At 38.7% G+C, this 288,358-nt stretch overlaps 5 protein-coding genes and 2 long non-coding RNA genes across 15 annotated transcripts; 2 read left to right on the forward strand and 5 right to left on the reverse strand.

Annotated features, from left to right (window-relative positions):
* The first annotated feature begins 16,802 nt into the window (after positions 1-16,802).
* Positions 16,803-38,470, forward strand: LOC106089361 (uncharacterized). The gene is made up of 2 exons (XM_013255195.2): positions 16,803-16,915; positions 37,995-38,470. Exon 2 carries the CDS (start codon positions 37,999-38,001, stop codon positions 38,341-38,343), a length of 345 nt encoding a protein of 114 aa, XP_013110649.1. The 5' UTR covers positions 16,803-16,915; positions 37,995-37,998; the 3' UTR covers positions 38,344-38,470.
* Positions 38,471-43,398: 4,928 nt separating this feature from the next.
* Positions 43,399-46,482, reverse strand: LOC106089360 (uncharacterized). The gene is made up of 2 exons (XM_013255194.2): positions 46,027-46,482; positions 43,399-45,957 (listed from the first exon to the last, which is right to left on the reverse strand). Exons 1-2 carry the CDS (start codon positions 46,480-46,482, stop codon positions 43,399-43,401), a joined length of 3,015 nt encoding a protein of 1,004 aa, XP_013110648.2.
* A 22,978-nt stretch (positions 46,483-69,460) lies between these two features.
* LOC106089368 (uncharacterized) lies at positions 69,461-119,369 on the reverse strand. Of its 6 annotated transcripts, none has more exons than XM_013255202.2 (4): positions 119,120-119,369; positions 100,916-101,202; positions 69,977-70,297; positions 69,461-69,914 (listed from the first exon to the last, which is right to left on the reverse strand). In XM_013255202.2, the coding sequence occupies exons 2-4, from the start codon at positions 101,195-101,197 to the stop codon at positions 69,723-69,725; spliced, it is 795 nt and encodes a 264-aa protein (XP_013110656.1). In that variant the 5' UTR covers positions 101,198-101,202; positions 119,120-119,369; the 3' UTR covers positions 69,461-69,722. The 6 variants fall into 6 exon arrangements, with proteins under 6 accessions (XP_013110656.1, XP_013110657.1, XP_013110658.1 ...); XM_013255203.2 differs by lacking the exon at positions 100,916-101,202 and adding an exon at positions 108,945-109,069 and having other exon boundaries at positions 119,120-119,365; XM_013255204.2 differs by lacking the exon at positions 100,916-101,202 and having other exon boundaries at positions 119,120-119,362.
* Positions 119,370-122,149: 2,780 nt separating this feature from the next.
* On the forward strand, positions 122,150-144,141 carry LOC106089363 (striatin-interacting protein 1 homolog). Of its 2 annotated transcripts, none has more exons than XM_013255199.2 (2): positions 122,150-125,232; positions 143,276-144,141. In XM_013255199.2, the coding sequence occupies exon 1, from the start codon at positions 122,541-122,543 to the stop codon at positions 125,217-125,219; it is 2,679 nt and encodes an 892-aa protein (XP_013110653.1). In that variant the 5' UTR covers positions 122,150-122,540; the 3' UTR covers positions 125,220-125,232; positions 143,276-144,141. The 2 variants fall into 2 exon arrangements, with proteins under 2 accessions (XP_013110653.1, XP_013110652.1); XM_013255198.2 differs by having other exon boundaries at positions 122,252-125,228.
* Positions 139,267-143,276, reverse strand: LOC106089365 (uncharacterized). Its single transcript, XR_001221593.2, has 3 exons — positions 140,337-143,276; positions 140,170-140,262; positions 139,267-140,096 (listed from the first exon to the last, which is right to left on the reverse strand). It is a non-coding gene; the product is annotated as an uncharacterized LOC106089365 (long non-coding RNA).
* A 45,825-nt stretch (positions 144,142-189,966) lies between the features above and the next one.
* On the reverse strand, positions 189,967-191,361 carry LOC106089366 (nicotinamide riboside kinase 1). Its single transcript, XM_013255200.2, has one exon. The coding sequence runs from the start codon at positions 191,269-191,271 to the stop codon at positions 190,267-190,269; it is 1,005 nt and encodes a 334-aa protein (XP_013110654.1). The 5' UTR covers positions 191,272-191,361; the 3' UTR covers positions 189,967-190,266.
* Positions 191,362-234,207: 42,846 nt separating this feature from the next.
* Positions 234,208-234,911, reverse strand: LOC106089367 (uncharacterized). 3 transcript variants are annotated; one of them, XR_001221596.2, is made up of 4 exons: positions 234,780-234,909; positions 234,529-234,670; positions 234,301-234,371; positions 234,208-234,239 (listed from the first exon to the last, which is right to left on the reverse strand). It is a non-coding gene; the product is annotated as an uncharacterized LOC106089367 (long non-coding RNA). The 3 variants fall into 3 exon arrangements; XR_001221595.2 differs by having other exon boundaries at positions 234,529-234,684; XR_001221594.2 differs by having other exon boundaries at positions 234,529-234,911.
* Positions 234,912-288,358: the final 53,447 nt, after the last annotated feature.

The following is a 288,358-nucleotide window of genomic DNA, read 5'->3' on the forward strand; positions in this document are numbered from 1 at the left end:
CTTAGGTGTATGTCCATATTGGCATGGGCGAATTAATATATGCACCCTCTTTTCGACCTTACCTACATTTGATTTGATTTATTTTATGTCCTCTTTAAAAATGATAATCTTTTAATCACTTTTAAAAAAACTTCATTCATTCTGTCAGTTAATTTCATTCTCAGTCATGGAGAGAAATAAAAACAATTTAAGAGCGTAAATCACACATACAATCTCATCTTTATTTTGTGCACCTCTGAATTACACGGCATTTTAACGTACAAATCTGTCTGCAGACGCAAAAGGTGAAAAGAGCAAATAAGTGGTTATGCAGGGCTAATACACTTTATGCATTTATATGCGTACGTAACATTGCTATATGATTTTAGAAGCATGGAAAAAAATTATTATTCGCTTCACGGAAAAATATTTGTTTAACCGTGACTCATGATTTGCTCGTGAGTCATGAGTGGCTAGTGAGTCGTGATTTTGTTGTGGGTAGTACGTGAGCGTGAGTGAGTAAAATGTTTGCCTCGTGAGCGTGAGTGGACATAAAAAAGTCGTATTTGGTTAACATTTCTTCTCGTGCGCGTGAGTGAAAAATCACTCACACACACACATCTCTAATGCAGACATATGTGAATAAAAAAGTGAATAGTCGTATCTGGCATACATAGTGAACGTCATATGGATGCAGAAAGTGACATGTGATAAGAAAAATACGTATCGTCTGATAACAACTTGAGATATTATGTCATAGCGACGATTGGCATAAATATCTCTTTAAACAGCCATGCAGCCATTTAATCCCTGGGGAACATATTCAGAAATCGCCCTCGGCTGTCGCAGATCTCTCAACGGCAGTAAGAAATTCACCTGTTCTGGGTACTCGCCACTGAGATATCCAAGAGAACTGTAGAGCAGATGAGCAAAGCAACTGGAATCTGTGGATATGGCTCTATTGACATGCTAGCTATGTCTCCAGAATAAGGCTTGTATGAACTAGCAGATGTGAACATTCGCAAGTAGTTGGGCTTTTTAGAGCGATCTGGGGGGTTCAACGGAATGAATCTTCCATCTTATACCACTTCAACCAAACTTAGCCGTGACAAATGGCAGGCCATGACTATGAACGTCCGCCTATGACTATGAACGCATGGGTTCGAATTCTGGCGAGGACATCAGAAAAATATATCCCCGCCTAATGCTGGAACTATGTCATGTAAAAAACTTTTGTGAGCAACTATGTCATGTAATAACTTCTCCACAAAGAGGTGTTGTTGTGGTGTTGCCGTTGGGACTCAGTTATAAAAAGGAGGTCTCTTATCATTGAGCTTAATCTTGCTAGGCGCTCCGTTGCGCCTTCTTTTACTTTATTTGGAACAAAATTATCCTACGAATATTTATTTTCGACAATTAAAGAGCTTTTAGTGAAATATCATGCTACGAACTAGTGCATGCATATCGCTTGACTAACAGTATAACCATATAAGTACCTTTATCTGAATCCCATTTGATCTTTATTAGACTAAGAATTTTACTCGGATGGATTGGATTAGTTGTAAGATGTACTCCATTCTTAAAAGACTTTATTTCAGCCCAATATTCTCAAGATGTCCGATTTAGGGGTGTTTCCGGGGGTGAGGTGGTGTCCCAGACACTTGGCCCTGAAAAAAATTTCATAATATCACAATAACCCCAAAAATGCCGTTGGTTTAAGGAGGGTTTATAGGGTGGCGCGTCCCCCAAACACTTGACCCCAAAATTGGTTATAAAATTTGTTTTCTAATCTGAAATATCTTTCATTAAAACCACCTATTGGCATGGTTGGTAAATTTTTACGCTTTGGGGGTGTTTTGGGGAAGGGGCGGTACCCCAAAATCATGGTCCCAAATACCATTATCTGAGCCCCATATTGCGATGGCCAGTAAATAATTGTTGTTTGTGGGGTATTTTCGGAAAGGGGTAGACTCCCAGAAAATCGGTCCCGAATGTGGGTATCAATTTCGTGCTCTACTCCCCAATACCTCTCATATGAGCCCCACATCGACATGGTCGGTAAATATGCATCGATTTAGGGGTGGGGTAAATGATTGTCCCCCAATCACTTAGCCCTGAAAATATATCAGCATCTCTATTCTCATATATCGATACATAATTTATTTGAACCCCATATTGCCATTGGCCTCGAAATTGGATATCAAATTCGTTTTCTAATTTCAAATACCTTTCATTTAATCCCCTTATTGCAAATGTCAGCAAATATGTCCGGTTTAGTGTATGAACCCTAAAAGCTATCAGTATCTAGCTCTACTGTCTTGAAAAACCAAATTGTCTTGGCGTCTTACATGGGGTTTTTATGGTGTTGGGACGTCCCCTAGACAGTTGGTCACAATTGTTGTTATCAGTTTCGTGGTCTACTCCCAAATACCTCTCATTTGAGATCCATATTTCAATAGTCGGCATACATTACCGGTTTGGGGGGTGTTTTGGGGGATGGGGTGGCCACTCAGTGACTCGGTCTTGAAAATATATATAAGATTCGTGTCCCAATCTAAAAAACCTCTTATTTGAGCCCCATATTGCAATGGTCTGCAAATACGTCCTATTCCTATACGACAGTGTTATGGGGGTGAAGTGGAAACTTTTTCCCGAATATTGATATCAGATTCGAGCTTAACTTCCAAAGACCTTCATTTGAGCCCCATATTGGTATGGTCGCAAATTTGTCCTTTTTGGGGCATGTGGAACCAAACACTTGGTCCCACATCTAGATACCAGATTCATAGTCTACACTCAAATAGCTTTTATTTAAGCCCCATATTGCCATGGTCAGTAAATAAGTCCTGTTTGGGGGTGTTTTGGAAACTTAGTCTTACATTTGGATACTACTCGCAAATACCTTTCATTTGAGTCCCATATTGCCATGGTCGGTAAATATGCCCGATTTATGGATGTTTTGGGGGTTGGGGTGGTCCCCCAAACACTTAGTCCGACAATTGCATATCAGATACATTTTCTAATCTTAAATACCTTTAATTTGAGTCGCATATTGTCGTGATTGGTCTATATATATATATATATATATATATATATATATATATATATACATATATATATATATATATATATATATATATATATATATATATATATATATATATATATATATATATATATATATATATATATATATATATATATATATATATATATATTTGGTGGGTTTGGGGGTGGGGCGGTCCCCCTAGGTACCCCTTCCGAAGTTTGGATACCAAATTTTTATTTTTAGGATACTATAAGAGAGCACACAAAATTTTGCTTAAATCGCACCACCCATCACCGAGATCTGGCGTTTCTGAAAATAAGGGTAAGGGGAGGTCAGTCATAAACCTTTAAGGTTTCTACGAAAAATTTTTGTTAGTTTCTCTTTCGAGACGAGCTCAATGATCGGAGATGTAAATGGAAAAGGAAAGCCAAAGATAGCAACACACACCAACCACTATGGTACACGTTTCGTCTTTGGTTAGAAGACTTTGCAACCATATTAGGTGTGATGGCTTCCAGTCGCATCTATGATACAATTACCACATTAACCAAGCTCGAACATTTGACTTTGGGGTTCTAACATGGATATACTATCCTATACATAGTGAAGTCACAAACGTGCTTGTATAATGATATTCTAAGTTTTTAATCGAGTGGTAACAACTTGACTGACAAACAACTTCTTTAAAGCGCATCTTTATAATTGCATTAAGGCTAGCCTTGTATTACTGAGATGTTAATGGATTTAATCCTCTCTATTAACAAATCTGCCAACCTTAGTTAAAACTTTTCCTTTTTTTATGCGCACCATTTTTCTGAGTGCATGTATGTTTCGTTGAAAATAGAGCTCGCTTTTACCAATAACAAGTAAAAACGTGTTAAGTTCGGCCATGCTGAACTTATGATACCCACCACCATGAATATAATAATCATCCTATTTCATTGTTACTCCACTACCATATCCATAGTTATACTCAAAAAAAGTGACCCCATGGTTCAGTTAAAATGAAATAATCTTATATATAACAAGTAAAAGCGTGCTAAGTTCGGCCGGGCCGATTCTTATATACCCTCCACCATTGATCGCATTTGTCGATTTCTTTTCCCGGCATCTCTTCTTAGGCAAAACAGGATATAAGAAAAGATTTGCTCTGCTATTAGAGCGATATCAAAATATGGTCAGGTTTGGACCACAATTAAATTATATGTTGGAGACCTGTGTAAAATTTCAGCCAATTCGAATAAGAATTGCGCCCTTTGGGGGCTCAAGAAGTAAAATAGAGAGATCGATTTATATGAGAGCTGTATCGGGCTATAGACCGATTCAGACCATAATAAACACGTATGTTGATGGTCATGAGAGAATTCGTCGTACAAAATTTCGATCGGTTTATATGACAGCTATATCAAGTTATGAACCGATTTAAACCTTATTTGACACAGTAGTTGAAAGTAAGAATAAAAAACGTCAATCAAAATTTCAGCCAAATCGGATAAGAATGGCGCCCTCTAGAGGTTCAAGAAGTCAAGACCCAAGATCGGTTTATATGGCAGCTATATCAGGTTATGGACTGATTTGAACCAAACTTGGCATATTTGTTGAATATCATAACAAAAAACGTCGTGCAAAATTTCATTCCAATCGGATAAGAATGGTGCCCTCTAGAGGCTCAAGAAGTCACGACCCAAGATCGGTTTATATGGCAGCTATATCAGGTTGGACTGATTTGAACCAAACTTGGCAAATTTGTTGAATATCATAACAAAACATGTCGTGCGAAATTTCATTCTAATCGGATAAGAATTGCGCACTCTAGAGGCTCAAGAAGTCTAGACCCAAGATCGGTTTATATGACAGCTATATCAAGTTATGGACCGATATGAACCAAACTTGGCACAGTTGTTGGATATCATAACACACCACGTCGTGCAAAATTTCATTCCAATCGGATAAGAATTGCGCTCTCTAGAGGCTCAAGAAGTCAAGACCCAAGATCGGTTTATATGGCAGCTATATCAGGTTATGAACCGATTTGAACCATACTTACATTGCGCACTCTAGAGGCTCAAGAAGTCAAGACCCAAGATCGGTTTATATGGCAGCTATATCAAAACATGGACCGATATGGCCCATTTATAATACCAACCGACCTACACTAATAAGAAGTATTTGTGCAAAATTTCAAGCGGCTAGCTTTACTCCTTTGGAAGTTAGCGTGCTTTCGACAGACAGAGGAAGGACGGACATGTTTAGATCGACATAAAATTTCACGACGATCAAGAATATATATACTTTATGGGGTCTCAGACGAATATTTCGAGTAGTTACAAACAGAATGACGAAATTAGTATACCCCCCATCCTTTGGTGGAGGGTATAAAAATCAATTTGTGTTTGTTTGTATGTTTGTGTGTTCCTTATAGACTCAGAAACGGCTCAACCGATTTTCTTAAAATTTTCACAGATGGTGCAAAATGATCCCGTGGTGAAAATAGGTCACTACATTTTTTGATATCTGAAGGGTGGGGCGGACCCTCCCCCTTACCCTAATTTTCAGAAACGCCAGATCTCGGAGATGGGTGGTGCGATTTAAGCGAAATTTGTGCTCTTATATAGTACCCTCAAAATAAAAATTTGGTATCCAAATTTCGAATGGGGTGCCTAGGGGGGCCGCCCCACCCTAAAACCTACCAAATATGGGACCATGTTTCTGGGGGTCCACCCCTTCCCCAAAAACTTATTCACTGACCATGGGAATATGGGGCTCAAATTAAAGGGTTTTCAGTGTAGAATTCGAATCTGATATCCAGATATGAGACCAAGTGTTTGGGGGGCCGCCTCTCCCCAAAAACATCCCCCAAAGGGGACAAATTTACGACCATAGCCATATGGGGCTCAAATGAAAGGTCTTCGGGAGTAAAGCTCGAATCTGATATCAATATTTGGGAAAAGTGTCTATGGGGCCACCCCACCCAGACAACACCACCCAAATAGTAAGTATTTGCTGACTTTTGCAATATGAGGCTCAAATAAGGGGGTTTTTTTAGAGTGAAACACGAATTCGATGTATATTTTCAAGGCCAACTCGCAGGGTGGCCGCCCATCCCCTAAAACACCCCCCAAGCCGGTCATGTTTGCCGACTACGGAAATATGGGGCTCAAATTAAAGGTATTTGGGAGTAGACCACGTATCTGATATCGACATTAAGGACCAACTGTCTAGGGGACGTCCTACCACCATAACAACCCCCAAATAGGACGTATTTGCTCACCAAGACAATTTGGGTCTTAAAGAGAGTGGAACTAAATATTCATAGTTTTTAGGGCCAATACCCCAAACCGGACATATTTGCTGACTTTTGCAATAAGGAGTTTAAATGAGATTTGAAAACGAATTTGATATTTAATTTTGAGGCCAATGGCAATATGGGGTTCAAATAAATTATATATAGATATATGAGAATAGAACACGTTACTGATATATTTTCCGGGCTTAGTGTTTGGGCGACCACCTCAATCTTCAAAACACCCCAAAGTCGGGCATATTTACCGACCATGACAATGTGGGCCTAAATGAAAGGTATTGGGGGGTAGAGTAAGAATTGATAGCCATTTTCGGAACCAATTTTCTGGGGGTCTACCCCATTCCCAAAATACCCGACAAACAGCAATTTTTGAGTGACCAACGAAATATGGGGCTCAAATAAAGGTATTTGGGAGTAGAATACGAATTTTATATCCAAATGTAGGACCATGTATTTAGGGCATCACCCCTTTCCCAAAACACCCCCAAAGGGAAACAATTTTTCGACGATGCCAATATGTGTCTCAAATGAGAGGTATTTGAGATTAGAAAACGAATTTGATAACCTATTTTGGGGCCATGCGTTTGGGGGACGCCTCATCCTGTAAACTCCTCTTAAGCCAATGGCAATATGAAGTTTAAATAAATGGTATTTGAGAGAAGAGCACGATGCTGATATTTTTTCAGGGCCATGTATCTGGGAGTGCACCTTACATCCAAACTTAAATTCGTATACCAATAAAGATCATATGGGATTCAGATAAAGTCACTTATATTGTTAAATTGTTAGTCAAGCGATATACTATTTTCGTAGCATGGTATTTTACTAAAAATCTTTCATTGTCGAAAATAAATATTCCAAGGAAACTTTTGTTCCATATAAAGTAAAAGAAGGCGCAGCGGAGCGGGCCCGGGTCAGCTAGTAAAATATAAAATTCAATTTGTGTTTGTTTGTATGTTTGATGTTTGTCGGTTTGTTTGTTTGTTCCGTATAGACTCAAAAACGGCTGAACCAATTACCTTGAAATTTTCACAGATTGCGTAGATTGGTCTGGAAGGAAACATAGGCTATATAATTTTTTGATATCGGGAGGGATGCGGAATGGTATTCAAGAGTAGAGTGCGAATTTTTTTGTTGATAACGGAAGGGGCCGGACCCTCCACCGTTACCCCAAAAACATCAACTAAAATCAAAAGTGGACCGATAAGGATAATGTAGGTATCAAATGAAAAGTGTGCGGGAGTAGATAACGAATCTGGCATACAAATTCATGTCTAAGTATAGGGCGTCATCCCACCCCACAAAAACGCCCTAAATGGGCACATTAGCCAATCACGGATATATGGGACCCAGTTTGTTTGTTCCGTATAGACTGCAAAACGGCAGATTTTCTCCAAATTTTTGGCATATTGTATAGGTTGGTCTGGAAGGAAGCATAGGCTATATAATTTTTCGGTATCGGAAGGGGGCCGGACCCTCCCCCTTTTGCCAAAAACACAACCCAAAATCAAAAGTGGACCGATCGGGACAATATAGGTATAAATTAAAAATTATTGGAAAGTAGAATACGAATATGGTTTTAAAATTTGAGACTTAGTACCCATCAGGCCCCCCAACTCCAAAACAACCACCAAACAGACAAATTGGACGTTCATTTTAATATGGGGTTCAATTGAAATGTATTTGGGAGTAGATTTCGAATCTGGCATACAAAATCAAATCGAAGTATAGGGGGTCATGCCACCCCTCATAAACCCCATTAGAACATGGCTGAACCGATTTTATTAAAATTTTCATAGATTGTGTACGTTTGTCTGGAAGGATATAATTTTTAAATATAGGGTGGAGGTGGACACTCCCCTTTACCGCAAAAACGCCACCCACATCCAAAAGTGGTCCTATGGGCACAATAAGGGTATTGGAGACCAGAATAAGTATTAAATTTCATTCGAAGTTCATATCAATATGGGACTCAAATGAAAAGTATTAGGCAGTAATTTACAAATACGGCATAAAACATTAGGGACGAGTAATGGGAGATCGCCAACTCCCAAATGCCCCCAAATGGGCATATTGGCAGACCATGGCTATATGGGACTGAAATGAAATGAAAATTTGCGTTCAAGTTTAGGTGGCGCTTTCCCTCCTAAAGACAAGTCAAATGGGTTATTTGACCCATTATGACAATATGGGGCTCAAATGAAAGGTATTTGAAAGTAGAAAACGAATTTGATACCCAATTTTGAAGTCAAGTGTTTTGGGGTACGCCCTAAAGCACCCCCTAAACTGAACTTCATTTCCGTTGGGAATAAAGAACGAATTCAATATCTATTTTCAGTGCAAAGTACCAGTGGCCGTCCCAGCCCCAAAACACCCTCCAAACAGTTCATATTTACCGGCTATGGCAATATGGGGTTCAAATTAAAGGGATTTGGAAATGCAGCACGAATTTGATATCCATATCTGAGTCCAAATTTCTGAGGTGCTATCTTATCCTCCCTTAATGAGAACTTAACCCTAAGGAAGAACAGTACCACCAGGAACCGAAAGGGGCAAATTCTCACACATTAATGAGTGCTTTCCGATTCAAGTTTAAACTCAATGATAAGAAACCTTTTTTTATAGCCGAGTCCGATCGGCGACTCGCAGTGCGACACCTCTTTGGAGAAATTTTTTAAATGTACCTCACAAATGTCGCCAAGATTTGGAGGGGATAAACACCGGTTTGGTCGATGTTATCGCCAGGATTCGAACGCGTCCAGAAGGCGCAGCGGAGCGGACCCAGTTCGGCTAGTTTTCAATTAAATTGAACTTCATATAGCGCTAAAAACATTTTCTCAATTTTAGTTTCAGTTGTTGTTGAAAATAGCAAAATCATGTGAACTTCTAGTTAGTTTACCGATAACTTGATTAAATTAATTTTTTCTTCATTCTGCATATGTGATGAAATGACATGCTGAAATGACATTTTTAAATTTTTACTGTAAATAAAACTTAACGAACATATTACCAAACCTGTGCTTAAAAAAACATTTAATTTCATATTTTCAGCAATCACTTTATTTGTATATTGGCATTTAATTATATTTACAATGCTGAATATGTTGTTTGCTTTTCAATTCTTATTCGATTCAGATAAATGTTGAAATTTGTAAATAAGTCTTAAATGATTATAACCGTTACCGCCATATTAAGAAATCCCATTAATTCGCTGTTTCTCACAGTATGAACTTGATCCACACTATATTCAAGATGCAAAATTTTATTACTACAGTTGAACCTCGATTATCCGGCTAGATCGGGACCGAGCTGAGCACGGAAAACCGAAAACACGGTTAATAGAGGTTTTTTTCTCAAATTTCATTACTTATGGGTTTTTTTTTATTGATTTCTGGTAGTTCCATAGGGAGTTTCTATGTTTTTTATTATAAAAGGATATATATATGAAGCTTCTTTGTTTTTGCGCGTGCATTTTTTTTTTTTTTGTTAGTTTGTATGCGATTTACCTGCATTACATCTTTCTCTGAAATTTATGACTATTTTTTTTAAACCTTCCAATAGAACATTATATGCCCTTATTGCTTTAGCTAATGGGGGGTTTTTCTGTTTTTTTTAGTTTCCTTCGTCTAATTCTTCGGAATCCCCATTAGTCTCGTATTCTTTGCTTTGCTTATGTATTGCATATGTATTATTCCATCAGATACAAAAGCGTAGGATATGACATCACCATCGACTTCCATCTACTTTGAGAGGCCATTCATTGAACATCCATGCGTTTTTCTGATAACAAACCAACGGAGATGTGTATTTACGGCACTAATAGAAATTTGGTAATAAAAACAGCAAAAATGTTTGCTGTAACAGCAGGAAGTCTGTTGAAAAATTTTCAATTCCATCCTATCTTTCAATTTTTTATCCATATAACGTATTTTTTTTCAAATTTTCTAAAAGTTTTTTAATTTTTAGCGAATTTAAATAACAGCAAACAAAATAACGACTTCTATTATATTTATGCTTTTAAACAAAAAATTAACGCCTAAACTTGACATTTCTTTTTATGAACATACAGCAAATGCCTCAATAGTTGTGTAAAAGTTAAAAAAAAATTTAATGGATATATTACAAAGTTTTAAAATTTTTTTAATGTCAGCAGACAGTGTTTGATGATATCAGCAGACTAATTTTTCTGGGTGTGTGACCTTAATTCACTTCCAATTTATTCCTGTATTGAAATAACGTTATGTTCTCGACATTTTGTAGTTGGTGCCTTTTTCAAAAAAAAAAAAAAAAAACACAAAAACACCTTGATCGGTTAACTTTGAATTACTGACTGAATATAATTTGATACTGAAATTTAACTCAAAGTAAAGAGGGGAATCCCAGAATTTTACATCAAAAAATGTGAGCGATGCACAGATAATAGAGAAAAGCACGGATAATAGAGGTAAACCACGGTTAATAGAGGTAAAAAACCAAAAGCACAGCATGCCGGTTAACAGGGGAAATCGGTTAATAGAGGCCTGGATAATCGAGGTTCAACTACTGTATATTTATTTTGAATTTAATGCATACTTACCGATAAAAAAAAGTGCATGTTCGACTTTTAATACTAGTGGAAAATCCATTAGGAGCCACCGTGGTACATGGGTCAGCACGACCGCATATCGTGCCCAAATGCCTGAGTTCAAATCCTGCCGGCGTGAACATCTTAAAACATTTTTAAGCGGTGATTATCCCCTCACCACACAAATGGCTACATTTGTGAGTATTTCAGTCATGTATAGAGATGGGTTTCTACCGGGTAAATAACCAACGCTTGGGTATTAATTGGTTAAATACCCAACGCTTGGGTATTTATTGGGTAAATACCCAACGCTTGGATATTTATTGGGTAAATACCCAATAAATACCGTTTTGGGTATTTATAATTTTGCAGATATCTTGGGTATACAAATATTTGGCACAAAATTTTTGAAGATTTCGTATTCTTTGTATATAAACCTGATCTTCTGTAGTTATATATAGCCGCTAAATAGACTAATTTCAAAACTTAAAGGCAATAAATTGGTAATTTTTCATCCGATTTCGATGAAATTTGGCACAGTGAGTTCTGGTAGACTCCTCCCCATTTCTGTGAAGTGCTGTTCAGATCGGACTATATTTAGATATGGCGCACTGGGTTGTCAGTCTATTAGCTGTACTTTTCCCTATCCATGTGTTTTTGTGTAATGACAGACTTTTTTTCTGTGACAATTACACTATTTCCGTGATACACATAATACTGTGCATCTGTTGGAGGTTGTATTGATGGCTTTGAACGCTATACAACGGCAACGGCTCTCGGTATTGCTCCGTTTTTTTCATTTTCAAGTTTTTTTTTGCCTGTTAGGGCTCAGATCATTAAATTTTACAATATTTGTTTGTTTCTCTTTCGAGACGAGCTCAATGATCGGAGATTTTCTATGCAAATGGAAAAGGAAAGCCAGAGATTGCAATAGACACCAACTACTATCGGACGCGTTTCGTCTTGGGTTAAAAGACTTTTCAACCATATGGCTGGTTTCAAGGGCCGTGCGTTGGTATGTTGTATTTAAATCGTATTAATTATGAAAACGCCTCTATGATACAATTACCACATTAAACACGCTCGACAATCCTGTCTTTTAGCTGTACTTTTTCCCAATCCCTGTGTTTTTGTGTAATGACAGACTTTTTTTCTGCGACAATTACACCATTATTCTTGAAATATACAAAAAATTTCGTCTTTAAAGAAAAAACTTGGTCTGACCAAATTTCTTCAAAAAAAAACATACATTATGTGAATTATTTTCTTAAAACAAAGATTAGGGGATCATTAAATTTTTATTATTTATTTTTATTTTGTATAAACTGATCTCCGCTTTCCCATTTAAAGCCTGAACAAAATATTTTGCAATAAAAACCGTAATAGGTACTTTATCCGATTTTCGCTCAATATTATTCATATCTTTGATTAAAATCTGACTAATGTTAAACGATTACACAAAACAAATGTATAGTTAATCTAAACTTTTTTTAATAGTAATAATTGGTAAAAGATAACGAAAAAGAATTGCCGAAGGATCTTTAAACGTGGCATATTCTTCGACTTGATGCATCATTGAGTTGTAGTCGGTATAAACAGTTTTTGAAGAATCCACACAAACTTTCAGCTGTAAAATGATACCCACACGTGTTCAATATAAATTAAGGCAGATTGCGATAACAGTATCGCTAGGGACCGTCCTTTTCCCCAAATATATATGCGACACATTTCCACCTACTGAAATTTTTTCGCAACACAGGTAAAAATTTGTCGACAATTCAAAATGTAAACAAGTCCATTTTGCTTTGTAAATGAGAACTCGGAGTTGATAAATATCAATTCTTTCTTATAATTTGAAGTCATCAACCAAACTTTCGAGTTTTTTTCAAATTTTCAAATTTTCAAATTTCCATCGAGAGATAATTGCATGAATGCTTTATGTGAAAAATACCAAATGACATATGTATTGAAAACAAATTTAGCGATGTTTCATGCAATCAATCAATGTACTTAGCAAATTAAACAAGTAAAAGCGTGCTAAGTTCGGCCGGGCCGAATCTTATGTACCCTCCACCATGGATCGCATTTGACGAGTTATTTTCCCGGCATCTCTTCTTAGGCAAAAAAGGATATACATACGAAAAGATTTGCTCTGTTATTAGAGCGATATCAAGATATGGTCCGGTTCGGACCACAATTAAATTATATGTTGGAGACCTGTGTAAAATTTCAGCCAGTTCGGATAAGAATTGCGTCCATTGGGGGCTCAAGAAGTAAAATAGAGAGAACGATTTATATGGGAGCTGTATCGGGCTATAGACCGATTCAGACCATAATAAACACGTATGTTGATGGTCATGAGAGGATCCGTCGTACAAAATTTCAGGCATATCGGATAATAATTGCGACCTCTAGGGATCAAGAAGTCAAGATCCCAGATCGGTTTATATGGCAGCTATATCAGGTTATGGACCGATTTGAACGTTATTTAACACAGTTGTTGAAAGTAAGAATAAAAAACGTCATGCAAAATTTCAGCCAAATCGGATAGGAATTGGGCCCTCTAGAAGCTAAAGAAGCCAAATCCCCAGATCTGTTTATATGACAGCTATATCAGGTTATAGACCGATTTGAACCATACTTGGCACAGTTGTTGGATGTCATAACGAAATACTTCGTGCAAAAATTCATTCAAATTGTGCCCTCTAAAGGCTCAAGAAGTCAAGACCCAAGATCGGTTTATATGGCAGCTATATCAGGCTCAAGAAGTCAAGACCCAAGATCGGTTTATATGGCAGCTATATCAGGTTATAGACTGATTTGAACCATACGTGGCACAGTTGTTGGGTATCATTACAAAACACGTCGTGCAAAATTTCATTCCAATCGGATAAGAATTGCGCCCTCTAGAGGCTCAAGAAGTCAAGACCCAAGATCGGTTTATATGGATATCATAACAATTGATGGATATTATAACAAAACACGTCGTGCAAAATTTCATTCCAATCGGATAAGAATTGCGCTCTCTAGAGGCTCAAGAAGTCAAGACCCAAGATCGGTTTATATGGCAGCTATATCAAAACATGGACCGATATGGCCCATTTACAATACCAACCGACCTAAACTAATAAGAAGTATTAGTGCAAAATTTCAAGCGGCTAGCTTTACTCGTTCGAAAGTTAGCGTGCTTTCGACAGACGGACGGACGGACATGGCTAGATCGACATAAAATGTCGCGACGATCAAGAATATATATACTTTATGAGGTCTCAGACGAATATTTCGAGTAGTTACAAACAGAATGACGAAATTAGTATACCCCCCATCTTATGGTGGAGGGTATAAAAAAATGCATGCAAAAGTGCATATGACGATTTAATAAAAAAATTTGTTAATACATTAAGCGTTCAGTTAAATAATCTTTCAAACCAACTCCATTTTGACAAAGTTTTAAGTTAAAACTTTAAGTTCCACAAAACTATTCGAATGTAGGATTAACAAATTTTTCACAAATATATATTCAACATGAAGAAAGCCGTTTTTACGGATCGTTGAACTGAAAACAACGAAACTTTTATCATGAGTTAATAAAAGCAATATTTACTTATTGAATATTTTACTTGTTGAATAGAATTTTGGTTTAGTAAAATTATTTATCAAATTCAAGTTTATGAACTATTTGCAACTAACTAAATGTATGTAAAGTTTATTTAACACCTGCAATTTGTGCTTGTTTTATACAAAACTAGCTGAACAGGGCCCGCTCCGCTGCGCCTTCTTCTACTCTATATGGCATTTTCCATATGTATAGGTGGCCCCATACACACTTTTTCCCGAATGTAATATTACTCCCAAATACCTTTCATTTGAGCCCCATATTGCTATTGTAGTAAATTTGTCCTCTTTGAGGATTGTTTTTGGAAGGGGCGGCCCCCATATACTTGGTCTCACATGGTCTCACAGATTCATATTCTACACTTAAATACCTTTTATTTGAGCCCCAAATATATCCGATTTAGAGGTGTTTTGGGGTTTGGGGTGGTCCCCAAAACACTTAGTCCGACAATTAGATAGCAGATACGTTTTCTACTCTTAAATACCTTTCATTTGAGTCCCATATTGTCGTGATTGGTGTAAATATATGTTTGATAGGTTTTAGGGCGGGGCAGCCCCCCAAGGTACCCGATCCGAAATTTGGATACCAAATTTTTATTTTTAGGGTACTATATGAGAGTACACAAAATTTCGCTTAAATCGCACCACCCATCTCCGAGATCTGGCGTTTCTGAAAATTATGGTAAGGGGGAGGGTCCGCCCCCCTTCAGATATCAAAAAATGTAGTAGCCTATTTTCACCACGGGCTCATTATGCGCCATCTGTGAAAATTTCAAGAAAAACGGTTCAGCCATTTTTGAGTCTATAAGTAACACAAAAACAAACAAATACAAATTGATTTTCATATATATATAAGATAACCCAATTATTGGGTTGTCCAAAAAGTAATTGCGGATTTTTCATATAGTCGGCGTTGACAAATTTTTTCTCAGCTTGTGACTCTATAATTGCATTCTTTCTTCTGTCAGTTATCAGCTGTTACTTTTAGCTTGCTTTAGAAAAAAAAGTGTAAAAAAGTATATTTGATTAAAGTTCATTCTAAGTTTTATTAAAAATGCATTTACTTTCTTTTAAAAAATCCGCAATTACTTTTTGGGCAACCAATATAATAAAATTAGTTAACTTACTTAATTGGAACACATTTTTTAATTAATTCTATAAACCACTTTTTCTGAGTGTATTTCTGAATATGGGCCGGTCTGTATCATATTTGATTCAGGTCCCAAGAATTCTTATATAAGTCACGGTTTCAGCGAAATCAAGAAATAAATCATATTTTTATGGGATTAGGACGCTACATTGGAAAATCGGTCTATATGGAAGCTATAGTTTGATGTGAACCATTTTTGGGCCGGATATCGGGTGTCTTAATACAACTTAATATTTAAAATTTCAGCGAAATCAGTAAGCAAATAAAGCTTTTATGGACTTCATGCCCTTAACCAGCAGATTGGTCTATATGGCAGCTATACCGAAATATGATCTGATTTTGAAGGTTGTAGCGTGATTAAAACAGACGGACGGAAATCAGAAATATATATACTTTGTAGGGTCGAACATGGATGTTTCAATGTGTTGCAATGGTGGTGTAGGGTATAAAAATACATATTTTTTCAAACATTCGTTATTCACATAAAATCTGTCATATGCTAAATTTGACATGTCATATGAAAAATACATATCGTGTAATACCAGCTTTAGTCGTTCCACCACCTCTTTAATTCGAAACATCTCCACTTGATACGCACTATTGTGGTAGGGTAACCTTCTCGTCCAGTTGGGAACCACCTTAATGAAGCCAACATATCTTCTATTACTAGGGAGTAGCGCACAGGTTAGGAAAAAATTTTTTTAGCGCTGATAATCCTCTCGTCAGGTTGGCAGCAATGTGTAATCCACACTGCCTGAAACTACGGTCATTGTATCAAGAATAACACATGACCAAAAAGAAAGCCCCTGGCACTACTTACTACAATATAAACATATTCTTTTAAAATATGTACACATATTGAAATTATTTGTTGTACTCGTTATAAGAAATTCAATTTTAAATGTATGATTCGTGGTGAGTATGTAAGTCGTGATTGAATGACATTGCGTGTGAGAAACAATATGACTCACCCGCACATCCCAATCGATAGCCAACTTCAGATACTCTCGTTTGTTTGTAAGTGTAGCAAATTATGCGCTCTGGTTGACTTACAGTACAAATAGGTGGCATTCAATAACATTCAACAATTTCAACATAAAAGATCGAAACGAAACAGTTCTAATTTCAGTTCTCGATTTAGCACCAATTGCGTCGTTTTACATACATTATCATCGGCAAAAAGCCCAAACGAGCGCAAAACCAAATTCGAAAAAAAAAAAAAAACAAACAAACGTTAAAGCAATAATAACAAATGTAAGTGCATAAATTCGGGCGTGGGTGTGATACCATTTTTAAATCTTTCCAATAAGGCTTCTTTCGTTCAAGTTGTTTCCTCGCTGCTTGATCTCTATAACATAAAAAGTGGCAATAAAACAAAACAAAATACAATCGAAACAAACAGACTCATGTACATTAGATCGGCTCCTATCAAATATAATAGCACGGTGTACTCGCTATTACTAGGTTTACTTATTTAATGGCAAACGGATATGTGCTAAATTGAACAAGTAAAAAGGCATTAAGTCCGCCCGGGACGAACTTTGGATACCCACCCACCACCTTGGATATATATGTAAACCACCTTTCGTCATAATCCGGTGAAGAATGCATTATTTGTGCACCTATATCCAATATGGCGCGATTTGGACCAAAATCGACAGGGACATTGAGTGGTCCAATAATATGACAGCTATATCCAAACATAGACCGATCTGAACCATATAGGACACGAATGTCGAAAAGCCTAACAAAAGTCACTGTGTCAAGTTTCAGCGAAATCGGATAATAAATGCGCCAAATTGAAGAAGGATATCGAATGGCCTAACACAACTCACTGCCCTGAATTTCAGAGAAATCGGACAAAAAATTGGCCTTTCATGGGCCCCAGGACCTTAACCGAGAGGTCGGACTATTTGGTAGCTATATCCAAATCATGACCGATCTGGGCCAAACTGAAGAAGGGTGTCGAGCGCCCTTCACAGCTCACTGTCTCAAATTTCAGCAAATCTTATATATTACAAGTAAGAGCGCGCTAAGTTCGGCCAGGCCGAATCTTATGCGATCCATGGTGCAGGATCATGGAACGCATTTGTCTAGTTTTTTGCGCAGTATCTCTTTTAAGGCAATTGAAGTATAAAGGATAAGAATTATTATGCTATTGGATTTACATCAAGTTATAGTTCGATTCGAACCATAAATGAATTAAACGTTGAAGACCATAGTAGAAGTCAGTAGGTAATATTTTAGTCCATTCGGATGAGAATTGCGCTTTGTAGGGGCTGAAGAAGCACAATCGGGGGATCGGTTTATATGGGAGCTGTAACACGCTATAGATCGATTTAGACCATACTTGACAAGTATGTTGAAGGTCATGGTAGAAGCCGCTGTACAAAATTCAGCAAAATAGGATAAGAATTGCGCCCTCTATTGGCTTAAGAAGTCAAGATCAGGTTATGAGCCGATTTAAACCATACTAATCAGAGTTGTTGGAAGTTATAACGAAACACTTCATGCAAAATTTTAGCCAAATCGGATGAGAAAAGGGCCCAAGATCGGTTTATATGGCAGCTATATCAAAACATGGACCCTCCCCCTTACCCCAAAAGTACCACCCAAAAATTAAAGTGTACCAATCAGGACAACATGGGATTCAAATGAAAGGTATTAAGGAGTAGAGTACGAATTTCATATTAAAAATTGGGTCCAAATTGGGGGGCCGCCCCAACTCCAAACCCCCCCAAAATAGGTTCATTGGACGAGCATGACAATATGGGACTCAAATGAAAGGTATTCGGGAGTAGATTATGAATATGGTCAGGAAGAAGAAATATGTTTTATAATTTGTTGATATCGGAAGGGGGCAGACCCTCCCCGTTACCCCAAAAATACCACTCAAAATTACAAGTGGACCGATAAAGACAATGTGGATATCAAATGAAAGGTATTGACGAGTAGAATACGACTATGGTATTAAAAATTGGCCCAAGTACCCAGGAAGTCGCCCTAACCCCAAAATTTCTATGTGCAGACTAATTGGTAGTCCCTATCAATATAGGGTTAAATGAAAGGTATTCGGGAGTAGATCACGAATCTGGCATACAAAATCAGATCGAAGTGTAGGGGCACCTACCCTCAAATACCCCCAAATGGGCAAATCCGCCAAACATGGCTATATGGGATTCAAATGAAAGATATTTGGGAGTAGATTAAAAGTATGACATTAAAATTTTCGTTCAAATCATGGTGGCGCTTTTCCTCCTCAAAATACTTCGAATAGGTTAATTGACCCATTATGGCAATATGGGACTCGAATGAAAGGTATTTGAAAGTAGAAAACGAATTTGATATCCAATTTTGGGGGTGCGCCCTAAATCACCCCTTAAACTAAACATTATTCCCGACTATAGCAAATCAACTGTGTTTGGGAGTAAAGAACGAATTTGATATCTATTTTCGGGGCAAAGTGCCGGGGGCCGCCCCAGCCCCATAACACCCTCCAAACGGTTCATATTTAACGACCATGGCAATATGGGATTTGGGAGTGGACTCGAATTTGATATCCATATTTAAGTCGAAATGTCTCCCTAAAAAGCACTTATTATTACCCTTATTTCAAAAATACCAATCTCGGAAATTGGTAATGCGATTCGTTAGAATTTTTTTGCACTATAACAGTCTATGATCACATAGTTGATTAAAAATCGGTCAATATATATGGGAGTTACAACCAAATCTATTTCTTCCAACTTCCATAAGTTTGAAAGCAATACGAAATAAACCTCTATAAAATAAATCCCAAAGAAAAAGTGAAATAAGCCCCAAATAAACTCCATACATTTTGGGATTTTTACGCAGTGAAATAAGTCCCAAATTTTTGGAAATATTTTCACAATTTCGGGACTTATTTACTTTTTGATCCTTAGGTTGAAAAACAGACACAAATGTTGGGATATACTTAATTTTTGGACTTTCTAACTTTTTTTGGGCTGAATTTCATTTTTATACCCTCCAGCATAGGATGAGGGTATACTAATTTCGTCATTCTGTTTGTAACTACTCGAAATATTCGTCTGAGACCCAATAAAGTATATATATTCTTGATCCTCGTGACATTTTATGTCGATCTAGCCATGCCCGTCCGTCTGTCTGTCGAAGGCACTCTTACTTTCGAAGGAGCAAAGCTAGCCGCTTGAAATTTTGACTTCTTGAGCTTCTAGAGGGCCCAATTCTTATCCGATTTGGCTGAAATTTTGCATGAAGTATTTTATTATGACTTCCAATTGTTGTGCTAAATATGGTTTTAGTTGGTTCATAACCTGATATAGGTGCCATATAAACCGAACTGGGATCTTGACTTCTGGAGCCTTTAGAGGTCGCAATTTTAATCCGATTTGGCTGAAATTTGAACAACGACTTCTCTCATGACCTTCAACATACGTGTCAATTATGGTCTAAGTAGGTCTATAGCCTGATACTGCTCCCATATAAACCGATTTCCCTATTTTATTTCTTGAGCCTCAAAAGCGCGCAATTTGTATTCGAATTGGCTGAAATTTTACACAACGACTTCTACATTCAGTTTAATTATGGTCCGGACCATCGGACTGTAAGTGTATATAGCTCCAATATCTTAAAAAATTTTTCTTTTATCATATGTTAGCCTAAAAAGAGATACCGGGAAAAGAACTAGACAGATCAATGGTGGAGGGTATATAAGACTCGGCCCGCCCGAACTTAGCACGCTTTTACATGTTAAAGTTGGGACTTATTTCATTGTGTTTTAGGACCTATTTCATTAGGACTTATTTTATTGGGGGTTGTTGTTGTTGTTGTAGCAGTTTATTGTGTACTATCTTTCGTCTGCTTGATTCTGTTGAGTGTCAAGACCCAGGAACTCCGCGACTAAGATGGGGTGCGTCCACAGGGATCTGGGTCTGAGTCGAGTGGGTCTGGCCGGGCAGTTAAACAGGTGACGTGTATGGTGCGGTCCTTGGTTACAGTCGGGACATACATCTTGCACGTCGGCATCAATCCTAGCTCTGTGGGAATTGAGGCGGCTGCATCTGCCGGAACGTAATTGAGCCAGAATCACTCTGGTTTGCCGGGGGAGGTCGATTTCTTCGGGTGCAATGGGTGGCGGTCGTACTCCAAGGACTACATTCACCCGGTAGCCAGTTAACGCGTCTGCTACCGTGTCTGCATGAATGTTGTTCAGACCCGCTTGATATGCCGCTTGATCTAGAGGTTCTCTCTTGTAGCGCTGGACCTCACGCTCTAGATCATGTAGATCTACCTTAAGGCTTCTGGGCGGTGGGTATCTATCCACAAGATGATGATTTGGATGATTTCTGCGATAACAGCCCAAAAGGTATTGCTTAGACAGCATGTAGTTATGTCTTCGCACTGGTAGGATCTTTGTCTCCTGGTGGAGGTGGACCACATGAGAACTAAGGAGGGGGTTATTGTGTATAGCTAGTTTGAATATGATCGGAAAGGAATTATGTTTAACAGACTGTGTGTCTGTTTATCTGTTCACATTAATTTGTTTGACAGATAAACAGACGGAATCAGAATGTGATACTGAGTCGATTCGTATACTTATCAATGGGTCCATCTCACTTCCTTCTGGGTGTTATAGGGTTGCCCAAAAAGTAATTGCGGATTTTTCATATAGTCGGCGTTGACAAATTTTTTTCACAGCTTGTGACTCTGTAATTGCATTCTTTCTTCTGTCAGTTATCAGCTGTTACTTTTAGCTTGCTTTAGAAAAAAAGTGTAAAAAAAGTATATTTGATTAAAGTTCATTCTAAGTTTTATTAAAAATGCATTTACTTTCTTTTAAAAAATCCGCAATTACTTTTGGGGCAACCCAATAAATAAGTACAATAATTCATAATATCCTTTACCCAGGGACGTAGCCAGGATTTTATTTGGGGGGAAGGTAATCCCACATTTTTTCGAAATCGAAAATTGCTAAAATTCGTCTGTTTCTGTGAAATTGGTAAAGATACGTCTTTTTATTGAAAATTGTGGACGCTATTTGATGCAGAAACTGACCCATCGGCGGTGACATTTGGTCAGATTCAGTGCTGAGTTTTTAACTGATTGCCAACACACTATTTATAGGCCGATCCTAATCTTTCAAACCCTTCAAAGTGTAGTTGTCTTTGCGAATGTCTTAGTTTTATAGCGGACGTTTCGCAGAACCAGCTTCAGTATTTTGATGAACTGTTTGCTCTCAAACTAGTTTTATGATTTCAACAGGTTATTGTTTATGTCGGTCTATTGGTTTTAAATGACTTTTATTTCTATAAAATTTTACCCAAATCAATGTGAAATATTAAACAACTATAATTGTTAAATATTTCAAAAAATAACTTTCGACCAATTTTTAACTTTCATTTATCGTGAAAAACATGGGTGTTTCTTTGTGAAACACGAACTTAACACTCACCTTTAGGGAGCTTGGACTTTTTGTGAACATGCAATTTGAATCGTCGAATTTCAATAAAGTTTTTCGTACATAACACTTAAAGAAATCATTATTCGTAAAATCTTTTCATTGTAAAAAGTTTTTCTTGGAAGAAAATCAAAAATTCAAAAAGGAAATTTTAAAATATTTTAAATAATATTTCACTGTGCCCAAATCTACGGTCAAAGCCAAAAGAACTAACAAATTTCTAATCGAATCAACGCTGCTTTCTATTGACTGGTAGATTTCATCCCTTAAGTTGAGTATTCTGTTCAGCTTTTCAAGCGGAATGCTGCATATAAAAAAAAGTTGGCTAAAAATAGGCGGAAAAAATTAAAGTGGCAACACTTGGAACCATTGCCGGCATTATTTTTGTATGTTTTATTGGTTGCAATGATTCGTGTTTTTTTATTGATTTGCGAAAAAATAAATTAATTAGAGAAATCGAGTTCGGATAAGAAAAAACGTGTTTTGGTATGGAAACAAAAAAATTCAATTGCTGTCAAATTCCGTTCGCGGAACAACAAAAAATTTTCGCCACTATTCCGAAAGCAGAAAAGAATACCAACCCTAAATCGCTATGAGCTCCGTATCAATTGCCATAAATACTATATTGTGAATTATGGAATTTCAAGAATAAACGACAATGTTTTATTTGAAATAATTATTTGAAAATGTTAATTAATCTGGATGATCACTTCGGGTTTTTAAAATTGTGTTTCCAAATCCTTTAAGTTATTCATTTCATTGCTGATGTAATTCAAATAATTTATAATTAAATATTACAAATTATTCTTTCGAAAAGTTTCTCAGACTAACAAGCATAATATTTCATTTAAAAACAATTTTTAATAACATTTTTTACAGATAAAATTTTAATTAAAATAATAAAAATAAAAAAATAAAAAAAGAAAAATGTTTGATAAATTTTGTTGGAACAATTTTCATTAAAAATTTATTGCAAATAATATGAATATTTTGTTTTGAAGGAAATTTTAATAATTTTTGTTTAAAATAATCACAAAAATTTTGTCTTTTGCAAAAATTACATTGCGATCTGGTCTTTAAAAACTTGCATTATCTCATTGACGACAAAAAATACCCAAGAATAGAGCTAGCTTAGAAAAATTCTAGATCCAGTTAGGAAAGTGGTATCCTAATGAAATTTGGTTTGGCATAAAATGGACGGACGCCTATGCCGACGATATCGATATCATAGGTCGGTCACCGGAAGTAGTAACTGTAGCCTTTGATTGAATCGAAAGAGAGTCAGTGAAAATGGGTCTGGCAGTAAATGCAGATAAGACGAAATGGATGGTCTCCACTCCCAAAAAGCCTTGCACAACCGAGCAAATAAAGAACATGGAGAAAGTTGGGAACCACAACTTTGAGATAGTCAGTAACTTTATCTATTTACCTCGGCACCGCCGTAACCGAAACGAATGACACCAGTTTTGAGATAAAGCGAAGAATAATACTGGCAAACAGGTGCTACTTTGGACTAATTAAGCAGTTTAGAAACAAGGCCACCTCTCGACAGACGAAGACTACACTTTACAAGACACTGTACTACCCGTGGTGTTATATGGTTCTGAAGCATGGGTACTTGTGAAAGCAGATGAGGCAGTGCTTGGAGGTCCGGCCGGGGCTGAAGTTTTGTCTTTGGAGAAGGTTACGCTGAAATTTTGTCTTTAGAAAAGTTGCATTAAAATTTGATTAGAAAAAATTTCGTTACAATTTTATTTTTACAAAGAATTTCATTACATTTTGTCCTTAAGAAAAATAATTTTAAGGCGGCAATGGCCTCAGCAAAATGTTGCCTTTGTAGAATATTATAAATATGAAATTTTGTCATTTTAAAATATGTTTCTGACATTCTACGTCCTTGCCTGTATCACAGTGTGCCAAATTTCAGCTCAATATCTAATAATAATATCTAATATCTCTGTTTCCCGGCAGTGTGTGTAATCCACACCGCCTGAAACATCGGACATTGTATTAAGCAAAACGCAGTATCCGTACGCGTCACATGACCAAAGAGAATGCTCCCTCAGCCTCACAGCAATGGTCGCAGCAATTTGTCTAGCCACAATGTCTAGAGGCAATAGATGTAGCATTAAATTCAGTGCATCAGATGTTGTTGTCCTCAGTGCGGCTGTGATGCCATCCTTTGGATCTAAGTTGAGTATGGAACAGTACGAGGACATTTGAAGTGCCGTCCGCCAAACCACAACACAATATAGCATTATAGGTCTGAAAACTGCAGTGTATACCGAGTGCTTGACACGCGTTTTAAACCCCCAACTTTTGCCAATGCCTCTTGCAGGTGTATAGGGTGACCTTTCGACAAATAGAACATTGTCTCTCTCCAAGGATACAGGTGCCACTGTAGGTAACTTGTATCTCCTGCTGAAAAGAATAACATTTGTCTTGCACGGATTTACGCCGAGACCACTTTCAGTAGCCCACTTCGCTATTGCACTTATATCGTCATCAGCATACGCGACCACTTTTATACCTCTTTCATCCAGGCACAATAATATATTGTTAGGGATTATATTTCCACGTTGAAGAGACAGAACACCTCGTTGAGGTGTTCCCCTGCCGACCCATCTTTTTGCATCCACAGATCCTAAGCCTGCCGTAATGCATATTTTAGTAAATAAGTTATTAATACACTTTCTTACGGTAGTGTTGACGCCTATGAACTCCAGCTCTTTTATGATTGACGTCGGTTTCACACTATTAAAATCACCTTCAATGTCAAAAGAGCTACCATTGTGTATTCCTTGATAGCGAGAGAATGTAGCTGACTAGGGGTTGAAGGGCTGTGTCAGTGGACTTGTCCTTACTATATGCACGCTGTGTGCGAAATAGGCGATCTCCAGGGTGGGTATAGAAATGAAAAAATAATCTTTGTCCAAAAAAATTATATTGGCTGGAGTCGGAATCTAGCATATTTTTGGACCTGGACTCCGGCGAAATTCTTCGACTCCAAGGCTCCTACTCCGACTCTGCAGTACGTTCTTAAACTTTTCTAAAAACAAGGCCACCACAGCACGGAGACGCTGAACGCCTGGGTACGAATTCTGGCGAGGACATCGGAAAAATTTTTCAGCGGTGGTTATCTCCTCCTAATGCTGGCGATATTTGTGGGGTATCGTACCATGTGGTATGGCAGCCATGTAAAAACTTCTCCCTGCGGCACGCCATTGGGACTGGGCTATAAAGAGGAGGCCATTTATCATTGAGCTTAAACTTGAACCGGACAGCACTCATTGATATGTGAGAAGTTTGCCCCTGTTCCTTAATGGTATGTTCATGGACAAATTTGCAATTTTGCAGTGAAACACAATGGTAGAAAAGAATCTGCATGAAATTGCCACCACTGTATGCTGACTATTCGTAGTTAATTTTGATGCTTTAGCACCATTAATTCGGTCATTTTAGGAAAAAGGTTGCAATTTAAGGTCATTTTAGGAAAAAGGTTGCAGTTCAAAACAACAATCGGAATCGAGCAGACGTGTTATTCATAGCTCTTATAAAAATCACTCAAAATTACGTTCAAAACCACTGTGACAAGAAATAAATAGCCCAAATATATAAAATAGTACACCCTGTGTCTATAAACACTCATAGAAACTCTGTGCAAACGTTTGTTTCTGTACAATTTCTATTTATTTGTACAGAAAAATTATCAAATAAAAGAATCCAAGTGAAACTACAACAACAATTACAAATCAAAACAAAACAATAGAACATTTTTCAGTGAGAGTGAATGACAAGTGTCAATAGAAAAAGAGCAGATACATATATAATACAAATGACATTAATTAAGTTAACGCCTAAAAGCACGCAATAATTTTTTTCAAACCCTACATTCAAAACTTTGTTTGAAAACGAATCACCCTGTGAACAGCTGTTTGCCCAACCCTAGCTCGTACCATTTTACTGCCTGCTTTTTTTTTTTTTTTTTTTTTTTTTTTTTTTTTTCTTTATAATGATGGAATCAAACGATTTTGATGTTACACAGGCAAATATCATGGTTGATAACGATGTAGTAGTAAAAGATTCAAGGGCACCGAAACGTGATAGAGAGAGCTTTATTAATCGCTCCTCCATCGGAAACCTATCAAAAACTCCTCGCTTATCCGATTCTCCTTTCAGAATGGTACAGATGCTTGATGAGCGCTTTACTAAGTTAAGCGACAAATTGGTATGTCAATTTAAAACCATGCTGAAGGAGACAGAAACCCAAGACAGAAGATTGATATTGTGTCTAGTGCGAAGAATTTAGGTGTAATTTTTAATAGCTCATTGACTTGGTCTAATCATGTGAATGCTATAGCAGGGCAGACATATGCAAAGCTGCGTACACTGTGGATCACACACTCTTATACACCTATTGAGGTTCGGACTCTATTAGCGAAGATGTTTCTAATTCCTGGTTTGATCTATGGCTGTGAACTGTTTGCGAACTGCGATTCACTAAGCCAACGGAAATTGAATGTAGTTTTTAACAGCATTATTCGGTATGTCTATGGTGTAAGAAGAAATCAACATATTTCCACCATGGCGAATTCCCTTTATGGCTGTAGTTTTGACAATTTACTCAGAATCAGATCTCTACAATTCCTGCATAAGATCATTGTGACACAAACACCCAATTTCCTCTACGACAAATTAGTATTCGCCCGATCTAGAAGGGGTAGAAAACTTGTACCTTTTCGAAGAAGGAGTCTAGTATCTAAATGGCAATTTTATACGAGTACCATACGTCTTTGGAATACCATTCCCCACGAAATCCAAAACATCAGCAACGCGTCAGACTTTAAGAAAAGACTTTTTATTCTTCTTAGTAACTAATTATTCAAAAATTGTTTTTCTCTCCTTTTAAACATTGTTAACTTCTTCCTTAAAGTGAAAACTATTTTAATTTATTATTTTTCTCAATAATTTGTATTTCCATCATTAATATTCAAAAAAATTTTTTTACATTTCTTTTATATTTCCTTAAAATTTTTATATTATTTTTATTATTATTTTTTTTCAAAGGATATATGACTGTTCTTATAAGCCTGCACTATAATTATAAGATTTTTTATCTTGTTGTGTAGGTATTCATCAAATAAATAAATAAATAAATAAATAAGACCAGCAGATTGACTTTGAAAAATTATTCGTATATTTGACTCGGTCATAATTTATAACAAATTTGGCATTACAATGTGTATGAAAGTGTTATAAGTTTGCAAATTCGCGCATGATCATTCCACTAAGAAACAGGGGAAATCTTCTCACACATCACTTAACATGTAAGTGTAAAATCAATTAAGTACGAGAAATGCGAGAGCCGAATGCGTCCTCGGCCATGTATGCGGTATTTCGGCATAATAAATCAAAACAAACGAACGAACTGATGCAAAATTTAATGTTTTTATTTTGATCGTTCAGCTGTTGATTTGGTTCGAGCATCAGCACGCCGAGGTTCAAATTCCAGGTGGACCCTCAGAAAACGTGTGCAGTTGCAACTTCACCTCGTTACTACTGGCTTTGAGACATTTATACGAAGTGGTGTTATTAAGCAGCGCTTCGTTCGGATTCGGCTGATCGTTACACAGAAAAAATTTTCACGAACATTTTTTCAATTAAAAATTTAATTGACAATAAAAATGTTTGTAATTAAAAAATTAATTGAATCAATAATTTTTTTATTTAATCCAGATTTTTTTTTCAATTATGATCATTATTGAAATTTTGGTAACTTTCAATTGAAAAATTAATTGATTCAATCAATTTTTGATATGAATCTGACCTTTTTTTTCAATAACGATCGTGATTGAAATTTTTGTAATTTTCAACTAAAATATTAATTGATTCAATCATTTTTTTAATTGAGTCCGATCTTTTTTTCATTTACGATCGTAATTAAAATTTTCAATTAAAAAATTAATTGATTCAATAATTTTTTTTCAATTAAATCTTAAATTAAATTAAAAATTAATTGATTCAATCATTTTTATACCCTCCACCATAGGATGGGGGGTATACTAATTTCGTCATTCTGTTTGTAACTACTCGAAATATTCGTCTGAGATCCCAAAAAGTATATATATTCTTGATCGTCGCGACATTTTATGTCGATCTAGCCACGTCCGTCTGTCTATCAAAAGCACGCTAACTTTCGAAGGAGTTAAGCTAACCACTTGAAATTTTGCACAAATACTTTTTATTAGTTGGTATTGTAAATGGGCCATATCGGTCCATGTTTTGATATAGCTGCCATATAAACCGATCTTGGGTCTTGACTTCTTGAGCCTGAAATTTTGCACATAGTGTTTTAGTATCACTTCTAGCTACTGTGCTAAGTATGGTTGAAATTGGTCCATAACCTGGTATAGCTGTCATATAAACCGATCTTGCGTCTTGACTTCTTGAGCCTCTAGAGTGTGCAATTCTTATCCGATTAGAATGAAATTTTGCACCACGTGTTTTGTTATGATATCCAATAACTGTGCCAAGTATGGTTCAAATCAGTCCATAGCCTGATATAGCTGCCATATAAACCGATCTTGGGTCTTGACTTCTTGAGCCTCTAGAGAACGCAATTCTTATCCAATTGGAAGGAAAATTTTGCACGACGTGTTTTGTTATGATATCCAACAACTGTGCCAAGTATGACTGAAATCGGTTCATAACCTGATGTAGCTGCCATATAAACCGATCTGGGATCTTGACTTCTTGAGCCTCTAGAGGTCGCAATTATTATCCGATTTGCCAGAAATTTTGTACGACGGATTCTCTCATGACCATCAACATACGTGTTTATTATGGTCTGAATCGGTCTATAGTCCGATACAGCTCCCATATAAATCGATCTCTCTATTTTACATCTTGAACCCCCAAAGGACGCAATTCTTATTCGAATTGGCTGACATTTTACACAGGTCTCCAACATATAATTTAATTGTGGTCTAAACCGGATCATATCTTGATATCGCTCTAATAGCAGAGCAAATCTTTTCTTATATCATTTTTTGCCTAAGAAGAGCGACAAATGCGCTTCATGGTGGAGGGTATATATAATATAAAAAAATATAATATATATAAAATGTAACTGAAAATTTAATCTTTTTCAATCAAACAATAACGGCCACAATTCGCCAATTTATTGAAAACAGCTGATTTTGTAGAGGGAAACAGCTGTTTTCATTGAATTGCCGAACCAATCAAGTGACAAAAAGAAAACAAGTAAGAGCGTGCTAAGTTCGGCCGGGCCTAATCTTATATACACCCCACCATTGATCGCATTTGTCGAGTTCTATGCGCGGTATCTCTTTTTAGTCAAACATAGAATATTGAATAAGAACTGTTAAGCTACATCAGGTTATAGTCCGATTCGGACCATAAATGAATGCAGAACTTTGTAGAAGTCATTGTGTAATATTTCAGTTCATTCGGATAAGAATTGCGCCTTGTAGGGGCTCAAGAAGCAAAGTCGTGAGAGAGGTTTATATGGGAGCTGTATCAAGCTAATGATCGATTCAGACCATATTGGACACATTATGAGAGAAGCCGTTGTAAAAAATTTCAGCCAAATCGGATGAGAATTGCGACCTCTAGAGGTTCAAGAAGGCAAGATCCCAGATCGGTTTATATGGCAGTTATATCAGGTTCTATACCGATTTACGCTACAGTTAGCACAGTTAGTTAGGAAGTCATAACAAAACACCTCATGCAAAATTTCAGCCAAATCGGATGAGAATTGCGCGCCCTATTGGCTCAAGAAGTCAAGATCCCAGATCGGTTTATATTACAGCTATACCAGATTATGAACCGATTTGAATCATACTTAGCGTAGTTGTTGGAAGTGCTACCAAAACACTACGGGCAAAATTTCTATAAAATCGTCTAAGAATTCAGAAGGGCCGAAAGGGTCTTTCATATGGCATATGACTGGGCTAGACCCAGAGTTCTCAATGTTAACCCACAGAAGACTGAAATATGCCTGTTCACGAGGAAGTCGAAGGTGTTCCAAGAAACTGAATTGGAAGTGTCACATTCAGGAGCGTACTGAGAAAGCTCACAGATGTTGGGCACTATGTAGACGGGCCGTAGGCTCGAAATCTTGGCTCTTGACTTCTGTGGGTGCGACTAGAGGGCGCTATTCTCATCCGATTAGGCTGAAATTTTGCATGAAGTGTTTTGTTATTACATTCCAATAACTGTGCACAGTATGGTTTAAATCGGTTCATAACCTGATATAGCTGCCATATAAACCGATCTTGGTTCTTGACTTCTTGAGCTAATAGAGGGCGCTATTCTCATCCGATTAAGCTGAAATTTTGCATGAAGTGTTTTGTTATTACATTCCAATAACTGTGCACAGTATGGTTCAAATCGGTGCATAATCTGATATAGCAGCCATAAACCGATCTTGGTTCTTGACTTCTTGAGCTAATAGAGGGCGCTATTCTCATCCGATTTGGCTGAAATTTTGCATGAAGTTGTTTCTTATGACTTCCAACAACTGCGATAAATATGGTTCAAATCGGTGCATAATCTGATATAGAGCCGTAGGTCTTGACTTCTCAAGCCTCTAGAGGGCGCAATTCTTATCCGATGTTGCTGAAATGTTGTACAACGGCTTCTCCTATAACCTTCAACATACTTGTCATGTATGATCTTAATCGATCTACAGCCTGATACAACTCCCATATAAACCGATCTCCCGATTTTGCTTCCTGATCCCCTACAAGGCGCAATTCTCATCCGAATGGACTGAAATATTACCAAATGACTTCTACAATGGTCTTCAACGTTCAATTCACTTATGGTCCGAATCGAACTATAACGTGATATATATCCAATAGCATAACAATTCTTATCCATTATACTTTGTTTGCCTTCAAAAAGTTTCCGCGCAAATAACTCAACAAATGCGATCCATGGTGAAGGATATATAAGATTCAGCCCGGCCGAACTTAGCACGTAGTTTTTCAAGTCGAGCTTAATGACCAAGCGAATGCAACACACAAAGGAATGAGTCTTGAAGAAAAGAAACTGCCAGTTCCTCAGACAAGGCAGGACACATGTCTTCCCACTTGTGGACGCGTTTCGATAATTGGGTTTTTATCTCATCAGCACCATCGTGAACTATGTCCGTCCGTCTGACCGGCCTACACAGTTCCCAGCCTGTTGTTCGTAGTACTTATGGTTGAGATCATAAGCACAAATCCTATGTGAAGTCTCAACTACTACTACCAGACTGTTCGCTATAAGCTTTTTCACTGAGAAATATCTCTCCAAACAAACTACAACTCCCCTCTATGGCCCTTGCATTCATTTTATTCCTTTGTCAACGTGGCAAGCTCTGCCTGTCGACGTCAACATGACCACCACACATGTGGTGGAGACAGCTTATCGTCTTCCATTTAAAATATTACTGGGGAATCTCCAAAACCAATATATATTTTCCTGAATTATTGCAGGTGACGACGGCTTATTGCCGTCGTCACTTGTTCCCCCTTAAAACCAGTATCAAAACATTAATTCGCTTTTTACTCATATAATCGCATTGGTGTCTTACCGTTCAAATACATTTTAATTACTGAAATATTTGGCAATTTAAAAAAATATCAAGTTTACAATCAAACACTTATTGTATTTTTGTTTGAGAGAAAGGTGTGCGGTGCGTGCTGTTTTAAGCGAATCAATTTTGAAGATCATTGTATTTCATAGTGCTACGATCACAGGTAAAAATTGGCATAGTAAACTTGATGAAAGTTATCTTTGACATTATAAGAACAGCGGTGGCGGCTTAAGTAGCCGGTAGCCTATATAAAACAAGTTAAAAGGGATAAAGTTTGACCGGGTCGAACTTTGGATAACCATCAACTCGGATATACATATATTAACCATCTTTCTTAATAATCAGGTGAAAATCATTTTGTGAACCCATAGCAGCTACAACGAAATATTGTCCAGTTTGGACTAAAATAGGCAAGGTCGTCAGGGGGGGGGATGTCTAAAACAATTCACTACTCAAAACGGCTAAACAGAATATTGGTCTATATGGCAGCTTTATCTAACAATAGTCTGTACTCCACCACCACATTTGGGTAGTATATGAAAGGGTGTATTCAACTCATTGTACCAAATTTCAAGGAAATCCGATAAAAAAAAAGGAAGACGCCGAGCTTAAGTTGAAAAACATCAAAATAAAAAAAAGGAGAGTCAAAATTATGTTTTTAGAGAAAATATTATTGATGTGTTGTCTTTAATGAAACTTTCTTCATAATTTTTCACAAAAATGTCATTGAAATTTAAAAAGAAAATATAAAAAGGTTAACAAAAATTTTTTCTTAAGAAAAGCTTTCATTAAATTTTTGTTTTAAGGAAAAAAAAAACATTTACAATTAGAATGCTGTCTCAAGAAAAAATTTTGTCTTTTAAAAATGACATTAAAATTTTGTCCTTAATTATGTTGTTTATGGTTGACCTTAGATTTTTATTTTTTGCAAATTAGTTCGGCTATAGGTCCGTGATTTAAGAACAAAACATTGCTTTTAATTTATATTTTTATTAGGATTTCTTCTCGATATTTCGATTGTCATCGGCAAGAGATTCGAAATAAGTTTGCAGTAATAACTATTGGGTTGCCCAAAAAGTAATTGCGGATTTTTTAAAAGAAAGTAAATGCATTTTTAATAAAACTTAGAAACTTTAATCAAATAGACTTTTTTTACACTTTTTTTCTAAAGCAAGCCAAAAGTAACAGCTGATAACTGACAGAAGAAAGAATGCAATTACAGAGTCACAAGCTGTGAAAAAATTTGTCAACGCCGACTATATGAAAAATCCGCAATTACTTTTTGGGCAACCCAATATGAGTTGACTTTCTCTTTCACAAGTTGAGTAGACGAAAAGCTCGTGAAAGATAGAGCCGACTAATAGTAATTAGTGCAAACTAATTTAAAATCCCCTGCCGATGATTGACGATGTCAATCGAAATATTGAGAAGAAATTCCAATTAAAATATAAAATCTTTATTTCTGCAATTTTGTTGTATTGTATCGCCTATATGTCCACTAAAACACAAATATTTAATGTCTGTTTCTCTTTCGAGGCGAGCTCAAAGATCGGAGATTTTCCTCGCAAATGGAAAAGGAAAGCCAGAGATAGCAAAACACACCAACCGCTATGGGACGCGTTTCGTTTTTGCTTAGAAGACTTTTTCAACCATATTAAGCCCCTGGAAGAAACAATTTTTGTCCAGTTTGGCTGAAATTTTGCACATAGTGTTCTGTTATGACTTCCAACAACTGCGCCAAGTAGGGTTTAAATCGGTCAAAAACCTGATATAGCTTCCATAAAAACCGATCTCCCGATTTGACTTCTTGAGCCCTTACAAGCCTCCAATTTTGTCTGATTTGGCTGAAATTTTGCATGCGGTGTCCTGTTACGACTTCCAACAACTGTGCCAAATACGGTTCACATTAGTCTATTACCTGATATAGCTCCCCTGTAAACCGGTCTCTCGATCACCCGTGTTCGGTTCCTAGAAGCTTTAATTTTTGCTGGTTTGACAGAAGTTTCGTAGCTTAGGTTAGATTTAAGTGACAGTCTGCCATCAGACGCACTTACCCGTTTTCGTCCATTTTAATACCACAGGAACAGAAAAAGAAAGATGTCTCATAGTTCCTACCGTAGAACCATCCAAATCGCGTTAAAAAGTCCAATAACGTGCGAAGGTTCACATCCGTTAAATCAGATAGGTTCTCAACGAAATGAGACACACACACAGAAGGTGTTCTATAGTCTCATCTTCTTCGATGTCCACACAGCTTCTGCAAAAATCGTTGCTGGCAACCTTAGTCTCATATTTTACGATAAGACAGTGACCTGTCATGATGGACACAATGACTGAGACGTCTGTTCCTGCCACTGACAGCAAAGCGGTAGACCTCTTCAAGTCCAGATTAGGCAAAATAGTTTTGGAATGCTCACAGCCCCTCTTTGTGACCATCTTTCATTCGTTGCCCTTCGGGCTTGGTCCTGAGATCCTAGAGGCATATCCACAGATTCCACTATGCCTGGAATGTGAAGGATAGTTTATAGTTTCACAAGCTCGTCCGTTTTACAATTCCCTGGGATATCTCTGTGGGCCGGCATCCAGAACAGGTGAATTTTGAACTGTTCAGTCATCTCGTTGAGAGTTTTGCGACAGTCGAGGGCTGTTTTTGTGTTCAGAAATACGTTCTCCAGAACCAGAAGTTATTTAGATAGACTTCAGGAATAGTCTTATCTGGTTAAGTATTGAACAGTAGATGGACTTTTGAAGCGCCGCCCACCTCTCTTGCAGGTGTATCGGGCAAGAGTTGCCTTTCTTGACCTCTCCAAATGTTGTATTTGAAGTTCGATTTCCTGTCCAGCAAAACACCCAGGTATTTTGCGCTTTCAGTAAATGGAATATTGTCTCCTCCCAAGGAGACAGGTTCCATTGTAGGCAACTTGTATCTCCTGCTGAAAAGAACTACTTCTGTCTTGTACGGATTTATACCTAGACCACATTCGGTAGCCCACTTTGCTGTTGCACGTAGAGCTTCCTGAAGTACATCTTTAAGAGTGCTGGAAACTTTCCCCTAACCGCTATTGCCACGTCATCAGCAAACCCCACATTTACACCTTTTTCTTCCAGATACAATAATTTATTGTTAATGGCTATATTCCAAAGTAGAGGAGACAGTACACCTCCTTGAGGTATTCACTGCCGACTCATCTTTTTAGATCCACAGATCCCAAGCCTGCCAATGCTTCTTTTAGTAAGCAGGTTATTAATAATTAATAAATAATAATTTTTACGGTAGTGTATTTACCTTGAAACTCCAGCTTCTACATGATTGACGTCGCTTTTACATTATTGAAAGCACCTTCAATGTCAAGAAATGCTACTATTGTATATTCCTTGACAGCGAGACAACCCCCTATGTAGCCGTCTAGATCCTGAAGGGCTATTTTAGTGGATTTGCCTTTACTATATGCATGCTGCTGCCGCGACAGGCGATCTCCAGGGATTGTGTTTCTATCAACCTCTAATAGGACGAAAATGTGTGGTATGAGGTTCGTGTGAAAATGACTTTCACGTCCTTCCATCCCACAGGTATATATGACATTCTGATACAAGCAGAGTATATCTCCCTAAGCCAGGGAACCAGTAAATCAGATAGAGCTTGTAATTAAACCGGTGATACATCATCAGGGTCTGGCGACTTAAAGGAGTCGAAACTTTTTATCGCCCAAAGGATTTTCGGCTCAGACACAATTTCTGCAATAACCTCCACTACATACCAGTGACAACCTCTTTTGGCGCCACGTTGTCCGCTGGAGAATACCCGGGGAAAGGGGTATCTACGAGCAGTTATAGTGTTTCCTCACTACACATTGTTCATACATTCTCTGACTTCTGAATATACCCCACCGTAATAGGTCTCGAGGACAAAATCTTCCTTAACCTAGAGTCCTCAGATGTATCCTCCTCGGAGCTGCAGAGTTTTACCCAGGATTTTTTCTGAGCCTTTCTTAGCTCGCCTTATATTTTAGCTCAGCCTTATAGATATCCCAATCGTGTGGTGCTCTTGTGGATTTTAGACAACCCAGCTCTGAGGTCCACCATGGCGATCGCTGTTTGCCCCTTTGCTTGGCACTAGGACATGCTGACACAATCGAGTCATTCAAGTCCTTCGTGATCCGCTTGACCACTATGGTCTAGAAGGGATGGACGTGCGGAATTTGTGCCGAAAATTATCCTATTTAGCCGAGGGACCACTTCTGCAATATTTTCTACAAGGCTGAAACTAATATAACGATGATCAGAGAAGCTGTGGTCATCTAATACTTCCAAGTGGCATATTTGCGCTAATATCTTCCGATACAAAGGTAAAATCTAGCACCTCCTACCTGTTCCTGGTAATAAAGGTCGGTTTATCCCCTGAGAGATGTGTGGCCGTTCATACTGCATATAGTATGCTGCCAAAATACTAGATAACTTGGTATGCCGCTCTCTCTACTGAATATCCTGAAAAGCTATTACTGACATTGTAATAGCTTTTGGACTTTGACCTTGCGCTGGTCACATGACGGACTTAAGCTTGATTTGTGGGGATAAGGAGGAGTCATAGACGGTTGAGCACCTATTGTGAGACTGCCTTGAAATTGCGAGAGTAGGTACAGGATTATGGCTGCACAAATTTTATTTTCCTGTCCTGTCAAAAGTCCCTTCGCCATTCGTGAATGCTATAGTAATTCAATTGCATATTGGAGGGAGCTTCTCCAGACCTCCTGGCCGTTTTGTCATGCATGTTGGCTCCTAATCTTCTTCATTTCAATTTCTGGCATTGTATTGACGTAAATTTTATCAGTGTTCTTCTGCCCTTTTTGAATCTTTCGGGGGCCACACAATAGACCTAAGTTCCTTGAGTGAAACTTATAGTGAATGAGATTGCTAGACGCGTTCCATTATGTACCCTAAGTTTAAAAACCATAACAGCAGCAAATACAATTTATAAATTATTTATTTTGAAGTTTATATTTTTGTATGGCGAATTCGAAAATAAGTTGACATATGAAATTCTCTCAGCTAGATTGATGCGGCCACCTGAAAAATACGCCTTGCTTTGACAAATGTGAAAAGAAACTAATTACGGAACTAGTTTGTTGGAATTACTTGAAGCATTAACTATACGTGTAACTGGTTACTCCAATGACAACCCCATGTTAAATTCACCAGTGGTTTACACTGAAAGTAAACAAAAGTGGAACCAGTTCTGATTACTTTGAAACTAGTGAATAAACAGGAGTGGAACTAGCGGCCTGGACTACTGGTTAGTAATTTCTTTGACTTTCGTTTGTGTTATATCAACCAATTAATAGACAATTTTCGTGCGCATGAACTTAGTTCTAGGCTTAAAGCTTAGACTCTACAGAACGATATAGAAATTATAATTTCTTACAAAAGGTTGCCTGCAGTATAATTATAACATTTTTCCTTAAAATAGTCCCAAGAGAAATGCCGCTTCCTTAATAACTTGATATTAATTTTAGTGCATCCCACAGTTAGCTGAAAGAGAAAAAAATGTAATCAAAATCTAGAACAGCCTGGTAGTAGTAGTTGAGATTTCACATAGGATTTGTGCTTATGATCTCAACTATAAGTACTACGAACAACAGGCTGTGAACTGTAGGCCGGTCAGACGGACGGACATAGTTCACGATGGTGCCGATGAGATAATGAAATCCAACTATCGAAACGCGTCCACCAGTGGGGTGACATGTGTACTGCCTTGTCTGAGGAACTGGCAATTTCTTTTCTTCAAGGCTCAATTATCAATCTCTCCTTTGGATGTTGCATTCGCTTGGTCATTACGCTCGACTTGAAAGACAATGAACAAAATGTTTTATTTTATTTTTTTTTTCCAAAACCTATATCTGGGGAACTATACAACATAAAAACGCAAAGTTTAGTTTTTATTTATCAGGAAACCCAAAAATAAAAAGGGGGTAGTCATCCAAAATGGTTAAAAAATATCAGTAAAATCAAAAATAAATTTACACTCAAATATTGCATTAGCAAAATAATAAATATGCATGGATTAATTGTAGTATTTTTCTTCAAATTGGGTATAAGATTGTAAACTACAAGTTAGTTTAGACAGCGAACGATTAATTGCTTTATTTCATAAATCTTAATTTTAACAAACAAAATTTTAATAAATAAATATTAGTAAATAAATAATTTTATTAAATAAAATTTGAAATTAGTTTATGCAGAACATTTATTTCCATTGGTTTTGTTTTTTTCAGCAATATGTCATCAATCTTCTTGTTCCTTTTACTTTCCGCAAGCGTCTGCAGTGCTCAATTTTTTTACGCCCAACCATCTATTATGACACAATACCATGCTGGGACCACAAAAACACAAAATGTTGCCCATCCTTCTGTAGTTGAAAATGCGGCGCATGAATCCCAACTGCCACCTGAACTGAGAAAAAGTGATCGTTTCTACAACAATCCCCAGATCGCTGCCGGTCTTGCAAAGGAGTCATGGTTTACAGACAAAGAAATGCAGGTTGTAGATCGTGAAGCTGAAAAGATTCCACGGGAAATGGTTTTCAAAATATTCAAGAACGCAGGCTGGATCAAGCGCAAGTAGGACTACGCGCAAACTATCTCATAAAATTATTATTTCTAGCGTTGTAAGAGTTGTTATTTGTTATAGTTTAAATAGTATTTTTGTTTAATGTATTAAGGTAATAAAACGTAAATCGCCTAAGGTGTAATTATCCACTATCTTAAATACGATACGAGGACCACTGATAAACATTTGGTATTGGACTTTTCGCCACAGTGTAATCTGGTAGAAGTTATGATGATTCCGGTGTAGATCAAGATATTAGGTTTTTTGTTTTTCAAAATAGTACAACTATCTTCTTCTTGTATACACATAAAAAAAAATAAAAATCAGCTTCAATCACGAAATTAATTGATCTAATTAATTTTTTAAATAAAACTGCTTCAATCACGAAAATGATAATATCAGTCACCAATTTTTTGGGGGAGGAATTGAAACAAATGTCATTTAAAAAATTTTAATTAAAGAAATGATTGGAATTTTTCGAAATTTTAAATTAATTTTTTAATTGGTCCGATAAAAAATATTATTGAAATCTTTTAAAACTTATTTTTGAAATCCGGTACGCTGAATCGGCTGCTATGAGATTGCTAAACATTTACACAAAATGTGGACGTATGGACATTTGAAATATCCTTCTAGTTATGTATATATTAGGGGACGGTGTATAATATGGTGCTTAAGTAAAAAAAACACAAGGCTGCATTGCAGATATTATAAAAGAAAGGCTATAGAGTCGTACACCAATTTGTAATTCAAACATTTTTCGGTTCAAATAAATAATTAATTGAATCAATTAATTTTTTAATTACAAATTGTAAAAATTTCAATCACGACTGTAATTGTGATTGATAAAAAATTCTAAGATTCAACAAATTTGTTTATTGAAAACAATTTTATTATTAATTAAACTTTTTTGGGTTTTTTTTTTCTGTGTATAAAAGAACTAGAAGGCATCTTCCATCTCCTGTTCCTGTGATATCACAATGAATGGAAATGTCTAAGTGACTGATGGCCGACTGCCACTTAAACCTAATCTAACCTATGTATATATCCGTATATAAAAGTCGAAGAGCCGTGCTTTTAGTTTGTTTGTCTGCTTTGTATGGACCCAAAAACGGCTGAACTGATTTTCCTGAACAATGGTACTTAAATTTGATTTTAATGTGTTTGAAAGAAGAGTAAGAATTATATGTTAGTACACGAAAAAAAATAAAAATTGGTTTCAATCACCAAATTAATTGATCCAATTAACTTTTCATTGAAACTGCTTTAATCACGAAAATAATAACACTAGTCACAGTTTTTGAAGAAGGTGATTCAAAACAAGTAAGAGCGTGCTAAGTTCGGCCGGGCCGTATCTTATATACCCTTCACCATGGATCGCGTCTGTCGAGTTCTTTGCGCAGTATCTCTTTTGAGGCAAACAAAGAATAATGAATAAGGACGGTGAAGGAGAAGTTGCTATATCAAGTTATAGTCCGATTTGGGGCTCAAGAAGCAAAATCGTGAGATGGGTTTATATGGCAGCTGTATCAAGCTATATATCGATTCCGACCATATTACACACGTATGTTGAAGGTCATGGGAGAAGCCGTTGTACAAAATTTGTGCTAAATCGGATGACAACTGCGCGCTCTAGAGTGTCAAGAAGTTAAGATCCCAGATCGGTTTATATGGACGCTATATCAGGTTATTGGCCCGATTTAGACCATACTTCGCGCAAAAGTTGTAATACCAAAACACCACGTGCAAAATTTCAGTCAAATAGTACGAGAATGGAGACCTCCAGAGGCTCAAGAAGTCAAGACCCAAGATCGGTTTATATGGGAGCTATATCAAAATATGGACTGATTTGGTTCATTTACAATCCAAACTAACCTACACAAGTAAGAAGTATTTGTGCAAAATTTCAAACAGGTAGCTTTACTCCTTCAAAATTTAGCGTGCTTTCGACGGACGGACGGACATGGCTAGTTCGACTTGTCACGGCGATCAAGAATATATATACTTTATGGAGTCTTAGACCCATATTTCGAGGTGTTACAAACAGAACGACGAAATTAGTATGCCCCCATCCTATGGTGGAGAGTATAAAAACTTAATTATAAATATTTCATATTCAACTAAAAAATTATTGAAATTTTCAAATAACTTTTTAATTGATCCAATTAAATCCAAATCCAAATCGGAACCTGATATGGCTCCCATGTAAACCGGTCTCTCAATCATCCATGTTCGGCTTCTAGAAGCTTTAATTTTTGCTGGTTTGCCAGGACATTTGTATGTAGAATAAAATTATGCCAACCAAATTTCTTTGTATACATTTTAAGCAGAATCCATGGTTGTGGGTTCTTAAGATTCGGCCCGGCCGAACTTAGCACACTTTTACTCGGTACGTTTAGCAACCACAAAATGCCATGAAGAAGCACCCAAAACCATTTGTTAGATGAGTTCAGCCTATGGGTATCAATTGTGATGGTTGTTGCCGATTCAACAATCATGAATACCGACAAAAAAACTGGCTTTGTAGTTCGACTGCAGCAAATGTTCAATGAGAAAGGTCACCATGTACCGGATCCCGTTATTCGCGTTATCATGAACGATGAGTTCCATGAGTCGATTAAATCACCAAACATCGAGTACTTCTTTGGGCATGATTTGAACAAAAATTATGACCAATTGAAAGCACCTTCAGCAATGGTGAAACTGAGATTGTGAAAACAGGGGGATGGAGAGACGACGATCTCACGCCTCTCACTATTTCTAAAGTTTAAGTAGATCCCAAATATCTGCAATACACGCTTGAACTGTCTTGCCATGCTAGCTCTTCTTGCCATTCAGACTTCTCTGGGTTAACGTTTAGACCCCTGAATCTAGCGCAGTCATAAGACATATGCAAGACTCTTTCGGCCCTTCTGACGGGTTCAAATCCCTCCTCAGTCATCATCCTTAATAGGACATTTATGGTGGTCACCCATTGGAGTGGCGATAAACTGCCCGCTGTCGTGCCCCGGTCTTCTTGTGAGCTTAGCGAAGCGCTCCCCTACTTCTGCCATCATCCCGCCGTCCTCATCTCATGATTCGGTTGACTGCTTCATTGGCACTGTCTCTGTCGGAATCTGAATGGGAAACACCAGCTTAACTTAAAGGCTGGGGACGAACTGTCCATCTCTCTGGTTTATTCCTCTCTACCTCATTATTCGTTCCACTACTGGTTGTGCGTTTGAAGCATTGCTCTCGACTACAGGTACAAAGGCACCCACACCTATAGTAGGGGCGGACAACATGCTACCGTCTGATGCTATCACCGCAGCTGTTGGGGCATTGGAGTCCATTTTTAACCTACTCCTGAAAGGCTTTGAACATTTTCGTAATAGGTACCTATTCCGAGATACCCATATTTTTCTTCGAGGAGCGAAATGAAAACACGTCCGCTCGATTCAACGGTTACTTCAGTAAATAAGTATTCGATATTTCGGGCCTTCGGCTCTCGTGGTGGGCCCTGTGCTACTTTCTTCCTTATCTTTATATCATGGGACCCAGAATTTATCCATCTGTCCCTAAGCATATGGTTTATCCAGTTTTTAAGGACCCGATCCACCCGGTACTGGTCTAAGGATTGGATCCATACGTCAGTCCGCACATTGTTAAAAGCCCCCCGATGCCAATTCATACCCCTAGTGTGAACGTCTTTGCATTGAAGGATTCTTATATTTTATGCACAACCTCGTACAGGGCTGTCTCCACCGACCTTCCATTGACACAGGCATGCTGTTCATTTATTCCTTGTCACTCTGCTCCTTGTCATGGTATCCACAATCCGATCCATGATTGTGAGCTTGGCGGAATTATATAAAGGTTGTCTCACGCGAACAGCTGTTAACAGCCGGTTAGATTTGACGCAGTTGAGAATGCAAACAAACATCTGACGACTTAAAGGCCAAAACAAGAGGAGCGCATTATGCTTTGTTTTCAAGCGTCGCGTTAAAAAATGCAACTCTGCAAACAAACACCACAAAAGCAGAGCGCAAAAGTTAAAAAATTTCCACTTGGTCTACTGAAATCAAGCGTCATTCTGCGTTGCCTTACATGAAGTAGTGTTTTAAGGCGTAAAAACTAAAAATTGTTTTACTTTTGCGCATTGCTTTTGTGGGATTTGTTTGCAGAGTTGCATTTTCCAACGCGACACTCAAACACGGAGCACAACGCTCAGTCTGTTTGTTATTTGTTTTTTTCTTTTCCTCATATTTTCACCTCATTTACGCCCACTTTCTGCACACGTATACACACATGCACACTATTTTATTTGTAAGTGTTGGCAAAACGACGATCAGCTTGATGACAAGATGGCGATTTCATCATATGCTTTTTATGTTGTTGTAGTTGTTGTGAAAACCTTTAAATAATTCAGACCTGGGTTTTGAATAGAAATGACGTATGTCTTATTGGTCTGTAGTCTGTAGCCTTTTGGTGTCGCATAACTTGCCATGCCGGGCTTGTAGTAACGCCAGAAATATTCCATCAGGTTCGGGTGACTTAAATGGTTGGAAGCTCCGCTAGGCTTTTTCATCTAGGCGGCTTCGTTAACGCTATCGACCTATTCACAGAGAAGTTTCCAGGAGGAAAAACTTAAATTGTGTAAAACCGCAAAAAAATTTTCCCTTTAGAAAGTTCGTTTAGACTAAATGAAAGGGAGTGGGGAAAACACTCGGGCAAGTGTTATTCAGAATAGGGGAGCACGGAGTAGGAAAAATCCCCCAGAATTGCTATTCACAATGTTGCGTGTGCAGAACTGTAATAACTTCCAATATCCTACCGCATACTATTATAGATTAAAAAATTCTGGGAACATGTTGAGTCTCTTTATTTAGAGGACATTCGAATGAACACTTATATCATAAGATAGATCTTATTAAACTATAGAAACAATTTAAAACAAACCCTTAGACCACACATTAGTTTCGATATACGCGGAGACTTATTAGTGGCTTATTTACAAGCACAATCGGCAGAAGAAGTCCAACTTCATACGCTCGTTGGAAATCGGATCTTCCGTAATAGCATTGATATGTATTAGTGGTAGAAAATTGGTTCGGCAAGATTTCCTTCGGGATGACGCAGTGCCCCATGTGTTTGGAAGTAGGCGGCGGAGTGGTACAAAGCCGGTGAGGCGGGCTCATTCACTTGAACCTCGTGGTAGTTGGTATAGGGTTCGTGTTCAACCACTTCTCGCACAGTTTGGAAGGGGTGGTTAACAACTATTCGTCGCTTATGGAAGCTCTCACTTCCAGCTGAAGAGTCGCTGGGGGCTGGAGCAGCTGCGATAACCCGAGATCCTGGTGTAACTCGTGGCATTACGGCTTGACTAGCAGTATCTCTGTTGCTGTTGTGAACGTTGCTCGCTTGGATATTCGACGGAGCACTATTCTCCGCTGCTGTTGCCGTCTCTTCGCGGGCATTATTTGGGGCATCCACAAGTCGCATGAATTTCTGATCCATGTGACCTGGATTGATTTTTTCGCAATCTGGTGTATCTCGTGAGTTATTTAGCTGTTCCTTATCACGTACTTCACTGTTATCAACCATTTCGTCCTCTTGAGTTTTTACCTTCTTAGGCTCACTATTGTTCGTGACCGAAATTTCCAATTTAGCTGTACCCATGTGCTCTCCGTCGTCGGACATCATTGGTCGTAAGGTGGCTGCAATTACCTTGTTGGAATTCTGTGATGAAGGGGGTATGTTCACTTCGATATGCGTTGAGTGTGACATATTCATGATTTTCGAATGGGTGCTCATTTCGTCCGGTGTCTTATTCTCGAGTAGCAACTTTCCGAGCTTGGGGGAATCGACCTCAATACCCGAATACTGCTTGCGTGTTTGATGACCTGTAGTAGCTTGATCTCCAGGGTGATAACGCATCTGTGCGTAAGGTGAACTGATTTCAATTTGGCTGCTGCCAACCAAATTATTGGAAACTCCATTGGAGCGATAGTTAGCGCCTTGGGATTGGGGCTGTTGGTATTCGGAACCTCTTTGTCTGAATGAAAGTTCAGGCCTATGTTTAGTAGAGCCATAAATAACAACTGGCCCTGGATGATTGATAAGGTAGGGCTTTACCTCCTGTACATGAGCCGTTTCTTCCACGTACCTTGCTTCGGGTATGGCGTGTTTCTGTGTCAAATAAATTTTATGTTGGCTTGGAGGCAGTGCAATGTTATGCTCGTGTTTTATGACGGGTTCCATTCGTACCGGGGCTTGTTCGAGACGTGCTGGCTTAGCATCTCGGGGAACATTGCCACTATTTCCAACATTAATATATTCGGCATCGAAGTTGTAAGCGTCTTGGTTCGATTGTGGCGACTGCAAATTCGTTCTTTGAGGCTTTTGGTTGTTGTTGGCGTATGAACGCAGATTATATCCCGACCTTGGATGACTTCGTTCAGCCGATTCCCGAGAGTAGGCAAATTGTTCGGGGGACACCTGCCTCTGGTTTCCTTGACCATCTGTGACCACTATTAATTCTCTGTTACGGCCTTTCGGTTCTTCGCGGACGGGGGCTGCTGTGGGCAACGCATAATGAAGTTCCCCATTATTAGCCTTATTAGTATTCGACTCCACCCGGGAATTTTGATCAAAATTTGGAGTTGTTGTGATGGATGATCCAATGGTGGTTCCACTAACAGATGGGCGTTGCTCAGGTATTTGCTTGGGGCTATAAAAGGAACCATGACTGTATTGATTGTTAGCTTGGCTTGTTGGATTGGATGCGCCGGCTGCACTGTAAATTGTGTTGCTAAATGACGGACTGCTGCCAGTGTTCCTATAAGCGCCAGCAACGGCAGGATGTGGATGCCCTAAGGGTAAAATCGATTCGCCTTTGGGAATTTTTGCAACAGGCCTTTCCAACTCGACAACGACGGTACCAGCGGGTTTTATGACAACACGTTCTTCTATGTCGTAAAACTCCTTCTGGATCGCGGGATGGCGCACTTCATATTTCTTTGTCTTGATGGCTGGCTGGGCAATTTGTATTGTCTTCGTTACAACTGGCCTTTGGTTGATAGTCTCAGGTGGCAAATAACTTTGACCACTGGTATGTGGCTGTTCATACCCATTGCTGACATAAGATGGACCGTCTTGGTTGTTTTGGTGGTAGTAACTTCCGTAACCACCTTGAGGTTCTTCCACAGACGGTGGATACTGGTTAAAGAATTGGGAATCTTCATTACTGTATTTAAAACTGTTGGCATCATTGTAGTTCGGTTTGTTGTAGCTAATTGAGCTATCGAAATTAAGTCCATCACTACCCACAGAAGCTGGTCTTTGGTTAAGATTGGTGTTGAGGCTATTGCCATTTGTTGTGCTTGCAGAAGCACTGGTCGCGGCGGAAGTAGATGGTGACGATGACGAGGATGCAACGGAAGTCGGTGCGGACAACCCTTCTTGGGCAAGCGCTGCTTGCGAGGGATGATGCTGCGTACTAGATGGGATCAACTGGCTTTCAGCATCGGTGGCAGCAGATGGCAGGGCCACTTGACGCTCAAACTGAATTATTTTTCCACTCCGCTGAGGGCCGTCGTTAAGTTTCACTGACGACGAATGCGATGGCGATGCTTCTGCAGATTCATATACCTATTAAAATGGCGAACAATGCAAACCAATCAGTCAATCTCGACCTCAATTAATGAAGGGCATACTCACTGTCTCAACCGTAGGTCCACTGTGGTAGTGTTGAATATATCGTTCAAATTCCACATTTTGCTTTTGATTTTCGTCCATTTTGCGGAATTGGGCGTTGCGCTGATATTCGATAGGATTCGATTGGTACATACTTCTAAAGTGCAACTGAGGATGTCCAACCAAATGTGCCCTTTGATTCATGCGATTTTCGGAAGCCATAGGGCTAATCACATTGGCCTCTTCGATTCTATGGTTCCCATAAGCAACGCCTTGCGCGGCCTTGTCTCCAGCTTGCAACTTGGCACTGCGTGATTCATATTCAGTAGAATCTCCCTTGTGTTGTGCGTCAGCGTTCATATGCGAATCCGCTGTAAGCCCAACATTCTTCGAGTGCTGCTGGGAAATTGTAATGTTCACATGGGTCGACTGCGAACTACCGACAAACAATAGCAAAATCCAAAGGATACTGTATTCCATTGCTAACGATTATAAAAACCTCACCGAGGATTCACGAAACTGTGGAATTTAATTTCAATCCTTAAACCCAATCTCAATACTTGGATGCCAAGCTGCTCCACATGCAGCTTTTCCAACGACAAATTGCAACCGGTGATTGTATGTTTTCTACGACAAATGTTTCGTTTTTATAGAAAACAAAAACCTATTCCAATAGCTCATCAATTGAATTTACGAATTCCATTTGATTCGAAACAATTCTGCCAAGTAAATTTTACCTGTCTGCCAACTTTCCTAAATATGTTCATTTGTACCTACATACATATGTCCAGTACATATCGAGTGCAAAAATTCAATCAAAATATTTGTCATTATTTGCACACTGCCATAGAGCGGACTGGTGTGAAATAATGTACACCGTTCTAACACTTAACCTAAATACTCAATAAAGGCATTTACATCGATTTTAATACAAATTTGATTTCGTGAAGACGTTGCATTGAACACAAACAATTTCGTTTGATCTACTCATATATGGTGGCTTCCATTAGAACAGAATCACACAGATCTCCGTCTGCGACATTTGTTGTAGTATGCCCCACCTTAAGACAGCGGGGGGGTTTATTCACAAAACTCAACGTAGATTTGAAATAGATTCATTTGACGTATTTCTTTTATAGAACTGTCAAATAAATCTAAATATTTTAAAGATTCATAAAGTTTTGCCAATAAGGACGTAAACATTTTGATACCCTCTGATACAATCTGCCAAAAACAGATGTAGCAAACAAACTTCGGGCCCTTAAGACTTTCAGCGCACAAATTCAATTCACAAGTGAATGCGAAGCTGACAACACATTGCCCTGTTTAGACACTATTGCTCACCGACATGAACAATGAAAAGAATATACTTCATATGAATGATTTTTCCAACAACACTATCAAAGACCTCATCAAGCACCTAAGGATTTATCACCAAAAATCTACAAAAGAACAACATATTGGGTTGCCCAAAAAGTAATTGCGGATTTTTTAAAAGAAAGTAAATGCATTTTTAATAAAACTTAGAATGAACTTTAATCAAATATATAATTGCCATTTTGTTCGATAACCTTTTGCCATCTTCATGGCAAATTTAGTATTCCACGCTCATAGAACTTCTGGCCTTTATCTGCAAAAAACTGAACCAAGTGCGATTTTATAGCCTCATCATTGCCGAAAGTTTTACCACTTAAGGAGTTCTGCAAAGATCGAAATAAATGGTAGTCTGATGGTGCAAGGTCAGGGCTATATGGTGGATGCATCAAAAGTTCCCAGCCAAGCTCACTCAGTTTTTGGCGAGTGACCAAAGATGTGTGCGGTCTAGCGTTGTCCTGGTGGAATATGACACCTTTACGATTGACCAATTCTGGTCGCTTCTCCTTGATGGCTGTATTCAATTTGTCCAATTGTTGACAGTAAACATCCGAATTAATCGTTTGGTTCCTTGGAAGCAGCTCAAAATATACCACACCCTTCCAATCCCACCAAACAGAGAGCATAACCTTCTTTTGGTGGATATCAGCCTTTGAAGTGGTTTGAGCTGGTTCACCATGCTTGGACCATGATCGTTTCCGACTAACGTTATTGTAAACAATCCATTTTTCATCTCCAGTTATGATTCGTTTTAAAAACGGATCGAATTCATTGCGTTTAAGGTGCATATCACAAGCGTTGATTCGGTTTGTTAAATGAATTTCTTTCAATACATGTGGTACCCAAATATCAAGCTTTTTCACCAGTCCAAGACTTTTTATGTGATAATGAACGGTTGATTTTGGTATATTTAACTTCTCTCCTATCTCACGCTCAGTTACATGACGATCCAATTCGATTAATGCTTTGATTTGGTCATCATCAACTTCATTTGGCCGACCTGAACGTGGCTCATCTTTAAGTGAAAAATCTCCAGAACGGAATTTGCGAAACCAATTTTGACACTGTCTTCCTTTTAAGGCTTTATCACCATACACATCTCGCAACTTTTTAGCAACCTGCTCTGCGTTTTTCCTTTACGGAAATAATAAAGTAAAATATGACGAAAATGCTCCTTTGTGGGCTCCATATTAAAATTGACGCCAAATAAACAAATGTAAACAAAATTTCGCGCACTTTTTTCTAAAGCAAGCTAAAAGTAACAGCTGATAACTGACAGAAGAAAGAATGCAATTACAGAGTCACAAGCCGTTGAAAAAATTTGTCAACGCCGACTATATGAAAAATCCGCAATTACTTTTTGAGCACAATAGAAATAAAAAATTGCATTGAAATTTTGTTTTTAGAAAAATTTAAGAAATATATCAATGAAATTTTGTCTTTAAAAATTGCATTGATATATTGTCCTAAAAAACATCCTTGAAATTGTGTTTGTAGAAAATTTTGTATAAAAAATTTGTCTTTACAAAAGATTTTATTGAAAATTCTTTAGATAATTTTGCATTAAAATTTTGTTTAAAAAACATCATCGAAATTTTGTGTTTGGAAAAAATTTCATTAAATTTTGTTTTTAGAAAATTGTTATTAAAATCATGTCTCTCAGGACAAAAAATTATTCTTTATGCCCTACACCACCACTGTGGTACAAGGTATTATAACTTTGTGCATTTGTTAGCAACGCTAACAAGGAGGAGAGCTAGACCCATTGATAAGTATACCGATCGGCTTACAATCACTTCCTGATTCTATTTAGCTATGTCCGTCTGTCTGTCCATGTATTCTTGTGATTAAGGTATAGTTCGCATTTGTTGTCCGATTGTCATGAAATCTTGCACAAGTCTCCTTTTTGGACCAAGGACGAATGCTATTGATTTTGAGAAAATCAGATGAGATTTAGATGTAGCTCCCATTTATATCTTTTATCCGATATAAAGCTGCAGTAGGCACAATTTAGGTCCTATAGTAAGAAAATCTTACAAGGTTCAATACAATATTTCAATGGGGGTACAAAATCAAAGTCTGACTAGATTTCAACATAGGTTCCATGTATTGAAAGTAGAACGTAGGCTCGGTGGTGTAGAGTATTATAGAGACGGCTCCCCCAAATTTTTGTCTTTCCTACTGGTTTTTTTTAGTGAAACTTTCACTTTTCAGTTCTTTCATATTTAACAAATAAGGACGGACTAAAGTCGGGTAACACCGACCTTTTGATACTCTACACCACATTGGGTATGCAGACTAATTCGTCAAAATTAACATTTATTTTAATGTGATATGCAGAATTTCGTCAAAAATCTGTACATATTTTAGTCCACATATGCTAACGACACGGCATTAATATCCAAACACAAATCTCCTTATGTCGCTGATTCCAGATTACAGCCGGCAGTAAATGAGCTGGAACTTTGGTTTAAGAAATGGAATATTCAAGTCAACACCGAAAGGTTTTCACATATTACCTTTCACTGAGAAAAGGTAACTGCCCACCTATAACTCTCAACGAATCACTTATTCCAATAAAAATTGTGTCGGCCTTTCTATTAACTGTCGTCTTACTTGGAAAGATGACATAAAAAACAAAAGAGACCTCTTAAAATACCGGACAAAAAGAATGAATTGGCCCATAAATCAGAGTTGAGCCATAAACCAACATTAAATTAATTGAGGCGCGCCAATCAAAAATATTGCTGCTAATTTGCAAAGCTCCTTGGTTTATTAAGAACCAAAATATCCTTAGCGATTAACAGATACCTACGGTTAAGGAAGAGATGAATTCGTATTCTACGAACTACATGGAACGACTTCATAATCACTCAAATTCCTTGGCAATTGCATTGCTTGATGATACAGATGAAATATCTAGACTTAAACAATGTCATATCTTAGGCTCTAGAAGTGAAAATCGGGCGATACGTGAGAATCAATTGACAAATGACGATATTATTACAGTACTAGTCCAAATCGGTCGAACATTTATATGGCAGCCCCTGACGTAGCCAGGATTTTATTTTGGGGGGGAATAATTTTGCATCATATCTCTATAAGTCCTAAAGTTTTCTTAATTTATTAGAGATAACATAAGAAAAGGTGGCAGACGCAAAAATCGGAAATATGAAGAGAATTATACGTTATTGCAGTTGTAAACATTATCATTCTTTGTAATTTTTAAAGATGTTCACACTCGTCGTCCTCGCGATAGCACCACACCACCTCACGCATTCCTGCAGGGCCTTATTATGGGCAGGCAGTCTTCAACATATCTCAGTCCCTGGGTTCTTAATGTAGTCCCCCAGGCCAACCCTGTGCTCTCGCTTTGATCCGTCCGCGTAACATGATCTCCCAGATGGCAAAACTTCTGTTCCGTCAGTCCACAATTGTGCTGCTGGCAGCAGTGCCTCGCACTTGACCTCAAGTGTCGTCTCAGGTATCCCAACGGAAACCTCTTCCCTTCCTTCCAGGCTTCCTATCGTCGCCTCGATTATACCGCGATGGTATGAGCAGCTCCCATCCTTAATGCATTCTCCCATCGCCTTATGTCTCATAGCTGCAGTGGCTGCCTCACACTTAATCTGTATGTCAATGGGTCGGATATCTACAATAGTCTCCAGTGCCCCATTGCATCGCTCCGCCTATGCCAAGACAACATGTTCTCTGAACCTTTTGTATGGTCCTCTTGTTGTGCTTTTTATCCATAGCAGTCCACCAAACTACTGAGGCGTAAGTAAGTATTGGTCTCATCACTCTCCTGTAGATCCAGTGGACTATCCTTGGAATCAGGCCCCATTTTGAGACTACGGCCCGTCTACATAGTGCCCAACATCTGTGAGCCTTCTCAGTACGCTCCTGAATGTGACACTTCCAATTAAGTTTTTTCTGAGTTAACATTGAGACCCTTAGATCTAGCCCAGTCATATGCCATATGCAAGACTTTTTGGGCCCTTCTGTATAGCCGGTTCGGATCCTTACGCCTAAGAAGTATTATAATATCGTCTGCATAGAAGACGGGTTCAAATCTCTCCTCAGTCAGCATCCGTAATAAGTTATTTATGGTGGTCACCCAAAGTAGTGGCTATAAAATGCCCCCTGTGGCATGCCCTGTGCCACTTTCTCCCTTATATTTATGTAGTTTACGATAAAAGTAAATGTTTTCTGATATAAATTCTTGCAAGATTTTGTGGGAAATATAAAGTTTTTTATATATCTACGAGTATTATATAAAAATTAAATTGTTGTGCTTTGTTTGTTTGTTAGATTGTTTGTTAGATTGTTTTTTAGTTTGTTTGTCTGTTCCGTATAGACTCAAAAACGGCTGAACCGATTTTACATGAAATTTTCACAGATGGTAGAGTTTGAGCTCCAGGTAAAAATACCTCCATTTTCAAAAACGCTTGATCTCGGAGATGGGTGCACCGATTTAAGCGAAATTTAACATGTCACCTTATGGTACCCTCGGTTAATCTCCACGAGTTCACCATCCGCCCTTACAGGTCTATATGCTTAAATACACAACCTCTCTCTCTCTCTCTCTAGTAGAGAGACACAAGAGAATAATTACTGGACCAGTAAACGAATAATCGTTTGCGGTTATCGAAACACTTTTGCCATTAAAGAGTTTTTGGTATTACAACAAAAGAAAGTTACTTTTAGTTGCTAAAAGGAAGTTGCTAAAGGGTTTACGATAAACAAGTTTAGTCACAATTGATAATACTACGTCTATGTCTAACATTTGATATGTTGAAGAGAAACTTTACATAGTTACAATAAAAGAAAAACTTTGTAATAAAAGTATTTTTTTTCTCGTAAAATTATCACAAGCGTTTTATTATTTGCGTGTAAAAATAGTTTCAAATATTTTCAAAAGGCAAGTTCTCTAGAAAGTTTTTTGATTCAACTAGCCCAAGATGCCCACTAATTGATGTTAAATGTCGCAGCGGCAAAAGGAAGTGTAATATAAAACTTGGTCTCATACACACAATAAAATAAAACGTTTGGAATATCTTTGCGTCAAACAAATCTATTTTATTGGGGAAGAACTATTTTTACAGTATCTGTGCAACATTTCCCTCCAACGTTGAACGTTAGTCGTGACTTTGCCACATTTTAATGTTAAAATGTATGAACTTCGTCCTTTACCACAGGACGACTCTTTTATGAAAAAATTCAAAACTTCTTTACGCCGAAAACGCTTTGTTTACAGAAAAAGACAACTTGTCACACGAAAAGATGATTCTTCCGTATTAACAATAACACAAACAAAAAATCTGGCAACAAACGGCGCCAGGCTGGAGACAAGAAGAATTTCTACAGCGCCCAGATTGCTTCATAATATTTTGCGCCATTAAGAAGTATCCATCGTTTGTATTTGTTACAAATTCTTGCAATTTATAGTAAACAAAGTCCCAACGTTTTTAATTAAACAAGTTTATTTGTCGAAAAGCTCGTTTACGGCGAATGAACTACCCTACAGGAAATGGGATAGGTCCCAAATCTGTCAAGGGATAGTTCTTCTGGTGATAGGGACCGGTCCCAATTCTCGTCCCCTTACATGAGTAGATATGGCACACTAATCACAAGAGAACACATGCTACTCGCCTATGCCGACGATATCGACATCATGGGTCGGTCACCGGAAGTAGTAACTGCTGCCTTTGAAACAATCGAAAGAGAGTCAGTGAAAATGGGACTGGCAGTAAATGGAGATAAGACAAAATGATGGTCTCAACTCCCAAAACACCCTGTACAACCGAGCAGATAAAGAAAATGGAGAAAGTTGGGAACCACAACTTTGAGATAGCCAGTAACTTTATCTACCTCGGCACCGCCATAACCGAAACGAATAACACCAGTTTTGAGATTAAGCGAAGAATAATACTGGCAAACAGATGCTACTTTGGACTAAGTAAGCAATTTAGAAACAAAGCCACCTTTCGACAGACGAAGATTACACTATACAAGACACTGATACTACCCGTGCTGTTATATGGTTCTAAAGCATGGATACTTGTGAAAGCAGATGAGGCAGTGCTTGGAGTATTTGAGAGAAAGATTCTTCGTAAAATATATGGACCAGTTGCGATAATGGAGAATATGGGCGACGTATGAATCACGAGCTGTATGAAGACGATGGCATAGTTACACATATCAAAATACAACGGCTGCGTTAGCTAGGTCATGTTGTCAGAATCGATGAAGGGCTCCAGCAAAGAAGTCTTTTGAAGGCAAACACGGTGGTACACGCAAACCGCGAAGACCAAAAGCCCGATGGAAAGATCAAGTGGTGGGAGACACCTCCAAACTTGGTGTCAGAGATTTTGGAATGAGCGCAGAAGATCGAGGCGCTTGGAACGCTATTCTACGTTCGGCTAGTGGAACAAATATTCTGTCATAGCCAATTAAAGTAAGTAAGTGACGAATTGCCACAAGTCTAACACCGTAGGATAGGTCTTAGGACAGTACTTTGCAAGTATTTTGAAGGGAGATAACATTAGTTAGCAAATGTATTTAACGGATAAGAGTGATTCCACTGCATAATCAACTGCCCCTGGATGTGTAAGGAAACTCATCATGACAAGATCGAACGAATCTCGTGAGCATGAACTCCTGACGGACTCGGAAGGTGAGGCTAACGCAACAGTGGTGGGTATTTTGAATCATGACTATGGTCCGGTTTCTGCAGATAAATCTAAACCATTGTAAGGCAGCTTCGACGGCACTTAAGGTCCTTCTAATAGCAGGAGGCTTTTACGTTGTTCTTATCCATGAACCATGGCGATTTGTAATAAAGGGAATAAATCGACCGTTATTACCACGAACAGGCCGAAGGTACTAGATGTGTCCTTTGAATCGGAAAATATAAGCGGAAGGATATGCGACTGGGAAGTGTTGGATGACCACAGCTTCTCTGATAATCGTATTTTACTGTCAGCCTTGGCGAAAATAGTGCAGAATTGGTTCCTCGGCTAAACAGAAGAGAGGCGAATTGCAATACATTTTTGCACGACTATTCCATCTAGACCAGAAAGGGAAGTGGAAACTGCGGAGGACGTCAACATAATAGTCAAGCAGATCACGAAGGCCCTGAATGACTCGATTGTGTCAGCATGTCCTAGTGCCAATCCAAGGGGCAAACAGCGACCGCCATGGTGGACCCCAGAACTGGTTGCTCTAAAAAACGCTGGAAAAATTGCTTCAACAGGGCTAAAGCCACAAGGTCACCACACGATTGGGACTTGTACAAGGCTGAGCTAAGAAAATACAAGTGGGAGCTGAGAAAGGCTCAGAACAAGTCCCGGATGGAATTTTGCAGTTCCGTGGAGAATACACCTGAAGCCTCTACGCTAAAGTAGATCCTATCCATGAGACCTACTACAGTGGGGTATATTTAGACGTCAGAGAATGTATGGACAATGTATAGTGAGGAAACACCAGAACAACTCATTGATACACTTTTCCCGTGAAATTCTCCAACGGACAACGTGGTGCCAGAAAAAGTTGTCACTGGTATGCATTCGTCGGAGGCTATTAGAGAAATTGTGTCTGAGCCGAAAATCCTTTGGGCGATAAAAAGTTTCGACTCTTTTAAGTCGCCAGACCCTGATGATGTATCACCGTTTGAATTACAAGCTGTGTCCGATAGACTGACTCCTTGGCTTAGGGAGATATACTCTGCTTGTATCAGCATGTCGTATATACCTGTTGGAAGGAGAGATACAAAGATCATTTTCATTCCAAAAGCAACCGTAACCGTACCATATAAAGGCGAAAGATTTTCATGCTATTAGTCTGTCTTCCTTTATGCTGAAAACTATAGAGAGGTTGGTAGAAACATATCTTAGGGCAAAGATCCCTGTTGATCGCCTGTCTTGGCAACAGCATGCATATAGTAAGGACAAGTCCACTGAACCAGCCCTTCGCTACCTAGTCGCCCACATAGAGGGTTCTCTCGCTGTCAAGGAATATACAATGGCAGCATTTCTTGACATAGAAAGTGCTTTCAATGATGTAAAACCGACATCAATCATGAAGAAGGTGGAGTTTGCAGGCATAAACACTACCCTAAGAAAGTTTATTAAGAACCTTCTTACTAAACGATGCATTTTGGCAGTATTGGAATGTACAGAGATGGGTCAGCAGAAGAACACCTCAAGGAGATGTACTGTCTCCTCTACTTTGGAGTGTAGCCATTAACAAAATACTATTGTCTCTGAAAGAAAATGGTGTAAACATGGTCGCGTATGCTGATGACGCGGCTACTGAGGTTAGGGGAAAGTTTCCAGCAATTTTAGAGATATACTTCAGGAAGCTATACGTTCGACAGCGAAGTGGGTAACCGAAAGTGGTCTAGGCGTAAATCCAGGCCAGACAGAAGTATTGGGTTGCCCAAAAAGTAATTGCGGATTTTTTAAAAGAAAGTAAATGCATTTTTAATAAAACTTAGAATGAACTTTAATCAAATATACTTTTTTACACTTTTTTTTCTAAAGCAAGCTAAAAAAAACAGCTGATAACTGACAGAAGAAAGAATGCAATTACAGAGTCACAAGCTGTGAAAAAATTTGTCAACGCCGACTATATGAAAAATCCGCAATTACTTTTTGGGCAACCCAATATTTATTTTCTAAGGAGGACACTATCTGATGCACTGAATTAAATGATTTAGCCTTTGGACATTGTGGCTAGACAAATTGCTGCGATCACTGTGAGGCTAAGGAAGCTTTCCCTTTGGCCATGCGGCGGCTACGGACACTGTGTTATCTTTAATACCCGACACTGCCTGGGATAGTGTGCATTACACATTGCCTAAGCCGCTTTTTGATAAAAAAAATATTCTACCAACGTTCCTGATAAATTACATTAGACTTCTTCTACAGATGGATCCATAGACTTCTTTACGGATGGATCCAAACTAGACGACCAGGTGGGCTTTGGGGTGTACGACCACTACAGTGTGTATTAAGCGAAGATCCTTGCAATTAAAGAAGTGGTCAGACAGCCAGACATCCATTAAATCCCTGGAGAACTTATTTCTGGATTCAAAAATGAGAGAGAGATGGATGAACAGTTCAAAATTCACCTGTTCCGGGTCACAGAGGTATCCCAGGGAATTGTCGAACGGACGAACTTGCGAGACTTTGAACTACCTTACACATTCCAGAAGAACTGGAATCTGTGGGTACGCCCGAAGGCCAACGAACGATATATTGTCACAAATTGGGGGTTGTGAGCATTCTAAAATTATGTGGCCTAATTTAAACTTGAAAAGGTCAACCGCTTTTCTGTCGCTGGCTAGAACAGACGTCTCAGTCATAGTGTCCATCATGACAGAAACCGTAAGGACATCGAAGAAGAAGAGACTATAGAACATCTGCTGTGTGTGTTTCCCGCACTAGCAGTCAGAAGGAGTTCCGCTTTCAAACTCTTTCAGAGTAACATCGATGTTATTATATACAATTCTAATAAATGTCTTCCATTTTCGCAACACTCCATTATGGTTATGTATTATGATCTGCTATACTCGTTAAGCTATGAATGAAACAAAAATACTTACAATGAGAGTTGTTGGTTTCGCACATATAAATACCTACTTTGGGATGGATATTTCTTTATCGAGTAATTATTACCAAACAATGTATGTGCATCAGAAATTCTTGTTGTGTTTTTTTTTGACCTGGCAGCCATTTGTTTGTTGCTCTAATGATTTTTGTCGTTGGATATACCATCATTTTTGTACCTAAGGCGAATTGTCACTTTCCGAGTTTACATCCGCACTCGACCGAGCTGCTCAAAAAAATTATGAAAAAAACACACAAAATTGCAAGCATGTGCAAGCTCATGGGCTTGCTTACGAGTGTTTGCTTGTGTACGTACACAGTGATGTGCAATAGCTTGAGTGTTTTTGCCCATCACAGGTCAATATGCTCAAAAACTAACCCTTTCTCTCAGATAAAAAATGTTTTTTTTTGGCCATTGAAATTTGGGTGGGAGTTGTTCTTCTCATCAGGAGATACAAGTTACCCACTGTGACACCTGTCTGCTTGAAAAGAGAGAATATTCCATTTACTGAATGCGCAAAATGTGTGCTTCAGGGTGTACTCTAAAGAATTGGGATTTGGTATATAGTGTGTATCAGATCCTTGCAATCAAAAAAGTGGGGGAACAACTATATATAGGATATGATCAACGATATAATGTACTATCGACGCACTCACGAGCGGTGAGAGGAAACAGCTGGCAAAAATCTAAATTTTCATGTGCGCCTATTCAAGTGTAATATTTCGAAAACCACAGACGGGATTGATTTTTTCTGTTGGTTAGTGTACATAATAAATGTATGATGATCCAAATATGTAATAATAATGATTACTTTGCCCTTTTCCAGATAAAACACTTTTCCAGATAGTACCCATTTCTTCACTATTTTTTAACATTTGATGGAAAATAACAAAATTTTACCATATTTTACCTTAGCCCATATTGCCGTGGTCGGTAAATATGTCCGATTTGGGGGTGTTTTGGGGGTTGGGGTGGTCCCCCAAACACTTGGTTCGACAAATGGATATCAGATATGTTTTCGTATCCTAAATACCTTTCATTTGAGTCCCATATTGGCGTGATTGGTCTAAATATACATTTGGTAGGTTTTAGGGTGGGGCGGCCCCCCTAGGTACCCCATCCGAAATTTGGATACCAAATTTTTATTTTTAGGGTACTATATAAGAGCACACAAAATTTCGCTTAAATCGAAACTTCTTATCGCCCAAAGTATTTTCAACTCAGACACAGTTCTCCATTAGGCTCCGGCGAACGCATGTCAGTGAGAGTTGCACGGGAAATGTGTATCAACGAGTAGTTCTGGTGTTTCCTCATGAAAAATTGTCCACACATTCCCTGCCCTCTGAAAATATCCCACCGTAATAGGTCTCGAGGACAGAATCTTCCTTCAACTAGAGACTCCAGATGTATGCTCCAGGGAGCTGCAGAATGCTACCCAGGATTTGTTCTGAGCCTTTCTCAGCTCGCCCTTGTATTTCCTTAGATCAGCCATATAGACGTCCCAATCGTGTGGTGCCCTTGTGGCTTTCGCCCTGTTGAAGAGTTCTGGCATCCACCATGGCCGTCGCTGTTTGACCTTTGGCTTGACACTAGGACATGCTGACCCAATCGAGTCATTCAGGGCCTTTGTGATCCGCTTGACCAGTTTCCACTTCCGCGCAGTTTCCACTTCCTTTTCTGGTCTAGAATTTGTGTCGAAATGTATCCAAATACGCCATTCTTCTATTTAACTGAGGGACCACTTCTGCACTATTTTCGCCAAGGCTGACTACCAAGTTTTTAATCTTTTAAAATCGATCTGCAGGTTCATCGGCAGGAGCAAGAAGGTACTATACTGTTGTTCCGTGTTATCACAATAGATTGCAGACAATCACTTAAACCTAACCCACCACATGACTAAATATATATGTAGACATGATTTGCAAAATACCTAAAAAAGGTTGAAAGCGTGGATTATTAGGAAAGAGTCACAAAAAGGGGAGAGTTAACAAAAAAGGCAATTACCATCCTTCATTCCCCTTCGCAAGTCAGCCTGGTATCCTCTTGAACGGACTGGTGTTCTGTCATTAATCAGAATGTTGAAGTATTCAATAAAAGCAAAACCATTGAAGAAGGTATATCGGTAATTTATAATAATTTTTTACGTAACATTTTCATGCACCACCCTTTATATAATTTTTAGGGTGGTATATCGATTTAAGTTATACAAACTAAATGGCAAGACACGAGCCTACCCTGCTATATTTGCAGTATTTGTGCATGCGCATTCACAAGACAAAACGTAACAGCTGACACGTTTACCTAAATTTACCCTACTTTAAGGAAATCCTAAACAAGCCCTTAGCATTAACAGGCTTTTTGTTCCAGAATTCAATTGTTGTATAGTTTATCAATCACAAACGCTCCGCCGAAACTAATATGCTAAAACTGCTAAAATTCAGTCATTTTAATTATAATGAAGTGTCACGAATAGTCTTGGAGTGTAAGAAGGAGATTAACGCCTTCTCTGAGGATGGTACGATCCACATTAGACATGTGCACGTGACTGATCTTTCACTCACACTCGCACGCTCACGAGACAAAAAAATTATTCACGCATGACTTTTCTATGTTGACTCACGTTCACGCACGCTTGCGGTTGAAAAAAGTAGTAAAAACTAAGCGAAAAAGTAGTACTCTTCGTGTAGTGAGGAAAATGGCATAAAAAATTATATTAGCAACCCTCGAAAGTATTATGGCTACCATTGCCATCATCATTTTTATACCCACCACCATAGGATGGGTGTATACTAATCTAGCCATTCCGTAAGTAACACCTCGAAAGTTATGTCGTCTAAGATCCCATAAAGTATTTATATTCTTCACTGTCTCGATGTTCTGAGTCGAACTAGCCATGTCCGTCTGTCTGTCGAAATCACGATAGCGGTCGAACGCGTAGAGCTAGATGCTTGAAATTTTGCACAGATACTTAATATTGATGTAGGTCGTTGGGGAATGCAAATGGGTCATATCGGTTCAGATGTAGATATAGCTTCCATATTAACCAATCTCCCGATTTGACTTTTTAGCCCTGGAAACCGCAATTTTTGTCCGATTTGGCTGAAATTTTGCATGTGATGTTCCGTTATGACTTCCAACAACTGTGCCAAGTACGATTTACACCGGTCAAGAACCTGATATAGTCCAAATCAGTCTATAAACTGATATAACTCTCATGTAAACCGAGCACTCGATCATCCTTGTTCGGTTCCTAGCAGCTTTTATTATGATGGTTTGACTAAGTTATAAGTGGATATTATAACATAGTGAATTAGTTTGTAACACCCAAAAGGAGGAGACATAGACCCTTATCACTTATGATACCAATAGCTATACTGACCTCCTTCTTGCTTCCTTTCAGTAATAGCCTCGTCTTCTTACGATCCAGATCCCCCCATGGGATTTTCGCCGTCCTACCGACCGTTTCGCTGTTCCACAATGTTGCATGCGCATTCGTCGCCCACTCCCTTAACTCGGACTTCGTCGACCCGAAAGGCTTCGGGTTAACCAAGTTTATTGACGGCAGTCCTCTGGCCTTCACCGCCAAATCGTCTGCCCTTTAATTTCCCCTTACTCCGTTATGGCCCAGCACCCAAACGATGGCGATTTTCCCATCATCAGAGAAGGCGATAATCTCCTTCTTACACTGAAAGACTGTTCGTGGCCTTACCGTCCTGGTTGTTATTGCCCGAATGGCAATTTTACTGTCGGTAAAGATGTTCACACTCGACGTCCTCGCGTTAGCACCACACCACTTCACGTATTCCGTGATCGCCCGGATCTCCCCCTGCAGGACCGTATTATGGCCAGGCAGCCTAAAACAGATCTCAGTCCCTAAGTTCTCAATATAGATCCCCAGGCCCATTCCGTCCTTTAGCTTTGATCCATCCGTGTAACATGATCTTCCAGATGGCAATACTAGGGTTCTGTCAAGCCAAGACTGTGCCGATGGCAGCAGTGCGTCGCACTCGACTTCAAGGTTCATCTCAGGTATCCGATCGGAAACGTTTCCCCTTCCTTCCAGGTTTCCTATCGTCGCCTCGATTATACCGCGATGGTATGAGCTGCTCCCATCCTCAATCCATTCTCCCATCGCCTTAAGTCTCATAGCCGTAGTGGCTGCCTCACACTTAATCTGTATGTCAATGGGTCGGATATCCAGAATAGTCTCCAGTGCCCTATTGGGCGTGGTCCTCATCGCTCCGCCTATGCCAAGACAACAAGTTCTCTGAACCTGTGGGGACACAATACCAGACATGAACCATCTTAGGGATTTAGGAATTTTTTTATGTAGGAGAGAATTCTTAACTAAGATTTTCTTTTTCGAGGTTACTTTTTAGTTTCTTGTACGCTCAAGAAGCCAACTACCGGCTTAGGTGTATGTCCATGGTGTCATGAGGCGGGTTAATATCTGCTTTGTTTTTGAGTGTCGCGTTGGAAAATGCAACTCTGCAAACCAATCCCACAAAAGCAACGTGCAAAAGTAAAACAGTTTTTAACTTTGACGCCTTGGTACAATTAGAAGGTAAAGTCAAGAGCCCAGCAGATCAAATTAGGTTATGTCATATGAAAATAACATATACAAGAGTGGTAGCAAAAATTATGAATTGACAATTTCGACATGCATGATGAATTACAAAAGTGGCACGTCATAAGACAAGCATATATCGTGTCATATGTGGAATTTTTTTTTTGTAGACATCAGCTTATCATGTAGAGCCCCATATTGTTTCAGCAAAATCCATCCAGCAATGAAGCGATTTGGTAAAAAATTGAAACAATAGTCAAGAGTTTTACTGTACAAACGTGTTTTGTACGAGCACACCGTACATTTGTAATACATTCAACTATGAATCTACGCACATTGTTAGTCTTTTGATACATAAGGATGCGTCTGAAAGTCATGTCTATCTAACTTCATTCAACTGCTTGTCTTCACTTAGAAACGGCATGTTGCCACTGTTTACTTTAGGCCACCAACTACGAAAACAATCGTAGTGCATCACTTGTGTGGAATTTCCAATGGCTTACCTAAAATGGCATAACAACATTTTTTATTTAATTGCCGGAAGGTCAACTCTTCTTGGTTGGAACATAATTTCACATGGGGCGAGAAAACAGCGACATATTTGAACTTGGACCCGTTTCGATTTTGGATATTTTTAAATGCTGATTGATACATTGAACTATAAGTCAACAATGACGTTTTCCCCACCATACTCAGATATATGTACATAGGTATGCATGAATGTGCATCAGAGGGTCCCAAAAAAAAGCATTTTTCTTTAAAGCTGTCATCACACTATATGTGCTTGTCTTATGACATGTCGCTTTTGCAATTCATTATGTATTTCAATATTTTCAATTTACATACCATTCAACATTTTTGCTAAGACACATGTGTGTTATTTTCCTATGACATAATCTAAAAATGCATAGAATTTTTTTTTATAGTCTCCACCTATTAAAAACACATTATTGACAAAAGACAACATTATTGCAAATTATCCAAAATCAGACGAATATTTATGGGAGATTCATCTAAATCTGAAATAGCCGATACGGGATAACTATGAGCACCACACAGGCTGGAACTTTGAGCTCCGACTTGTGTGGTGCCCATCGTTATCACGGGAAGCTTAGCTGAAAGCTACCGGGCGCTTCCACAGGTTGCGGATGGTGGAAAGCTCCGTTCTTATGCGGGGTAGCTGCATTTTTTTCGAGAGGAGAGTCTCAGTGAGGAGTCAGGTGGCACTGGCTCTTAATTAAATACTGAGTGCCAATGATACTCGAGATGACAAGGCGAGTTATTGGCGCCTTCAAATAACCAATGGCCAACATCAGCGCCTGTTCCCAGGCTAGGGGCGGCTGGCGGCGAGCGTCGAATCTTGGAGCAAGCGGCTCGCCACAACGAGGGATACGTGTGCAATCCCACAAAACCCATGCGGTTGGTGCGCTGCGCTAGTAACCCGCCCCCGGAAAACTGAGAACTACTATGAGATACAAAGGAATAATAAAAACGGACATGTACAATCGATCCGTGGAGCGAATATAGATTCGGATCATTACCCTGTTGCGGCATAGGTTCGCATCCGTTTGAACATGGCGAGGAAAGTACGATCTGACACTGCACGGTGGCTGGACATTGAAAAGCTGCAAACACAACAAATGGCAACGGCATACTCCACTCGACTGACCCAACTACTTGATGAAAGCACTCCTTGTTCCGATGATATAATGGCGAACTTGGGTACCGGAAGCCTCCTCCAAGAAACTCAAGGTACGACCAAGAGTGTCGAGATGCTACTGAAGCCAAGAATGCGGCATATAGAGCAACCCTGCAATCAGTAGCAGCGCGCCAGATGAAGAAGAGGTATCGGGAGAAAAGGTGAGAGGAGAAACGTCTATTCCGCAGGAAGAAAAAGGAAATGGAAAGACGTGAGTGTGAGCGAATTTAGATGTACAGGAGTCAGAATGAAGTCCGGAAATTCTACCAAAGAATTAAACATCAAACCGATGGCTTTGGTGCAGGCACATCCTCCTGCAGAGACAAAGAAGGAAATCCGGACACTGACACAGATAACATGCTGAGGATATGGAAAGAACATTTTACCCAACTGCTAGTGTCCGATGTTGGCGGCGAAGAGGATACCGCAGAACCAATCCCTGATGATGGTATAGAATGTTTACCTCCTGGTCAGAATGAGTTCCAAGTAGCAGTAACCCGACTAAAGAACAACAAGGCAGCAGGAGCCGACGGGTTACCCGCTGAACTATTTAAGACCGGAGGCGACACGCTGATAAGGCGTATGCATCAGCTTATCTGCGCATTCTGGCTAGAAGAACGCATACCCGATGATTGGAACCTCAGCATACTATGTCCCGTACACAAGAAAGGAGACAAGACGGAATGTGCCAACTACAGAGGAATAAGTCTCCTCCCCATCGCATACAAGATACTCTCGAGCGTACTGTGTGAAAGATTAAAACCTAAAGTCAATGAGATAATTGGGCCCTATCAATGCGGCTTTAGACCAGGTAAATCCACCCTAGACCAGATATTCACACTGCGCCAAATCCTGGAAACGACCCGAGAAGGACAAATCAACACCTACCTCCTCTTTGTTGACTACAAAGCCGCCTTCGATACTCCTTTTCGTTCAAAGGTATTTCAAGCCATGTCTGAGTTTAGTATCCCTACAAAATTAATAAGACTCTGCAGGATGACACTTGCTGATACGCGTTCCTCAGTAAGAATAGGAAAGAATCTCTCCGAATCATTTAATACCAAACGAGGTTTCAGACAAAGAGACAGCCTATCGTGTGATCTCTTTAATATCCTGCTGGAGAAGATTATACGAGATGCAGAAGTGTATAGATATGGCACACTAATCAAAAGAGAGCACATGCTACTCGCCTATGCCGACGATATCGATATCATAGGTCGGTCACCGGAAGTAGTAACTGCAGCCTTTGAAAGAATCGAAAGAGAGTCAGTGAAAATGGGTCTGGCAGTAAATGGAGATAAGACGAAATGGATGGTTTCCACTCCCAAAAAGCCTTGCACAACCGAGCAGACAAAGAACATGGAGAAAGTTGGGAACCACAACTTTGTGATAGTCAGTAACTTTATCTACTTCGGCACCGCCGTAACCGAAACGAATGACACCAGTTTTGAGATAAAGCGAAGAATAATACTGGCAAACAGATGCTACTTTGGGCTAAGTAAGCAGTTTAGAAACAAGGCTACCTCTCGACAGACGAAGATTACACTATACAAGACACTGATACTACCCGTGTTGTTATATGATTCTGAAGCATGGGTACTTGTGAAAGCTGATGAGGCAGTGCTTGGAGTATTTGAGAGAAAGATTCTTCGTAAAATATTTAGACCAGTTTGCGTTAATGGAGAATATAAGCGACGTATGAACCACGAGCTGTATGACGACGATAGCAAAGTTACACGCATCAAAATTCAACGGCTGCGTTGGCTAGGTCATATTGTCAGAATGGATGAAGAAGCTCCAGCAAAGAAGTCTATCGAAGGCAAACACGGTGGTACACGCAAACCGGGAAGACCAAAAACCCGATGGAAAGATCAAGTTGTGGGAGACACCTCGAAACTTGGTATCAGAGATTTTAGAATGAGCGCAGATGATCGAGGCGCTTGGAACGCTATTCTACTTTCAGCTAGTGGAACAAATATTCTGCCATAGCCAATTAAAGTAAGTAAGTACATCTAAATCTGAACTGATTTTAACCAAACTTCTTATGTATTATGGTAGGCATCGAGGAAAGAGTTGTGCACAATTTTGGCACTATTGGTCGATAATGCGCTTGCAGTGACCCTAGAAGTGAAAATCGGACGAAATACATATACTGCAGCCAGGGACGTAGCCAGGGGGGGCTCGATACCCAAAAATAATTTTTTCTAAAGAAAAAAATTAAATTGAATTTATTCTAAACAAAAGTTTCATTAACATTTTTATAATGACAAAATATTATATTTAATATGTTCTACAAAGACAACATTTATTCGAGGCCAGGGCCGCCTTAAAATTATTTTTCTTAAGGACAAAATTTCAATTAAATTTTTTCTAAAAAGATTTTAATGATTTTTTAGAAACAAAATTTCAGCGAAACACTTTCTTAAGATAAAACTTCAGCACGGGCCAAACCCCTCTCGAAATTATTTTTTAAAGACAAAGTTTTTTTCAAAAAACAAAAATGTTATTAAATTTCTTTGAAAATGTTATTAAATTCAGGGAAAATTTCTCTAAAGACAACTTCACCTCGAGTTTATTTTTTAAAATAAAAATTTAGATTTTGCATAAACATTTTTATAGTCTTTTTATTAAACAAACAACATTTTCCTAACATTTTTTCTAAAGACAAATTTCAATAAATATTTTTTAAGACAAAATTGTAACCTACTACGCCTGACCCTCGATTCCGTTGTTTGATTTTGGTGACATTTTATCTCTATATATAAAAGAGGCGCGTGATTGACTGATTAACACCCAGTCCAAACGGAGCTAAAGCAAGAGTCATGAAATTTGGCACGAATGTGGGTCTTGGGTCGCAGGCGCGGTTTTGTGATATTCGTAATAAAAAGTACATACTTTTTAGTACCTAAACGGTGACTTTTTATCCTGCGCGAACAGTCGGGCTAGAATTATGATTTTGAGCTCAAATTAAAGGGCGTTTCAAATAAATAAGATTTGGTGACAAAAATTTCCCAGAATAGTACCGGAAGTGGGAAAATGGTATGTTTAGTACCGCAATTGATAATTTTTGGTACCTTGTTTATTAATTGAGCTAGAGCTTTGAATTTTAGTATTTAGGTACACTATGACAATCTAAATTAAGATGCCAAAAGAGTTTTTGGACATTTAGAAACAAAAAAGTACCAAAAATGGTACGGAATAGGTGAACTTTGCATAGGACGAACGGGTAGAGCTAGAATTTCGATATTGGGCTTAAATGATTATTGTTGCGAGCTCTGAAATTTAACATGTAGATTCTACTCAGAAATACATGTTGGCTGACTAAGTAATTTTTGACAAATCATACATTTTGGTACAAAAACGTACGAAATAGCTTATTTACTTTTACAGTGAACGGAGAAGAGTAAAATTAAAAAATTTGCCAAAAATGATCGATGTCTTGACAAATATATGATAAGTTTTACCAAATATGAAAAGTACAAGGAGTGGAATAAAAAGTACTTAAGTGGTGTAATTGGTACTATTTAGTACTTTCTTTATAGATTGAGCTACGGATCTGAAAATTGGCATACAGACACATGTTGGCAGTATGTACCGGACGACTAGAAGATTTTGTTGATATTCGCACATTTTGGTACTAAAACGTACAAAGTAGTACTTTATTTACAGACTGAGCTACATCTGTGACACTAGAGATACAGGTACATCTTGGCAGTATGTAACGGATGACTAGAAGATTGTTTTGAAATTTGTACATTTAGGTACTAAAACGTACAAAATGGTACTTTATTTACGGATTTACTTATTTTTTTTAATTCGTACATTAAGGCACTAAAACTTCCAAAAATTTCCTTCTTTACGGATAAGGCTAAAGCTATTAAAATTGCGCTACAGTTACATCGGGGGCAAAGAAGCAACCGGGCACATGCTAGTATACTCATATTTTAGAGTTTGTTTTCAAATATTTTTAATTTTAAAATTTTTTTGAAAAAAAAAATCGTTTTATTAACTAGGCTCCTACAACAAAAACATTATTTTCCTAATATTTTATGACCATTTAGCGAAGAAAGCTGGATTTCATGATTTTGGCATAAAATAGAACCTGCTGTGAAAAGAAGTAGTTTTATAGAGACCATCAAATGCAACAAGACATTAAAACGGATTCCAGAAATCTAGAATTTTGAGAAATTTTTTCGTTTGATTTTTGGGACATAAAAAAGCCAATTTTTCCCCAAGATATGACGGGAAAAATTGTTGTAACTGGATTTAGTCGTCTACATTACGCCAATCCAAATTTCATCCTAACTCGAGCTGGAATTTTTCTAAGGCAGTTCTATTTTCGGGCGAGAGCCGTTGCCGTTGTCTACCGTTCGAAGCCATAAATACAACTTCCAAAAGATATTCGCACTGTGTTGGCAATCAGTGTAACATTTACTGGTACACCTTGCCGATGAAGGATTCCAGGAATTCTTAGTCCACGAACCATTTCTCCACGCACCCATGGTTCCTGGAAAAGAACCAAGTAAAATCCTCTTGCCATCAGAGGGATCTTTAGTGCCGTCGAAGTGGCCTTACATTGGTGGAGATTTATCTGCAGAAATCGGACTATAGTCAGGATTCAGAATTTCCACCATTGTTGCGTTTGCCTCGTCGTTTTTGTTAAATCTTGTCATGATGAGTTTCCTCATTAAGGGGCAGTTGAGAAAGCAGAGAAACCACTCTTCCTCGGTACACTGGACACTTGCTGTGAAGACGATTCCTCCGTAAATGCTTCATTAGCTGCTGCTGTCTAATACCTATTGTGTTCCGTCCTTCCCCGCCGGCGCACACCTTGAGCCCAATCCCACCAGATGACCCAACCAGCAGGGCTAGTAGGGTCCCGTTTAGACGCCTTCGGCTCCTGTTTTGAACGTGACAGGGGGATTGCCATTCTCCTGGAATTCGCCAGAGATGTGGTCCATAGTTACTTAGACATGTTGTTGTTGTTGTAGCCACATGTTTGTATGTGAAGGTGGCGATCCTCGTCTGGCTCTTATAGGTGACCAAGCTCGTTCTGGTCCAAAGAACCGATCGCCGCGGGATCACGATGGCCATTGGTTATTTAAAGGCACCAATAACTCGCCTTGTCATATCGAGCATCATAGGCACTCAGCGATTGTCCACGACTGCAATTGCACCTACTCCGTAAGGAACATTCCACTATCCGCAACCTGTGGACGCGCCCGGTAGCTAAGCCTTTCGTGACAAAAATGAACACCACACAGATCGGAGCTCAAAGGTCCAGCCTGTGTGGTGCTCATAGTTATCCCGTGCAGACAAGTGCTCAGCTACAACTGTTGAGTCGTCTCCTGATTCCCCAACACCACCGCTTCTATACACCATCAGCTTCAACTTGTTGAATCCGTAGGATACAACTCTTTCAGAATTGTTGAGGTCAGCGAGACACCCCCAGTCGGGATTGAGATTACAGTCCCTTAGTATGGATTCAGAATCTGGGGAATCCTTGATATCCAAGCGTGTGCCGTTGGTTGTGAAGGAATATCTTCCTTCATGACAAAATCCAGTGCCGCTCCAGATCTCCCCAATCTTCTCTAGGGCGCAACGAGCGTCGATCCCCGAAAGCAATTCATTTGTATCGGCAATAACAGCCTGCATCGTCACAGATTGGAGGAGGCCCAGACAATTTCGCAAGGACATCGGAGTATACAGATGACAGCCCTTTGATTACCCCACTCCAATTTTTATTAGGAATGCAGCCCTGTTTTTCTCCCTTGTCGACAACTACCATCACCAAGCTGTCGATGGCGACATTAGCAAAGGTCCTTGGACCCACATTACTATTGCTTGCCTTAATTCTTTTGGGCATGGGATGCTCTCCAGCCTTTTTGGGCGTACTGCGGCGCCGTTTCCGAATCTAGGAGTGCACCGCAGATAGGTCTTTGGAGTCCATTCTAAGCCTACTCCTGGGCTTTAGATCTGCCGCTCTACTAGAAACAGACGCAGATCATCAACCGCCTACTGGATAACGCTTTCGTAGCTATCCTTGAGTGCGTTAAAATGTTTCCCGAATCCTTGGTATCCTATTACGAGAATATTCTAGCGGAACGAAATAACAAAAACGTCCGCTCCACTCCACGGTTCAAACAAGAATCCAACTGCGCTCATATAAAATTAAGCTATTTTTGTTTATGACAAACAAACAAATATTGTTTCTTTAACCTTTTACCAAGGAAAATTTTATTTTGATATAAAATTTAATGCATACTGTAGTATGATTCAAAAATTAAATAATCAATGTGCACGTAATTAAAATAGCAACACGAGTAAAAAGAAATGCATACGATCGAATCGCACTATATTTGAAACAGAGACGGGGTTTTTTCTTGGGAATATGACCCTGCCACGTCACAAAAACTTCACAGCTATATAAAAACAATGCCAGCTGCAATTTAAATGCAGGGATACATATTAAAGCAATTTTTCAATATCCTTAGCGATGTCCATGGGGTCAGTTGTTGGAGCATAACGGTTTACCGGTATACCCTCCTTGTTAACTAAAAATTTGGTGAAGTTCCATTTGATAGCGCTACCCAAAGTTCCTGTCTGCTTAGCCTTTAAGTATTGATAAAGGGGCGCCGCATTAGAGCCATTGACATCCACCTGGAAAACAAATAAAAGGTAAATTGTGCCGGATTGTTATTGTAGCCTTGAAATTGGTCTACCTTTTTGAAAACATCTCCAATATCTGCTTTGGCATCCCTCAAATGACAAACCATAGCTTCACCATCACTTTCAGGCATTTGGGAACCAAATTGGTTGCAAGGAAAATTAAGAATTTTCAGACCTTTGTCGCCATATTTCTCACGTAAATCGGTAAGCTTCTTGTAATTGTTCTTGGTAAGGCCACATTGCGACGCTATATTAACGACTAGTACAACATTTCCCTTGTACTTTTCAAGAGACACGTCTTCCCCGTGGGTGTCCTTAACGGTAAAATCGTATATGCTGTTGGCATTTTTAGCTTCCTCGGACATGATTTCGGGCTAGAATTACAAAAAACCAAAACATTTAACAAAATGTATATATGTACATATTTGTACAAAAAAATCTGTGATTGAACAGATAATACGTTAGTGAATGTCTAATATACAAATAAAATCAGCCACTTAAGCAGCCCAAGAAATATTCAAATGTTAGTTCATTTATCTAAGCCATTGTGTTAGTAAATTTGTACATTGGTGCCTAAAGCTACGTTTACATTGGCCAATAAAACGAATTCAAATCTAATTTCGCCATTTACATTTGCCGTGCAAAAAAAAACCCTCATACAGACAACGCTAAATTTGTGATAAAAGTAGCAAAAAAAAAAACAAACTGCACCCAGAGAAATTTGTTGGTAGAAACAGCAGCAAGTGTTTGCTGTAACAATGGAAATGTGCTGAAAATGTAACGTCAGTAATATTTTGTAAAACAGCAAACATATTCTGCTGTTTTCAGATGGTAAAAAGTCGAAAATAGTCTAAAAATGTCATTAATACGTCACGACTTTGTTTATTGCATGTTATCCCTTGGATTTAGGCGCATAAGCATAAATATTTTAGAATTTTTCTATATTTTGATAAAATTCTAACGATTTTTAAATACAGCGGTCAAACTAATTACTTTAATCATAGACCATCAACTCTATCAACATCTTGTAAATCGTAATATTTCGTTCGTTTTTATTACAGTCGTGTTTCCGTACTAAGATTTTTTCAGAATCACTCGGCAATCAGCGGCGAAAACAACAACAAAACACACGCTATTACGCATGTGCCACGGAAATAATGTGCAAACTCGTGCATGTATCCATCCAAAACAAGGAAAAAAGCATAAAGTTCGCCGTATGTATATACACGCATTTTATTTTTACGAGAAATAAAATACTTTTATTACGAAGGTTTTCTTCTATTGTAACTATGTAACGTTTCGCCAACACATTAAACGTTAGCCATAAACGTAGTATTATCGAATGTAACTAACATTGTTTATTGTAAACCCTTTAGCAACTTCGCCTAAGGTAAAAGTACCTTTCTTTTATTGTAAAACCATAAACTCTTTTTGCCAAAAATGTTTCAATAGCCGCAAACGATTATTCGTTTACCGGACCATATTCACTTGTGTCTCTCCTACTAGAGAGAAAGAGAGAGAGGGAGAGATTGTAAATTTTTAAGGGTATGTGATGAATAAAAAGTGATGGGCGGATGGTAAACTCGGAAATTGACAATTTTTAAATTTTCGCAATGGGTATGTCCAATGACAAAAATCATTAGAGTAACACGGAAGGCTTTGAATATAATTGTGTGTCAAAACTTTTAAAATTGGTTCATTTGACAGTTCTACAAAAGCCAAATAAATTTATTTCAAATATATTTTAAGTTTTGTGAATGCGGCCTTAACTGTTTATTAATTATAATACTGTGTGTTTATAATAAAGAAAAATAGTATGACAGAGCTCGGTTGAGATGCTTCTCCGTTAACGACCAAAACAAGACTCTCTGCCGCAGTCATCCTCATGGGATTTAACAGCTGTCCAGAGTTGGCTGGCGTCATGTGTAATTCATAAGAGTAGACATCAACCAAAAAGAACAGATGACAACTCGACGATGACTATCTTCCTGAACTAATCTCTGATGACTAACCTCTGGAAACAGGGCTTCATCTTGTCCTGGCACACCAGGGCTTCATCCTGTATTCATCTTCATAACAAGGGATACACAAGCGCCTCGGCGCTAAAACATGCAGAGACACGATCGCCGTCCACATTCTCGTCATTGCTATAGTCGACTATTAAAAGTGCACTCATAGAAAAAAGTTTGCTGAAAATAGGAAACACTGTCTGCTGAATAATAGTAGTAGTTAATTTTGCTTCTATGGTAGCAGTAGTCTTTTGTCTGTTGTTTGCTGAAAATGACTGCTGCTTAATTATGAAGGGAATGTTAGAAGAAGAAAAATAGAACACATATGTAAATGTATGTCTCAGTGGATGTTCATAAGCACCACTGAATGCATACATTCCATAACCTTTTTTCTTTAAATGTAGATACAAAAGGCCATGTCAGGCATGTGCATATTAGTAGAGCAATAACAAATAACAATGTGGCGAGCTAGCTCAGCCACATTTCGAAATGTATACCAATGGATGGATCAGGAAGTTTCTTTACAGTAATATTCCACAAATTAAAATCATCTCTTCCAACAAAATTTCTAAATAAAAAATGCCTAAAGTAATTAAAACAAGTAACAGGCAGCCATAAAACGTAGCATACAACTTTTTTTTCAGCAGACTTGTGTACTCAAAACAGCAGATTTTGTTAATTGAAATAGCAGTAAGAAATGTTTGCAAATACAGCAGCCCTATGTTTGCTGAAACAGTAGTTATGTCTGCTTTCCCATTTGCAGCAGACAAAAACTTCTGTTTTAGCAAATATTTTTGCCGTTTTGAATAACAAATTTTGTTAAACAGAAGTGATGGTTCACAGAAGTTTGGTATGTAGAATAAAACTATGCCCTTCAACCAAATTTATTTTGTATCAATTTTTAGCAGAATCCATGGTGAAGGGTTTCCAAGATTCGGCCCGAACTTAGCGCACTTTTACTTGTTTTTTACTTCATATGTCCCTTAACACATGCAAAACATTTTGTGCACTAAATATAATTTGTAGCCTCCACTGCAAATTTACCAAAAAAAATGCCGATTTTTAAATCATCTTTACCAGAAATGAGTATTTTGGGGATTTTGGTAAAAAAAAGCGAGCAAAAAATTTTTTTTTTGGGATTTTAAAGACAAAATTCAAAAAGTACTTTTACGATATCTCTTTCGTTTTTTCTTTGTATTTTTTCAGTCTGTATCAGAAATTTGTAGTTTTCCCTTAAAGTTATCTCTCTATCCGTTCTCAAATGGCATCTTTTTTTACTAGTTTTTTTGTTCGATTCTATCCCACTGTGGGTCGTGCCACTGTGCGGCACCGCCTTAAATACTGTATGTCTGTGATGCTCAATATGTCAAGGTGAGTTATTGCGATCTTTAAATAACCGATGACCATCATTTTCCGCGGCGATCGTTCCTATGGAGCGGTACGAGCTTATTCACCTATAGAAGCTTGACGAGGATCGCTATCTACACAAGAAAATGTGACTACAACAACAAAAACAATGAATTTCTTATGGCAACGAAAATTTCGTAAGAGCTGCGTAACGGCTCACCAAAAATCGCTTTTCGATCAAGGTTAACCTAGATAAGGGAATAACTAAAGCAGTTACTATTAAACTATCGTCCTGCATTTCATCACTGGGAAAGGTACGTATGTATTTAAGAAATTTAATAAAAGAAGACTTTTTTGATAACGAATCTGGGAAGTACGTACAATTTTTGTTCATTTTGAACAAATACATACAAAGATTACACTATAAGAAATTTACACTATGTCGTTTTTCACCGTTGAAAACCCATGTTTTCCGCGATTACTTTTATCAAAAACTACGCAAATAACAATGATAAAATTGAGATGTTGCCATAAGTAATTGGGGAATATCCTACTGAATGAAATCAGAAAGTTTTTTTGCTTTAAAATCAGTTATCTAAAAAAAGTAATCGGCGGAAAATATTGCGAAAATCGAATATAGTACCAGCCTTTACATTGATTTTTTTTTTAATCTGGATTTAACGAAATTCAAAAATAAATCCTGTTCGTTCACACTGCAATTTTACATGCGTATACATGAAAGTGGATATCACACACATCCATAAACAATTCTTGAAATAGTTGCATATATTTTTTTATATTCGCTATTCACATTCAAAGCTTTCATTCATCAAGAGAGGTGTGTCTTTATGAATTTTCTGTTTAAAATCTTCTTGGGTGTAATGGAGGACTGCAATGGGCGGATGAAAATAATAAATCGGTTGAAGACCAGGCAGGACTCAGAAAAACTATTTTAAAATAATAATAAATATACAATTACATCCATTTCCATTAAAATGGAAGAAAATTTATGCGTTTTCCTTGAATTGGGAATTCCCAGTGACGGAAAGAAGCAAAATGGATGCGTAGGAATATGCCTGCAAACGCAATCAAGAGTACATCCACACAAATGTAAACACAATTTCTAAATAACATTGATTATTTACATGATGTCTTGCTCGCAATACGCCTGCTGAAGGGACTAAAAAATATATCCATTTACGAGGCCTACAACAGCACCAGTTTTAGAAGGCGTGCTGTAAAAGCAGATTTTAGTATATTTGTATGGCCTAAGAAGCAAAAATATGAAAAAAAACGTTTTGTTGATGGACAGGTTTATTTGACACTTATTCACGTATTAATTATTGTTTACACTCTTTTGTTTACACCGCCAGCGACATTTGAAATTAGAATCTTTCAAATGCAAAGCGGCTGCTCTACCAACTCAGCCACCACATATTTAATATGAGAAAAGGTTGACTGAAACTCAACGATAAACTTGCAGTAAACAACATGTCCCTTCACTGCTGGTTGCAGGCAGCCGTGGGTGCATGTAGCCGTAGGTGCATGCAAAACGACAATGCTTTAAGAGCAAAGTTATACGAGTATTGAATTTTGGCGGTGCAATTGGAAACATTGAATAATTTTCTAATTTTTTGTTCCGTATGGACTCGAAAGCGGCTGAACCGATTTTCCTTAAAATTTTTACAGATTGTGTAGGATGGTCTGGCGTGACTAATAGGCTATATAAATCTTTGTTATCGGCAGGGTAAGATAGAGGGTGCGACTCTCGTTTTTACCCCAAAATTACTACACACACTGTAAAGTGGACCGGGACAATTTGGGACTTAAATGAAAGGATTTGAGATTACAAAACGTAACTTATATGAACATTTTGACCATATTTTAGGAAATAAAAACTCAGGGGGTTTTATCTCTTTCTACGTTTATGGGCTCTACCAAGATAAAGTCCTATACAGACCAACTGTGATCTTAACATGTCTATCGACATAATTCTGATCTGTGCAAAGTTTTTACTCGACAGCTTCTGTGTTAACGACTGTCGTCTTAGAATTTTACCTCCAAGAATATATATATATTTTTACTATAAAAAAATTGTGGGGTCTGAGATAAAATATTTCGATATATTGCAAACGCAATGGCAGTTAATTGAAATCCAAATTATGTTAAAAAACAAAGTCCTATTTCAATGATATAAACTCAGCCTTATGGAAAACAAACTTCCAATTTCACGTATTTTGCCTTCGTAAGACGAATTCGACTATATTAACAATTCTAGGTGTCGTCCTAAATATGAATAATTAAAATTCTTTTTATGAAATTGTGGCGATTTATCACAATTTTATACAATACTAGCTGAACCGGGAGCGCTCCGCTGCACCTTCTTTTACTCTATATGGAACAAAGTTATCCTTTGAATATTTATTTCCGACAATTAAAGGCCACCGTAGCGAAGAGGTTAGCATGTCCGCCTATGACGCTGAACGCCTTGGGTTCGAATCCTGGCGAGAACATCAGAAAAAATTTTCAGCGGTGGTTTTCCCCTCCTAATGCTGGCATTGTTCTCTTCTCTCAAATACCATTTATTTAAACCCCATATTGCCATTGATTTAAGGGGAGTTTATGGGATGAGGCGTACCCAAATATTTGGCCCCAAAATTTGTACTATTTGGGGGTTTTTTGGGAAAGGGCCCCCAATACATGGTCCCTCATTGGGATATCAGATTCGTATTCTACTCCCAAATACCTTTCATTTGAGCCCCATATTTCCATAGTCAACAATCATGAGCGGTTTCGGGGGTGTTTTGGGGGATGGGGCGGCCGTTCAATAACTTAGCCCTGAAAATACATATCAGATACTCTAAAATACTTCTTATTACAGCCCCATATTGGAATGGTCAGCAAATACGTCCTATATAGGTAGTGTTATGGGGGTGGGGTGGCCTCATACACACTTTTTCCAGAATATTGATATCAGATTCGTGCTTTAATCCCAAAGACCTTTCATTTAAGCCCCATATTGCTATTGTAGTAAATTTGTCCTCTTTGGGGCTGTGTTTGGAAGGGACGGTCCCGCCATAAACTTGGTCCCACATTTGGATATCAGATTCGTATTCTACACTTAAATACCTTTTATTTGAGCCACATATTGCCATGATCAGTAAATAATGCCTGTTTGGCGGTGTTTTGTGTAAGGGGTGCACCCCCAGAAACTTGGTCTCACATTTGGATACCAAATTCGTATTTTACTCGCAAATACCTCTTATTTGAGTCCCATATTGCCAAGGTCGGTAAATATATCCGATGTAGGACTGTTTTGGTTGTTGTTGTTGTAGCAGTTTATTGTGTACTATCTTTCGTCTGCTTGATTCTGTTGAGTGTCAAGACCCAGGAACTCCGCGACTAAGATGGGGTGCGTCCACAGGGATCTGGGTCTGAGTCGAGTGGGTCTGGCCGGGCAGTTAAACAGGTGACGTGTATGGTGCGGTCCTTGGTTACAGTCGGGACATACATCTTGCACGTCGGCATCAATCCTAGCTCTGTGGGAATTGAGGCGGCTGCATCTGCCGGAACGTAATTGAGCCAGAATCACTCTGGTTTGCCGGGGGAGGTCGATTTCTTCGGGTGCAATGGGTGGTGGTCGTTCTCCAAGGACTACATTCACCCGGTAGCCAGTTAACGCGTCTGCTACCGTGTCTGCATGAATGTTGTTCAGACCCGCTTGATATGCCGCTTGATCTAGAGGTTCTCTCTTGTAGCGCTGGACCTCACGCTCTAGATCATGTAGATCTACTTTAAGGCTTCTGGGCGGTGGGTATCTATCCACAAGATGATGATTTGGATGATTTCTGCGATAACAGCCCAAAAGGTATTGCTTAGACAGCATGTAGTTATGTCTTCGCACTGGTAGAATCTTTGTCTCCTGGTGGAGTTGGTCCACATGAGAACTAAGGAGGCAGCCCGTCGCAGTTCGGAGGGCGGCATTCTGACAGATCTGAATATTATTCCACTGCGTGTCACAAAGCTGACGTGACCACACTGGCGCTGCATAACTTACCACAGACCGGCCAATTGCTTTGTACGTGGTCAACAAGGTTTCTTTGTCTGCACCCCAAGTGCTGCCAGCGAGTGACTTGAGGACCTTGTTTCTACTTTTGACTTTATTGCAGATTGCTGTGGCATGTGGGGAGAAAGTGTAGGAGCTGTCAAATGTGACGCCAAGTATTTTGGGACACTTGATAGTCGGAATCAATTCTCCATCTACCATCACAGTCAGCTCAGAATTCACCTCACGCGTATTTGTAGTGAACAGTGTGGCTGAAGATTTGGTGGCGGATATCTTCAGATTTCTTGCAGCGAAATATGAGGCAAGCTCGTTGAGGTAGACGTTCAACCTATCGCAGATGTCATCAATGGGTGGGGGGCCTGATTGGCATCAGGTCGTCATCGTACAGTCGTCCGCATATGATACGATCTCTATGCCGTCTGGAGGGGGTGGGATGGAGGATAGGTAGAGGTTAAACAGAGCCGGAGATATCACCCCGCCTTGGGGAACTCCCTGTTTCACTCTACGGTGTTTTGACTTCTTATCCCTAAATTCCACAAATGACTGGCGGCCACACAGATAATTCGCGACCCAACGTTTAAGGCCTGGCTGGAGGGACGTGTTGGCGATGTCCTCAAATAATTTGGCATGGCTGACCGTGTCGAATGCCTTCGATAGGTCCAATGCCACGAGGACCGTCCTATCACATGGCCTGGGTTGATTGAAGCCACGGCAAATGTGTGTGGTGATGGCATGCAAAGCTGTTGTTGTGCTGTGCAGTCTCCGAAATCCGTGTTGATGCTCGGCGAATGGAAATTCTCCTACGAGGCTCGGGAGGAGTAATGCCTCAAGCGTCTTGGCCACTGGTGAGAGAAGGGAGATCGGTCTGTACGACTCCCCCAAACTCGGGTCTTTACCAGGCTTCAGTAGCGGGATCACTCTGCCCATTTTCCAGACATCGGGAACTATAAGAGTGTTCAATGACAGGTTAAGGACAGTGGTAAGGTACTCAACTCCAGGTAAATCCAGATTCTTCAGCATCAATGTAGAGATTCCGTCGGGGCCCAACGCCTTGGAAGATTTGGCGCCACAGATGACATTCGTAACTTCGCCCACGGTAAATTGTGATGGCTGTTCATCGGCTCGGAGACCACGAATACGGCGAATGGCTCTCCTCCTTGCCCTGTCTCTCTCGGGATGCACGATAAATTGACGGTTGAACAACCTGGCGCATCTCTTCGGATCAGTCACGGTTAACTCGCCAAAAGTGACTGAGGTCCTGTCGTCCCGTCTACCGGGGTTCGAGAGAGACTTAACAGTGGCCCACAATTTGCCTGCACCGGTGCCTAAGTTACATTGCTCCAAGTGCTCCAGCCACAAATTCCGCTTATGTTCGTTGACTACCCTGTTTATTTCCAGATTCAGCTCGCTGATTCTGGGGTTAGCGGGGTCCATAGCACGAATCCCATCACGCTCGTCTGCGAGTACCACTGCTTGCGCCGGGAAATTGGGTCGCACTTGCGGTATTCGACCGGCTGGTATAAAGCGAGCGGCTGCTGCGTTGATGATGTCTCGGAATTTCCTCTCGGTCACAAGCACATCAGAGGGGGGTGGCAGTTCATTGAAGCGGCGATTGGTATACTCTCTGAAGCCAGTCCAATTGTCCTTCTTGTAGTTGATGAACGTTCGGCGCTCAGAGGTTATGAAGTCGGGTGGTCGGTCGATGGTGAGGATTATGGGGAGGTGGTCTGACCCCAAAGAGATGACGGCTTGCCAAGATACGTCACTCAGGAGATCAGGGGATGCGATTGAGATGTCTGGCGAGCTGCTGCACCTCCTCGTAATCCTAGTGGGGGCATCCTCATTCACCGTGCAAAACGTGGAGCTATCTATCTGCTCTGCCAAAGCTATGCCACGCTGGTCGTTGCCTAGGGGAGAATGCCATGACGAGTGATGTGCATTGAAATCCCCCAGAACCAGACGACTATGGCCAGATAGCAACCCACTTATGTCGGGGCTGTAGGCCTGGCCATTAATCGGGACACAGCTGCCAACCGGCGGTATATACACGTTGTATATCTCTATCTCGGCAGTACCAGACCTGACTGCTACCCCCATACATTCCATGTATGGGTCACTAGCGTCAAGCACAGGCGAGATAGGTCTATACTGCACGGAATGGTGTATAACGAAGGCCAATCCCCCACCTCCATTCCTTGAGCGATCCTTACGTAGCACATTGTAGCCGTGACAACTGTGCAAGCTGCAGGTGTTAGTCAGCTTTGTCTCCTGGATCGCTGCGACCGATATGCTCTTCCGACTCATAAAATCTACAATCTCATCAATCTTGCCTCGCAGTCCATTGCAGTTTAACTGCAGGAACGATACATTTCCCGACACTGGCCTGGCAATAGTAGGGCTAGGGTGCTGTCTTTGCATAAATTGCCGTACGGGAGAGGTCGGGGGGTCACATAGTCCGACGACGAGGACGCCGAAGGCGACGCTTGTGACCCGCTGCTGGCTATGTTCGCACAGCACCTAGCGACATAGCCAGTATGACTATACTCCCGTAGCGAAGTTAGGCCAGAGCAAGAACGGAAATGTACCCACTCCAAGCACCTGTTACACCTCACCGACACTGACCGATGATGAAGGCGGTTCTGGCAAACGGAACAGAACCAGGGTCCGGGGTTCTTTTCAATCCCGGCACGGACCAAAAGCATACGGAGAAGGCACTCCGGGATGTGCCTCTCCCATGACGAAAAAAGACGAACACGTACACTGAGGCGGCAGCCCTTGCCGATGAAGATTCCATCGGGTCAATCCGGTACGTACAACCGGCTGCCATGGGATTGACTGTTTTGGTGGTTGGAGACAATTGGATAGCAGATACGTTTTCTACTCTTAAATACCTTTCATTTGAGTCCCATATTGTCATGATTGGTCTATATATATATACATATATATTTGGCAGGTTTTGGGGGTGGGGCTGCCCCCCTAGATAATCCATCCGAAATTTGGATTCCAAATTTTTATTTTAAGGTAATTTTTAATCGCACCACCCATCACCGAGATCTGGCGTTTCTGAAAATTAGGGTAAGGGGGAGGGTTCGTCTTGACATTCTAAGTCGATTTAGCCATATCGGTCCGTCCGTCCGTCGAAAGCACGCCAACTTTTGAAGGGATAAAGGGATATAGGCGCATGAAATTTTGCACAAATACTTTCTATTAGTGTAGGTTACTTTTTTTTAAATGGCTCATATTGGTCTATGTTTTGATATAGCTGCCATAAGAACCGATTTTGGATTTTGACCTCTTGAGCCCCTAAACGCCGCAATTCTTATCCGATTTGTCTCAAATTTTGTATGAGATATTTTGTTATGACTTCCAACATCTGTGCTAGTTCAAACCTGTTTAAAATTTGATATAGCTCTCATATACACCGATCTCCTAATTTGACAGCCAGATTTGGCCTGGCCGAACTTTTCACGTTTGTACTTGTTGTCACTCGATTCGTTGGCCAAATCATTGAAAACAGCTATTTTCCCTTTATAAAATCAGTTGTTTTCAATGACTTGGCGAACAAATCGAGATCGACAAAACAAAAACGTGTGCTTATCGGCACGTCACTTGGGCTCGACTATAAATAGGATGCTTCTTATCTTTGAGCTAAATTTTCAATCAAACCCGCTACACTGAGCTTTCGCTTTCAATACGTAGAAAAATGTCACCTCTGTAACTTAACCTACTCTCCAATAGCTCTTATTCTGTGTACGTTCGTTGAGCCTTCCCCTCTAACAGTTTAGCACAAACCCGCACTCTATTAAAGAAATTTTTATCTATGGCAAACATAGCCACTTAAACTACCTGAAACACTCATTGTTAAGGCCCGTCTTAGGGTGGGAAATTTAAAAAATAATACAGCAAACAACCGCTACGAAATTCCTATACTTTATTTTTTTTTTATTTTACGGACCTATAGGTTGTCATAACAAAGATAAATGCTGCATGATCAATTTTTAGCACTCTACCCTCTCTCTGTTCGTGATGGCGTCTCCATTCAGTTGATTCATTTGCAAACAGAATAGATGGGGCTTATTTAAATGTTAGTGCTGCCATCGATAAGGAAAACGTTTAGACTTTAATACCCAAAATAACTTAAAAATTCTCCGTTCCATGTCGCTCCGGATCCTTGCGCAATCACATATTTGACATTTCTCCCATCTGTTAGAGTCTATAGATTTCCTTTGTCTATGATGCTACTCGCTTGGAGCGGCTTAGCGCCTATAGCATTGATCATCATGTGTTAGTAGTCTATAACTATATGACTACCTGTGGAATAGTCATTATTTAGTCTTTGTTTTTAAATCTCCATTCAGTTGATTCATTTGCAAACAGAATAGATGGGGCTTATTTAAATGTTAGCGCTGCCATCGATAAGGAAAACGTTTATAACTTAAAAATTCTCCGTTCCATGTTGCTCCGGATCCTTGCGCAATCACATATTTGACATTTCTCCCATCTGTTAGAGTCTATAGATTTCCTTTGTCTATGATGCTACTCGCTTGGAGCGGCTTAGCGCCTATAGCATTGATCATCATGTGTTAGTAGTCTATAACTATATGACTACCTGCGGAATAGTCATTGTTTAGTCTTTGTTTTTAAATCAAATCAAATTGTCATATTCAACGATTCTCAGTGGTAAAAAACTAATTTGCCGGTCCTTATATTAAGTGCGGTGGCGACAGTTCTTAGTAACTAAGCCATGTAAAATTTTTGAACATGAAAGTGTTGCCCAGCAGCATGTTGTTTGGACTTGTCGAGGAAAATAAGGCTCCTTGTCGATGAGCTAAAAATGGCGGCCACCATGATGTTAAGGTTTGCAACTGCTCCTATCACACTGAACGTCATAACTTTGAAGGTATGGCGGCAGTGTCCTGTTAGGTCATTATAATTGATCAACTGTATTGGGGTGAGGTGTTCCGCTAGCACAATAAAAATATATATCACCTGATCCCCTATTGTTTTAAAGGATTAAATAAACTATTGGAGGCAACTTTAGGAGGTAAAGCACCACCTAGATTCTTGGACACAAAGTTTAATGTCATATTCGTAATACCTAATAAAATTACCTAATACCTTTAATTTGAGGCTCATCAAGCTAGCATCGAATTATATTCCCATTTGAGAGTGGGCGAGCCCCATTTACTTGGACCTAATTTTTTTGTCATATTCGTAGTCTAGTCCCGAATACTTTTCATTTGAGTAACATATTCATATTTACGTCCAATATGTTTGTTTGGGGGAGTTTTTGCGGTTGGGCGACCCTTGCATACTTGATCCCAATTTTTAATACCGTATTCGTATTGTACACCCTAATACTTTTCATTTGACACCCATATTGTCCCTATCGGTCCACTTTTGCTTTTTTATGGTGTTTTTGGGGCAACGGGGGAGGGTCCGCCTTCTTCCACTATCAACAAACTATACAGCCTTTTCCTCCTTCCTGACCATTTTTGCAATCTACTCCCGAATACTTTTTATTCGAGTCCCATATTGTGATTATCGTCCAATAAACCTATTTTAGGAGGTTTTGGGGTCGAGGGGGCCCTCCAGTTACTTGGATCTAATTCAAATACCTTTCATTTGAATCCCATATTGTCCCGATCGATTAACTTTTATTTGTGGGTCGTACTTTTAGGGTAAGGAGGAGCGTCCGCCCCTACCGATATCAATAAATTACATTGCCTATTGCTCCTTCCAGATCATTCCCCACAATCTGTGAGAATTTGAAAGAAATCGGTTCAGCCGTTTTTGAGTCTATACAGAACAAACAAATATAAACCCACAAACAAACAAACAAACAAAAAAAAACAAACAAACTCAAATTTATTTTTATATATATAGATTTTGAAAAAGATGCTTTATATGTTTCCGATTCAGCCAATAAATCAAATATTTTTAATTTATCCTTTCTATAAGTCATGTAAAATATTTAGTAAATCGTTTTTTAACCTCAACGTAGGGCATATTTAGACCAATGGAGGAAGAGTGATTATCGGATCTTTTAAAGCAGGCATATTAAAACAACAACATTGAGAAGATGGGTGGATATCAGAGAATGACAAAGGGTATGGATTTGGTTACCACAAAAATATTTGGATTGGAATGAGAATGGATGCTAAGTGTATTGTGCCTGCTCATACATATTCCAAATGCTTCACAACACTGTAACAACCCTTGATAAACAACGACGAATACACATTTACTGCTGTTCGACTGGGCAGAGAAAGTTCAAACATGTTTGATACACTAATTTCAGGTTTGATAGCCAAACATTATGTTCTATGCTCATAGTATCCGTGTACATTCCCAATATCCGTGTACATTCACAGTGTCCATCACTAGTGATCTGAGACATGAATGAACAAATATTTTATTGTAGTTATTTAGTTTTTCAAAATGTAAATGCGTCCACAACTTTTGATCTGATCTAGAAAACTGTAGAAGAGTACATAAGCTTTCAGAGACTAGTCGTAAATGTTCCATATCTTGAATAAATGGCGAGATACAGGTTGTCAAAGTTGACCTCATATCTCCTCTTTTACAATCTGAAGGCTCTAAATGTTAATTTACTGAACCGATTTATACGAGTTTTTACGGAAAATAGTGCGTGGCAAGATATAAAATATATGTTTGTTATATATGTAAGTTTCATGCCATCTGTTAGAAACATAAGTTAAAAAAACCTTAATTCATTAACGACGAACGGATAGAAAAATGCCCAAAAAATGCTAGCTCGAGTTAGGAACAATTTTAAATTTGAATTGATTTAAAGTGGAGGTTGAAACTAGTTAAAACTGCAATCGAAAGTTGGCAGTTTTTAAAAACTCTAAAATCAAACGAAAAATTTTCTCAAAATTCTTAGAAATTAGACTTCTCGAAACCGTTTAAAAATCTTGTTATACTTGGTGGTTTCTTTATTAAAAAAAACAAATTTATAGCGATAAGCCTACTACTTTTGATAGTGGGTGCAATTTTATGTAAAAGTCATAAAGTATTAAAAAAATTATTTTGTTCGTTGTTGTAGCTTAGGAATTTTTTTATTTATTTTTCAAAAATTTTATTTTTTTTTAGATTTTTAGAGAAATTACCAACATATTCGATGTGGCCGTAGATAGGTATAATAAAACTTCCGTTCCAAAACAAGACGATGTAGGCATGTCCGTCTTTCTGTCTGTTGAAATTATTTGTTCTTTTAAAATAAAGATTTTGGGTTGAAACTTTGATTATTTGTATACGCAACACCGAAGTACAGGGCTATATTAATTTGGTCATTCCGTCTGTAACATATCGAAATTTCCATTTCTGACCCTGTCGATCTCGATTGTCGTAAAATTCTAAAACTTTTTGTCATATCCGTCCGTGTGTGTTTTGTAACCAGTAATTTTAACAAGTTAGGACAGACTTAAGTCTGGCAAAGTCGTCATTTTGTTTGCCAAATTTTAAAATGCTGACAAATCATGGTCATGAGAAAAGTCGTTGTACAAAATTTCAGCCAAATCGGATTAAAATTGCGATCTCTAGAGGCTCCAGAAGTCAAGATCTCAGATCGGTTTATATTGCAGCTATATCAGGTTATGAACCAAATAAAACCATATTTAGCACAACAATTGGAAGTCATAATAAAATACGTCATGCAAAATTTCAGCCACATGGGATAGGAATTGCGCCCTCTAGAAGCTCAAGAAGTCAAGTCCCCAGATCGGTCTATATGACAGCAATATCAGGTTATGGACCAATTGAACCATACTTGGCACAATTGTTGGATATCATAACAAAATACTTCGTGCAAAATTTCATTCAAATCGGATAAGAATTGCGTCCTCTAGAGGCTCAAGAAGTCAAGTTTCAAGATCGGTTTATATGGCAGCTATATCAGGTTATTGACCGATTTGAATCTAACTTAGCAAAGTTGTTGGAATTCATAGCGAGACGCGTTGTGCAAAATTGCATTCCAATCGGATAAGAATTGCGCCCTCTGTAGGGCTCAAGAAGTCAAGACCCAAGATCAGTTTATATGGCAGCTATATCAGGGTATGGACCGATTTGAGCCATACTTGGCACAATTATTGGATATCGTAACAACACACGTCGTGCAAAATTTCTTTCCAATCAGATAAGAATTGTGCCCTCTAGTGGCTTAAGAAGTCAAGACCCAAGATCGGTTTATATGGCAGCTATGACCTATTAAATAGTCATCATTAAGTCTTTTTTTTTTTAAATCATATCAAATTGCCATATTAAGCGATTTTCTGCGGTAAATAACTAATTTGCCAGTCTATATATTTGGCGCGGTGGCGATAGTTTTTACTATTAAACCATGTAAAACTTTTGAACAAAAAAGTGTTGCCCAGCAGCACGACGTATGGTCTTGTTCATCGATGAGCTAAATACGGTTGCAATCTTAACGTGAAGGTTTGGAACTCCTCCTATCAACTTTATTTGTGTCCCCACACATTAATTAAATCACATAGTGACCTGTTAATGCATAATGATTGATCGACTGTTTTGGCGTGAGGTGGTCCGCCACCTAGATTCTTGGACACAAAGTTTAATGTCATATTCGTAATCAACTCCCAAATACCTTTAATTTGAGTCTTATATAGCTATGATCGAGTAAAATTTCGATTTAGGGAGCCTTGGGGGTGGGGCGACCCGCAAATACGTAGACATCATATTTTATGTTATGTTTACAATCTTCTCCCGAATACCTTTCATTTGAGTCCCATATTGATATGAAGTACTTCCAATATGTTTGTTTGGGGAACTTTTGGGGTTGGAGTGGCCCCTGGTTTCCTTGGAGCCAACTTTTAACACCAAATTCGTATTATACTCTCCAATACCTTTCATTTGATACCCATATTGTCCCGATCGGTCAACCTTGATTTTGGGTGGTGTTTTTGGGGTAATGGAGTAGGGTCCAACCCTTCCAATATTAGCAAATAATATAGCCTTTCATTCGGGTGCCATATTGTCATTATCGTCCAATATGCCTATTTGAAAGGGTTTTGGGGTCGGGGCAGCCCCCAAGGTACATGGACCCAAATGTTGATATCAAATTTGAATTCAGCTCCTGAATACCTTTCATTTGAGTCCCACACTGCCCCGATCGGTCCACTTTTATTTTTGAGTGGTACTTTTGGTGTAAGGGGGAGGGTTCGCCCCGCTTGAGATTTTGATACAGAATGGGTAATGGGCTTTTTAAATATATTTTTTTAATGACAATCTGTTCTTTTGAAAGTGAAAACGAAATATATACCGTTTTGGCATTCGGTAGCCACTTTTTAATGCACTTAGATTGCAAAAACAGTTTCGTTTTATTTGTTTGTCATTGTAAACATAGTTTCAAAATTAACGCGCGAAAAATAATGGGAACTCCTCTGGTTTTTTACACGAAAAACTGCACTATTAGAAAGGGAAGGCAAGTTTCGAGTAACGAATGTAACCAAATTGTGTTCTAACAACTTTTTAGCCACTAACGATCTATTGCGTTTAAAAAGGGCTTGGATCACCCTAAGATAGAGCCGGTTCAGTTGTGACGAACTGAAACTGGTATAGCTACCTACGAAGCTTAAATGAGTAACATCGTGGACAGATATTTTATTACTCCTATACCAAGGTTATCTGTATTGAGAATCCAGTTGGAAAATGTAATAATGTAAGCATTAATTTCTGTAACATTTGAACGTAATTTATAGATATTTCGATGCCATATATACGATGCGAGAGATCCACTCTATTGTATAGAAACATTCCCCAAACCATGATATTTCCAACGAAATGACGGTTTATTTGTTTTACTTGGGATTTGCTGAGACTTTAGCCGGTCTCATTACATGATATTTTTCCCTATTTGGGCTATTAAAAATACATTTTGGTTATCAGATCAAAGAATATTGCGCCATTCGTCTTGTAGCCAGCTAAAAATATCATATTTGACCATATATCAACCTTTGTTGAATAATCTATTTTGACAATATAGGCATCTTTTTATTCATAAACTTTCAAGGATTAATGTTTTTTGAAGAATTAAGGTAACAACTTTAATATTTACATTTTTTTTTGTTTGGACTATGTTAACAGATTTTTCTGATCGTTCTATGTTACGCCTCACAATTTTCGGTTTTTTGACCCAAGTTTCTCATTTGGGTATCCATTTCACAGCAATTTCCATCATAATTTTTAAAGCTGTAAGCAATTCATTGCTGAGTTTAGTAACTTTTGTATATTTTTTTGTGACAAGGTTATCGTGCCTGGAACTGCCTATATCGGCCTAGGTTTAAAGTAGAAAACTTAAATTAAAATAAAATGTTTGACCTAAACTCTAGTTTTAACATTTCTACAAACAAATAACTGCTTTTTATTTACTTAAAGTAACAACTTTTTATGAATTTCAAAATTTTTATACCCTCCACCATAGGATGGGGGGTATACTAATTTTGTCATTCTGTTTGTAACTACTCGAAATAATCGTCTGAGACCCCATAAAGTATATATATTCTTGATCGTCGTGACATTTTATGTCGATCTAGCCATGTCCGTCCGTCTGTCCGTCCGTCTGTCTGTCGAAAGCACGCTAACATCCGAAGGAGTAAAGCTAGCCGCTTGAAATTTTGCACAAATACTTCTTATTAGTGTAGGTCGGTTGGTATTGTAAATGGGCCATATCGGTCCATGTTTTGATAAAGCTGCCATATAAACCGCTCTTGGGTCTTGACTTCACGAGCCTCTAGAGTACGGAATTCTTATCCGATTGAAATGAAATTTTGCACGACGTGTTTTGTTATGATATCCAACAACTGTGCCAAGTATGGTTCAAATCGGTCTATAACCTGATATAGCTGTCATATAAACCGATCTTGGGACTTGACTTCTTGAGCCTCTAGAGTGTGCAATTCTTATCCGATTTGACTGAATTTTTGCACGTAATATTTTGTTATGATATCCAACAACTGCGCCAAGTATGGTTTAAATCGGTCCATAACCTGATATATCTGCCATATAAACCGATCTTGGGTCTTGACTTCTTTAGCCTCTAGAGTGCGCAATTCTTATCCAATTGGAATGAAATTTTGCACTACGTGTTTTGTTATCATATCTAACAGCTGTGCCAAGAATTATTCAAATCGGTCGATAACCTGATATAGCTGCCATATAAACCGATCTTGGGTCTTGACTTCTTGAGCCTCTAGAGGGCGCAATTCCTATCCGATTTGAATGAATTTTTGTACGTAGTATTTTGTTATGATATCCAACAACTGTGCCAAGTATGGTTCAATTGGTTCATAACCTGATATAGCTGTCATATAAACAGATTTGGGGACTTGACTTCTTGAGCTTCTTGAGGGCGCAATTCCTATCCGATTTAGGTGAAAATTTGCACGACATATTTTATTCTTACTTGCAACAACTGTGTCAAATCGGTTCATAACTTGATATAGCTGCCATATAAACCGATCTGGGATCTTGACTTCTTGAGCTTCTAGAGGTCGCAATTATTATCCGATTTGCCTGAAATTTTGTACGATGGATCCTCTCATGACCATCAACAGACGTGTTTATTATGGTCTGAATCGGTCTATAGCCCGATTCAACTCCCATATAAATCGATCTCTCTCTCTCTCTATTTTACTGGGCGCAAATCTTATTCGAATTGGTTGACATTTTACACAGGTCTCTAACATATAATATAACTGTGGTCCGAACCAGACCATATCTTGATATCGCTCTAATAGCAGAGCAAATCTTTTCTTATATCCTTTTTTGCCTAAGAAGAGATGCCGGGAAAAGAACTCGACAAATGCGATCCATGGTGGATGGTATATAAGATTCGGCCCGGCCGAACTTAGCACGCTTTTACTTGTTAAACATTAATTCGCATAGCCTTAATTGGACATTTTGTAGCAATAGCGCTTTCTTGCGATATATCAGAACATGTTTAGCGTTTTTGTAACGGAAATCGTTTTTGCAGTGTATACCCAATAACAAAGTTACTGTAAACCATAAATTAAGCTTTCATCTGTCTAGTCGCTGTCCCTACTTTTTTCGCACACAACTGTATATGCGGCACAGAAAAAGACAAAAAATAATAATTGCGCAGCTTCTATAAAAATGTAAACTTCTTCATTTCATGATATTTTCTGGTAAGCGGAACTACAATAACTAAAGCCACTTCATTTGCGTTTACAAACACATGATTCGGATGCAACTAAATTTGTACATTTACATTTTCCCTTTCTGGATATACAAAATCAACCTCTCAACTTTTTTTAGTTACTTAACAGGAAAATTTCCGACTTTACTTTAATTCGCACTCTCCTCCGATTGAAATGAGACTGAATAGAACGATTCAATTGTACTTCGTTACAATTCTCAATAGAATCCAGCAAACGATTCGATTGCATTTTTGAAATTCCATTTGTAATGAATGAATAATTTGTGTAACATTAATGACCTTGACATGCTATTTAAACGAAAGGGGTCGGAGCGGATTAAAATGGTAATTATAGTGTGAGCGAATAGAGTTGCTCAGTGTTACCAATAGAGAGGGTTATCTAATGGGGACAAAATTTTTAACTTTGTTCAGTCTCCATTTCAGACTGTGTGGCATTTGACAATGGCTAAGCCCAACTGTGGCACAAGGTATTATAACTTAGTACATTTTTATGTAATGCCCAAAAGGAGAAGAGATAGACCCATTGATAAGTTTATCAATCGACTCAGATTTACTTCCAGATTCGATTTAGCCATGTCCGTCAGTCCGTGTTACCATGTGTACAAAGTACGGATGGCAATCATCTTCAAATTTGGACACTGATGACTTATAAGGCTTAGAGACAGGATGGAAGAAATCCGTACAGATTTCGATATAACTCCTATACTTATAATTGAGATTAAACTTAAATCGGACAGCACTCATTGATAAGTTAGAAGTTTGAACCTGTTCCCTAATGGAATGTTCATGGGCAAATTTGTACATTTCTAATTAATGTAGATCATATAACTCCCATACTATAAAGTAGTCCTTCGATTTGAATTTTTAGGCCCCAACACGACTGAATTATTGCACGATGTGGATACAGCCTCAAACATTCATACTAAATTCCACATATAAACTGATATCCCGATATGCATTTGTCATCCTATACACTTCACAATTTTCATCCTATTGGGCACGTTAAGTACGCTTTTACTCCGATAAGACTTGTTGACCTCCTAGTTGTCAATGCCAGCAGCTAAAAATGGTATTTTTTGGCAACCATTTTTTATACCCTCCACCATTGAATGTGGTATACTAATTTCGTCGAAATATACGTCAAAGACACCATAGAGTACATATATTCTTGATCGTCATGACATTTTAAGTCGATCTAGCCGTGTCCGTCCGTCTGTCCGTCCACCTGTCTGTCGAAAGCACGCTAACTTTCGAAGGAGTAAAGCTCGGCGCTTGAAAAACACGAATACACGAATACTTCTTATTAGTGTAGGTCGGTTCACACATAGAAAAAAGTTTGCTGAATATAGCAAATGCTGTCTACTGAATGTTAGTAGTTAATTTTGCTGCTATTACAGCAGGCAGTTCGCAAATTTCAGAGCAGCAGGCTTACTGCTGAAAAATCTGTTGTTTGCTGAAATTGACTGCTGCCTACTTATGAAGGGAATGTTGAAGGAAAAAAAAATACAAATGTAAATGTGTGCCTTAGTGGATGTTTATAATCATCACTGAATGTATACCTTCCATAATCTTTTTTCTTTAATTTTGGATACAAAAGGCCATGCTAGTCATGTACACAATAGTAGAGCGATAATAAAAATGCGGGCGAGCTCAGCCACATTTCGAAATGTATACCAATGGATGGATCAGATAGCTTCTTTGCGGTAATATTTCACAAATTGAAATCATCTCTTCCTGCAAAATTTCTGAAAAAAAAACCTAAAGTAATCAAAACCAACAAAAAATAGCATAACAACTAACTGCTGAAATAACAGCAGATTTTTGAATAACAAATTTGGTTGAGTGTTGGAATTGCAAATGGGCCAAATCTGTCCATGTTTTATTATATCTGCCATATAAACAGATCTTGGGTCTTGACTTCTTGAGCCTCTAGGGGGCTCAGTTCTTATTCGATTTGGCTGAAATTTTGCACGTGGTGTTGTGCTAAGTATGGTTCAAATCGGTTCATAACCTGAAAGTTTTTCACACATGACCTGAAATTTTGCATATATGACTTCCAAGAACTGTGCCAAGTATGGTCTAAATCGGTTGATAAGCAGATATAGCTGTCATATAAGCCGATCTCCCAACTTGACATTCTGGGCCTCAGGAGGGCGCAATTATTGCTCGATTTGCCTGAAATTTATAAGGTGGTGTTTTACTATCACTTCCAACAGCCATGACAAGTACGGTCCATATCGGTCAATAACTTGATACAGCTCATATATGTATATTTGAAGAAGTCATTCAAAGCACTTGACAAATGCGATCCATGGTGGAGTGTAAATAAGACTCGGCCGAACTTTGTACGCTTTAACTTGTTTGTAGTTGCTCTCTTATTGTCATAAGTAAACAAACAGCGAAATAACACATGTTCAAAATGTTTATACAAATGTTTTGCTGTTTGTACGCTTCACTATAGTGAAAATCGCCACAAATCAATAATTCTGTGTAAAAAAAACATCGAGGCCGCGTACATCTGAAGAATAGTTGATAGTGGTGCAAAGCAAAGATAAAAATGAAACACGCGCATAATAAAAGAAACCCAAACTTCACAGATTGTCGGCCATCACCTCGAGTGTCTCTTTCCTACTGTGGTACAGGGTATTTTAATCAGGGCTGCGAGGTCGGAGACGAGAAAATTATCTCGACTACGATCCGGACAAAGTAGTAAAAAATGATTTTACAAAAAAAAATCCAAAAATGTTTGTACTACAGTAGTGGTGCAAGGTATAAAAATATTAGAAACTTGCACCCGTTTTTTAAACAAGCTCCATTTTCGAACAATTTGAAAGTCCATACTCAGAAACGTAGTACGAAATTACTTTTAAGTATTTTAAATTTTATTTGGTATTATGAACTCAAATCAATCTGGACCAAATGAACCATTTGCAACAGCCAACGGCCAAGTGTTTGGGGGTCGTCTCACCCCATAAACTTCCACTAAACCAATGGCAATTGGGGCTCAAATAAAAGAAGGGCTAAGTGCGTGGGTGGTCGCCCCACCCTAAAACTTGACATATCTGTGAATTATGGACATGTTTGTGGATTCATGACCAAGTGTTTCAGGGACGCCTCACCTCATTAACTACCCCAAACCACACATATAAACCGACTATAGCAATATGTAGCTCAAATGTGGTTTTTGGGAGTAGAATATGAATGTGATATCTACTTTCGAGGCAAAGAGTTTGGCAACTCCAATCCATCACCAAAACCAAGAGAATGAAAAAGATCTAACATCCACACCTTAATAGGCGAACCCTAACCTATTTTCAAAAACGTCAGATCTCGTAGATGGGTGGGGCGATTTAAGCGAAATTTAGTTTATTTATAATAACTCAAAAATAGAAATTTGGTATCCTTATATAGGGTGGGATATCTATTGGGTTGCCCAAAAAGTAATTGCGGATTTTTCATATAGTCGGCGTTGACAAATTTTTTCACAGCTTGTGACTCTGTAATTGCATTCTTTCTTCTGTCAGTTATCAGCTGTTACTTTTAGCTTGCTTTAGAAAAAAAGTGTAAAAAAAGTATATTTGATTAAAGTTGATTCTAAGTTTTATTAAAAATGCATTTAGTTTCTTTTAAAAAATCCGCAATTACTTTTTGGGCAACCAAATAGATGGCCCGCGCTGCCTCCAAAGCCCGTCAAATTGAAATATAAACCAATAATGACAATATGGGACTCAAATGAAAGGTATTTGAGACTAGAGCACGAATCTGATATATGGACGTCCACCTCACCCCCAAAAATACCCCATACCGGATATAGTTACCGACCACAGAGTAGAGCACGAAAATTATATCCACAATGGGGCGAAATATCTGAAGGACCGTACCAGCACCCCAAAAAAGGACTTATTTCCTGACCGTGCCAGTAAAGGGCTCAGATAAAATAAGTGAGTGAAAGAAGGCACAGCGGGGCGGGCCCTGTCCAGCTAGTACATTATATAATTGAACACAAGCTGTAGAGCCACATATATGTAACATCATCAAACACTCAAGGTAGTTAAATACCCTTGTTGTCATTGGAGAGGATGAACCTTATCTATGAAAGTCTTAAATAACTTTGATCGCACGCTTATAGTACTGATTGCTCCGGGCAATGTTGATTGGAGATTCATCTTTTTCCAGTGTGTCTTCAAGCATTTGAGAGCATTTTTGTAGTCATTCAGAGCTAATGATAGTTCATCAAAATATTCAGCGCGAAACAACTGACTACTGAACCAATGATCAGCCCATGAGTAAAAAATTAATTAAAAGATTTTACGCAACCTGTTCCGGGTTTCAGGCATCAGAATAAACGCAAGAAGAGCTAGATTGGCTAGAGTTCCAGCATACATTCCAGAAGAGAAACATCATGTCGTCTCTCCAGCCGCCTGTTTCCTTAATCTGAGTTTTACCATTTCTGAAGGCTGCTTTCAATTCATCATAACTGTTCTTCAATTCTCGCCCAAAGAAGTATTCGATGTTTGGTGATCTAGTCGAAGAACGCGACCCAGCACATGGTGCTGGCAACTGATGAACTAAAACGCCTGTCTTTTTGCCAATATTCTCGCTTGTTGTATCGGTAACTATCATCACAATTGATCCCAACAAGATGAACTCATCTAACACATTCTGGAGTCCTTCTGCGATTGTTTATGTTTCCCCATCTTTTAATTTGAGCGCAGTCAACTTAATATCTTTGGATTCATTCTTGAGGACCACGGCCTTATATTCAACGCTCTCAGGGTATTTGCCACCAAACGCATGCTCCACTTCTCCAGATAAAGCGTGCTTACCAAGTACTTCTTCACCCGAGCAGCCTACTTCTATACAACCTTGTAGATTCCTGACTGACATGGGGTTGGGATTTCAATGCATTCATCGAAAAGTTGGTTGAGTTTGTAACAAGGTGTTTTGCAATGCCTGTTGGGTTATGCTTCCTTTTTTTCGTTGATGTTGCATTGTAGTCTTCCCAAGGACTATCAGTACTGTTGTCGAATAAGTCCGTGCTATATTCGGCACAATCAAGTATCGCTGAGTCCGAAAGTGTGGAAACAGTCGCTTCCATTGCCCTCCTTTGCTGGGATGCGTGGATGGTATTGGCACCAGTAGGTTTGCCACCGCAAATTCAGCATAAATTTATAAGAGTTTATTAGATTCCTACCACAATCATAAAAATGCTTCCAAATGTGGTACCTTCCCTTTATCTTATATAAAGGGTGATTTTTTTGAGGTTAGGATTTTCATGCATTAGTATTTGACAGATCACGTGGGATTTCAGACATGGTGTCAAAGAGAAAGATGCTCAGTATGCTTTGACATTTCATCATGAATAGACTTACTAACGAGCAACGCTTGCAAATCATTGAATTTTATTACCAAAATCAGTGTTCGGTTCGAAATGTGCTCAAATTTTGACAAATTTTGTTCAGCGATGAGGCTCATTTCTGGTTGAATGGCTACGTAAATAAGCAAAATTGCCGCATTTGGAGTGAAGAGCAACCAGAAGCCGTTCAAGAACTGCCCATGCATCCCGAAAAATGCACTGTTTGGTGTGGTTTGTACGCTGGTGGAATCATTGGACCGTATTTTTTCAAAGATGCTGTTGGACGCAACGTTACGGTGAATGAACACATTTCGAACCGAACACTGATTTTGGTAATAAAATTCAATGATTTGCAAGCGTTGCTCGTTAGTAAGTCTATTCATGATGAAATGTCAAAGCATACTGAGCATCTTTCTCTTTGACACCATGTCTGAAATCCCACGTGATCTGTCAAATACTAATGCATGAAAATCCTAACCTCAAAAAAATCACCCTTTATAAAAATCAATTTGTGTATGTTTGTAGGTTTGTTTTTTTTGTGTGTTCCTTATAGACACAGAAACGGCTCAACCGTTTCCACTGATGGTGCATAATGATCCCGTGTTGAAAATAGGATACCACATATTTTGATATCTGAAGGGAGAGCGGACCCTCCCCCTTGCCCTAATTTTAAGAAACGCCAGATCTCGGAGATGGGTTGTGAGATTTAAGCGAATTTTTGTGTGCTCTCTTATAGTTACCTACAAACAAAAATTTGGTGTTCAAATTTCGGATGGGTTACCTAGGGGGAGCGCCCCACCCAAAACCTAAAAAATATATACCAATCACGACAATATGGGACTCAAATGAAAGGTATTTAAGATTAGAAAACGTATCTGATATCCAATTGTCGGACAAAGTGTTTGCGGGACTACCCCCACCCCCATAACACCACCCAAATAGGAAGTATTTGCTGACCATTGCAATATGAGGCTCAAATAAGAGGTATTTTAGAGCAGAACACGAATCTGATATATATCTTCAAAGCCAAGTAACTGAGAGGCTGCCCCATCCCCCAAAACACCCCCCAAAACCGGTCATGTTTGCCGACTAGGGACAAATGGAGCTCAAATGAAGGGTACTTGAGAGTAGACCATGAATCTGACATCAATATGCGGGACCAACTGTCTGGCTTTTTCAATAAGGGGTTTAAGTGTATGGTATTTGAAATTAGAAAATGAATTTGATATCCAATTTTGAGGCCAATGGCAATATGGGGTTCAAATATATGAGAATAGAGCACAAACAGCAATTTTTTACTGACCATTGCAATATGTGACTCAAAAAAATTTGAGTAGAACACGAATTTGATATCCAAATGTAGCACCATGTATTTTAGGCATCAACCATTCCCCAAAACACCTCCCAAAGGGTAAACATTTTTCAACCATGCCAATATGTGACTCAAATGAAAGGTATTTGAGATCAGAAAACGAATTTGATAACCAATCTTGGGCCCACGTGTTTGGGGGACGCCTAATCCTGTAAACTCGCCTCAAAACCAGTTGCAATATGGGGTTTAAAAAATGCAGATATTTTTTTAGGGCCAAGTGTCTGAGGGACCACCTCACCCGCGAAAAGACCCCTAAATCAGACTTCATGAGAATATCGGGCTTAAATAAAGTATTTTAAAAATGGAGTACAACTTACATCCAAACTTAAATTCGTAGACCAATAAAGATCATATGGGATTCAGATAAAGGCACTTATATAGTTAAACTGTTTGTCAAGCGATATACTATTTTTGTAGCATGGTATTTCACGAAAAGCCCTTAAATTGTCGAAAATAAATATTCCAAGGAAAATTTTGTTCCATATAAAGTAAAAGAAGGCGCAGCGGAGCGGGCCCGGTCCAGCTAGTTGTTAATAAAAACGAAATATGTAAACCGATTTTTGCGATCAATATCTCATTTTGTTTATGTGGCTTTTTGTGAAAGTTGAAAAACTAGACGCAATTTTCTGTTATAGTTTTGTATAATTTAAAAAAAGAAAAAAAATAATTTCGTTCGAAAAATTGATGTTGGGTTGATGAATCGCATATGTTGGGTTCAGTGTTGCCACTCAAGAAAATTATTTCCTACCAAAATTTAAGAAAAATCCTACCAAATGTTCCGCAAGCCAAAAATGGGGTATACGTTTTTATATACCTACCAAGAGAATAAAAACCTACCAATTTTGGTAGGAACCTACCATTAGTTTATAAGTGTAAGCTATTAATATAAACTGGAGGCCACCGCAGCACAGATGTTAGCATGTCCGCCTATGATGCTGAACGCCTGGGTACGCCTGGTTTTTTTCCATAAGAAAAAAAAATTGTGAGGTACTATGCCATGTAAAACTTCTCTCCAAAGACGTGTCGCACTCCGGCACACCGTTCGGACTCGGCTATAAAAAGGAGCCCCCCTTATCATTGAGCTTAAACTTGAATCGGACTGCGCTCATTGATATGGGAGAAGTTTGCCCCAGTTCCTTAACATAAACTATAGATAACAGAAATTTGGTTTTTATTGTTTTTTTTTATAAAACTACGCCGAATCTTGGGTATCCACCACCTGAGTTCTGCTTAAATTGCTTACTAATAAACTCAGTTTATATTTTCAAGTGGAAAATATCATACTACAGAAGGACATGGCAAGAACGACTTTGAAATATCGAGGGAATAAATCCTTCTGTTAACAAATTTGGGTTTCTCGTACACTTTTAAGGTAATTAATTAAGATATGGCAATATTACGTAGCATTCAGCAATAAGAGTGTTCGCGTACTTAAGAGTTTGCACAAATGTTTACCGAAAGTCGTTCGTTTGCCAAAAAGAGAGCGTGAGAGCAAAAATATTTGGAGAGTTCTGTAAAAAAGAGTGTCATGGTTGCTGGAGGGTTTTCCCCAACAGAAATGTCTTACGCTTCTGCAAATTTTTACTGGAAATGTACGCAAACACCCCTAATATTACACAGCAATCGGTAAACAACAAACAGTTGATTGTATATTGCCATCCATTTCAATCTATCAGTTCGATAAGTCACTAACCGGCACCCATCTGCCGGTAAAAGCTTGTCGATAGAATAAGCAATACGCATATATTCAAAAAACAAATTCCGTTAGCAAGAAGAATATCGATGCGATAAATTGTAAACGGAGAATGAGAAATCGGCTTTTAGAATATTAACATCTGAGATCTCCCTAACATAAATGTGTATATAAAAAGATTAACATGAAGAAGACATAAAGAAGTGGTAAGCCAAACAGTAACGAATATCGACCTCTATCGATATTTTTATCATATTATTATGCACTTTACAAATGGCTGGATATGCGAAGATACGGAAAAGCTTTGTGCACTCTTTTTCTGAAATTTTGGCACCAGAGAAACAAGAGATCAAATGATAAGTGTGTAGCGACAGGTTTCGCTTAGTTGAAGGGGCTCGGAGAAAAGTGAAAAATTTTGATTTTCTTGAAACAATTATTATATGATCTTGATTTAGTCCCATCAGCACCAGGGTCTTTTTCCTCGTGACTTTTCTCGAAACTTGGCGTACTAATGGCTGACTCACTTTTTTGATCAGATTTTATTAAAACTTTAAATGTGAGAAAAACGATCTCATTGATTCTATATTTAACTAGCTGACCCGGGCCCGCTCCGCTGCGTCTTCTTTTACTTTATATGCTACAAAAGTTTCCTTGGAATATTTATTTTCGACAATTAAAGATCTTTTAGTGAAATACCATGCTAACTTGGATGTAAGGTGTGAACTCCATTCTTAAAATACTTTATTTCAGCCCGATATTCTCACGATGTCTGATTTGGTGGTGTTTTCGGGGGAGAGGTGGTCCCCCAGATACTTGGCCCTGAAAATATATCAGCATCGTGCTCTTCTCTCAAATACTATTTATTTAAACCCCATATTGCCATTGGCTTAAGAGGAGTTTACAGGATGAGCGGTCCCCCAAAACACATGGCCCCAATTGAGCCATACATTGGCATGTTCGAAAAATTTTTTTCCCTTTGGGGGTGTTTTGGGAAATGGGTGATGCCCTAAATACATGGTCCTATATTTGGATATAAAATTCGTATTCTACTCCAAAATACCTTTATTTGAGCCCCATATTGCGATGGTCACTAAAAAATTGCTGTTTGTGGGGTATTGTGGAAAAGGGGTAGAACCCCAGAAAATTGGTCCCGAAAATGGGTATCAATTCTTGCTCTATCCCCCAATACCTTTCATTTAAGCTCCATATTGACATGGTCGGTAAATATGCCCGATTTAGGGGTGTTTTAGGGATTGGAGTGGTCCCCAAACACTAAGCCCGGAAAATATATCAGCAACGTGCTCTTTTCTCATATATCATTTATTTGAACCCCATATTGCCATTGCCCTCAAAATTGGATATCAAATTCATTTTCTAATCTCATTTAAACTCCTTATTGCAAAAGTCAGCAAATAATTCCGGTTTGGGGTATTGGCCCTAAAAACTATGAATATTTAGTTGCACTCTCTTTAAGACCCAAATTGTCTTGGTGAGCAAATACGTCCTATTTGGAGGTTGTTATGATGCTGGGACGTCCGCTAGACAGTTGATATCAGAATATCAGATTCGTGGTCTACTCCCACATACCTTTAATTTGAGCCCCATATTTCCATAGTCGGCAAACATGACCGGCTTGGGGGGTGTTTTGGGGAATGGGCGACCACTCAGTGAGTTGGCCTTGAAAATATATATCGGATTCGTGTTCTACTTTAAAAACCCTCTTATTTGAGCCTCATATTGCAATAGTCAGAAAATACTTCCTATTTGGGTGGTGTTGTGGTGGTGGCCCATAGACACTTTTCCCGAATATTGATATCAAATTCGTGTTTTACTCCCAAAGACCTTTCATTTGAGCCCCATATTGCTATGGTCGTAAATTTGTCCCCTTTGAGGATGTTTTTGGTGAGAGACGGCCCCCCAAACACTTGGTCCCATATATGGATATCAGATTCGTATTCTACATTCAAATACCTTTTATTTAATCCCCATATTCCCATAGCCAGTAAATAAGTCCAGTTTGGGGGGTGTTTTGGGGCTTGGAGTGGTCCCCCTAGCACTTGGTCCGACAATAGGATACCAGATACGTTTTCTTATCCTAAAAACCGTTCATTGAGTCCCATATTGTCGTGATTGGTCAAAATATATGTTTGTTAGGTTTTAAGGTGGGGCAGCCCCCCTAGGTACCCCATCTGAAATTAGGATACCAAATTTTTATTTTTAGGGTACTATATGAGAGCACGCAAAATTTCGGTTAAATCGCACTCCCATCTCCGAGATCTGGCGTTTCTGAAAATTAGGGTAAGGGGGAGGGTCCGCCCCCCTTCAGATATCGAAAAATGTAGTATCTTATTTTCACCACGGGGTCATTATGCACCATCTGTGAAAATTTCAAGAAAATCGGTTCAGCCGTTTCTGAGTCTATAAGGAACACACAGACATACAAACAAACAAACAAAGAAACCTACAAACAAACACAAATTGATTTTTATGTATAAGATTGTTAGAATATGTTTACAAATGATTTCATTCTTATAAAAAAGCAAAAAAAAAAAAACCTGTGGCCTAACTGCCTAACTGCGCTAGGCCATATGGCAACAGGATATTTCTCGCTTGCCCGAAAAGGTACGAAGTGAAACAAACTATTTTTAGAACTCTTTACGTCCAAATAATGAATCGCCCAAATATATAGCAGTTTAATATAACGGCCAAATTCAGTTAATTAAAAGGAAAACCGATTATAAAATTGCATGCACAGTGATACAGGAAATTAGAGTTAATGTAAAATTTAGTACCAAATGACTAGGGTGGCAACATCAGGAAAAACAATTTAAAAAAATCGACATTCAAGGTTCGTTTTCCATGATACACGAAGCTATATTAGATATTAATTAGGCCGCACAAATGCTTATTCTCTTTTAAAGAAACTACTCACATTCTTATTCATATGTGTTGTGCTATTGTTCAAGGAAGAAGTATGAACTGAGCATGATACGTAAGTTATTGGTAATAGGACCAAGCAAACACGATTGCTGCCAACCGCATTTGTTCGACGAACAAATCCTCCCATATAACTACGGCTAGGCTGTTGAGATAATTGCTTCGGGCTCAGTGTAATTGTTTGTTGTCTTACAGGACACCATTTACCACCCTGACGAATAGACTTTATAGTTGCACTATTGAAAACGTTCAATTTAGTGTACATTGTGAGAAACATCGTAGCTGCAAACAAGGTAAAAATAACGAATTGGTGTGATATTAAAAAACAATTTGCCAAGGATTAATTAAATCTTTTTAAAATAACAATTTTTCCACAAAATCCTTTCCGAATTATTATAATATGTGTTGTAGTAACCAACTTCTTCTATATGGCGTTGTTATCCTTGACCAGGGATTCAGAGCGGAGCGGAGCAGAACAGGCCTAATTTTGCCGGAGCGGAGCGTTTTCCAATCTCGAAAACCATCCGCTCCGACAATGTAAAAAAAATATAAAAATTTTATTTTTGGTTTTGGCGAATTGAAACAAAAATCCGTTAACACGAGATAACTTTTAAGTTAGCTTTCGTCAAACCGTTTTCGAAAGATATTAGTGAAACTATTTCTACCCACCTACAAATTTCGTCTTTAAGTCAAGTAAAAACGTGCTTTGTTCGGTCGGGCCGAACCTTGTATGCCCTCCACCTTGGATCGCATTTGTCAAGTTCTTGCACGATTTCTCTTTATAGGCAGAAACTAAAAACGGATCAACAACAAACTCCAAGGATTTTTTTTTTTTTAATAAAATTGGCAGGCGATTTGGCAGGGAAGACCAGAGAACTGCCGTCAATAAACGTGGTTAATCCGTAGAATTTCGGGTCGACGCACTGGGACTTCAGGGCGTGGGCGACGAATGCATATGTAACCCTGCGGAACAGCGAAACGGTCGGTAGGACGACGAACATCCGATGGGGAGATCCGGATCGTTAGAAAGGAAGTAAGAAGTTGGTCAGTATAGCTTTCGGTATCATAATGGGACACATGTAAAATCGGTGCTGCAAGTGATAGCATGAGTAGCGCATGCGAGGAAGATGGTGAGACGTTGTAGCATTTCCAATGTCATTTCCCGGCTTTCGCGGCTAACAGATACCGGCACTTAGGTGGGTACACAATACGAGACATGAACCAACATAGGGGCGTGGCATGGAAAAAAAATAAGGATTTTGTAAGTAGCACGGAATTCTTTTTCGGGGTGACTTTTTAGTATTTAGAGCGCACAACAAGCCGGTTACTGGTATATGTCCATAGTGGCATGGGGCCTATAAATAGGACCTAACCTATAAAATTGATTAAGAATTGCTTTTATATATTTTATATATATTCTTAAGAAGTAAAAGCGGATGATCGGTTTATATGGGAGCCGATTCCGAGACCAACCTTAGCATGGATGTTGGACATCATAGTCATAGCAGAAATTATGATGCAAATTTTCAGTCGAATCGGTTAATCATTACTCCCTCTCAAGAAGTACAATTGGCAGATTGGTTTATATGGGAGCTATATAAGGACGAGGACCGATTCAAACTATACTTGACAAGAATGTTGGAGTTCTTAAAGGAAACGAATACAATGTGACCGTGCAAAAGGGTTGGCAGCGGTTGAGCCAAAGTAATGGCCAACGGTGGTGCTCGCAAATCTTCAGAAGATTTATCATCAAATAAGCCGGACTAGAGGGTCGCTAGTAGCCCCAACACTAGGTACCGATGTGATAAAACAACCCCTCGCTGAGGACCTATGGATTAAACACACGGTTAATGATTGGAACATGGAATGTCAGAACTCTCTTTCGCGACTATACCAAGTCCAAAACGAGATATCAAACTACAACCTAGACATCCTTGGTTTAAGTAAAATACGATGACCTAAATCCGGCACTATGGATCTTCAAGAGGCTACAATTTCATTTCATCAATCACCTGATGGAAACACCCGTAATCAAATCGACCGCGTCCTTATCAGCAAACTCTTTCCGGGTTTGCTGATGGATGCGAAAAATAGAGATGGAGCCGACATCGATAGTGACCACATGCTCTTAGTAGCCGCTCGAGGCCCAGCCGTCGCAGACTAGAGATCGCAATACACACCAACCAAAGACGAAACGCGATCACCACGATCACCTAAAAACCACGAAACCGAGACAGAATTAACCGAGAAGCTACAAAATATCACCTACACATGGGCCGACATAACAGCAGCATGAACGGAGACGACCATCAATCAATCATAGGCTTTACTAGACACTCCCAAAAACCATGGATAAGCAACAAAACTATAGAGAAAATAAAACATGTTTACGCAACGCCAAATTTCATATAAAAATATTATAAATTAAAAATGTGTACAATAAATTAGTGTTTTGCGAGCGCAGGATTGTGTTTGCTGTAATTAAGTTAAGAAACAAGTTATTTTGATTAAATTTTTCACAACTATTCCCAAAATTTTCACAATTTTCTAATTTTGCTGAAATTCGGAAAAACTAGTTATGGGTGCATAAGTTTACTTTACTTACAAAATTTCAGCCAGCGGGTGGAACGTGAGAGCGAAAATCGGGTATAAATTAATGCTTTTAGGGACTCAATAAGTCTTTGCGAAAGACCAATTTATGTAAAGGGTGATTTTTTAAAAGCTATAGGAAAGTTAAAAAAACACATAAAATTCAGAAAAATGCATGAAATCTTTATTTGAGTAGATAGTACGGTCCATATCATTTAATGTTTGAAGATTATTTTATGCAAATGTTGAGTGTGAATGCGCCTCAAATGATCCATCCGCTTAGTCCAATTTTGGCATATTCTTTCCAACATTTCGGCAGGTATCGCACGAATAAATGCTTCAATGTTGTCTTCCAATGCGTCAATTGAAGCCGGCTTGTATTTTTGACAGGAGCATTATCTTAGCCCCACAAGAAATAGTCTGAAGGCGTTAAATCCCACAATCTAAGTGGCCAATTGACCGGTTCCGAACGTGAAATAAAATGTTCACCGAACTCGCCTCTCAATAAGTCCATTGTTACGCGTGCTGTGTGGCATGTGGCACCAACTTGGTGAAACCACATGTCATGCAAGTCAAGCTCTTGCATTTTGGGCAAAAAAAAAAAGTTCGATTTCATCTCACGATGGCGCTCACCATTCACAATTACATTACAATTCGCATCATCTTTGAAGAAGTACAGTCCAATGATGCCAACAGCCCATAAACCGCAACAACTTTTGACTTTTTCTGGATGCATTATTAGCTCTTGCAATGCTTCTGGCTGATTGATCTTCACTCCAAAATCGATAATTCTGCCTATTTACGTAACCATTGAGACAAAAATGAGCTTCATCGTAAAATGGAAAAAGCGCGTGATGAACTTTCTTAACTGAGCGCGCATTTTGATAATAAATATAATAAATTCAATAATTTGCAAGCGTTGTTCGTTTGTACGTCGATTCATGGTTAAATTATAGACCAAACTGAAGATGTTTGACAGTGAAACAAAACACGAAACGTGCGTGAGCTGTTTAGACCAGTGTTGCCGAAATGATAACAGCTAAAATATCACCCTTTGGATGCCATATTTTCACCTAGAGAAATTAGTTTGCTGATATCAGCAAGTACTGTCTGCCGGTTTTAAATTTGAAAATGTTCAATTTTTAAAGTAAAAATACCTAATTTAAAACTGAATAATTTGCTAAAGATAAGTGTAAATTTTTGGCAATTTTGGACACACATTTTTGTGTTAAACACACGCAAAAGCAAAAATTGATATTTGTAGTTATTTTGTCTGCTACTATTTAAAATCGTCAAATTATAGAAAATTAGGAAGCCTTTTACACTACATACCTTTTACGTTTAAATATAAGACGCAACTTACAAATTTTTGAAATAATTATGAAATTTTTCAGCTACTTTCAACTGTTTTGTCATTTAAAAACAAAAGTAAATGTTTGCTATTTTAGCAAAAAAAAAAAGTCAGCAGATTTTCTGTTGAAATAGCAAACAACGACTTCCATCAATAAGGAGTAACCATAAGCGGGTCAAATTGAAAAAAGCTCTGTAAAATCGCTCCAAGTCAAAGAGTCCGTCCAAAACAAGTTTTAATCATTTATTATTTTATTTATTTAATCATTTATTTCATTATTTCGATTGGGGTTTATTTCATTTTTTGTTGGGGATTATTTCATAAGGAATTATTCGCCTTTGGGGGTTATATCGTAGCGCACACATCATTTAAAAAAAATTAAAGTGTTGCGCTTTGTTGGTTAGTTTGTTTGTATGTTACCTATAGACACAAAAAAGGTTGAACCGATTTTCATTCATTCATTTTTATTAATCAAACATCGCCCACCCGGGCTTTACATTGATAGATTGGAACACTTTCAGGTTTTTATAATACAAAAATCAATACTAAAATGTAATATAATACTGTTACTAAAATAAATAACTAACAAATTTATTGAATTTAAAAAAAAAATTGTTTAAAACAAAAAAATTAGTAACATAGTCTAACGCACAATTATCCGTTCAAACACCAAGAAAATGCAGCAAATGTGAGATATTTTCAGTGATGAAAATTAATTCAATTGAGTTGCCTATAAGAAATGTTTGATTAGCTTAGTCTTAAAAGTTTGTTGACATACTGAGATGTTTTTAAGACTAGAAGGAAGAGTATTCCATAGCCTAGACAAGCGAATTACAAATGATCTTTCAAATACAACGTGATTCATAAAATTTTCACACATGGTAGAGATTGCGATTTCGATTTTCATGTAATTGTCACAGAATGTAGGCCAAAACCCAAGATGTGAATAGTGTACTTCACATTTCGATATCCAAAGGATTTGACCCTCCCCCTTCGAAAGCTTCAAAAACTCTTTATCTCGAAATTGGGTGCACAAATTTAAGATTTTAATGCATAAAAAAATACCCTTGGGTCTATGCCGCACCATTCTCCAACAAGACAAGGGGCCATAGGGGAACAACAACAACAAATCTGATACAAAAATTAATTACACGAACATGTGTGTATCTGTATCGAACGATATTTAAGGGTCTCAAATAAAAGCACTTGAAAGTACACTACGAATATCGTATAAATATTTATGGCATGTGGCTGAAAAAAAAAAAATCAAAAACAGGACATGTTGATCCGACCGGACAACATGGGAATTAAATGAGTGGTGTTCGATAGTAAATTACGAATATGATATTTATATTAGGGACCAAGTATCTGGGTGGCCGCCCACACCCAAAACACTATTTAAAGGACACGTAGACACGTCGCGATAATATGGGATGACAGTAGAGCAAAAATTGTACATATATATATATTTGTTTGTTTCTTCCGTATAGACTCTAAAACGGCTGAACTGATTTTTTTTTGAAATTTTAACAAAGTGCAGGTTGTGCAGAAGGGGTGATAGGCTATATTTAATTGTTTAATATCGGAATTAGGGGCAATATGGGACTAAAAGAAAGGTATATTGAGGAGAATTCGAAATATTTATCAAAATATGAGAACAGGGAGACCGTCTTGAGCCTAAAGTGTCAGCGGAACCGCCGGAACTGAAATGGAGGTCAACCCGGTAAATTAGCGATTGGTCCTTTGGACCGGAACGAACTTGCTCACCTACAGGAAGATCGTCAACTCCACATAAAAGTGTGGCTACAACAACAACAACGCCACCATTTCCATAGAGAGACAACGGAGAAAGCAAAAAAAGCATTTGTGGTTCACAACATGCCAACTTTATTCGTTATTATGGACGATAATGCTCCAAAACTTGCCTGCAGGGACGTTAAACCCTGGTTTTTCTAATAAAAAACAAAGATTTATCCAGGTCTGATCCTCTCAGATCCCCGTAGTCATTTAAAAACTCTCGGAAGCTTTGGCGAGGAGAACAAGTTGATAACTCCAAGGTTCGCTAAAAAGTTAGTTGCAAGCCTTCCCCCCTGTTGAAGAGCAGCACCTACATGAAAGGGTTACCCAACTAGTTATTAGATGTAACTGTGCCCTAAGAACCTTAAGAACAACCCGAAGAACCAATTTAAGTTACACAAATCATACATCTTTGTACTTAATACTTGTAAAATGTATGTGTCCCGAATTAGCTGTCCAAGCAAATATTGGATGCAATATTTCCTTGTATTTTTATATAAACTCAGCAACTTGCCTACATTTTTTTAAATACATATTTTCCTGATCTTGACTTCTGAGATAACTAAGGAAAAATTATGTTTTTATCATTTGATTTCAATAAAACGTAAATTTTTCAAAATCAAATTTATATGACCACTACTGTTCATTCGATTCAAAACGAGATACCTTCACTCAACTGTACATAGAAACGAGAGATGTACATTGATTTATTTAATCAATGTCTCATTTTGTTCATTGGTTATGTTGCTTTTCGCAAAGGTTATAAGCCATAGCACTTTTTTCAATTTTGGATTTACGTTTTAATGGTCTAAAGCCGGACAATTTCCTGCAATGGAATCTCAGTAAGATTTTAAGACCAAAAAAAAGAAAGCGCAAACGGACAAACTAAACGAAAGGCACGTCGCATGTGGTGTAGGTCACTGCCTATACACAAAAACAGCACTGGCAGAATCAACCATCCAAATCATCACCTTGTGGATAGATATCCATCGCCCAGAAGCTTTAAGGTAGAGCTACATGATCTAGATCGTGAGGTTCAGCGCTACAAGAGAGAACCTCTAGATCAAGCAGGTCTAAACAACATTCATGCAGACACGGTAGCAGATGCGGTAAATGGCTACCAGGTGACCGCACGTTACACGTCACCTGTTTAACTGTCCAGCCAGACCCACTCGACTCAGACCCAGATCCCTGTGGACGCACCCCGACTTAGTCGCAGAGTTCCTGGGTCTTGACAGTCAACAGAATCAAGCAGACGAAAGATAGAACACACACAAACTGCTACAACAACACCAACAAGCGCTGGGCGATCGCCGTGCGAAGAACAAAAGAGTTTTGCAAAAGATGTTTGTGTTTGTTGCTATTAGCATCTTTGGATAAGTTGGATTTGAATAAGGGAAGTAAGATTTAATTTGTTTTCTATTGCGCTTGTGAATCAAGTCGTCTTAAAGAGCCCTGCTTATTCAAATTCAGATGTATGCTTTACAACTTACTCTAGTTGGAATGGTTGTTAAAGTACCATGATCCACTTGACATCTCTTGCTGATGATTTTTCTTGGTCGAAAATGAAACCACGATACAGGAAACCAGTCAAATGCTTCTAGCAATAACACACTTTTTGCTAACTTTTAAATGTTTTTCTTTGTTTGCTATACTATTCTCCGAATAGAAACATTAGACAATGGTCTAAAGCCGGACAATATCCTGCAATGGAATCTCAAAAAGATTTTAAGATCAAAGAAAAGAAAGCGCAAACAGACATTTACGTTATAAGTTTCCCACAAAAATATAACTTCTAAGTGGTTTGTTCGTGACCTTTTTCATTATGTAAGTAGAATAAACGTCATTTTCGTCATTAGCAGGCAAAAGTTCATGCATTCATGGGACAGGATATTATTTTTGAGAAAAAACGACGAAAGTCATCACCCTAATATACATAGTCTTGGAATAGTTTTTCATAGTAGTATTTCATCATTATAACACTATTTTGTAATTTATGTCTGAAATATCGGTTAAAGAAAAGCATTTTAAACTTTCACATAACTTAAAGAAGTCTTAAAATAGGTTCGTTTTACAGTTCTATAAAGTGAATCCGTGAAATTATTTTTATTTCAAAGCTATATTAGGTTTTATGAATACCAGTGTTAGAAAACATTCACATCAACTCAGCTAACGGCATGGCCCTACCTTATATAGGTGTACATTGTTGTGTTCCAATGTACGCCCCCCGCCCAGCATTAGAGTTAGTAGTATAATTTTAAAGCCAAAATTATTTGCAAGTAGTTACTTTCATGTGGTAATAGTAATAATACGATCCCACTCCCGTGACTATGGCTCCAATCAAAAAGTGCAGCATTGTTTTTGAGGACATTTGAGAATATTTTTGCGAGTACGAGGGATGAATGTTTTTGTCTACGGAATACCAAAGATTTAATTAAATTATTAAAAATAAACTTTAATGTTCATATTGGGTCAAAAGTGCACTTAGCAGGACGTGGCCGGTTTTCACGATACTTGGGCCTTCGACATAAGCAATGTGAATCTAGAGTCTCTTCATAGGACAAAAGTATTTCACTTCAGAAACAGATTCATGAACCAAACTATATATATATATATATATTTAATTATTTGCAATTAATCAATCAAACTTCCTTAATTGACTACACATAGATAGGACAGAGGTTTAATTACACAAAATAAAATGGAGTATACCGGCCGTATTCACAAAACTCAATCAATAGCCTGTTTGTCAACGTCGAACAAAAAAAATGATTGGGTTTGTGTATCTCATTCAAAGATTTTAGGAATTTTACAAGATATACAAACTGCTGGGTCTTCTTTTCTAATAAACCCACAATTTAGGTTCAAACATGTGTGAAACTGCCATTTTTACTTGCGGTATGATGTTTACATTTTGCAATTGTTCCATTAAATAAAAAATAGGCTATAAATGGTGCCAAAAGGTCAGGAAAATTTTTATTTGTATATTTCACAAACTTTCTCAACACAATTGAGCGTAATTTCGTAATAATTTACAAAATAATTTTCTATCTACGAAGGAACACAAAGAGGATTTGATAAAAATGCTGCATTCGACATGCCAACTAGCATTAATCTAAACTGTGCCACTCTTACGATATTAGGAAGACCAAGCAGTTTGTATATCTTGTAAAACTCCTAAAATCTGTGATCTCATTTCAAACGAAGAATTTGTCGAACGACAAGCCGAACAATAGCGTAAGCATTCCCCTACAAAAATGGGTTCATGTATATAAACAATCTCAAAACCTGCCACTTGATAATTTGCTTACGAGCGAGAATATTTTAGTAAAAATGGAAAGCAAAAAACAATTGATATTATAAAATTATACTTATATTAACATTTAAGATCCTTAGATGCTCACCATGGAGTCTATGATAAAAATTAGGGGCCAAAAAAGGTTGCCTATAACAATTAACGGATATCTCTCTTTAGTGTACTTCTGCTAATTTGGACACAAATTCGAACCTCTAGGAGCTTCAAAAGTAAAAATTGTTCCTTTGTGCCTCGAGGTTTTTGTTGTTGTCACCACATACCTGTACGATGAGGTGGCGATCCTCGTCAAGCTCCAGAGACGAGCAAGCTCGTTCCGGGATCACCGCGGGACAAGATGGCTATACGTTATTTAAAGGCGCCAAAAACTCGCCATGTTATATCGAGCATCATTGGCATTCAGTATTTATAAAATAGCTGGTGCCGTCCGGCTTCTCACCGAGACTCTTCACTCGATACCGCTGATTGTTCGCGACTGTAGTTGGAGCTCTCTACAATCCGCAAGCTGGGAACGCGCCCGGTACCTCGCGGCAACGATGAACAATACACAGTTTGAAGCGCAAATCAATCCCAAAATCGTAAGCAAGTGAAAATAAAAAACATTGTTGTTGTAACCACATTTTCATGTGGAGCAAGCTCGTTCCGGTGCAAAGGACCGATCGCCGCGGGAACATGGTGACCATTGGTTATTTAAAGGCGCCAATAACTTGCCTTGTCATATCGAGCATCATAGGTACTCAGTGCTAACAGCTATCCCGTGCCGGGTAAAAACATTGACTTACATATGTGCAGGGGAAAAAATGAAATTCGGCATACAGAAATCGAAAAAGATTCGATTTCGAACGATTGTTGTTTGTTCGTCTGGATTATTGTTCGACATACACAAACAGGCTACATGGTTAGAGATGAGCGATGAGTAAATACACGGGTATTTACCCATCAATACCCAAAAGCTGGGTTGTTACGGTAACCCTAACAATCTTCTGTTTTATTGTAATAATCTGGCAACTTCATGGCAGCGCAGCTGGCTCAACAGTTTTTGTATTTCTGCACACACGCTGAGTCAAGTTGTAACCGTCAACCAATACACATCTCTTAAAGACAATTTCATCATACTTGCTTAATTACCTTTTATTTTTTTTCATTAATATCATTTAAAGTATTGTTTAAATAAATAAATTGATTGTTATGTTTTAAACATCGACTTTCTATTGATCGACCATCTCGTAAGAATATAACATGGGTATTTATAATTTTGCAGATATCTTGGGTATAAAAACATTTTGCAAAAAATGTTTGATGGTTTCGTATTCTTTGTATATAAACCTGAACTTCTGATGTCATAAAATCGGATATTTGTTATATAACCGCTATATTGACCGATCTCCCGAGTATTGAAGCAATAAATTGTTAATTTTTCATCCGATTTCGATGAAATTTGGCACAGTAAGTTCTGGTAGACTCCTACACACAGGAAATATTTTACAACCTCAGCAATTGTAAAATCGACATGGTATTTCTGAATTAAGTTTCATCCAAGTCGGAAGAAAAATGCCAACAACGAACTGTTTCAAATTTCATCCAAATCGGATGAAAATGCTCCTTTTATGGGCTCAATACTCTATATTGGGAAATCGGTCTATATGGCAGCGATATATAAATATGGTCCGAACTGGACGGTGCTCGACACAATGGTTTAGATGTCCATAAAAACGAACGGTTTCAAATTTCATCCAAATCGGATGAAAAATTCTTCTTTTATGGGCGGTCGGTCTATAGGGCAGCTGTATTCAAATATAGTCCGATCTGAAACACACTCCACAGAACTTACAGTGCCAAATTTCATCGAAATGGGATGAAAAATTACAAATTTATTGACCTAACTAATATCCGATTTTATGAGATCAGAAGATCTGATTTATATACAAAGAATACGAAACCATCACAAATTTTTTGCAAAATGTTTTTATACCCAAGATATCTGCGAAATAATAAATACCCAAAAAAGGTGCAAACAAAAATCTTACATCTTAATACCCTAGGCAAATTTATACAAGGTAAAGTCATTAGCCCATCTGATGAAATTTTCTAATTCCAGAATTGTATGCAAATCCCATTAGAACGTCAAATGCTTCGTTTGGATTTTAAAAGTTTTTTTTTTTATTTTGCCAAGAAATTTGTCAGCTCAGTGGGAATTTGCGCCACCAAAACTAAACTTGGTTTAGCCCCGCTATTACAGATAGCATGATTGGTGCATAGCGTTTTTAAATTTTTCGAAATGACAGAAGTTCCTTAACAATACCCCGTGTGCGGTTGTTCGAAAATCAGACACGGATGAGAAATTAGAGACAATATTTTTGTGGAAGCAATTGTAAATTCACACAAGCTGCTTCTGGGATGTATTTATAGATCAAAGCGTACGACTTAATAATGGTGATCTGAATTCGAATCTTTTCCGAGAATTTACACTTACAGACTCTTTAAACGCAATGGGTATGCAATCCGTGAATACAAGCACTCCAACGCATTCCACTGCAACCACTAATAGTCTCCTGGACATTTTCCTCCTTTCAAATATCGACAAAGTTTTGCTCTATGATCAGCTCTCATGCTTCTCAAAATACGAACATATTTTCTTAACGTGTAATGGTGAACCACCACAAGAAGAAGAACGAATAAAATATCATAATTTTAAGAAAATGTGTTATGGGACTTTTACAAGAGAGTTTTATAAAATACATTGGAACGAAATTGTTGCCATGGTTTCAGTAGATGAACAACTCGCATTATTAAATGATAAAGTGTGACATTTACAAAATTGTGGAGTTCCGCAGCAAATGCCTTGAATAGACATACAGGCGCAATGGATATAGACAACACACCATTAGCGAACGTTTCGGATGCCTGGTTAGGGCCCCATCATCAGCGCCATTGTGGTCACTAAGCCTCCCGTCTGCCGGCTCACAGTTCTTGGCTTGCTTTTCTCTGGTATATAAGGGGATTTCCTATGAAATCTAAGTACCACAACAAATCAACAACTTCTGTACAACATATTTCCATGTGTCAATTCCTTCATCTAGTGACCTTCAAGTTATTTTTAACTGAGCTAGTATTTTTAGCATCAATGTGTTTGGTTCATTTCCACCATAATGCTGATGGACATTGAAACCTGTTTTTCCCTTTTATTATGTCGTTGTTGTTTTCTTTGACATTACTTAGAATATGCAATGAGTAGGAAACATTATTAGCAACAACTAATGTTTTGCTTGTTCATTACAGATACTAACGCACTCTCAGGCCCTGTGCATTTTCTATTAGTTATGGTTGCCTATTAATCTCCCAAAGGGGAGGGATGCCGGTTTAGCCCAGCTATAAAAGGATTAATAAATAAAAGAGATATTGCATTCAAAGGATAGAAAATCTTTAAGTTTCCTCAGTTGCATGAAGAATTTCGATCACTGAGGTTAACAAGCCGATACAGAGAAGCAAAATAATCTACTATGCCAACAATTTTCAAAATACTACAAATACAAAAAGGAAGTGGAAAGCTATACGGGAAATAGGAATCGGCGAAAAACACCACGAATAACATTTGGAGATCCTGGCAAAATTAATGAAGCTTTCATAAAAGCGCCACAGAATTTAAATCACCACTATAGATCGTCCAATGCTACCCATATCCAATGTACTGTTCATTTGAATTCTCATGCGTACACGCCAGTGATGTAGCAAAATGTTGCCTCTCTATAAAGTCTGATGCTGTAGGATTAGACACCATAAACCCGTTTCCAATGCCTGGTTAGGGCCCCATCATCAGCGCCATCGTGTTCACTGAGCCACCCGTCTGCCGGCTCACAATTCTTGGCAGTGTACAACAGAACTACTGAAAATCTTTACACCAAATTTAAAATTGGTACATCTAGCAGAAGAATGTTGTTATTACTCATGTTACCCATTCGCTATCTAAATAGCAATTTTTCTGTGCCTCCCCATATTCAATTTATTGGCAACGCAAATGGTTTTAAAACGCTTTATATGAATATTTCTAATAATTTTGTAACCTTGTATTTATGTTAAAGATTGTCCACTTATGGCGGGAAACATTTGTCTTATCTTATCTAATTTTTGTTTTGTTTAATGCGATTTTTATCAATACAAGTTTATTTATTAAATCAACTATTGTAACAATCTTATTATTACAACAAAATTCACATACTATAATTATAAGATTAAAAATCTTGTTGTATGTGAAACTGAAAACAAATAAACAAACAAACTACCAATTTGTTTGTACGATTGTGCACCTATGTTGTAATTTTCTTTATTTCAATCACACACACACACAAGTTCAAAACATTATTAACATAACAATTGTGTTGTGCTTAGTAAAAAACAAATGGAATTATCCATTGGCATTTACTTTCTTAGCTAGTGAGGAGGAGCCCAACATTCTAAAACTACCTCGAGGCATCCCGGCACGGGATAACTATTATAGTGGTCATCGTTGTCACGAGAAGCTCAGCTCCGAGCTACCGGGCACGTCCACAGGATGTGGATAGTGGAGTGCTCCATACGGAGTAGCTGCAATACAGTCGCGGACAATCAGTGGTATCGAGTGGAGAGTCTCAGTGAGAGGTCGCGCGGCACCGGCTCTTGCACAAATACTGAGTGCCTATAATGCTCGGTATGACAAGGTGAGTTTTTGGCGCCTTTCAATAACTAATGGCCATGTTCCCGCGGCGATCAGTCCTTTTGGACAGGATCGAACTTGCTCACATATGGGAGCTTAACGAGGATCGCCACTCCCACATGCAAACAACCATCATTTTCCACAATGAGCCCCGTTTTCTTGCAGAAGCGACTTTAAACAATATCTCATGTTTCAAAGGCGACATCAATGGCTACCACCGAATCTTCGGTTGTTGTTGTTGTAGCAGTGTGTTCTACACCGAGGCGGCAGCCATTGTCGATGAAGGATTCCATCGGGTCAATCCGGTACATACAACCGTATGTAGAAACTGGACCATAGATAGGCTTCAGATTTTTAAAACCGTCGCTTTAGCCTCGTCGTCTGAGTCAGCCAAATCTCGCATCCAGGGGCAGTTCAGAGAGCAACGAACCAATCTTTCTCAGGACGTGAGATCCTTGCGATGTGGACAATTCTTCAACAGATACTTCCCCTGCTGTCGAATTATTTTCAGCGTTCCTCCTTTCCCCCCTAGCATGCACCTTGAGATAAAGTTAACTGGATTATCCACCCGCAGTGATTTTAGCACCCCGTCTGAACGCACCGTCCATAAGGACGTAGGGGTATACGGATGACCGTTCATCTACCACCACGCTCCACATGTTCCTAGGCATGGAGCCTTCTTCTTTTACCATTTTAATTACACCAATGTCCAAGCTGGTTTTAGGGAGAGGATAGTTCTTGTACTCTAAGGCCCTAACCAGTAGTGTAGTCTTCGTTGAAAGAGATATAGTTGTGAAACGCATTAAAAACACGTCCACTCCTTTTTGTTAACTGCAATGCCTACATTCCGGCACGGGACAGCTAAGCACCACAAAGGCTGGAAATTTTAGCTATGAGCACCACACAGGTGCTCATACCCGTCATGAGAAGCTTAGCTGCTCCATACGGAGAGTCTCAGAGAGGCCGGGTGGCATTGGCTCTTGCATAAATACTGAGTGCCTCTGATTCTCGATATGAAAAGACGAATTATTGGCGCCTTTAAATAATCAATGGCTACCATGTTCCACCTCCACATATAGGCATGTGGCCACAACAACAATAAGATTACAATTGCCTCCAATACCAATCAGTACCAGCTCTTTGGAGCTAGTGTTGGGCTCTTCATCATGCATGCGAGTTTTTGGGTCCCAGGGTATCCACAGGCCATTGGCCCAAACCCGACATCAGATTTGTGTTCACCCGCACTTCACCACGTTGCACGTTGTGCCACTTAAGTATCAAATTTGACACTTTTTTTTGACGATGACACTCGTGTGCCACTTTTTTATTGTGCTACTAAATACCATACTTTTTGGGTTTTTGGGCCACTTTTCCACTTCTCTGTGCCACTTTTCAAAAATCATTCTTTATTATTAGTTTTCACTTAAATAACCGCGGTACATAGTTCAAATCTTGACGAGAGTATCTGACGTTTATCCAGCGGTGGTACTTCCCTCACAATTGCTGGCGACACCTCTTCAAATAGAAGATTTTTACGAAGAGGTGTCGCGTAGCAGCAATCAGTTCAGACTAGAAATTGAGGGTTCCCATTTATTGGGTTAAATCTTGAATCTTTATAGGAAAATTTCCATATGCATCTATTCATACCTACTAATTGGTGTCATTCTCACTCCATCATTCAGCATGTAGCTAAACGAAATAGTGATCGTGTGCATACTATGTCGATCGTTCTGAGTATGCTAAGCGACTTCACTTCATCCGTCAATATCTTGAAACACGAGTAAGGCCGCACGAGATTTTGCAATCATTGATATTTAAAAATCTTGCTCTCCGCACCTTGACGCAAATTTGCAATTCACATTCTCGCCGAGTATAGTTGAAAAAAGAAATCCATTTAGAAATTGTGCATCACTTTTTATACCCTCCACTATAGGATGCGGGTATACTAATTTCGTCATTCCGTTCGTAACTCCTCGAAATATTCGTCCAAGACCCCATAAAGTATGTATATTCCTGATCTTCATGACATTTTAAGTCGATCTAAGCATGTCCGTCTGTCTGTCGAAAGAACGCTAACACTCGAAGGAGTAAAGCTAGCCGCTTGAAATTTTGCACATATATTCTTATTGGGGTAGATCGGTTGGGATTGTAAAAGGGCTATATCGGTCCATGTTTTGATATAGCTGTCATATAAAGCGATGGGGGATCTTGATTTTTTGAGCCACCAGAGGGCGCAATTCTCATCCGATTTGGCTGAAATTAAGCATGACGTCTTTTGTTATGACTTCCAATAACTGTGCAACGTATGGTCCATAACCTGATAAAGGTGCCACATAACCCGATCTGGGATCTTGACATCTTGAGCCACTAGAGGACGGTTTAAGTCTTGAGCTGCTGGACACCAAATCCTTATTGAATTTGGCTGAAATTGTCTATATGAAGTACTACTTGGCCTTCAATAATCATGGCATGTTCTCCGGATTGAGAAAAATCATCCAGAGAACTTGGAGTACATAATGGAGGGCATATACAAATCGGCTTAACCAAACTTTACGCCTATATAAAGTGACATTTTTTGTGTCACCTTTTTAGAAAAATTATGCTCCTTTTTTGAACGAATGCCACTTGTTGTGTCCCTTTTTGATATATTTTAACGGTAACGCTGTCGGTATTCAGTTTGACAAAAGCAGAACACAGCACATCGATGAGCGATACTATTGTTGTTGTTGTAGCAGTTTGTGGTGCATCAATCCTTGCTCTGTAGGAGTTGAGGCGGTTGGCGGCGGCCGGAACGAAGAGGTGTCGCGTAGCAGCAATCAGTTCAGACTAGAAATTGAGGGTTCCCATTTATTGGGTTAAATCTTGAATCTTTATAGGAAAATTTCCATATGCATCTATTCATACCTACTAATTGGGGTCCTTCTCACTCCATCATTCAGCATGTAGCTAAACGAAATAGTGATCGTGTGTATACTATGTCGATCGTTCTGAGTATGCTAAGCGACTTCACTTCATCCGTCAATATCTTGAAACACGAGTAAGGCCGCACGAGATTTTGCAATCATTGATATTTAAAAATCTTGCTCTCCGCACCTTGACGCAAATTTGCAATTCACATTCTCGCCGAGTATAGTTGAAAAAAGAAATCCATTTAGAAATTGTGCATCACTTTTTATACCCTCCACTATAGGATGCGGGTATACTAATTTCGTCATTCCGTTCGTAACTCCTCGAAATATTCGTCCAAGACCCCATAAAGTATGTATATTCCTGATCTTCATGACATTTTAAGTCGATCTAAGCATGTCCGTCTGTCTGTCGAAAGAACGCTAACACTCGAAGGAGTAAAGCTAGCCGCTTGAAATTTTGCACATATATTCTTATTGGGGTAGATCGGTTGGGATTGTAAAAGGGCTATATCGGTCCATGTTTTGATATAGCTGTCATATAAAGCGATGGGGGATCTTGATTTTTTGAGCCACCAGAGGGCGCAATTCTCATCCGATTTGGCTGAAATTAAGCATGACGTCTTTTGTTATGACTTCCAATAACTGTGCAACGTATGGTCCATAACCTGATAAAGGTGCCACATAACCCGATCTGGGATCTTGACATCTTGAGCCACTAGAGGACGGTTTAAGTCTTGAGCTGCTGGACACCAAATCCTTATTGAATTTGGCTGAAATTGTCTATATGAAGTACTACTTGGCCTTCAATAATCATGGCATGTTCTCCGGATTGAGAAAAATCATCCAGAGAACTTGGAGTACATAATGGAGGGCATATACAAATCGGCTTAACCAAACTTTACGCCTATATAAAGTGACATTTTTTGTGTCACCTTTTTAGAAAAATTATGCTCCTTTTTTGAACGAATGCCACTTGTTGTGTCCCTTTTTGATATATTTTAACGGTAACGCTGTCGGTATTCAGTTTGACAAAAGCAGAACACAGCACATCGATGAGCGATACTATTGTTGTTGTTGTAGCAGTTTGTGGTGCATCAATCCTTGCTCTGTAGGAGTTGAGGCGGTTGGCGGCGGCCGGAACGTAATTAAGCCGAAACTACTCTGGTTTACCGGAAGAGATCAATTTCTTCAGGTGCAACGGAAGGCGGTCGTTCTCCAAGGACTACATTCACCCGGTAGCTGTTTACCGCATCTGCTACCGTGTCTGCATACTGAGATCCTGTTTCTTATTCAATGCGCTTATTTAAGTACCAATAATACATAAATTCAATTTTTTTTAGCCATCAAAAGATGTTTGGAAGGTTGTAGTAAAAGTTGCGCCCTGCAAAGTGCACTTTTGACTCGATTTGTCTAAAGTAAAATGATGCAATTCAAGTGATTTTCTGCTTCCACATAAAACAGACATTGAAAGTACAAAGTTCACAATGAATCACTACAACTCACTGACTGTTATGCTAAATACTCTTACGATTCAAAAAAATGGAACTTACCTTTTATTTAACAAACAGATTTATGTGCCGGCAAAGGTGAATATAATATTCGATCTTTCGGGCTTCTTTATGGAAGTAACGATAAAGAAAGAAAATTAAAGCGTGCAAGACGTTGGTTGTATATTATTGTAATTTCTCTATTCCAAAATGTCCGAAATCAATGTTTATTAGTTAAATTTTACATCAAAACTTATCGCTCGGACTTTTATCGCTTCGTCAATCTGATAGACTATAGATATTTGCTTTGGTAGTGTTCATGGTTGAATTAATTCAACTATGGTAGTGTTCAGCAATTCGTCGAATATACAGATGTCATTTTTTTATAATTTCGACGGGAAATTTGGAAGATGGCGCTCGAATAGTTTTAAATTCATCTTTGCCGTTGACAGCATATACTTACATAAAGTAGTGGAAAACAAACCCGCGTATTTTGCATATGGTTTTCTATATATGCTTACTGCTTATCCTAACGATGAAAACACCACCCTGGAACTTGCGCTAAACAGATGTAGTTTTTTACTGCGAGATTTTTAAAAATTTTTTATTAGTTAATTGAGAATAGAATAGATCTTTCCAAACATACAATTGCGTATTTTGCAACCGCGATGCCAGGATCCTTACCACCCGACATGAATTATGATGTAGTGGCCTCATCATCAAATATACAGAAGGCGGCGAATACATAACCAATATCTACCGAGCAAAAACACCTGAAAACGAACGCAGACTAAAGCGTGATGACTCCATTCTGCCACAAAATGTCGACATATTCCAGCTTAATGAAGCTATTTCAACTAACAACATTAACGAAATAGATTCGCCTTGCTGGTGACTTGGAAGTAAAATCTGTCAAACAAGCAATTACAAACCACACACAACGTTTTTTTTTATTATTTAAGTTGGTGGATGATTTGCGCTCGACAAGTTAAAGTTAGAAATAAGAGTAAGCTTTACTTCGCCGATGTCAATTCACATATTAAACCCAAACTAGATGTCCTGGTTGCAGAGACTGTAGAATCTGTTCCCAAATTTAAAACTCCTACATCAATGAAAAACAATATTGACACTGGTCTGTTTATTATTTCGTTAAAGCCTAGCAAGATGATTGGTGATGTATCCAACATTCGTGGGATTGTTAATCAATTGTTTCCTGGGAGTAATCGAAAAGAAAGAGCGATTTACAATGCCATCGATGCCAAAGATGGGGTTATATTTGACGCAATTATAATTCGGCGTATACTTGCGTTAAATGCGATAAGCAACAGGAACTTGCAGCCTGTGACCGAGTAAAGACTGCTACCTCCGACCCATTTTCCGCTAACTGCAAAGAATCTGGACATCGAGTAAATTGAAAAGGTTGTCCCATCTGTGAATGTGCATAAAGCCATTAATGTTACAACTTATTTCAACGAAAAAACTTTCGCAAACCTCTTTCACCAAAATACCCCTTAAATATCATCAATTATTGAACAATTTCTGTTTCTTGGCAAATTTTTCTTGGAGCCTGAGGAGGACAATGTCCTTTAAAAAAAGTAAAATCTAATGACCCATAGATCATTAAACTTACATACCTTCAACGTGAGATTTCTTGTTGATCTAAGCCAGCAAATTGACCTGCGTAACCCTCTCAAAAACAACAAGATAGATGTTGGGCTAACCCAAGAATGTCATCTTATTCGGAGACGAAACTTAAAAATGAATGAGTACTACTTTGTTTATGATGGTTCACCCCTAGGGATAGCAATTTTTATTAAAAACAACATCGAATACAGGATTCACTGAATAAGGTTAAGCCAAGCGATCAGCCGATATACTTTTTTTTAATATTTGGCAGTACTTGGCATTGAGGATGTCAACTTGTTCTCTTTTCACATTCATTCTTTGTTTACGTTTTCTCCTATATGATGACATTTTCAATCGTCAGATTTGACATCCTTAATGATGTTTATGGGGCCTATCCACTTTGTGTTTTTGCATGTGACCTAACCTTCTATTAGTGAATCCTGCATCGAATACAATAGAATTGTATTTACTGGCATTGGTCTGAATGCTACTTTCATTCAGATAAATACATCGTTCAACAACACCCAAAAAAGAATCTTAATTGACTATTTATTGGGTTGCCCAAAAAGTAATTGCGGATTTTTCATATAGGCAAATTTTTTCACAGCTTGTGACTCTGTAATTGCATTCTTTCTTCTGTCAGTTATCAGCTGTTACTTTTAGCTTGCTTTAAAAAAAAGTGTAAAAAAAGTATATTTGATTAATGTTCATTCCAAGTTTTATTAAAAATGCATTTACTTTCTTTTAAAAAATCTGCAACTACTTTTAGGGCAACCCAATACATCCCCTGCAGCTATGTAGTGCAAAGACTTCAAGGTGATCTTGATAAGTTGTTAGATCTACTTGCTAGCTTTATTGCTAAATGCCAAAAGCCTCTTCTGGGGTGAGAGTTCCGAAAACTTGAATGTCCAACTGATTTTGAGTATGTAACTAGTTCGCGCTATTTTTCTTTATTTGTGTGTGCAATAGTTCTTTACTATAATACACACACACAACCCAAACTCGTTGACAGATAGTGCACTTCGCGAGGAAAAATTGTACTCAGCTGTGTACGGTACACTACCAGATAATTATGTCATGCTGTAAATTAATCATGATATATTCATTTACAGATAGCGGCAGTTGCCCAACAACAAAATATTGAGTGCACTATCTTTCAAAACCAGTGGTAAGTGCAACTCTGATTTTGAGTATGTTATTTTTCTTTGTTTGTGTGTGTTATGGTTCTTAACTATAATAGACACACAAATAAAACTCGTTGACAGATAGAGCATTTCTCGAGAAAAAATGGTAATCAGCTGTTTACGTCACACTACCTGTTAATTATGTCATTAAGTGAATATATCTTGCTAGAAAAGTAATTTATCCTGACGCCGTTAACCGAAGACGGCTATGTCTACGAGATTGTTAGTCAACGAGACAATAAAACTGAAGACATATAGATAAAAATCGGACAGGAACACTATTTACATTGAAAACTTAACTATTTTCGGGGATGTTTCATCACAATATTTAAATGTTGAAGTCTAATGGCTTCGCTAATTATGAAGATTTAGGAAGAACGGCGGCGGCTTGTCATGCTGAGGTATCGATTCGGCGTCGTACTTTGGTGTCAGACAACTGAATACAAAAAAATTTTCCTTGTTTTTACGTTCAGTGAATTTTGTCAAAAATATATAGTTTTGCAAATATAATTACTATCCCATTGTATTTATCAAAATGCGGGAAAAGGGATTTTATGAATCTCACTAAAATGTTGCGCTGCTAATGGTGCAGTTCAACAAAGAATTAAGTCAAGGCAAAGCGTGAAGTTTGAGAATATAACGACAATAAAGGAAGAAATAAAGATTAGAGCAAAATGATGTTCTCGTCGATAAATAATTCGTTCGAACAGGATACCCATGACACCGATGGTAATTGTGATGGCCCCGATTTGGATTTTATATATGCCGATGTTGACACTTACCAAAATGAGATTGCCGAATTGTATAGCTATACAGAGTTCAATGAGTTCCAGCAAAACGTCAAAGCTTTTGAGGACCAGATGGACATGTACAATTTGCCTCCGAATTGGCAAAAGTTGGATGCATCAAGTCAGAGGGGCATCATCATGAAGCTCATCGATCAGCTAGAGGTGTCCAACCGTGAATTTCGTATGCAGGCTGCCCGATGCATTTTGTACTTGGCTCAAGGCTGTTGGGCGGAAATTCAATCGGACGAAGAGCAGCAGCAAAATACACGTGATAACGTTATAGTCTTATACAATTTGGGAATCTTCTCATCATTTGTAGACCTTCTTAATATGGAAATAGAGAGTGCTTGCTCGCCAGACATAGTTGCTGTAAAGATCACAAACGTGACGTTGGGTGACTCAGCCGATTTGAGGGTTATTTTGTCAGTGCTATACATTATTACTGAAACTATACGAGATGAAAAAGAGAAAAATAGCGAAGATTATCGTAAAATAGCGGAAGGGTTCGTACAGGACTTGAACAGCCCTTTGCCGGATGGAGAACTGTTAGCAGTAAAGCTACTGGGAATGATAACACGATTTTGCAGTGGTGCCGCACCACATTTTCCTATGAAGAAAGTTGTCCTTCTTCTATGGAAAATATCACTTTTAGGTCTTGGAGGTATGAGTGTCCTTAAGAACTTGAAAAACGAGTACCGCGAAAAAGCTGGTCTAGAGCCAGTAACAGAGGACACCTTAGAAGTGACGAAGTGCATGCGTGCTAGTTCGCCGCCAGTTACAGCCGCTGACTATCTTGATAACCAGAATTTAAAGCGCAATGCTTTCCGTCGTTCGCTAATGAAACAACGATTTTTAGACGAACAAGAGCAGATGGACATGGAGCTAACTCCTGGCAATGAAAGCGCCCCAAATGGAGGGGGAAATGGTGGTGGCGGCAACGGCACCAACCAAAATGGTGAAGATGAATATTACAGGCCTTTTGAAGATCCCTCCAATGGCGCCTCTTCTTCTACAATAACCACAGCAAATCCAAACAATCTGCCATGTTATAACGCCCAGCCTCCTGCTGTACAACCCGCACCAATGACAACGTGTTTACCCTGGACTCCTAAAGTTCGCCAAAAGGATATTGATCAGTTCTTAGATATCTCTCGGAATAAATTCATTGGTTATTCGTTAATTGACGACCACGAAAGCTTGGCGGGCCTACCACAGCCAATACACGAAGGTGTTCAAACGCTGAAGCGGCACATGTATATCAGTTTGGCCGATATACAGATTAAGAAGGAAGAAGAAATCGCTCGTAATCCAATTTCTACACAAGAAGATGAAGTAGTATTGACACCAGCCGAGGTATTATATCAAGCAATTCTACCAAATTTGCCGCAATATATGATTGCTTTGCTAAAGGTGCTGCTGGCAGCTTCTCCAACTTCTAAATCCAAAACGGAAAGCATTAACATAATGGCAGATGTGCTGCCCAAAAAAATGCCCCTCACGGCCACGCAGTCGACAAAATTGACTGTCGACATGGGCCGCCACAAGGAAATAATTGTTAAAGCTGTTTCCGCCATAGTATTGCTTTACTTAAAACATTTCAAACTCAATCATGTCTACCAATTTGAATTCATGTCCCAGCATTTGGTATTTGCCAACTGCATCCCTTTGGTGCTGAAGTTCTTTAACCAAAACATCACAGAGTACGTGAGTATGAAGAACACCATACCCCTTCTCGATTTTCCGTCGTGTGTGATTGGAGAGCAACCAGATTTGTCGGCAGAAAGTTTTGTTTTCAGTGCGGATGTCACTGACAAGCCCTACTCGTGGCGTAATGTATTCTCGTGCATTAATCTGCTGCGCATTCTAAACAAGCTAATCAAATGGAAACATTCACGTGTTATGATGCTTGTTGTGTTTAAATCGGCACCCATTCTTAAGAAGACGCTTAAAGTACGCCACGCCATGATGCAATTGTACGTACTAAAATTGCTTAAAATGCAAACAAAGTATTTGGGGCGACAGTGGCGTAAATCGAATATGAAAACAATGAGTGCCATTTATTCAAAAGTTCGACACCGTCTCAATGATGATTGGGCATTCGGAAATGATTTAGAATCTCGTCCTTGGGACTTTCAAGCTGAAGAATGTACACTGCGTGCTTGCGTCGATCGTTTCAATTTGAGGCGGTATCCTGAAGCCACCCAGAAATGCGGGTCGGGAACAAATAATGGAAATGCGTGCAATAATGCAGACAACACTTCATCGGGAAATATTGCGGGTGCTAATGTTGACGGTAATGTTGGGACAGCAGGTGCAGGGGCAGTTTATGCATCTGCAAATGCAGGAAACGGCATTAACACAGGCGTTTGCAGTCAACTGCAAGACTATGGCATTGAAGGAGGTTTCCCAAGCGATGAAATATTAACACATTCAGATTTTGCATTCTTTGGTCACTCTGGATGGTGGGATCGCAAAGTCGAATTAACCGATTATTTCAAAGCAAATTACTCGACATGGTTGGAAGAGGAAGTCTATAATAATCAGACCGATTGGGATGCCCTCTAGGAGTCTTGTGTAAGTACGTTAAACCATTATAATTTTCCAAAGTGTTTATTAATTATTAATAATTTATAATGATCTTATTAAAAGTGTGGTTAAATTTCTTTCAAAATAACCAAATGTTATGATCGAGATAAATATCTCTTGATTGATCCTAATGTTAATTTAAGTAGCTGTTTTATAGGCATTATGAAATAAAGAACAAATTCGTGTAAAATATAAATTGAGCAACATCGTGGTTAGTATTTTTCTTATTTCTCCTTCCGAGTTGAGCTTAATGATGAATAAAGTTTAATGGCTTTTATGTTATAAATGCAACGTTTACTAAATTTCCCATGAACATTCCATTAAGGAACAGGGGATACTTCTCTGCAGTCCGATTTATGTTTAAGCTCAATGATTAGGGGTCTCATTTTTTATGCCGAGTCCGAACGAACGCATAGCAACACCACTTGGTAGGGAAGATTTAACATGGCAGGATACTTCACAAATGTAGCCAGCATTAGAAGGGGGATAACCCCCGCTTAAAATTTTTCTGATTCGCGCCGAGATGTGAACCCAGGCGCTCGCCGTCATAAACGGATGTTAATCTCTGCGCCACGCCACCAAATGCAAATTTTGGTAAAGTCGAAATTTGGGTTTCAGCCGCTATCGATTGTATGTATACAAAATTAGTTTAGTTTTTGTAACCTATTTTGACGAGTGGTTGTAATTATGTCGAAGTCCAATTTGTAGGTTTCTTTATTTTTGGGGTACATTGAAATAAATAGGTTTATCCTACTTCTGGAGCTCAAGAAGTCATGGGTATGAAGTATGGGTTTATGTAATTTATATGACCTATCTGTAATCTCAATCGACGCGCATACACCAAAAAGTACAATAGTATGGGTGAAAAATTTCAAGCGGATTGCGTTATATGCTCGGAAGATATTGTGATCTCATCAGTTACATTGATCTGTTTAGATTGTCTATAGCGAGCTCTTTCCGCAAATTTATGTAAGCGGCATTTTTCGATTTTATGACATGAGAGCGAAAATAATGCGTTATTCAAGGTTTGTTTACTGTTTTCGGTGTCTCCGATATGTCGCCTATTTGTATACATATTGTATTACATACACTTACTTAGTCCAAAATAATTTTACTATTTTTTGCATTAAGGGCAGTTGCACCTCAGGCGAAATTTTCGTAACCTATATCGTTACCAAAAATTTAGCTCAAATGAAATTTTCGGTGCGTAATAGGGTAACATAGTAGGCACTGGAGGATTTTGTTTTGCAATTACGGTCCGTGGAACATGAAACAAAGTTATTTGCAAATACAAACGGTTATTTTCATGACATGTGTATGCACTTTCACATACAACAAGATCGATTTATTATTTTGCTGCCGAGTTTTTGACTATAAAAGTACTATGTACTGTAATTACTCGTTTTTATTTGCAAAAACTGTATTCCATGGAGCTATTAAAACATAAATTGTCATTTGTAGTTGCAAGAAAAATTCACCAATGCCTATTATGTCACCCGGTTACGGATAGAAAATTCCATACCACGCCCCTTAGTTGGTTTATGTCTGGTATTGTGCCCCCACCAGAGAACTGCAACGAGTATGATTGTGTAGGCTTAATAATCTGTTTTGTAAAATCCATCATGTGCACAAGTCAAACCATTTTTTTTAACTCGCTCAAAACGCATCGAAAAAGTTGTGGTTCAAAAACGAATTGACTGAACCACTAGGTTCCAATCGGGCAACGCACGTGCTTGTTTTGTTTGGATAGAGGCCTGTGAATGTTTGTTGTATTTGATTTGATTTCTTCAAAGTGCAAATGAAAAAGTCTGATTGGAATCAAACTACATAAATTGCCCTTCACTTCAATAAATTAACACAGGTTTAGAAAACAAAAATGTTTACCACTCGAAATCCATTGATTTCATGCCTAACACCAAATCAATTATCTTTTGGTCCTTTTGATAATGAAATGTCACGCCTAAAAAATTTCGCTTAACCTGGACCGTCAGATTTAATAATGTCGGCCAAAATGCTCCACACAAAACTCCGACCTTTGTGTTGGCCAGACGGTGTGTAATTTCCACTTTCAACATTTTCAGCCATTTCAAACAAAGAAAATTGAAAAACTTACAAGTATTTGTTGTTATTTTACCTGTACGTGCACCGCGTTGGATGATTGAATGTAGAAATAACAATAAAATGTCCCAAACAAACTCGATTGCAAACAAAAAATTCATTCAAGTTCATTCAGTTCAAGATAGCTTGTTCGATCATTCCTTGTTTCTTACTGAAACGAGCGAGTGCGAACCTTCATGTTTGATTACCGATGAAGTGATTCGAACTAAATGTTCGGTACGTGCAAATACGAAAGCAATCACTTTCCGTTCATCCACCCAAACAATAGCATCAACATAAATCGGGTCGCTGAACAAGTGTGCTTGAAAATTTTGCAACTCGCTGCAGTTCTCTGGCGTACACCTTTTATTTCACGTGGCCCCAATATAAGGAAGAAATCGCAAGATGATCAACTCTTCCAGAGGTTTAGGTTTACGTTTAAGTGGCAGTCTGCTATTAGACTCAATAAGACGTTTCGTCCATTGTAATACCACAGGTACAGAAGAAGGGAGATGCCTCGTAGTTTCTACCGTTGAACCATCCATATCGCTTTACAAAGCATAATAACTTGCGAATGTTTACATCCGCTAAATCGGACAGGTTTTCAAAAAGATGAGAACCTAAAGTGGAACTTCTTCCGACTGCTAGTGCAGGACACCCACACAGAAGGTGTTCTATAGTTTCTTGTTCTTCGATGTCCTCACAGCTTCTGCAAAAGTCGTTGTTGGCAACATTCAGTCTGTCAGCATGTTTTCCGATTAGACAGTGACCTGTTATGACGGACACAATAACTAAAACGTCTGTTCTAGCCAATGACAGCAAAGCAGTAGACTTCTTCAAGTCTAGATTAGGCCACATAGTTTTGGAATGCTCACAGCCCCCTCTTTGTGACCATCTACCATTCGTTTTTCATCAGACCTGGTCCTGAAAACTTAGCTTATATGTCGCTAGAGGCATACCCACAGATTCCAGTATCCCTGGAATGTGTAGGGTATTTCCTAGTCTCGCAAGCTCATCCGCTTTACAATTCCCTGGGACATTCGACACGGCCAACCATGCCAAATTATTTAAGGACATCGCCAACACGTCCCTCCAGCCAGGCCTGAAACGATGGGTCGCGAATTATCTGTGTGGTCGCCAGTCATTTGTGGGATTTAGGGATAAGAAGTCGAAACACCGTAGAGTGAAACAGGGAGTTCCCCAAGGTGGGGTGATATCTCCGGCACTGTTTAACCTTTACCTATCCTCCATTCCACCCCCTCCAGACGGCATAGAGATTGTATCATATGCGGACGATTGTACGATCATGGCATCAGGCCCCCTACCCATTGATGACATCTGCGATGGGTTGAACGTCTACCTCAACGAGCTTGCCTCATATTTCGCTGCAAGAAATCTGAAGATATCCGCCACCAAATCTTCAGCCACACTGTTCACTACAAATACGCGTGAGGTGAATACTGAGCTGACTGTGATGATCGATGGAGAAATGATTCCGACCATCAAGTGTCCCAAAATACTTGGCGTCACATTTGACAGCTCTTACACATTCTCCTCACATGCCACAGCAATCTGCAATAAAGTCAAAAGTAGAAACAAGGTCCTCAAGTCACTCGCCGGCAGCACTTGGGGTGCAGACAAAGAAACCTTGTTGACCACGTACAAAGCAATTGGCCGGTCCGTGGTAAATTATGCAGCGCCAGTGTGGTCTCGTCAACTTTGTGACACGCAGTGGAATAATATTCAGATCTGTCAGAATGCCGCCCTCCGAACTGCGACGGGCTGTCTCCTCAGTTCTCATGTGGACCACCTCCATCAGGAGACAAAGATCCTACCAGTGCGAAGACATAACTACATGCTGTCTAAGCAATACCTTTTGAGCTGTTATCGCAGAAACCATCCAAATCATCATCTTGTGGATAGATACCCACCGCCCAGAAGCCTTAAGGTAGATCTACACGATCTAGAGCGTGAGGTTCAGCGCTACAAGAGAGAACCTCTAGATCAAGCGGCATATCAAGCGGGCCTGAACAACATTCATGCAGACACGGTAGCAGACGTGGTAATTGTCTACCGGGTGAATGTAGTCCTTGGAGAACGACCGCCACCCATTGCACCCGAAGAAACCGACCTTCCACGGCAAACCATAGTGGTTCTGGCTCAATTACGTTCCGGCAGATGCAGCCGCCTCAATTCCCACAGAGCTAGGATTGATGCCGACGTGCAAGATGTATGTCCCGATTGTAATCAGAGACCGTACGGTACACGTCACCTGTTTAACTGCCCGGCCAGACCCACTCGACTCAGACCCAGATCCCTGTGGACGCACCCCATCTTAGTCGCAGAGTTCCTGGGTCTTGACAATCAACAGAATCAAGCAGACGAAAGATAGAACACAATAAATTGCTACAACAACAACAACAACGAGGATGCGGAAGGCGACGACGACGACGCTCGTGACCAACTGCTGGCTATGTTCGCACAGCACCTTGCGACATAGCCAGTATGACTATACTCTTGTAGTGAAGTGAGGCCAGAGCAAAATCGGAAATGTACCCACTCCATTTACCGGTTACACCTCACCGACACTGACCGATGATGAAGGCGGTTCTGGCAAACCGAACAGAACCAGGGTCCGGGGTTCTTTTCCATCTCGGCACGGACCAGAAGCGGGCGAAGAAGGCACTCCGGGATATGCCTCTCCCATGACGAAAAAAGACGAACACGCCGATGTGGATTCCATCGGGTCAATCCGGTGCGTACAACCGGCTGCCATGGGATTGTTATAAAGGTCGGTTTATCCCCTTCATTACAAATCGCCAGATTGCAAACTAATATGTTCAGCTCACCCCTTTCGTTGACATCCGAACTTCCACATATCTGGAGATGTGCATTAGCATCACTTCCTACAATGAAGCTTTTCATCCCTACAGAAGCGGCTTCAACCAGCGACTTTTGGCGGCTTGAAGGCGGCATCTCTGAATAGTGTGCTATATATAGGAAAGCCAGCCAGCAATGAGACTTGTTTATTTCGATGCTGGCTACTACTTAATCTTCAGTGCTTAGCGACGGAAGAAGAAAAACATTTAGACTACTTTTTGCAAAAATACAAGCTCTTTGTCTTCCATTCCCCGTACCCTTGAGAAGTTTAAATCCCGGAATTCTTAGTCCACGAACCATTTTTCCACACACCCATGGTTCTTTGATAAGAACCACGTCGAATCCCCCTGCCATCAGGAGGACCTTTAGTGTCACCTAAGCGGCCTTAAAATGGTGGAATGGTCAATCCCATGGCAGGCGGTTGTATGTACCGGATTGGCCCGATGAATTCCTTCATCGGCAAGGGCTGCCGCCTCAGTGTACCACACACTGCTACTACAACAACAACAACAACAATGGTGGAGATTTATCTGTAGAAACCGGACCACAGTCAGAATCAGAACTTCCACCACTGTTCTGTTAGCCTCGTCTTCTGATTTCACCAGGAGTTCATCCTCACAAGATTCGTTAGAACTTGTCATGATGAACTTACGTACGCATCCAGGAGTAGGTGAGAAAGCTGTGGAAACATTCTTCCTCAGGACACTGGATACTTGCGGTGTGGACGATTTCTCCTTAGATGCTTCACTAACTGCTGCTGTCGAAGTACTTTCTGAGTTCCGTGATTCCCCGCTGGCGCACACTTTGAGCCCAGTCCAAATTTGTGACCCACCCTCACAGGGCTTGTCGGGTCCCGTTTCGATGTCATCCCCTCCTGTCGCGCTCGTGGCAGGGAGATTTTCAGTCTCCTGCAATCCGTCAGGCTTCAGCGATGTGTTTGTCAATAGTTTCTCAGGCAGTGTTCAGCAACAACTGCTGAGTCGTCTCCTGATTCCCCAACCCCACCGCTTCTATAGACCTTCAGTTTCAACTTGTTGAATCCGTAGGATACGACCCCTTCAGAATTGCACCATCAGCCTCATCCAATCTTCCAGTCGGTGATTGAAAGATTGGGATTACATTCCCTTAGTCTTCCAAGTATCACCAAGTCACGGTTGCTTCTATCCTTTTTAAACCTTTTTAATTAAGAACCGTTGTTCAAGTTTTCTTATCCCTTATCTTTTTTTATCTTATTAAGAGTAGCAATGCTAAAACTATTTTCTCTTCGCAACTAGTTAATTGGAGTGCTATGAAACACAAAAATGTTTTTTTCGAGAATATATGTAAGTTGGCTCGTCTGTAGCAAAATGTCTTCTGAGAGGACATTGGTAGTCAATGAAGACAATCCAACTAAAAAATACCAATGAATGAATTTTAAGTGAATAAAGCAATTGGCTTCAAGTTTTCCACAGATACTTCTTTTTGGTGTAGGTCCTTAGGGAGTGAAAATGCGCCATAGCCGTCCATATTTGGAAATAGCTCAAATGTAAACCGCTCAACCGATATGACTTCTGAAGCCCCTAGAGGGCACAATTTTTATGGGATTTCACTGAAACTTTGCACGTTGACTACTGTTGGTTCAATTCTCCCATATATAGGGATCAGCCGATTTAACGATTGAGGTATCTCCAAAACATGATTGAGGTATCTCCAAAACATCCGTTATGACGTTAACCTCTCAATTTTAAAAGAAGTCATTCGGTGCCAAGTCAGGACTGTACGGCGGATGACTCATCAAATCGATGTTTTGAGTGCTCAAAAATGGAGTTGTTTGAGCCGATTAGTGAGAGCTCACATTGTCGTGGAGAAGAGTGATCCGTCTTTGGCGGTTGGTTTTCCTGATTTCTTGGAAGAAAACTGGCAAACGAATGGTTGTGTACCACTCAGGATTGGCAGTTCTGCCTTGTTCTAGTGGTACAATTGCGACATGTCCAGTTTTTCCGAAAAAACAGGCGATCATTTGCTTGGAAGTGCTCCGTGCGCGAAAAACTTTTGTTGAATTTGGCAATTTTTTTTTACGGTCGAATGTTCATGCAATATGGAATGTATGCTGGTTCCACTAATGCCTAAGGTTGGCTCAATCTCACGATAGGTCACATGACGATATTGCAATATCAGTTGGCGCAACTGGTTTTGGACGACCTTTACGAAATTCGTCTTGGAGTGAAGTACGTCCTCGGTTTGATTCACCATAGCATAGATAAGCACAGATCCTTGATAGAGCTTCATCGCCAAAAATTTAATTAATTTCCTCGATGCACTGTTGTTGGGTTAATCCACGTCGAAAGTTGTTAGAAATAATCGCACGAAAATGTTCACGATTTAATTAATAATAGCTGTCAGCGTCACACAAAATCTAAATTAAACTGACTAAATTCGTGTTGTGCCGTCCACCATTGATATGTAAATATAAGAATAGTATCGTTAATACACTCAAAGAAAAAATATATATAAAAATCCTATGAGTTATCAACAGTGGACTCTTAACGTCATGTCCTCTGTAGAGGACATCAGTACTGAAAGAGGGTTATTGACACTTTTGAATTTGCTCACTCCACTAGGAGAATTCAATTGGTTATCGCGACTGATCGGTTATTTCTTGCGATAAGGACAGCCAGGCTATGCAATCCTTTGCCAATGGAGTTGAAGAATTTTAGTATTCATTCGTTTCTTATTAATCAAACATCGCCCACAGGGGCTTTACATTCATAGATTAAAAAAATTTCAAATTTTCAAAATATAAAAAACAAAATCAATATTAAAATCTAATTTAATACTATCACTAAAATAAATAACTAACAAATTTATTGAATGTAAATGTTGGATTAGCTCAGACTTAAAAGTGTGCTGACAAACTGAGATGTTTTTTAATGACTAGCAGGAAGATAATTCCATAGCCTTCACGCGTATTACAAATGATCTTTCAAATACAACATGATTGAAACTTTCAATGAGAATTTGACAATTCCGGGTTGTATTCAAGAATTGAAAGTAAGAAAGAAGGTAACCGGGTTCACTCACCGTACTTAAGGATATCGAAGAAAAAGCAGAGGCATCCAATATTGACAAAGTTCCTAAAAGAACACCCAGGTAATTGTTTCGCAAAGTATTTGTAGCCTCGTCTACAACGACGACCATAAACGAACCGTAGTATGCTATGGGAACACTTTTGAAGCTTAAGCAGATTAGTCCTATTGGATCCGGAAAATACTGCAGCACGATATATTTTATTTGTGTGGGTAAAATAACATTCAAATTGTAGAGCTTTTTCAGTATAAGTTTAGCTTCGAGCAGATATGTGCAATGCTCAAGGAAAGTACAAGAACCTTGGGGTACACCAGTAGAAATAGAATTAACATTAGAAATACGTTCATGGCAGACTGCATACTGCGAGCGATTTGAGGTATGTGACAAATTGAAATTATTAAAGAGTTTTAAAAAAGAATATCATGGTCAACAGAATCGAGAGCTTTGCTGAGGTCAAGTGCGATAAGAATACCGGGGTTACCTTTATCAACTGCACGCCTGATCTCATCAGTAAGTTTGACCATAAGGTGTTTTCTAAAACCCGTTTGACAATGGTCAATCAATGAAAAACGATTAAGATGATTTCAAATGCCATCGATAATGCTGGTAGAATGGAGATTGGACGATAATCAGAACAACTTTGGCCGGTAGTGTAATTTTTCCGTAGGGGAAAAGACATTCGTCATTAGGATAGTATTAACAAAAATTTAGTATATGCTGCCGAATATAAGCTAAGATTACCTTAATAAACGGCGAAAACCCTATGGGGTGATCCAGATCGTGAGAGGGCGAGGCTATTACTATCATAACGGCACACATAGGACTACGAGCTCACTTATAGAAAATCGGTGCGGCTAGTGATAGCATGTTTAGGGCATGTGGGGAAGATGATGCGACGTTTGAGCATTTCTTATGTCATTGCCCAGGTTTCGAGTCTAACAGATACCGGTACTTAGGTGGGGACACGATACCAGACATGAACCAACTGGTATGGAAGCAATGGAAAACAATGGTCTGTTTGTCTACTTCGAAACGATTTATTCGCGTCAATCAAGAGTATGTTAAAACTGCAATTTTAGCAAAAAGGACAGAATTTCGATGTATAAACAGATTCATGAAAGCCAAAAGTGCTAATAACTCATCTAAAAACCGTCTATATAAACGAATATAGATGGGAAAAAGAAGCCCAGCCGAACGAAAAGCAAACGTGCGACATCGACAAACAGGCTATAAGTATTTTGTAAGTAACACAGAATTCCTAAATTAAAATTTTCTTTTTCGAGGTTACTTTTCTAGTTTTTAGAGCGCACAACAAGCCGATTACTGGCTAAGGTGAATGTCCATAGTGACATGGGGCGTATTACTTACTTATAAATCGAACAGGTATGCCATCGGTTCCCAAAGCATTCGACTTAATTCTAAAAATTGTACATTGTAATTCGTCAGGATATATATTTCTAAAGTTAACGATGTTGTTACGGTTATCAGAGTAAGTACTATTTATTTGGTTTAAATCAGGTACGTAGTTAGAAGTAGAAAAAGTCAAATAATTATTCAACAAACTAGGATCTATTTCACAGTTGTTATCACATATAACCGAATCAGGACTGCCGGTAGAGTGTATTTTTGAACTCTCGAATTTGTAGAACCAGCAAACAAGCGAACGCCATATGAGCGTTTAACTCTTCTTATTGCACTACTGGGAGAGGGTTCTTCAATAGAAGCGCGATATGCAAAATCTCTGTTAAGGATAGCTAGACGAACATCATTAGTATTGTACCATTCTGATTTGCCATATCGGATTATTTTCATTTTCTTAGAAGCATGATTGTTAGACCAAAGATAGAGCTTTTCATTTAGGACTGATAGCTGTAAGTTCGTATCATTAGTGCAGTTAATTGACGAAAAGTCAGTAAGCAATATATCGTTTACCAAACTTTCTATACTGACAGAGCCGTAATGACGAAAAGATTTGAAAGAAGCATTTCTGCTGGTTGGCAGCCGATATTGCAAAAGCAATATCGCATGTTTAGAATTTAGTGCAGTTAAGTTGAACTGGCTGCTCTGAAACACGGAGTCGGTGCAACTAACAAGAGTGTAATCAATAAGAGATATGGAGTTCCGAACTAAATCGTAGTGCGTAGGAATGTTGTTGTGCAGGACGGAGAGACTGCAGTGAGTTATTGATAATTTAAGACGTAAATATTTCTAGAATATCAAATATCACAGTTAAAGTCTCCTCAAATTAATACATAAGAGTATCTAGCAACGATATCAGAAATCACATTTTCTAAAGCATCCAAATCCCCATTCGGCAAATATACAGTTCAAACAATTAATTCATCCATTCCAGAATTGATTCTTAAAAAAAAGGCTTCACAATGCCTAGGATCAGAAGATGATAAGAGGATTTTTACATTACGATCTTTTGAAACCTATATACCGACACCCCCGCCACGCATTACACTCCTATCAGCTCTAAAAAACTTAAATACAGAAATGCTAACAGTCTTAATAGGTACTTAAGGCTTCAGCCATGTCTCAGCTACCCTGCTCAATAAGTTATTTATCTCATCAAATTTTGAAGAGTAAGGGAAGGTTACAAAGACTGCATTGAAAAAGCCGATGTTTAAGAGGTTCCGATTAGGGCAAAATTGTTTTAAGAATGAGCCGCCATCATTGTATCCGTCCAGAAAAGTGTGCGTTAGAACTCAAGTTAAAAAGATTATCAAAAAAGTAAAGAAAATGAGACTAAAATTACATTTAACATATTTAAAAAAAAAATCATATCAAAAATATCTGCCTAAAAATTAATTTCAATAAATTAAGACCAAAAATTTAGATAATACTTATCGAAGTATTGAACTAGAGTAATTCGACAACTAACCCTCTATCCCTACCTTATCTATTAGATAATTTTATGAAAAGAGATTTGTATCAAAACCGTAAGAAAATACCCAACCAAATTTTTGTAGTTAATTTATAATTTGTTTATATGACTGCATGAGGAGTGCCAAATGTCGGTGTAGAGGAAATAGCAATAGTTGGCGCATTGCTTCTCCGGCCCAACCGTCGCCTAATTAAATTTTCATCTTCTCCACTGCTCCAGCCAGAGAAGAAAGTTGCTTTAAATTGCAAAACTATTTAGAGCCGTTTTTAAAAATAACTAGCTGGACAGGGCCCGCTCCGCTGCGCCTTCTTTCACTCTCTTATTTTATTTGAGCCCTATACTGACACTAGCAGGAAAAAAGTCCTGTTGTAGGGTGCTGGTACGGCCTTTCAGATATTTCGCCTCAATGTGGATATCATTTTCATGCTCTACTGCCAAATACCTTTCATTTACGGTATGGGGGTATTTTTGGGATGAAGTGGACGCCCATATATCAGATTCGTGATCTAGTCTCAAATACCTTTAATTTGTGCCTCATATTGTCATTATTCGTTTATATTTCCATTTGGCGGGTTTTGGAGGTGGCGCGGTCCTCCTAGATATCCCACCCTAAATAAGGATACCAAATTTATATTTTTGAATTGTTATAAACAAACCAAATTTCGCTTAAATCGCCCCACTCATCTCCGAGATCTGACATTTTCGAAAATAGGGTAAAGGGAGGATGCGTCCATTAGAGTTTGGATGTTAGATCTACTTTATTCTCTTGGTTCTGGTGGTGGATTAGAGTTGCCAAAGCCTTTGCCCCGAAAGTGGATATTAAATTCAAACATCACATCTAAGCTACATATGGCTATAGTCAGTATATATGTATGGTTTAGGGTTAGTTTATAAGGTGAGATGTCCCTGAAACACTTGGCCATAAAACAAATACCAGATTTGATTCCCTTTTTGCCATAATCCACAAATATGTCCAGTTTAAGGGGTGTGTAGGGTGGGGCGGCCACCCACGTACTTAGCTCTGAAAAAATATCAGCATCGTGATTTACTCTCATATTTCTTTTCTTTTCTTTATTGGTGTCCTATTCTATCGTGATCGGCCTCCATATATTATTTTTAAGTCCTTTATTTTTTGGGTAGGATAGGGGGAGGTGGATTGCCCACAGACACATACTTTCATTTGAGTACAATATATTCTCGGTCGTCCTACATGACAGTTTAGTGTTGTTTTTATTGGGAGGAGAGGGTCGTTCGCCCCGACAATAAGACCCAAAAGACAATTTATTTGAGTCCTTTATTGTCGCGATATACATATCCTGCTGAACGACAGGACGGCTGGACGTGACCCAGATTCTTGAATCCTTATATCAACATTAGATTCGAACTCTACTGGCATGCTTTGCGGGGTGGAAGGCCTCTCAACTCCAAGGAATAAATTTTTATGCCAGATTCGTACTCTACTTTTAAATACCTTTCATTTGATACTCATATTGCCCAAAGCGGTGAAAAAGTCCTATTGGGATGTTTTTTGGGGGTGGGGAACCTCCGAATACTTGGGCGAGATTTGTATATCAAGTTGGTACTCTACTTTTAAATACTTTTCGTTTGATACCCGTGTTGTCCCAATCGGTAAACATATCCGTGCGGATAGTTTTTGGGGGGTGGGGAGGCCCCTCATACACCAAGGGATACATTTTTATGTCAGATTTGTACTCTACTTTTAAATACCTTTCGTTTGAAACCCATTTTGCCCAAAGCTGTGAAAGAGCCCTATTGGGCTGGGAGACTCCCCCGAACACTTTGGGCGAAATTTATATATCAAGTTCGTACTATACTCTTAAATTCCTTTCATTTAATACCTATATTGTCTCAATCGGTAAACATGTCCGCCCGGGTGGGTTTTGGGAATTGGCGTCCCCTAGGTTATTGGACCCAAAAATTTGATACCAATTTCGTGTTTTTGGGGAACCATAAAGTGGCATACAAAATTTCGCTTAAATCGGTGCACGTATCTCCGAGATCTGGCGTTTTTGAAAATTGGGATATGGGGGAGGGTCCAGTTGATTTTGTGGCATTTGCATTGCACGATGGGCAAACAGTTGTTGTTGCAGGTGCCATGTTTACAAGTTTGCACGAAACAACGAAAGCTTATAAAAAATGGAAAATACACCATACAGCAAAGCGCCGCAGCGGCCAAATTATAAATCAAATATTATAGTTGTTACGAGCGAAAATATAAGAACTCGATTATTTCCGCAAAGCAGATACAAATTTGGTCTAAATCAATTTTAATTGTGCTCAAGAAAACTTATAGACATATTAAAATCTTAAGAGTTAGTCAGCAGCAGAAAATTTATTGCTCTTGCATGGCCTGGGTTGCCAAAACAAACCGGTATCCTACCACTCTAAACTCCTACAACAATTTAATTACTTACTTTTATTAACTATTTTTGTGCACTTTAGGAAGGTCTGGGTTTTTATATACAGTCAATCTTCTACATAACGAACTTCCCTATAACAAATTGTTCTCTATAACGAAAAAAAATTGAAAACACAACTCTCTTTTTAGTCATTTTCACCTATTTTAACCTCTCCATAACGAAATTGAAATTCTCACCCAAACTAATCTCTCTATAACAATTTTTTTTATTTAAGTTCACGCAAATATTGGGTTGCCCAAAAAGTAATTGCGGATTTTTTAAAAGAAAGTAAATGCATTTTTAATAAAACTTAGAATGAACTTTAATCAAATATACTTTTTTACACTTTTTTTCTAAAGCAAGCTAAAAGTAACAGCTGATAACTGACAGAAGAAAGAATACAATTACAGAGTCACAAGCTGTGAAAAAATTTGTCAACGCCAAAGAAAATGAAGTTCACAAAAAACGAAACTTGTCTAATTTGGATCATTAACGCACTTGTAGACAGCCTTAAAATAAAGGGTCTGTTCGCGTACTTTTCCAGTTAAAATTTGTCAGTAAAAATTTGCAGGAGAGTAAGAGCCATTTTTCCCTCTTTAAAAAATTTGCAAGTAAAAGTACGCGAACGACTTCCAGTGAAAATTTGCAGAAAAAACGCTGATTTTTGTTTTTGTTTGTTTTTTATTTGCTTGCTTGGAAAACAATTTTTTAAATAAAAAATGCTGGCGATACTTGCGAGGTATTTTCCTTAAATAAACGTCAATTTATTGACTCGAGAGTGAAAGGCTAGAAGGGGAGCCATTTGTATATCCGTGATCTCCGTGCCGCTAGACAGCCATCGCAAATTACCGTGCAATCCCATGGTAGCCGGTTGTACGTGCTGCATTCGCCCGATGGAGTCTTTCAGTATACAACACACTGCTACAACAACAGCAACCGTGCATTATCCGTGGCACCAAATCGAGCAAAGCGCTGGTTCCAGACATAATTTCTACACTGGTGCTGAAGAATCTGGTTCTGCCTTGAGTCGATTACTTTACCACTCTCGTCAGCCTATCTGAACACTATTATAGTACCCAATGTTTGGAAGATGGGTAGTCTGATCCCGCTACTGAAACCTGAAGAGGACAAGAGCAAAGAGGAGTCGTACAGAACGATCTCCCTTTTCTCATCAGTAGCCAAGACGCATGAGGGACTACTACTCCCCCTCCTCTCGTTTCGAAGTTTTACATGCCATCACCGTATACAAAAGTACACTTGTTGTGCTGACCATCTACAACCATCTAATGCTTTTGGATTTTGTGACTAGATAAATGCACTAATTGCACTAATTTTTTCTAATCCCACTGTGCGTCACTTGTTTAACTGCCCAGCTAGACCCACTCAATCCCATGGCAGCAACTTCCGTCCTTAACAAATTCAAAGGAGCGGTGGCGGTTTCATCGTAGCTCTCCGATAAGGATGGTTCCATCAAAACACTTAAAAACCGATAATTGCTCTTTTCTTGGTGTAGGGAAGGATACAATGTTTTAATTTTTCAAGATTTTCCAAATAATTCCGCAAATGTTGCACTTACCTTCTAATGTATTGTAGAACAACCGACTTGAGGTAAAATTACAACTTCATTTGTCGAATTTTCTGTAACTGAACACAAGCTGCTGCCATGAATCTTCATTAAAAGTAAATATAAATGAAACAAATTTAATAATTACCAATAAACAATTTTTATATTTTTTTACATACCTCTGCCTTTTTGATCCATTTTGCCGTTAGCTTTTGTATTTTCATGTAACGGGTGCTTCTCATAAAACAGCTGACTTTTACAAAACATCTGTTCAAAGTTGCAAATTTCTGCTACCGAAAAAAGTCCCAGTAGAAATTTGCAATTTTTCTAACTGTCAAAATTTGCTCTCTCTCGTTGTGTAGTGATCGGACGACAGACAAAAAAAGGCAAAACGTAAAGGTGTATCTATTGAAGAAATTTGTCATATTATAGCCAATGTTGATGAAGGCTCTAAAAAAAGAAAGAATATCGGTTAGAACACTCTCAAATATCCGCAATTTACAGAACGCAAGCCTGAGATGCTTCACAGTAGGTAAGAATAGACAAATTAGTACAACAAATAAGCCGTTTGAGAACGGGTAGAAAGTTAACGGGATTATGTACAAAAATTCAAGGCCGTCATTCGCCAGGGCGCCTCTCAGCAGGCCACTAAATTTGGTCACCTTAGCATTTGGAAAAAATTTTCGGGCTGTAAAATATTTATTTGTGGTCCGATTTCCAAAATTTTTGCTGAAAAGTGCTCAAAAATCCTTAAGAAAAACTTTTATTTTTTTTTTTGATTTGTGCCCGAGACAGGATTCCTAACAATTTTTTGCACCAAACAATATTTGTAGCCTCCTCCACAGTTAATTTACTAAAGAATGACGATTTTGAAACCATCTTTGCCCAAAATGGGTATTTGGGTATTCATGTAGCTTTTATTTTTTGTTTTTAAGTAACAGTTTTATTAGAAAAATTAAAAATTTTTAGAAAATTTAACATTTGAAAATCGGATCACACATGAAGATTTGATTAAGGCACTTGCCAAGAGGTGCCCGCACCAGCTAGGGCCTTCAAATTCTGTGCATAATCTCGCTAACACCTCAGCTATAACCATTCAAAATTTTAAAGAGTTTTCTCCACCCGTTCTCAATTGGCAGATTTTTTACTTTTTTTTTCGAATTCCCACTGTGCGTTTGCTTATTTTTGCACTTAGGTCAAATTAAACCAAAGGTTAGTCAATTTCTCTATAACGTAGCAGTAAGGGACCGACGAAATACTACGTTATAGAGAAACTGACCAAAAGTTTGCAAAAAATTGATATAGAGAGTTAAGTTTGTGCGAGAATTTCATCTTGCCACCGTAGCGCAAAGGTTAGCAAGTCCGCCTATGACGCTAAACGCCTAGGTTCGAATCCTGCCGAAACCATCAGAAAAAATTTTCAGGGTTGCTTTCCCTTCCTAATGCTGGCAACATTTGTGAGGTAATATGCCATGTAAAACTTCTCTCCAAAGAGGTGTCGCACTGCGGCACGCCGTTCGGACTCGGCTATAAAATGGAGGCCCCTTATCATTGAGCTTAAGCTTGAATCGGACTGCACTCATTGATATATGAGAAGTTTGGCCCTGTTCCTTAGTGGAATGATTATGGGCAAAATTTGCAATTTTGCTTTAAAAACTATTCGTTACAGAGAAGTATTCGTTATAGAAAACTTCGTTATAGGGAGGTTAAAATAGGTGAAAATGGCTGAAAAGAGTCGTGTTTTTAATGTTAATTCGTTATAGGGCAATTTGTTATAGAGATGTTCGACTGTAGTTTTTATAGTGTGTAGTTTTTATAGTGTTATTTTTTTATGTTTTCTTTAGCTAATTTATTTTTTTATTTAAAAGGGTGATACTTGAATCGATAGTACGGTCCATAGAATTTAATGTTATTTCATGCATTCATATAATGGTCCGCTTAGTCCAATTTTGACATACTCTTTCCAACATTTAGGTCGGCATAAATGCTTCAATGTTGTCTGTTGTAGGCGACCAATTGACTGGTCCCGAACGTGAAATAAAATGTTCACCTCTCAATAAGTCCATTGCTACGCGTGCTGTATGACATGTGGCACCGTCTTGTTGAAACCACATGTCATGCAAGTCAAGCTCTTGCATTTTGGACAAAAAAAAGTTGGATATCATCTCACGGTTGCGCTCCCCATTGCCAGTTACGTTGCATCATCTTTGAAGAAGTACGGTCCAATGATGCCACCACCCCTAAACCGCACCAAACTGTGACTTTCTGGATGTATCGGTATCTCTTGCAATGCTTCTGGCTGATCTTCACTCCAAAATCGACAATTCTGCTTATTTACGTAGCCATTGAGCCAAAAATGAGATTCTTGGTTGGAATGGAAGAAGCGCCCGATGAACTTTCCTAACAGAGCACGCATTGTGATAATAAAATTCAATAATGTGCAAGCGTTGTTCGTTTGTAAGATGATTCATGATTAAATTATAGACCAAACTGAAGATGCTGGACAGTGAAACAAAACACGAAACGTGTGTGAGCGGTTTAAAGCAGTGTTGCCAAAAAGATAATAGCTAAAAAATCACCCTTTATTTTTTATTGAATGGTTTTTCAATATTGTTTTCCGTCTTGATTGTGCAATTCGGGTGCAATTTTATTATTATTTTTTTAAGTCATATGGTTTGTTTTGTTTTTTGAGTAGTGATTGCCTAGCAATGCTCATTTTTTTGAATGCATTTTTTTCTAGTTTATTTTATGTCTCTAATTTATTTTTTTAGTTAGTTTTAAGTCGCATCTGTTCATTATTGAGTAGTTTTATCTACTATTTACATTTACATAGCTGATGGCTTTGTACTAAATGAAATGAAATGAAATAACGACAATAAATACCAATGAATGTTGTTCCAAGCGATATAAAAAAAGGGGGATGCATCCAAAATAGTGATATGATATGATTTCCCGTACATAACAATTCATGATTACTGCAATAACCCATGGCAGCCGGTGGTACGTACCGTCTCGGTGTACAACACACTGCTACAACAACAACAACAACAACAACAACAACTACAATATATATTTTAATAATTAACCAATTTCTATTGATACGTGTGTGTTTTTTCAGATGTATGCTGTACAGCATATTGCAGCCGTTCGCATATTCTTACTTCAATGAAACTATAACGACCCATATTTAGCAGCAGCAATAAATGTTTGATTAAAATGAAACAAGTGGATTATACTCGTAGCGTAATCTGGATAGAAAGAATATTTTTATAAACAAAATCAAAACTAAACAACAGCCATCAAAGGAAACGCCAATAACTTATCCGTGACCAAATACACCAACATACCAAGATAACATATAACAAGATTTGGTTCCACAAGATCTTTGTAAATTGCAATCGAATCTTTTTTCAAGGAAACGTTACGGAATTTGAAGGCGAAGCACTCATCCGACGACGGTCGCCACAAGATGGTACAGGTGATGCTTGGAAAACAGTTGCTTGTAATTTATAATTAATTTGCTTTTTGTTTAGCATCGATGATTGAATTGAAAAATTAAATATTTGTATTTTTTGTGTGTGTAGTAAATATGGTTTCCCCTTTATTTAAAAATAACCATTTACTGTTCTCAACATTTAATTAATATTATTTGCTTGTCAAAACTCCTGTCCAGTTCGCAATCAATATTATGTTTCATTATAAACCAATTCAAACCCATTTAAAGTGTAGGAAAGTTAATGAGGATAAATCTCCGCAATCAATTAGATCACTTTTCATCATATATTAGTGGTTGATAAGTGTTGGCAAGTCGGATGCGCGGTAAATGTGGCACATAATTAGTACATGTTTTGAAAAACACACCAAATTATTGAAACTTAACACAAAATACATATAATGTAATTACTAAGGCAATACATACCAATGTAAAAAGAACTGTGTTTCAATAAAATGGCATATAGTAATAAAAAAAAAATATACCTACCACTTATTGAAAATGGGTCGATTATGGATTGCAACCCAACTTTAGTTGCGTTGCCAACTGGCAAATTTGTTGTAGAAATTTCCATTTCTGTATTGAATTGCATACATTTTTACAATTTACTTAGTACCTGTACGTAAAAAAGAAACAATTATATTGAATGAAACCAACAAAAATGTCCAAATTTATACAAATTTTTTTCGATGGTTTTATCTCCCGGCAACGAAACTATAGTTGAGTGGTAATCCATAATCTACCCGCTATTTTTTTTTTTTTGAATTTGGTCCATCCTTTTTTAGGGTTTCAAGTAATTCAATTTTAATATAAGGACGGGTTCTGGCATGCACTTTCACTTTTCCTTAAAACCAAATTATTTCTGATTTGTTGATGGTATATTTGACCTTTTTATATGACTTTTCAGATAGTTTCGGGCTTTTTAGACCAGGAAAAACAAAATTATTTTTTATAGTTTTATTCAAATTATTTCCAATATTTCGGTTGACTTCGTTTACCGTTTATTTATTTCGGTCTTTCGAATACAATTTTTTGATTTTGAAAATATACACTAATTAATAAAATTAATTTTCAACCAAATCTTGTTGTGAAATATAATTTAAAGCTCTTTTTTGAAGTGCAGCATTCTATATTCTTCTGTAAATTAAGGTTTATTAACTTTATCTGTTTGGGCTCTCTATATAAAAAAAAATCCCGTATTAATGGTCCATGGTAAGCATAGTTTACTTGGTGCAACGAAAAATTTTATAACTCAGTGTATTTCATGTATCTGGGTGGGGAATACAACGGTATACGCGATAATAATTGTGGATAGTTAATTGCATTATTAATTACATCAAAGATAAAGAGAGCAGAATGAACTTTTCTTCTATGCTCTTGGGTTTGTAATTCCAATAATAAACCTTTAGTTTTGTTTGTGGGCGAAAAAAACACGTTGAATTCTTCTATACGAGAAGTAAGGCCAGGATATGAGAAATCACCGCAATTTCTCCTTATAAAGGCTAACATTCTATAGACTTTCGGAAGAAAATGGTTAATTAAGGCAAAAACGACATGGAAGAATAAAAAACCCCTGTTTGAGTCTGTACTATCTTTTACAGGCTGATCGAATCGAAAATAAAAAGCAACAAATTTATCAAAAAAAAAAAATTAAAGTTCCGAATTTAACAACTTTATTGACTTGCTTGTTGCTAACGAAAAAGGCTTAATGTTATGTTCAAAGCAAAAAATGCAACTGCACGCATGTCCATACACTCACACTTACATCAGAGTTGAATAAGGATTGAATTGTAGCCGTTGCGTGGAGCGGACGTGTTTTTATTTCCCTACTCAAAGAAAAAGAAAAAATCGTATCTCGGAATAGGTACTTCCTATTACGAAAGAGAATTTTAAAGCCTTTTGGGGTAGGCTAGAAATGGACTCCAAAGACTCAACATCTGCAAGGGTGGCGTCAGACCGTAGAGTGTTGTCCTCCACTGCTATAGGGGAGGGTGCCTTGGCACCTGTAGTCGAGAGTAACGCAAAACTGGTCGTCAGACTAATTAATGAGGAAGATACGGATAAACCAGAGGGATACAAAGTTCGTCCCCAGCCTTTAAGTAAAGGTGGTGTTTCTGACTCGGATTCAGGCAGCGACAGTGTCAATGAAACAATCATCGCAGCCGAATCGAGAGATGAGGGCATCGGGATGACGGCAGAAGTGAGCGATGGCTTTGCTAAGCTCACAAGCAGACCGAGAAAGCGATCCGGTGCACAACGAAGGAGACAGAGGAGTATGTACCGGCAGCGTAATAGGGCGAAAGTGCAGGATGCTGGAAGGGATAGAACTGACATTCCAAGCACTTCTATGGAAACTGGAAAAAGAATCAGATCTCCCGAAGAGCATAACACTGCTAAAATGCTAAAGAAGAAAAAAGCCAGCCATCCCGCAATGGAGACTCCAGACAGTGTCCTGCGGAGGTAGATAAAGTCGGAATAGGAACGAAGGAAGCGCGCATGGCCCCTGAGTCTTCATGGAGAACTGTGACTTCAAATAGGAGGCCACAGCCATCACGGAAGGGGAAGATGGTCGCTGAGATTGGTAAGGAACCGCCCTCTTACGCCATAGTGGCAAGGAAGCACAACAGAGATGAGCTGACTTATGCAGTCATCAATATCGGCTGTGCATCCGGTAGGAATCCACCAGATCATCGGTCCCAAATGGAGGATTTGTTTAACGATCGGATTGCGAGTCCGCCTCACTGGGAGACGGTGGATCATACCTGGCATCACTTTATCTGCCATTCGATTCTTCGTGGGGTAGTACCAACACCTGGCAGAGTTCTTGCATACTAACGACCTATTAACACTTAATGTTTTTAACACCGCTACCTTTGTTTATTGGATTAGAGAGGAGGTATTGGATGTGACGATATGTTCAGAAAATCTGATCGATGAGGTTCAGGATTGGAGGGTCTCCATGGAACATTCTTTCTTTGACCATAGCTACATTAGGTTTAGAATAGCACGGCCAGCGCCGAATCCGATAAGCTTCCGGAATAAGTTGAAAACCAACTGGCCAAAATTCGGTAGGCTACTCAGAAGAAGACTTGGGCAAGATAATTTAGATTGTCCAAGCATGCAAGAGATTGACGAAAATGTCAACAGGATCACGACTGCAATAGTGGGACCCTTCGAAGATAGTTGTCCTCTTCGGAAAAGGAAATCAGCCCAAGAAAACCCCTGGGTGACCGGGGAGATTCGCAATATTGGGAATGAGGTCCGCAGACTTTTTAACAGAGCACGTCGTAAGAAAAGCGGAAGCTTATTGAGATGTGTATTACACACGGCTCAAGGAATACAATGAGATTACCAGAGCGTGCCTCCTGGAAGCTTTTCTGCGAACAGGTCGATAGCTTTAATGACGCCGCCAAGATAAAAAAGTTTCTCTCAAAAACCCATGTTCAAACTGAAACTTTAGTAGACGACATGGGAGTGAGAGCAGTGACAACGGAGGTCATGTTGAGGCTTTTAATAAAAACCCATTTTTCACAGGATACCAAGGGACTCACGGAGACACCGGAATCTTGGAATAATAACGTTCATCGAAGGTTTATATAAAGGAATCCTTGAGGAACTTCAAACCATTTAAGTCACCCGGACCTGATGAAATATTTCCGGCGTTACTACAGAAAGAGGCGGACTATCTGGCGTCTCATCTGGCCAAAATTTTTACAGCGTGTCTAGGACATGCATATACTCTGAAAGCCTGGCAGGAGGCATGGATGGTGTTTATACCTAAGCCCGGCAAGGCAAGTTATGCGACACCAAAGGCCTACAGACCCATAAGCCTTATATCCTTTCTACTCAAAACCATGGAACGTATTGTGAACACCATGAGAAAGAGTACGACATCCAGCGAACTGCTCCAATACAAACAGCATGCCTATGTCAAGGATTGTGCATGAAAAAAAAGAATATGAAGAAAGAAATGAAAAGGCAGACGATTTGACGGTGAAGGCCAGAGGACTGCCGTTAATAAACTTGGTTAACCCTAAGTCTTTCGGGTCGACGCAGTCCGAGTTAAGGGAGTGGGCGAAGAATGCGCATGCAACATTGTGGAACAGCGTAACGGTCGGTAGGACGGCGAAAATCCTATGAGGAAATCCAGATCGTGAGAAAACGAGGTTATTACTGAAAGGAAGCAAGAAGGAGGTCAGTATAGCTATTGGTATCATAAAGGGACACATAGGACTACGAGCTCACTTATGTAAAATCGGTGCGGCAAGTGATAGCATGTGTAGTGCATGTGGGGAAGATGATGAGACGTTGGAGCATTTCATTTGTCATTGCCCGGCTTTCGCGTCTAACAGATACCGGTACTTAGGTGGAGATACAATACCAGACATGAATCAACTTAGGGGAGTGGTATTGAAAACAATTAAGGATTTTGTAAGTAGCACGGAATTCGTAACTTTAAATTTTCTTTTTAGAGGTTACTTTATATTTTTTAGAGCGCAAAACAAGCCGATTACTGGCTTAGGTGTGTGTCAATAGTGGCATGGGGCGGATTAATATCTGCACCCTCTTTTCAATCTAACCTAACCTACTTAAGAGTGCATCCCATGCATCAAGTGCATGCATGCATTTAGATTGGTAGGCAGGTAATAGATCTGAGATGTTGCACAAAAGCAATAACAATTATTTGCAGACAATTTTTGGGTAACAACAGCAGCCAAACCAAACAGGGCCGGACTTGAAGTTAACATCCTTCCCCGTTGAAGAACTTGGGGCTTCAACCGATTCATCATATGGAAGTACGGCTACTTTAGTTACAGCTCGGCTAAATATTCCGCTGCTTGTTCGAACGTTCACCACTCGTCCCATTTGCCACTTCAGTGATGGTAAATTTTCGTCTTTTATTATCACCATGGCACCAATGGATATGTTGTCACTTTGGGACTGCCATTTTGACCGCTCTTGTAGAAGTGTTAAATACGAACTACTCCACTTTCTCCCAAAAATCTGTTGCAATTCCGAAACCTTTTGCCAACTGTTGAGACGACCAAAATTTTTCCATGACATATTTGGTTTGGGTATTGAAATAAGTGGGCCAACCACTAAAAAATGGCCAGGCGGTAATATATCCAGGTCCTCAGGGTCTTCGGAGAGCGGGCACAATGGGCGAGAGTTCAAAGTCGCAGAAATTTGGCAGACTAGTGTGCGTAGTTCGTCGAATGTAAGCAAAGGTGGCAACCCTGTGAATAGGTCGTGCATTTTTAACTGTGTTCGCATCGCCTTTAAAAAATATATAAATCTTGCTGTAATACTAATCGTTGCGTGTTGAAATTTTACACACATATACACGAAAATACCTTCTTATTGGAATTCAAAAATGACAAAAAGTGCAGCGCGATGAAGTCATGAGAAAAAGAAAGCAATTTGTTCCAAGTGCGAACAAGAGATCAAAAAGGATACTCAAGATTACATTATGTGCGACAAGTGCGAAAAAAGTTTTCATTCCAAGAGCTCCGAACTCTCCGAGAGAGAAGTTGATACTTTTGTTGATAATGAAAGCGACGTTTATGCATGTCACAATTGCAAAGAAGATGAGAGTGATGATGAAAAAGACTTGAGAAGTGAACTAAAAACAATGAAAACAGAATTAAAACAGCTGAAAAAACTTGAGAAGTTGGATCAACTCACAGAGTCCATAAAGTTTATGTCATCTAAGTTCGATTAAATGTACAAAGATGTAAATGAAAACAAAAGGAAAAGTTTTGCTCTGCTATTAGAGCGATATCAAGATATGATCCGGTTTAGACCACAATTAAATTCTATGTTGGAGACCTGTATAAAATGTCAGCCAATTCGAATAAGAATTGCGCCCTTTGGGGGCTCAAGAAGTAAAATAGAGAGATCGATTTATATGGGAGCTGTATCGGGCTATAGACCGATTCAGATCATAATAAACACGTATGTTGATGGCCATGAGACGATCCGTTGTACACAATTTCAGGCAAATCGGATAATAATTGCGACCTCTAGAGGCTCAAGAAGTCAAGATCCCAGATCGGTTTATATGGCGGCTATATCTGGTTATGAACCGATCTGAACCATACTTGACACAGTTGTTGGATACCATAACAAAACACGTCGTGCAAAATTTCATTCCAATCGGATAAGAATTGCGCACTCTAGAGGCTCAAGAAGTCAAGACCCAATATCGGTTTATATGACAGCTATATCAGGTTATGGGCCGATTTGAACCATACTTGGCACAGTTGTTGGACATCATAACGAAACACGTCGTGCAAAATTTCATTCCAATCAGATAGGAATTGCGAACTCTAGAGGCTCAAGAAGTCAAGACCCAAGATCGGTTTATATGGCAGCTATATCAAAACATGGACCGATATGGCCCATTTACAATACCAACCGACCTACACTAAAAAAAGTGTTTGTGCAAAATTTCAAGCGGCTAGCTTTACTCCTTCGGAGGTTAGCGTGCTTTCGACAGACAGACGGACGGACATGGCTGGATCGACATAAAATGTCGCGACGATCAAGAATATATGTACTTTATGGGGTCTCAGACGAATATTTCGAGTAGTTACAAACAGAATGACGAAATTAGTATACCCCCATCTTATGGTGGAGGGTATAAAAACTTGTTGTTGTAAAGATAATGACATAAGCTGAAAGAAAATGAAAATACCCAAAACGGTTTGTGTCAACGACTTTCTTAGCAAAGAGACGTTACATTTGCTACAACATGCGAAAACGCTTAAAACTATTGGCTATGAATATATTTATGCCCGCAAAGGAAGTGTACTGCTAGAAGAATAAAATATCAAAGCAACAGTTGATTTTGCGAGAGGATGATGTAGACAAAATTCTTCTGGATGCAACAACAAATATGCATTGGAAAAGAAGGTCTGAAGTACAGGGAATGGCAATTGCTTTGGATGAAGAAACCGATAATGCGAAGGAAATAATGAAGGCGATGATTTGTATGTCTCTCCATAAAACAAATTGCCTTAATTGGGGAGCAATGGACGACCCGGAACAAAGTTTCTGGTCTGAACCATATCAACTACCAATTATTCTATGCCAACACTGGTACTCGGCCGAGGACCTGCGTTATTTGTTATAAAAATTTGAATTATATATTTTCCCCAGAGTTGTCAACGTCGGTTGCAACAGTGGTGAAACAGGGAGACGGTGGAACATACGTGGCATCACTTTATCTGCCTTTCGATTCTCCGACACCGCCACCCACATCAATAATTTTCTTCATTCTTTTAATGATTTTGGGATTTATTTTTGATATTTTTTTATTTGCTTGCTTGCTTTCTGGGCATTTAGTATGTTTGCGGGTATGTCATTATTTTAAAGCAATAAGTAAAGGGTGATTTTTTTGAGGTTAGGATTTTCATGCATTAGTATTTGACAGATCACGTGGGATTTCAGACATGGTGTCAAAGAGAAAGATGCTCAGTATGCTTTGACATTTCATCATGAATAGACTTACTAACGAGCAACGCTTGCAAATCATTAAATTTTATTACCAAAATCAGTGTTCGGTTCGAAATGTGTTCATTCACCGTAACGTTGCGTCCAACAGCATCTTTGAAAAAATACGGTCCAATGATTCCACCAGCGTACAAACCACACCAAAAAGTGCATTTTTCGGGATGCATGGGCAGTTCTTGAACGGCTTCTGGTTGCTCTTCACTCCAAATGCGGCAATTTTGCTTATTTACGTAGCCATTCAACCAGAAATGAGCCTCATCGCTGAACAAAATTTGTCAAAATTTCGAACCGAACACTGATTTTGGTAATAAAATTCAATGATTTGCAAGCGTTGCTCGTTAGTAAGTCTATTCATGATGAAATGTCAAAGCATACTGAGCATCTTTCTCTTTGACACCATGTCTGAAATCCCACGTGATCTCTCAAATACTAATGCATGAAAATCCTAACCTCAAAAAAATCACCCTTTATTATTAAATCGAAGCTATTATTTTCCATACTTTGGAGTGTTTAGAGGTATGTCATTATTTTTAGCACTTCAGTATTTGAACGAAGAATTCATTATTTGTCATCTGGTGGTATGTTTACTCTGAAGCACTTTCCTTGAAGGTCATGCCCGTGTTAAAGTATTATTGCGGATATATCTACTAGTAAGTGGCTACAGAATCTTGTTTCGGGTTACCCACTGACTTACCCGGTAATATGACTTTTTGCTGGATAAGCCTTATTATGCCTTTTAAATGTTCAATGAAATGTGCTACCGAATGTCTACCAAAAGTACATTTACCGTAAATAATTGCTGAAATATTTATAGTTTATAAATTTCTATTATTTTGGCCTCTCACGAGCCCATAAGGACCGTAAACATTGAACTGTTAAAGGCATTTTATGTGTCAGATATAAATCAAATCGAATTGACATCTAAAGAATCCGGAATGCCGGATTCGACTGATAATAAAGATCCCCGGCTTTTATACCCACTACCAGTGTTGCTAGTATTGGGGAAAATGGGGGCGAGACTTTTGACTTGGGGATGCGATGGGGATTCGGAGCAAAAATTGGAGATATTTTGGGGAGGAATTTTCATTTTAAAATTTTGTATTCCGCCATTACTATATTTTTAGTCATTTTTGGTAAACATAAACATTCTTCAATCAACGAGCTCGTTTCGAAAGAGAAATATAAATGAAAATTATAAAATAAAATGATCTTCGCCTTAACAGGCAAAAAACTTAAGGAAAACATAATTTACAAGTTATAGCCGCTGTGTTTTTTAGTACTATTTGGTGCATTTCACGATCAATTGGTTATTATTATCTATTATCGAAAACTACCCAGGAAAACTTAACACTAATATCCTGTCCAAAATATCTGGCTTGCACAGCATAGGATTAAAATAAAACACAACAACTGTGTCAATGAGAGATGATGTCCCCGTTTAACCCCGTTAACACTGCTCTTTAAATCCGGATTTAATGGCTCGATCCTCTGTTTTCCCTTTAAAAAAATCGCCCGACGAGAGCCTTAAATCCGGATTTAAGGAGCAGTGTGCACAGGGTTTTTATACCCTACACCATCACTGTGGTACAGGGTATTATAACTTTGTGCACTTGTTCGTATATGTATACCGGCTTAGAATCACTTTCTAATTCGATTTAGCTACGTCCGTCTGTCCGTCCATGCATTCTTGTGATCAAGGTACAGGTCGCATGAATTGTCCGATTAACATGAAATGTTGCACATTTCACTTCTTTGGCCCAAGGACGAACGCTATTTTTGAACAAACTCAGTTCAGATTTAGATATAGCTCCCATATATATCTTTCATCCGATATGGCCTTTACAGGCTGCGGAAGCCACAGTTTTGGCCCGATCTTTACATAATTTACCATGAGGTGTTTTATTTGACGTCCTCATTTATGTGCAAAATTTCGTCCAAATCGGTCATGATTTAAATATAGCTTTCATGTATATCTTTTATCCGATATGCAGTTTTAAAGCTGTTGAAGCCAAAATTTTAGTACGATCTTAACAAGATTTGAACGATGTGTTTTATTTGACGAAAAATTTCAAAAAATTCGGTTTAGATTTAGATATAACTCCCAGATATACCTTTCATCCGATATAGACTTTAGGCCTGTAGAAGCCACAATTTTGGTCCGATCTTTGCAACATTTAACATTAAATCAATTGAAATATTAATATATGTAATTTTTTAAACTCTCTTCTTTCAAGAATGGATAATTATAAAGATACATGTTTTCAAAATATGTGTTTGTTTCAAAAATACATTTCTGATTGTAAGGCGGCAAAAAATGTAGCTATTTTAAGTGTTAATAGCAGAATGTTTCATCGGTCGATAAATTTAACCGTTTTAAAGAAATATTGGCTGGCATTTCTATGCTTCCTGATGTAATAGCAATTCAGGAAACATGGTTTCAAAGCACCATATGTCATATTTATTCAATACCCGGTTATAAAGAAATTCACTGCTGCAGATGTCATGGATATGGTGGAACTTCACTGCACATAACAGATCATTTCAAATTTACGATTGAAGTTTGCAAAAGTGATTCATTTGTTGAGTTAATCTCAGTGTCATTTTTAATTTGAAATTTAGAAACATGCCATTAAAAATCGTTTCTTGTTACCGGTCTCAAAAGTGCAATTTCGAAAATTTTTTATCCGTAATTGAGTTGATTTTAGAAAATCAACTGTTATCGTTGTTTCATAGTTTTGATTGTGAAAGCGCGCACAACATGGTGACAAGGCCAGCATAGATCACGGCTTTAGTACCTTTGTTGACAACTTATCCGTAAATTTCATTGAGTGTAGTCACCCAGATCATAACATTATTTTCTGTGCTATTAATAACAAGATCAGAAAGAGGGACTGCATTGAAATTACCACTTGATGTTGCGATTTGCAACGAAATTTATCATTCCGTCCAGACATTTAGGATGTATCAGATGGAACTAGTAGGGTAGTCGCAGCTTTAAAAGATGCTTTACTGAAATCTACTACAACTACAACTTATAGGAAAAATGTGGGTTTCGAACTAACACCGTGGATAAATCCAGAACTTCAAAAGTGAATACTCTTAAAGCGGTCTTTGTTAAAGAAGACGAAAAGAAGAGGTAATACGGCCGTGAGTGATAGTATTTTAAAGAGAATTAGTAAAGTTATTCGAGCTGCGAACCTCAAATGCAGAAAAGATTTTTATGTAGATAATATAGCGAAAGCGGGGAATGATCCTAAGAAAGGGTGGCTATTTATAAACAAATGTCTAGGGAAGCCAAAAAGTAGGGAAGTTACTACAATATTAATGACGGTCAAGGTAGAAGGATTTTTAATAATTCTGAGAAGGCGAATTATAGAAATAACTAGCTGGACAGGGCCTGCTCCGCTGCGACTTCTGTTACTTTATATGGAACAAAATTGTTCTTTCAACTAAAGAGCTTTTAGTGATGTACCATGCTACGAGAATAATATGTGTATATAGCTTGAGAAACAGTATAACAATATAAATGCCTTTATCTGAATTCCATATGATCTTTATTCGTCTATGAATTCGCTCGGAGGGTTTAAGTTCATTTAAGTTTGGATCTTAAAGACCTATTTTAGCTTAAGGGACTTTATTGGAGCCCGATATTCTCATATGGATGTTGGTAGTGGGAAGTGCCACAGGGTGGCGGTTGGTGGGTTAGGGGAGTGGTGTGGACCCCCAGAAACGTGGTCCCGTAAGTGGATATGCATTTCGTGCCCTACTCCCAAATATCCTTCATTTGAGCCCCAAGATCGGTAAATATGTATGTCCAATTTAGGGATGTTTTCTGGGGTGAGGTGGTCCCCCAGACACTTAGCCCTGAAAAAATATTAGCAGCGTGCCCTACCTGTTGAGATTCCATTGCAGGTTCAGCATTTTGCTCTACTTTTAAAAACCATTTTTTTAAACCCCATATTGCCATTGGTCTAAGGGGAGTTTATGGGATGAGGCCCCAAAATTCTTTATTAAATTACTTTTCAAATCTTAAGTACCTTTGATTTGAGCCACAATTACCATGGTCGGTAAATTCGTTTTATACTCCCAAATGCCTTTATTTGGCCCCATATTGCGATGGTCAATAAATAATTGCTGTTTGTGGGGTGTTTTTTGGGGAAAGGGTAGACACCCAGAAAATTGGTCCCGAAAGTGGGTATCAATTTCGTGCTCTATTCCCCAATACCTTTCATTTGAGCCCCACATTGACATTGTCGGTAAATATGTCCGGTTTTGGGTCGTTTTGTGGAATGAGGTAGTCGTTCAAACACTTAGCCCTGAAATTATATTAACATCTTGCTCTACCCACAAATATCATTTATTTGAACCCCATATTGCCGTTGGCCTCAAAATTGGATATCAACTACGTTTGCTAATCTCAAATACCTTTTATTTAAACCTCTTATTGCAAAAGTCAGCAAATATGTCTGGTTTGGGGTATGGGCCCTAAAAACTATCAATGTCTAGCTCCACTCTCTTTAAGACCCAAATTGTGATGGTGAGCATATACTTCCTATTTGCGGGTAGGAAGTCAGTTAAACAGTTGGTCCCGAATATTGATATCACATTCGTAATCTACTCGCAATTACCTTTCCTTTGAGCCCCATATTTCCATAGTCGACAAACATGACCGTTTTGGGGGCTGTTTTGAGGGATGGGGCGGCCACTCAGTGACTTGTCCCTGAAAATATGTATCAAATTCTTCTTCCACTCTAAAATACCTCATATTTGAGCCCCATATTGCAATGGTCAGCAAATACGTCCTATTTGGGTGTTATTATGGGGTTGGGGTGGCCCATAAACACTTTTTTGCGGAATATTGATATCAGATTAGTGCTTTACTCCCAAAGACTACGCCATATTGCTATGGTCGTAAATTTGTCCCCTTTGGGGAAGGGGTGGACCCCCAGAAACTTGGTCCCACATTTGGATATTTAATTCGTAATCTACTCGCAAATACTATTCATTTGAGTCCCATATTTTTAGGTACTTTAAGAGAGCACACAAATTTCGCATAAATCGCACCACCCATCACCGAGATCTGGCGTTTCTGAAAATTAGGGTATGAGGTCGGTAAATATGTCCAGTATGGGGGTATTTTTGAGAGTGAGGCGGATCCCTATATATCAGATTCATGCTCTGGTCTTAAATACCTTTCATTTGAGTCTCATATTGTCATTATTGGTTTATATTCCATTTAGCTGGTGTCTTTGGAGGTGGCGCGGCCCCCTAGATCTCCCACCCATCTCCGAGATTTGGCGTTTGTGGAAATAGGGTAAGGGAAGGGTCCACCCATTAAAGTTTGGATGTTAGATCTACTTCACTTTCTTGGATTTGGTGGTGGATTGGAGTAGCCAAACTCTTTGCCCCATAAGTGGATATCAGATTCATACTCCACTCCCGAAAATCACATTGGAGCTTCATATTGCTATAGTCGGTATATATGTGTGGTTTAGGGGGAGTTTATGTGGTGAGGCGTCCCTGAAACACTTGGCCATGAAACAGATACAGATTTGAGCTCCTTTTTGCTATAATCCACAAATATGTCCAGTTTGAGGGGTATGCAGGATGGGGCGGCCACCCACATACTTACTAAGGAAAAGGGGCAAACTTCTCACATATCAATGAGTGCAGTCGGATTCAAGTTTTAAGCTCAATGATAAGGGGCCTCCCTTTAAAGCCGAGTCCGAGCGGCGTGGCATCTTAAAGATCCGCAGGTCCTCCTGTTTCCATCTCGATTTGAGGGTAAAAAGTGTACTATACTACCAAATACCTTTTGTTTTATCCTATTCTATCCTGATCGGCCTTCATATATTATTTCATATTATTCATATATTATTCTTAATTCCCTTTTTTGGGTAGGATAGGGGGAGAGGGATTGCCCTCTGACACGTCCTTTCATTGAGTACAATATATTCTCGGTCATCGTACATGACAGTTTGACGTTGCATTTATTGGGAGGAGAGGGTCGGCCACCCCTACACTAGGAACCAAACGACAATTTATTTGACCCAGAAACTTGAATCCTTATACCAACATTAGATTCGAAATATACTGTCACAGACCTTTCATTTAATTGATACATGCCAGATTCGAAGTCAAGTCTCAAAGACCTTTTATTCGATGCCCATTTTGTGACGTTGGACATTTATGCCCGTTTTGGGAGTTTTTTTTTTTGATTGAGGAGGCCCCCCAGATACCTTGGACCAAATTCTTATAACAGAAGTGTACTCAGCTTCCAAATATCTTTCGTTTGATACCCATATTTTCCCAATCGGTAAACATATCCTGTTGATGGGTTTGGGGGTGGGGAGGCGCCTCAGATACCAAGGAACAAATTTTTATGTCAGCATTGGACTCTACGTTTAAATAACTTTCATTTGATACACATACTTTCCCAATCGGTAAATTTGTCCTGCTGGGTGTTTTGGATGGTGGGGAGGGCCTTCAGGCACCAAAAAATAATTTTTTGTCTCAGATTCGTATTCTACTTTTAAATACCTTTTATTTGATACCCATATTACTTAAAGCGGTAAAAGTTTCCTGTTGGGTGGTGTTTTTGGGAGTGGGGGCCCCCGACACTAAGGGTAACATTCTAATGCCAAGTTCGTACTCTACTCTCAACTACCTTTCATTTGATACCCATATTGCCTAAAGGGGTGAAAGTGTCCTCTTGGGGTTTTTTGGGGTCCCCACCGAAACTTAAGGGTGAAATTTATATACCAAATGTGTACTCTACTCTTAAATAACTTTCATTTGATACCCATATTGACCCAATTAGTACACATGTCTGTTCGGGTGGGTTTTGGTATGGGGCGTCCCCCCGATTATTTGACCCCAAACTTTTTAACCAATTTCGTGTTGTGGGGTACCATAAGTTGACATACAAAATTTCGATGCACGCATCTCCGACATCTAACGATTCTGAAAATTGGGGTATGGGGAGGGTCCGCCCCTTCTTCGGATATCAAAAAATGTAGTACCCTATTTTCACCGGGCCCAAACTCTACCATTTGTGAAAATTTCATGTAAATCGGTTCAGCCGTTTTTGAGTCTATACGGAACAGACAAACAAACTAAGAAACAAACAAACAAAGCGCAACAATTTCATTTTTATATAATAGATTACTTTTTGAATTCAGTAAAGGACTTGAAACGTGATATAGCAATACTTCCTGTGTGATCGTCAACTTCTTCCGCACTCTTAGGCAAAGTGATAGTACATTTTCATTAGAGTTTGTAGATGAGATGTCCTGACAATGACAGTATGCCAGTATCATTTATTCGGAAGTGTATTAGTTACAATGTGGTGAATGAATCTGTATATCCTGAAGATTTCTAACACAATTGAAGTAAGCAACTTTAGGCCAATAGAGCTTCTTTCTACTATTGACAAGATTTTTGAGAGAATCATTTATGACCAGTTGTTTGGGTATTTCACAGATAACAATTTATTATAGGGATCAATATGGGTTTAGAAAGGGATGTGATGTACAGAGAAAGCCGTTTTGAATGTGGTTAATTATATATGTAACGGCTTGGATGAGGGGTTTCATGGAACAGCTAGAATTTTTTTTTTCGATTTTTCTAAGGCTTTTGACCTTGTCGATCATACGATTTTGTTGAAAACCCTGACTAAAAGAAAACAATATGTTGCTACAGATGGGTCTCGAAGTTCATTAGGTTCTATTGATTATGGTGTGCCCCAAGGAAGTTGTCTTGGCTCGTTATTGCTTTCAATGTTTCTGAAAGATATCAAGAACCTCCAGTTAAGTGGAAAATTATTCATGTCATATGAGTGACATGGTTTTAAAAATTTGTATGGAACGAGATTCTGCTCTGTTGTTTGAATACAGTAGGATAAATCGTCTTTTGTTTAATCCTGGAAAGACTAAACTAATGCGATTTACACCGTTTCCCACAAATGACAATTTCAGTGTATTTCAGACCCACCATACACGATCGTGCTATCTGACTGTAATATGTCATGAATACTCCAAATATTTATTTACATGTAAAAACCGAACACCTAAGTTACACAAACGCGTTATGACCTTTTCTCAGAATACAGGGATCAAACGTTTTTTTTTTAATTTTTCACATAACTATGGCACAAAATAAGCACCTGCTGAAAAATCGGTGGAAGTTTTTTTTGTCAAGTCTGAAAGGGTTATCGACGCGAACTGAGGCAAGAGACAAACTGCGTCAAGTTCCCTGGTGTTATCTTGCACAATAATTTGTCTTGGGATATACATATCAACTCAATTGAAATGAAAGTAGCCCGGGCATTGGGAATTCTTTTCAAGTTAAATGTAACTTCAAAACTTATAATATACCAGCGTTTAATACAATCACAAATCAATTACTTTATAACAGTGTATGCTTACAACAGAAATAATGCAAGCTTAAAATCTTTACAACGGATACAAAATAAAGCGCTTAAATTAGTATACAATTTGCCTGCAGGTTATTCCTCTTTGCAGCTTTTTAAGGATGTACATATGTACAAGCATTCTGCCAATTAATGGTTTGTATAAATGTGGCATATTAAAATATGTTTTCAAGTATTTATTAAATAGTGGGTCTCATACAATATCATTTAGCCAAAATCAATCACATTTTAGTACCAGGAACATGATTAATCGAAAAGTACCAACATGTAGACTAGATATGGCTTATAATAATCTCTCCCTGAATTTAAATGTAATGCAACCAAGTTCGACTTTCAAAAGGTCTTGCAAGAATCACACCAAAGAAGATCTTGAATCGCTTCTGCTATAAACAAGAATATCTATTAATATCATATTTGTAGTATAAAACCACTTATATATGTATACTAGCTGACCCGGGCCCGCTCCGCTGCGCCTTCTTTTACTTTATATGGAACAAAGTTTCCTTGGAATATTTATTTTTGACAATTAAAGATCTTTTAGTGAAATACCATGCGAACGTGACTAACAGTTTAACAATATAAGTGCCTTCATCTGAATCCCACATGATCTTTATTGGTCTACGAATTTAAGTTTGGATGTAAGGTGTACTCCATTCTTAAAATACTTCATTTCAGCTCGATATTCTCATGATGTCTGATTTATTGGTGTTTTCGGGGGAGAGGTGATCCCCCAGATACCCTGAACAAATATCAGCATCGTGCTCTTCTCTCAAATACCATTTACAGGAGTTTACAGGATGAGGCGTCCCCCAAACACATGACCCCAAAATAGGTTATCAAATTCGTTATCTAATCTCAAATTCCTTTCATTTGAGCCACATATTGGCATGGTCGAACATTTTTTTCCCTTTGGGGGGTGTTTTGGGAAGGGGGTGATGCCCTTAATACATGGTCCTTAATTTGGATATAAAATTCGTATTCTGCTCCCATATACCTTTATTTGAGTTCCATATTGCTGCGATGGTCACTAACAAATAGCTGTTTGTGGGGTATTTTGGGAAAGGGTTAGAACTCCAGAAAATTTATCCCGAAAATAGGTATCAATTCCCGCTCTACCCCCCAATTCCTTTCATTTAAGCTCCACATTGACATGGTTGGTAAATATGCCCGATCTAAGGGGTGTTTTGGGGATTGGGGTGGTCCCCCAAACACTAAGTCCGGAAAATATATCAGCAAAGTGCTATATTCTCATATATATATATATGATTTATTTGAACCCCATATTTCCATTGGCCTTAAAATTGGATATAAAATTCGTTTTCTAATCTCATTTAAACTCCTTATTTCAAAAGTCAGCAAATATGTTCGGTTTGGGGTATTGGCCCTAAAAACTACGTCCTATACGTCCTATTTGAGGATGTTATGGTGGTGGGACATCCCCTAGACAATTGGTCCCAAATGTTGATATCAGATACGTGGTCTTCTCCCAAACACTTTTAATTTGAGCCCCATATTTCCATAGTTGGCAAACATGACCGGCTTGGGGGGTGTTTTGGGGGATGGGCGGCCACTCAGTGAGATGGCCTTGAAAATATATATCGGATTCGTGTTCTACTCTAAAAACCCTCTTATTTGAGCCTCATATTGGAAAATTCAGCAAATACTTTCTATTTGGATGGTGTTGTCTGGGTGGCATGGCCCCATAGACACTTTTCCCGAATATTGATATCAAATTCGTGCTTTACTCTCAAAGACCTTTCATTTGAACCCCATATTGCTATGGTCGTAAATTTGTCCCCTTTGGGGGATGTTTATGGGGAGAGGCGGCCCCCTAAACACTTGGACCTATATTTGGATATCAGATTCGAATTGTAAACTAAAATACCTCTTATTGAAGCCCCATATTCCCATGGTCAATAAATAAGTCCTGTTTGGGGGGTGTTTTGGGGAAGGGGTGGACCCCCAGAAACGTGGTCCCACATTTGGATATTAGATTCGTATTCTACTTGCAAATACCTTTCATTTGAGTCCAATATTGCTATGGTCGGTAAAAATGTCCGATTTAGGGGAGTTTGGGGGGTTGGGGTGGTCCCCCTAGCACTTGGTCCGACAATTGGATATCAGATACGTTTTCTTATCCTAAATACCTTTCATTTGAGTCCCATATTGTGGTGATTGGTCTAAATATATGTTTGATAGGTTTTAGGGTGGGGCGGCCCCCCTAGGTACCCCATCCGAAATTTGGATACCAAATTTTTATTTTTAGGGTACTATATGAGAGCACACATATTAAATCGCACCACCTATCTCCTAGATCTGGCATTTCTGAAAATTAGGGTAAGGGGGGGGTCCGCCCCCCTTCAGAAAAAATTTAGTACCCTATTTTCACCGCGGGAAAGAAAATCGGTTCAGCCGTTTCTGAGTCTATAAGGAACACACAAACATACAAACAAACAAACAAACAAACTGACAAACAAAGACAAATTGATTTTTATATATAAGATATACATTTATAAATGTTTTTTTTTTTTTTAATTTAGGAAAACGTATACTTGCATTACAATTTGATAGCTCGTCCCACTTATGCCTCTTGGCGCGGGACTCTATTTTTGTATGAAATAAAATAAGTAAAATAAAAAAAGGGTGTATGAGGCCAACTGCTCGGTAGAAATAGAATTTAGCAGACTTTACAGCCGCTTCCCAGAGCCCACCAAAATGTGGCAATCTAGGTGGAATAAATTTCCAATCAATGCCATCATCAAGACATTGATCATGAATGACATTTAGATGTGATTGCCTTGAAAACATTTGCTTCAATTCATCCAACTCATTTTTTGCTCCCACAAAATTTTTCGCATTGTCGGACCAAATAGTTTTGGGTTTGCATCTAGTGGCAACGAAGTGTCGTAGTGAGCACAAAAATTACGTTGTTGACAAGTCTTGGACAACCTCGAGATGAGTTGACTTTGTTTAAAAACAAATGAGTATACAAACATAGCATTTCACAGGAGGGCGGCTTTGGTAACGAGCACCAAAGTCTACATTGAGTTATGGAGACGGCCACCAACTCTAATCAGACCAAAATGATCATAATAGGCGCCAACGAATTCAATTTGCTCGAGGGTGCGATTCCCTTATTTGATTTCAACGCCTTATATTCTTCAGGAAAATGGACAATGTGGATATTTTTGACCAGAATGCGAGTACCAACACTAATGCCATAATGGGTAAATACTTCAGTTTGGCCGCTCAATTTGAAATATAAAAATTTAGAAGCATACGCAAAAATTCGTTGCATTTTTGAAAAAGAGTTGCGATACTTACACTGTATCGACAAAATCAGTGAGGGAAGTCGTCAGCAATACATTTTTTCGACGATCAGGTAAGTCATCCACAAAATTTAAAGTATCAGGCCAGTTTGAAGTTTCATTTAGCAGGAAGCTTGGACCATCATTCCATAGTGATGGAGTGAATGGAGTAGTCCCCAGGTGTCGCACCTCTTGACAAAATATCTCCTGGATTGAGTTTTGTTGGAACGAAATGGCAAGAAATTCGACTCCCAAGTAACTGATTTCGAGAAATTCGATTGGCAACGAAAACGTTGAAGTTGAAGATGGTACCTCTCGAAGCCGGGACAAAACCACCATCGAATCGGACCGACAACGGACTTCACAGTGAAATGCCAGAAATTTCACAACGGTATCAATCAACTCAGCTAGAAGGCATGTAGCTGGAAGTTCGAGCTTTGATACAGTGAGCGTCTTCAATGGGGCAACTTTCGACTTAGAGTACAGCAATTCAGATTTAATAACGTTGTTGAATTGGGACCTCCATAGACACATGCGCCGTAAGCAGCCAAGCTGGCATCGGAGAAACCATGAATCTGCAACACTTACGAAGTCATAAAAACATGCCGTGGAAATATGAAACGGTGCATCAGATCGAATTTCGAAATATACTCAATCCACGATGAACATAGCAATAGAGGCAAGCTTTCATCCCATTGAAGATTGAGTTCCCACAGATGCTGCATAAACATTTCTGCCTTTGTTTACTGGACTGGACCAATCAAACCCAATGGATCGTAAAGACGGTCAATCGAAGACAATATGGACCGCTTTGTCATCACCTTGCAGTCATCAAAGGAGGTAGACGAAAAAATGAAATTGTCACTCTGGGGATCCCATCGGTTCCGTCGTGAAATTTCAACAATGTTTCGCAGTATTCTTGTAGGAACATCTCGTAGAGCATCTGGGTCGTTGGAGCACCATTTGCGAGTCAAGAATTCGCTCTTTTTAAGCAAAGCTGTCACTTGATGCCTTACCTCTTCGACCTCTGCTATGGAATTGCCACCGGAAAGCATGTCATCTACGTAGAAGTCACGGGGATCCACTTTGGAACCCAGTGAAAAATTCTCCACTCCTCCTGATGCAATGCACGAATAGCCAGGAATGCCGCGGGCTTTGTGCCATAGGTGACTGTGTTCAATTATTTTTTTATATCATCCGTCCCGTTCTCTTGCCACAGGTGACTGTGTTCAATTATTTTTTTATATCATCCGTCTCGTTCTCTCGCCACAGAATGCATTGGAGGTAACCGTCGGGATGAGACCCTCGTACACATCTTTATATTTTGCAAATGTCTCCACTAAGGGCCACTTTGAAAAATCTATACCTGAGGAGGGTATTGAAGAGTTTTGGTTGCATAGTAGGGCCGGAATGCAAAATATCGTTTAACAAGGCGGAATGTGTCAACTACAGAGGAATAAGTCTCCTCTCCATCGCATACAAGATACTCTCGGGCGTACTGTGAAAGATTAAAACCTATCTATGAGATAATTGGGCCCTATCAACGCGGCTTTAGACCTGGTAAATCCACCCTAGACCAGATATTCACATTGCGCCAAATTCTGGAAAAGACCAGAGAAAGACAAATCAACACCTACCATCTCTTTGTTGACTACAAAGCCGCCTTCGATACTCCTTTACGTTCAAAGGTATTTCAAGTCATGTCTGAGTTTGGTATTCCTGCAAAATTAATAAGACTGCAGGATGACTCTTGCTGATACGCGTTCCTCAGTATGAATTGGAAAGAATGTCTCCGAACTATTTAATACCAAACGAGGTTTCAGATAAGGAGACAGCCTATTTTGTGCTCTCTTTAATATCCTGCTGGAGAAGATTATACGAGATGCAGATGTGAATAGATATGGCACACTAATCACAAGAGAACACATGCTACTCGCCTATGCCGACGACATCGACACAATAGGTCGATCACCAGAAGTAGGAAGCAGCCTTTAAAAGAATCGTAAGAGAGTCCATGAAAAGGGGTCTGGCAGTAAATGGAGTTAAGACGAAATGAATGGTTTCAATTCCCATTTCAAACGCCTTGTACAACCGAGCAAATAAAGAAAATGGAAAAAGTTGAAAATGAAAAAGTTTGAGATAGTCAGCAACTATATCTACCTCGGCGCCGCCGTAACCGAAACGAATGACACCAGTTTTGAGATAAAGCGAAGAATAATACTGGCAAACAGATGCTACTTTGGATTAAGTAAGCAGATGAGGCAGTGCTTAGAGTATTTGAGAAAAAATTCACCTCGAAACTTGGCGTCAGAGATTAAAAAATGAGCACAGAAGATCGAGGTGCTTGGAACGCTATTCTACATTCGACTAGTGGAACGAACAAATGTTCTGTCATAGCCAATTAAAGTAAAGTACTTGTCTAAACGTCTGTTTACTTCCCTTTTTAGGCCAACGGTCGACTACGCTTCCATTTTATGGCCTAGTTATCAGTGCTGCTTTACGAGGGTTGGCTTTTATATTTCGAGATTAGAGAACAAAAACAAATATTAATTATCGCAAATCGCTTTATTGTTTTTCTAAAATATTCCCGATTAAGAGCTCTACACTTTTGCATGCGTTTGAACCAATTGTCGAAGCACTTTTGCCACTCTGATTGAGATGGCTCCAAAAAATGCATTCTGAACGCATCAACCGCTTCTTCAGGTGTCGAAAAACATTGACCTCTCATTTTATTTTTTACGTAAGGGAATTAAAAGAAGTCATTCGGTGCCAAGTCAGGACAATACGGCGGATGCAGTTGTTTGAGCCGATTATTGATAGCTAGCATTGTCTTGGAGTGGTCCATCTTGGGCGGTTGGTTTTCCTGATTTCTTGGAAGACAACTGGCAAACAAATGGTTGTGTACCACTCAGAATTGACAGTTCTAGTTGTACAATTGTGACATGTCCAGTTTATCCGAAAAAACAGGCGATCATTTTCTTCGAACTGCTTCGTGCGTGAGGAACTTTTGTTGGATTTGGCTCATCTTGAAACACCCATACTGATGACTGCTGCTTACTTTCGGGCTCGTACGCGTAAATCCACGATTCATCACCTGTCACGATGCCATAACGTGCTCGAAAAATACGATCGAAGCACCGCGATCGTATTTTTCGAGCATTTCTCTCGACCAATCGACACGAGTCTTAGGTTTAAGTGGCAGCCTGTCATCAGACTCACTTAGACATTTTCGTCCATTGTGATACCACAGAAATAGAAAAAGGAAGACGCCTTCTACATCCTAAGCGTTCTAATTCCAGACAATTTCTCAAAGAAATGAGAACCTAAAGTGGAACTCCTTACGACTGCCACTCTGGGAGACTTCAGTCTGTCAGCATGTTTTCCAATTAGCCAGTGGCCTGTCATGTCGGACAGTAAAGCCAGTGACAGTAAAGCGGTGGACCTCTTCAAGTCTAGTTTAGGGCACATAGGTTTGGAAAGCTCACAGCCCCCTATTTGTGACCATCTATCATTAGTTGTTCTTTGGACCTGATCCTGAAAACTTAGTTTACATGGCACTAGAGGCATACCCACAGATTCCATTTTCCCTGTAATGTGTAAAGTATTGGGTTGCCCAAAAAGTAATTGTCGGTAATATATTTAGTAGTAATATAGTCGGTGTTGACAAATTTTTTCAACGGCTTGTGACTCTGTAATTGCATTCTTTCTTCTGTCAGTTATCAGCTGTTACTTTTAGCTTGCTTTAGAAAAAAATGCGCGAAATTTTGTTTACATTTGTTTGTTTGGCGTCAATTTTAATATGGGTACCACATGTATTGAAAGAAATTCATTTAACAAACCGAATCAACGCTTGTGATATGCACCTTAAACGCAATGAATTCGATCCGTTTTTAAAACGAATCATAACTGGAGATGAAAAATGGATTGTTTACAAGAACGTTAGTCGAAAACGATCACGGTCCAAGCATGGTGAACCAGCTCAAACCACTTCAAAGGCTGATATCCACCAAAAGAAGGTTATGCTGTCTGTTTGGTGGGATTGGAAGGGTGTGGTATATTTTGAGCTGCTTCCAAGGAACCAAACGATTAATTCGGATGTTTACTGTCAACAATTGGACAAATTGAATACAGTCATCAAGGAGAAGCGACCAGAATTGGTCAATCGTAAAGGTGTCATATTCCACCAGGACAACGCTAGACCGCACACATCTTTGGTCACTCGCCAAAAACTGAGTGAGCTTGGCTGGGAACTTTTGATGCATCCACCATATAGCCCTGACCTTGCACCATCAGACTACCATTTATTTCGATCTTTGAAGAACTCCTTAAATGGTAAAACACCTTGAACCTCGCACTTGGTTCAGTTGTTTGCAGATAAAGGCCAGAAGTTCTATGAGCGTGGAATACTAATTTTGCCAGGAAGATGGCAAAAGGTTATCGAACAAAATGACAATTATATATTTGATTAAAGTTCATTCTAAGTTTTATTAAAAATTCATTTACTTTCTTTTAAAAAATCCGCAATTACTTTTTAGGCAACCCAATAGTTCCTAGTCTCGCAAGCTCGTCCGCTTTACAATTCCCAGGGATATCTCTGTGGCCCGACACCAAGAACAATCTCATTGCAGCCAGTTGTATGCACCGGATTGACCCGATGGAATCCTTAATCGGCAGGGATTTCCGCCTCAGTACACGTGTTCGTCCTTTTTTCGACATGGGAGAGGCACATCCCGGAGGGCCTTCGGCGCACGCTTCTGGCCGGTGCCGGAATTGAAAAGAACCCCGGAACCTGGCTCTGTTCGGTTTGCCAGAACCGCCTCCATCATTGGACGGTGTCGGTGAGGTGTAACTGGTGCACGGAGTGGGTACATTTCCTTGCTCTGGCATTACGTCACTACGAGAGTATACTCACACTGAATATGTTGTAAGGTGCTGTGCGAACATAGACAGCAGTTTGTCACAAGCGTTGCCGTCGTCTCCCTTGTGCGTCCTCGTCGTCGGACTTTGGTACTCGCAGACGAGCGTGATGGGATTCGTTGTATGGACCCCACTAACCCCAAAATCAGTGAACTGCCGAACATAAGCGGAATTTGTGGCTGGAACACTTCGAGCAATGTAACTTAGGTATCGGTTTAGGCAAGTTGTGGTCTGCTGTTAAGTCTCTCTCGAACCCCGGTAGACAGGACGACAGGACCTCATAGACCGCATAGGGATAATGGTCGACGGTGAGACAATTCCTACCATCAAGCGTCCCAAAATACTTGGCGTCACATTTGACAGCTATACAAATTCTCCTCACATGTCACAGCAATTAGCGATAAAATCAAAAGTAGAAACAAGGTCCTCAGGTCACTTACCGGCAGCACTGTGCAGCACAGGTGCTGACAAAGAAATCTTGTTGACCACGTATAAAGCAATTGGCCGGTCTGTGGTAAGTTATGTAGCACCAGTGTGGCCTCATCAGCTCTGTAACACGCAGTGAAATAACATTCAGATCTGTCAGAATGCTGCCCTTCTAACTGCGACGAGCTGTCTCCTCAGTTCCCACGTGGACCACCTCCATCTTACCCGTGCGAAGACATAACTATATGCTGTCTAAGCAATACCTTCTGGGTTGTTATCGCAGATACCATCCAAATCATTAATTTGTGGATAGATATCCACCGCCCAAAAGCCTTTAGGTGAATCTACATGATCTAGAGCGCGAAGTTCAGCGCTGCGAGAGAGAACCTCTAGATCAAGCGTGTCTATACAACATTCATGCAGACACAGTGAATAGCTACCTGGTAGATGTGGTCCTAGGGGAAAGACCTCCTGCCATTGCACCTCAAGAAATTGAACGCCCCTGGCAAACCAGAGTAGTTCAGGCTCAATTACGATCCGGCAGATACAGCCGCCTCAACTCCTACAGATCAGAGATTGATTGATCCCATGGCGCCGGTTGTACGTAACGGATTGCCCCGATATAGTTCTTCATCGGCAAGGGCTGCCGCCTTAGTGTACAATACACTGCTACAACAACAACAAGGATTGATGTCACCTGTTTAACTGCCCAGCCAGACCCACTCGACAAGGACAGAACTCTGGAACTCTTAGTAGCAGAGTTCCCGGATCTGGATACAACAGAATCAAGCAGATGGAAGATAGAATACAACATACTGCAACGACAACAACAACAATCTAAATCAAAAAGCAGATTATCCAAAAAGACCGGAGCATTTAAGCTATTTGGCATTTAAATTTAAAGTTGGAATTTTCATATTTGACCTACTTTGCAAAACCTAGGAGGGATGCGGGGTATCCACTTATAGTGAAGGAAACTCTCGATGCCTAAAATCTTAATCAAAACGCAGATTATCCAAAAATATCGCAGTATTTGAGATATTTGGCATTTAAAGTTAAAGTTAGAATTAACAAAATGGCCCACTGTGCAAAAACTCATAGAGATTGTAAAGATTTGAATGACAGGCGTTGTTTGTGATTGGTCATTATGACTTTAAGATTTGAAGACATACACCATACACAGAACAGGTTTTAAAGAACCGTTACTAGATACATGTTAGAAAACGAGAGAAAGTGACACGCACAAGTTTGGCGGAAGAACAAACAAGAAGCTAATTGATATTATTCAGTGAGTTACGCCCGGACTGTGATCTGCGTTAAGTTAAGACGGTGTTTTATTGACGCTTGCTATGAATTTCCGGGCGTCGAACTGGTGAATAGAGCGACTCCAACGTTCAGACAGGAATGCCATCATGTCACCCGTGGAGCGATTTCTGCGGAACCCATATTGTCGGTCGCTAAGAACCATTAGACTCTAAGTATCTCACAAGATAGTAATTGATCATGATCTCCATAACCTTGGAAAGCGCAGAGCATAACGCTATTGGTCGGTAATTCGCAGGGTCGATTGCCTCACCCTTCTTGGGGATAGGCTGCACGTTCGCAATCTTCCAACGTGACGGGAAAACGCCCGCACAGTAAGCAAGGTTGAAAAGATTGCGTAAAGGACGAGCGAGCGTCGAAGAACACTTGCATAAAACAAGTGACGATATGCCATCCGGGCCGTGGGATTTATTTACGTCGAGATCTACAAGAACCCTTTTGACTATACGTGTTCGAAAATATATCTGAGGCTTGGAACTAGATACGTCTTCAATAACGTTAGCCAGCAGGTTAGCCTTATCAACCCGGTATATATATGGTCGTCTTTAATGAGAGTCGGGATAGTCGAAGAGTTACCTTTCACTCTTTTCACAAACGACCAACAACTCTTACTTCCCCTTGGAGAAGCAAGAGCTTTGGCACGAAGACCCTGTTCGTGCAGCAACTTTTCAAGTCTTAGTACTCTGACACACGAAGTTTTTGTCTGTTTGCGCAGCAACTCATTACTGGCATTTTTATTTGAACGCCAATTTCAAGCGAAATATCAACTTTGACCAAATTTTATAAAAAAATTGTCTTATACTTTACATGAGCCACAGAGTATCTAAGAAGATTATGTGGGCGAAAAAAAAAAAACAAAAATGAAACTACAAACTAAATGTGTAAATATTGAAAAAAACACAATATAAAGAAACTAAATTTGAGCTTTAGCTACAACAACAAAAATATCAAATTATTAATGTTATACTAAATGAAAACCAATAAGGGCTTGTTCAGCACTCCCTTTTGGAGTATACGAGATTCGTCGAGAACTTAATAGGGTCAAATTAGTGCCAAAAGAGAGAATTTCAACATAAGAGATCCCACAATCACCATTTGAACGATATTCACAAACCCTTAGTATTTTTAGTTAATGTAAGTGGAAGAAAGGCGAATTGGGATAAATTTGGGCACACATTCTGCACCACTATCCCTTCTAGACTAGAAAAGGAAGTGGAAACTACGGAGGATATAGACATTGTGGTCAAGCGGATCGCGAAGGCCCTGCATGACTCGCTTGTGTCAGCATGCCCTGGTGCTAAGCCAAGGGTCAAACAGCGACCGCATTGGTGGACCCCAGTCCTTCTGAGGAAGGAATGCATAAAACTCTTCCACAGAGCTAAAGCCACAAGAGCACCACACGATTGGGACATCTATAAGGCTGAGCTAAGAAAATATAAGGGCGATTTTAGAAAGGCCCAGAACAAATCCAAACAAATAGAACAAATAGAATTCTGCAGCTCCGTGGAGGATACATCTGAGGGCTCTAGGCTAAGGAAGATTCTGTCATCGAAACCTATTACGGTGGGGTATATCCAGAAGTCAGAGAATGTACGGACAATGTCTAGTGAGAAAACACTACAACTTCTCGTTGATACACATTTCCCGGGAAATTCTCCAACGGACAACGTGGGGCCAGAAGAGATTGTAACTGATATTCATTCGTCGGAGGCCATTGGGGAAATTGTGTCCGAGCCGAAAATTCTTTGGGCGATAAGAAGTTTCGACTCCTTTAAGTCGCCAGGCCCCGATGATGTATCACCGGTTGAATTACATGCTGTGTCTGATAGACTGGTTTCGCTGGCTTAGGAGATATACTCTGCTTGTATCAGAATGTCATATAAAGAAAAGATGCATTACGACAGGCTTGGGATCTGTGTATCTAAAAAGATGGGTTAGCAGAGGAACTCCTCAAGGAGGTGTACTGTCTCCTCTACTTTGAAATATTCCCATTAACAATATATTATTATCTGTGGAAGAAAAAGGCGTAAAAGTGGTCGAGTATGCTGATGACGTCGCAATTGTGGTTAGGGGAAAATTTCCCAGCACTCTAAGAGATATACTTCAGGAAGCTCTACGTGCAACAGCAAAGTGGGCTACCGAAAGTGGTCTGGGTATAAATCCGTGTAAGGCAGAAGTAGTTCTTTTCAGCAGGAGATACAATTTGCCTGCAGTGGAACCTGTCTCCTTGGGTGGAGAGAATGTTCCATTTACAGAAAACGCAAAATGCCTGGGTGTTTTGCTGAACAGGAAACTGAATTTCAAATCCGACATTTTGGAAAGGGCAAGAAAGGCCACTCTTCCCTATACACCTTCAAGAGAGCCATTGGCAAAAGTTGGGGATTTAGACCGCGTGTCATGCATTGGATATGTACTGCAGTTGTCAGACCTATAATGCTATATGGTGTTGTGGTCTGGTGGACGGCGCTTCAAAAATCCACATACAGCTCAATACATAACCGGATGCAAAGGATGACTTGTTTGTGCATCACAGCCGCACTGAGTAACACACCATCTGATGCAATGAATTTAGTGCTTCATCTTATGCCCCTGGACATTGTGGCTACCCAAATTGCAGCGACCACTGCCGTGAGGTTAAGGGAGCTTTCCCATTGGTCATTTGGCGGCTACGGACACTGTGTTATACTTGATACAATATCCGATGTTCCAGGCAGTGTGAATTACACCCTACCTGAGCCGCTTTTTGATAAAAATTACTGTACCACTATTCCTGATAGAACCGATTGGCACAACGATATCCCTGGTAACAGAAGTTACATAGATTTCTATACGGATGGTTCCAAACTAAACGACCAGGTGGGCTTTGGGGTGTACTCTAAAGATCTAGAACTGGTCACAGCGAAAAGGTTACCCGACCACTGCAGTGTGTATCAAGCAGAGATCCTTGCAATTAAGGAAGTGGTGGAATGGCTAAGATATAATGTCATTACGATGATTGGCATAAATATCTTCTCAGACAGCCAGGCAGCCATTAAATCCCTGGAGAACGTATTTCTGAACACAAAAACCGCCCTCGACTGTCGCTGATCTCTCAACGAGATGGCTGAACAGTTCAAAATTAACCTGTTCTGGGTGCCGGGCAACATGTAAGCTAAGTTTACAGGGCCAGGCCCGAAAGACAACGAATGATAGATGGTCACAAAGAGGGGGCTGTGAGCATTCCAAAACTATGTGGCCTCATCTAGACTTGGCCTCATCTATGTGGCCTCATCTACATTGGCTAGAACAGACGCCTAAGTCGTCGTGTCCGTCATGACAGGTCACTGTCTAATCGGAAAACATGCTGACAGACTGAAGGTTGCCAGCAACGACTTTTGCAGAAGCTCTGAGGACATCGAGGAAGAAGAGACTATAGAACACCTTCTGTGTGTGTGTCCCGCGCTAGCAGCTAGAAGGAGTTCTTTGAGAACCTGTCTGATTTCGCGGATGTGAACATTCGCAAGTTATTGGATTTTTTAAAGCGATCTGGATGGTTCAACGGTAGGAACTAGAAGGCATCTTCCTTTTTCTGTTCCTGTGCTATCACAGTGGACGAAAACGTCTGAGTGAGTCTGATGGCAGACTGCCACTAAAACCTAACCTAACCTAAGTAGATGTTACACCGGTTACTTTTTGTTGATGAGTAATTTGGTTTTAAATGCATGCAGTGGAACACGTATAATTGTATATTTGATTTGTAAATATAAAATTTGGCTGTATAAGGCATGAAATTCTATTGTTACGATTCGATAGTACAAGGCTCAAGAATCCTCGCCACGGCAGGTCCAGCCAACTTTTATTACCATCCCTTTGAACTTTCCATTATCGTGAAAATTTAAAATTAGAACCCAGTAGTGAAACGATCGTAACAAAATGCAGGGCACCCACTAATAGCGAAGGAAGCTCTCAATGCCTACAATCTAATCAAAAAGCACAATATCCAAAAGACCACCGTATTTGTGATATTTAGCATTTAACGATAAAGCTTGAATTAACAAAATGACCTAATGTGCAAAAACTAGGACGGATGCTTGCAGTATAAATCATAATCACCCGGTACGGGATAGCTGTGAGCATCACATAGGCTGGTACATTGAGGTCCGATCTGTGCGCGAGATGCCGGGCACGTCCACTGGTTGCGGATAGTGGAATGTTCCATAGGGAGCAGCTACAACGGCAGTCGCGGACAATCAGTGGTATCAAGCTGAGAGTCTCAGTGAGAGCCCGGACGGCACCCGCTCCAACGCAAATACTAAGTGCCTATGATGCTCGATACAACAAGGCGAGTTATTGGCGCCTTTAAATGACCAATGGCCACCTAGTTTCCGCGGCGATCGGTGCTTTGGACCGGAACGAGCCTGCTCACCTGCAGGAGCTTGACGAGGATTATCCAAAAAGACCACAGTATTTGAGGCATATAAAGTTAAAGTTCAAATTATAGAATGACCCACTGTGCGATAGCTAACAGGAATGCGGGATAGCCACTTATAGTGAAGGAAGCTCTCGATGCCTACAATCTAAATCAAAACGCAGATTATCCGAAAAGACCATAGTATTTTAGATATTTGGCATTGAAAGTTACAGTTATAATAAACAGAATTTCCAACTGTGCCAAAACTTACAGGGTTGCGGGAACCCACTTATAGTGAAGGAAGCCCTCGATGCCTACAATCTAAATCAAAACGCAGATTATACGAAAATACCACATGCATTTAAAGTTAGAATTAATGGCATGGCTCACTGTGCAAGAACTAGGAGGGATGCGGTACCTATAAGTAGGTACTTATAGTGAAGGAAGCCCTCGATGCCTATAATAATGAAAACATAAACAATTGACTGCGTACCATACCATTTTTCACTCCTCACTAACTAAATATTGTGTGGTAAACGTGTTCTTATTCTTCATATTGACATGTCCCCAATGTTGGTATGTCACAGATTACCATATATGATGTAATTTTCCTTTCTGTGAGCACTTTTGAACGTGAATTAAAATTTTTTTAAACTGGTTATAAGGTTAAGCAATTAAAGCCCTTACCGATGAAGGACTTGGCAAGGGTCGATCCGGTACGTACAACCGGCTGCCATGCATTGAATAGGATATGTTCCCGCAGTTTGGAAATTTTATAACAGAAGAGACAATTTTCATAAAGCGTAATAAAATTGTAATACCAACTTTGGGTAAATATTTTACTACATAATAAGATAAGCTTTTTATACCCACCACCGAAGGATAGGGGTATATTCATTTTGTCATTCCGTTTGCAACACATCGAAATATTCATTTCCGACCCTATAAAGTATATATATTCTTGATAAGACGATCTATACATGTCCGTCTGTCTGTTGAAATCACGCTACAGTCTATAAAAATAGATATATTGAGTTGAAACTTTGCACAGATTCTTTTTTTGTCCATAAGCAGGTTAAGTTCGAAGATGGGCTATATCGGACTATATCTTGATATAGACCGATCCTCCGATTTAGGGTCTTAGGCCCCTAAAAGTGAGTTGTGTTAGGCCCTTCGACATCCTTCGTCAATTTGGCCCGGATCGGTCCAGATTTGGATATATCTGCCATATAGACCGATCCGCCGATTTAGGGTCTTAGGCCGATAAAAGGTGCATTTATTACCCGATTTTGCTAAAATTTTGGACAGTGAGTTGTGTTAGGCCCTTCGACATCCTTCCTCAATTTGGTCCAGAACGGTTCAGATTTGGATATAGCTGCCATATAGACCGATCCTCAGGCCCATAAAAGCCACATTTATTATCCGATTTAGCTGAAATTTGGGACAGTAAGTTGTGTTAGGCCCTTCGACATCCTTCGTCAATTTGGCCCGGATCGGTCCAAATTTGGATATAGCTGCCATATAGACCGATCCGCCGATTTAGGGTCTTAGGCCGATAAAAGGTGCATTTATTGTCCGATTTTGCCAAAATTTGGGACAGTGAGTTGTGTTAGGCCCTTCGACATCCTTCCTCAATTTGGTCCAGATCGGTTCAGATTTGAATATAGCTGCCACATAGACCGATCCTCAAGCCCATAAAAGACACATTTATTATCCGATTTAGCTGAAATTTGGGACAGTGAGTTGTGTTAGGACCTTCGTCATCCTTCTTGCATTTGACTCTGATCGGATCAGATTTGGATATAGCTGCCATACAGACCGATCCCTCGACTTAAGGTTTTGGAGCCATAAAAGGCGCATTTATTTTCCGATGTCGCCGAAATTTGGGACATTGAGTTATCTTAAGCACCTTGACATATTTCTGCAATATGGCACAGATCGGATCAGATTTGGATATAGCTGCCATATAGACCGATCTCCCGGTTTTATATGTTGGGGCCATAAAAATCGCATTTATTGTCCGATGTCGCCGAAATTTGGGACGGTGAGTTTTGTTAGGGCCTTCGAAAACTTTCTTCAATTTGACTCAGATCGGTCCAGATTTGGATATAGCTGCCATATAGACCGATCTCTCGATTTAATGTTTTAGGCCCATAAATGCGCATTTATTGTACGATGTGCCGAAATTTGGGACAGAGAGTTAAGTTAAGTCCCTCCACATATTTCTGCAATTTGTTCTAGATCGATCAAGATTTGCATATGTTTGCCATATAGACCGATATCTCGATTTAAAGTCTCGACCCCAAAAAAGGCGCATTTATAATCCGATTTAACTTTTCGACATCCATGTTGTATATTGTTCAGATCGGTTAATTTTTATATATAGCTACTAAAATATTTTGTTATACACAATTGAACAATGACTTATACTTATTACAATAGTATTTGGTCCAAATCGGAACATATGTATTTCGATATAACATACGGACATAAGGTATGCAATTTTCACCAGATTTTGATGAAACGTTGTTTACATATATACCAGAGGTGTTGGGTATCCAAAGTTCGGCCCGGCCGAACTTAACGCCTTTTTACTTGTTTCAGTGTGGTATTGTAAATGACTGATTTTTAAGAATAGCTTCCATGTTAACCCATCATTCGATTTCATTTCTTCGATATATAGAGAGACCGTAATTGTTATTATATTCAGCTGAAACTTTGGATCTTGGATTCTGTTGTGGCTTTAAACTGTCATGTGAAGTACCCAAGACAATTTGTAAGGCGTATGTTTTGTTGTGTTTTGTTTTACTTCTACCAATACACTTTTACTTCTTCATATCGGTTTTGACACTCGACCTAACCGACGTTAATCATTGCTTCTACTTCTGGCTCCTTAGGCCTGCCTTATTCCCAGTTTAAATTCTTAAAAGAAAATGTCTAATTAATCCCTAATATCCTTAAACTGTAAATGATATTAGGGATTCTGTTTCCATTATGGTTGCGGGAAGATTCGACTCCGACTTCGAGCACAAATTTTTTTTTAATTTTTTTAAACAATCTTCTTTAAAAAAAAAATAAAAAAATTTCAAAAAGAGTTAAAAAAATCTGTTTATTTACTAATTTGGTTTTTTGATATATGCTTTTATAACAAAAAAATAGTTTTCTTAACGTTTTATAGCGAAGAAAAGTGGATTTTAATTACTTTGAATTAAAACCGCATCAACATTATTTTTTTTTTATTTTTTTTAATATAAAAACCATCAGCAAGACTTTTAAAGGGTTTCTAGTAATCTCACTCCAAAGAATTTTAAGAATTTGGTTTTTTGAGTTTTTGAGTTATAAAAAATTGCCGACTTTCGACAAGCCAATTAAAATTTCATTAGATTACATCTTTCCTAACTTGAAGTAGAATTTTTCTAGACAGTTCCATTCTTGGGTATTTTTCTACCCATTCGTCGTTAATTGGTTAAGCCAGTCTACCCATATTCGTTTATCCGTTCTGTCTGTCTGTCTTTCTGTCCATGGTTATTTTTGTACAAATTTACTGCAGACATCTTTGTAGCCTAGAGACGAATCCAATTGAAACTGGAAGCAATGGGTTCAGATTTGGATATAGCTCCTATGTATAGGTTCGTCCGATTTGGACTAATACTGCAATATTATCGTCATTTGTCAACCGATCCTAGCAAAAATGGGCACGAAGGTTTCTCTTAAGACTCTACTGATCACCAGTGAATTTCATGGAAATCGGTTCAGATTTAGATATAGCTGTATATGTGTCGCCCAATTTGCTCTTCTAGAGCCTTTACAAGCGCATTTATCAACCGATCTTCTCAAAGTTTTGGACAACTATTTCCTCTATGACCTCAAAATATACACAGATTTTGATCATAATTTTACACAGAGACGAAATTTCAATGAAATTTTTTGTAATTCTTAGAATATTGATTAAATTTTTTCCAAACAAAATTTTAATGAATTGAAAAAATTAATTTTATGAATTAGCAATGATTTTTTTAAACAAAATTTCAAAGAATTTTTCTTAAAAAAAAACAAATTTTTAATGCATTTTTTTCTAGCGATTTTTTGAATGAAGACAAATTTCTGATGAAAAATTTTCTTAGTGCAAATATTCAATGTAATTTTTTTAAGTTGATATTTCAAAGAAATTTTGTAAGGCAAAATTTGATTGATATTTTTCTGAAGACAAAATTTCAATGAGATTTTGTTCGAAGACAAAATTTAAAAATTACATGTATTAAAGACAAACTTTTAAAGAATTCTTTTTCTCAACACAATTCTCATGAAACTTTAAAAAAATTATACTTAAGACAAAATGTTAATGATTTTTTTCTTAAGACAAATTTATAATAAAATTTTTATGTTTTTTTAAATTTGAATAACATTTTTGTGTAAAAATTATTGAAAGTTTCTTTAAAGACAACACATCAATAACATTTTCTCTAAAACCAAAATTTGATAAAAGTTTCTTTAAGAAAAATTTCCCCCAAGGTGTTTTTGTTTTTTTTTTCAATTCAATTTATTAATCAATATTTCAATGGAATGCCTTTTCAAGATATGATACATCCAAATGAAAAGCTAAAAAAAAATTTAAATTTTATTAATTGAATAAATAATGAAACATTTTTTACTACTTTGTCCGCAGCCCTGGTTTCAACACAACTTATTTGCCCAGGGTATTTAAAATTAGCATACATTGCAACTTTTAAAGATTTGAAGGGTAAGGGTTAGAGCTGGCAAACTATCGATAATCGCAACATTCGATATTTTCGAAAGTTTTAATAATAAATATCGGTACTAACGTTAATTTTCCATCACATATATTTCAAACGAAAATGAGAAGTACAAATCAAGAAATCGATTTATATAGAAGCAACTAGCTGGGCAGGGCCCGCTCCGCTGCGCCTTCCTTCACTCTCTTATTTTTTCTTTGGGGGTGCTGGTACGGCCTTTCAGATATTTCGCCCCAATGTGGTTATCATATTGGTGTATTGGTATATTGCTTTGGTCGGTAAATATGTCCGGTATGGGCATGTTTTTGAGGGTGAGGTAGAGTCCCATGTATCAGATTCGCGCTCATATTGTCATTTGGAGACATCCCACCTTAAATAAGTATACCAAATTTCTGTTTGTTTGAGTTATTATAAACAAACTACATTTTCGCGTTAATCGCCCCACCAAACTCCGAGATCTGGCGTTTTTGAAAATAGGGTAAGGGGAGGGGCCGCCCATCTATTGGTTTTGCTGGTGGGTCGGAGTAGCCAACCCCTTTGCCCCGAAAATGGATAACAGATTCATACTCTACTCCCGAAAATCACATTTGAGCTACATATTGCTATAAACGGTATATATGTTTGTTCAAGGGATGTTTATGAGATGAGCCATCCCTGAAACACTTGGCCATAAAACAGATATCAGATTTGAGCCCCTTTTTGCCATATGCCACAAATTTGTCCAGATGATTCATGATCTACTTTCAAATACGTTTTATATGAGCCCCATCGCTAAATAAGTTCTGTTTGAGTGTAGGGGATCATTGTCCCGAAAATGAGTGTAAATTTACCGAAAAGTATGAGTATCAATTCGACTCAAATATGGATATAAAATTCGTGCTTCACTCCCAAATCCCTTTAATTTGAGCCCCATATTGCTATGGTTGGTAAATATGACCCTTTGGTGGGTGTTTTGGGGCTGGGGCGGTCAGCGACACTTTGCCCTGAAAATAGATATCAAATTCGTTCTTTACTTTAAATGCTGTTGATTTGAGCTCCATATTGCCATAGTCGGAAATGAAGTTCAGCTTAGGTGGTGCTTTAGGGCGTACCCTCAAACACTTTGTTAAAAAATTGGATATTCGTTTTCTACTCTCAAATACCTTTCATAATGGTGGTCAATTTACCGATTTGACTTGTTTTAGGAGAAAAAGCGCGATCTAGACTTGAACGCAAATTTTAATGTCATGTTCGTAGCCTACTACTAAATACTTTTTATATGAGTCCCATACAGCCATGGTCGGCTTATATGCTCATTTGGGGGTAGGGCGACCTTCCATTACCTGCACCTAATTTTTTATGCCATATTTGTAATCTACTGCTGAATACTTTTCATCTGAGTCTCATATTGATGTGAACGTCAAATATCTCTGTTAAGAGGAGTTTTGGGTTTTGAGCGGCCCGCTGGGTATTTGGACCCAAATTTTAATACGATATTCGTTTTCTAGTCTGCAATACCTTTCATTTGATACCCATATTGTGCCGAGCGATCTACTTTTGGAAAATCTATTCAGCCGTATTGATTCTATGGAACAAACAAACAAACAAACCGTGTCCCAAATAGTCATGATAGGTTCATATGCCTCTTTGGGGCGTTCTTGGGGGGTTGGAAGTAACCCTATACTTAGATCTGATTTTGTATGCCAGATTCGTAATCTACTCCCGAATACCTTTCGATTGAGCCCCATATTGATATGTACGTTCAATTTGTCTGCTTTTAGATATTTTGGGGTTAGGGCGACTTTCTGGCTACTTGGACCCTATTTTTCATATTATATTTGTATTCTACTCTTCAATACCTTTCATTTGATATCCATATTGTCTTTATCGGTCCACTTGCGATTTTTGGTGGTATTTTTGGGGTGACGGGGGAGGGTCCGCCGCCCCCCTCCTATATCACAAATTATAAAGCATATTTCTTCTTCCTGACCATATTCGTAATCTACCTCCGAATACCTTTCATTTGAGTCCCATATTGTCATGCTCGTCCAATGAGCCTATTTTAGGGGGTTTCCGAGTTAGGGCGGCCAAGACCCAATTTTGAATAGGAAATTCATATTCTACTTCTGAATACCTCACATTTTTTTCAAAATCGAAAATTGCCCAAATTATGTTACTGTGAAATTGGAAAGATACCTCACTAATGGGTGCAGGAACTGACCTATCGGCGGTGGCATTTGGTCATAAAGTCTGAATTTTGTACTGATTGCTAACACAAAGTGTGGTAGTCTTTGTGAATATCTTTCAGCGAATCAGCTTCAGTATTTGATGGCATTTTTTCATTTGCGCTCATTTTTGCTCTCAAACTAGTTTTATAAGTTCGACAGGTTATTGTTTTTTGTCGGTCTATTGGTTTAAAATCACTTTCATTTCCATAAAATTGTACGCAAACAAACGCAACTATAATTGTTAAATATTTCAAAAAAAATTGTTGACCAATTTTACGAAGAAGCAGAAGAAGAAATGATGTCGCCTATTTCATCTTCGCATTTATTAAAATCGATCGAAAATCCGTTTATGATGGAAAAGATGTCCGGTAAAAATTGCATCCAGCTATTGTCGTATATGCAAATAATTTCCATCATGTCTTCATAAGTTCTAAAGTTTTTCTAATTTATTGGAGATAAAATAGGAAAAGATGGTAGAACTAAAAATCAAAAGCACGAAAAGACTTCTTCGATACTGCATTTGTAAACGTTTTTCCACCTTTGCCCGCTAATTGATGTCAAATGACCAGGCGGCAAACGTAAGTGTAATGTAAGACTTGCTCTCATAGATAAAGGTCTGCTGACTAATATTATTATAACACATTTCCTCACTTAAGTTGGGTATTAAGTTCGTGTTTCACAGTGAAAATTAATATTTTTACGATTATTTCGTGTAGATAATAGATTTTGATGCAAAGTGACTTCCTGATTTCATTCATTAGGGCATTCATATTATTTATGATCAAATTTTAACAAAAGTGTTATTATATGAGCACCTTTGCCGCTCAAGAAAATTATTTCCTACCAAAATTTAAGAAAAATCTTACCAAATCCGACCAAAACCTACCAAATGTTCAACAACCGTTGAAGAGTTGGCCGTTTTGCGATTCCAATTACAACATTTCAAATTATACAGGATGCACAATGTGACCCCATTGCGCATACGCTGTTTAAGTCGATTTCTGAAATTCGTGTCCAATCAATCGGTATGTTGGCGATGGCGTCCCGGATGTTGTTCTTGAGGTGTTCTTTACGATTTACACCACTCCAATAACGCATGTCTTGCTTGTTGACGCAGCCGAAAATGTGAAAATGGCCTCGTCACTGGGAAAAATTGGGGCAGAAATGATGGAGAATTCGTCGAACAGTGTTGACAGAAATTCTCATAGCAGCTGCGTGTTTGCGAGTCGAACGTCAGAGAGAACGCACTACTGACTGCTTCACTCTTTCCATATTTTCCGGAGTTCTGATAGTCCGTTGAAGTCCATTTCGGGGTTAAGCGACACTTCCAAACTCCCGAAATCAGTTAATCCACGACAGAATCGAATTACGGACAGGTACGAGTCTGTAAGGAGGAAATTCAAAGCGAGTGCGGAAGGCACGCTGAGTAGCAGCAAGTGAGCGACAAGAAGCTTTCGACGACCAGAGCATGATGGCAACTGACTGGAGAGAGAGAGAGATAAGCTTGGGGCTTCCCCCTCAAGATGCACCCCCTCTCGGCCCAACTTAACACTCGGGTGTTTTTTTTGTTTTAAATAAGAACGTTTCTTTGGCGCATCCTTAATCACTCTACAGTAGGGTGGGGCGATTTGAACATCTTAAGGGTCTCTTCGCGTTTCTGACTCCTGGACTGAGCAAAAAAGTCCACTAGACCATACGTCTGCGTTCAAAATCGAGCCTCCAGATTTTGACTAGCAGTTTTTACTCAGACTTTTGTCAAGTTTTTTTGGATATTGCAAATTTCGATCCAATAGTAAGACAGCAATTGTAGGCAAGACAATAGTTAAGAACTCTCTAGCGTTCTAATGCTTTTGCCATGTACACAACACAAATTAAATTGATTTTGAGTTATCCCTGTCGATTTTTTCAGTAAACAGCTTTGTATTCATATATTGGAAAAACCTACCAAAAATCGCGGTCGGCCTACCAATCTACCAAGAGAATAAAAACCTACCAAAAACGGCACCACTGGTTATCGGTGATATTTTTGTTGTTTTTCAAAACAATTAATTGTGAAAACGTGGGTATTTCACTGTGAAACACGAATTAAATAGCCACCTTTTTGTGAACATTCAATTTGACCCGTCGAATTTCATTAAAGATTATAGAACGTAACACATATGGATATCAATAGATATTCGCAAAATCTATTCACTGCAAAAAGATTTTCTTGGAAGAAAATCAAAAACTTGAAAAGTAACTTGAATAATATTTCACTTTGCTTAAATATACATACGGTCAAAGTTAGTTCTGTTAACAAGTTTCTACTAGAATTTTCGTCCCTTAATCACTATGAGGTCCGTAACAATTGCCTTAAATACTGTATTGTTAATTATGGAATTCCAAGAAAAAAAATGTATCTGGGTGATTGTGTTTCTGAGTCCTTAAAATTTTCTTTTCATTTCATTGCTGATGTAATTCATATCATTTATGATTAGATATTACTAAGCATTCTTTTGAGGCCACCGTAGCGCAGAGGTTAGCATATCTGTCAATGACGCTGAACGTCTGGGTTCAAATCTTGGCGAGACCATCAGAACGCCTGGGTTCGAATCCTGGCGAGACCATCGGAAAATATTTTCAGCGGTAGTTTTCCCCTCCTAATGCTGGCAACATTTATGAGCTACTAAGCCATGTAAAAACTTCTCTCCAAAAGAGGTGTTGCACTGCGGAACGCCGTTCGGACTCGGCTATAAAAAGGAGGTCCCTTGTCATTGAGCTTAAACTTGCATCGGGTTGCACTCACTGTTCCTTAGTGGAATGTTCATGGACAAAATTTGCAATTATTCTTTGAAAAGTTTTTCTGACCAACAAGCAAAATATTTCGTTCAAAGACATTTAAAAAAAAAAATTATTTTCTACAGAAAAAATCTAAATTAAAATAATAAGAAATGGAATTAAGAGAAAATTCATATAAAATAATGTCTTTTTGTTAAATGTTTGTCTTTCGGAACAATTTTTATAAACAAATTTTTTGGGAAGAAAATTCCATGAAGATTTTAGCTTAAAGCGACTTTTAATAACTTTTCGTTTGAAACAATCACAAAAATTTTATTTTTTGAAAAAAAAATACATTGCGATTCGGTCTTTAAAAAAATTGCATTAACCCATTTACGACAAAAAATACCCAAGAATAGAGCTGACTGAAACCCGCAACAACAATATTTCCCGTCATGGCTTGTCGAAAGTCGGCAATTTTTTATATCTCAAAATCAATAATCATTTTTCTTTGGCAGAAGGTGAGGTGCAATGTTATGCCAACTCATTAAATCCAGCTTTCTTCGCTAAGTGGTCATAAAATATTAAGAAATTATGTTTTTGTTGCAGGGGCAAGGAAATAAAAAGATTTTTTTTTAATTTTTAAAAATTCAAAATATTAAAAAAAATTGTCAATATAAATTCCCTAAATTATGAAAATATAAAACTTCATCAAAATCGGACAACGGAATCAAGGAGACAGGCGTAATGGGTTAAAATTTTGTCTTTAAAATTATTTATTGAAATTTTTCTATAGAAAAAATTTCAGGAAAATGTTTTTTGGGACGGATAAGCGTAATAAAAATACTTTAAATATTTTGTTGTTTTTCATTCAAGCTTGAGATCTTTCTGGCTTTTCTCTTTTCTTTATTATTTATTATTTATGCATCGACATTTCGCATTTCAATGAAATGCATTTTCAAAATATGATCTACAACAAATTAAATTTATTTTTAAACTATTGACATCACTGTTTCTATTTTTTATTTAACTTACATACCTAAATGAGAAACAAAACACAAACAAAAACCTTATACATAGTTATGCTACCGTCTTCAACAGTCGTTGTCTGCTTTGCTACTGAGAGTACTATGACTCTGCATACAAGGGAATCGGTGTTTTATATATACCCAGTAGCGGAAAGAGGCGAAATACATGCATACACATGTGCCTGCAAAGGCAGTTACCAGTACTTCTACGCAAATGTAAACACCATTTCAAAATAACATTGTGTGTCATTGCACGATGTCATGCACCTCCCATTTCTCGATATACGCCTGCTGAAGGGCTTGCAATATATGTATGTCCATTAACGAGTCCTACGAAAGCAGTGTTTTGGACTGGCCTGCAACAGCACCAATGTAAAAAAGGCCTGCTTTCAAAGTTGTTTTTGCACCACTGCGAAAAATGGAATATTTGTAGGACCTAAAAAAGCAAAAAATAGAAAAAACTATTTTTTTTATTTAGGCAATCTTATTTCGCGTGTTAATTATTATTTTTATACCCCTTCAACATTTTTTGAAGTCCACTTTTTGCAATTTTTTTCAGTTTTATTTTTTCTTTAAAGTAATTTTAGAAAATTCGGAGCAATTTTTTATGTTTTTCTCATTAAACAATTTTTTTAAAAGTGATTTCTACACTTTTTTAAATTTTTTTTTGCTCGTTTTTTTTTATTTCTATAAAAATATATAAAAGAGTTGTGTGACTGACGGACTGATCATCGCCCAGCCCAAACGGCTAGGGGTAGAATCATGAAATTTTGCACAAATATTGGTACCAGGTCATAGGCACGGGATAAGACGGGATTTGGTGGTATTCATACTTTTAGGTACTAAAAAGAACCAAATAGTGCGAAATTGTATGTTTTTACCCAGCAAGAACGGATAAGTCTAGAATTATGATTTTGGACTCAAATTAAAGAGCGTCTCGAAAAAATAAGATTTGGTGGCAAAAATTTGCCAAAATTGTACCGGAAGTGGTAGTGCCGCAATTGGTACCATTTGATACTTTCTTTGTAAATTGAGCTAGAGCTTTGAATTTTGGAACTTAGGTACACCATGGCAAACTTTATTGGATGACTAGAAGAGTTTTTGGAAATTTGTAAATTTCGGTATAAATAAAAGTACCAAAAATGTACGAAATGGGTGAGCTTTATACAGGGCGGACGGATAAAGCTGGAATTTAGAAATTTGTCTTAAAAGACATCTGTTGAAAAGGACAAATTAAAAAATAGTACTGGAAATGGGAGAAAACGTACGTTTACTACCGCAATTGGTACCATTTGGTACTTTCCTTGTAGATGGAGCTAGAGGTCTGAAATTTTGCATGTCCGTAGAACTAGGAAATATATGACGGTTATTTAAATGATCTATTAAAAATTCGTACATTTTGATGTAGCTACAGGTAAGAAATTTGGCATGTAGATACAACGAGGAAAAATATAATGATCTACTAAAAATTCGAACATTTTGGTACGAAACTTGGTACCATTTGGTATTTTCTTTATAGATGGAGCTACAGGTCTGAAACTTGGCATGTAGGTACAACTAGGAAAAATATAATGTGCGACAAAATTATCTATTAAAACTTCGTACATTTTGGTACCAAAATTGGTATCATTTTGTTTTTCCTTTACAGATGTAGATACAACGAGGAAAAATATGAGGGATGACTAAAACATCTACATATTTATATCTTTATAGGTGGAGCTAGAGGTCGGGAATTTGGCATGTAGGTACAAGGAGGAAAAATATGATGGGTTACTTAATGATGTATTTAAAATTCGTACATTGTTGTACCAGAAAGTTTAAAATAATATACAAGAGCTCATCATTGCCTACAGCGAACGGGGACAGCTAGAATAAGGCAATTTGACACACATTATTACAGTATTGACCAAAATACGACATGCGGAGGAAAACGTACTAATTATGGTGCAGTTTGTACCTTGAAAGTATATATTTGGCGACTAGAAGATATTTTTTATTCGTGCATTTAGGTACTTAAACGTACAAAATGGTACATTCTTTACGGAGTAAGATAAAGCTCTCAAAGTTGGGATACATCTATACCTTGACAACAAGTTTTGGTCGATGAGAAGATTTTTTTTTTTTTTTTTCAAAATCGTACATTTAGGTACTAAGGCATATAAAATTTTACTTTCTCTACGAATTAAGCTAAAGCACTCAAAATTTGGAATCGGGTACACTTTGACATTAAATATATAGCGGCTAGAATATTTGTTTTTAATTCGTGCATTTAGGTACTAAAACGTACAAATAAGAACTTTCTTTACCGAGTGATTTTAAGCTCTCAAAATTGGCGAAGCGGACCACCGGGATGCTAGTTGTAAATAAATACATTCATGAAAATAACAATAATAATGTATGTTTGTTTATTTGTTTCTTTGTCTAAGTCTACAAATTTCAAAACCCATGCTTTGAAAACTAAATAGTGAATCTACATAGTCTAGTCGTTTTAGTATATAATTTAGTATCCCGAATTTCAGAGTATCAGCTCAATACATAAGGCAAATGTCATTTTGTACGTTTTAGTACCTATATGTAAAATATAAAAAAAAAATATTCTAGTTGCCCACAAAATACTGACAAGGTGTAACTGCATCTCAAATTTTAGAGCTTTAGCCCACGGTCTACGTTTTAGAAATTAAATAAACGAATTTCAAAAAATCTTCTATTTTCAACGTTTAGGTGATTATATGTACGATTTTCAAAAAAGGCTTCTAGTCTGAGGAAACAGACAAGTTGGTAAACTCCATGCCAAATAGACTAAGTGCAGTCTTAAAACAACGTGACTATCCCACCAAATATTACGAATGTGTTAATATAAAAAAATAATTATTAATAAAATAATTATTAAATTGTGGAAAGAAGGACAAAGCTTTAGAAATATTGGTGGAACAGTTGGAAGAACATATTCTGCTGTCAAGCGCGTAACTAATAATTACAAAGAAAGCGGCATTATAACTTCAAAGCCTCGGCCTGGGCGTCCAAAAAAATTATACGTTAGAGAAGAGCGCAAAGTGATTAATATGGCAAGCAACAACCCTCGTATAACATCAACCAAAATTGTTGAAAATATTAAAACAATGTTTAAAAAAAGCATGTGTGCCGAAACTGTCAGAAAAATATTACATACAGCTGGATTTCATTGAAGAGTTGCTCGAAGAAAGCCGTATATTTCAGTCATAAACAGACAAAAGCGGATTGCATTAGCTAATACTTTCATCAATAAGCCTCCTGAATTCTGGAAACAAATTATTTTCTCCGACGAGAGCAAATTCTGTATTTTTGGCATTAAAGGTTGGTAAATAGTGTGGCGCAAGTCCGGGACCGAGCTGGAAAAACTAAATTTAGTTGGAACGGTGAAGCACGGTGGTGGTGAAGTTATGGTGTGGGGGTGTATGGCTGCTAGTGGAGTGGGTCAATTAGAATTTATTGAGTCCAAAATGGATAAATGGGGTTATCTCAATATTTTGAAAAAAATTTTAAACCAAGTGCTGCTAAACTAGGGTTAGCAACGATATTTTGGTTCCAACAAGATAACGATCCAAAGCATACATCGGAGGTTGTTAGGCTTTGGCTTAAAACACCACCCCAATCACCAGATCTCAATCCCATTGAGCATCTTTGGGATCTATTGGAGAAAAAAAAAATCGTCAGCACGTTATAACCAGCAAGGAGATGTTACGAAGTGGGCGAAAATAACATCTGAGGAAATAGAGAAGTTGGTAAGCTCCCTGCCAAATAGGCTAAGTGCAGTCTTAAAACAACGTGACTATCCTACCAAATATTAGGAATGTGTTAATATGTTTTTATTTTGTGTTTAAATAACTCTTTTGTTTATTGTTAATTACTGAACGCAGACTTAATGGTGCATATATTTAATTGTTATCATATTTAAATCGAGTGAAAGTGCTTAACCAAACTTAGAATTTTGTTTTTGTTTTTTAATGTTAGGAATATGAAGAAAAAATATATGTAAAAGAGTTGATTTGATTTATAATTTTATTTTGTGTTCTTTAACCAATCATAAAAGTTTGTCAGGTGAACGCAGACTTTATGGGCTATGTGTAAATCGGAACCACCAAAAATAAACTAAAATCTGGACTGGCGGGGCATAAATCTGACATTAAATTAAGGAGTAGAAACACACACCAAAAAAAAAAAAAAACGGCATTAGCAGAACACCATGAGCCAGACTTAGAGAGAGTAAGAATAATAGATAACGAGATAAATTACAACAAGAGACCAACACTAGAAACGTTACACATCATCAACACGACAACAACAAAACGCATAAATCACAAAGCAGACACAGAGGGATGCGCGAGCAACTATAGGCTGTTGGTACAAAGTCCAATAAGAAAACTACAAAACATTGGCAAAGCAGACAACGACTGTTGAAGACGGTTGCATAACTATAAAGTTTTTGTTTGTGTTTTGTTTCACATTTAGATATGTAAGTTAAATAAAAAACAGAAATATCAATGCATAAATAATAAATAATAAAGAAAAGAGAAAAACCAGAAAGACCTCGAGTTTGAATTAAAAACAACAATATTGAATAAATAAAGTCGAGTTAACAATAATCAACATACTTTAAAAATGTTTATGCAAAAGGTAGTGTCGCACAATGCAAGATTTTATCATTAATACAACGTCTTAAAATTTTATTGATATTTTTTTTTTTTAATTTTGTCCTAAGAAAAAAATTTAATTCAAATTTTGTCTTTAAAAAATTATTAAAGATATTTTGTCTTAAAAAAATAATTGCAAGAGGGCTCAGGCCCGTGCTGAAGTTCTGTCCTTAAAGAATTTTACGGTGAAATTTTGTCTTTGGAAAATTTTCATTACAATTTTGCCCTTAAGAAAAATAAGTTTAAGGCGGCCCTGGCCTCAGCAAAATTTTGCCTTTGTAGAATATTATAAATATGAAATTTTGTCATTTTAAAAATTTTTAGTGAATCTTTTTGTTTAAAAAAAGTATAATTTACTTTTTTTTAGACAAAATCATTTTTGGGGGTGGAAGGCCTCGGTATCTGGCTACGTCTCTGGTGCCCATAATGCTCGATGGGACAAGGCGAGTGTTTTTGGCGCTTTTATATAACCAATGGCCATCACGTTCCCGCATCGATCGGTCCTATGGACCGGAAGTTAGGAGTTTGACGAGGATCAACTATTCTCTACATTATGGGAAAGCTTTCGCTTATGCAATGGAGACGGCAGATATGTTTCAATTGTGTTTTATTTCCTCATTTATCCTACATATATACCAATAATTACATAAGAAATAATCGTTAATGTATCCAAAAAAAAAAAAAAAATTAAATATATTTAAATAAATAAAAAAATATTTTACATATTTACATATTGGAGTGTTTACAAAATCATGGAAACGCTTTTTAAGAATTTCACCCAATCCAAGATGAATTAAATGACGCTAAATCTACACACAAATACAATCGACGTCTTGGTCGATATGCGCACAGTTGTTTGTAACAGTAAGATAATCCGGTGCTAAACCATTCTATTGTTGCTCCATTGGACATGTCTGTAGAGAGCTATTCGTCATGTTACCATTGCTGCAACTCGGTATGCCTAGGAGCTTGTGTGGCGGCGGACAGCCAACATCACAACGTTCTTCGAAATAGTTAAGAATTCGTTTCACAACGTATTTCAATATTTTGTCCTTCTCGATTTCGCCATTCAAAATGGTTATATCTTTGCGATCACGAAACTCCTGAAAATTCTTTTCGTAATGAGGCCAGACACACATCTCAAAGTATCCAACAACATCTGGGGGGTCGTAGGTACGTTTGCGGCGTCGTTCGAAACACTTTTCGTAGGGTAAATGGAAATGGAATTTTATGTTGCACAGGGTCAGTAGTTCGGGTTGATTGAATATCATAAATCCTTCGATAATTAGAATACTTATCTTATTATCTCTTAAGTGGGCCATCATCTGAGAGTTGATGCGCAATATGTGAGACGTGCTGTGGCTTTGATTGGCGTTGTTTATGCTTTGATGGGGCATTTGCGAGAAATTCTGATGGTACGCAAATTTGTTATGGACAGGTTTCGAAGAGATATTGTGTGTGTTATCAGGATGTGTTGTCTGATGCTGCTGGCCAACATAACCAGTATTGTACTGCTGCCTTTGAGCTGGGAAGTGCTCAAAATTACCGCTGTATAGCGTCATCTCATTGTTGTAGTCAACGTTTTCCATTGGGTCCGAGGCTAAATATCGCCCTTTTAGAGTCCACATGATATCGGAGAGCATCTGTTTCATGTCCAACGATGTGATGAGTTCAAAATTAATGGCATTCAGGGGTTCGACCCATTTATGGCGCAAGTCATCAACCGGTAAAAAATAATCATCCTGAGATATCAGCTGCACTTCATTTATCGAATAGGGTGTGTTCCAAAGGGGCACATTTCGTTGTCCAAGAAAGTAATCGCGCAAATTGTGCGCTAATGTGGTTTTGCCCCCGCATGTAACCCCAGAAATGCCAATAACCAGCCACTGTGGCATTTTTATTTACATATACTTTAGGACACCGCGTGCTACGCAAATTCTAGTTTGCTTGTCTGAGCTCTGCTCACACTGTAACAACTTCTGGAGCTTGTTTTTTTAATTCTTGATCCTTTTTGCTTTCACAAAATCCCAAATATGATATAATGAGAATGCCGCGATTCCACCCAGAAAAAGCACACCAAATACTGCAGGTAGTATGAACGCGTATTCCAGCGGAGGAAAGAACGAGTGTATCAGATTGCCTGGAATCAAATAAAACACATACATAAGATTATTCTTAAATTTGTTATCTCTATATAATCGCTGTTTTTTGTTCGAACACATTTGCTGCTTTCACGACACCTAATATAAAAAAAAATCTGCCAACTACAAAAAACTGTCTCGATCATAATGGAAATCTTTCTCGCCTGGGTGTGCATTGTACTCGACCTATGTTTGTGTGTATGTCTGCCCATCAAAGCAGTATATAGAAATGTGTTTTAGAAATTATACACGTCGAAGAATTTTTTTTGTCAATTTAATCAACATGAAAAAGCTGGCCGTATTTGTTCTTTTGTATGGCGCTGTAGTTCGTCGCTGAAAGCATAAAAAAACCAAACAACATCGGTCGCAGCAGCATAGTTCCGAATGCGAATGAGCATTTAAAAACTATGCCATACATCAAAACCAAATCTGAAACATACTACTTGATCTCTAAGAAGTTGATAGAATTTGAAAGTTTTGACTTAAGATAGCTGCTATTTTGTTTTTTTTTTACCAAACAACGATTTAACTGAAGCTTTCCGATTACTAAAATAGACATTGTAATATACTAGAGTGTCTCAAAAAACAAAAAGGATTTTTTTTTGAAACAAATACCCTCCATTTATTTTTCTTTTTATCCCAATGAGCAAAATACGAAATATTATGGCGATCGGTTAAGGGTAACCCACGACACACAGTGGCGCAGATAGAGGAAACAGGGGGCGCACATTTTCATGTGCGCCTACGAAATTTTGAAAGAACCTATCATGTATAGGAATATCAGATTTATAGTTTAGGAGATATGACCGTTCAAAGTTGACCAATTTTCAATTTTCTAAAATACAAAATTTTTAGGTAATTTGAACAGCTTGCAAGCGAAATATCTCGAAAACTAGAAAAGGAATTGTCATATTTTATTTTTTCTATTGATGGAAATGGGGAAATATCAAAAAAAAACAAATTAATGGTTTCTTTGAGCTTCTCTAGATATATCACTATTTAAAAAGTCCCCTTTTTTTCATTATTTTTCAACTGTGATGAAAATTAAAACAAGTAAGAGCGTGCTAAGTTCGGCCGGGCCGAATCTTGGGAACCCACCACCACGGATTCTGCTAAAATATGGGAGCTATATCTAGTTATAGACCGAATTAGAGCGTATTTGGCGCAGTTGTCGAGAGCCATAACAGGACACTATATGCAAAACTTCAGCCAAATAAATAGGAAAAAATCGCGCCTTGTAAGGTCTTAAGAAGTCAAATCGGGAGATAGGTTTATATGGGAGCTATATCAGGTTACAAACCGATTTGGACCGTACTTGTCACAGTTGCTGGGACTCATAACAGAACACCATGTGCAAAATTTCAGCCAAATCGGTTAAAAATGCGGGGGCTCAAGAAGTCAAATCGGGAGATCGGTTTGTATGGGAATAATGTCAGGTTATACACAGATTTAATCCGTACTTGGCACAGTTGTGGGAAGTCATAGTAGAACACTATGTGCTCACGAAGTCAAATCGGGAGATCGGTTTATATGGGAGCTATACCAGGTTACAGACCGATTTGGATCGTACTTGGCTGTTGTTGGGAGATATAACAGAATACTATGCGCAAAATTTCAGCCAAATTGGATGAAAATTGCGGCTTCCAGGGGCTCAAGAAGTCAAATCGGGAGATCGGTTTATATGGGAGCTATATCAGGTTACAGACCGATTTGGACCGTTGTTGGGAGTCATAACAGAACACCATGTACAAAATTTCAACCAAATCGGATGAAAATTGAGGCTTCCAGAGGCTCAAGAAGTCAAATCAGGAGATCGGTTTATATGGGAGCTATATCACGTTCTTAACCGATTTCGACCGTGCTTGGCACAGTTGTTGGAAGTCATAACAGAACACTTATGTGCAAAATTTCAGCCATATGGGACAAAAATTTTGGCTTCCATGGGCTCAAGAAGTCAAATTGGAAGATCGGTTTATAGGGAGCTATATCAGGATCTTGACCGATTTGGACCGTACTTGGCACAGTTGTTGAAAGTCATAACAAAACACTATGTGCAAAATTTCGGCCATAAATTGTGGCTTCCATGGGCTCAAGAAGTCAAATCGGGAGATCGGTTTATATGGGAGCTCTGTCCAAATCTGAAACAATATGGCCCATTTGCAAACCCCAACGACCTACATTAATATAAAGTATCTGTGCAAAATTTCACGCATTCGACCGCTATCGTGATTTCGACCGACGGACGGACGGTCATGGCAAGTTTGAATCAGAATTTCGAGACGTTCAAGAATATATATACTTTATGGGGTCCTAGATCAATATTTTGAGGTGTTACAAACGGAATGACAAGATTAGCATAACCCCTTCCTATGGTAAAATTTGCAAATTTTGCCCATAAACATTCCACTAAGGAACAAGGGCATACTTCACACATATCAATGAGTGCAGTCCGATTCAAGTTTAAGCTCAAAGATAAGTGGCCTCCTTTTTATAGCCGAGTCCGAACGGCGTGCCGGAGTGCAACACCTCTTTGGAGAGAAATTTTACATGGCATAGTACCTCAGAAATGTTGCCAGCATTAGGAGGGGAAAACCACCGCGAGGATGGTTTCGCCAGGATTCGAACCCAGGCGTTCAGCGTCATGCGTCAGCGGACATGCTAACCTCTGTGCTACGGTGGCCTCCCCCCATCCTATGGTGGTGGGTATAAAAAAAATACCCTCGAAATATACAATTCAAAAGAGTTGCTTGCCCCAATTTCGTTTAGAGGCAAAAAATGTAGAAAAGACATGGTTCAAGAAGTGTTTGGAGAACATGTCCCACAGTCCAAAAATCCTTTAAATAATTCTATAATATTTGAACAGATAAAGATATCTACACGAAACATAATGAATATTGAGATAGTATGCAAAATTTGGAGAGGTCCAGGGGCTGACATGGGGCGTTTGGTCACTTCCAAAATGCCAAATCTTATATATAAAATACAATTTGTGTTTGTTTGTCGGTTTGTTTGTTCCGTATAGACTCAAAAACAGCTGAACCGATTACCTTGAAATTTTCACAGATTGTGTAGGTTGGTGTGGAAGGAAACATAGACTATATAATTTTTTGCGGACCCTCCCCCTTACCCCAAAAAGTACTACCCAAAAATAAAAGTGAACCAAAGTGAAATGAACAAATGAAAGGTATTCAAGAGTAGAGTACGAATTTCATAATAAAAGTTTGGCCCAAGTACCTGGAGGCCTATTCAGCCCCAAAACCCCTTAAAATAGGTTTTTGTGATGATCATGACAATATGGGACTCAAATGAAAGGTATATATGGCATTAAACATTAGGTCCAAGTAATGGAAGGTCACCCACCCCCAAATGGGCATATTAGCCGACCATGGCTATATGGGACTCAAATGAAAGGTATTAGGGAGTAGATTGCGAATATGACATTAAAATTTGAGTTCGAGTCTAGGTGGCACTTTTCCTCCTAAAGATACATCAAATGGGTTATAGACAATATGGGACTCAAATGAAAGGTATTTGAAAGTATAAATCGAATTTGATATCCAATTTTGGAGCCAAGTGTTTTGGGGTACGCCTTAAAGCACCCCCTAAACGGAACTTCATTTCAGTTGGGAATAAAGAACGAATTTGATATCTATTTTCAGTGCAAAGTGCCGGTGGCCGCCACAGCCCCGAAACATCCTCTAAACAGTTCACACTTATCGGCCATGGCAATATGGGGCTCAAAATTAAAGGGATTTGGAAGTGCAGCAGGTATTTGATATCCATATTTGAGTCGAAATGTCTGAGGTGTCATCCTATTCTCGCCTGATGACAACAATACTCTAAGGAAGAACATTACCACTAGGAACCGAGAAGGGGCAAATTCTGACACATCAATGAGTTCTTTCTGATTCAAATTTAAACTCAATTATAAGAGACCTTTTTTTATAGTCGAGTCCGAACGGCAGCAGCACCAAAGAGGTGTCGCACTGCGGCACCGCTTTGTCCGATGTTCTCGTCAGGATTCTAACGCATTCAGCGTCATAGGCTACAATGGCACGAATTCGATATCCGCATTCAGGGCGAAGTGTCCCCACCCTAAAAAGATATTAGATAGTTAAAGAAGGCGCAGCGGTGCTGGCCCGGTTCGGCTAGTAAGCATATATAGGCCGATCGTCATGATTCTTTTTGCAAAAGATAGAGATCGTAAAACCATACAAATGTCTGCAATATCTCTAAGGGTTATGAGATATTTGAGTTACAATAATTTTTTGGAAGATTTCAGTAAAGGTATCTTCGGCATTTTTGGAGGTGTGCCACTATTTCTTTAACTATTGCAAATCTGAATACACCATCGGAAAGGTTACAAAATTCTCCAATAAAAAAAGAAGAAACTACAAAATGATAAAGATTGTCCTTTCCCACTAAAAGTTATATGCTTCACAACTTAAAATTAAATTTCGAATTATAATGAAAATTTTACAGAAAAATGAAAAAAAAATTAAGTTTTGGGTGAAAATTTTAAAATTTAAAAAAAGGAGAGAAAAAATCAAATATTAAAAAAATTTTTTGCTCCACTTAGTTACCATTTTAAACAAATTTTGACTTTGATGTTCCATAACTAAGCACCTAAAAGGCGTAGCACCCTTTCCAAACATTGCTTTCAAAGGAATCTAGTTGACTATTTTATGTCCTAGCATGAAATTGGTAAACTAAGTATACATTTATATGGAATCTATTACAAAACCACAAACTATACCCTGCACCACTACTGTAGCGGTGATAAAATGTGTTATTGGACTAAGAAATTCCTGCTATCCATGTCCGTCTGTCCGCATATTCTTTCTGTGCTGATAGTTCGTCTGTCGTATGGGGGTATACTAACTTCGTCATTCCATTTGTAACACCTCGAAATATTCGTCTAAGACCCCATAAAGTATATGTATTCTTTAACGCCGTGATATTTTATGTCGATCTAGCAATGTCCGTCCGTCTGACTGTCGAAAGCGCGCTAACTTTCGAAGGAGTAAAGCTAGGCGATGCAAATTTTGAACAAATCTTCATGCGGAGGTGGCGATCCTCGTCAAGCTCCTGTAGGTGAGGAAGCTCGGTCCGGTCCAAAGGACCGATCGCCGCGGGAAGAAGGTGGCCATTGGATATTTAGAGGCGCCAATAACTCGCCTTTTCATATCGGGCATCATAGGCACTCAGTATTTGTGCAATAGCCGGTGTCACCTGGCCTCTCACTGAGACTCTCAGCTCGATACCGCTGGTTGTCCGCGACTGCCGTTGCAGCTACTCCGCCTAGAGCATTCCACTATCCGCCACCTGTGGTCGTGGCCGGTAGCTCGCAGCTAAGCTTCTCCTGACAGCAATGAACACTACAGAAATTGGAGCTCAATGTTCCAGCTTGTGTGGTGCTCACAGCTATACCGGTACGGAGATTTTAAATGGGCTACATGTTTTGATATAGCTGCCATATAAACCGATCTGGGATCTTGGAACAGTGCTAAGTATGTTTCAAATCGGTCCATAACCAGATATAAATAGCTCCCATATAAACCGATCTCCCAGTTATACTTCTTAGCCATTGTGGGCGCAACTCTTTTTCGATTCGGCTGAAATTTTGTACAACGGCTTCTTCAACGTATGTGTTAAATAGGGTCTGAATCGGTTATAGCCTGATTCAGCTCCCATATAAACCGATCTCCCGATTTTACTTCTTGAGCCCCTAAAGGCTCAATAACTATGGTCTCCAACATTCAATTCAATTATGGTCTATCGGACCAATACTTGATATAGCTCAATAGCATAGCAATTCTTATCCATTATCCTTTTGTTGCCTAAAAAGAGATACCGGACTAAGAACTCGACAAATGCGATCCATGGTGGAGGGTATATAAGATTCGGCCCGGCCGAACTTACCACGCTTTTACTTGTTTGTAAGTAATTTAGGTGGAGATCGCATTTGTTATCCAATCATGACGAAAACTTGCATATATATCACTTTTAAAGCCCAAACACAAATGCTATCAATTTTGGTTCAGATTTAGACATGGCTCCCATATATAATTTTTTTTCCATAGCAGTCCATTAAACTACTAAGGCGTAAGTAAGTATTGGTCTAATCACGCTCCTGTAGAGCCAGTGGACTATCCTCGGATTCAGGCCCCATTTCGATCCTACGCCCAGTCTACATAGTACCCAACACCTGTGAGCCTTCTCAGTACGCTCCAGAATGTGACACATCCAATTAAGTTTCCTATCCAAGATCACCCCTAAGTATTTGACCTCGTCAGACATCGAAATCGTTTTATTAATATGCAAGACCCTTCCGAAGTATTATAACAGCGTCTGCATAGCAGACGGGTTCAAATCCCTCCTCAGTCAGCATCCGTAATAGGTTATGTATGGTGAACTCAGAAAAATGCTTATCGCAAATAGGAGTTAATTACAAAATACTCGTTAGTCCATGATATTTACCCACGATTAGTTAAAAATTCCTAGAGTGAGAAAATAAACGTTGTACGAATAAAAAACTAACTACTGGTGAGTATAGATAAAATAGCTTACAATTCAGGCGGAGTAAGTAATTTTCCTTAAACGAAAATTTTTGAAATAAGCGAGAATTTTACTAAACATTGGCAAAAGCATATCATCGTTGACAATACTTTTTCTGAAATTTATTACTGAAAGTACTACTTAAAGAAATAAAGATTTTTAGTTCAATATAACTAAAACGTTCATTCCAATTCCCATTTCCTGAGTTCACTTATACGTGCTCGAAATTAGAACAATTTAATAAACACACTTCTAATGGTGAGACATTGGCCCTTAATATGTATGTCGAATTTGAATATTCGACCACGATTGCCGAGAATTCGCGGTTTTATTTCGTCGGTATTATGAACAAAATCGAGGTGATTGCTTTCCTGATAGATGAGCTACTTACAAGCACATCATATATTACAAAAACCAAACAACTCGATTTTGCACATAATGCCAATGAAATATTAACTTTAGTTTTCAGCTGTCGAAGTCGAAAATTCGACTACGACATACATAATAAGGGAGATTGTGTCTATAAATAGAACATGACGAAGCTGAACAAAATAAGCCTGGCCTTCTTTGATGAAAAGAAGTAAGAAAATGTTTTGCTTTTGAGTTGTTAGTAAATATTGAAATGGGAAAATGGTCCAAGACTCAAACAATACTGATGTGGATGAATGCGTAGAGCGTTTGCTTAGCATATGGTTTATCCAGTCTCTAAGGACCCGATCCACCCGGTACTGTTGTAAGGATTGGATCAATGTGTCGGTCCGTACATTGTTAAACACCGCCTCGATGTCAATGCAAACCGCCAATGTGCACGTCTTGTCATCGATGGATTCTTCTATTTTATGCACAACCTCGTGCAGGGCAGTCTCCACCGAGCCTCCCTTGACATAACAAATTACAAAGTACAAATATTATCTTATAAGTAATAAAGAATCATACAGCATGGTTTTTATTCAAACCGTCTGCCGGAAAATTGAGTTGTTATTATAATTTTTAATGATTTTATTTTAAATAATCAGCAGTTAAACTCTTCCATTAGAAAGTTTCTATATTTTAGTGCTCCTTTCAGCAATTTGTACAAGTTTAGCCAGCTAAAAACTTTCCCACCATTTAGGATATTGATAATTTCATTTCGGGACCAAAATATTTTGTTGAAGTATCTTACGCGTATACTTTTAAGTACACAGATAACATCTTAGCTCATCTGCAGTCCTGTATTTTTTAGAGAATTCAACCAAAGAAGATTTCCTCTAGCTTTCATCATTAAGGTTATTTGTTCTTGGCCGTAAATATCATTGCAGTAAAGTGGGCCAGTCAAGGAATTTAAAGATGTGTTTTTTACTTCGCTCAGCATGTTGTATACATTCAATATAGGCCTTGCTTTTTATTTCCGTCAAAAGTTTTTGTACTGCAGCCATCCAACAACTCTTATTCAATTTTGCATTACTGCTCGGGATATTTTAATCTGTCAGTTGACAAGAAAACTTCTTAAAACAGCCAAAATTTTTATCTGACAGTTTCACGGCAAGTATATGTAGTAGTCTGTGACTCTCCGAATCAAATAGTACTTTCGCCAGGTATTGTAAATGTAGACAGTACATATATATATACCCCGGCTGGTATCCGGTATCCAAGGCAAGAACGTAATTTGGAGTGGATTCAGGGAGTTTCAAAATTCTCTTTCTTCTCTCAGTTTATCCAGCTCGCTTATATGGGAATTCCCCCATATCTGTGCTCCGTAACTATGAATCGATCGGCAAACAGCTAAAAACATCTTCCATTTCGCCGTCAGATTGATAGAAGGTTTAGAAATAAAATTTTTCCATGTTGAATTTATTGACATTTTCGTAGCATCTTATTTTTGCCTTGACATAGGCATGCAGTTTGCATTTCAGCAGCTCGTTGGATGACCTACTCTTTGTCATGGTATCCACAATACGTTCCATGGTTTTGAGTAAATGTATACTTGGTTCACCATCTTTAAGCTTGGACCTAAAATACTCAACTAGATTCCTTTGAAATCACTACATCCAACTTTGGAAGCCGTGGCGGCAGGGGTTATCGTTAACCGATCCCCAAATTTCGTATTTTGCTTATTGGGATCAAAAGAGAAAAATGTCTTTATAGAATAGGACGGTCTAGTAAAGGGTGATTTTTTTGAGGTTAGGATTTTCATGCATTAGTATTTGACAGATCACGTGGGATTTCAGACATGGTGTCAAAGAGAAAGATGCTCAGTATGCTTTGACATTTCATCATGAATAGACTTACTAACGAGCAACGCTTGCAAATCATTGAATTTTATTACCAAAATCAGTGTTCGGTTCGAAATGTGTTCATTCACCGTAACGTTGCGTCCAACAGCATCTTTGAAAAAATACGGTCCAATGATTCCACCAGCGTACAAACCACACCAAACAGTGCATTTTTCGGGATGCATGGGCAGTTCTTGAATGGCTTCTGGTTGCTCTTCACTCCAAATGCGGCAATTTTGCTTATTTACGTAGCCATTCAACCAGAAATGAGCCTCATCGCTGAACAAAATTTGTCAAAATTTGAACACATTTCGAACCGAACACTGATTTTGGTAATAAAATTCAATGATTTGCAAGCGTTGCTCGTTAGTAAGTCTATTCATGATGAAATGTCAAAGCATACTGAGCATCTTTCTCTTTGACACCATGTCTGAAATCCCACGTGATCTGTCAAATACTAATGCATGAAAATCCTAACCTCAAAAAAATCACCCTTTATATGCTCGTTAACTGTAGCAAATGTATCAAATTGTACATACGCTTTACTACCATTATGGATAAATATTTTTATACCCACCACCGAAGGATGGGGGTATATTAATTTTTTCATTCCGTTTGCAACACATCAAAATATCCATTTCCGACCCTATAAAGTATATATATTCTTGATCAGCGTAAAAATCTAAGACGATCTAGACATATCCGTACGTCTGTCTGTTCAAATCACGCTAGTCTTTAAAAACAGAGATATTGAGCTTAAACAGATTCTTTTTTTGTCCATAAGCAGGTTAAGTTTGATGATGGGCTATATCGAACTATATCTTGATATAGCCCCCATATAGACATATCGGACGATTTAGGGTCTAAAGCCCATAAAAGCCACATTTATCGTCCGATTTTGGTGAAATTTGGGACAGTGAGTTGTGTTAGGCTCTTCGACATCCTTCGTCAATTTGGCCCAGATCGGTCTAGATTTGGATATAGTTGCCATTTAGACCGATCCTCCGATTTTGACAGTGGGTTGTGTTAGGCTCTTCGACGTCCTTCTTCAATTTGGCCCAGATCGGTCCAGATTTGGATATAGCTGCCATATAGAACGATCTCTCGATTTAAGGTTTTGGGCCCATTAAAGGCGCATTTATTGTCCGACTTCGCCCAAATTTGGGACAGTGAGTTGTGTTAGGCTCTTCGACATTTTTCTGCAACTTGGCCCAAATTGGTCCAGATTTGGATATAGCTGTCATGTAGACCGATATCTCGATTTAAAGTATTTTTAGTCTTGGTTCCATAAAAGTCGCATTTATAATCCGATTTCACTAAAATTGGACACAGTGACTTATGTTAGGCTTTTCGACATGCGTGCCGTATATGGTTCAGATCGGTTTATTTTAAGATATAGTTACTAAAAAGACCTATATTTTTTTATACACAAAAATGACTTGTACTTATTAGTATTTGGTCGAAATCGGAACCTATTTCGATATAACTGGCATTAAATTTTCACTGAATTTTAATGAAAGATGGTTTACATATATACCCGAAGTCGTGGGTATCCAAAGTTCGGCCCGGCCGAACTTAACGTCTTTTTACTTGTTAACTTTGCGCCATTTTCATAAAAAATATTAAATTGAATTCGTCATAATTTTAAGTTGAAGAAAATATATGGACTTGTGCAGTTATTCAATATTAGGAGGAAACAAAATTATAGGTACTTTCAAACGAATGTATCAGTTGTCAGCATTTTATTACCTTAACTTTAATAATTAAGAATATGGATAGCATTTTATTAAAATAGAAGTTAATTTTCTTTCCTGAAAAAAAAAGAAATCACAAATAGTTTTTAGTACATAAGGAAGAGTCAAGAGAACATATTAGGATCATGGTCTGCGGGATAGGAATTTCCAAGTTAGGATAAAGAATTAGGTTAGTAGAGCAAACTCCCAAATGGCCCTTATAGTGTATGTGAGCTGAAGCCGAATGTCTCCCATTATATTACGAAATATCACACATATATGTATCACTGGAAATGGGTGGATCGCTTTAAGAGAATTGTTGTTTGTACCGCAAACAACACAAATTAGAGATTTAAATTTGGTTTGAAGTACCTGGCAAGAACGCAACAAACAAGCATATAGACCCATTGGTATAATATGAAACTTAAAAGATATTTGGAAGTAGACTACCGCTATGATATTATTATTATAATTTTTTTATTTAAGCCTTTAGATAGTAAATACCGTTGCAGACTAATCTTATATATAAAAATCAATTTATATTTGTTTGTAAGTTTGTTTGTATGTTTGTGTGTTCCTTATAGACTCAGAAACGGCTGAACCGATTTTCTTGAAATTTTCACAGATGGTGCATAATGATCCCGTGGTGAAAATAGGGTACTACATTTTTGGATATCTGAAGAGGGGGCGGACCCTCCCCCTTACCCTAATTTTCAGAAACGCCAGATCTCGGAGATGGGTGGTGCGATTTAAGCGAAATTTTGTGTGCTCTCATATAGTACACTAAAAATAAAAATTTGGTATCCAAATTTCGGATGGGGTACCTAGGGGGGCCGCCCCACCCTAAAACCTACCAAACATATATTTAGACCAATCACTACAATATGGGACTCAAATGAAAGGTATTTAGGATAATAAAACGTATCTGATATCCATTTGTCGAACCAAGTGTTTGGGGGACCACCCCAACCCCCAAAACACCCCTAAATCGGACATATTTACCGACAATGGCAATATGGGACTCGAATGAAAGGTATTTGCGAGTAGAATACGAATCTGATATCCAAATGTGTGACTACGTTTCTGGGGGTCCACCTCTTCCCCAAAACACCCCCCAAACAGAACTTATTTACTGACCATGGGAATATGGGGCTTAAATAAAAGGTATTTAAGTGTAGAATTAAAATCTGATATCCACATATGGGACCAAGTGTTTGGGAGGCTGCCTCTCCCAAAAACATCCCCCAAAGGGGAGAAATTTACGACCATAGACACATGGGGCTCAAATGAAAGGTCTTTGGGAGTAAAGCACAAATCTGATATCAATATTCGGGAAAAGTGTCTATGGGGTCAACCCACCCCCACCTCACCACCACAACACCACCCAACCCCCAAAACACCCCTAAATCGGACATATTTACCGATCATGGCAATATGAGACTCAAATGAAAAGTATTTGCGAGTAGAATACGAATCTGATATCCAAATGTGGGACCACGTTTCCGGTGGGTGGACCCCTTACACAAAACACCCCCCAAACGGGACTTATTTAGTGATCATGGGAATATGGGGCTTAAATAAAAGGTATTTGAATGTAGAATTAGAATCTGATATACATATACATATATACATATACATATATATGATACATATATATCAACCAAATTTGTTATTCAAAATCGCAAAAATGTTTGCTAAAATAGTACTTTTTGTCTGGAAAAAATGGGAAAGCAGACATTACTGCTGTTTCAGCAAACATAGGGCTGGTGTATTAGCAAATATTTCGTACTGCTCTTTCAACCAACAAAATCTGCTATACTGAGTCCACTAGAAAAAAATGTTTGCATGCACCTTTTTTGGGTTGTCTGTTTTGATTATTTTACGCATTTTTTACACATGCTTATGATTAGAAAGACACATTTATTTCTATTCAAATTTTTCATTTATCATACCCTTCATAATTAAGCACCAGTCATTTTCAGCAAACAACAGACTTTTCAACAGTAGGCCTGCTGCTTTGAAATTGCAGAAATACTGCTGTAATAGCTAAACTACCGCTACAATAGCAGCTATTTTCTGCAAACTTTTTTCTATGAATGTATATATCGCCCGATTTACACTTCAAAAGCCATTGCAAGCACATTTATGAACCAATCTTCCCAAAACATTGTACAACGCTTCCTTTGATGCCTAACACTATGTCTATAGAGTTTGGTCGAAATCGGTTCAGATTTAGATATAGCTCCCATACATATGTTCGTCCGATTTTGAGAAATATTACAATGAAGTGCTGGGAAATTTAATAGAAATTGCTTAAGATTTACATATATCTCATATATATATAGCGCTCGATTTTCAATTCTAGAGCCACTGTATACAATATCTGTAGAGCTAGGTCGAAATCGATACAGACTTAGATATACACTCATTCAAATTTGTTATTGAAAACAGTGAAAATGCTTGCTAAAACAGCAGTTTATCTGCTGAAAATGGGAAAGCAGACATTGCTTCTGTTTTAGCAAACATAGGGCTGCTGTACTAGCAAACATTTCTTACTGCTATTTCAACTAACAAAATCTGCTGTTTTGAATACACAAGACTGATGAAAAAATTTGTATGCTACTTTGTTTGGTTGCCTGTTACTTGTTTTGATTACTTTAGGCATTTTTTTAGAAATTTTGGTGGAAGAGATGATTTTAATTTGTCGAATATTACTGTAAAGAAGCTACATGATCCATCCATTGGTATATCTCTCGAAATTTGGTTGAGCTAGCTCGAATTTTTTGTTATTGCTCTACTTATGTGCACATAACTATTGGGTTGCCCTAAAAGTAATTGCGGATTTTTAAAAAGAAAGTAAATGCATTTTTAATAAAACTTAGAATGAACTTTAATCAAATATACTTTTTTACACTTTTTTTCTAAAGCAAGCTAAAAGTAACAGCTGATAACTGACAGAAGAAAGAATTACAGAGTCACAAGCTGTGAAAAATTTGTCAACGCCGACTATATGAAAAATCCGCAATTACTTTTTGGGCAACCCAATAGCATGGCCTTTCGTACCTAAACTTAAAGAACAAGGTTTTGGAAAGTATACATTCAGTGGTGATTATAAACATCCACTGAGGTACACATTTACATATGTGTTCTATCTTTTCTTCCAACATCCCCTTCATAATTAAGCAGCAGTCATTTTCAGCTAATAACAGACTTTTCAGCCTACTACTCTGATATTCCAGTACTACTGCTGCAATAGCAGAGCTACTGCTACAATAGCAGCAAAATGAACGACTAATATTCAGCAGACAGTGTTTACTTTTTTCAGCAAGCTTTTTTCTTTCAATTACTTTGTTCCTCCGCACATACTTGAACCAAATTCATCCAGCATTTTCTTAATTATTGAACTTGAATAGCCCAAAAAAATCATTTATTCATTATAAGGGCTTCTTTTTACCTAAAAAGTTTTTCAAAATACACAAAAAAAAAAAATGTGTTAAGAGAACATGTTTGCTTCGATGGATAAATTTGTAATTGATTGTAGCAAGTATTACAAAAGATTGAAGGACCTGCTTTTTATAGCCAAGTCCGAAAGGCGTGCCACAAGTTGACAACTATTTGGGGAGAAGTTTTTGAATGGCATAGTACCTCACAAATGCCAGCATTAGGAAAAGATAACTAACGATGAGAAATTTTCTGTTGTTCTCCCCAGGAATCAAGCCCAGGCGTTGGGAGTCATCGACGGACATGTTAACCTCGGCGCCAAGGTTTCCACCAATAATGATGGACTTGGCTAAAAATAAAGTAGTAGAAAAGTAGAAACTATAACAGAAGTAACTTTTGCAATTATCTTATGTTTTTATACCCGGTATTTAATGTTTTCTTTGGGTTAAATGACAAATCTGGCAACGACAACCGTTTGGGACAACATGAAAGGTATTTGGAAGTAGAATTCGAATTGAAGACTAACGCATTGGGATCGGAACGGTATAAGCTAGTACGGAATAATGTAGAAAAATAATCTTAAATTTTCGCTAGTGCGAGCCAATTCCAAATCCTGGTAATAATAAATAATTTTAATAATTCTAATTATAGGGGCATTTCAATTTTGAATGCTATTCCGAAGCTATTGGAGAACATTTTGACTGACACTATTTCACATCAAGTCTCTTCTATATTGTCTCCCTACCAACATGGGTTCCGGAAATCGAAATCGACGATAACAAAGAGTTTTGCAAAAGATGTTTCCGTTTGTTGCTATTAGCATCATTGGATAAGTTGGATCTGAATAAGGGAAGTAAGTCGACTTAAAAAGCCCTGTTCAAATTCAGATGTGTGCTTTACAACTTACTCTAGTTGAAATGGTTGTAAAGCACCTTGATCCATTTGACAAATCCTTCTGATGATTTTTCTTGGTTGAAAATGAAATCGCGATAAAGGAAATGCTTAACCTCGCATGTTGCTTCTAGCAAAAACACACTTTTTGCTGACTTTTTAAATGTTTTTTGCTATACTATTCTTCAAATAGAAAGCATTAAACAATGGTCTAAAGCCGGACAATATCCTGCAATGGAATCTCGATAACAAATATTTTAAAGTTTACTTGTTTGATGATACTATCTAAACCGATTTTAGTAAAGTATTTGATAAAGTCAACCACAATCTTCTGTTAAGAAAAAAAGATCTTATTGGTTTCAGTCCATCTTTACTAAAGTGGATCAGATTTGGTGCTGCAGTTCCCAAATCAATTGTTGTCTCTTCAGGTGTTCCACAGGGTAGTCACCTTGGCCCTGTGCTGTTTTGTTTGTTCATAAACGATCTCCCTTTTACTTTAAAGCACTCGAATATTTTGATGTATGAACAGTGTTATCTTCAGTATGACCTTGATACTCTTTACGAATGGTGCAACCAGAACTTTATGGAACTTAATAATATTGCCCAAAAAGTAATTGCGGATTTTTCATACAGTCGGCGTTGACAAATTTTTTCACAGCTTGTGACTCTGTAATTGCATTATTTCTTCTGTCAGTTATCAGCTGTTACTTTTAGCTTGCTTTAGAAAAAAGGTGTAAGAAAGTATATTTGATTAATTTTCATTGTAAGTTTTATTGAAAATGCATATATATACCCAACCCAATATATATATATATATATATATATATATGTATATATATATATATATATATATATATATATATATATATATATATATAATATATATATATATATATATATATATATATATATATATATATATATATATATATATATATATATATATATATATATATATATATATATATGATTTCAATTTGGCACTGTGAGTTCTGGTAGACACCTATTCACTTCTGTGATGTGCGGTAGATCGGACTATATTTGGATATAGCTGCCCTGCCCTGGACGAACAGACCAAGGATATTTCCTACGAGCGCCTAGAAAGAGAATATGACCGCTGTCCCGCCCATGATATAAAAATCGTTCTGGGAGACTTTAATGCGAAAATAGGGAAGGAAAATGTCTTTGGCCCAACAGTCAGTAGTTGCCAGCACCACATTCCAACATCTAAGGGTTTACACGGCCACATGGTTGTCACCAGATCAAAACACGAGAAATCAAATAGATCATGTTGTGATTGATGGAAGGCATTCAACCAACGTGACATCGATTCTTAGTGTGGCGAGAAAAGTACGATCTGACACTGCAAAGCTGCAAACACTACAGCAAAGGCATACTCCACTCGGCGGCTCTTCAAGCAATTGGGTCAGCCTGTTCCAATAGATTGGCAGCGCAATGGCAAACTATTGCCCTCTCCATGCACGGAAAACATGAAAATTAAGAAATTGTACATTCAATTAAAAAGTTTGCTGAAATCGGCCGTATAAAGGAATTTGTATTATTGATTAACAAGTTTGCAATTTGGATTTATGATATGCTCAAAATCCAATTAAAGTGGTTATTCACTCCATAACCCAATTATTTGAAAGTTGCCCTCTCTTTTAAGCAACTTTTTATTTAATTGTGCTAAATTGCGTATAAATCATGAAATATATTGCTTAAAAATCTATATACAGCGGTCAAAAAAAGTATTCATCATTCAATGTTTTTTTTTTTAATAAGTCTACAAAAGACAATTGGAATAAAAACATATTAAACTAATGCAGTAGTGCTTGTGTGATATATATGTACACAATTTCATTGTTTTTAAAGAAAAAAATAGTATTTATTGGAACAAAAAGGGCCATTTTAAAGCTGAACACAAAAAATTAAACAAAAAAAGTATTCATCATTGCAAAAAAACAAAAAAATAAATAACATAATTTAAAAAAATTAATACTTTGTTATTCGACCACCGCGTCTTATAACTTCTTTTAAACGGTTTGACATCGATTGGACTAATTTAGCGGTTATATTTTGGTCTATATTAGTCCATTCCTCCATTATCACCTGTTGCATTTGACTCTTGCTCGAAAAATTGCGCGTTCTCAATTTGCGTTCGAGATGTTCCCAAAGATGTTCAATTGGGTTCAAGTCGGGACTTTGAGGAGGAGTTTTAATGACTTTGGGGCAGTTATACAGCATCCACATCTTGGTATTTAAAGCAGAATGTTTGGGGTCATTATCTTGATAATATTGAAAGTTATTACCAAGCCCAAGTTTTACAGCACTATCTTTTAAATTCCTCTTTAAAATGTCAATGTAATACTTATGATCCATTACTCCATTAATAATTTCAAGATTTCCCGCTCCTGAAGCCGCCATACACCCCCAAACCATTAAACCACCTCCACCATGTTTTACAGTAGCAACTGTGTTTCGTTCTTCAAGCTCTGTATTTGGTTTTCTGTACACTATGACCTTTCCATCGCACCCAAAAAGATTAAACTTGCTCTCGTCTGCAAAAATGACTGTTTTCCAAAATGATTCGGGCTGTTTTACATACATTTTTGCGAAGTTTAGCCTTTTCACTCGGTTTATTTTATTTATAAAGGGCTTCTTACGTGCAGTTCTTCCTCTGTAACTATGCCTTTTGAGTGTATTTCGAATTGTTTGTGTAGTAACTTCCTTCCCTAAATATTCCATAGTGTTTTTACGAAGAATGGTCGCATTTGTCTTCGGAGTTTTCTGAACTTGCCGCACTAGCCAACGCACATCTCCAACTGAAAGTGCTTTTGGTCGACCAGATCTTGGTTTATTGTCAACAGTTTTCGTTTCTGTCCACTTTCTGATGATGGATTGTATAGTAGATCGTGGTCTATTTAATATTTCACTGATAGTTTTTTGAGTTAAACCATTCCTGTGGTGTTTTATTATCAAAACTTTTACCTCATCAGAAACCTCGTTTTGCTTACGACCCATTTTGACAAAAACTATATTTTCAATGAAATTAAATATTTGCTGTCAAGGGCAAAGCCTTCTTTACTAAATAAAACAGAAAAGGGGGATTCCCAAATAATATTTGAATTTGACTTTGATGATAGCACATCAATGATGAATACTTTTTTTGTTCTGTTTTTGGTGTTATTATGTATATAAAATTGCATTTTTTGCGCTAATTAAATTTATTTTTTGAATTTATTTTAAAACATATTACGAAAAATAAACTATTGCATAAAACTGCATTATTTGTTTACTTTAAATTTTCTTCAATTACCCAAAATAAGTGAATTTATTATCAATTTTGCTAATGATGAATACTTTTTTTGACCGCTGTATGTATTTCTTATTCAATATTGCCAGGCTTCGAAAATAGAAAAAAAAATTGTCGTTTCCATTATGAGTCTCTCTTTATTGTCGTGGACATGGTCTGTAAAGAGTATTATAAACGAATTAATTTATGTACAGTTTTAAAACGTCTAGCTATGACATAGGCGCATTTTCTATGTCATTGCCCGGCTTTCGAGGCTAGCAGATAGCGGTGCAATGGTGGGTTATGGAATATAATTAAGGATTTTGAAAGTAGCACCAAATTCCTTACTTAGATTTTCTTTTTCGTGGCTATTTTTTAGTATTTAGAGCACACAAAAAGCCGATTAATGGCTTAGGTGAATGTCCATAGTGGCATGGATTAATATCCGCACTCTATTTTCAACCTAACCTACCCTATTTGAAATGAATTGTAATAACTATCTAACTTTGCATTTTGCTCACTATACCACGAAATCTAGATCCATATACGTTATCTTCCGTCCTCAGCGCCGTTTTCCAATTTAATATAATCTCTATGTGGATATAAGCTATTAAAATAAGATAATCTTAATAGCATTTATAAGTTTGCATTCTACAATGTCCGCCAAATGTTGCTTTTTGGAATTCATTCATTCCATTAGTTTACATCCTAATTCTTTCCGCTTTTCACTGTTTTTGCGTAACTTTTTTCATATATTTTTTGTCTAGCCACGCTACTTTTTGTCCGTATATGATGGAAGCGAGACATATTTGACTTATTCTCACTTCCTTTTGCATTAGATATGTATGAAAGGGAACATCTATAATCTATATAATCTTGGTCAACGCACAATGCACAATTTATACTATTAAAAAACAATTTAATTCGTACAATTAAAAATATGTCCAACTTATGCCTTGTTTACCAATCACTGACAGTGATACAAAAGAAAATCGAAACATTATTAAAGCTATTAACACCTCGTTCGAAAAGTTTCTTATAAGTCAATACCATATTTAATTGTTCAGATTTAGATCTAGATTTTTCTGTGTATGTACAAAGGACTCAAGATATATTACGCTACAATAAATAGATGACGATCAAGCCATGATTTCTAACCAAATACGGCGTCGACATTTTTTGTATACTGCCAAAAACAGATGTAGCAAACAAACTTCGGGCCCTTAAGACTTTCAGCGCACAAATTCAATTCACAAGTGAATGCGAAGCTGACAACACATTGCCCTGTTTAGACACTATTGCTCACCGACATGAACAATGAAAAGAATATACTTCATATGAATGATTTTTCCAACAACACTATCAAAGACCTCATCAAGCACCTAAGGATTTATCACCAAAAATCTACAAAAGAACAACATATTGGGTTGCCCAAAAAGTAATTGCGGATTTTTTAAAAGAAAGTAAATGCATTTTTAATAAAACTTAGAATGAACTTTAATCAAATATATAATTGCCATTTTGTTCGATAACCTTTTGCCATCTTCATGGCAAATTTAGTATTCCACGCTCATAGAACTTCTGGCCTTTATCTGCAAAAAACTGAACCAAGTGCGATTTTATAGCCTCATCATTGCCGAAAGTTTTACCACTTAAGGAGTTCTGCAAAGATCGAAATAAATGGTAGTCTGATGGTGCAAGGTCAGGGCTATATGGTGGATGCATCAAAAGTTCCCAGCCAAGCTCACTCAGTTTTTGGCGAGTGACCAAAGATGTGTGCGGTCTAGCGTTGTCCTGGTGGAATATGACACCTTTACGATTGACCAATTCTGGTCGCTTCTCCTTGATGGCTGTATTCAATTTGTCCAATTGTTGACAGTAAACATCCCAATTAATCGTTTGGTTCCTTGGAAGCAGCTCAAAATATACCACACCCTTCCAATCCCACCAAACAGACAGCATAACCTTCTTTTGGTGGATATCAGCCTTTGAAGTGGTTTGAGCTGGTTCACCATGCTTGGACCATGATCGTTTTCGACTAACGTTGTTGTAAACAATCCATTTTTCATCTCCAGTTATGATTCGTTTTAAAAACGGATCGAATTCATTGCGTTTAAGGTGCATATCACAAGCGTTGATTCGGTTTGTTAAATGAATTTCTTTCAGTACATGTGGTACCCATATTAAAATTGACGCCAAACAAACAAATGTAAACAAAATTTCGCGCACTAAAGCAAACTTTTAGCTTGCTGATAACTGACAGAAGAAAGAATGCAATTACAGAGTCACAAGCCGTTGAAAACATTTGTCAACGCCGACTATATTACTACTATATTACCGACTATTACTTTTTAGGCAACCCAATATATTGGGATTTTCGGAAAGATTCACCAACTCCGATATCTATATATAGAAAAGAGTAGTGTTACTGACTGATATTCGCCCAGAAGAATTGGTTACTCTTGATACAAAGGTGCGAGATAAGGCTAGATTTTTTAAAATTTGAACTAGAACATAATGCAATTAATAAATTCATTAGCACAGCATTGTTGTTGGCTTTCACTTACAACAACAGTAGTTAGTAAAAAATACAAGAGAACGCCGTTAGGCACAAGACAATGAGTATGCTAATAGAAATCATTATTATGGTCTCACAAATAGAGTGGCATAATATGAGAGTACTAGGTGATAGAATGAGACATAAAAGTTAAACTTGCGAAAGATAGAGATCATTGTTGCGAGGGCATGGGGTTGTTGTTGTTGCAGCCATATTTTCATGTGGAGGTGGCGATCCTCGTCAAGCTCCTGTAGGTGAGCAAGCTCGTTCCGGTCCAAAGGACCGATCGCCGCGGGAACAGTGTGGCCATTGGTTATTTAAAGGCGCTATTACATGGCAAGTAGATTTCTTATGACATGCCACTTTTGTATTCACATGTAATTGAAGATGTTTGTCAAAATTGTCAATTTACATACGATTCAACATTTTTGCTATCACACCTGTATGTTATTTTCGTATGGCATAACCTAAAACTTTTAACCAAATCTGATTTTTTTAGGCGTAATAATTGTTTAAGTAGTGAGGAAGCTGGCTAACTCATAAATTTGTGAAAACAATTTAATTTGGGGTTGCTTTCATTCGACTGACAACAAAAACAGCAAAATTCTTTATGTTTTTGTCAGAAGAAATAGAGCACGCTCTAATCGAAAAAAATAGCATGTGCTGTTTTGAAGTGATTTTCATATGCTAGTTTTGTTTGTATCACACGATATGTACAACTCAACATATGCTAAATTTGAAATGTCATAAGACAACTACATGCCGTGTAATAGAGCCTTAAGCTTCTCGTGATAGCAATCAACACCACACAGATCGGACCTCAATGTTCCAGCCTGTGTGGTGCTCACGGCCATACCGTGCCGGGCATGGGGTGATGGTGTTAGGTGATGTGCTTTGTTTGTTACACACAGAAGTCAGCCAATTGTATCAAAGAGCGTAAGAAAGAAAAAGAGATCGATAACATGCGATAGTAATATTGTTATTATTGCCTCGTTCTTGTTTACGCGCGAATTCATCATCTCTATGTCAAAGAGCGTAAGAAAGAAGAAGAGCTGGCATTAGAGCCCAATTCGGGATGACGAGTGACAAAGTTTAAAGACACAACATATTTGAATTGCTTACGATATTTCGTTTTCCTTTATTCCAACTTTCGGTTGCAAATAAACAAAGCAAAATACGAAAAATGTTCGAACGAATGCCCGAATCAAAACAGAATAACCCGAAAATGTTGCAACCCTCAATGTTAATCCAATTGGAATACATGGAAAAGGTTGTGTCTTTAACGCGAGTTATTTTACGGTATGAGGAAGACAAAGCAGAAATTGCTATGAACTTTGGGTCGTGTTCGGAAGTGTTGAAGACATTAACAAGGATAGATAAGATAAACAGTGCGAATTTGATTGACAAAAACCTTACTGTGGAAGACAAAAGTGAGAAAGGCGAAGAAATCTTCGAAGAAGTTGAGATAAATAATATGGAAATTCGGGAGTAATCGATTCGGGCAGTGCTAAGTCACTGATGGCGGAATGTATAGTATGTAGAAAAAATAAGCAAACCGGTGATAGACTTTGAGGAAAGGCTATTTGGTTTTGGTGGAGATGAATACGTTTGTGAAAAGAAATTGTCGACGGTGTTGAAGATTGATGAACTGTGTGTTGATTCTGAATTTTTGATTGTTGAAAATTGAATCATGAACTATGAGCTTTTAATCGGACGTGACATTTTATCCAAAACCCGTGTTATAATGAACAAGTAAAAGCGTGCTAAGTTCGGCCGGGCCGAATCTTATATACCCTCCACCATGGACCGCATTTGTCGAGTTCTTTTCCTAGCATCTCTTCTTAGGCAAAAAAGGATATAATAAAAGATTTGCTCTGCTATTAGATGTTGGAGACCTGTGTAAAATGTCAGCCAATTCGAATAAGAATTGCGTCCTTTGGGGGCTCAAAAAGTAAAATAGAGAGATCGATTTATATGGGAGCTGTTTCGGGCTATAGACCGGCTCAGACCATAATAAACACGTAAGTTGATGGTCATGAGAGGATCCATCGTACATAATTTCAGCCAAATCGGATAAGAATTGCGCCCTCTAGAGGCTCAAGAAATCAAGACCCAAGATCGGTTTATATGGCAGCTATATCAGGTTATGTACCGATTTGAACCATATTTGGCACAGTTGTTGGATATCATAACAAAATACTACGTGCAGAATTTCATTCCAATCGGATAAGAAATGCGACCTCTAGAGGCTCAAGAAGTCAAGACCCAAGATCGGTTTATATGGCAGCTATATCAGGTTATGGACCGATTCCAACCATACTTGGCACAGTTGTTGGATATCATAACAAAATACTTCTTGCTAAAAATCATTGAAATCGGATAAGAATTGCGCCCTCTATAGGCTCAAGAAGTCAAGACCCAAGATCGGTTTTTATGACAGCTATATCAGGTTATGGACCGATTCCAACCATACTTGGCACAGTTGTTGGATATCATAACAAAACACGTCCTGGAAAATTTCATTCCAATCGGATAAGAAATGCGACCTCTAGAGACTCAAGAAGTCAAGACCCAAGATCGGTTTATATGGCAGCTATATCAGGTTATGGACCGATTCCAACCATACTTGGCACAGTTGTTGGATATCATAACAAAATACTTCGTGCTAAAAATCATTCAAATCGGATAAGAATTGCGCCCTCTATAGGCTCAAGAAGTCAAGACCCAAGATCGGTTTATATGGCAGCTATATCAGATTATGGACCGATTCCAACCATACTTGGCACAGTTGTTGGATATCATAACAAAACACGTCCTGGAAAATTTCATTCCAATCGGATAAGAATTGCGCACTCTAGAGGTTAAAAAGTCAAGACCCAAGATCGGTTTATATGGCAGCTATATCAAAACATGGACCGATATGGCGCATTTACAATACCAACCGACCTACACTAATAAGAAGTATTTGTGCAAAATTTCAAGCGGCTAGCTTTACTCCTTCGGAAGTTAGCGTGCTTTCGAAATTGACGAAATTAGTATACCCCCCATCCTATGGTGGAGGGTATAAAAACGGAAAGTGTAGTGTTGTGGTACTAAAAGGTAAACAACTTGATGTGAGTGAGACACTCGAGGAAAATGAGAAATGCCAACTACAGTACTTGTTAAACAAATATCCGATGTGCTTCGCGGAAAATCTGAAAGACATTGGTAAATATCTTTCAGAAATGTAAATGTCTTGGACATTGAAGTTGATTCGAGGAAACCGATAGCTCGTATTCCGACCCCAAGCAGAAAACGGTCGATGGTCTGATTAAGGAGCTATTGGATGGGCAGATAATCCGTCAGTCAAAGTCCATGTACGCAGCTTCAATCGTACTTGTTGCTAAACTCAATGGTGAGGACAGACTTTGTGTAGATTATCGAGAGTTAAATTCGAGAGAGAGTTATGAAGAAAATGGCTGGTAAGAAGTATTTTACTATTTTAGACATGATGTCCGGGTACTTATCAAATTTCGATAGAGGAGGAATCGAAATGATACACGGCATTTTTAACGCACGGAGGGCATTATGAATTCAATAGGATGCCATTTGGGTTGAAGAATGCCCCTTGTTCTATCTATTGTTCTGGAATCTAACAAAGATCATGTGGTGAGCTATGTGCATGAAATTATCGCAGCCTCATATATCATTGAGGATAATTTAAGTTCAAAGGGCTTTACGTAGTCAAAAAGGTTCTTCGATGCGACCGATATGTTGTGGAGGATATTGATGATGCGCAGCGATGAAGGAGAATTCGAAATATGTATCAAAATATGTGTATATACCACCTCCATCATTGACGCAACTGGGAATCTAATTAAAGTTAATGGGGAGCATAATACTAATTTGGAATGTACATTTGCCGCCCCGCGGCCATAAACCATTTCAAAGACGGGAAAATATGGGACTCAAATTAAAGGACATGAAAATTAAATTTGGGAGTAGAACACTTATCAGCAGTGTCACTCCTGTCCCCAAACGGAGAAGTAGACCGATAGGAACGGAATGGAACTCAAATGAAAGGTATTTGGGATTGGAATAGGAAAAATTGGTATTCCAAATTCCTCAGAAGAACATATGGGCCGATTGGGACAATATTGACAATTTGGATTTTTATTAATTTTAAACATCAAGTGTCGCCCGACCCAGAAAAAAACCGATATTGAAATGAATGTGGACTGGGACAATATGGGAAATAAATGAAAGGTCTTTGAATATTAGGGAACAAGTGTCTGAGATCCCCCAACTATCCCCCAAACGTTCATGCGGAATGACCGGAACGTTGTAGGAATTAAGTAAAAGGACTTTGAGAGTAATGAAGCTGATATTCGAATTTGAGGACAAGAATCTGCAGCCGCCACAAATCTCCTTTAACGAACATGAAGGCAAATCGGGGCAATATGGAACTCAAATAATGGGGATTTCGATTGTCCGAGAAAGTGTAGCATTTTTTCGACATGTACTTAAATTGAATATGGTCCACATTTGCTGAATGCTTTTCAGTATAAGTGTAAAATTTTTTCCTAATCGAATCGAAATCACCATAAGGGACTTCGATAGAAAAGTACGAATCGTAATCTTAAATTTAGAATAACGTTGATCGATTAAGGTCCTGGTGGACATTGAACCCTTTGTATCGGATATAGTATTTATTTTAACAGCACACATGGTAAAGAAATAAAGTAATGTAGATCCGAAAAAGACCCAAGGCTCTAGGCGTTAGCTTCATAACATTTAAAGGAACATTCAATTTTAAATAGCCACTTTAAATTTAAAAGGAACAATACGTTTTTAAAGTTTGTTTAGCAAAGATGAAGAATTAAGATAAACCGAATAATGTATATAAGATAAAATGCAATAGTACCGAAACTAACCCATGCCAAATGACGTATGTTGGAACAACCAAAAATAGGTTAAAAACAAGGCTATCATCTCACAAATTCGATCAAAAAGCTAGGAATAAAACACAAAACCAGAAAACCGCGTTCACTGCCCATTGCACCTCAACGGGACATACACTTAATTTCAAGGGCGTAGATACATTACCCCAAGAATCTAATCACAAAAGACGCTATACTCCAGAAATGTGGCATATACAATAATTGACACACCGGCAGACAAACGCATGCATTTTAAGTCTGATACCGACCACTGTGCCCAAATGTACAGAAATTTAGTACAGAGACACACACACAAAGTGAAAGCATTTGGTCGAACTTATACACTGTAGAAAGAAAAGGCGTCTTTATATTAAGAAGTTACATCAAAAACATCGGCGGGAAAATATAAGAAACTAAAAACATATAATGGAAGGCAAATGTTGGGCTAGACCGATTATATAATTCCACTAGCTGACCCGGGCCCGCTCCGCTGCGCCTTCTTTTACTCTATATGGAACAAAAGTTTCCTTGGAATATTTATTTTCGACAATTAAAGAGCTTTTAGTGAAATACTATGCTACGAAAATAGTATAACGCTTGACTAATTGTTTAACAATATAAGTGCTTTAGGGAATTAGGGTGGTCGCCAAGCACTAAGCCCGGAAAATATATCAGCAACGAGCTCTATTCTCATATATCTATATATCATTTGTTTGAACCCCATATGGCCATTTGCCTCAAAATTGGATATCGAATTCGTTTTCTAATCTCATTTAAACTCCTTAATGCAAAAGTCAGCAAATATGTCCGGTTTGGGGTATTGGCCCTAAAAACTATAAATATTTAGTTCCACTCTCTTTACGAACCAAATTGTCTTGGTGAGCAAATACGTCCTATTTGGGGATGTTATGGTGGTGGGACGTCCCCCAGACAGTTTGCCCCTAATGTTGATATCAGAAACGTGGTCTACTCCTAAATACCTTTAATTTGAGACCTAATTTCCATAGTTGGCAAACGTGACCGGCTTGGGGGATGGGCGGCCATTCAGTGAGTTGGCCTTGAAAATATATATCGGATTCGTGTTCCACTCTAAAAACCCTCTTATTTGAGCCTCATATTGCAATAGTCAGAAAATACTTACTATTTGGGTGGTGTTGTGGGGGTGGGGTGGCCCCACAGACACTTTTCCCAAATATTGATCGGATCAGATTCGTGCTTTACTCCTAAAGACCTTTCATTTGAGCCCCATATGGCTATGGTCGTAAATTTGTCCCCTTTGAGGGATGTTTTTGGTAAGAGACGGCCCCCCAAACACTTGGTCCCATATTTGGATATCAGATTCTAATTCTACACTCAAATAACTTTTATTTAAGCTCTATATTCCCATGGTCAGTATATAAGTCCTGTTTGGGCGAAGGGGTCCACCCCCCGGAAACTTGGTCCCACATTTGGATATCAGATTCGTATTCTATTCGCAAATACCTTTCATCTGAGTCCCATATTGTCATGATCGCTAAATATGTCCGATTTAGGGGTGTTTTGGGGGTTGGGTGGGGGTGGGTTGGCCCCATAGACACTTTTCCCGAATATTGATATCATATTTGTGCTTTACTCCAAAAAACCGTTCATTTGAGCCCCATGTAGCTATGGTCGTAAATGTGTCCCCTTTGGGGAGGTTTTTGGGGAGAGAAGGCCCCCAAACACTTGGTCTCATATTTGGATATCAGATTCTAATTCTACACTTAAATAACTTTTATTTAAGCGCCATATTCCCATGGTCAGTAAATAACTCCTGCTTGGGGGGTGTTTTGGGGAAGGGGTGGACCCCCAGAAACGTGGTCCCACATTTGGATATTAGATATGTATTCTACTCGCAAATAGCTTTCATTTGAGTCCCATATTGCCATGGTCGGTAAATATGTCCGATTTAGGGGTGTTTTGTGGGTTGGGGTGGTCCCCCAAACACTTGGTCCGACATTTGGATATCAGATACGTTTTCTTATCCTAAATACCTTTCGTTTGAGTCCCATATTGTCGTGATTGGTCTAAATATATGTTTGGTAGGTTTTAGGGTGGGGCGGCCCCCCTAGGTACCCCATCCGAAATTTGGATACCAAATTTTTATTTTTAGGGTACTATATGAGAGCACACAAAATTTCGCTTAAATCGCACCACCCATCTCCGAGATCTGGCGTTTTTGAAAATTAGGGTAAGGGGGAGGGTCCGCCCCCCTTTTATGGGCCTAGGGACGGCTATATCCAAATATAGACCGATCTGAACCATATTGAACACGAATATCGAAGAGTCTAACACAGCCCACTGTGTCAAATTTTAGCGAAATCGAGTTATAAATGTGCCTTTATTGTCGCAAAAAAGAAAATTGGGAGAGCGGTATATAAGGTCCAACACAACTCTTGATGCTTAAATTCAGCGAAATCGGTTAATAAATTCACCTTTTATGGGCCTTAAACTTTAAATCGGATCCAAATGTGGGCCGATCTGGGCCGTATTGAACAGAGATGTTGAAGAGCCTAACACAACTCGCTATAACAAATTTCAGCGAAATCGGACAATAAACACGCCTGCTATGAGCCTAGCATCTTAAATTGAAAGATCGGTCTATATGGCAGTTATATCGAAATATAGACCGATCTCAACCATACTCGGTGCGAATGTCGAGGGGCCTAACGCAACTCGTTGTGCCTAATTTCTGCAAAATCGGTTATTCGCCTTTTATGGGCCTAAAACCTTAAATCGGGAGATCGGTGTATATGGCAGCTATATCCTAATCTGCACCGAACTGGGCCATATTGAACAGGGATGTCGAGGAGCTTAACACAACACGCTGTACCAAATTTCCATGAAATCGCACAATAAATGCGCCTATTATGGGCCCAAGACTTTAAATCGAGAGATCGGTCTATATGACAACTATACCCAAATCTGAACCGATCTGGGCGAAATTAAACAAGAATGTCGAGGGCTCTTACATAACTAAATGTTACATATTTTAGCGAAATTGAATAATGAATGCACCTTTTATGGGCCCTAGACCTTAAATCGAGAGATCAGTCTATATGGCAGCTATATCTAAATCTGAACCGATCTGGGCCGTATTAAATAGGGATGCCAAGACAACTCAGTGTATCAAATTTCAGCGAAATCGGATAACAAATGTGGCTTTAATGGCTCCAAGACCTTCGCATTTAATACGATTCAAATACAACATGCCAACGCACGGTCCTTGAAGCCATCACACCTAATATGGTTGAAAAGTCTTCTAACCAAAGACGAAACGCGTCCCATTGTGGTTGGTGTGTGTTGCTATATTTGGCTTTTCTTTTTCATTTGCAATCTCCGATCATTGAGCTCGACTCGAAAGAGAAACAAACTAAAATATTTTCTCCCAAAATAATTTCTCATGGGCATTAGCTCGACTGCCTTTGGAAAAAAGACCTAAAATAACCAAAACCCGTGACCGGCCTCATAAGCAATATTTGTGAGATACTATGCCATGCAGAAAATTCTCACACTCCCCAAAAAGGTGTCGCACTGCGGTATGTCCAAAATTGCATTTTTTGCAAGTAGCACGGAATTCCTAACATAGATTTTCTCTTTCTTTCGACGTTACTTTTTAATACTTAGAACGCACAACAAGCCGATTACCTGTTTTGGTTGTTGTTGTTGTAGTAGCAGTGTGTGGTACACTGAGGCGGCAGCCCTTGCCGATGAAGGAATTCATCGGGTCAGTCCGGTACATACAACCGTCTGCCATGGGATTGACCTGTTTTGGTATATGTTCATAGCGGCATGTGGCGGATTAGTATCCGCAAACTATTTCCAACCTAACCTAACCTATATTTCGCTGTGTAATATAAATTACTGTTATGAAACTGCTCATATGTGTATGTATGTATTTTCATTATTAAGGTATATGTAAAGCTAGTCATTCGCAATAACATATGTATACACGTAGACTCAACTATCGCTTCCAATTAAAATTAATCAAATCTAACTTTTGTTTATAGTTGAACACAAAGATTATTGTTCTATGACTGGTATCAGTCCGAATGTAACATTTTGGAATATTCATCCTCACACAGTATGAATAGTTTTGATTGACATTTTAAATCGACCTAGACATGTGCATTCGTTGGACGAATTCCCAATAGCTTTCAAACAAAAGAGCTAGCCGCATGCAATTTTTTAAACAGACAGACGTACAGATGTAAAGGTTAATGGTAAAACTAATAATGTAGCATTATCTACTGGGGCCATTAGCTAAAACTGACAACATTGTTATTTTGATAGCCACGTTGAAGCCAAAGTGAGCCAGAAATTATGTATTCAAGTATTTTTCCAATATACGGTGGTGGAATAAACGGGACAAAAGTTGCTAAAAATTATGTTCAAGAAAAAGAGTAAGAAAATAAGTGTACCTCAGTGAAAGGCTCAACCAGATTATTCGTAAATCGGGTGATTGCAGTATGGTCAACTTAAAGTTTATACAAAATCTCATTAAATCCTCGTATGCTTGTTATGGCGATATTATTGCTAAATACTTCTAGTCTATTTGTCACTCAGATTCTGAAAGGAGACAACACCAACGGCCAATAATGACTAACATGGTTTTTTGCAATATTCGTTACGTAATTAAAACGAGTAAAAAGGCGTTAAGTTCGGCCGGGCCGAACTTTGGATACCCACCACCTCGGGTATATATGCAAACCACCATTTATCAAAATCCGATGAAAATTGCATACCTTATGTTGTTGTTGTTGTAGCAGTGTGCTGTACATTAAGGTGGCGGCCCTTGCCGATGAAGGACTTCATCGCGTCAATCCGGTACCTACAACCGGCTGCCATGGGATTGTGTTCCACATCAGTTATATCGAAATATGATTCGATTTGGACATTGTTCAATTGTGTATAACTAATTATTGGTCTTTTTAGTAGATATATCTAAAAATAAACCGATCTGAATCATATACAACATGGATGTCGAAGAGCCTAACATAAGTCAATGTGTCAAATTTCAGTTAAATCTGACTATAAATGAGCCTTTTTTGGGGCCAAGACTTTAAATCGAGATATCGGTCTATATGGCAGCTTTATGCGAATCTTGATCGATCTAGACCAAATTGCAGAAATATCTGAAAGGTCGTAACTTAACACTCTGTCCCAAATTTCGGCAACATCTGGACAGACAGAGTCGGCCTACAACACTAAATCGAGAGATCGGTCTATATGGCAACTATATCTAAATCTGGACCGATCTGAGTGAAATTGAAGAAGGATGTCGAAGGGCCTAACACAACTCACTGTCCCAAATTGCGGCGACATCGGACAATAAATGCGCTTTTTATGGCCCCAAAACCTAAAACCGAGCGATTGGCAGCTATATCCAAATCTGGACCGATCTGTCCCATAATGCAGAAGTATGTGAAGGGGCTTAACTTAACTCACTGTTCCAAATTTCGGCGACATTGCATAATAAATGCGCCTTTTATAGACCTAAGACCCTAAATCGGAGGATCGGCCTATATGGCAGCTATATCCAAATCTGGACCGATCTGAGCCAAATTGACAGAGGATGTCCAAGGGTCTAACACAATTCACTGTCCCACATTTCAGCAAAATCGGATAATAAAAGTGGCTTTTATGGACCTAAGACCCTTAATCGCAGGATCGGTCTATATGGGCCAAATTAACGAAGGATGTCGAAGTGCCTAACACAACTCACTGTCCCAAATTTCAGCAAAATCGGACAATAAATGTGGCTTTTATGGGCCTAAGACCCTAAATCGGAGGATCGGTCTATATGGCAGCTATATCCAAATCTGGACCGATCTGAGCCAAATTGACAAAGACTGTCGAAGGACCTAACACAACTCACTGTCCCAATTTTCAGCAAAATCGGATAATAAATGTGGCATTTATTGGCCTAAGACCCTAAATCGGCGGATCGGTCTATATAGGGGCTATATCAAGATATAGTCCGATATAGTCCATGTTCGAACTTAACCAGCTTATGGACAAAAAAAGAATCTGTGCGAAGTTTCAGCTCAATATCTCTATTTTTGAAGCCTGTAGCGTGATTTCAACAGACAGATGGACAGACGGACGGACATGTCTAGATCGTCTTAGATTTTTACGCTAATCAAGAATATATATACTTTATAGGGTCGGAAATGGATATTTCGATGTGTTGCAAACGGAATGACAAAATGAACATACCCCCATCCTTCGGTGGTGGGTATAAAAATGACGACGATAAAAAAGGATTTAAAACCCATAAGAAATGAAGGAAAAATTCAACTCATAAATTGCAAATATGATAACTTGATGGAGAAACAAACTTTTCTATAAAATTCAATTAATAACCTACGTGGAAAATATAGCGTGGAAGCAAAAAACTTTAGATTTGTTGAGAAATTTCTAGAGAACCCATGCCGAAAAAAATCCATTTATAACATTTATATTTACATTTTATAACATTACGGAGTCGACCGTAGCGCAGAGGTTAGCATGCCCGCCTTTGACGCTGAACGCATGGGTTCGAATCCTGGCGAGACCATAAGAAAAATTTTCAGCGGTGGCTTTCCCCTCCTAATGCTGGCAACATTTGTTAGGTACTATGCCATAAAACTTCTCTCCAAAGAGGTGTTGCACTGCGGCACGCCGTTCGGACTCGGCTATAAAAAGGAGGCCCCTTAACATTGAGCTTAAACTTGAATCGGACTGCACTCATTAATAGGTGAGAAGTTTACCCCTGTTCTTTAGTGGAATGTTTATGGGCAAAAATTGCATTTGCAACATTTATAGACAGTATTTATATGCCTCAATTAGAATCCAACAGTTTGAAACACTCGTCTGTCTGCAGGATTAATAGGTAAAAGTCAAAAAAAAGGTTTGACAGAGCAAAAAATATAATCACCCTTATTATGTATGCCATAGTCGAATTTCGAGAGCAGTCGTAGGCGAACTCGAGTTTACATTGCGTTGGTATTATGTAAAAACATGACGTCCATTTTGTAATAAAAAGTAAAATAAAAAGGCTACATGTTGCAAATTTTTCATCTTCTGACGAAGAAGACGAAAGCAATGCTTAAAATCTTATTCTTTACAGCAGGCAGATAAGAATTCAGTCTAACATATTTTCCCTTCCGTTTTCTCGTTTCTTCCATATTATCGATATTTTCTTTGCAGATTTGTAAGCAATTTTAGACTGAACAAAGCGTCTATCGGACAATTTCATCAAAACTTCGTTGTTGTTGTAGCAGTTTATTGTGTTCTATCTTTCGTCTGCTTGATTCTGTTGAGTGTCAAGACCCAGGAACTCTGCGACTAAGATGGGTTGCGTCCATAGGGTCTGAGTCGAGTGGGTCTGGCCGGGCAGTTAAACAGGTGACGTGTATCGTGCGGTCCCTGGTTACAATCGGGACATACATCTTGCACGTCGGCATCAATCCTAGCTCTGTGGAAATTGAGGCGGCTGCATCTGCAGGAGCGTAATTGAGCCAGACCCACTCTGGTTTGGCGGAGGTCGATTTCTTCGGGTGCAATGGGTGGCGGTCGTTCTCCAAGGACTACATTCACCCGGTAGCCAATTACCGCGTCTGCTACCGTGTCTGCATGAATGTTGTTCAGACCCGCTTGATATGCCGCTTGATCTAGAGGTTCTCTCTTGTAGTGCTGAACCTCACGCTCTAGATCGTGTAGATCTACCTTAAGGCTTCTGGGCGGTGGGTATCTATCCACAAGATGATGATTTGGATGGTTTCTGCGATAGACAGCCCAAAAGGTATTGTTTAGACAGCATGGCGCTGCATAACTTACAACAGACTGGCCAATTGCTTTGTACGTGGTCAACAAGGTTTCTTTGTCTGCACCCCAAGTGCTGCCAGCATGTGACTTGGGGATCTTGTTTCTACTTTTGACTTTATTTCAGATTGCTGTGGCATGTGAGGAGAATGTGTAAGAGCTGTCAAATGTGACGCCAAGTATTTTGGGACACTTGATGGTCGGAATCATTTCTCCATCGACCATCGCAGTCAGCTCAGTATTCGCTTCACGCGTATTTGTAGTGAACAGTGTGGCTGAAGATTTGGTGGCGGATATCTTCAGATTTCTTGCAGCGAAATATGAGGCAAGCTCGTTGAGGTAGACGTTCAACCTATCGCAGATGTCATCAATGGGTAGGGGGCCTGATGCCATGATCGTACAATCGTCCGCATATGATACGATCTCTATGCCGTCTGGAGGAGGTGGAATGGAGGATATGTAGAGGTTAAACAGTGCCGGAGATATCACCCCACATTGGGGAACTCCCTGTTTCACTCTGCAGTGTTTCGACTTCTTATCCCTAACTTCCACAAATGACTGGCGACCACACAGATAATTCGCAACCCATCGTTTCAGGCCTGGCTGGAGGGAAGTGTTGGCGATGCCCTCAAATAATTTGGCATGGCTGACCGTGTCGAATGCCTTCGATAGGTCCAGTGCCAGTTGATTGAAGCCACGGCAAATGTGTGTGGTGATGGCATGCAAAGCTGTTGTTCTGCTGTGCAGCCTCCGAAATCCATGTTGATGCTCGGCGAATGGAAATTCTCCTACGAGGCTCGGGAGGAGTAATGCCTCAAGCGTCTTTGCCACTGGTGAGAGAAGGGACATCGGTCTGTACGACTCCCCCAAACTCGGGTCATTTCCAGGCTTCAGTAGCGGGATCACTCTGCCCATTTTCCAGACATTGGGAACTATAAGAGTGTTCAATGACAGGTTGAGGACAGTGGTAAGGTACTCAACTCCAGGTGAATCCAGATTCTTCAACATCAATGTAGAGATTCCGTCGGGGCCCAACGCTTTGGAAGATTTGGTGCCACGGATGACATTCGTCCACGGCAAATTGTGATGGCTGTTCATCGGCTCGGAGACCACGAATACGGCGAATGGCTCTCCTCCTTGCCCCGTCTCTCTCGGGATGCACAATAAATTGACGGTTGAACAACCTGGCGCATCTCTTCGGATCAGTCACGGTTATCTTGCCAAAAGTGAATGAGGTCCTGTCTTCCCGTCTACCGGGGTTCGAGAGTGACTTAACAGTGGCCCACAGTTTGCCTACACCGGTGCCTAAGTTACAATGCTCCAAGTGTTCCAGCCACAAATTCCGTTTATGTTCGTTGACTACCCTGTTTATTTCCAGATTCAGCTCACTGATTCTGGGGTTAGCGGGGTCCATAGCACGAATCTCATCACGCTCGTCAGCGAGTACCACTGCTTTCGCCGGGAAATTGGGTCGCACTTGGGGTATTCGACTGGCTGGTATAAAGCGAGCGGCTGCTGCGTTAATGATGTCTTGGAAATTGGGTCGCACTTGGGGTATTCGACTGGCTGGTATAAAGCGAGCGGCTGCTGCGTTAATGATGTCTCGGAATTTCCTCTCGGCCACAAGCACATCAGAGGGGGGTGGCAGTTCACGGAAGCGGCGATTTGTATACTCTCTGAAGCCAGTCCAATCGGTCTGGACTGGCTTCATCAAAACTTCGTGATACCCTCATGTGTATGTGTATGAAAAACTTTGCGGCTGACAGCAACACTAAGAATACTCGCGGAAAGTAGCTATGAAAAGGGAGCAGGAACGATTTCAAAGTGGGCCTGGCACAACCCACAATGAGTTGTGTCTTTCACGAGTGCATAGATGCGATGTATTTCGAACTTTGCTCCAAATGGATTACATTCAAAATGAGCGAAACGGAAAAGATGGATATAAAGGAGCATTTCTATGGCCAAACGAGGTTTCCGGGCGTAATTGGCTGTATTGATGGCACCCATACAAAGGTTTTGGCTCCAACTCTATCAGATCGTTGGAAATACTATAATAGAAAGGGATTTTATAGCCGCTATTCACAGAATTTTATAATGCATAATTACAGATATGTGATCGTAAAATTAAAATACGTATATTTCACCAAGCCATCCAGGTTCAGCACACGATTCGTTGGTATGGAAAGTAAGTGATCTTAAAGCATATCTTGCAGAAAGATATGATAACGGAGAAAGAAACACATGCCTTTTAGCTATGATAGAATCAAACTTTTTTATCTATATATCTACAAGTGATACAGGATATCCACTAGAGCCATGCCTAAACACCCCCTTTAGGGCAGCAGAAGAAGACAGTGCAGAGCCTCGATTTAGCACAGTACATTACAAAACAAGAAATATTGTGGAAATAACTATTGGTGTTGCAAAAAATAGATTCCGCTGCCTGCTTGGTGCGAGACAGTTGCATTATTCTAGTGAAATGACCGCGAAGATTACCGCAGTTTGTACAGCTTTACAGTATCCACTATAAACTCGATCATAGTGAATTTGAAATCCCTTTAGAAAATCAAAACTCAGAAAAAGATTACAATGAAAGTAATGGCGACATGACAGCGACAAGTATAAGATTTAATATCACGAACACAATGAATGTATAAAAAATAGTTTTGTTGAGCACAAAATATAAAAAATAACACAAAAGGTATCCTCTACCCACATCAGTTAGGAACTTAACAGGAAAATAACATATGGCACTATACTGGTTTTTTCTGGTTTTTTCTATCTCCTTTTTTTGTTGTTTGTTGTTTGGATTTAACTGAAATTTTGCACGTATTGTTTTGGTGTCACTTCTAACAACTGTGCTAAGTATGATTCAAATCGGTTCATAATCTAATATAGCTGCCATATAAACCGATCTGGGATCTTGACTTCTTGAACCTCTAGAGGGCGCAATTCTCATCCGTTTTGGCTGAAATTTTGTACAACGGCTTCTCTCATGACCTTCAACATAAGTGACTAATATGGTCTGAATCGATCAATAGCTTGATACAGCTCCCATATAAACTTATCTTCTGATTTTGTGTCTTGAGCCCCTACAACACGCAATTCTTATCCGAATGAACTGAAATATTACACAATGACTTCTACAATGTTCAGCATTCATTAATGGTCCGAAACGGACTATAACTTGATATAGCCCCAATAGCATAACAGTTCTTATTCACTATTCTTTGTTTGTCTAAAAAGAGATGCCGCGCATAGAACTCGACAAATGCGTTTGCTAAAACAGCAGTCTTTGTCTGCTGAAAATGGGAAAGCAGACATTACCGCTGTTTCATCTAACATAGGGCTGCTGCATTGGCAAACATTTCGGTCAGCTAAATGAGCAAACAAAATTTGCTGTTTCAAGTACAAAATAATGCTGTAAAAAACTGTTATGCTATTTTTTACGTTTACCTGTTACTTGTTTTGATTACTTTAGGCGTTTTGATGGAGTGTATCATATTAATTTGTGGAATATTACTGTAAAGAAGCTACCTGATCCATCCATTGGAATACCTTTCGAAATGTGGCTGAGCTCGCTCGCATTTTTTTTTATTGCTCTACTAATGTGGACATGACTGGCAAGGCCTTTTGTATCTAAATTTAAAGAAAAAGGTTATGGAAATTATACATTCCGTGGTGATTGTAAACATCCACTGAGGCACACATTTACATTTAGATTTTATTTTTTTTTCCTTTAGCATCCCCTTCATAATTAACCAGCAGTCATTTTCAGCAAACAACTGACTTTTCAGCAGTATGCCTGCTGCCCTGAAATTGCAGAACTACTGCTGTAATAGCAGAACTACTGCTAAAATAGCAGCAAAACTAACTACTAACTTTTAGCAGACAGTGTTTGCTATTTTTAGCAAAATTTGTTCTATGAGTGTACAGAGCAAATAAATGTCTACTAGAATCAATGATCCTAACTCAATATAAGCTCCGTATCAATTGCATTAAATACTGTATTGTGGATTATGAAATTCCAAAGAAAACCCGAAATGGTTTCATTTGAAATAAAATGAAATAATTATTTTAAAATGTAAATTAATCTGGGCAATTTTTTCTTTCAAGAAAATGTCTTTAACCCATTAAATACGAATGGGTAGAAAAATACACAAGAATGGAGCAGTCTTAGAAAAATTCCAGCTCGAGCTAGGTATCCTAACGAAATTGGGATTGGCGACTAAAACTTGTTAAGAACAATTTTTCCCATGATATAAGGTTATGCTCTCTGGGGAAATTGGGTTGTCGAAAGTCGGCAACTTTTTACAATCAAAACTATCCAACAAAAAAATTTCTCAAAATTCTTAGGAGTGAGATTTCTGGAATGGTTTCTATATTAAAAAAATAAATTTATGGCGATAAGATTGCAGGTGCTATTTTATACTAATGTAATTAAATCCACCTTTCTTCGCTAAATGGTTATAAAATATTAAAAAAATATTTTTTTTTTTTTTTTTGTAAATACATAATAAAAGAAAGAACTAAAAAGATTTTTTATTTTTTCAAAAATGAAAACTTGCCGTTAGAAAAAAATGTCTATCAAATTTTATCTTTACATAGAAATAATTTTATTTTGTGATTTTCAATTTTGTTGTATTTGAGCCAGAAAGGCATAATCAAAAATTTTTTTAATGTTTAAGCAAAATTTAGTTTCGCAAAATGCATTGAGCAGGTCCGGCACGGGATAGTTGTGAGCACCAAACGGGCTGGAACATTGAGGTCCAATCTGTTTGATGTTCATTGCTGTCACGAGAAGTTTAGCTGCGAGCTACCGGGCGCGTCCACAGGTTGCGTATAGTGAAATGCTTCATGCGGAGTAGCTGCAACGGCAATCAGCCGTATCGAGCGGAGAAACTCAGTGAGAGGCCGGCCGGCACCGGCTCTTGCACAAATACTGAGTGCCTATGATGCTCGATATGACAAGGCGAGTTATTGGCGCCTTTAAAAACCAATGACCACCCTGTTTCCGCGGCGATCGGTCCTTTGGACCGGTCCGACTTTGCTCACCTTAAGGAGCTTGACGAGGGTCGCCACCTCCACAGCAACAAGAACAGCAGGCACAAAAAATGTTATTGAAATTTTGAAAAGCTTCTCTTTAGAAATTTTTTTTTCTGAAATAAAGGGTGATTTTTTTGAGGTTAGGATTTTCATGCATTAGTATTTGACAGATCACGTGGGATTTCAGACATGGTGTCAAAGAGAAAGATGCTCAGTATGCTTTGACATTTCATCATGAATAGACTTACTAACGAGCAACGCTTGCAAATCATTTTCAGTGAATGGGCCCTATCGACAAATTTTATTTTATCGACAAATTTTGTTCAGCGATGAGGCTCATTTCTGGTTGAATGGCTACGTAAATAAGCAAAATTGCCGCATTTGGAGTGAAGAGCAACCAGAAGCCGTTCAAGAACTGCCCATGCATCCCGAAAAATGCACTGTTTGGTGTGGTTTGTACGCTGGTGGAATCATTGGACCGTATTTTTTCAAAGATGCTGTTGGACGCAACGTTACGGTGAATGAACACATTTCGAACCGAACACTGATTTTGGTAATAAAATTCAATGATTTGCAAGCGTTGCTCGTTAGTAAGTCTATTCATGATGAAATGTCAAAGCATACTGAGCATCTTTCTCTTTGACACCATGTCTGAAATCCCACGTGATCTGTCAAATACTAATGCATGAAAATCCTAACCTCAAAAAAATCACCCTTTATAATTTTGTCTTTAGGAAGAATTTTAATGAAATTTTGTCTTTAAAAAATAATTTTGAAGGGGCTCCGGTCCGTGCCTGAATTATTAAAACTTTTTTGTTTGATTAAAATTTGTTTAGAAAATTAAAAAAAAAATCATTAAATTTTTGTATGTAAGAAAAATAATTTTAAGGTGGTCATGGTCTGATCAAATTTCTGTAGAATGTTATAAATATAAAATTTTGTCATTTTAAAAAGTTTTATGAAAATTTTGTGTTTAAAATATATTTAATTAAATTTGTTTCTATAGAAAAAATCGTTTTGCACGAATATTGATTTTGGGTCATAGGGACGGGATAGGGGTGGATTTAGTGACATTCGTACGTTTAGGTACTAAAAATTACCAAAAAGTACTGCATCTGCCGGAACGTAATTAAGCCAGAACTAATAAGGTTTGCCGGAGGAGGTCAATGTCTTCAGGTGCAATGGGAGACGGTCGTTCTCCAAGGACGACATTCACCAGTCTGCATGTCTGACATTCACCCGCATCTGCTACCATTTCTGCAATGAATGTTATCTAGACCTGCTTGATATGCCGCTGATCTAGAGGTTCTCTCTTGTAGCACTGAACCTCACGTTCTAGATCATGTAGATCTACCTTAAGGCTTCTGCGCGGTGGATATCTATCCACAAGATGATGATTTGGATGGTCTCTGCGATGACAGCCCAAAAGTATTGCTTAGACAGCATGTAGCCATAATTTCGCGCTAGTAGGATTTTTGTCTCCTGATGGAGGTGGTCCGCGTGAGAACTGAGGAGACAGCCCGTCACAGTTCGGAGGGCGGCACTCTGACAGATCTGAATATTATTCCACCGCGTGTCATAAAGCTGACGAGACCACACTGGCGCTGCATAACTTACCACAGGCCGGACAGTTGCTTTGGACTTGGTCAACAAGGTTTCTTTGTCTGCACCCCAAGTGCTGCCAGCAAGTGACTTGAGGACCTTGTTTCTACTTTTGATTTTATTGCAGATTGCTGTGGCATGTGAGGAGAATGTGTAAGAGCTGTCAAATCTGACGCCAAGTATTTTGGGACACTTGATGGTCGGAATCATTTCTCCATCGACCATCAGAGTCATCTCAGTATTCACCACACGCATATTTGTAGTGAACAATGCGGCTGAAGATTTGGTCGCACATATATCTTAAGATTTCTTGCAGCGAAATATGAGGCAAGTTCGTTGAGGTAGACGTTCAGCCTATCGCAGATGTCATCAATGGGTGGGGGGCCTGATGCCATGATCGAACAATCGTCCGCATATGATACGATCTCTATGCCGTCTGGAGGGGGTGGAATGGAGGATAGGTAGAGGTTAAACACGGCCAGAGATATCACCCAGGTCCAGTGCAACGAGAACCGTCATATCACGCGGCACGGATGACATTCGTAACTTCGTCCACGGTAAATTGTGATGGCTGTCCATCGGCTCGGAGACCACGGATATGGCGAATGGCTCTCCTTGCCCTGTCACTCTCGGGATGCACAATTAATTGACGGTTAAACAATCTGGCGCGTCTCTTCCTATCAGTCACGGTTACGTCGCCAAAAGTGACTGAGGTCCTGTCATCCCGTCTACCGGGGTTCGAGAGTGACTTAGGAGTAGACCTCAGCTTGCCTAAACCGTTGCGTAAGTTACATTGCTCCAAGTGTTCCGCCGCAAATTCCGCCTATGTTCGTTGACTACCCTGTTGATTTCCAGATTCAGCTCGCTGATTCTGGGGTTAGTGGGGTCCATACAACGAATCCCATCACGCTCGTCTGCCAATATCACTCCCTGCGCCGGGAAATTGAGACGCACTTGGGGTATTCGACCGGCTGGTATAAAGCGAGCGGCTGCTGCGTTAATCATGTCTCGGAATTTCCTGTCGGCAATGTGCTAGTTGCCGATGGCCGATTCACTGAAGCGGCCATTGGTATACTCTCTGAAGCCAGCATAATCGGCATTCTTCTGATTGATAAATGTCCGGCGCTCAGAGGTTATGAAGTCGGGAGGTCGGTCGATGGTGAGAATTATGGGGAGGTGGTCTGACCCCAAAGAGATGATTGCTTGCCAGGATACGTCACTCAGGAGAACCAGACGATTATAGCTAGATAGTGACCCACTTATGTCGGGGTTGTAAACTCGGCCATTCATTGGGACACAGCTACCAAACGGTGGTATGGACACGTTGTATAGCTCTATTTCAACAGTACCGGACCTGACTGCTGTCCACATGCACTCCATGTAGGGGTCACTAGCGCCACGCGCAGGCGAGAAGGGACTATATTGCACGAAATGGTGTATTACGAAGGCCAATCCTCCACCTCCATTCCGCATAGTCCGACGACGATGACGCTTGTGACCCACTGCTGGCTATGTTCGCACATCACCTTGCAACATATCCAGTATAACTTTACTCCCGTAGTGTAGTGAGGTCAGAGCAAGATCGGAAATGGAGCCGCTCAATGCACCGGTTACACCTCACCGAAACCGACCGATGATGGAGGCTGCTCTTGCAAACCGAACAGAACCATGGTGCGAGATTCTTTTCAATCCCGGCACGGACCAGAAGCGTGCGGAGAAGGCATTCCGGGATGTGCTTCTCCCATGACGAAAAAAGACAAACACGTACACTGAGGCGGCAGCTCTTGCCGATGAAGAGTTCCATCTTTCTGTTTCGTCTTGAATATCTACTATCATAACAACTAAGACAGAAGGGCCAAGCACAGTCCTGGAGTATAAGGAGGCATTTGACGACTTCTCTGAACATGACATTATCGTAATATTTTAAAAAATGTTACAGACCACCACCAATAGCCTGAGTTAGTGCAGTGTCAGCGCAAGAATGTAGTGGGTGAACGTTTTTTGGACAGTTGGTTGTCCAATAGGGAAATAACAAACAAGATGATGAAGTCACGCACTGACTTGGAGTGCTTGCCTTCCCTGAGTTTGTCATACTCATCCGCATCGATTTGGTTGTTGTAGCCACATTTTCATGTGGAGGTGGCGATTCTCATCGAGCATTATAGGCACTCAGTATTTGTGCAAGAGCTGGTGCCGGCTGGCCTCTCACTGAGTGTCCGCGACACCTGTTGCAGCTACTCCGTATGGAGCATTCCACAATCCGCAACCTGTGGACGCGCCGGTAGCTCGCAGCTAAGCTTCTCGTTACAGCAATGAACACCGCACAGATCGAACCTCAATGTTCTAGTCTGTGTGGTGGTCACAGCTATCCCGTGTATATAGGACAAATCAAATTCTAGTGATACATTATGCACAACTTACCTTCGTCTATGAGCATAAATGGCAGAATTGATACCCAAAAAAAGTAATAGAGGAAAATGGATACAGCAATTAGCAGCACAATTTCACCGAATTTTGCATTAGAAGCCATATATGTATACTTATCACATAGGTTCCTTGAATCGAAATCAATGTTTTAGTAAATAAGGAACCAAATGAATAAACACCCTAAAAAACAAATATAATTAAAAAGCATATAAAAAGCATTTGTAGGTAGGTAGGTACATACTTATTTGCGCGGAACTTTGATTATTGTCTATTGTATTGTTGCATCTTAACGATATAAATTAACAAATACTACTGTAAACGAAAAGAAAAATAAATTAATTAAGAGATCTCATATAATAACAGGTGGATGTTGCGGCGCTATTAGTCATGTAAAAAAAAAGACTTCATTACATCCCCAACCCCTACATTGTCATACAAGGGGCTTATATGGTGAAGCACATCAACCTACCTGTCCCTCCAAGACTGGCGAAAGCAAATATTACGTAAAGTCAAGAACAATGTCAGGTCCCGTTGCTCAAATTAGACACAAATAATTCATGAATTCACCGGGCTGTCGTTCAGGAGCTATAAAATGCGCCTTATTTTAACCCCTGATTGAAGAAGACTACAGATTTACACAGTTGTAAAATTTTAATGTAAACAATGCGCCAACGAAAAATTTTGTTTGGAAATTCAGGTAAATCGTTTTCGCGGTCTCACCTCAACGTAGCAATTACACTTTGATTTTCTAATAGAATTATTTTTTTTTAGTCTACGAAACTCGATTTGTCCAAAGAAAAAATTTTAAATTTTTGTTTTGGTTTTTAGCTTCTATCCATTTACTGGAATTGATATCATGGTGCCCTGAAATGGGCTATCGATTCCAGTGAATGTTCAACATGTCTGATTTGTTGAATAAAGGTTCGTTCACACGAAAAAATTGCACAACTAAACCCTAACTTGTTTTATTTACCAATCTAGGGGATTCGCTAGCTTATGGTACTACGTTAATTTTTCACAGTTGATATCACATGATGTTCACTATTCCTTTTTTGAAACACTACAAAAATCGCAATGATAGGGATGTCTATTTACCCAGATTTTCTCGCTAATATTGTATGGAGAAACATCATATCCCTCATAAGTTAAGAGGATAGTTATATCGCCGTTTATTAAAACATAGGGTATCAAAACTAAAGCACGAAAAATGCAACATATGGGCTGTTTTATTTACCAGTCTAGTAGATTCGCTAGCTTAAGCAGAATATTCTGCTCAGGAATTGTTGCGAAAAACTTTGACAAAATATCTTATTTTTTTAAACATAATTACATGAATTTTCGTACTAACTAACTCAATCCTACATTCATACTACACTAGGATTAATGGTTTTTAAGTGCTCTTTTAAAACCATTAGCGTAAAAAGGTATTTATATATTTCACATGTTTTTAGTTCATACTTTTTTATATGGAGTTTGACAGTTGTTCACATGAAATCCAGAATAAAATACCAACTAGAGATCCAGGATGCACTTATAAGGTGAGGTCATGTCAACAGCTGAGTACAACTTTTTAATTTTTGTTTTGATTTTCCAGTAAATTTAAATGTCAAAAGCTTGATAACACAGCTGTGATTTTTTTCTAAAACCTTAAAGTGATGTTCTGTTTGATTCAATATTCCACACAAGAGCAACAAAATACATTTGAAGAAGATTAGTTGTAAAACAAAGTTTTTTTTTCTAAAATCACTTTGACATTTGCACTCCAGGTAGTTTCGTTGGTGGTAGAATTTTGTTTTTGTGCTAATAACGCTAACTCTTAATTGTACCCTGGCGAAACAATTAAAGGTGGTCTCATTTGTACAACAATCACGTTTTGCTAACACACCCACAAAGACATTTGTGTGTATGCATGTGCGTACATGAGCAGAGAATATGCGAGAAAGAAGATAACAAAAAAGAGAATGCAAACATAAAACTCCGTCATCTTTATACCGTCAAACCTGGCCGGCTGTTAACAGCTGTTCGCGTGAGACCACCTTTTTAAATCCGCCTTGAATTGTATCATGCCAGAGATCGAAAAGTCGACTTTCGACTTATCGATTAGTCGCCTTTTTGTGTAAAAAAGCCGAAGTCAACATTGTGTCTGAAAAAGTCGAATAATCAGCTTTGAAGGATTAAAGTGAAATTGAAAAGTGCACTTTTCTTCGACTTTTTTGATTTTAAATAAGACGTATTTTCGTCTTTTTTCGACTATTAAGGCTAGTACCACGTTTTTTTGGGGAACAATTTCCCTAAGTCGTTCTTTTGATGGTTTGACAAGGTCACCATATTTGATTTTTTGGGTTTCTTTCTTCATATTCCTAACATTAAAAAACAAAATTCTAAGTTTGGTTAAGCACTTTCGCTCTAGAGCGATTTAAATATGATAACAATTAAATATAAGCACCACAAAGTCTGCGTTCAGTAATTAAAAATAAACAAAAGAGTTATTTAAACACAAAATAAAAACATATTAACACATTCCTAATATTTGGTAGGATAGCCACGTTGTTTTAAGACTGCACCTACCCTATTTGGCAGGGAGCTTACCAACTTCTCTATTTCCTCAGATGTTATTTTCGCCCACTTCGTAACATCTCCTTGCTGGTTATAACGTGCTGACGATTTTTTTTCTCCAATAGATCCCAAAGATGCTCAATGGGATTGAGATCTGGTGATTGGGGTGTTTTAAGCTGCTTTGTAGTGTTATATAGAAGCCAAAGCCTAACAACCTCCGATGTATGCTTTGGATCGTTATCTTGTTGGAACCAAAATATCGTTGCTAACCCTAGTTTAGCAGCACTTGGTTTAAAATTTTTTTCAAAATATTGAGATAACCCCATTTATCCATTTTGGACTCAATAAATTCTAATTGACCCACTCCACTAGCAGCCACACACCCCCACACCATAACTTCGCCACCACCGTGCTTCACCGTTCCAACTAAATTTAGTTTTTCCAGCTCGGTCCCGGACTTGCGCCACACTATTTACCAACCTTTAATGCCAAAAATACAGAATTTGCTCTCGTCGGAGAATTCAGGAGGCTTATTGATGAAAGTATTAGCTAATGCAATCCGCTTTTGTCTGTTTATGACTGAAATATACGGCTTTCTTCGAGCAACTCTTCCATGAAATCCAGCTGTATGTAATATTTTTCTGGCAGTTTCGGCACACATGCTTTTTTTAAACATTGTTTTAATATTTTCAACAATTTTGGTTGATGTTATACGAGGGTTGTTGCTTGCCATATTAATCACTTTGCGCTCTTCTCTAACGTATAATTTTTTTGGACGCCCAGGACGAGGCTTTGAAGTTATAATGCCGCTTTCTTTGTAATTATTCGTTACGCGCTTGACAGAAGAATACGTTCTTCCAACTGTTCCACCAATATTTCTAAAGCTTTGTCCTTTCCACAATTTAATAATTATTTTTCTATCAGATATGCATATTTCTTTTCCTTTAGTTTCCATGTTTCCAAATTTATTAATGTTTTTAAAAAACACGTGTAATGTTATGTTATGATAATGAACTGAAACTGATCAAAAATAAGAACAAGCATCATAAAAAGGAACGGTACTTTCGAAGTAAACAAAGTGAACGTGACGGTTTGGTTGTCATAATTTCTTTTTATGAGACAAAAGTACCGTTAAAACAAAAAAGCAAACTTGTATTTTTGTTTTCTATTTTAAGAAATATTAAGAAACATCATATACAACTAAACTTAACTTTATTTATTTTTTTATGTTGTTTTTTAATTATTAAAAAATAAATTGTCACATGAACGCAGACTTTATAGACTATGTGTATATAAAAATTAATATGGCTCCTATCGATTTATCAGCTGCTTACGTACATGTGTACACACTAATGTGAGTGTGTGGACCGTTCTCAAATTCATATATGTTGTTGTAATTTCAACATAAACCCACCCAAGATATATTCATTTACAGGTACTGGCAGTTGCCCAACAACAAAATATTGAGTGCACTGTCTGTCAAAATCAGTGATTAGTGCAACTCTGATTTTGTGTATGTTACAAGTTCGCGCCATTTTTCGTTGTTTGTGTTTGTTATGGTTCTTAACTATGACAGAAACACACAACCAAAACCCGTTGACAGATAGTGTACTTCGTGAGGAAAAAATTGTACTCGGCTGTTTACGCTACACTACCTGGTAATTGTCATGAACCCACCACGTCGAAATTAATAAATAATGAAAAAACTAAGAAGAAAAGAAACGAATGCAGTTTTTATTCGTAAATATAATTAGATTTTGTAGTATTTTCATTGGTATAAGTTAAATAAGCACAACTTTTCAAAAGCCTTTGCCAGCATCTTCCACTTGTTTCAAATTAGAGTTGATGTAATTGCAAGAACAAAAGCTCAACACTATCTTTCACACTCGTTATTACTTCGTACAGATTTATTGCAATAGCTTGCTATGAAAGAAACATTTGTATACCCTCCACTATAGGATGGGGGTATACTTATTTCGTCATTCTGTTTGTTACTCCTCGAAATATTTCTCTGAGACCCCATAAAGTATATATATTTTTGATCGTCATCATTTTAAGTCGATCTAGCCATGTCCGTCCGTTTGTCTGTCGAAAGCACGCTAACTTCCGAAGGAGTAAAGCTAGCCGCTTGAAATTTTGCACGAATACTTCTTATTAGTGTTGGTCGGTTGGGATTGTAAATGGGCCATATCGGTACATGTTTTGATATAGCTGCCCTATAAAGCGATCTTGGATCTTGACTTCTTGAGTCACAACAGGCCGCAATTCTTTTCCGATTTGGCTGAAATTTTGCATGAGGTGTATTGTTAGATTTCTAACAACTGTGTTAAGTGTGGTTAAAATCGGTCCATGGTTTGATATAGCTGCATTATAAACCTATCTTGAATCTTGACTCCTTGAGGCACTAGAAAACGCAATTCTTATCTGATTTGGCTGAAATTTTTGCATGAAGTGTTTTGTTATGACTTCCTACAACTGGTCTATAGCCTGATATAACCGCCATATAAGCGGATCTGGGTTCGTGACATCTTGAGCATCTGGAGGTCGCAATTATTATCAGATTTGGCTGAAATTTTGAACAAGGACTTCTCTCATGAACTTCAACATACGTGTCAATTATGGTCTAAATCGGTCAATAGCCTGATACAGCTCCCATATAAACCGATCTCCCTATTTTACTTCTTGAGCCCTTAATGGCGCCATTTTCATTCAAATTGGCTGAAATTTTACACAACGTCTTCCACAACGGTCTCCAACATTCAATTCAATTATGGTCCGAATTGGATGACAACTTGATATTTTATCCCCAATATTATAGCAATTATTTCCTTTGATTAACTGTTTGCCTAAAAAGATATACCGGGAAAAGAACTCGACAAATTCGATCTATAGTGGAGGGTATATAAGATTCGGCCCGGTCGAACTTAGCACGCTTTTACTTGTTTTATTTAATTTACAAATATATTTATTTATATTCATATACAAGTTCTTTCTTATTTATCCATCCACAAATACTAAATTGTTTCCCCCTGCCACTACCTGTAAATGAATATAACTTGGTACCATGACATAATTAACAGGTAGTGTACTGTAAACAGCTGAGTAAAATTTTTTCTCGCGATGTGCACTATCTGTCAACGAGTTTTGGTTGTGTTTGTGTATGTATTGTAGTTAAGAGCCATCCACACTAACAACAAAAAATAGCCCGAACTAGTAACATACTCAAAATCAGAATTGTACTAATCACTGATTTTGACAGATAGTGCATCTTGGCGAAACATTTAAAGATCTTAATTCGGTTTTCTTGAATATATAAGATAATCTATATATGTGTATATATAATCTATATATGTATATATATATATATTAACATATATATATATATTAACATTCATCAACTTAATGCAGTGAAATGTTTCCAAAGTCTGGTTTTAAATGTTGCCGATTTACTGAGTAATTGCAGATCGTTAGGAAATGAGTTCCAGAGACGTACAGCGAATATGAACATATGCCACTCAGAGAAAAGCCTCCGATGAATTTTGGGAACGATTTTTCTACCTCTAATAGATCTGGCGAAATCAATTAATCCATACAGATATTGTGGAGCCTGGGAGTTGATTAGTTTGTGCAGGAAAGTAAGCGACCTCAAGTACAACGAGTTCTTTAAGGAGACGCCATACCGGGATAAAGAGTATTTAGAGATGGGGTCGCGCCGTCTTAAGCCAAATACATAACGTGTAACTCCATTAAAAAAGATGTTTAGCTTACGTCTACTTACCGAGTCGAAATTAGCAAACAACTCACAGCCGTAGAGAATACCAGGAACAAGATAAGTCTTTGCCTAGAGAGACTTAACTCGCAGCGAAGTAACCGACTGAGTGGCCCAGAGAGCACGCAATTTTGAATATCCCTGACCAACGATAGAGTCGATATGATTACTACAAGTCAGTGTGCTATTAATAACCACGCCCAAGTTCTTTGCATGAATATACCGACATCACATGAAAAACGAGACAGCCTGTTTCTGATAACAACACACTTGGACTTTACAGGCCATTGGTTTTCGCCCACGCGCTGACTCTTGACAGATCATGATTAAGCAGTCGTATGTTTTCAGCAATCTCATCCCTCGGACTGCCGATATATATCCGTATATCATCAGCGTTCATATGTACCTTACAATAAGACAATTGACTCGCCAGGTCGTTAGTGTACAATGAAAAGAGAAGAGTAACCCAGAATTGATCCCTGAGGAACACCTTTTAAAACAAGCAGAGGCGACGATACAGAAGACTTATAAGTGACGGACTGAGTGCGGTGTGACAGGTACGACAAAATAAGACGACCGGACGTAGAAGAAAAATTGTAAAGATGTCTCATCTTATCGCATAACAAGGAATGATCCACAGTATCAAACGCCTTAGAATGGTCAAGAAGAACAAGGAATTTATCTTGTCATTCTCCAAATTGACCCTGATAAATCTTAGTGACCTCTGCCAAGGCATTTGACAAGTAACAAAGAATCACAATTGATCTATATTCCTTGGAATTCTAAGGTAGTGGGATGACCTTGGCATGCTAATGGAAATTACTTATGGTCAAAATTTTAACCTATTGAAAACATAGGTTACATGAGGAATAATAAGGGGGAGCAGGAGTGTTACAAATCTAGGATCAATGCCATCAGATCCGACAGCGTTAGACTTTACAGTCGCGACACACTCAAGGACATCGGCGGGACCAATACAGCTGAAGCCAAAACCAGAGTCGTCATCGAGAGAGGGGGAGATATTGAAGCCATAGAAATTGGGATCAACTGGGATCTGTGGGACATTAACAAAGGCATCAAGTTTGTTAAACATCTATTAGTATCTTTCCCAATTCCTACGTCTCGAAAAACCTTCCAAGTTCTCTTGGAGCCTATTGCAGAAGTAAAGCGTCTGTAATAGTCGTCCTTGGCCATCTTAGTCTTTCTTGGCTATCTTAATCAACTTATTGACGTAGTCTCTTGCTGAGCGATAGGCATCATGTAACTCAGGCGTCCTGAAACGTCTCCACCTGCGATGCGACATATTCCTCTCGTGAAAAGATTTACAGACCATTTGGACGAATAGAGTGCGTATGTAATACTATACACTAAGTATTTATTATGTTCTTTGAATTACATTTATTTACATGGTACAATTGAGAGGTAGTGTCATAAGCACAACAACAAAAATTTACCCCTCAATGAAACTACCTTGAGTGGCAAATGCAGTAAATTGGAATGTCAAATTGGTTTTAGAAATAAACATTGTTTTACAACTTATCTTCTTCAAATGTATTTTATGTTTGTATTTTCATCATTATAACACAGGATTATTGCTTATAAATGGAATATCGGATCAAATAGAATATCTTTTTAAGATTTTAGAACAAAAATCACAGCTGTGTTATCAAGCCTTTGACATTTAGATTTACTACAAAATCAAAACAAAAATAAAAAATTGCACTCAGCTGTTTGCATGATCTCACCTTATAAGTGCATCCTGATTTATTTATAAGCTGGAACATGTTAAAATGTTATTCACATCAGATAGAATTGCATTCCCCAGGGTCATGATTAGTCAAGATCGGTTCCTTACGTTTGAAATCGTAACAAAAGCCTTTTGTATAAACAAACATAACTTTGAATTGGAACTTCATTTCCAATCAATTTTTTTCCGAATCAAATTATCAAATCCCAAAGTTCAAGCGACGACTTAAGTTTCCATTTTCAAAAAAAAAATATTAATTTCACTTTTACAGCTCACATTTACCAAACTCTTACATTTGAGTATTGGTAACTTTTACTTTGTGAGCACTCGCATTCACTTTTTCTTCACTATTGTTTATATTTGGAATCGAAATTTCACATTGGGCATACTTACCGGTTGGGACAATTTGTGTATCAAATGAAAGGTTTTTGGATGTTAAGTACACACCTGTTATAAGAATTTGGTCCAAGGTGCCTTCGGGCCTCTCAAAATAGGAATAAAATGAAAGTTCTTTGAGAATTGACTACGAATCTGATATACACATTTAGGACCGAGTCTGGGATCGGCCCACCCACTGAATACCCTTCAATAGGACGTGTAGTTCGATCGGGATAATATGGGAATTTACGGAAGGTCGAAGACATTAGATTTCGAATCTTATGTCGGTAGAAGGATTTAAGTATCTAGGTTGCGTTCTGCCGTTCAGCCGGAAATGTAGATCACGGCATTAAATGACTCAAATTAATTGTCTTTTGGGTCTTAGCGTCGGGGGGGTCGACGCTCTTCTCCCAATAAAAACAGCACCAAACTGTCATGTAGGACGACCGAGAATATATTGTATTCAAATGAAAGGACGTGTCAGAGTGCAATCGCCGCCCGCCATCCTACCCAAAAAAAAACGGAATTAAAAACTAGTAAGGACTATATAATACCCTACATCACCGTGTCTGCGTACTACTTTTAATGCATGGAGCCTGTGTTGAAATATAGTCAGATTTTAATTTTGCATACCTATTGATATATTGTAAGATTTTCTTACGATAGGACCTAAATTGTGCTTACTAGAGTGTTAAAGGCAATATTATATGAAATATTTATTGGGTTGCCCAAAAAGTAATTGCGGATTTTTCATATAGTCGGCGTTGACAAATTTTTTCACAGCTTGTGACTCTGTAATTGCATTCTTTCTTCTGTCAGTTATCAGCTGTTACTTTTAGCTTGCTTTAGAAAAAAAGTGTAAAAAAGTATGTTTGATTAAAGTTCATTCTAAGTTTTATTAAAAATGCATATACTTTCTTTTAAAAAATCCGCAATTACTTTTTGGGCAACCCAATATATATATGGGAGCTACATATATCTAATTCTGGACGGACATTGATAAAATTTAGCACACGAACTAAAACGTCAAATAAAATACCTCACACTAAATTTTATAAAGATCAAACCAAAATTGTGGCTTCTATAGTTTTAAAAGATCATATCGGTTGAAAGATATATATGGGAGCTTTATCTTAATCCGAACCGATTTTGCAAACGTATTTGAACGTCAAATAAAACACGTCATGCAAAATTTTGTAACGATCGGACCAAAATTCTGGCTTCTATAGCCTTCCAAGTATGAAAGATATATATGGGAGCTATATCTAAATCTAAACCGATTTTTATAAAATTCTGCATACGTACTGGGACGTCAAAAAACATATCATGCTAAATTTTGTAAAGATCGGAATAAAATTTTTGCTTGTACAACCTTAGAGGGCCATATTAGATGGAAGATATATATGGGAGTTATATGTAAATCTAAACCGATTTTTTTTTTCAAAATCAAACAAACAAAGTAATAGTACCCTCTATCACAGTGGTGGTGTAGGCTGTAATAATAAGTGAAGGCTGATCAGAATAGAATAGAACAGCAATACAAGGTATTTGGTAGGAGAGTACACTTTTTACCCTCAAATTGGGATAGATACAGGAGACCCTGCGGACTGGTATCCCTAGTGGTAGCTGTCAAATATGGTTTTGAATGTAGACAAACAATACAAAAAAATTAATTAGGGTGGATCTGAACGAGACTCGTAACCCTGAATGTCTCGATCGCCACCATCAAAATGCTTGACATTGTAGGGCTCAAACAAAATCGTGCTCTAGCACAATGCTGATACCATTTCAGGGAATGCCCTCTAAAGTCCCATCAAACCGGCAATGCTTGCCTACTATGGCAATAAGGGGCTCAAATGATAGGTATTTGACAGTTGAAATCGAATTTGATATACAATTTTGAGGCTATGTGTTTGGGAGTAGTATCGCCCCCATAAACTCCCCCTAAACCAGTTGCAATTGCCGCTCAAATAAAGGAATTTAACAGTCGAGATCGATGCTGATATTTTTTCAGGGCTAAGTGCGTGGGTGGCCGTCCCACCCAACATACCCCTCAAACTGGACATTAGGGCTAAAAGGGGCTCAAATCTGATATCTGTGTTATGGCCAAGTGTTTCAGGGACGACTCATCTCATAAATCCCCCCTGAACCACACATATATACCGACTGCAGCAATATGTAGCTCTAATGTGGTTTTTGGGAGTAGAGTATGAATCTGATATCCACTTTCGGGGCAAAGGATTTAGCTACTCCAATTCACCACCGAAACCAAAAGAATAAGGAAGAAGAACTAACATACAAACTTTAATGGGCGGACCCTCCCCTCACCCTATTTTCGAAAACAGAAATTTGGTATACTTATTTAAGGTGGGATGTCTAGGGCCCGCTATATAAAAATATAGACTAATAATGACAATATTAGACTCAAATGAAAGGTATTTAAGACTAGAGCACGAATAAGGTACGGGGGGTCCACCTCACCACCAAAAACACCCTTATACCGGGCATATTCACCGACAATAGCAATATAAGGCTTAAATGTAAGAAATTTGGGAGTAGAGCATCAATGTGCTATCCACATTAGGGCGAAATATCTGAAAGGGCGTACCAGCAGCACCACCAAACAGGACTTTTTTCCTTACAATGCCATATAAAGAGAGTGAAAGAAGGCGGGCCCTGTTCAGCTAGTAAAAGATATTTAAGGCGAAATGTCTGAGGGATTTCCCAACCCGAAAAAGAACACCTCATTACTCTAAATTTCAAAAACGGCAGATCTTGGAGATGGTTGGTGCGATTCAAGCGAAATTTTTTTTTGCCTTCTGATATGTTGGGTTTAATTTTAGTACTGCAAATTTGGCCAAATATTCCATTGAGAAACAGAGCCAACTTCTCACATATCAATGGTTGCTGTCCGATTCAAGTTTAAGCTCAATGATAAGGGCCTCCTTTTTATAGCCGCAGTGCGACACCTCTTTGTGGAGAAGTTTTTACATGGCTGCCATACCAAGTGGTAGAGTACCTCACAAATATCGCCAGCATTAGGAGAGGATAAACACCGCTGAAAATATTTATGATGTTCTCGCCAGGATTCGAACCCATGACATGCTAACCTCTGCGCTATGACGGCCTCCTTTACTTATTCTAGCACTATATAGTGCACGACACTATTAATCGTTTCTGATTAGCTGTTATGGCATGTTATCGGTAACTTACCAGTACAACTTTGCATTGATATTTAATCCAGAACATCTGACTTGCACTGGATAGGACTAAAATAAAGCACAGCAATAGTTACCTAAAAACAAAAACTTGGTAACCACTGTTCGGGTGGGGTGTCTAGGGTTCCCATCCTCAAACCCCATCAAATGGATATATAGACAAATGACGAACATTTGGAACTCAAATGAAAGGTCTTTGAGAGAAAACAAGTAAAAGCACTATAAATTGGGCAGCGCCGAATCTAATATACCCTCCACCATGGAATGCATGGTAAAGTTCTTTGAATGACTTTTTTTTAGCTATAGCAAGTTACGGGCCGATATTGACCGTGCTTGTTAAGGCAGGGAGATGTCATCAAAAATACCAGGATCAAAATTTCAGCCAAATCGGCTAGTGATTGCGCCCTCTAGAGGCTCAATATATGGACGATCGGTTTATATGGGAGCTACATCAAGTTATGAACCAATTCAAATCGTACTTAGCGTGAACATTTAACGTTTAAAATTTTAGCCCAATCGGATAGTAATTGCGCCCACCAGAGGCTCAAGAAGTCAGATAGAGAGATCGGTTTATATGGGAGCTAAATTAAGTTATGGACTGATTTCGCCCATTAATAATCCCATATAATCTAAACTAATTAGAAGTATTTGTGCACAATTTCAAGCGCCTATCTCTACTCCTTCGAAAGTAAGCGTGCTTTCGACAGGGAGACAGACGGGCGGACATGCCTAAATCGACTTGGAATGTCAAGACGAAGCGAGACACTGCAGATAGAGTAAAACGAACAAGTTGCTGTTGAGTAGATAATTTCGAAAAACAACAACAATCTTTCTTTTTGCTGTAGCGCAGAGGATAGCATGTCCGCAAATGACGCTGAACGCCTGGGTTCGAATCCTGACGAGTCCATCAGAAAAAATTTTCAGCGGAGGTTTTCCCCTTCTAATGCTGGCAACATTTGTGAGGTACTATGCCATGTAAAACCCTTCTCCAAAGAGATGTCGCACTGCGGCACGCCGTTCGGACTCGGCTATAAAAAGGAGGTCCCTTATCATTGAGTTTAAACTTGAATCGGACTGCACTCATTGATATGTGAGAAGTTTCCCCCGGTTTCTTAATGGAATGTTCATGGGCAAAATTTGCATTTTACTCATTTGTGTCTTGTTATATGTTTTACTCAGTTCTCAATTATCTCATACAATGTTGTATTTTTAGACGCAGAGTTCAGTTCTTGAAATACTCTATGATTGTAGGTGTGTCTTCAAAGTAGAAATGAATGGTCCTGCGCAGACCTTTGATATGTACCGATTTGGATCATATTTGGTTTAGGTGCCCAGAGACCTTATTCAAGTCCCAGCTTCAAATTTCGTAGACAGTTAATATGTACGCCTTTTATGGTATTTACCCATTAATTACAATTGGGTAAAAAAAAGCCAAGAATGGAGCTGTCTTAGAAAACTTCTAGCTTGAGTTTGGAAAGAGAGGTCCTAATGGCATTTGGATTGGTGCAAAGTAAACGAATGAAACTTGTTAAAAGAAACTTTCCGTGGTATTAGGTCATGTTTTGTTTTTTCTATCAAAAAAAAAAAAAAAATTTTCTCAAAATTCTTAGGAGTGAGATTTCTTGTTGCATTTGATGGATTCTATATTAATCTTATATACCCTCCACCATGGAACGCATTTGTCGAGTTCTATGGGCGGTATCTCTTCTTAGGCAAACAAAGCATATTGAATAAGAACTGTTATGCTATTGGAGCTATATCAAGTTATAGTCTGATTCGGACCATAAATGAATGCTGAACACTGTAGAAGTCATCGTGTTCATTCGGATAAGAATTGCGCCTTGTAGGGGTTCAAGAAGCAAAATCGGGAGATCGATTTTTATAGTCGCTGTATCAAGCTGTTGATCGATTCGGACAATATTGAACACGTATGTTGTAGGTCATGAGAGAAGCCGTTATACAAAATTTCTGCCAAATCGGATGAGAATTGGGCCCTCTAGAAGCTCAAAAAGTCATGATCCCAAATCGGTTTATATGGCAGCTATATCAGATTATGTACCGATTTGCGCCATATTTAGCACAGTCATTGGAAGTCATAACAAAACAGTTCATGCAAAATTTCAGTCAAATCGGACGAGAATTGCGCTCTCTAGAGGCTCAAGGAGTCAAGATCCAAGATCGGTTTATATGACAGCTATACCAGATTATGAAGCGATTTGAATCATACTTAGCACAGTTGTTGGAAGTGATTCCAAAACACTACGTGCAAAATATCAGTCAAATCAGACGAGAATTGCGCTCTCTAGAGGCTCAAGAAGTCAAGACCCAAGATCGGTTTATATGGCAGCTATATCAGGTTATGGAACGATTTGAACCATACTTGGTACAGTTGTTAGATATCATAACAAAATACTTCGTGCCGAATCTATATATACAATCCACCATGGATCGCATTTGTCGAGTTCTTTTCCCGGCATCTCTACTTAGACAAAAAAATCATAAAAGAAAAGATTTGCTCTGCTATTAGATCGATATCAATATATAGTCCGGTTCGGACAACAATTAAATTATATGAAAGAGACCTGTGTAAAAAGTCAGCTAATTCGAATAAGAATTGCGCCCTTTGGGGCTCAAGAAGTAAAATAGAGAGATCGATTTATATGGGAGCTGTATCAGGTTATAGACCGATTCAGACCATAATAAATTTCAGGCAAATCGGATAATAATTGCGACCTCTAGAGGCTCAAGAAGTCAAGATCCCAGATCGGTTTATATCAGGTTATGAACCGATTTAAATCTTATTTGGCACAGATGTTGAAAGTCATAATAAAATACGTCATGCAAAATTTCAGCCAAATCGGATAGGAATTGCACCCTCTAGAAGCTCAAAAAGTGAAGTCCCCAGATCGGTTTATATGACAGCTATATCAGGTTATGAACCGATTTGAACCATACTTGGCACAGTTGTTAGATATCATAACAAAATACTTCGTGCAAAATATCATTCAAATCGGATAAGAATTACGCCCTCCAGAGGCTCAAGAAGTCAAGACCCACGATCGGTTTATATGACAGCTATATCAGGTTATGGAACGATTTGAACCTAACTTAGCACAGTTGTTGGAAGTCATAGCCATACACGTCGTGCAAAATTTCATTTCAATCGGATAAGAATTACGCCCTCCAGAGGCTCAAGAAGTCAAGACCCACGATCGGTTTATATGGCAGCTATATCAGGTTATGGAACAATTTGAACCATACTTGGCACAGTTGTTGGATATCATATCATAACAAAACAAAATTTCATTCGGATAAGAATTGCGCCTTCTAGAGGCTCAAGAAGTCTAGACCCAAGATCGGTTTATACGGCAGCTATATCAAAACATGAACCGATATGGCCCATTTACAATCCCAACCGACCTAAAAAGTATTTGTGCAAAATTTCAAGGGGCTAGCTTTACTCCTTCGAAATTTAGCGTGCTTTCGACAGACAAACGGACGGACGGACGGACATGGCTAGATCGACATAAAATGTCACGACGATCAAGAATATGTATACTTTATGGCGTCGCAGACGAATATTTCGAGTAGTTACAAACAGAATGACGATATTAGTATACCCCATCCCATGGTGGAGGGTATACAAACGCACTAAAAACACAAAACAACATTTTCCTCGGTCTCTATTCTGCTTAAAAGGTAGCAAACAATATACATATATATTTACTTTAGTGAAAAGGAAATTGAATAAGCTTTCCCAAATTGGCAATAACAAAAAAATCGCTTAAAAATACATGACCTATGCAATTTTTTGTATTTTAACTTTTCATTATTTAGAAATTTCTTAAAGCAAATGTCTTATGCATGAATGAAAACATGCACATTTTGTTTCAAACACCCAGCAACAACAAACATGCTTAGGCCTAAGAAAATCGAAGTAACCATTTTACCTGCTTGAGTACAGTAAACAGAATGGTTAAAAAAAATGTTTCATTTATTAACAACTAAGAGCGTGCTAAGTTGGGCTGGGCCGAATCTTATATACCCTCCGCCATGAAGTTCTTTGCGCGGTACCTCTTTTTTTTGTAATTTTTTCAGTTCATTCGGATAAGAATTGCGCCTAAGAAGCAAAATTGGGAGATCAGTTTATATGGGAGCTGTATCAAGCTATTGATCGATTCGGACCATATTGAACACGTATGTTAAAGGTCATAGGAGAAGCCGTTGTACAAAATGTCTGCCAAAACAGATGAGAGTTGCACCCTCTAGAGGCTCAAGATCCCATACTAAGCACTGTTATTGGTAGTCATAGCAAAACACCTCATGCAAAATTTTAGCCAAATCGGATAAGAATTGCGCCCTCCAGAGGCTCAAGAAGTCAAGATCGAAAATCGTTTTATATGGCAGCTATGCCAAGTTCTGAACAGATTTGAATCCGATCTGAACCATACTTAGCACAGTTGTTGAAAGTTAAAATCGGACGAGAATTGCGTCCTCTAGAGACTCAAGAAGTCTAGACCCAAGATCGGTTTGTATGACATCTATATCAAAACATGGACCAATTTGGCCCATTTATAATCCCAACCGACCTACACTAATAAAAAGTATTTGTGCAAAATTTCAAGCGCCTAGCTTTACTCCTTCGAAAGTTAGAGGGCTTTCGACAGACAGACAGACGGACGAATCGACATGGCTAGATCGACTTAAAATGACATGACGATCAAGAATATATATACTTTATGGGGCCATAATAAAATACGTCAGCAAAATCGGATGATAATTGCACCCTCTAGAAGCTCAAGAAGTCAAGTCTCCAGATCGGTTTATAAACGACTGAGAATTTTACATTTCTCTCATCTGTTAGAGTTTTTTGAACATTGTTATGAATCTATAAATTTCCTTTGTCTATGCTGCTACTCGCTTTGAGCGGCTTAGCGCCTATAAAATTGATCATCATGTTTTATTTGTCTATAACTGACTATATGGCTACCTGTTGAATAGCCATATTAAATTGCCATATTAAACGATTCTCAGTGTTAGAGAACTAATTTGCCTGTTTATATTAGGTGCGGTGGCGACAGTTCTTAGTAATTTAACCATGTAAAAGTTTTGAACAAGAAAGTGTTGCCCAGCAGCACGTTGTTTGGACTTGTCTAGGAAAAGAAGGCTGTCGATGAGCTCAATATGGCGGCCACATTGACTTAAGGTTTGCAACTGCTTCTATCACACTGAAAGTCATAACTTTTCGGATACGGCGGCAGTGTCCAGTTAGGTCATTATTATTGATCAACTGTTTCGAGGTGAGGTAGTCCGCTAGATATATGAGCAGAATAAAGATATCATATTCGCAGTCCACAACCTTATACTATGAATTGAAGCCCATATTGTCATAATTGGTGCATACAGCCGTTTCGTGGGGGACGCCTCACTCCATGTGCCACTTGAGCACAAATTTTAATGATACACTCCACTTAAAAAAAAATCTATCACTTGATCCCCCATTGTTTTAATGGGGAGGTAAAGCAGTATCTAGATACTTGGACACAATGTTTGATGTCATATTCGTAATCTGCTACCAAATGCTTTTAATTTGAGCCTCATCTAGCTAGGATCGATTTATATTACCATTTGAGGGTGGGGAAAGCCCAATTACTTGGACCTCATTTTTTATGTCATATTCGTAGTCTAGTCCCGAATACCTTTCATTTGAGTCCCATATTGATATTTACGTCCAATATGTTTGTTTGGGGGAGTTTTTGGGGTTGGACGACCCCTCGCATACTTGATCCAAATTTTTAATGCCATATTCGTATTTTTTTCTTTTGATTTTAGGTGGTGTTTTTGGGGTAACGGGGGAGGGTCCGCCCCCTTCCAATATCAACAAACTAAAAACCCCTTTTCTCCTTCCTGACCATTTTCGTAATCTACTTCCAAATACCTTTCATTCGAGTCCCATATTGTCATTATGGTCCAATAAACCTATTCTAGGGGGTTTTGTGTTTGGGATGGCCCCCCAGTTACTTGGTTTTTTTATACCCTCCACCATAAGATGGGGGGTATACTAATTTCGTCATTCTGTTTGTAACTACTCGAAATATTCGTCTGAGACCCCATAAAGTATATATACTCTTGATCGTCGCGAAATTTTATGTCGATCTAGCCATGTCCGTCCGTCCGTCTGTTTGTCGAAAGCACGTTAACTTCCGAAGGAGTAAAGCTAGCCGCTTGAAATTTTGACCAATACTTCCTATTAGTGTAGGTCGGTTGGTATTGTAAATGGGCTATATCGGTCCATGTTTTGATATAGCTGCCATATAAACCGATCTTGGGTCTTGACTTCTTGAGCCTCTAGAGTGTGCAATTCTTGTCCGATTGGAATGAAATTTCGCACGACGTGTTTTGTTATAATATCCAACAACTGTTCCAAGTATGGTTCAAATCGGTCCATAACCTGATATAGCTGCCATGTAAACCGATCTTGGGTCTTGACTTCTTGAGCCTCTAGAGTGCGCAATTCCTATCCGATTGGAATGAAACTTCGCACGACGTGTTTTGTCATGATATCCAACAACTGTGCCAAGTATGGTTCAAATCGGTCCATAACCTGATATAGCTGCCATGTAAACCGATCGTAGGTCTTGACTTCTCGAGCCTCTAGAGTGCGCAATTCTTATCCGATTGGAATGAAACTTCGCACGACGTGTTTTGTCATGATATCCAACAACTATGCCAAGAATGGTTCAAATCGGTCTATAACCTGACATAGCTGTCATATAAACCGATCTTGGGTCTTGACTTCTTGAGCCTCTAGAGGGCGCAATTCTTATCCGATTTGAATGAATTTTGGCACGACGTGTTTTGTTATGACATCCAACAACTGTGCCGAGTATGGTTCAAATCGGTTCATAACCTGATATAGCTGTCATATAAACCCATCTGGGATCTTGACTTCTTGAGCCTGTAGAGGTCGCGTGGAGACGTTTCAGGACGCCTGAGTTACATGATGCCTTTCGCTCAGAAAGAGACCATGTCAATAAGTTGATTAAGATAGCCAAGAAAGACTACTATTACAGACGCTTTACTTCTGCAATAGGCTCCAAGAGAACGTGGAAGGTTATTCGAGACATAGGAATTGGGAAAGATACTAATAGATGTTCAACAAACTTGGACATCAATGGGCTTAACGATGCTTTTGTTAATGTCCCACAGATCCCAGTTGATCCCAATTTCTATGGCTTCAATGTCTCCCCCTCCCTCGATGACGACTCTGGTTTTGACTTCAGCTGCATTAGTCCCACCGATGTCCTTGAGTGCGTCGCGATTGTAAAGTCTAACGCTGTCGGATCTGATGGCATTGATCCTAGATTTGTAAGACTCTTGCTCCCCCTTATTATTACTCATGTAACCTATGTTTTCTATAGGATTTTGACCACGAGTTACTTTCCATTAGCGTGGAAACATGCCAAAGTCATCCCACTGCCTAAAAATTCCAAGGAATATAGACCAATTGCTATTCTTTGTTACTTGTCAAAGGTCTTTGAGAAATTGTTGTATTTGCAAATGTCGTCTTTTGTCAACGAGAACTCTTTGTAATATGTGAGACAGTCCGGGTTTCGACCTAACCACCGCTGCGTAACTGCCTTGGCAGAGGTCACTGAGAGGATCAGGGTCAATTTGGAGAATGACAAGATAAATTTCCTTGTTCTTCTTGACCATTCTAAGGCATTTGACATTGTGGATCATTCCTTGTTATGTGATAAGATGAGACATCTTTACAATTTTTCCTCTACGTCCGTTCGTCTTATTTTGTCGTACCTGTCACACCGCACTCAGTCAGTCAGTTATAAGTCTTCTCTATCGGCACCTCTGCTTGTTTCAAAAGGTGTTTCTCAGGGATCAATTCTGGGTCCTCATCTCTTTTCATTGTACAGTAACGACTTGGCGGGTCAATTGTCTTATTGTGAGGTACATATGTACGCTGACGATGTACAAATATATATCGGCAGTCCGAGGGATGAGATTGCTGAAAACATACGTCTGTTTAATCATGATCTGTCAAGAGTCAGCACGTGGGCGAAAGCCAATGGCCTGTGTCTCAACCCTGTAAAGTCCAAGTGTGTGGTTATCAGAAACAGGCTGTCTCGTTTTTCATGTGATGTCGGTATATTCATTAACGACTCTAGATTGGAAATCGTTCCTCATGCAAAGAACTTGGGCGTTGTTATTAACAGCACTCTGACTTGGAGTAATCATATCGACTCTGTCGTTGGTCAGGGATATTCAAAATTGCGTGCTCTCTGGGCCACTCAGTCGGTTACTCCGCTGCGGGTTAGGTCTCTCTTGGCAAAGACTTATCTTGTTCCTGGCATTCTCTACGGCTGTGAGTTGTTTGCTAATTGCGACTCGGTAAGTAGACGTAAGCTAAACACCTTTTTTAATGGAGTTACTCGTTATGTATTTGGCTTGAGACGGCGCGACTCCATCTCTGAATACTCTTTATCTCTGTATGGCGTCTCCTTACTGCAATTGTTGTTCCTAAGATCGCTTACTTTCCTGCATAAACTGATCTACACGCAGGCACCACAATATCTGTATGGATTTATTGATTTCGCCAGATCTACTAGAGGTAAAAAAATCATTCCCAAAATGTATCGGAGGCTTGTTTCTGAATGGCATATGTTCATATTCGCTGTACGTCTCTGGAATTCTCTTCCTAACGATCTGCAATTACTCAGTAACTCGGCAACATTTAAAACCAGACTTTGGAAACATTTTACTGCATTAAGTTGATGAATGTTAAGACTCATTTATATATTTATTTTTATTCTTCTATACTTACCTTAAATTCTTTTTTTTCGGATCAACTATGTCTACTAATTCCTCTTTAATTGATAAATTCACTTTTGTTTTTTTTTTCTCTTAAATTCAAATCTACAAAGCCACAATTGTTAGTTTTTTCCGTAAGTTATTCATTCAAAATCTGTGATGTATTGTATAGCTATAGATTCTTAGTTTTAAGTGTTTACTATGTATAATTGTTGGAGATATTACCCGCACTTTAATTATAAGAATTTTATATTCTTGTTGTGCGGGTGTAAATAAATAAATTAGAAATTACAAAATTATTATCCGATTTGCCTGAAATTTTGTACGACGGATCCTCTCATGACCATCAACAAACGTGTTTATTATGGTCTGAATAGGTCTATAGCCCTATTCAGCTCCCATATAAATAGATCTCTCTATTTTACTTCTTGAGCCCCCAAAGGGCGCAATTCTTATTCGAATTGGCTGACATTATACGCAGGTCTCCAACATATAATTTAATTGTGGTCCAAACCGGACCATATCTTGATATCGCTCTAATAGCAGAGCAAATCTTTTCTTATATCCTTTTTTGCCTATGAAGAGATGCCGGGAAAAGAACTCGACAAATACGATCCATGGTGGAGGGTATATAAGATTCGGCCCGGCCGAACTTAGCACGCTTTTACTTGTTTTAATATAAAATACGTAGTCTACTCTTGAATACCTTTCATTCGAATCCCATTTTGTCCCGATTGGTTCACTTTTTTTCGGGGTCGTACTTAAGGGTTAAGGGGGAGGGTCTGCCCCCTACCAATATCAATAAATTATATAGCCTATTGCTCCATCCGGATCATTACCACAATCTGAGAAAATTTGAAAGAAATTAGTTCAGCCGTTTTTGAGTCTATACGGGACAAACAAATTTACAAACCCACAAACAAACAAACACAAATTCATTTTTATATATATAGATAGATGATCAGCTCGCAATCCCAAGGCAGCCGGTTGTACATACCGGATTAACCCGGTGAAGTCCTTCATCGGCAAGGGCTGCCGCCTCAGTGTACAACACACTGCTACAACAACAACATGATCAGCTTATAGGTCTATGCCACTATGGACATACACCTAATCAGGTCATAGGTACCAAAAATCACAATTAAGCGAAGAATTTAAAGGTCATTCATAAATGGGAGGCCACCGTAGCGCAGAGGTTAGCATGTCCGCCTATGACGTTGAATGCCTGGGTTCGAATCCTGGCGAGACCATCAGAAAAAATTTTTGCGATGGTTTTCCCCTCCTAATGCTGGCAACATTTGTGAGGTACAATGCCATGTAAAACTTCTCTCGAAAGTGGTGTCGCACTGCGGCACGCCGTTCGGACTCGGCTATAAAAAGGAGGTCCCTTATCATTGAGCTTAAACTTGAATCGGACTGCACCCATTGATATGTGAGAAGTGAGTTAGCAATTTTGCATAAAACGGAATTTCCATTGAAACGTATATGACCAGTAGGTGTACCTTGTTGATATTTTAATTTCGTTACAACCTATTGAATGAAGTTACGACATAAATCGGTTATTTACCTATAAACCTATGCCGAAATTTGATTCCAATACAATTCAAAAAGCTACCTGTTACTGAATACTATATAGTGCCAAATAAACATAATCCATGGATAAGTTTAGGAGTGAAACATTGCAATGCAAGTACTGAAAACATGGAGTTGAGTAATTCAAAATTATTTGACCCGTTGAGAAGGTCAACCACCCAAAAAATGTGGCCGAAGCTGCATCAAAAGAACTCGATGGCATACACGAAAATATTGACAGACGCGAAAGTATAAAAAAAAAACTTTGTCTGAACTATATAAAATTAAAAGAAAATGGATCAAATCTTATCGAACCAGTGAAAGATTCAACGCAAACTATTAGGACTGGCTTAAGGAGGACACCATCTTGGACACATTGGTAGAAGAGATACCCAATACATCAACCGGAAAAGGAAAAGGGAGACCAAAAACGGGTACGGAGGATTGATCAGTTTACACAAGAAAGCGGAGATGTACAGATGCCACCAATAAATTGACCACGCCGCAATTATCGGAAGCGCTGTCCATCAAATATACAAAGAACAAACAAAAAGTTGATAGCAGATTACAAAATCTACTTGCTGATGCAAATCCAAAGCGTGTAAAAAGGATTAGAGAAAGCATATTCCCACGCCTCCAAACACACCCATGAAAAGGTATAGCTGAAGAGTCTTCCTGAAAATGAAGTGGCATCTCTTCCCAAAAAACTTACATTGATCTGTAAATGGGGTTGCGATGGTTCATCTGAATTAAGTATTTATAAGCAAAGGATATCTTCCGATTGAACAATATCAGACTCATATATGTTTATGGCATCTGTTGTTCCCTTGCGGCTAGTATCTGACGTTTCCCTTCACTGGAAAAATCCACGTCCTTCATCAGTGCATTATTGCCGACCAAAAATGTATCAATTTACAAAGGAATCTGGATAACTAAGCAAGAACATTGGAGAAGGGAAATATATTGAATGCAGCTACGAGTTCCATCTGAGCATGGTTGACGGAAAAGTCGTAAACGAATTGGCAGGAACAAAAAAGAGTCAGAAGAACTTCGGTAGTTTGAACTATTCTACAAACACGGAGAATTACGAATATGGACTGTCACCATTGCGGATACGAGGATACGGATGCGAGGATACGGTGCATGAAGTTCTTGCTCAAATTGGATACCCTACCACAAAAAGAAGAAAACATCGATGAAAATACATCATCAAAAATAAGCAAATACAGCATGATTTTTTTAAACAAATTGGACTAAAAGTAGACTATCCCATGTATGGATACGAAAACTCAAACGATGGAAACACTTCTAGGAGATTTATTTGAAAATGATGAGGCAGTAACTAGAATCACTGGAATTGACAATTAAATCGTAAAAAGATTAGGAACTATTTTAAATATCTAAAACTGCATGGAAAGTATCAATTCTACAAAATAAGGAGAATATGCATTAAAAACTGCAACACTTTTAGCGGAACACTGTGTGTTGTTTATGTTAGATGTCTTTTAGAAGAGATGTTGGCTGCTAGAACTTAACTTTCTCTTACTGCGCTATAAGAAATGGTTGAATAACAAGACCCAACATTTCATACAGAGGGCATGCTTCTACCATTGCACTGCTCACTTATTAGTGAGTAGGTGGAAGCATGTAATCTTTTGGTGGCATAACAGTCTGACGAGGCCCCTGACAAAGGCCGAAATCGCGATCATTGCAGCCCGCCCCTTGATACATTTTACACACCACAAATGTTGAGACTCTTTAAAGTGTTTTTGTTGTTTTGTTTTGAAATAGAAGCAAGAAATAAAAACACATTAGTCTAAGCTGGTTAAACCAACAACAAAATGAAATTTTGTGACCAAACTAAAGAAGCGCTAAGTAATGAATTTAAAAAAATAAAACATATTATGACTTTGATGGGCTATAACTAAGCACCTACAAGGCATAGTGGCACCCTTTCTAAACATTCATTTCATAGCCTGAACAGTTATCTTTCATATGCCGTTTAAATCATTCAGTTATCTTAATTGCTTCAAAATATGTGCGGCGTGCCGCAGTGCGACACCTCTTTGGAGAGAAGTTTTAAAATGGCATAGTACCTCACACATGTTGCCAGCATTAGGAGGGGAAAACCACCGCTGAATCTCCAAACAGGATTCGAATCCAGGCGTTCAGCGTCATAGGCGGACATGCTAACCTCTGCGCTACAGTGGCCTTTGTGGGGGCGAACATAGATAATTCGATGTGTTGCAAACGGAATGACTAAATGAATATACCCTTCATTTCAATACTTTAATGCACTTGCATTATTCCGTTAGTTTACCCCCCTATTTTGGTGCAAATCCAATCCGATGCTTAAATCGACTTTACATGTCACCGATCGATATATGGGAGCTATATCAAGCTATTGATTGATTCAGATCAATATGAACCGATTTGAATCATTCTTAACACTACGTGCAAAATTTCAGTCATATCGGATGAGAATTGCGTCTAGAGGCTCAAGTAGTCCAGACCCAAGATCGGTTTATATGGCAGCTATATCAAAACATGGACCGATTTGTCCATTTACAGTCCCAACCGACCTACACTAATAAAAAGTATTTGTGTAAAATTTCAAGCGGCTAGCTTTACTCCTTCGAAAGTTAGCATGCTTTCTACAGACAGACGGACGGACGGACATGGCTAGATCAACTTAAAATGACATGACGATCAAGAATATATATACTTTATGGGGTCTCAGACGCATATTTCGAGGTGTTACAAACAGAATGACGAAATAAGTTTACCCCCATCCTATGGTGGAGGGTATAAAAAGTCGAGTTTTTGATAGTCAAAAAAAGTCGAAGAGTAAACTTTTTGATTATCGCAAAAAGTGATAAATCATAATGGTCCACGGACAATATCTAATAGAAATATCCACTTATAGCCTGTTTGTCGATGTCGAAGGGTTGCTTTTCGTTCGTCTGGGCTTCTTTTCCTGTTCTATTTTCACTAATATAGACGGTTTTTAGTACCTATTTTTGATGAGTTATTAGCTCTTTTGACTTTGATGAATCTGTTTATGGAACAAAGTCCTTCCCGTTTTGATGGAATTGCAGTCTAAACAAACTCTTGAGTGACGCGAAGAATTCGCATCGAGATAGACAAAAAACGATAAAAAACGTTCATCGCTTAGAAACTGCTGAATAAATTTCCTTGCAACGCAAAGAAATAAAAAGTTTGAAACATTTTTACCAGATTTTTGTTTAGAAACTGGAGGGCAGGACACTAAATCCATTCTGGAAGCCATAAATGAGCTTAGTTCAAACAAGTAAAAAGGCGTTAAGTTCGGCCGGGCCAAACTTTGGATTCCCACCAACTCGGGTACATATGTAAACCACATTTCATAAAAATCCTGTGAAAATTGCATACCTTATGTCCCAAAACAGTTATATATGTTCCGATTTGGACCAAATACTAATAAGAACGAGTCATTGTTCAATTGTGTATAACAAAATATTGGCCTTTTTAGTAGCTATATCTAAAAATAAACCGATCTGAAACATATACGACACGGATGTCGAAGAGCCTAACATAAGTCGCTGTGTCAAATTTCAGTGACATCTTATTATAAATGCGTCTTTTATGGGGCCAAGACTTTAAATCGAGATATCGGTCAACATGGCAGCTATATCCAAATCTGGATCGATCTGAACTAAATTGACGAAGGATGTCGAAGGGCCTAACACAACTCTCTGTCGTAAATTTTGAGCAAAATCGTATAATAAATGTGGTTTTTATTGGCCTAAGACCTTAAATCGGAGGATCGGTCTATATGGCAGCTATATCCAAATCTGGACCGATCTGAGGAACGAAGATGTCGAAGGGCCTAACACAACTTACTGTGCCAAATTTCAGCAAAATCGGATAATAAATGTGGCTTTTATGGGTCTTAGACTCTAAATCGGCTAATGGATCTATATGGGGGTTATATCAAGATATAGTCCGATATAGCCCATCTTCGAACTTAACCTGCTTATGGATAAGAAAAAAAATCTGTGCAAAGTTTCAGCTCAATATCTCCATTTTTGAAGACTGTAGCGTGATTTCAACAGCCAGACGGGCAGACGGACGGACATGTCTATATCGTCTTAGATTTTTGCGCTGATCAAGAATATATATACTCTATAGGGTAGGAAATGGATATTTCGATGTGTTGCAAACGCAATGACAAAATGAATATACCCCCATCCTTCGGTGGTGGGTATAAAAATTGCGTATACCAAATTGAAGGGGAGATCAACACCTTTAATTTGGTGTACCACACATATCCCAGAACCATTTTCCATAGAACAATCCTTCCAGATTTCTATTTTGAAACTGGAGGGCAGGACACTAAATCCAGTCTGAAAGCCATAAATGGCTTACACCATGTCAAATAATATAGTAACCGTTAAGTGGAGCGGACGTGTTTTCATATCGCTCATCGAAGAAAAAAAATCCGTATATCGGAATAGGTACATATTGGGTCGCCTAAAAAGTAATTGCGGATTTTTTTAAAAGAAAGTAGATGCATTTTTAATAAAACTTAGAATGAACTTTAATCAAATATAAAATTGCCATTTTGTTCGATAACCTTTTGCCATCTTCCTGGCAAATTTATTATTCCACGCTCATAGAACTTCTGGCCTTTTTCTGCAAAAAACTGAACCAAGTGCGATTTTATAGCCTCACCGTTGCCGAAAGTTTTACCATTTAAGGAGTTCTGCAAAGATCGAAATAAATGGTAGCCTGATGGTGCAAGGTCAGGGCTATATGGTGGATGCATCAAAAGTTCCCAGCCAAGCTCACTCAGTTTTTGGCGAGTGGCCAAAGATGTGTGCGGTCTAGCGTTGTCCTGGTGGAATATGACACCTTTACGATTGACCAATTCTGGTCGCTTCTCCTTGATGGCTGTATTCAGTTTGTCCAATTGTTGACAGTAAACATCCGAATTAATCGTTTGGTTCCTTGGAAGCAGCTCAAAATATACCACACCCTTCCAATCCCACCAAACAGACAGCATAACCTTATTTTGGTGGATATCAGCCTTTGAAGTGGTTTGAGCTGGTTCACCATGCTTGGACCATGATCGTTTTCGACTAACGTTAATGTAAACAACCCATTTTTCATCTCCAGTTATGATTCGTTTTAAAAACGGATCGAATTCATTGCGTTTAAGGTGCATATATGTGCATAATGCTTAAAATTTGTCAACGCCGACTATATGAAAAATCAGCAAATACTTTTTGGGCAACCCAATAGGTCCGATTTCAGCAAATTTTTTAACTGATTGTACATTTAGTTTCTTAATTCTTTCTTTGTATGGAGGGGACATCTTAACGCTGCGCTTTGCGTCAGCGGAATGTATTGATACCGTCAAAAAGCTCGTTGGAAGTATCCATACTCCCTGGGGCGCAAAGCTCGACCTTGTGAGAAAGATGGACATCCCACAATTCACAAAGGCGACGGTCTTCATTATGGAGGTGGACGGCGAAATCGCAACGGAACGCATGATGGAAGTCTTACACAAGCAAAACCAAGATTTGGTCGTGGAGAAATGGGAGGTTTTCCACGGGGAGGAGAAGGAGGAAGGAACTCTCCTTGTGGTGGACATTGATCAAGTCTCCGTGGCAAGTTTGGCTAAGACTAAAGGCATGACGTACTACGGGGCCATGGCCGTCTTTTTATACCCACCACCGAAGGATGGGGGTGTATTCATTTTGTCATTCCGTTTGCAACGCATCGAAATATCCATTTCCGACCCTATAAAGTATATATATTCTTGATCAGCCCAAAAATCTAAGACGTTCTAGCCATGTCCGTCTGTCTGTTGAAATCACGCTACTGTCTTTAAAAATAGAGATAGTGAGCTGAAACTTTGCACAGATTCTTTTTTTGTCCATAAGCAGGTTAAGTTCGAAGAAGAGATATAGACCGATCCGCCTCAGGCCCATAAAAGCCACATTTATTGTCCGATTTTGCCAAAATTTTGGGATAGTGAGTTGTGTTAGCCCCTTCAACACCCTTCTTCAATCTGGCACAGATCGGTCCAGATTTGGATATAGCTTCCATATAGACCGATCTCTCGATTTAAGGTTTTGGGCCCATAAAAGGCGCATTTATTGTCGGATGTCGCCGAAATTCGGGACAGTGGGTTGTGTTAGGCCCTTCGACATTCTTCTTCAATTTGGTTCAGGTCGATCCAGTTTTGGATATAGCTTCAATATAGACCGATCTCTCGATTTAAGGTTTTGGGGCCATAAAAGGCGGATTTATTGTCCGACTTCGCTGAAATTTTGGGACAATGAGTTGTGCTAGGCCCTTTGACATTTTTCTGGAACTTGGATCTTAGGCCCATAAAAGCCATTTTTATTACCCAATTTTGCTAAAATTTAGAACAGTGGGTTGCGTTAGGCCCTTCCATATCTTTCTTCAATTTGGCCCTGATCGGATCAGATTTGGATATAGCTGCCACATGGACCAATCTCTCGATTTAAGGTTTTGGGCCCATAAAAGGCGCATTTATTGTCCGATGTCGTCGAAATTTGGGACAGTGTGTTAAGTTAAGCCCCTTGACATACTTCTGCAATATGGCACAGATCGCTTCAGATTTGGCCATATAGACCGATCTATCGGTTTTAAGTTTTGGAGCCATAAATTGCGCATTTATTGTCCGATGTCGCTGAAATTTGGGGCAGTGAGTGGTGTTAGGCTCTTCGACGTCCTTCTTCAATTTGACTCAGATCGGTCCAAAATTGGATATAGCTGCCATATAGACCGATCTCTCGATTTCATGTTTTGGGCCCATAAAAGGCACATTTATTGTCCGATGTTGCCGAAATTTGGGACAGAGAGTTAAGTAAAGCCCCTCCACATATTTCTGCAATTTGGTCTAGATCGATCAAGATTTGGATATAGCTGCCATATAGACCGATTTCTCGATGTCATGTTTTGGGCCCATAAAAGGCACATTTATAATCCGATTTAACTAAAATTTTACACAGTGACTTATGTTAGGCTTTTCGACATCCGTGTTGTATATGGTTCCGATCGGTTTATTTTTAGATATAGCTACTGTATTTATTAGTATTTGGTCTAAATCGGAACATATTTCGATATAATTGCTATGGGACATAAGGTTTGCAATTTTTACCGGATTTTGATGAAAGGTGTTCCAAGTTCGGCCCGGCCGAACTTAACGCCTTTTTACTTGTTTTAGTTGTTTATTTTGAACACTTTATACTTACAAAATTGATACTATAAATAACAATTAAGAACGTGCTAAATTCGGCGGGGCCGAATCTTATATACCCTCCACCATGGATCGCATTTGTCGAGTTCTATGAGCGGTATCCCTTTTTAGGCAAACAAGGCATATTGAATAAGAAATGTTTTGCAATTGGAGCTATATCATAAATGAATGCTGAACATTGTAGAAGTCATTGTGTAATATTTCAGTTCATTCGGATAAGAATTGCGCCTTGTAGGGGCTCAAGAAGAAAAATCGGGAGATAGGTTTATATGGGAGCTGTATCAAGCTACTGATCGATTCAGACCATATTAGACACGTATATTGAAGGTCATGAGAGAAGCAGTTGTACAAATTTTCTGCCAAATCGGATGAGAATTGGGCCCTCTAGAGGCTCAAGAGGTCAAGATCCCAGATTGGTTCATATGGATGGTTTATATCAGATATCGAAAATGTAGTACCCTATTTTTACCACGGGATCATTATGCACCATCTGTAAAAATTTCAGGAAAATCGGTTCAGCCGTTTCTGAGTCTATAAGGAACACACAAATTGATTTTTATATATAAGATTGTAAATTATGAACTGTACATATTTACATGAAATTTGATTTATGTTTAGATATCTTTTTTTAAATATATGTAAAGGAAAAATTAACAAAAACATTACTTAAATATAAGGGTCCGAATTCCATATATTTATATATTTTTTATTTTCTCAACATATATTACTTTAAAATACTTTTACTAAAACGAAAAATATTTTTTGAAAATTAATAAAAAAATACACCACTACTACCATATAATTTAAAGATGTAGCTATATGCCACTTTTGAGAGCTTTAACCTAATCCATAAAGAAAATATGTACGATTTTGTACGGCTTAGAACTTAGATGAAATTTTTTCAAAAAAATCTCCTACTTGTCCAATATATACAGTCAAGGTGTAACTGAAACTTAATTTTGAAATGTAAATAAAATATAATTTTGTACGATTAAGTATAGATATACTAATTGCAAAAAAATCTTCTAGTCGCCCAGTATATGCTGTCAAACTGTAATTGTGGGTGCATCCCAAATTTCGGACCTCTAGCTCAATCCGGAGGCCACCGTAGCGCACAGGTTAACATGCCCGCCTACGACGCTGAATGCCTATGTTCGAATTCTAGCGAGAACATCAGAAAAAATGTTCAGCGGTGGTAGTTCCCTCTTTACGCTGGCGACATTTGTGAGGTACTTTGCCATGTAAAAACTTCTCCCCAAAGAGGAGACGCCGTTCGGACTCGGCTATAAAAAGGAGGCCCCTCATTGAGCTTAAACTAAAATCAGACAGCACACATTGATATGTGAGAAGTTTGCCCCTGTTCCTTAATGGAATGTTCATGGGCAAAATTAAAAAGAATCTCCTAGTTGCACAGTGTATACTGTACAGGTGTAACTCTGTGGATATTTCACAAAACAACTTATCTAGAGATAAGAAAATTTTCCAAGATTTTTGTTATAATGTATCTTTTGAAGGCGGTTTTTTCTGTCTTACCAGGGTCTTTCTACCATTTCTGGTTCCAGAGCTATCCAACATATCTTAGCTTTTCTTTGCAATTGCATATTATAAAAGAACATAAATCGAATTAGTTGCCCGTTTTCAAAATATTCAAAAAGTCCCCTTGACAAAATAACTTATTTCAAAGTATGCCCATTTTTATACCCACCACCGAAGGATGGGGGTATATTCATTTTGTCATTCCGTTTGCAACACATCGAAATATCCTTTTCCGACCCTATAAAGTATATATATTCTTGATCAGAGTAAAAATCTAAGATGATCTAGACATGTCCGTCTGTCTGTTGAAATCACGCTACAGTCTTTAAAACTAGAGATATTGAGCTGAAATTTTGCACAGATTCTTTTTTTGTCCATAAGCAGGTTAAGTTCGAAGATGGGCTATATCGGACTATATCTTGATATAGCCCCCATATAGACCGATCGGCGGATTTAGGGTCTTAGGCCCATAAAAGCCACATTTATTATCCGATTTGGCTGAAATTTGGGACAGCGAGTTGTGTTAGGCCCTTAGACATCCTTCATCAATTTGGCCCAGATGGGTCCAGATTTGGATATAGCTGTCATATAGACCGATCCTCCGATTTAGGGTCTAGGGCCCATAAAAGCCACATTTATTATCCGATTTGGCTGATATTTGGGACAGTGAGTTGTGTTAGGCCCTTAGATATCCTTCGTCAATTTGGTCCAGATCGGTCCTGATTTGGATATAGCTGCCATATAGACCTATCCTCCGATTTAGGGTCTAAGGCCCATAAAAGCCACATTTATTGTCCCAGTTTGCTGAAATTTGGGACAGTGAGTTGTGTTAGGCCCTTAGATATCCTTTGTCAATTTGGCCCAGATCGGTCCTGATTTAGATATAGCTGCCATATAGACCGATCCTCCGATTTAGGGTCTGGGGCCCATAAAAGCCACATTTATTATCCGATTTGGCTGATATTTGGGACAGTGAGTTGTGTTAGGCCACCCTACATCCATCTCTAATTTGGCTCAGATCGGTCCAGATTTAGATATAGCTGCCATATAGACCGATCTCTCGATTTAAGATATTGCGCCTATATCAGATTTTGCCAAAATTTGGGGTAGTTAGTTGTGTTAGGCCCTTCGATATTCTTCGTCAATTTGGCCCAAATCGGTCCAAATTTGGATATAGCTGCCATATAGACCGATCTCTCGATTCAAGGTTGTGGGCCAATAAAAGGCCTGTTTATTGTCCGATGTCGCCGAAATTTGAGACAGTGAGCTGTGTTAGGCCCTTCGACATCCTTCCTTAATTTGGCCCAGATAGGTCTAGATTCGAATATAGCTGCCATATAGACCGACATCTCGAGTTAAAGTCTTGGCCCCATAAAAGACGCATTTATAATCCGATTTCACTGAAATTTAGCATAGTGACTTATGTTAGGCTTTTCGACATCCGTGTTGTATATAGATCGATATATTTTTAGATGTAGCTACTAAAAAAGACCAATATTTTGCTATACACAATTGAACAATGACTTGTACTTGTTAGTATTTTGTCCGAATCGGAACATATTTCGATATAGCTGCTATGGGGCATAAGGTATGCATTTTTCACCGGATTTTGGCGAAAGGCGGTTTACATATGTACCCGAGGTGGTGGGTATCCAAAGTTCGGCTCGGCCGAACTTAACGCCTTTTTACTTGTTTTAAGAGTGCTTTTGAAAAAACAAAATATTTCGATATATTTCCACTTTTTATTGAATGGCAGTTTCACAAAAAACATAATTTAGATGCATCTTTCATAATAGCGTAAGATGCCCTAATTTCCTTTCTATACCCACCACCATAGGATGGGTGTATACTAATCTAGTCATTCCGTTTGTAATACCTCGAAATATTCGTCTAATACCCCATAAAGCATATATATTTTTGATCGTCTCGACGTTCTGGGTCGATCCAGCCATGTCCGTCCGTTCGTCTGTCGAAATCACGATAGCGGTTGAACGCGTAAAACTAGCCGCTTGAAATTTTGCACAGATACTTAATATTGATGTAGGTCGTTAGGGATTGCAAAATATGAGCCGATCTCCCGATTTGACTTCTTGAGCCTCTGGAAGCCGCAATTTTTGTCCGATTTGGCTGAAATTTTGCAGGTAGTTTTCTGTTACGGACTTCCAACAACTGTGTCTAGTACGGTCCAAATCGGTCTATAGCCTGATAAAGCTCCCATATAAACCGATCTCCCGATTTGACTTCTTGAGCCCTTACAAGCCGCAATTTTTGTCCGATTTGGCTGAAATTTTGCATGTTGTGTTCCGTTATGACTTTCAACAACTGTGCAAAATACCGTCCAAATCAGTCTATAACCTGATATAGCTCCCATGTAAACGTGTCTCTCGCTCATCCTTGTTCGTAGAAGCTTTACCTTTTGCTGGTTGGACAGAAATTTGGTATGTAGAATAAAATTATGGCCTTCAACTAAATTTATTTTGTATAAATTTTTAGCTGTATCCATGGTGGTGGGTTCCTAAGATTCGGTCCGGCCAAACTTAGTACTCTTTTTGAAACTTGGTGTAAAAGAAGTTTTAAAGACTTCTCTATCCAATAAGCTGTTCAAATCTGCTTAAATTCATACACAAAAAGTTTTGTATGATATTTTATGTGTTTCTTCGCACTCCTGTAAAATTGGTATTTTTGTGTAGTGTATACTTGCAAGTTCGTGCAAGCATACACTACTTCGCATATCTGCCTTAAAATTCGGTTGAAGCAAGTTAGACTAAGTTAGTCTGCAATCGGACTCAAGGGAAGGAAAAACTTGTTTGCTTGCCGCTAGATTCCAACCCTTTGGAATTTGTAATGAATACTCGAAAAGATGATGTCTATGGTAAATGCGATGAAATTATGTAATGGAGCTCCGAATATGATTTTTACTTATGTTTAATGGTTCACCTCGCATTGCATTCTTATTTGAACCGTTGAGTGGAACGGACGTGCTATTATTTCGCTCCGCAAGAATACTCTGAAACTCGTAATAGGCAGTAATTTAGGAAAAATAGTTTTGTTCACCCAAGGGTGGCTACAATAGTGTTATCAACTGGGCGGTTGATGATCTTGATTACATACTAAAGTGGAGTTACATACTATGCGCGCGAATTAAAAATGCAACTCTGCAAACAAATCCCACAAAAGCAAAGCGCAAAAGTTAAAGAATTTTTAACTTGTCCGTAAAGGTGTTCACACTCGACGTCATCGCCTTAGCACCACACCACCTCATGTATTCCGTGATCGCCCGGATCTATGCCAGCAGGACCGTATTATGGTTAGGTAATCTAAAACAGATCTCAGTCCTTGGGTTCTCAATGTAGACCCTCAGGCTCACTCTGTCCTCTAGCTTTGATTCATCCGTGTAACATGATCTTCTAGATGGCAATACTAGGGTTCCATCAGTCCAAGACTGTGCCGTTGGCAGCAGTGCCTCGCACTCGACCTCAAGTGACGTCTCAGGTATCCATTCCTTCCAGGTTTCCTATCGTGGCCTCGATTACACCGAGATGGTATGAGCTGCTTTTATCCTCAATCCATTCTCCCATCGCCTTAAGTCTCATAGCCGCAGTGGTTGCCTCACACTTAATCTGTATGTCAATGGGTCGGATATCTAGAATAGTCTCCAGTGTCCTAGTGGGCGTGGTCCTCATCGCTCAGCCAATGCCAAGACAACATGTTCTCTGAACCTGTTGTATGGTCCTTATGTTGCACTTTTTCTCCATAGCAGTCCACCAAACTACTCAGGCGTAAGTAAGTAGTGGTCTAATCACGCTTCTGTAGAGCCAGTGGACTATCCTTGGATTCAGGCCCCATTTCGAGTCTACGGCCCGTCTACATAGTGCCCAACATCTGTGAGCTTTCTCAGTACGCCCTGAATGTGACACTTCCAATTAAGTTTCCTATCCAAGATCACTCCTAGGTATTTGACCTTGTCAGATATCGAAATCGTTTTATTGAGGAAACGTGGTGGGTCAAATTGGCCCACTTTCGTCTTTCTCGTAAACAGACATATTTCAGTTTTCTCTGAGTTAACATTGATACCCTGGGTCTAGCTCAGTCATATGCCATATGAGAGACCCTTTCGGCCCTTCTGTATAGCTGGTTCGGATCCTTACCCCTAAGAAGTATTATAACATCGTCTGCATAGCAAACGGGTTCATTCCCCTCCTTAGCCAACATCCGTAATAGGTTATTTATGGTGGTCACACAAACGAGTGGCGATAAAATGCCCCGCTGTGGCGTGTCCTGTGCCACTTTCTCGCTTTTATTTATGTCATGGTACCCACAATTTATGCACTTGTTCATTAGGATATGGTTTATCCAGTCTCTAAGGACCCGTTCCACCCGGTACTCATCTACGGATTGGATTAACGTGTCGGTCCGTTTGAAGCACCTCAAGGCTTTTTTGGCCATAGATTTCGTTATAATAAGCCTTCGATCAACCTCATTATTCCAAGATTCCGGTGCTTTCTTCAAAGCCTCAACATGTCCTCCGTTGTCTCTGCTCTCACTCACATGTTCAGACATGAGTTTTTTAAAGAGAAACATCCTGGTAGCATCATAAACGCACGTTTGGCCTCTCTGGTAATCTTATTGTATTCCTTGAGCCGTTTGTAATACACATCCCAGTAAACTTCCGCTTTTTTACCATGTGTTGTAAAGTCTGCGGACCCCCTTCGTTACGAATCTCCTCGGTCATGTTACGAATCTCCTCGGTCATCCAGGGATTTTTTTGGGTGATTTCCTTTCTCGAAGAGGAAAACCATATTCGAAGGACCCCACCAGTGCAGTCGTAATCCTGTTGACATTTTCGTCAATGTCTTCTAGGCTTGGACAATCTAAATTATCTTGTCCAGATCTTTTTCTGAGTAGCCTTCCGATTTTGTTGTTCGAGGTTACTTTTTAGTTGTTTTAGAGTGCGATTCACACGAAAATTGGCACAAAGGATTTCCTTAAGACTTCCGGTATTGCTATTGAGTTTAATAGAAATCGGTTCAGATTAGATATATGTAGCTCCCATATATTTCCGTCCGATTTTAAATTATTCTCAATAATTTAACCGATCTTCACTATATTTGGCACGTATGTTTATCTTATAACTCTTCTGATGACTGACGAATTTCATAGAAATTTGTTCAGTTTTAGATATAGCTCCCATATATATGCATCTCCAGATGTTCACTTTTAAGACCTTTGATAAAGCATTTATCAATAGATCTTCTCAAAATTTTGCACAACGATTTACTCTATGGCTCCTACAATATGTTGGGGTTTGTTCGAAATTTTACATGTCAAATTTAAGCAAACTTTAAATTCGGCCTGCTTATCCAATAAGGTGTAGGATATCAAAAGGTCGACTTCGTCCGACTTTAGGCCGTCCTTACTTGTTTTATATGGAGTTTGACAGCAGTTCACGTGAAAATCCGAAAAAAAATACCAACCCCAATTCAAAAAATTATTATCCGCTTAAGGCCCCTACATATGTGTATTCGTTAATTTTGAGTGGTCATTTTTTCGAGAGTCTTGATTTTCTCTTGAGCATGATTTAACTCACGCTCGCGCACCTAGAAATTATATTCAATCACTTGAATGGGTTTGGATATCAGTCGGTTATCATGTGACTTGTGCGTGAAACGACACATCCCAACTCACGCTCACTCCTTTAAAGCAGCTTTGTTTTTGAGTGTCGCGATTGAAATTGCAACTCTGTTAACAAATCCCATAAAAGCAACGCGCTGAAAAACGCAACAAAAATCTACACGCAAAAGTTAAAAAATTTTTAACTGCGAAGACACGTGTTGCACTACTTCACGTGTGCAACACAGAATGACTCTCGCTTTCAAGTGTCAAAGTTGATTTTTTTAACTTTTCCACGTTGCTCAGTGGGAGAAAATCGAAAAAAACTAATAAAAACATGCCGTGTGAGAACGGGTAGAGATATCTCTTCGAAATTTGGAATGGTTAGAGCTGAGGTGTTAGCGAGATCGTGTGCAATGCCCTATGTTGTTTGGGCGCCTTTTGACAGGCTCCTAAAGTTGGTCACCTAGGTATTTCGAAAACCTGTTGGGGCTGGCAAATCTCCGTTTGTGATCCGATTTAAAAAAAGTTTTTTGCTGGATAGTGCTTAAAAATCCCTACAAAAAAGTCAGCTTGGGGTTTACAATATCTCCACTGGTTTCGGGGATATCGACATTTATTTTCTTTTTATCTTAGCTCTAACCATTCCAAATTTCAAAAAGATATCTCTACCCGTTCTCACACGGCATATATGTTACTAAAATAGTTTTTTCGATTTTCTCCCATTGTGAGTTGCTTTTGAGGGATTTGTGTGCAGAGTTGCATTTTTGGTACGCGATGCTCAAATCCCAACTCAAGACCAAAACAGAATGAGCGCGTTGAGCTTTGGTTTTGAGCGTTGCCCTGAAAAATGCAACTCTACAACCAAATCCAACAAAAGCAACGCGCAAAATTAAACAACTTTTAACTTTAACGTCTAAAAACGCTACTTCACGTATGACCCGCGATTTTAGTCGTCGAAGTTGAAACTTGCAATAGTTGCAATGAAATAGAACTTGCAATAGTTGCAATGAAATAGTTGCATTTTTCAAAAGCAAAGCTCAACGTGTTCATTCTGTTTCGGCCTTTAGTCCCATGTATTATAAATAACAGTATGCAGTTCTATTAGGCAGAGCCCACTGTAATAAACAGATCGCCAAATAAGCACTCAGCGCACAACAGGTTATCTGTTAAGGGGTAGTCACACATACATACAAATATATGCGAACTACATTGGTTTACGGTTAATCGGCGTCAAAGCGTTCGTAGGTGTCTCGAGTCTGGCGTCTGTCACAGCCCCGCTTGGCAACTCATTCGTTGGGTTGGAATGCGAATCACAGCAATTAACTCGATTTACGGTTTGTTACCCTTTCTAATACAAGACGGAACAGAAAAATTCCTTGAAATCGACATGGACGGACATGCACGGACGCACATAACAGCTCTTAAGCAAAATGGCATGTAGGAAATTCTTCTCCTGTGGGTAAGTTTTATGTTGTTAAAAAGATCACATGGTTATTGCATGCCTTATGCTTCGCAATTCCCTATCGGGTTGTTATTTTTGTTTTTAGAATTCTTAGGAGTAGAAAAAGGGAGATGGAGAGAGCTTTGACCCTTGCAGTAGCGACTGGCAACGAATTTCACCAGAAAATTAAATGTTTCAATGGAATTGAAAAGCTGGAATATGTGGCTGCATGTTAAGGTTTTTTAAGAACGTCGATTCATACAGAATAGCGGAAATTACTATCGAATGAGTGTACGATCAAATCTAAAGTCGATGCCGATCATTCATGCCAAAGGTCGTATAGATTGCTGTTTAAGCAACATATTTTCTTGACTTTTTGTGTTCGCACGTATATACATACATATATGTATCGTCTGCGATAAAATCATTTGTGAAATTCTTTGCACCATTTGCAGAAATTCAACAAGTAAGGACGGGCGCAAGTGGGGAAAGGCCACCCATTGATACCCTACACCACAATTGGAATGCAGGCTCAGTCGTCGGAGTTAAATTTGCTTAAATTTGAAATGTAGAATTTCTACCAAAATTTGGGGAAGATCGGCTGATAAATGCAGAAAGTTCGATAAAAAAAGGATTTCAGTAATTATTTGAATTCTTTTTTATTTCAGTATACAATATCCAAATATTTTTTATGCAGTCTTGAAAATGACATCGGGTAGATCAACCACCATTGCGCATACACAACGGATGATGATGCAATCCCATGGCAGCCGGTTGTACGCACCGGATTGACTCGATGGAATCCTTCATCGGTAAGGGCTGCCGCCTCAGTGTACGTGTTTGTCCCTTTTTTCTTCTTGGGAGAGGCACATCCCGGATTGCTTTCTCCGCAGGCTTCTGGTCCGTGCCGGGACTGAAAAGCACCCCGGACCCTGGTTCTTTTTGGTTTGCCAGAACCGCCTCCATCATCGGTCGGTGTCGGGGAGGTGTAATCGGTGTATGGAGTGGGTACATTTCCGATCTTGCTATGGCCTTACATCACTATGGGGGTATAGTCATATTACTACGGGAGAATAGTTACATCACTACGGGAGTATAGTCATATTAAGTATGTTGCAAGGTGCTGTCCGAACATAAACAGCAGTGGGTCACAAGCCCCGACCTCTCTCGTGCGGTAATACGCAACAGCAGCATCCCAGACCCAATATTGCGAGGCCTGTGCCTGGAAATGTATCATTTTTGCAACTAAACGGCAACGGTCTCCGTGGCAAGATCGATGAGATTGTGGATTTTATGAGTCGGAAGAACATATTGGTCGCAGCGATTCAGCAGACAAAGCTGACCAACACCTGTGGCTTGCACAGTTGTCATGGATACAATGTGCTACGTAAGAATCGTTCAAGGGATAGAGGTGGGGGATTGGCCTTCGTGATACACCATTCCGTGCAATATAGACCCATCTCGCCTTCGCCTGGCGCTAGTGACCGCTACATGGAGTGCATATATATATATAGCAGTCTGGTCCGGTACTGCCGAGAAAGAGCCAAGCTTACCACCCCGACACAAATGGGTTACTATCTGGCCAAAATCGCCTCGTTCTAGGGGACTTTATTGATAATCATTTTTCATGTCATTCTCCCCTAGGTAAGTACCAGTGTGGCATAGTTTTGGCAGAGCAGATTAAAGGCTCTTCGTTTTGCACGGTGAACAAGGAAGCCTCACTAGGATTTGGAGGAGGTGTAGCAGCTCGCCAGACATTTCCGTTGCATCTCCTGATTTCCTGAGTGACGTATCCTGGCAAGCCATCATCTCTTTTAGGTCAGACCACCTCCCCATAATTCTCACCGGACGCGGTCGTTTATCAATCAGAAGAAGGCCGATTGGGCTGGCTTCAGGCTTCACCCCCATCGGATGTGCTGGTTGCCGAGAGGAAATTCCGAGCCATGATTAACGCAGCAGCCGCTCGCTTTATACCAGCCGGTCGAATACCCCAAGTGCGGCCCAATTTCCCGGCGATTCGTTGTACGGACCCCACTAAACCCAGAATCAGCGAGCTGAATCTGGAAATAAACGGTACATAGGAGGAATTTGTGGCTGAAACGCTTGGAGAAATGTTACTTAGGCACCGGTTTAGGCAAGCTGTGACCTACTGTTAAGTCACTCTCGAACCCCTGTAGCCGGAATGACAGGACTGCAGTCACTTTTGGCGACGTAACCGTGACTGATCCGAAGAGATGCGCCAGGTTGTTCAACCGTCAATTTATTGTGCATCCCGAGAGTGACAGGGCAAGGAGGAGAGCCGTATCCGTGGTCTCCGATTTGATGAACAGCCATCAAAATTTACCATGGGCGAAGTTACGAATGTCATCCTTGGCGCCAAATCATCTAAGGCGTTGGGCCCCGACGCAATCTCTACACTGATGCTGAAGAATCTGGATTTACCTGGAGTTCCCGATGTCTGAAAAATGGACAGAGTGATCCCGCTACTGAAGCCTGGAAAGGACCCGAGTCTGGGGGAGTCGTACAGACCGATCTCCCTTCTCTCACCGGAACCAAAGACGCTTGAGGTATTACTCCCCCTAGCCTCGAAGGACAATTTTCATTCGCCGAGCATCAACATGGATTTTGTAGACTGCATAGCACAACAACTGCTTTGTATGCCATCACCGCACACATTTGCCGTGGCTGCAATCAGCCCAGGCCATGTGATAGGACGGCCCTCGTGGCACTGGCACCTATCGAAGGCATTCGACACCGCTAGCCATGCCAAACTATTTGAGGACATCGCCAACCCTCCAGCCAGGCCTGGAACGCTGGGTCACGAATTATCTATTGTATATGGCGGCCAGTCATTTGTGGAATTTAGGGGTAAGAAGTCCAAGCACCGTATAGTGAAACAGGGAGTTCTCCAAGGCGGGGTCATATCTCCGGCACTGTTTAACCTCTACCTATCCTCCATTCCACCTCCTCCTTTCACTGCAAGAAATCTGAAGATATCTGCCACCAAATCTCCAGCCACATTGTTAATTACAAATACGCGTGAGGTAAATGCCGAGCTGACTGTGATGGTCGATGGAGAAATGATTCCGACCATAAAGTGTCCCAAACTACTTGGCGTCACATTTGACAGCTCTTACACATTCTCCCCATACACCACACCAATTGGCGATAAAGTCAAAACTAGAAACAAGGTCCTCAAGTAACTTGCCGGCAGCACTTGGGGTGCAGACAAAGAAACCTTGTTGACCACGTTCAAAGCAATTGGCCGGTCTGTGGTAAGTTATGCAGCGCCAGTGTTGTCTCGTCAGCTTTGTGACACGCAGTGGAATAATATTCAGATCTGTCAGTATGCCGTCCCCCGAACTGCAACGGGCTGTCTCCTCAGTTCTCATGTGGACAACCTCCTTCAGCAGACAAAGATCCTACTAGTGCGAAGACATAACTACATGCTGTCTAAGCAATACCTTTTGGGCTGTTATCGCAGAGACCATCTTGTGGATAGATATCGACCGCCCAGAAGCCTTAAGGTAGATATACATGATCTAGAGCTTGAGATTCAGCGCTACAACAGAGAACCTCTAGATCAAGCGGCATTTTCGTAAATAACAGTGGGAATGTTTCTTTCATGTCTATGAGTGCAGTCTGATTCAAGTTTTTAGTTCATTGATATGGGCCGCCCTTGATATGGCCGAGTCTTAACTCGAACTATGAGGCACATAGAGCTTTTTTTCGTTAGATTACTTTTAAATAAGGAAAAATAAGTTTCATTCGCCCATTCTATATCTCGTCCAACCATGGTCCCAAGGATCTAGATTTTGATACGCATGTTCCAAGTATTGGGTTGCCCAAAAAGTAATTGCGGATTTTTCATATAGTCGGCGTTGACAATTTTTTTCACAGCTTGTGACTCTGTAACTGCATTCTTTCTTCTGTCAGTTATCAGCTGTTACTTTTAGCTTGCTTTAGAAAAAAAGTGTAAAAAAGTATGTTTTATTATAGTTCATTCTAAGTTTTATTAAAAATGCATTTACCTTCTTTTAAAAAATCCGCAATTACTTTTTGGGCAACCCAATATTTTCTACACAGACTCACATTTCGATATAGCCGCCATATACTTAATCAATTTCTTAATTTGCCTTTTTATGCTCACATGAGCCATTCATTCAAATTCCATGAAAGGCTCACAGATGACCTACCACCCCTCTAACTTTGAGTCAGTATAAGGTTCACCCAAAATCCTTCGTCGTAGGTGTACAAAGGTTAGATCAAGCTAAATTCAATTCCGTTTTTACTTGTTCAAGAGATTGCCAAATGCCGTTACTGCAAGTAATATCGTCATCATTGGAGTTGTACATTGGAATTTTTGGTTGGAAAAACTGGATGAATGGATTTGTGCTAATGTCGATAGGAACGCTAATGCCAATTATAAAATTTAAACTCTTTCCTTTCTTGAGTCTTCGAATTAATAAAATGAAAATGGCTAATCTCGAAAAAGTTCCAAATGACTCGTGGTACTTTTGATGTTTAAAAAGTATCAAGAAAAGTACCAAAGTATTAAAATTATCACCCCTGGCATTAAGTCGATTTTTGAAATTCTTGTCCACTCTAGGCCAAAACAGAATGAGCGCGATAAGCTAAGTTCTTGAGTGTCGCGTTGCAAAAATGCAACTCTGCACACAAATACCACAAAAAAAATGCTCACCTTTGACGCTTGAAAGTGAGCGTCATTCAGTGCTGCCACATGTAGATAGTATTTTTAGTCGTCAAAGTTAAAAATTGTTTATCTTTTGCGTGTTGATTTTTTGGCACTTGTTTGCAGAGTTGCATTTTTCAATACGACGCTCCTCATTCTGTTTTGGCCTATTGCGGCATACCAATCCGTATTTTGATAATGGCGTCGCGTTCACAATGAAGTGGCCTCTGGTGAAGATCACGCGGATTTACATCACTCAAATGAGGCATGTTGACGCAGCCGGGAATGTGAAAAAACTACCGCGTCTTCAGGCAGGTTGTCAATCAGCATTTATGCCTACACTTTGATGGCAACAAAATCGCTTTCAGTTAATTCATAGCAGCTGGGGGCGTGGAAGCCGAACGCCGGGAGAACGCTCAACTGGCTGTCACACTCTTTCGATATTTTCCAAAGTTCTCCGTTGAAGTCCATTTCTGCGTTAAGCGAAATTTCCACACTCCCGAAATGATTTAACTCACGACAGAATCGAATTACGGCCACGAATGAGTCTGTGAGGAGGAATTTCAAAGCAAGCTCGGTAGGAACATTGCGTAGCAACAAGTGAGTGATCATAAGAAAATAAGCTCTCGACGGCGAAGTCCCGCTGCTCTCTAGACCAGAGCATTTTGGCTACTGACTGGAGAGAGAAACACACTTGGGGACTTCCCCAATTTTAATTTGTTTTATTTGGGGCAATTTATGACAATCTAAATAATTCAATTAAAGCGGTTATCGACTCAATAAACCAATTGTTTTAAAATTTCCTGCAATGGAATCTCAATAATATTTTATTTCTTCAAAAAAATATATTTTACTGACATAGTCAAAGTAAATTAATTGATAAAGATTTTTACAAAAGCAACGGATCTTAAGAGATCCTTGCAATTTAGGAAGTGGTGGAATGGCTAAGATATAATGTCATTACGACGATTGGCATAAATATTGGGTTGCCGAAAAAGTAATTGCGAATTTTTTAAAAGAAAGTAAATGCATTTTTAATAAAACTTAGAATGAACTTTAATCAAATATACTTTTTTACACTTTTTTTCTAAAGCAAGCTAAAAGTAACAGCTGATAACTGACAGAAGATAGAATGCAATTACAGAGTCACAAGCTGTGAAAAAATTTGTCAACGCCGACTATATGAAAAATCCGCAATTACTTTTTGGGCAACCCAATAATTTCTACAATGTTCTCCATTTCCTGGTGATTCGTACACATGCAATTCGTGCACTTGTATTATCACATCCTGGATTTGTCTATTTGCTCTGCTCCAATTCGCACTACAAATTATGAATTTTAGTAGTCGTAAATACATATTTTCCACTTTCTGGAGTTTTGTTTTACCAAATTTATTTTCGTCTAACCACGTATTTTCTTGAATTACGTCAGAGATGCACCAAATGAAAATGCGATTGTGTAGCAGATGCGCTTATATATTTGGTGTATGCGCTTATATATTTGGCTCATTTGTACTTCTGTTCGGATTACATGTGTTTGAAAGAGAACACAAAATGGTCCTGTTTATTGTAGAAACAGATACATACTGTTTATGCTTTTGAATAACAATTTTAATTCGCACAATTAAAAATTTTTTAAATGCATTACATGCCAAACTAATTAATCACCTTGTTACAAATGTTTTTGTTAATCAATACCAAGCTTAATTGATCAAATGTATGTCAATATTTTTTCTGTGTATGCAACACTTTGAGAAAATCTCTTTTGATGATCACCCAGATAACAACATTTTCCGATTTTGGGCCCGACATCGTAACTTACAAGTAAAAAGGCGTTAAGTTCGGCCGGGCCGAACTTTGGATACCCACCACCTCGGGTATATATGTAAACAACCTTTCATTCCGAATCTCGACCGATTTCTTTCCGGATTTGGTAAGAAAGTCGTATCATATTGTTAGCTGGGCAATATGTTTGTGTTGCTGCCTTTCTATGATCTAAATCCAAACCGATTTCTTTGAACTCAATAGCAATGTCGAGAGTCATAAAAGAAACAAGTCTCTTACCAAATTTCGTGGAAATTGGTTTACAAATGACTACCTTATTGAATTGTTAGCCCAAATCTGAAACAATATTTTCATAATCAATTGGCTTCGTCTTGTTATCATTTTTATACCCGCCACAGAAGGATGGGGGTATATTCATTTTGTCATTCCGTTTGCAACACATCGAAATATCCATTTCCGACCCTCTAAAGACGGTCTAGCCATGTCCGTCCGTCTGTCTGTTGAAATCACGCTACAGTCTTTAAAACTAGAGATATTGAGCTGAAACTCTGCATAGATTATTTTTTTTGTCCATAAGCAGGTTAAGTTCGAAGATGGGCTATATCGGACTATATCTTGATATAGCCCCCATATAGACTGATCGGCCGATTTAGGGTCTTAGGCCCATAAAAGCCACATTTATTGTCCGATTTTGCTGAAATTTGGGACAGTGGGTTGCGTTAGGCCAATCGACATCCTTCTGCTATTTGGCCAACATCGGTCCAGATTTGGATATAGCTGCCACACACACCGATCTCTCGATTTAAGGTTTTGGGGTCCTAAAAGGCGCTTTCATTGTCCGATGACGCCGACATTTGGGACAGTGAGTTGTGTTAGGGCCTTCGACATTTTTCTGCAACTTGGTCCAAATCGGTCCAGATTTGGATATAGTTGCCATATAGAACGATCTCTCGATTTAAAGTCTTGGTCCCCTAAAAGGCGCATTTATAAATCGATTTCGCACAGTGACTTATGTTAGGCTTTTCGACATCCGTGTCGTATATGGTTCAGATTGGTCTACAAATTGAGCAATGACTTGTTATTATTATTAGGGCAATATTTCGATAAAGCTGCTATGGGGGTATAAATTATGCATTTTCCACCGGATTACAACGAAAGGTGGTATGCAAAGTTCGGCGCGGCCGAACTAAAGGCCTTTTTACTTGTTTAATTTCTTACTTCAAGTACCCCTATTCTTTATATACCCTACATCACAACTGTGGTACAGGGTATTATTACTTAGTGCATTTGAGAGGAAGAAGGAAGAGAAATAGACTCATTGACAAACATAGGGATAGGCTGAGAATCGCTTTCTCTGTGAATTTGTTGTTAAAAGTATGGATTGCAATTTTCATCCGATTATTGTCGCTGTTTGGTTTTGGTTTTTAGTGTTTATTTCAATTCATTCTTTTTCCTTAATTCAAGAAAAGAAAAAAATTTGTTCGGCCTTTGCAGGATTCGAACCAGGGTTCCCGGATTGCTAGTCGAGGACGCTAACTACTACAGTGTGGGTGGGTCTGCCAGTTTTCGGGTTTTTCTCCAAGTGCTAGTTTGGGGCTTCCGTAGGGCCTGATATGGGCCTTAGCTGCCATATTAGTTGGTTTGAATGTGTTGAGTTTTTTTTTCAGTACGTATACGTACACGCAGTTCCCACCAAATGTTTACCGAAATATTCTAACTAAGCGCATCATTCCCAATTGATTTTGTTTTATAAATAGAGGCTTGGCTCTGTGAAAATTAAGTCAAATAAAATTTCTCGAGGCAAATTAGGGGCTATAAATTTTTTCGACTGCACTTATTGGAGCCCTACACTATTGTGTCTTGGTTGCTTCTGCTGCCAACTTGGCTTGTTGGCAGCAGAAGCAACCAGTCGGCCTTTTTATAGGCCGACTGCTTTTTTTTCTTGGGAACGGGAAACCCTCACCGCATTTTGGTGACCATTTTGCATTGGAGGATACTAGCCGAAGGACACCAAAAGTGTTTTAAAAAAAGTTGAAATTTTTATTGTCAAAGACTCACAGGGTCGAGAATTAAATTTTTAAGGAAAATATCAAAATCGACTAGAAACTATTTGAAATTTTTCTCGTATTGCAAAAAAAAAAAAAAAAAAAAATGAAAAGAAAAAAACTATTTTGTTTATATTTCCTCGAAAAGAAAAAATATTCCAAAAAAATAAAAAACACTAGAACAATAAGACAAAGAAAGTGAAAAGAAATTTGAATTAAAACAATTGAAGAAGTATTTTTTACGCTAAAAATACATTATTTAAAGCGAAAAAACAACAAATTTGAGGAGACAGAAAATTAGAAAGTGTTATGCAATTTCCAAGTTAAAAAGGAAAAGACAAAAGTCAAAAAAATCTCAAACTGTTGTGCTAAAAAAAATTTTAAATTGAAAAAGGAGTAAAAACAGTACTTTAAAAAATTAAAGAAAAATTAACAAAGACACCTGCATTCACAACAAGTAAAAGGCGTTAACTTCGGCCGCGCCGAACCCACCAACTCGGGTATATATGTAAACCACCTTTCATCAAAATCCGGAGAAAATTGCATACCTTATGCCCCATAGCAGTTATATTGAAATAAGTTCCGATTTGGACCAAATATTAATAAGTACAGTAGCTATATCTAAAAATAAACCAATCTGAACCATATACGACAATTTCAGTGAAATCGTATTATAAATGCGCCTTTTATGGGGCCAAGACTTTAAATCGAGATATCGGTCTACATGGCAGCTATATCCAAATCTGGGCCGATTTAGGCCAAGTTGCTGCAAAATGTCGAAGAGCCTAACACAAAGCACTGTCCCAAATTTCAGCGAAATCGGACAATAAATGCGCCTTTTATGGGCCTAAAACCTTAAATCGAGAGATCGGTCTATATGGCAGCTATATCCAAATCTGGACCGATGTTGGCCAAATTGAAGAAAGATGTCGAGTAGCCTAACTAAACTCACTGTCTCAAATTTCAACGACATCGGATAATAAATGCGCCTTTTATGGCCCCAAAACCTAAAACCGAGAGATCGGTATATGTGGCAGCTATATCCAAATCTGGACCGATCTGTGCCATATAGCAGAAGTATATCAAAGGGCTATACTTAACTCAATGTCCCAAATTTCGGCGACATCGGACAATAAATGCGCCTTTTACAGGCCCAAAAACTAAAAATCGAGAAATCGGTCTATATGGCAGCTATATCTAAATCTGAAGCGATCAGGGCAAAATTGCGGAAAGATGTCGAAGGGCCTAAGACAACTCACTGTCCCGAATTTCAGCAAAATCGGATAATAAATGTGGTTTTCATGGGCCTAAGACCCTAAAACGGAGGATCGGTCTATATGACAGCTATATCCAAGTCTGGACCGATTTGGGCCAAATCGAAGACGGATGTCGAAGGGCCTAACACAATTCATTGTCCCAAATTTTGGCAAAATCGGATAGTAAATGTGGCTTTTTTTAAGACCCTAAATCGGAGGATCGGTCCATATGGGACTAAGGGAAAATATAGTTCGATATAGCCCATCTTGGAACTAAACCTGCTTATAGACAAAAAAAATCCGAGCAAAGTTTAAGCTCAATGTCCATTTGGTGCATAATTTTGAGGTGTGGGACCTGGCTGGGAATAGATCGCAAACTGTCCCGATCAGCCTACATGTCCGTTTGGGGGTGATTTTTGAGGTGGGGCGGCACCTTTGGGGCTTGACCCCAAATTTTTATATAAGTTTCAAATTCAACTTCCAATTACCTTTCATTTTATACCCATGTTGCCCCAATCTGTAAACATCTCATTTTTGGGGCGAATTTTAGGGATGGATTGAGCTTGGGGTCGAATTGTTACATCAAGTTCTCATTCTACCCTTAAATAACTTTCATTTGATACCCATATTGTCCCAATCGGTAAACATGTCTATTGGGTTGAGTTTTGGGGTAGGACGTCCTCCACGGTTATTTGATTCCAAAGTGTTTTACCTATTTTGTGTTTTTGAGTTACTTTAAGGTGGCATACAAAATGTTAACATAAATCGATGCACCCATCGCCGAGAACTGGCATTATTGAAAATTATGGCTAGGCGGAAGGTCCGCCCCTCGCAGATATCACAAAATTTTCAGAATCGGTGGAGCCGTTTTTGAGTCTATTCGGAACAAACAATCAAACAGAGCGCAACACTATAATATTTATATATTAGTAGAAACTGTACCCGGCACGCCCTGCTGCGCCTACATAAGCATCACGTGAAAAAGAAGTTTCTTAATTACTATTATATGTATCTCCCCAATACAATTTGTTTATCTGCTTCCAAAGACCTTTTATTTTTGATATTCTATATTCATATTCGTACTCTACTCTTGAATAACTTTCATTGAAGGTCCCATATTGTCCCGATCCGTCCACTTTTTATTTTGGGCGGTACTTTTGGTGCCGCTGCGGGCTTGTGGCGTTGCCCTAGTTACTTGGACATCATATTCGGATTCCACTCCCGAAAACCTTCCATTTGAGTCCATTGTCCCGATCGGTCCACTTTGATTTCTGGCGGTACCTTGGGGACGGTAATGGCCTTGCGACGGCTTCCTAGGTTCTTGTACACAATTTTAAATATCATATTCACATTCGTTTGAGTCCCATATTGTCCCGATCCGTCCACTTTTTATTTTGGGCGGTACTTTTGGTGCCGCTGCGGGCTTGGGGTGGCGCCCTAGTTACTTGGATTAAATTTTTGACATCATATTCGGATTCTACCCCGGATACCTTTCATTTGAGTCTCATATTGTCCCGATCGGTTCACTTTGATTTCTGGCGGCACTTTTGGGGCGGTTTAGGGGTTGCGATGGCTCCTTAGGTTCTTGTACTCAATTTTAAATATCATTTTAATACTCTACGTCAAAGTACCATTCATTTGAGTCCCATATTGTCCCGATCGATCCACTTTTGGTTTTGGGCCTAGGGCGGCCTCCTAGGAACTTGGGCGGCTATATTCGTATTTAACTCCCGAATACCTTTCATTCGAGTCCCATATTGTCCCAATCGATAAATACGTCCTGCTGGGGAATACATTTTTATGTCAAATTTGTTCTTTACTTTCAAATACCTTTCATTTGATACCCATATTGCTCAAAGCGATAAGTGTTTTTGGGGATTGGGGGACTCCCCGACACTAAGGGTGACATTTGCCATTATGCCAAGTTCGTACTCTTCTCTTAAATACCTTTCATTTGAAACCCATATTGTCCCAATCGGTAAACATGCACGCTCGAGTGGGTTTTAGGATGGGGCGTCTCCCCAAATTATTTGACCCCAAAGTTTTATACCAATTTTGTGTCTCTGGGTTACCATAATGCGGCATACAAAATTTTGCTTAAACCGGTGCACCTATCACCGAGATCTGACGTCTTTGAAAATTGGGGTTAGGGGGAGGGTCCGCCCTTCCTTCGGATATCAAAAAAATGAAGTACCCTATATTCACCGGGAGGTCAAGATCAAAAAATCGGCTCAGCCGTTTTTGAGTCTATATGGGACAGACAAACAAACAAACAAAGCGCAACAATTTCATTTTTATATAATAGATGTATTAATTAATTTAAATTATTTATTTGTGTATGTAGCGGACCGCTACTTATTCATTACTATGTGTACTTTATTGTTTAGTTTATTATTGATTACTTTGTTATTTTGCCATAGGTACATTTTCATTCATTAAAGACATTACCTAGTTTACGTGACATTGACAACACTGAGAATGAACGATCAATATGTTATTTTCGTTAAGTTGAGCTTTCTGGTTTGCTTTGTGTTCAAAAGCTCTTTTCCAAAACATATAAAAACAGAGCACTTGCAGTGAAACGTTCATTCTCTTTGTACAGGTCAGTGGGTAAGGTGACAAGCAAGCAATAGTGGTGCTTCGCGTACCGTTGGTTGTTGTTATTGCTTGATGTTGTTACATATATATTTGGTTGACAAACGGCCAAACGAACAGACAGCACTAATGATCCGCGGTTGCTTCTCGCGCCGTTTCATTATGCTGCCTCGTTCGTGTTGTGCTGTGGTACGGTTGTTGGTACAGCACAGGCATCCGCGGTCGCTTTTCGCGTCGTTTGCTTGGCTGTACCAATGATTGCATCATTCGTGTTGTTAGGCATATTTTATATATAATGCATACATAACGGTCATTCTCTTTGTACAGGCAACATTCATGTTACATATAGCGTCCATCTAAATAAAGCAGAATTATAACGTTTCATCATTAACCCACACATTTTATCATTTCGGAAGGAATTATTACATATTTTATGTAATTGGCGCCCAAAAACCCCAATCCCCGCTACAAACTGTCGCCCAACTGCGGGGCCCGAATTACGCCCGTATAGCCGTGCAGAATTGTTTGTTTGTTTTTCGAGCTGAAAATATTTTAATTGTGTGGAGAGAGGAAAGCGTTTTGTCCGTATTTGGCACAATTTTTTTTGTCTTGTAATTATTGGAGATTTTCCGTCTAAAGCCCTGGCTACTTCATCTGATAGTACAGAGGAGGTTGAAGTTTTTGCTGAAGAAACACGCAGAAGCCAACGAATTGCAGGCAAAGCTATGGTTTCCCTGTCGACCGAGCAATTCGAACGTCTATTGAGCGCCGTTAATCGGCCCAGCGAAAAATGCGGTTCTTTCAGTGGTTGTTCAGCCAGGTATAATGGAGAGCGGAATCCCACCAAAGTGGAAGAATTTATTTCTGCCATATCCACTTACAAAGCTGTTGAGAATATATCCGACGCTAACGCTGTGAACGGCATGCCAATGCTTTTGGAGGATGATGCTGCAGAGTGGTGGCGTGGTGTTAAACAAAATGCTAAAGTTTTTGCTGACGTCATCAAGATGCTACGTGACGCTTTTTCACCCCCTAAGCCTGCGTGGCGCATATATGCCGAGTTAAACGAGACCAAGCAACAGAAAAGTGAGCCAACAGACAGTTTCATTCGGAAAAAGAGAACATTGTTTGCCCAGTTGCCAAGGGTTCCGTCTGAGGCTGATCAGATTGACATGGTATTTGGAATGTTGCACTCGCAAATAAGAGAACGTGTCTACCGACATAAAGTGGAAACTTTCGACCAACTCCTAGCAGACGCAAGAGAAGCGGAGCAGGTTATTTGTGAACGCGGTGTGGTGAACTCCAATGGAATTGATGGAGGTCCCAAGGGCGGTCCAAAGCGATGCACTTTTTGCCGTAAGAAAGGCCATGTTTTTGAAGAATGCTTCAAACGACAGAAGGCAGTATCAAAGGCTACAGTAGAGGCAGAGGCAGCAGTCGTAAAGCCAAAGTTAGCATGCTATGGATGCAATGCACCTGGCTATGTTCGTGCGAATTGCCCTACATGCAGTAATAAGCCACGAAGTAATACTCCAATGACAGTGAGTTTCAACTCTTTGGGCATGTGTGTCGGAAGAGACATACCAATGGTAAATGTGGAATTATTCGGCATCCCGGGTCAGGCATATTTTGACAGTGGAGCGAAGACCAGTATCGCAAGTTCGAACTTAAAAAGAATTATGGAATTCAAAGGTTGCAAGTTCAAGACCGTAGACTGCCGCACGACGCTGGCCGATGGGAGTACAAATGTTCGCAAATTCTTGACGACTACATGCAAGATCTCTATTGGAGGCAGATCATTGGATATACACTTCTTGATTTTTCCGGATGACAAGAATAACCGAACCCTGCTTGGCACAGATTTTATGGAGCAGGCGCAAATTGTCTTAAATATGGGTCAACAACATTGGTACTTTGAAGGGAGTCCCACAGAAGTTTTTGATTTCGCCGAAGAATGGCCCCTAGAATTGAACTTGGTGGAAACCATAAAGGTGGCAGAGACACATCTCAAGCGTAAGACAACTGAAGTTGCAGCCCAACATGTTGAGCCCAATTTTGTGACGCCAAAACGTAATTGCGAAACATATGTTTCAGATTTTGAGAGTTATGGACCGGATTATAATGTGGTGTCGGACTACTCTCCACATTCCATACAAGCCATATTTAAAGATGCCATTCCGACTGACATGGTAACCCCAGAAAGGGTAAGAAATAATAGTCTTTTCCCAGACCGCAGCGAGAAGTCTAATACCGACCAGGATGAACCGATGTTCATCCCTCTATATATGTTCGAGTACAACATTTTGAAGGACTTCGATGCAAATAATTTATCAGAAGCGGAAAGAATAAAGCTGGATGAACTCTTGACTTTGCATGCTAAGGCGTTTGAAGATTCTGGAGAACCTACACCCTACGCTGTCCACAAGATTAATACTGGCGACCAGCAACCAATATTTTCGCCACCCTATCGACTGTCATTTGCGAAGACTAGGGAGCTGAAGACAGAAATAGATGTGCTGCTGGAGAATGACATAATCGAAGAGTGCGACTCGGCATGGGCTTCACCGGTGGTCATGGTTCCCAAAAAAGACGGTTCTGTCCGAGTATGCGTAGACTACAGGAAGCTTAATGCGGCTACCATTCCTGATCGTTATCCACTTCCACGTATGGAGGACTTGCTCCATGCGGCCAAGAGCACCAAATACATGACAACTTTAGACTTGCAGAGTGGTTATTATCAAGTCGAAGTTGCTGTCGAAGACCGGGATAAAACATGTCTAATAACCCCTTTTGGTACGTTCCGGTTTAGAAGAATGCCTTTTGGGTTAAGAAATGCCCCCTCCACGTTTCAACGCTTGATTAATAGATTCAAGGCGGGCATTCCTAATGTGTGCGTCCTAGCCTATTTGGACGATTTAATTATCTGCTCCGAAACATTTGACCGTCATCTTAATGACCTGGAATTGGTCCTCAAACGATTAATTGCATTCAAACTACGTTTAAACAACCGGAAGTGCAGATTTTGCTGCTCAAGCGTACACTTCCTTGGTCATGTACTCACACCGGAAGGAATAGCCGTAGATCCAGAAAAGATAAGGGCAATAGTAGATCGGAAAGAACCTCGTAATGTGAAAGAGCTAATATCCTTTATCCAGACCTGCTCCTGGTACCGCAAATTTATAAAGAGCTATGCTGAGATTGCCAGACCCCTTACCAATTTAACAAAGAAATCCGCAAGTTGGAAGTGGGGAAGCTTAGAACAAGAGGCATTTGATAAACTGAAGCAGACTTTGACAACTTCACCCATACTGAAACAGGCAGTAGATGGTATGCACTTTCAAATTCAAGCTGATGCTAGCGCCTACGCTCTCGGAGCAGTTTTGCTCCAGGGGGAGGGAACAGAGCTACACCCTATAGAGTACGGCAGTCGTCTACTAAGCTGCGCAGAGCGCAACTATTCGACCACAGAAAGGGAGGCTCTCGCAATAGTTTGGGCATGCAACAAATTCCGTGGTTACATAGAGGGAGGTGAGGTCAAATTGCTCACAGATCATCAGCCATTGAAATGGCTTCTGAATGTTAAATCACCCACGGGTCGTCTCGCAAGATGGGGTTTGCAGATCCAACATTACAATTTCACAATTGAATACGTCCCTGGTAAGAATAATACTATGGCGGATATGCTTTCAAGACCACCATGCCCGGAAGATATTCATGAGAACAAAAATAATTGCATTTGTGCTTTCATCGTGGACATTCCAAGCAAAGGGCCGTCAGAGATTCGAGAGGGTCAGATGAAAGACGAATATTTGGCCGAAATTATAAAATCTTTAGAACATCAGGACGAGAATTCTATTAAATGGATCAACAGAAGTTATATCCTAAATGAAGGCATTTTGTACTGCTACGCAAATGACGACAGTGATGAGGCGCAACTCGTAATACCAAGCCATGAAAGGGCAGATATCTTAAAGGCGTACCATGATGATAACACCGC

This window comes from Stomoxys calcitrans, chromosome 1 (assembly GCF_963082655.1).
Source record: "Stomoxys calcitrans chromosome 1, idStoCalc2.1, whole genome shotgun sequence".
NCBI classification, from domain to species: domain Eukaryota; kingdom Metazoa; phylum Arthropoda; class Insecta; order Diptera; family Muscidae; genus Stomoxys; species Stomoxys calcitrans.

What these genes read in the sequence shown, in the direction of transcription:
- LOC106089363 (XM_013255199.2), top strand. Translation starts at nt 122,541, where the DNA reads ATGATGTTCTCGTCGATAAATAATTCGTTCGAACAGGATACCCATGAC.
- LOC106089360 (XM_013255194.2), bottom strand. Translation starts at nt 46,482, where the DNA reads ATGGAATACAGTATCCTTTGGATTTTGCTATTGTTTGTCGGTAGTTCG. An exon ending in GTGGACCTACGGTTGAGACA is followed by an intron (nt 45,958 to 46,026) that starts GTGAGTATGCCC and finishes CCATTTTAATAG; the next exon opens with GTATATGAATCTGCAGAAGC.
- LOC106089361 (XM_013255195.2), top strand. Translation starts at nt 37,999, where the DNA reads ATGTCATCAATCTTCTTGTTCCTTTTACTTTCCGCAAGCGTCTGCAGT.
- LOC106089368 (XM_013255202.2), bottom strand. Translation starts at nt 101,197, where the DNA reads ATGTTTCTCACAATGTACACTAAATTGAACGTTTTCAATAGTGCAACT. An exon ending in CAACACATATGAATAAGAAT is followed by an intron (nt 70,298 to 100,915) that starts GTGAGTAGTTTC and finishes TTGTAATTCTAG; the next exon opens with CCCGAAATCATGTCCGAGGA. An exon ending in TTGGAGATGTTTTCAAAAAG is followed by an intron (nt 69,915 to 69,976) that starts GTAGACCAATTT and finishes TTTGTTTTCCAG; the next exon opens with GTGGATGTCAATGGCTCTAA.
- LOC106089366 (XM_013255200.2), bottom strand. Translation starts at nt 191,271, where the DNA reads ATGCCACAGTGGCTGGTTATTGGCATTTCTGGGGTTACATGCGGGGGC.